Source organism: Coregonus lavaretus, assembly GCF_964263955.1.
Source record: "Coregonus lavaretus genome assembly, chromosome: 15".
NCBI classification, from domain to species: domain Eukaryota; kingdom Metazoa; phylum Chordata; class Actinopteri; order Salmoniformes; family Salmonidae; genus Coregonus; species Coregonus lavaretus.
Genome location: NC_140002.1, coordinates 39,810,789 through 40,087,902, shown reverse-complemented (window position 1 = coordinate 40,087,902; position 277,114 = coordinate 39,810,789). Strand labels below are relative to the sequence as shown.

The following is a 277,114-nucleotide window of genomic DNA, read 5'->3' as shown; positions in this document are numbered from 1 at the left end:
AAAAGTGAGCGCGAGAAGGGGGTGACCTGGGGAGGTCTGAAGTACCGGAACTCATGAGATTTTTAAAAACATTTATAATAAAGCACTGCATGCATATCATTGCATTTGCGTAGTGGCAAAGAGCAGTAGAGTAGAGGCACTTACCAGGGCTGTGCACAGACCTTTTGGGGGACAAGTTGTCTACAAAAACAAAAAGTACACCATAAAAAAGATATCCCTGCCACCGGGGACACAGATTCTTTGCGCAAGTATTACAATAAGAGGGGAAAGCAGCACAATCTGATGAGTAAAGTATTTTGCTAAAGTATTTTGAACTGTAAGAAATTCTGCACTTACTAACAATGACCAACACAATTCTAGTCAAAATAGAAGATATTTAAGGAATACTGTAGCCTACCGTTACTATATCGAACCCAACTCCATTTGTTGCCACTATCATTTATCCCAGTGCTTTTAAAACTTTTTGATCTGTGACCCTCAAAAAGTAGTGGTACAAAACTTGCGACCTCCAGGCACGCACATGCACGTGTGGACACGCACAATTGCTGCGCGAATGTAGCCTGTCATTACAGCCATAAATGGTGATGCATTTACAAAACGCAAAACGAAATAAACTGCGTTTTACACCTGCATTTGGAGCTGAAAGTCCTTTATTTTAGCAGCCAATATCAACTGGGGACATATCATGTCACTTCTCTGGAGTCCAGGGGCCTCATTTATCAATATTGTGTAGAAACTATTCTAAAATACTGCTTACAAATGGAATTTAGAATGTTCGTATGCATAGAAAAGGTGTGATGTATCAAATAATCCTACGACCGTAATAAGCACACTAGTAGGAGATAACCATTGATAAATACCAATTGGTGGTCCTCTGTAGCTCAGCTGGTAGAGCACGGCGCTTGTAACGCCAAGGTAGTGGGTTCGATCCCCGGGACCACCCATACACAAAAATGTATGCACGCATGACTGTAAATCGCGTTGGATAAAAGCGTCTGCTAAATGGCATATTATTATTATTCTCAGCCTCAGTGCTCGTGCACGATCTTGGCTATTTGCATTTCGAAACGCCCCTAATTAACCAAATATGGTTAAAATCATCCCTTTCAAACCCGTGGGGATTATACAACACCGTATCATGGAATACAATGGCGCAACCAAAAAAAGCTAAGACATTTTTTTATTTCCTAGACTGAAATAGAGGTGCTAGTGTCAGAGATTGAGAACAACCAAAAGGTTTTATTTGGCTCGCTCAGTTGTGGTTTGACCAATAAAAATAAAAACATAGCTAGAAAAGAGAGGATCATTAGGACAATTCAAGTTGCTTTAGCAATGGCAAATATACTTCAAATGAGTAGGCAACGCTCACCAATAAGCCATCCATCCTCACAGATCCCTCCTGTTGGCGTATAGGCCAGCATGCTGTTCTGCAGAATGAAAGAGTCATGCGTTCCACCTGGCCACCTTGCCATCACATTCAAGCAGCGTCTTTTGCGCATCACATAACCTATCACCTGCACATAAAGAGTGGAAGCCTTCTCTGTTCACATAGTTGAAATCATTTTGTGATGGTGATTTTATGGCGATGTGGGTGCCATCTATTGCTTTGTTTGTATTTGGGAACCCATTGATGGCATCATGGCAAAGAAACCCCTCTTGAAAATGGAAATCGTGTGTGTTACTGTTCGTTTTGCTGATGATTGCATCCAAAACATTGGCTCATCGAGGGCTGTGAGATGCCGATCCGCAAGCTCCCTCTAAAAAGGGCCCGTTTTCAAAAACCGGAGGGAGGATAGCACTTGGATGTGCACTGGAATGGCATGTATTTGCCTTTTTATAGTAGTTCATAAATCATCGCAAAAATCCTATAGGATTGGTTTTGGGAAACGAAATCTGATGAGCCAATCGGTACTTCAGAAAAAGTCCCACCTGTCTCTAAAAACGCGCTCTCTGCGAATGCAGCATGTGCCAAATCTTAAAAAAGCGTGTGCCAAATTAAATATCTCTCATTCGATTTCCCATTATCTTAGTGTTTTATAGTATTTCAACAATGGTTTCACTTTCACATGTACCTCTAATTTAACAAATTACTGTACTTTATGTTGATTATTATTGTAACAAATACACTGATGTGGTCCAATTATAGCATGTCAAGAGATGTTGCATGAATTCACAATGGAAATACAATGAAATCCAAAAGTTTTTAAATTATTATTCTCACAATTTCACACGTTATCAACATATATTTTCCCCATTCTATGCTTGACAAGCAGTTCCCTTATTCCACCACTTGGCAGTGTGCCTACGCATGGTCATGGCTGTGCATACATTTACACACACTCTCAAGCAAACGTTCATATTGATAAATCTCACACTTTGTGTGCAAATGATCCCATGCATGGTTTACGCACAGATTTGTGCCTAGTCATGATTGATGTATCAGCCATGCATACATCAATCAAAAAAATGTTTTAACTGTCCCACACAACATACAGTGCCTTGCAAAAGTATTCATCCCCCTTGGCGTCTTTCCTATTATGTTGCATTACAACCTGGAATTTAAAATTATTTTTATTTGGATTCCATGTAATGGACATACACAAAATAGTCCAAATTGGTGAAGTGGAATGAAAAAAATAACTTGTTAAAAACAATTCTACAAAATAAATAACGGAAAAGTGGTGAGTGCATATGTATTCACACCCTTTGCTATGAAGCCCCTAAATAAGATCTGGTGCAACCAATTACCTTCAGAAGTCACATAATTAGTTAAATAAAGTCCACCTGTGCAATCTAAGTGTCACATGATCTGTCACATGATCTCAGTATATATACACCTGTTCTGAAAGACCCCAGAGTATGCAACACCACTAAGCAAGGGGCACCTCCAAGCAAGTGGCACCATGAAGACCAAGGAGCTCTCCAAACAGGTCAGGGACAAAGTTGTGGAGAAGTACAGATCAGGGTTGGGTTATAAAAAAATTGCAGACACTTTGAACATCCCACGGAGCACCATTAAATCCATTATTAAAACATTGAAAGAATATGGCACCACAACAAACCTGCCAAGAGAGGGCCGCCCACCAAAACTCACGGACCAGGCAAGGAGGGCATTAATCAGAGAGGCAACAAAGAGACCAAAGTTAACCCTAAAGGAGCTGCAAAGCTCCACAGCAGAGATTGGAGTATCTGTCCATAGGACCACTTTAAGCCATACACTCCACAGAGCTGGGCTTTACGGAAGAGTGGCCAGAAAAAAGACATTGCTTAAAGAAAAAAATAAGCAAACACGTTTGGTGTTCGCCAAAAGGCATGTGGGAGACTCCTCAAACATATGGAAGAAGGTACTTTGGTCAGATGAGACAAAAATTGAGCTTTTTGGCCATCAAGGAAAATGCTATGTCTGGTGCAAACCCAACACCTCTCATCACCCCGAGAACACCATCCCTACAGTGAAGCATGGTGGTGGCAGCATCATGCTGTAGGGATGTTTTTCATCGGCAGGGATTGGGAAGCTGTTCAGAATTGAAGGAATGATGGATGGCGCTAAATACAGGGAAATTCTTGAGGGAAACCTGTTTCTGTCTTCCAGAGATTTGAGACTGGGATGGAGGTTCACCTTCCAGCAGGACAATGACCCTAAGCGTACTGCTAAAGCAACACTTGAGTGATTTAAGGGGAAATGTATTGGAATGGCCTAGTCAAAGCCCAGACCTCAATCGAATTGAGAACCTGTGGTATGACTTAAAGATTGCTGTACACCAGCGGAACCCATCCAACTTGAAGGAGCTGGAGCAGTTTTGCCTTGAAGAATGGGCAAAAATCTCAGTGGCTAGATGTGCCAAGCTTATAAAGACATACCCCAAGAGACTTGCAGCTGTAATTGCTGAAAAAGGTGGCTCTACAAAGTATTGACTTTGGGGGGGTGAATAGTTGTGCATGCTCAAGTTTTCTGTATTTTTGTCTTATTTCTTGTTTGTTTCACGATAAAAAATATTTTGCATCTTCAAAGTGGTAGGCATGTTGTGTAAATTAATTGATACAACCCCCCCCAAAATCCATTTTAATTCCAGGTTGTAAGGCAACAAAATAGGATAAATGCCAATGGGGGTGAATACTTTTGCAAGGCACTGTATGTTGCGTGCGACAGTTTAAAAGTTTGGAGATGTTGGAACTTGGCCATGATAGTTCCTAAAAGAAAGCTCAATGACAAATTTGATCACATTTCTGTAGAGGTGTGGGCAGAATGTTGCAGTGACTTTTCCAAACTAAAAATGCATGCCGCCTAGCTAGTGTCAAATACTGACCGTGCAAGATTGATTGTCCTTTTGAACAATTTCTAAGTCAATGCTACAGCCTGGGGCCTCCCGAGCGGCGTAGCTGTCTAAGGCCACTGCATCTCAGTGTTGCAGGGTCACTACAACCTGGGGTTTGAACCCCGGCTGTGTCAAACCGGCCGTGACCGGGAGTCCCATATGGCAGCGCACAATTGGCCCAGTGTTGTCCGGGTTAGGGGAGGGTTTGACCGGGGGGGCTTTACTTGGCTAATTTGCACTCCTTGTGGCGGGCCAGGCACCTGCAAGCTGACGACGGTCATCAGATGAACGGTAAGTGGGTGGGTGCAGTGGTGGAAAAAGTACTCAATTATCATACTTGAGTAAAAGTAAAGATACCTTAATAGAAAATGACTACTTGAGTAAAAGTCTAAAAGTATTTGCTTTTAAATATACTTAAATATCAAAAGTAAATGGAATTGCTCAAATGTACTTAAGTATCAAAAGTAAAAGTAAAAGTATAAATCCTTTCAAATTTCTTATATTAAGCAACCCAGATGGCACAATTTTCTGAAAAATTTTTTTTTGAAGGATAGCCAGGGGCACACTCCAACACTCAGACATAATTTACAAATGAAGCATTTGTTTATAGTGAGTCCGCCAGATCAGAGGCAGTAGGGATGACCAGGGATGTTCTCTTGATAAGTGTGTGAATTGGACCATTTTCCTGTCAAAATGTAATTTGTACTTTTGGGTGTCAGGGAAAATGTATGGAGTAAAAAGTACAATATTTTCTTTAGGAATGTAGTGAAGTAAAGTACAGATACCCCAAAAAACTACTTAAGTCCTTTAAAGTATTTTTACTTAAGTACTTTACACTACTGAGTGGGTGTTAAGAAGCAGTGTGGCTTGGTGGGTCATGTTTCGGAGGACGCATGACTTGACCTTTGCCTCTCCCGAGCCCGTTGGGGAGTTGCAACTACGAGACAAGATCGCATTGGATATCACAAAAATTATAAGGCTACAGCCCACACTTCTACGCAAAAGACTAATTGTTGTTCAATATTTTGTTTATTAATGCATTATTTTGTTTATATCTCCTGCCTTGCTATGGGCTCTGAAATTAAATAGGCTAAAATATGATGTCACTCTCCTAATCCTATTGCACACCAATACTATAGCCTACCCACACTGTCACATAGGCTACTGTCAAGGCTACGGGTCTATTTACTTTAGATCATGCTTGGCTATTGAATGAGCGATTGATAAATGGTAGCCTACTATTTGTTGTGAAGCGGGAATCATTTAAACCAGTCATTTCAGAAAAGGAGAGACATGTCCTGCAATATTATTATGATTTAGGCCTATATAATACAAGTAAAATAAACATATTATATGACATGCTGCTATGCGTGTATCTCCTTACCAATGGAAAATGCATCTGCTTTATCAGGCCTACGTTTTATGTTTTTATTAGCCTGCCATTATTATAATTCCTGTGCATCAAAAACCTCACATTTCCCCCAAATGAACAATAAGCCTATTTGCTTGCAGTAGTTGATCAACCTTCTAGAAGTTGTGCACATGGATGGTATGAGATGTGCGTGGAGATACGCACATGCACGTTCCCGTCAAGTTCAAAATTTATAAATATCAACCTTTGCAGGTAAACTGGCGCAAGAGAGTATTTTTTGTGTGCACGCACCTTTGATAAATGAGGCCCCAGAGCAAGCAAATTCATATGGCCTACTTGTAGAGGAGGCTGCAGAATCGGATAGAAAGCATGTTCTGTCTGCACCGCGCCATCACTTTGGAGGGCAGCCTTTCTGCACAACCTGGTCTCAGAGCATTTTGTATGATTCTGTAGGTAAATCCGAGACACTCCATTTTGGATGATATGTTAGGCTTCGTATGGTATGTATTAATTTGTGGATGTCCATCACCCATTTTGTATGATATATTAGGAATTACAATTCCTATTATATGTTATATGTTATAATTTGCAAACGTACAATATGTTACGTATTTGCTAAATGTATGATATGTTCTGAATTCTAGCTAGGTGGCTAGGTGGTTAGGGTTAGTGGTTAGGGTTAAGGTTAGGGTTAAGGTTAGGAATTAGTTTAAAGGGTTAAGGTTAGGGTTAGGGTTAGGGTTAGTGGAAGGGTTAGCTAAAATGGTTAAGGTTAGGGTTAGGGGAAGGGTTAGCTAAGTAGTTGCAAAGTAGCTAAAAAGTAGTAAGTAGTTGAAAAGTTGCTAATTAGCTAAAATGCTCAAGTTGTCCATAATGAAATTTGAACTCGCAATCTTTGGGTTGCTAGACATTCGAGTTATACGCCCACCCATACCAAACCTAACATATCATACTAATTTGAGTGTCTAGGATGTATATTTACTATGTTATGTCTAGTCTATGAGACCAGGCTGGTCTGCAGGCTGCAGAGTGCTCATTGCCAGCCAGGTAGCTAGGGCCATGCACAGACATTTCAGGGGCATGTGCTCAAAATGAAAAAAGGCCATTACATTACTTTCATAATTCATTTATAACACACCAAATGCCTCAGCAGGAGGCAGGCAGGTAGAGGTGTAAATTGTGGTTCAATGTATTTACACAGCGCTGGTGATGATGGTGATAAATGTACAATTCAATTATATTTACAACGTTCTAGACTCCCTATTCAAAAGACAAAACCTCTCAGGCAAAACCTGTACTAACCATACAAGGCACAGGTGGAGTCTACCAGGCTCAGCTCAGATACTGCCTCCCTTTAAGTTTCCCAAAAGTGATCTGCTGAAACACACCCAAATGGACACTTTATATGCAAGAAGCCACATCTATTCTGGCGCGCAGGCCAGGTACATATATGGGTGTTCAAACAACATTGGACAAGACAGAGAAACCAGACACATGTTCTCCAAAGACAATTAAGAAGTTGACAGAACTGGTAAATATAATTAAATGAACCAAGCTTATTTAGCACAAGAGTTGCACCATTTTTGAGCTCTCCACACGTTTCCACTTTGAAAATGAGAACGGTATGAATGTAATAATATATTGTTTGAATGAACAGAAATTACCATAACCAAACTTTCTAGATTTGCCCTTCCAGTCTCCAAAGTGGTCTTTTGGGTGGTGGTATAATATACCTCCAAAATATTTTTTGCATACATTTTTGGTCATTGTTGTTCCTCACAAATATCGTAATAAATTTGGCAGAATATGTTACATCTTTATCCCATAATATTGAAGGCAGTGTGATGTTACAGCGGCTTATCTTAAGACATATAGCCAGTAGCCACCCAAACTAGGCCAAGCTGAAATCTGAAGATTATCAATCAAATTGTACTGTCGCTGTTCTACTTATAACGGTTGTTGTGTTTACTATTATAACGGTCTATTTTAGTGCACACTGATACAATAGTCTTAGACTTGGTGGTCACCAATAATCTACTAAAAAGCTGTTGCTGTTTAAATGATTTTGGTAAGTTCACCAGTATGCATTATCAAAGGTTTTGTTACTAACACAGTTAGAAAAAGAATGGTGGCAAAACTAAAAGCTTAATTCACTGTTATAATGTCTGTATGAAAAATGTTGTCATTGGAATGCTATAATTACTATCCCAGTGGGAGTACGTAGGTCAACACATCCAATTGGGTTTCAGTTTAGCATAGCAGAGCTGCCCTAGATGCAAGTTGTTTCATGGAGGCTGTGATAGACAGCATTCCATTCCCTCTACAACTGTTACTGAAGAAATGGATTGATACTGCTTCTAAAGGGGAGTACATGTTATGTGGCCCTCTTAAACAAGACAATTTGACAACTTCATACACAAGAAAAATGTCTCAAGTTAATGTTAAACCAAACGTAGGCCTACTTCTCCACAGTGTTGTGGCTCTTACCTGTTCTTGTCCTAAAATCCCAATGGAAATCCTAGAGTTCCTTACAGGATTGTTAAGATGCCACCTCTGATACGCCTTGTCAAGTTCTACTGGGATGTCCCAACTACAGCCAAAGGGTTGTGTCCTCCTTTCTGTCTCCTCCCTATGACAACAGTCTGCATCACTTGACTCCTACTTACTAGCGCTTTGAGTACCACGGTAACGTCGGCACGTTTTAGTGACCCTTTTAAACATTGTGTTTGAGCTACAGACTTCTGCATCCACTGATACCAACCATTAGCCTGTGCGATTAACGGGGGCTGAGCTATAGCAGTGTTTGTGAGACAAGGGTGTATCCCGAAAACGGTTCTTCTCACAAAAATGTCTGCAAAGTCCGAACAGATAGAGCTACAAACTATTATGACTCCACTATAAAAAGCTGAGACTCACACAAACATGCATGTAATCTGTTTTGCTCTATGACACTCATGAGCCACACAAGAGTCATTAGAAGGTAAGGGTTCTTCCACATAGAAGATCACTGGACATCCCAGGACATAGTGTCTATAATACTAAAATAAGTTCACATAGTTGCTGTCACAAACTGACTAGTTTAATTTCCAACTGAGCAAACCATTTCTGTACTTACAGCAATCTTATAAATTCATTTTCTATCAGGTTTTTGCTTGGCGGACAGGCCAGGCCTCAGGATGTGTGGTTTCCCGTGAGGTCTACCCCGGGAGTTGGTGATAGAGGGGAGGTACGTGCCGCGATGTTTGCTCCCTCTGCTGGGACTACACGGGCTGGGCACCCCGACGCTGATGGACCCAAGTAGAGGCAATTAGGGGAGAGTGCCACATAAAGGGAGCACCGTGGCACACCGCAAGGAAGACCGAGAGAGAGGCAAGCAGTGAGCCTACGGAGGGAAACAAAGCTCCCGAAGGCACGGAGCCGAATCTGAGAAGAAGGACCAAGCCAAACCTAAGTTATTTTTGTTGTTATGTTTATTTTGTTGCCTAGTAAAGTCGTGTTTTCCTGACTAGAACCTCCCTGTCTCTGTGTTCATCTCTGCACGCTCAACCCAACAACCCACAGTTTACCACATATGGTGGAGAATGCGGGCAACTCAGTAGCTTTGGGTGCCGTGGGGTCGAGCATACGGAGATTAAAATGGAGGAACAGGGGGCTCAGTTTATCCTCTGCCAGCAGAAGCAACAGGCTCTCCAGGAGCAAGCGCTGGAGGAGCAGCGCCGACAAAACCTCAGACTGGTAGCGGAGGTAGCCCAGTTGAAGGGTGGGACAGCTCAGGAGTCTAGCCCGAATCAGTTCCTGGTCAAGCTAATGGAGGAAGATGACGTGGAGACGTATTTGTGCACCTTCGAGAGGACGGCGCAGAGGGAAGGATGGCCCAAGCCCAAGTGGGCCAGCCTTTTGGCACCCTACCTCTCCGGGAACGACCAGAAGGCCTACTTCGACTTGAACGCTGACCAGGCAGCGAATTATGAGGGACTCAAACGCGAGATACTGAGCCGTTATGGATTCAGCCTCGCACGCCGTGCACAACTGGTCCACGACTGGGCCTTTGACTCCACCATCTCTCCCCGCGCTCAGATGAGCGACCTGGTGCGCCTTACCAAGGGCTGGCTACTGACTGATGTACCGTCCCTCCCGATAATCAATAAGGTCATCCTAGATCGGTACATTCGGGCCCTCCCCTATGAGATGAAGAAGGCAGCGAGCCTACAGAACCCCCAGAGCCTAGAGGTATTATTGACCACAGTGGAAACACACCAGAACACCCAGGACCTGCTGAAAGGGGCCTGGGTGGAGAGAGCGGACGCGGGGAGGGGAAATAAAAGCACAGAGAGAGGTGAGGGGCTGAAGGGGGCCCGGACGGAACCAGCCGAGGCTGTGATGCAGGAGGGCGACCCGAACCAACAACGATGTCTGCTGCTAGACCTAGATCAGATGCGCTGCTATGAGTGCGGCGAGCCGGGACACCTCGCGTGGAGCTGCCCTGGCCGGGAGGAGTCCATGCCCTCCTCCAGCTCCGGGGTAACCCTGATGGCGAGATATGTCACCTCCTGTTGGGCACACACCGAGACGGCCCCTCCGATTGTTCCAGTACGAATAGATGGCGTCGACATCAGCGCTCTGCTGGACTCCTGCAGCATGGTGACCCTGGCCCAACCGCGGTGGCTCACACGTGAGGGGAAAGATAAACCTGGGGAAGAGGAGATGACAGTGTCCTGTGTACACGGGGACACGAAGAGGTACCCAACCATGCCGGTGTGGATAACCACCCCAAGGGTGGAGTGCCAGATGCACGTGGGAGCTGTTCCTAACCTGCCCATGCCCATTCTCCTCGGTAGAGATTGCCTTTTCTTCCAGGCACTGTGGAGGAGGGACCTGGGGAGGCGTGCGCGCGAGGTAGGAAGGAGAGGAAAAAGCACGGTCCCACGCCCCGCCGCGAGAGGTGTCCACTGGGCCCAAGTCGGACCAGGAGGAGGGAGACGACCCCGCACCGGGAAGCGAGCCATCGTCCGAGGAGGACCTTAGGCTCCCCTTTATGGAGGTGGAGGCACCAGACGGGCAGCCCGACATGGGAATCCGCAGGGGCCAGTTGGGGACGGCCCAGTTAGAGGATCCCAACCTCCAGAACGCGAGGGGCCAGGTGATCGTGGTGGATGGAGCGCTATTACCCGGGGTAAGTGAGTGGCGCTTCCCACACTTCACCATCAAACATAATTTCTTGTATCAGGTAGTAAAGCACAATGGGGAGACGAAAGACTTGTTACTCCTACCCACCCAGTATGTTAGGACTGTCTTGCAGCTCACCCACACCCACCTGCTTGGGGCACACCTGGGGATGGAGAAAACCAGGGAGCGGATCGGGAATCGGTTCCACTGGCCCGGAGTCAAGCGCGCCATGGAGGACTACTGCCGTACCTGCCCGGAGTGCCAGATCACAGCCCCGAGGGCACATTATAGAAACCCTTTGGTTCCCTTGCCCATTATAGGGCTGCCGTTTGAGCGGGTGGCGATGGATCTGGTGGGTCCGTTGGTGAGGACCATGAGGGGACACCAAAATATCCTGGTAATTGTGGATTACGCCACCTGGTAACCGGAAGCGATCCCGTTACGCACGGCGGCAGTGAAAGGTATCGCACGGGAGCTCTTCCATTTATTCAGCCAGGTGGGTATTCTGCAGGACATCCTGATGGACCAGGGCACCGCATTCATGTCTCGTGTAACGAAAGATGTCCGCAAACTTTTACGAATCAAACAGGTGAGGACCAGTGTGTACCATCCACAAACGGACGGGCTAGTCGAACGCTTCAATAAGAACCTAAAGCAGATGCTATACCACTACTGGGTTCTTCCTTTCGGGCTCCACGGGGCCATAGCGACCTTCCAGCAACTCATGAACCTTGTCCTGCGCCCACACTGTGAGTACGCTGCTACTTATTTGGATGATATAATCATGCACAGTGACAGTTGGGAGTCCCATCTCTGTAGGTTACAGGCGGTGGTGGATGCGCTAAGGGATGCAGGGCTGACCGCGAACCCCCACAAGTGCAAGCTGGGCTATCGAATCGGGTGGGGAAATATTTGTTTAAAAAAATTGCTGCCATTAGGGAATAGCCGGTCCCTCGAACCAAGAGGCAGGTGAAGTCGTTCCTGGGGTTAGCAGGCTACTACAGTCGATTTGTGCCTAACTTTGCCGCAATAGCTTCTCCCGTCACAGACATAACGAAGGCACGCCTATCCCAGACGGTGCGATGGACGGAGGACACAGAGGTGGCGTTCCAGGCCCTGAAGGACACGCTATGTTCGCACCCGGTACTTGTCACCCCGGACTTCTCAAAAAAACTCCTGGTCCAGACAGACGTGTCTGACACAGGGGTGGCACAACTAGTATTGCTTTAGAGCCCTAATAACACAAGGTAGATTGGTCCTCTACTGTTCAAATGTGCATTTTTTAAAATCTGAAATGATTTTACACATATATTTATTAGATCCAAATAGGACAATCAACAATCACAGAAATACAATTTTCTTGTTTTGTTTTTTTCACACATACCCACCCCCAACCCAAAGATAGACAAAAACATAACAACCAAACATGAACAGAAAAAATTAATATCCTCACATTTCCAAAAATAGTGCAGTCGCAGATAATGCAGATTATGTTTAGACTATAGACAATATTCACATAAAAAATAGAGAATATACAGATTTACAGTTCCATTACTTCTACAATATCACCGGTTTGCAAAAACTCACAAAACAGTTCCCAAATATCATGAAACTCTGGGGCTTTATTTTTCACTATGTAAGTCAACTTTTCAAGAGCCAGGCTTGACGTTAATTATTTTAACCAATGACCAAGTGAGGGGGAACTGACATACTTTCAGTGGAGAGCAACCATTTTCTTCTCTCTCGTATGTAAAGAGATATTCTCTGGGTAAAGATTTAGGATGCAAAGTTTAGGGATTAGTGGTATTGGGGTAGAGGTAATCTCAGAGATATAGCGCAGTACTGAGCTCCAAAACCTTTGTATCTCAGCACATTCCCACAGGCAATGATACAAGGTGCCTAAATGAGTGTTACATTTAATAAACAGGTCTGGGATATTAGGGTCAAATTTGTGGAGCTTAACAGGGGTGATATTTGTTCTCATCATCCAATTGTATTGCAACAATCTCAGGCGGGTGTTTATTGTCTGTATCTGAGCTCTAGAGTATATCATACCCCAGTCCTCTGCTGAAATATCGTCCTGCATATCTTGTATCCACTGAAGTCTCTTACTATCAGAGTCGTCTTTATGAGTAGCTACCATTTTCCCATATAATGATGTAATTTGACCTCTCCCATAACACATATTACCAGAGAACGTTTCCAAAGGGGTCAAAGGAGGTTGTAGGGCAGATTGTTTCAGCCTAGAAAAAATAAAGCTTCTCAATTGTAAGTATTTGAAAAATGTTAAATCTTCCCTTCAGTTCTTCAAACGACATGACTTCTTCAAAGTCCATTACTTTAACAAAACCTTTTCTTGCCCATTCTTTAAACCCCAAGTCATTTTTACCAGGTGTGAAATTATCATTGCCCCAAAATGGTGTAGAATTGGATAATACAGGGGATTCGCCCAGATATTGCTGTACTTTGTGCCATTGTTGGTTAAATGGACTTTGCTTTGCTTTGCTGAAACATCTGGAAAGTATTACTATAGGGGCCCCCTAAGATAGTGGACATGGGGATATGTGGAGGCCAGGGATTGGTCTATTCAAAACACGCCATTTTGTGTTACATAGGATATATACCATGTTTGAACAAAGGGACGAGGAGAGTGTTCATATTTGAGATTGGGTTAGTTGCTCTCCAGATTCTGCAGAAATCTGTAAATTGATGCTGAAATCTTTTGATATAATAAACCTTTATAATCAAAGTACAGTGTCAGCGGATTCCTTATCAACTCAGCATTACAGCATCGTTGTTCGGCCACCACAGTACAAATATCCATCCAAAGTTAAGCCTTTTGTGGATAGCATTTCAGTCTGCAGCCAGGGTAAGTATGGTTTCTTGGAGAACCAAAACATTGCAGCCCTAAATTGTGCAGCCCAGTAATACCACTGTAGGTTTGGAAGTTGCAAACCCCCTCTGTCATAGGGCAAATAAAGAAGAGAGTCTAAACCTTGGTTTTCTGTTGCTCCAGATACAATTTTAGAGTATCTTTCTGATCTTTGGGGAAAATAAAGGTGGTGGAGCCAGAGGAATTGATTGAAATAAAGAAATTTGGGCAGAATATTCATCTTAATGATATTTATTCTACCAATAATAGATATAGGCAATGATGTCCATCTGTTGATGGATTATGTTACACTCATTATCATGGGTTCATAATTTGTTGAATTCAAGGAGCTAATTTCTGGTGTGATTTGAATACCAATATATGTGAAACCTTGTTCTGTAATCACAAATGGATGCTGTACAACTGGATTCAGTCTCTCTTGCTTGTTGAGGAAAAGGATGGAAGATTTGGTTTTATTAACTTTAAACCCAGAAAACTGACCAAAGTTATTAATTAAATTGGAGAGGGAAGAGATATAATTCTATAGATCTGTTAGGAATAAGAGGGTATCATCGGCATACAGGGCCACTCAATGTTCAAAATCGGATGTTTTAATTCCACTAATTGACGGGTGGGCCCTTACTGCAATGGCAAAGGGTTCTATAGCTAAAATAAAGAATCCTGGACTGGCCGGACATCCTTGTCTCGTGCCCCGAAAAAGCTTAAAAGGTTGTGAAATCAAGTTGTTAGTGGCAACTTCTGCAGTGGGGTTGGTATATAATATCTTAATCCATTTACAAAAGTAGTTCCCAAACCCAAATCTCTACAGCACTTCAAAAAAATAAGACCACTCAACTCCATTGAATGTATTCTCTGCATCAAGTGAGAGTATGGCAGTATCAGGGGACCCTTCACACATGTGCACTATGTTTAGTACTCTCCTCACATTGTGAAAACCTTGACGGTTTTTCATGAAGCCATTTTGGTCTTCGTGTATTAGATATGGGAGCACTCTATCCAATCTCCTGGCTAAGGTTTTAGCAATACTTTTTGAGTCGGAGTTCAGAAGAGAAATCGGTCTGTATCTTTCACATTTTGTTGGGGATTTATCAGGCTTCAGAATAAGAGTGATTAGAGCCCTCTTTAGAGAAGGGGGGGAAACAGCCTTGCTGAAAGGATTCAGCATACACATCCAAAAGTAGACCTAGAAGTTTGTCCTTAAATATCTTATAAATATCTATTGGGAGCCCATCTGGACCTGTCGCTTTACCCTTCATATTGAAAATGGCATCAGATATTTAAACACCATCCAATTCCTTCTCCAGATCCAATTTTGTGTCTTCTGAAATAGAAGGACAATCAAGACCATCCAAAAATGATGTCTGATTAGTTAAGTTCTTAGGAGATTCAGAGTTGTAAAGTGTGTTGTAGTAGGAAGCAAATGTTTGGTTTATTTCTACAGGATCCATTGATAATTGTCCTTGTAAATTATGAATTGCATTAATGTCTTTGTCTGAATTTAACTTCTTAATGTGCCAGGCCAGCAATTTACCAGGTTTTTTAACTTGATCATAGAAGGACTGTTTCAGCCTCATTAAGCTGTTTGCAGCCTTTGAGGTGGAAAGTTCTTCATACTGAGCTTTAAGAGCAAATCATTTCTTGTTTACTTCTACTGAGTTATCCAAAAAAGCTTCCCTCTCCAATTCTCTGATTTTGCTGTCCATCTCTCTCATTTTCAGATTTAATGTATTTGATTTGAAACTGGTCAAATATGTGTTTTGAAAGCCTCCCATCTGGTACTCGCTGACGTTTGGTCAGTGTTCAATTTAAAATAAACATCTATATGCACTCCAACGTAATGTAAGAAGTCTGGGTCCTGTAACCATCTGGGATGCAAACGCCATCTAGAGGATCCTTTTACTAGTTTTGTATCCCTATAGAATAATGACACAGGGGAATAGTCACTCAGAACAATACTATCATATCCACTTCCTGCTACATTGGGAAGCAATGAGCAAGAAACTAAAAAGTAGTCTATACGAGAATATGATTTAAATGTCGACAAGTAACATGAATACTCCCTTTTCCTCGGGTTCTGAGTTCTCCAAGGTTCACATAGATTTAAGTGCTTAATGAAATGCTGTAATTTCATTCTACTCTGCGAGTGGGAAGTGTCTAAACCAGAGGAGCGATCTAGATGAGGATCAAGAGTGCAATTAAAATCCCCGGCCATTAGGACTTTACCAGGAAGGGAGGCTATCAATAGAAATAAATTCTCAAACATTTTGGGATTATCATCATTAGGACCATAAACATTAACCAGATTAATACGCTCATTCAAAAGAGTTCCCTGTATCAACGTGTATCTACCAGCTGTATCAGTTATAATATTATCCACTTGAAACGGAACAGATTTGTGAATTAAAACCATAACACCATGAGAATGAGAGGAGAAACAGGATGCTATTACTTGAACTTGCCATCTCCTATGTACTTTAAGTAGCTCATCCTTCAACAAGTGAGTTTCTTGTAGTAACACAAACAATGAATTAAGTTGTTTAAGCCTAGTAATAATCTGTTTAGTTTTACATTTACATCAGTTTTACATTTGAAGTAATTTAACCAAAGATGTAAACATGGAATAAGCTATAGCATAAAGGCATATCTAAAATATGTTTAGTAACCACAAGGACCGCATTAATATTTTGTAGTGAGGAAAATATGTAAAGATCTGTTGGACAAACAAACATAAATCTATCCTAACAGTAAAACACTAAACCCCATTCCATTGTCTCCCTAACTGAGACACCCAATGCTTCCTCTCCCACCGCCCCCTAATCGTAGAGTGTAGCCTGGTGGACGACTGATCCATTAAAGGGAGCAGTCTAACCTAAGCGACGCTAAACAAAACAAAGTTTCTCCTGCCTTCTCTCTGCCATTAATCCTCATGAACAAAACAAAAGGCATATCTTGCAAGATGTTATGTGAAATATCACGTAGTATTAGTTTGAAAAGTAGCAAAGATTAACTCCACCTAAAACAGTAACGCTAGTTAGTGAAGCCTGAGACTAATGTTAATGTTACAGTATGGACAGTCCAAAATAGTTGTAGATGATCCACAACACAGGGTCTGGTGCTAGTAGCTACCAAGGAACAAAATGGCCCATACATATAGCGTTAACGTAGTATATCATGATAAGTTTATAAACCAAAAAAAGTATCAAAGATCAGAAATGAACAGGCTACGTGAGAAAAATAGATACCATTGAATATGTGCTACGTTACCCAATGGCCCTTTGCACATTATGTCAGGCTTGCATGTGAGTGTCAATCATTTTAGTCCAAGGATATGATCGAAACTTAAGTCTTCACATAAAGTAGTCCCGATGCTTCTCGTGGTACAGGATGAATGAGTAAGTTCCCGCTTTGTTAAGGCTGGCTCACTGGCTAAATAAGTGATGTAAAAATAAACTTAACCCTCCTGTTATGTTGTGGGTCAATTTGACCCGTTTCCACTTTTGCGTTGTCTAAAATACTAGTTAACCACTCTTTTTCGCCATGAAATTACATGACTTTTCCTCATTTAGGGTCATGAACCTAACTGCAAAATGTGGACACACTGATGTGTTGTGGAATGTCTGTGTACATTTTGTATACAAACATGATGTTGTGGGTCATTTTGACCCGGAGGCTTTCATGTGTATATATATTTGCACAGGTGCAAAACAAAAAAGTGTCTTTGATGTATTTTGTTTTGACTGGTCCTGGTTGCACTTTTAGAATTGTGTTTGGGTTAAAAAGGGCTTTCCCAAGCTTCTCCTCAGTGTGAGAGCAGCAGGTCCCTGACACAGACACTCAAAAATGAGCTCCAAAAGATTTTCAATCAATGAAGTCTTATCACAAATTCTGGACTGTGACAGTGAAAAAGAAGAAGAGGTTTCAGAGACAGAGGATATTTCAGAGATAGAGGACAATGCTGTTGATGATCCAGATTTTGTCTTCATTGAAGAGGATTCAGAGGAGGAGTCTGCCGTACCATCCCCTACATCAGATGAGAGACAGAGCATGCAACAAGCATCATCAAGAGAAGAGAAGACATGGAAGTCTAAAGATGGTCATATTGAATGGTCACCGTCACCACAACGAGGTCAAGGTAGACTCTCAGCTTCCAATGTAATAAAAATGGTTCCAGGACCTACACGATTTGCTGTCACTCGAGTCCATGACATACAATCAGCTTTTGAGCTCTTTTTACCCCAAGCAATAGAGAAGATTGTTCTGGACATGACCAACTTGGAGGGGAGCCGTGTGTTTCAAGAGAACTGGAAGCCACTGGATCGGATTGACTTGCATGCATACATTGGATTGCTCATATTAGCTGGAGTCTACCGGTCAAACGGAGAAGCAACGGCCAGCCTGTGGAATGAAGAGAATGGAAGGCCAATATTTCGGGCAACAATGTCTCTACAAGAATTCCACATAATTTCTCGGGTGATTCGCTTTGATAACCGTGATACCAGACCGGGTCGACGTGAAAGAGACAAACTAGCTGCAATCAGAGATGTATGGGATAAATGGGTGGAAATTCTACCGTTACTGTACAATCCCAGTCCTCATGTTACAGTTGATGAACGCCTTGTTCCATTCAGAGGACGTTGTCCCTTCAGACAGTATATGCCAAACAAGCCTGCAAAATATGGCATCAAAATATGGGCAGCATGTGATGCCACATCAAGCTATGCATGGAATATGCAAGTTTACACTGGGAAGCCACCCGGCGGAGTGCCTGAGAAAAACCAGGGGATGCGGGTGGTGCTGGACATGAGTGAAGGGCTGCAAGGTCATAACATCACGTGTGACAACTTCTTCACATCCTACCGCCTTGGTGTTGAACTACAGAAGAGAAAGCTGACCATGGTTGGAACAATCAGAAAAAACAAACCTGAACTTCCCAGTGAGCTTCTGAAAATGCAGGGCAGAACTGTGCATTCCTCTAAATTTGCTTTCTCTGAAAATGCAACTGTTGTTTCATACTGCCCAAAGAAGAACAAGAATGTTCTTGTAATGAGCACAATGCACAAAGATGCATCGCTGAGTGCAAGAGAGGACATCAAGCCACAAATAATACTGGACTACAATTCCACCAAAGGAGGAGTTGACAATTTGGATAAAGTCACAGCAACATATAGTTGTCAGCGCATGACTGCCCGCTGGCCTTTGGTGATTTTCTACAACATTGTGGATGTGTCTGCTTACAATGCCTATGTCCTGTGGACTGAAATCAACCAGCAATGGAATGGTGGCAAATTGTACCGACGCCGGCTTTTCCTAGAGGAGCTCGGCAAAGCTCTCATCACTCCCAAGATCCAGAGGAGAGTCCGGCCTCCTCGGTCGACAGCAGCTGCATCTGCCGTCCAGAAAATTCAAGCTGGACCATCAACACATGCCTCCAATCAACCAGAAATGGATCCAGTGGATACAGGCAGTGGCAAGAAACGGAAAAGATGCCAGCTCTGCCCCCCTCGACAAGACAGTAAAACAAGCACCACTTGTGTAGAATGCAATAAATACATCTGCAGAAAGCACACACACACATTGTGTTCAACATGTAGAGAGAAAGACTGAAGGGATAATATGGACCAATAGGGGGGGAAAAAACCTACTTGGGGAAACTGAAAAATCTTGTTTGTGAGAAAGGAAATATGTTTAACAAATAGTTCTTAAATATTGTTTAAAAAAAATAAAAAGTATTGTATTTCTTCTTTCTGAAATGTCTGATAAGACAAAATAAAGTTGTTTCTGTTTTTACTTAATTCTTTGACTGTCTTGAGTGTGTTTAAACTGTGCGGGTCAATTTGACCCGTAACATAATGGATGTCATTTTTTTCCAGCAAAGCACAAGGGTTAAACATGACGTCCAACATTCAATGGACAGCTATCTCACCTGTCATATAGAAGAAACTGAGCTAACTGATGAGCACATACAGGCTACAAATAATAGAAGGAAACTTTGAGTGGGCTAGCTCACCATATTATTCCCTTAACTGTTATGCTAGCTATAATACTACAGTAGCAGCTAATAAATTAGCTAATGTTAGTTAGTTTGCTAACAGTCACATAATCCAAGGTGGTTTAATTCTCCGTAGTCCAGAGTTGTGGTAAACTTCACAGCGGCAACATGACTAGGAAGAAGATTCCCATTGTTTGTCACGGATGAACGGCTCGGCTTTAGAGGGAGATTCAAACTTGTGTGACCGTCCATTGTAAGTCAAACGTAGTTTAGCTGGGAAGGCTAATGTTGAGGGACCTGAGATGGTGTTTGATCCGGTCGTAGCCTTTTCTTATTCGGTGCAGGTCCGCGGATAGGTCAGGGAAGAACGTGATCTTTTGGTCCCCGTACATCATCTTGCCCTTAGCTCTAGCTTTTTGCATCACTCTGACTTTGTCTTGAAAGTTGAGAAACTTCATGATAAGGACTCGAAGAGAGGGGTAGTTTCTTGGGCCTGTAGGAGCCGGAAGTCGATGGGCTCTTTCAATGCGCAGGGGGTCCGGAAAGTTGTCTGGCTCCAATGCCTCGGGAAGCCATCTCTCGAGAAATGCAACTGCGTCACCATTTTCCAATTTTTCGGGTAGATTAACCAGTCTCAAATTAGACCTCCTGTGGTGGTTCTCAAGCGAGCTTAGTTTTGAAGTAAGGTGTTTATCCAACTTTTCGGTCGTTGTTTTCACAGTGACGACAGTATCTTCCACCATGCTAATGCGTTCCTCTGCTTCGTCCAAGCACGTGGAGTAGGCTTGAAGGTCACATTTAACCTCACTAATCCCTGTTAGGACACCTTCGAGTTTGGTGGAAAAGTCCGCCCTCATGGCAGAGATTGCTTCCAAAACATCTTGGTTCTGGTTCTGGTTTAGGTCGTCGACATCGTTGGTTGCCATGTCGGACTCGTGGTGTGAGGAGCTAGCTGAGCTTGCAGGGCTAACTGGGTTAGTAGAGCTGGCTGAATTAGCAGGGCTAACTGGCCTAGCCTGGACCACGTTGTCGATGTGAGATGTTCTTCTTGTTTTAGGAGGACTATGTTTAAGTCGATTCATAACGGATGTAGATACGCCTGAAATTGTCTAAGAAAATTGCTGTTTGTGTTACGAGCATTTAAAATAAGAGATTAAAATAATTAAAAAGAAGTTTAGCCGAAATTGGCAGGAGAGCACTAAAAACACATCCGCTCAGTTCAACTCCATAACCACGGTCCTATATATACATTATCGTTATTATTAATATTATTAATATTATTATTATTATTATAATTTTATCAGGGGGTGCTGCAGCACCCTCAGCTCTCCTACTTCCCGTGGCTATGCAGCCATATACACAACAACTGTAATTTTACAGACAAGAAAGCACATGATGTTGAAGAAAAGCCCCACGAAGACTGGTAGCCCAAGATGTGCTTATTAAAACAGCACACACCGTAACCATCGATTCAGGACCATGGACAGAAGGCTACCACCAGTCAGCCCGATGAAGGGATAATGTTAGATGCACTGCCAATTTCAGCCCCACCGGAGTGGACAGCTGAACAACAGGGCTGCATTCAGTACGTTTTTAAGCTCTGGAATGTTCAACTGAACGGAAATTGTGCTGTACTGAATGACCAGTTGAAAAATGGGGAGGGGTTGGGTTGTGGGTTGGGGAACGCTGTCAGCATGGCCACTGCCCTTTAAATACATCACTCATTGCTTCAAGCCACACCTCGCCACACCCACCAAATGGGAACAAACGTACCTCAAAGTATGTTCAAGAATTTCAAGAACGTTTTTGGGAAACGTGTTGTTCAATACAAACCGTTCTGCAACGTAGCAAATGGTCAAGCGAACTGAATGCACCCCAGGAGCACCTCGCCAGGGCTCACCTCAGCACACAACGAAAAGGCTACATTGGTCACTGTCCCATACTCATAAAATAGCACAATGCTGTATAGCTATCAATAGCAATTAGACCCACAAAAGCATACAATGACATTAAAATCACAGATAAATCGGAAAGATGCACTGAAGTAAAAAGCAAAGGCCTAAACTATACATTACATTCAAAAATCAGTCAAACAACCAGTAGTACATTTGCTGTAGGCTCCTCAACCTAGGTGGTCAGGCCAGCAGGCTGTTCAGTGAGCTCGGCATCGCTCTCATTTCGACATGGTGGTCATCCGTTTTTTTGTTCTTGGTAGTGCCCAGACAATTTCGGATATCCCTGCTGAAGCTTAACAAGCTATAATTATTCAGCGCACCGCTACCAAACCTGAACGAAGCTAGTAGTTACTAGCTAGCCTATTATTTGCAAAAGTGAACACATTTTTTCCCTCTCTGTGAGAAAAAAACTGTCAATTTGACCCCGCCCTGGGTGGGATCCAATGAGCTTCCTAAACAAGGTAATGAAGGTGGTACCTTATGACAGTGCATGGCTAGGTTCCCAATCAAAAGGTATTTTGGTATTTTAACTACTAAAAATTACATTACTACATCCCCCCCTCCCTCCTCCCTCCTCAGATCATGAGCGCACAGACTGTCCCAGTCTGCACTACTGGCAGACTCGGCGGCGCTACATTGGCAAAACCGGGCATTGTAATTCATATACCATTTGTTATGTTATAGGGAAACAAAACAGGGTGGCACACATTCTATCCACCCCCGTAAGATCCCTGTTGTTGGATCTTATTTTGTTGATTGACATTTGTCAATTAAGCTCATGAATGCAACGGTTTATGTCAAATTGTTTTGTGTTCTACTTGTAGCCCTGGTTGTCCTGATAATTAAATGGTAAAACACGTCAATGCAAGGCTAAATATGAGGGCAGAGCAGCCAGATAAATACAATTTGTGAATTTCAGGTTTTTTACCTAGGGATTGCCTGGGATACACCACAATGTTATGTTCCACTCTTAGGAGGAAAGTACCCCCGCAACACATTCATACACACACACTGACTGAAAAAAGGTCTGACGAGTTTTTGGGACAGAAGGCATCATGCAAAGTGCTGGCTCCCAGCCTCATTCCTGGCTAGTGAGGTAAGGGGCCGTTAGGCTCTCCAAGGTACAGGGTGATGAGAGAGGGAGTATTGAAAGAGCCAGGAGAGGAGGGAAGAGGAGGAGTTGGGAGGAGAGCCTACTCCCACTCTGTTGGATCAAAGGAGTCAGGCCGTGCCCGTGCCCGTCTCTTCTACTGATAGACACATCCCCACAATAGTTAGCATACCTGTCCCATTGTTGCAGATGGAGAAGAGCTAACAGTCCCAGGATACACCACAGCTTTTGGATGACACCACAGAATTCTACCTGCATGATTGCCTTTAGGGTTTTCTATTGAGATGTTATCTTCCAGAAGAAAAAAAACTGTGAGCACCGACAGACTTCCAGGAATACAGTCTGGTTCCCTTCAATGTTTCGTCATGCACCTGTTGTCTGTGAAGCTGACTGTTTGCATGACTACACCTTATTGACGGCTGGTTGCTCAGTCTAATTAAGTGGAAACTCAGTGCCATATTAAAAGTAAATGGGCTCGAAATATAGCACAATATTGGCTAAGTATACAGAGCCATGTACTGTCTTGATGAGGTAGCATTGGTAATGTGATAAGCTGTGTGGTCATCCACATAATGTAGTGGTCTGGTGGGACCTGTTTGCCATGAGACAAGCTTTAGGAAGATATTAGAGTTATGAGTCTAAAACTCCAGGGGCCGAATGTATCAACAGTGTGTACGTTTCTTACTAAATTCTGGCGTACATCGAGACTCTGGGATTCGCATGCGCCACAAATTATTGGGATTTATCAAACTGTCACACACAACATACAGTATACGCATGTTTCGTATTATATTTGTGCACTCGTTAACAAGTGCTACAACACCGCCTGGAAAACACCCTCCATTTACCTTTTATGGTAACAAAAATCTCTACCTTACCTGAAACCCTAGACCAACTTCAATTTGCTTACTGCCCCAATAGATCCACAGACGATGCAATCGCCATCACACTGCACACTGCCCTATCCCACTGCCCTATCCCCGCCGGAGAAGATGGCTGCCATTTTACAGCCCTCTAAACAATTGTACTATTATGTGTGTTTTTCCGCATTATTTGTAATTTATTTTGTACATAATGTTTCTGCCATCGTCTCTTATAACCAAAAAGAGCTTCTGGATATCAGGACAGCGATTACTCACCTCGTATTGGACGAAGATTTTTTCTTCAACGAGGCGGCCGCAAAGGATATCATACAGACACCCGACAAGGCCCAAATCCCCGTCATTCGCGTGAGGAAGAGACAGAGATATCGTGGACGTAGATCGGGGTGCCTTGTGAGGATCCGACGGCGAGCGAGTAAACTGCCTCTTCCATCAATCCTATTAGCCAACGTTCAGTCATTTGAAAATAAATTGGATGACTTAAGATTACGGTTATCCTACCAACGGGACATTAAAAACTGTAATATCTTATGTTTCACCGAGTCGTGGCTGAACGACGACATGGATATCATACAACTAGCGGGCTATACGCTACATCGGCAGGATAGAACGGCTGACTCCGGTAAGACAAGGGGTGGCGGTCTGTGTATATTTGTAAACAACAGCTGGTGCACAAAATCAAATACTAAGGAAGTCTCTAGGTGTTGCTCGCCTGAGGTAGAGTATCTTATGATAAGCTGTAGACCACACTATTTACCAAGAGAGTTTTCATCTATATTTTTCATAGCTGTCTATTTACCACCACAAACCAATGCTGGCATTAAGATTGCACTGAATGAGTTGTACAAGGCCATAAATCAACAGGAAAACGCTCATCCAGATGCAGCGCTCCTAGTGGCCGGGGACTTTAATGCAGGGAAAACTAAATCCGTTCTACCTAATTTCTACCAGCATGTTAAATGTGCAACCAGAGGAAAAAAAACTCTAGACCACCTTTACTCCACACACAGAGACGCATACAAAGCTCTCCCTCGCCCTCCATTTGGCAAATCTGACCATAACTCTATCCTCCTGATTCCTGCTTGTAAGCAAAAACTAAAGCAGGAAGCACCAGTGACTCGGTTAATAGAAAAGTGGTCAGATGACGCAGATGCTAAGCTACAGGACTGTTTTGCTAGCACAGACTGGAATATGTTCCGGGATTCTTCAGACAGCATTGAGGAGTACACCACATCAGTCACTGGCTTCATCAATAAGTGCATCGATGATGTCGTCCCCACAGTGACCGTACGTACATACCCCAACCAGAAGCCATGGATTACAGGAAACAGCCGCACTGAGCTAAAGGGTAGAGCTGCCGCTTTCAAGGAACGGGACTCTAACCCGGACGCTTATAAGAAATCCCGCTATGACCTCCGACGAACCATCAAACAGGCAAAGAGTCAATACAGGACTAAGATTGAATCGTACTACACTGGCTCTGACGCTCGTCGGATGTGGCAGGGCTTGAAAACTATTACAGACTACAAAGGGAAGCACAGCAGCGAGCTGCCCAGTGACACAAGCCTACCAGACGAGCTAAACCACTTCTATGCTCGCTTCGAGGCAAGCAACACTGAAGCATGCATGAGAGCACCAGCTGTTCCGGATGACTATGTGATCACGCTCTCCGTAGCCGATGTGAGTAAGACTTTTAAGCAGATCAACATTCACAAGGCCACAGGGCCAGACGGATTACCAGGACGTGTACTCCGAGCATGTGCTGACCAACTGGCAAGTGTCTTCACTGACATTTTCAACATGTCCCTGACTGAGTCTGTAATACCAACATGTTTCAAGCAGACCACCATAGTCCCCGTGCCCAAGGACTCTAAGATAACCTGCCTAAATGACTACCGACCCGTAGCACTGACGTCTGTAGCCATGAAGTGCTTTGAAAGGCTGGTCATGGCTCACATCAACAGCATTATCCCAGAAACCCTAGACCCACTCCAATTTGCATACCACCCCAACAGATCCACAGATGATGCAATCTCTATTGCACTCCACACTGCCCTTTCCCACCTGGACAAGAGGAACACCTACGTGAGAATGCTATTCATTGACTACAGCTCAGCATTCAACACCATAGTGCCCTCTAAGCTCATCACTAAGCTAAGGATCCTGGGACTAAACACCTCCCTCTGCAACTGGATCCTGGACTTCCTGACGGGCCGCCCCCAGGTGGTAAGGGTAGGTAACAACACATCTGCCACACTGATCCTCAACACGGGGGCCCCTCAGGGGTGCGTGCTCAGTCCCCTCCTGTACTCTCTGTTCACCCATGACTGCATGGCCAGGCATGACTCCAACACCATCATTAAGTTTGCCGACGACACAACAGTGGTAGGCCTGATCACCGACAACGATGAGACAGCCTATAGGGAGGAGGTCAGAGACCTGGCCGTGTGGTGCCAGGACAACAACCTCTCCCTCAACGTGACCAAGACAAAGGAGATGATTGTGGACTACAGGAAAAAAAAAGAGGACTGAGCACGCCCCCATTCTCATCGACGGGGCTGTAGTGGAACAGGTTGAGAGCTTCAAGTTCCTTGGTGTCCACATCACCAACGAACTATCATGGTCCAAACACACCAAGACAGTCGTGAAGAGGGCACGACAAAGCCTATTCCCCCTCAGGAGACTGAAAAGATTTGGCATGGGTCCTCAGATCCTCAAAAAATTCTACAGCTGCACCATCGAGAGCATCCTGACTGGTTGCATCACCGCCTGGTATGGCAACTGCTTGGCCTCCGACCGCAAGGCACTACAGAGGGTAGTGCGTACGGCCCAGTACATCACTGGGGCCAAGCTTCCTGCCATCCAGGACCTCTATACCAGGCGGTGTCAGAGGAAGGCCCTCAAAATGGTCAAAGACTCCAGCCACCATAGTCATAGACTGTTCTCTCTGCTACCGCACGGCAAGCGGTACCGGAGTGCCAAGTCTAGGTCCAAAAGACTTCTCAACAGCTTCTACCCCCAAGCCATAAGACTCCTGAACAGCTAATCATGGCTACTCGGACTATTTGCACTGCCCCCCCACCCCATCCTTTTTACGCTGCTGCTACTCTGTTAATTATTTATGCATAGTCACTTTAACTCTACCCACATGTACATATTACCTCAATTACCTCAACTAGCCAGTGCCCCCGCACATTGACTCTGCACCGGTACCCCCCTGTATATATAGCCTCCCTACTGTCACTTTATTTTACTTCTGCTCTTTTTTTTCTCAACACTTTTTTTGTTGTTGTTTTATTTTAATTATTTTTTAACTTTTTTTGTTAAAAATAAATGCACTGTTGGTTAAGGGCTGTAAGTAAGCATTTCACTGTAATGTCTGCACCTGTTGTATTCGGCGCATGTGACCAATAAAATTTGATTTGATTTGATTTGATTTGATGTAAGAATGCTGTTCATTGACTATAGCTCAGCATTCAACACCATAGTACCCTCCAAGCTCATCATTAAGCTCGAGGCCCTGGGTCTGAACCCCGCCCTGTGCAACTGGGTCCTGGACTTCCTGACGGGCCGCCCCCAGGTGGTGAAGGTAGGAAACAACATCTCCACTTCGCTGATCCTCAACACTGGGGCCCCACAAGTGTGCGTGCTCAGCCCCCTCCTGTACTCCCTGTTCACCCATGACTGCGTGGCCAAGCACGCCTCCAACTCAATCATCAAGTTTGCAGACGACACAACAGTAGTAGGCTTGATTACCAACAATGACGAGACCGCCTACAGGGAGGAGGTAAGGGCTCTGGGAGTGTGGTGCCAGGAAAATAACCTCTCACTCAACATCAACAAAACAAAGGAGATGATCGTGGACTTTAGGAAACAGCAGAGGGTGCACCCCCCTATCCACATCGACGGGACCGCAGTGGAGAAGGTGGAAAGTTTCAAGTTCCTTGGCGTACACATCACCGACAAACTGAAATGGTCCACCCACACAGACAGTGTGGTGAAGAAGGCGCAACAGAGCCTCTTCAACCTCAGGAAGCTGAAGAAATTTGCATCCTGTCAGGCTATATCATCGCCTGGTACGGCATCTGCACCGCCCGCAAACGCAGAGCGCATCCAGAGGGTGGTGCGGTCTGCCGAACGCATTACCGGGGGCAAACTACCCGTACTCCAAGACACATACAGCACCCGATGTCACAGGAAGGCCAAAAAGATCATCAAGGACATCAACCACCTGAGCCACTGCCTGTTCACCCCGCTATCATCCAGAAGGCGAGGTCAGTACAGGTGCATCAAAGCTGGGACCGAGAGAATGAAAAACAGCTTCTATCTCAAGGCCATCAGACTGTTAAATAGCCATCACCAGAACATTAGAGGTTGCTGCTGCCTATTGAAATCACTGGCCACTTTAAGAAATGGAACACTAGTCACTTTAATAATGTTTATATATCTTGCACTACTCATCTCATATGTATATACTGCATTCTATTCTATAATATTCTACTGTATCTTAGTCCATGCCGCTCTGTCCATTGCTTGTCCATATATGTATACATTCATAAATCCCATTCCTTACTAGTTTTGTGTGCATTGGGTATATGTTGTGAAATTCTTAGATATTACTTGTTAGATATTACTGCACTGTCGGAGCTAGAAGCACAAGCATTTCGCTACACCCGCTATAACATCTGCTAAACACATGTATGTGACAAATAACATTTGATTTTATTTTATTTGAAAACGCCATCATTTTCTCTGTGATTTGGAAATGTTGGAACTGGGCCATGTCCATTTCTTAAAGGCCCAGGGCCCGGTTTCCCAAAAGCATCTTAAGGCTAAGTTAATCTTAGAAAAAATAGGATCCTATGTTTCTAACAAAGAACTTAGCCTAAGATGCTTTTGGGAAACCAGGCCCAGTGCAGTCCAAAACGTAATTTTCCTGTGTTTTATACATATTTCCACACTATGAAAATTACGATAATGCCCTTTTAGTGTAAGAGCTGTTTGAAAAGGCCGCCTGAAATTTCAGCCTGTTTGGCGGGATGGAGTTTTGGCGTGCCTGGTGATCCCACCAGGCGATAAATTGGTTAATAGACCAATATGAAAGAGAGTTTCAAAACTCTCTGCCAATAACAGCTAGTTTTCAGTTTTCCCCTCCCCACTCAGACCACTCCCAGACAGTCCTAGCAACAAAAAAAAGGAGAGACATGCCCTGCAATATGATTATGATGTAAGCCTACAGTATATAATAAAAGTAAAATAAATATATTAGGTGACATGCTGCTATGCAATCTTCTTACCAACGGCAAATACATCTGTTTTATAATCAGGCCTACATTTAAATGTTTTTATTAACCTAACATTATTATAATTCCAGTGCATCAAACACCTCCATTTCAAAAATAACAACATTTGCTTGCAATACATTTGATCAACCACTAAAAGTTGTGCATACTGATGGTCTTAGATTTGCATGGAGATACGCACACTTTCCCATCAAATTCAAAATGTATATATCAACCTTTGTGGGAAAACTGGAGCGCGTAAGGTTTGGAGTCTTTTCTGTGTGCATGCACCTTTGATAAATTAGGCCCCAGCAGACAGAGATTCACAAATTCTGTCTGGCTGCCTGGCCTGGATCTGTGTGTTGCAGGGCCAAGCGCTCGGCCAGGGGACAGTCACACAACTCTGAACATGGCTTCAGCAAATTAGGCCAAATCCATGCTGGAGTGAAACACATGTCCTGAAGAGATTCCCCAAATAAAGGGAACGCATCTGGATTAACCGAGATGGGAGCAAAGACGAGCCATCTGAGCTGCTGCCTCTGAGGTATCCTATACAAAGCTCACAATATCAATATCACAATACCAGCAGGACTTGTGATGTTCCAACCCAATACACTGTAAGCTAAGCATGAATGAATGAGGATTTATGATGAACTTAATGTACATGTAGTTGCTGCAGTCCAGTTTAACTCTCTCAAGGGTCCAGTTATAGATTGTGTAACCAGTGGTGTAAATTACTTAAGTAAGAATACTTTAAAGTACTACTTAAGTAGTTTTTGGGGTATCTGTACTTTACTTTACTATTTAAATTATTGACAACTTTTACATTTACTTCATTACATTCCTAAAGAAAATAAAATACTTTTTACTCCATACATTTTTGCTGACACCCAAAAGTACTCATTACATTTTTATGCTTAGCAGGACAGGAAAATTGTCCAATTCAGGCACTTATCAAGATACTAAACACAATTGCTTCGTTTGTAAATTATGTCTGAGTGTTAGTGTGCCCCTGGCTATCTGTAAATTTAAAAAACAAGACCATTGTGCCGTCTGGTTTGCTTAATTTAAGGAATTTGAAATGATTTATGCTTTTACTTTTGAGACTTAAGTATATGTTAGCAATTACATTTACTTTTGATACTTAAGTATATTTAAAACAAAATATTTTTTGACTTTTACTCAAATAGTATCTTTACTTTTACTCAAGTATGACAGTTGGGTACTTTTTCCACCACTGTGTGTAACGCAGCATGACTAGTAGTCTCCATGCTGATGTCACCGGCAGGGCACAGCAGGGCACACTCTAGGGGACACAGATAGTTACTCCAAAAACGTCATTCAAACGTCATTCAAACTAATGACTAAACAGAACTTCTTACACAACAACTCTCAAAAATGTCCCTTCCTAAACATTCTCACCATCAATTGCATACACAATTGCGTACACAAGGTCAAGGTCCTTGTGCAATCCATGAGAAAAAATGAATAGGTAGACACTGCTTCATATTGTTGCTGATTCATTCCCAGACATCATGTGGTGAATATAAAGCTATGTCCTGTCATTATGTGGAGCGTTGTGTTCAAAGGCAAACAAAGCACAGCCCTCCACTTGTGTACTGGCAGAGATGTGTCCCATGAACGGCTATTTATATCTTAATCAGCCTGCGCCCTTCTCATCAGTCTGAAAACTCTCCATAACCCCTGTGTGTATTCCAGTTACAGAGACAAGAAACATGAAAGCTGTCTGAGTTTGAGTGAATGTGAAGTCACTTTTATTGTAGTTACTGCAGAGTTAACTGTTACTCCTCTATTGTTAACTTGTGTCTGGCCTTGCCTGTGCCCGGTTAAATACCATAAGACACGATTGTTAACTATAAACCCATTTCCCTTCTAAATACACGTCTAGGGTAACCACAGCTGAACCCTATTCTCAGCAGTCCACACAAAGCTAAATCATTGTAAATGTTTCAGTAATTGCAGTAATTACAGAGTCCAGACCTTGGATCCTCATGCCAAACTCCAAGTGGATTTATTTAGGGGGGAATTATGACCAGAGTTAAGCATGCGTAAATGGAACGTAATTCCTTCTTTATGCACTCTCTCTATGCGTATTCTGAATAGCATGCTATTCACCCGCTATTCGTTTGGGGTAGAGATCAAAGAAATGAAGGTGTGGCAGAGGTGTGTCTACAGATACAATGTATTCTGACCTTAACAAAATGTCCTCATTATTCCACCACCTTTATGCGCGATGAAACGATGAATAAGGTCGAGCAACCTGGCGCTTTCAAGTGGAACAACATCTATTTTATTTTTTTAATGATAGAAATAAAACCATTCTCCATGCACTGTAATTTACAAATTGATAAGAGCTATTGATAAGAGCTAGGTAAATTAGTAAGCTGTTTGGATAAGGGGATTGTAAATATAAATTACAATTGTTTTAGATCTATTTGACCTTATGATCGCTGCAGACAAATGTGAAACCAGTCATATGGCAGCAAACTGAAGCATATCAACTTATCACCTTTTCCACAATGACTTTTATGAAATGCTGGCCTTATAACTTGCAGTTGCAGGGATGAAATTTGGAGACCCAAGCTATACGCTACTGTAGCCATGCACAAATGACAGTATAACGCCAAACCTACAGAGTTGATTTATGATTTCTATAATGTCTTAATTATATGCCCAGACTTTTCACAGTATTCTTTACAATTTGTATCGTTTTAAATATTAACCACTATCAGTAGCCACCGTCAGTTATACCCACATACATTTATAACTGTTGCTGACTTTAGTGTTAGTTTCCTTGTATTTTTCATCATTCCATTACATTGTTAGTTTACGTTTTTTCCTCTGTTACGTTTGTGTGGTTGTTCCTGAGGATCGCTAGCAATAGTGGATCATATTAGGCTAACGTATTACAAGCTGTGCAATAATTTGGGACATGTAGCCTATTCGAATCATTATGGAATGCAGACCAAACGTAGCAGTTTAAATCTGGAGCCTGACGCACGGTTCACAACGACACAAGGTTCTCAACCCCTATTGTACACTTCTGAACTTCCAATATTTCCTGGATTGAACAATTGAATATGGCAACTTTCAGGATGATTCAAACCAATGTATTTTTTATTCACCAATATATTTAGTGATTAAAGGCTCTCCAAACCAGTTTTCTTTTTATTATTCATAAATACTTTCCTAACCCTAAATAATATACAAGATAAGAATATTTTAAACTCTAGCAATTGGTGTTGAAAGGAGACCAATATGTGTGTTTTTACATGGCCCTAATATTCTGAACCATTCTCTCTATATATTCTAGTGAGTCTGTCGAGAAAATTCTAATTAAAGGTACACCAAATTTGAATGAATGGCTTTAGATAAATGTGCTGAAAACCCTATTGAATGAAAAATCCACAAGAAAATCTGTTGGCCAGCAAGTGGGAGGGTTTTCAGCTGAGAAGTGCGTAGGAAAGGTCTGCGTAGAATGACTGAAATGTCCTGTCTGAATCGGGCCCTTAGACAACTACACCCTGAAGTGGCAAGTCCCACACATTCCTAGGGGAAGGTTCCAAATAAAGGGATGCACTCGTCATGCCAGATGGCAGACAAGCCATGATGTTGTTCTGGCCAATGTCATGACTAGCCAGTGGTGATTAAAAAACATACTATACATGTATGATAAACTGGGTTAGGGTTATGCCAAAATAAGGGTTAAGGCCAAATTAGGGTAAGGGTTGGTTAGTATTAGGGTTGTGGTTGAGGCTAGGATTAGGGGTGTGGCCATGAAGTTATTGTTTGGGTTATGGTTGAGCTAGGGTTGAACTAAACCTAACTCTAACCCTAGCTTTATGTCCACATCCCGGTTAAACCCTAACCCTATCCTCAACCACAACCACAACCCTAACCCTAACTTCAACCCTAACCCTAGCCATAACCCTAACCATAGCCATAACCCTAATGCTAGGGAGGGAGTCAGTTCAACTTCCACAGCAGCAAGATCTGGCTGTGAGTCTCCAGAGCCAAGAGCACCATGACATCAGGCCTATGGCTCATGCTGGGATCTGTCCATGGCAGAGCTTCAGTCCTACAGCAGAGGGCACTAGAGCCACACATTCACACCACATGGCCATCAGATCAGAGGGACATGGCCTAAGCTAGGGAGGACTCATTTGTGTTTTTCTCTGTTTGATCTGTGTCCTGCGAGTCATGTGTTGTTGTGTATGAGTTAATCGTGATTATTCACAATAGTCCAGGGCCTTAGCGGGAAAAAAACGTTACGAAGTGGATACAAGCATGAAATTTGGTACAAACATTCCTCAGGTAATATTAAAACATCCCAGAAGGGGTGCCCATTTCAAACTGAACACGGAAGCGAGTTATCACAAACATTTGAAATGGCTGCAATAATAACTGGTATTTGACATAAAAAAAACATTATGCAACAGATAAAATCATTACAGTTGATACAAACATTCCTCAGATTATATGAAAACATCCTAGAAGAGGTGCTCATTTCAATCCAGATCAAGGGGTTGGGGAGACAACCAACATCTTGATCTGCTGCCATGGAAAATGAAGGCATCAGTCACCTCTGGAAATGACTTCCATGCACTCCAAGCTTTTTGCCCTTTCCATGAAACTGTGAGGTTGTATCACAACCTGTGAATGCGTGGAAGCCTGACAAAGCCAACCTCTTGTGCATTCCAAGCTTCTCGTAGATGGTGTTGATGCAAATCTCCTGCTAGTTATTACCCATACCAAAAGCAACCCACAGCTTTGTGGTTGGATAATCCTTGGTAAGATGGAAGAACAGCCAAGCAAGGAGGACAATGATGTCTATATCCACTGTTCAAATTGAAGGCATACTCTTGTATCTGCCTCTTCGTGGTCACATTCCACCATTGATGTCAGAGAGCCCTTTGTGACCACAGACTCATCAATTGTAGCAAATATCTATTTTACATCTTCAAATTCATTGGCACACCTTCTGTGTCAACATTTTGAAAAGCTCCTGTTTGTTATTAGGATTTCTGAGAATGTCAGAGAACTTACATGGACGCTTGGTTGTCTTCCCAACTTTCTTTCAGATGCCTTTTCCTCGCTTCTCTCTCATTGAGTCTTGTAGACTATCTTCTTTGTATTCTTTATAAAGCTGGTTTTAGCAGTAACGCAGTAGGTTATGTCATGGATTTTGACAGCGGAAACGTAGCCTATCAAGCCATGATGCACACTGCCCATATGCCCGTGGAACAAGATGTGATTTGGTGCCTGTATACTTTGTATTTAGAAACATAAAACACTAATGCATTTTCCCCATTTCGTTTTATTTGATTAGTAACCAAGTATAGCCTCCGCTCCTCTCAATTAAGTGTTTTCTTTTTGTCCTGCCCAATGTAGCTAATCAAGTAGGCTAGTCAAGACCGTCAATAAAGTGTTTTGCTCGTGAGACCGCTTGGAAATAAATCTTCAATCACCAAAGCTTTATTAAAATATGAAGTTTGAGAGGAGCAAAACAGTGAGCTGACGTTCCCTTTTTATCTATGTATTGTAGGAAGGCCTACATTATTTTAGCCACACTTTGGACGTGAGTAAAACCCCTTCATGATGTAGGCTACATGTGTCCATACCCATCATGAAACGAGAGAGAATAAATCAAATACAATCTAATAAATGGGCACACACAATTTCCACGTCATTTCAATGAAATTACACTGAACAAAAATATAAACGCAACATGTAAAGTGTCCCATGTTTCATGAGCAGAAATAAAAGATCCCAGAAATGTTCCATATGCACAAAAAGCTTATTTATCTCAATTATTTTGCACAAATTTGTTTACATCCCTGTTAGTGAGCATTTCTCCTTTGCCAAGATAATCCAATTACCATTACACAGGTGCACATTGTGCTGGGGACAACAAAAGGCCACTCTAAAATGTGTAGTTCTGTCACGCACCACAATGCCACAGATGTCTCAAGTTTTGAGGGAGCGTGCAATTGGCATGCTGATTTTTTATTTAATGTTATTTTCTTTACCATAAACCACCTCCAAAGCCATTTTAGAGAATTTGGCAGTACGTCCAACCGGCCTCACAACCGCAGACCAAGTGTAACCACGCCAGCCTAGGACCTCCACATCCGGCTTCTTCACCTGCGGGATCGTCTGAGACCAGCCATCCAGACTGCTGATGAAATTGTGGGTTTGCATAACCGAATAATTTCTGCACAAACTGTCAGAAACTGTCTCAGGGAAGCTCATCTGCGTGCTTGTTGTCCTCACCAGGGTTTGTACCTGACTGCATTTTGGCGTTGTAACCAATTTCAATGGGCAAATGCTCACCTTCGCGGCCACTGTGCTCTTCATGGATGAATCCCGGTTTCAACTGTACCGGGCAGATGGCAGACAGCGTGTATGGCGTCGTGTGGGTGAGCAGTTTGCTGATGTCAACGATGTGAACAGAGTGCCACATGGTGGCGGTGGGATTATGGTATGGGCAGACATAAGCTACAGTCGACGAATACAATTGCATTTTATCGATAGCAATTTGAATGCACAGAGATACCGTGACGAGATCCTGAGGCCCATTGTGTGAGAATGTGATTTGAAGGAGTCAGGCGCAGGAGGGTAAATCACCGAATACAGAGTTTAATCCGTAGGACACAGTTACGCTGGATAGCGTCAACAAAATACAGGCACAAGGGGAACAATATCCCCGGAAATACAAGGTACGGGTAGCTCAACCGAGCTACACTCAACTCACAAATAACAATCACCCACAAGGACAAGGGGGGCAGAGGGAACACTTATACATGGACTAATGAGGGGATATGAACCAGGTGTGTGTAATTGACAAGACAAGACAAATGGAATGATGAGATATGGAGCGGCAGTGGCTAGTAGGCTGGTGACGACGAACGCCGAAGCCTGCCCAAACAAGGAGGGGAGGCAGCTTCGGAGGAAGACGTGAGACATTGTCGTGCCATTAATCCGCCGCCATCACCTCATGTTTCAGCATGATAATGCACGGTCCCATGTCGCAAGGATCTGTTCACAATTCCTGGAAGCTGATAATGTCCCAGTTCTTCCATGGCCTGCATACTCACCAGACATGTCACTCATTGAGCATGTTTGGGATGCTCTGGATCTATGTGTACGACAGCGTGTTCCAGTTCCAGTAACATCTTTGAAATTGTTGCATGTTGCGTTTATATTTTTGTTCAGCATACGTTAAACCAACGTGGAATACACGTTGAATTGACGTCTGTGCCCAGTGGGTAAGGCCCTGGACTAGTAGGAAAATTGTGATGCATTGTGTGGATGTATTATAGTGTGGATGTATTATATTTCCATGTAGGCTACTTGTTAACAGAAATAACAAATGTTATAAAGGGGGGGACAACATTCACCAGGGAAACATACCAGGGACACAGACGAAGCAGATCCTGTTTTCTTTGTAATCAAATTTATTTGTTGTTGATCTTTTTTATATGACAGCAATGTTCACAAAAATGATAGCTTGGTATTCTAATTTCACTCAGTTTTGATCTTTACATTGTACAGTTGTGTAAGGACCATAGAAAACCCAATCTACCCCAATATTGGTACAATGTAGCCTACTAATGGGATTTAAAGCATGCAATCTTACTTACAAAAGTTATTTTTTGGAGACAAAACTCACATATGAGAAATTAAAAGGACATACGTCATCTCAGCAAGCCACATGTCTAATTCTATAATTTTGCAAACAATCCTCTAAACTACAGAACGTTTGTTTCTTTTCCTTCTAAAGTCTATAACAGTAGAAATATCCATGTGTAAAATGAATATCTCGCAATAAATATTAATGTAAACAAAGGCAAAAAAGAGGGCATGACTGAGAATCGTACACATGGACAGCTAAACCAGCAAATGAGATGATCAGACAATCATGATTGTTTTGTTTTTTACTGAAACATGATGTATATGAAGGCAGATTGGGCCAACTGTTGACTAATGTGCTATACATTTTCAGTGTTTATCAGTCTTTATGATCAGTAATGATGTTCAGTAATTTTTACATTTTTATTGAACCTTTATTTAACTAATGACCCCCCCCCCCCCCCCCCCCCCCCAAATTGTAAAGTGGTTATCCCACTGGCTATAGGGTGAACGCACCAATTTGTGAGTCGCTCTGGCTAAGAGCGTCTGCTAAATGACGTTAATGTGCCCTTGAGCAAGGCACTTAACCCTAATTGCTCCTGTAAGTCGCTCTGGATAAGAGCGTCTGCTAAATGACTAAAATGTAAATGTAAAATGTAGATGAATAGCTTTATGATCCATGTCTGATAGGGGATGACTAATGTCTGTTTATTCTGTTTTTGACTAGCCTTCTAAGGTAAACTGGACTTCGGGTTGTTCCAAATAATACATGAAAACAATGTTTAGTTACTTAGCTACATTATCTAACAAATTAACAATTTTATCAATCTGTTTATTATTGTTGAGTAATATTGTAGTGAGGAACATTTCTTTACAACCCCATTGATGATAGTATTGGTTATTCATGAAAAAAATCACCCCTGCATACAGTATTGCATAAAGGTTTGAATGGTCTCTTGAATTGACTCTATTAGGGGATTCCTAGCACCGTGGTAGAATGTTGAGTATGATAAGAGAATATTTATAGATTTATCCAAAAGCCCTGTCCAATTCCAATCAACCTTGTCATATGGTGTGTAGAGTATTTCTGTGTATGAGTGTATGTGTGTGTGTGTGTGTGTGTGTGTGCAAGCATGTGTGTATTTATGTTGAGAGTGTGTGTATGATTGCATAAGGTAGTCATTAGTGTTGACCATCTCTCAGCAGGTGTGCTGGGGTCTATGAGGACCAATTGGTTTTTGCACCAAGTTAAAAGAATGCCTGAGTTTATACCTGTAGTATGTCATATCCAAGTGGATGAATTACATGCATCTGTATTGAATTGTATAAGGTACACAGTTTTGTGGATGTATTTAGCCCGTACAGGTGGTTAAGTGCATGTGTTGAAAAATGATTTTTCTTAGAATTGTCTTACTGCAGTTTTAGTGCTCTATTCAATCCGAATGGCGGAAGTTCAGCGTTACAGCGTGATTGAAAGCTAAAGGCAATGTTCCCGCGTTAGCGGAGACTGCATTCATGGTAAACTCTGCATATGTCGGCTCAATCGGAAATTACCTTAACATTTCTATTGCACAATATGTAACGCGATCTTCAGCGATACAGATTGAATAGAGCCCTTAGTTGCACTTGCATTCTCCTAAATCTTGGTAAATCATCACTAACATTTAAGATATACTGTAGTAAATTATATGATGGATTTAGACAGCTTTTGTCTGTCTATAGATGCATTTACTACTTGAAAATAATTGACATGCTATTCTGTCTTTATGACTGTCTTGGACACGTGGTCTTTGGTGAGACAGAATGTCTTCCAGACGTCTGGTTAGGTTTTACCAGAGGAAACAGTACAGAACAGCAGTAGCAGTGGTTCAGTGCTTGGCAGTAGTTCCGGCAGGTCTACTAATGTGCCACTGTCTCAGCTGCATTGAAAGCAGTGTAAATGTGGGGAGCAGTCCCCAGTAGTGTACAGTGCAATTCATTTCCCAGACACCCTGTTTAAATTGGAGATTAATGTTTACTTTTGAGAGAGACTCCCAGTTACCATGGTGATGGAGACGGCCAAAATGGTGATCATGAACAGAATAGTAATACCATGCTTTTCACACAGTGTCTGCTCTTTTGTTCCTCTTGATGTCTCATCCAGACTTCCCCCTACCATAAACACACATGCGTACACACGCATGCAGACACACACATGCATGCACTTACACATGCATGCGCACACACACAGAATAAAATACACTCACATGGACACCATCAAATACAACCCCAAAATCTGTACCAAGGGACATAGGTATAGGATAGGGCCTGTTCTGTGTTACCATGGTCACTTATCATAGTTGTTTCCCTTGCTATTTTTAAAGGGTGATATGATCATTTAAAATTCCTTCTAAATTCACTCAAGGTTGTATGTCTTCAGAATACAGTGAAGAGGAACTGCTGCAAATATTACACAGTAGAATTCATTGCAGCACAGACCACGCCTTGTTCACTAAGTAGTAATGATCAAAAACAGCTTGGAGATGGACTGTGATGCGACTTCATCGTGATAAGATTGATGGATATGAATATGGATTGGTATGTATGTATGGTAGTGGTGTGACTAAAACAATGAGACAGAAATGTAAAATTGTGTTGTTCTATTAAGATTGAGCAAACAGCCATCATTGGAGTACAGCCAGAACGGGAGGTGGAATACAACTCTTTTAATTGCAAAAGGGAATTGGTTAATACATAGAATGAAGCACTGAAACAAGCCACTGTGACATTGCAAAAACACCATTAAAGAGGACATTGTACATTTCCCAGTAACCCAAGTCATTCCATCAGAAATGCATTCATAGAGAACAGAAAGAGAGTACATTTGCACTATGATAAAGTTACCCTGGCATTCTACAAAACAATGTATGAGAGCTCACACTGCGCTGACGGCAGCTCTACAATTCAAGACATTTAAAAATGCTTTACAGATAGTTTGTTAACAAAGAGGACATGTCTTAGTTTTCCTGTTTTTTTATTAATTTTTTATCAAAAGACGGCAATCAAAAAAAAGGCACCACTGGAGGTGAGAGCTTGGTCCACACCTCCTGTGTTATATGGTGGCGGCAGCTTCACACAAAACAACTGACTGACACTGTTAATGTTCAGCTGTAGAAAATCTGGGGCAAAGAGACAAGATATCGAACAGCTGGTAAGATAAAATAGAACTGAATTCTCCAGAAAAGACTTTTATTTTACAAAGTGTTGATTCCCAGAAGATGTAAAAGTGGACCTGCAGCTGTAGTGCTGACATCACAGTGACATCACTCCCTGCAGGTGGAGGGTGTAAGTAGTCGAGAGTGTGCTGTGCTGCTCATTTGGGTCAGATCCAGAGAGAGGTTCACACTGGATCACCTTACATACGTAATACTTGGTCTAGTATTTCACACTATTCTTTGGGACGACTGCCACAGAAAAATGTCCCTGTGCCTGCACTAATTCACTTTCTATAACACAATGATGTGTTCATCAGATTTTGCCGTTACTATAACCATTCATGTGTTATTCTTCAAGAAAAGGAACAATGTTTTAGACATATATATTACTTCTAACATTATAATTTTTTTATGGTACTTTTTTGGAACAAAAAATTCAATTTCCTCCTATCTAAACTTTGTATTCAATCATTAAGCACTAAGAAAAAAGATTTAGCCATGCAAAATGTGAGAAGCTCTACTTATTGTTTTTTGTGCTGGTGAAAATCTATTTACCCTACATGGACATGGTCTGGTCAGATTGGCCTCATGGGAGGCCCCAGTAACAAACAGACAGTACATGTAGCAGACAGGTATGTCTCCACTGGGGGAATTACAGATGATCTACATTTTAGATTTCCATGTTGCTTGATACAATATATACTATGGCTTTGAATTTTTTTATTGTAATGATAATTTATTCTAAACTTCCCTCAATATAGTACACCTGGCTTTATCACATTTCCATTGAAGTCTGCATCTTAGAATCAGTTAAAAGAAGGAGTTAAAGTAATCATAACTAAAATATATTTAAGAATCCTAAACCGTTATTTAATTAAAAAAAATATGTGCTTGTTTGTTTTAAAAAGGGCCACATTTTTTCTGGCTTTGGTTGGTTTGTACACTCTAATAGGACTTCCCCCAGTACCCCTACTTTATATGCCCATGGTTTCAGAGCTGCTTGGCTCCACTGTGCCTTGCAGTTTTTGAAGACCTCATAGATAGATAATACACAGAAAACATGTTATGTTGATTCAACGTTTGGCAGACGTTGTATTGACGTTTTATGAAAGCATAGTTATGAATGTTAGGTATTAGCTGGGATGTTGCAATGGCTATACACAGTATTTACAGTAGATGAAAGGAGGACATTCACCTCTCATGGCTAAAGAGCCTTCCCCTAAAAATGTTCTCATTACTTTTAACAGCTTGAACCATAGCACAGAAAGAGAGAGGACACAGAGGGACATTATGAGCAAAACTTGACTACTGACTACTACACCCCAGAGAAATAGTCCATTTGCTGCTTGGAATTGTGCACTTGAATTTGGAAAAATCTTAGAAATGTGTGATTTGCCCTATATCAGAATGAATGGTTTTCAACTGGAAAAAAATACACTTTTGTAGTTACATTGTGGGAACTGCCTTTTTGAAATTGCTTGTTAGTAAATTATGTCTCTCCCCTTCTGAGAGCATAACAAGAAACATTGGACTTTCACACAATAAAATGATTTGGCGAATTTGTTAGATGCGGTAATTCGTATATCATTGTCGTATACGCCCAGCATATACATTCTTAACAACATAGGATATAAAAAACAAGATCTAGTGGTGAATTCTCAAGCAGCAAAAGGTGGAACAGCCGTGGTGGCCAAGGCCAGATAGACATAACATGTGGCACCAGGGAGAGATCAAATGGAGAAGTCCTCCCGGACAGTACACTAGAGGGCGCTGGCCGTTAGTGAAGGTGGAGAGCACCAGAGATACCTCCGAGTGGCAGGCCAGGGGGAGACGGGTAGGCAGGCAGCAGCTGACAGACAGGAGGCTCTACATGGACTCCCCAAGAGAATCCTCATCATCCAGAGATAGGGGCAGGTAGAGATCCTACAGAGAAAAACATGGAGGATCATTATCTGAATGAGCTAGGGGACAGATCCTCTTCAATGAGTTCTGAGCTAAGCTATTGGGCCTTTAGGTGCAGTATGAGAGAGAGAGAGAGAGAGAGAGAGAGAGAGAGAGAGAGAGAGAGAGAGAGAGAGAGGAAAGAGAGAGGGAGGGATCGGTAGTGATATTTAGGTAGTGGACAGGATGGGGTACCTTCTGCTTGCGGTGGATGCCTGGGCTGTTGGGGGTGGAGGTGGGGGACTGCTTGGAAATTGGGGTGGAGAGCTGGCTGCTGGAGCCCGTCCCATTGGCTGTGAGAACCCAGATGGAGTGAGAAAGAAAGGGAGGTGTAAAGAGAGAGAATATGAGAGGTAAATGGAGAAAGAAAGAGAGAGAGACCAATGAATTAGACAGCGTGTATGCCAGGACTCCTTGGCCCCAGAGTAGGGTCATTCCTGGCCCTTGCCCTCATTTGGTTGTAGACAGAGTCTCTCTGGGCGACTGACTGACTGACCGGGTCCCTGTTTGTTCTCTGCTGGAGGACGTTTGGCCATTACTCTACAGCTGTGGCAGGTTGCTAGGATACCCCTGGCCTAGACAGTGTTTACATCTGAGAGTGGTGTGATGTGTCGTAGTTTGTGTAGTAAGACTTTTTAAAAGGCTTTTGTCTTTAAGAGAAAAACAGAATCCTTAAGGAAAGACTTTGAAACAGATGGTTAGCCTCTCAGCCAGTCTGAATTGTAAACAGGTACAGTGGAGGAAGAGCTTTACAGACTAAGCCAACTCTAATGCAATGAAGTTCATATCTTCATACAATAAAAAAATTTAAAAAAATAAAAAAATAATGCACATATGACTGTAAGTCGCTTTGGATAAAAGCGTCTGCTAAATGGCATATTACTTTATTATTACTTCATCCAGACCTAAAATGTATATTTAACTCAACCAGAAAAACTAAACTAAAAAGCCAAGGAAGGCCTCAAATGTAGCAGTGTCATGTAGAGAATGACATGAAAGCAGTACCTACAGAACTAGGTGAGGAAGACAATGAAGATATGCTTAATCTATTCTAGTCAATGCCTATTTCAGAAGATTGGTCTATGGGTGTATTTATATATGCTATAAGACAGTATAATGGCCAGGAGCTTAACTTCTCCTGTCACATACAGCCAACTGTTAGTCTGATTCCAGTCTTTAAATATACATCATATTTTGAAGCAGGGGTTAAACAGAAACATGCACCACTGATAACTGAAAACATGGCTTTTATTTCAAAAGAACAAAACATTTGCAATACAACTAAACAAACATAAACAACAAAACAAATGCGTTAATAAAATAGTAAAACCCAAACCACCACTGGAGGAAGGAGTTAGAGGGGTTAATATTGGGGTAGGTACATAAGAGGAGATGCTTGACAGGTTGAAACCATATCAGTTACCCAGACCAATAAACATATCAGAAATATACAAGGAACCATTTCAGACCAAGCCCTAACAACAGCAACGTACAGTATTTCTGCCTCCATTTATGAAACTATGAAGGCTAGTAATCAGTGTATCAGTACTCCATACAAAACTGTATGATTGTTAAAGGGCTATATTTTGGATGTCTTACATGTACAATAATGAAAAACCAAACAGAAAACAATGTGATGGTGTCATTTAAAAGCGTACTATTTTGATAATGTGTCTGACTGCGGTGTAAAATTGGGGCCTCTGTGGAGATAATGAATGTCTAAACTCAGGGTGCATAAATCTTTTGAGCCATTTGTCTTACATTCTCCTGCTCATGTTATGGCTGCATCAGCCCAGACATAACAGGCCCACACTGGTAACCTCTACCCTAAGTGTTTCCCCACCCCTACTGATCCCTCTACCATCACCCACCCGGGCGGCCACCCTACCCTCTTGACTGTAAAGAGGCTGTTTAACCTTGGACACATTAGGAGGACTACTAGCCACTTGGCTGTCCATCTGCTGCTTTTAAGGGCAAGCCCTCCCCCGACCCCCACCAGCTCTCACTGAAATATTAAAGAGCACTGAGAGAGGGAGTCGGGCAGCAGAGTCTGGCTGGGAGGACACACTGACCTCACATCCACCCGCCACCAGCCAGCCACCTCACTGTGGAGTGACACAGGGTGACAGGGGGACACCAAGAAGCATTCTATACTACACCCCAGCCTGACACGTCAGCTAGGATAGCACCTGTGTGTGTGTGTGTGTGTGTGTTTTAGCCTATGTGTACACGTCGCTGGAAGAATTGATGTTTAATAACTGTTTAAGGTGTGAGAATAAAGTGCCTAATTAACGGTCTCTTATGCCATCATCCCTTGACCCATGTAGTGAACCCTCTGACCTATATAATCAGTGGTTATAACTGCTGCCCATTCCTGAGTGTTCTCTTGAAATCTCTGTATATCTCGTTGACCCCCTCTTTGACACAGACAGCGTATGTCAAGGATAATAACTGCTCTAAATGCTACAGACAGATATTTACAATCCTCTGCTACCTTTGTTTTCTTTTCATATTTCATATTTTGATCAATGCTTAAGGACAGCAGATCTGGATTAGTATCATTCTGTAATTCGTAATCTGTTCAGATTATCCTGATCAAACAAAGGCTGGATTTTTTGTGTCCCCATTTCTATGTATTAGTGGGGGTTTGGGGTTTGGGGGTTTGGGATGGCGCGGCGCGGCGCGGCGCGGCGTGCAAAAGGTGTTGCGTTAAGATTAGAGGACAGTTCCCACCAGTAAACACTGTCTGCCTCACTGTCTCACTCACAGGACAGACAATGAGCACCAGGGTTTAAATACCCTGTCTGAGCAATAAAATCCTGGACAACAACATTCAGATTACAGACATAAAGTATATTTCAACAGAAGAAAAAAAAAGAAATGAAACCAAATCAAAACAACAGAAAAACTCACATCATGTTAATGTCATGTAAAAACAATAATAACCACATGCATCCATATCAGTTGGTTTAAATCTAGCTGCATTTAGAATCAGGGTGGATGGATGCTGATAGTAAGGAAGTGAGTAGTAGTAGTAACTCTGTAATAAAGTCTATGTGATGAAGCCAGTCTATGTCGGGTGTGGGCTACCATGGACAGTCACATTATAGATCAGACAATAATGAGCTCACTCGATTCAGCAGGAGACTTGCTGCGTCGGATCGGACCTGGACTTTTCTTCTTCATCATCCTGCACCCTTCTGTGGAGAGAAATACACACACACACACACACACACACACACACACACACACACACACACACACACACACACACACAGTGTGTGAGCATAAGACAAAACAAAGGCCACAGAAACTACAGTAGTATCTTCCACATGAAAGGCCGCATTGACAAAGAAACAGACATTCATACAAACAGACTGACTTAATGAGAACCTGGACACTGTAAATGGTCATTTATGGCCACATAGGTGACTTTCATGAAGTCCATTGTTGCTGCAATGTTTTCAGTAAGGGGGATTGGGTGATAGTTTGGTAGTGTCTGTTGTACAAAGAGTAGTTTCATAGTGAGCTTCAGTCTATGTGACTTCTGTGTGTGTAGCAATTCTACGTTCTGTAGTTTGGTGATATTGTACTGTAGTTTGGTGATATTGTACTGTAGTTTGGTGATATTGTACTGTAGTTTGGTGCTAGCTTTGTATGGCATGCAGTCTATTGTGTGTATGTAAAGCGTTGAGGTTTGCTGTATGTACAGTAGTTGTGTATGCCATGCGGTTTATTCTGGGTTATTGCATTAATCAGGGTAAACAGTGAAGCATGAAGCCGACAGCCACAAAGACTCGTAGACATCCTCCCTCCCTCCCTCCCTCCCCTTTCTTCCCCATCCTCTCCACTCCCCCTCCTCTCTCTGATCTCAGTACCACACAGTGCCTCCGCCTTCCTCTGAGTACCACACAGCCTTTCTATGCCTCCACCATCCTCTCTCCTCCCTCAGAATGTCTGTTCTTCCACCTCTGTGCTCTCAGTAATGCACAACCTTTCTATTCTTCCACCCTCCTCTCTCTGTAAATGCTAATCCCACTGTCTGTCTGTCCTTCCTGTCTGCTGAGAGCTGATCACACTGTGTATGTCTGGCTGTCTCCCTTCTCCTAACCTTTACGCACCACCAGGAGTCACACACACAGCCAGATGCCTGGGTGCCAGCGCTAGTGTGAAATGCCACCGGGCATTCAAAAATCATTCACATTCAAAGAACACATCAGACACTCACCTCCCCTCTAACACCCCTCTCACCCACTCTCTCTTTCTGGCAGAGTGGTTTAGGCTATGGACTTAAGTGTTTAGGAGACACCTGCTCTGCTGCATCCCCCCGCCCCCCTCCCCCAAGGAGAGGAATGGCATGGCCCAAAGGTGACAGAAGTGCAAGATTGGCTTAATCTGAAAATGGGCATGTTATGCCCTAACTAAAACAGTTACTAGTTCAACAACATACTGTGTTTGGCAACATGTTTATGATGTTTGCTCAAGGCTTATGTATAATGTATTCAGGCCTTAACTAAAGGGCATTGAGTTAAGTCCACATTTGCCATGACTATTTGAATTGGATCCAATTCGGCTTTTAGTGATGCTTATTAAATACTGAGCTACATACACTCCCCTCTGTCTCCTGCAATGGCCATCAAATCTGGCTGAACTTTGATGTGCAAATCTGATAAAGCAACAGGATCCAAATCTATACCAAATATGTCTGTGTATGGTAATGATTGGACTATCTATGTGAAAACGCTGTATCAGCTTCGACCAGTGCAGTCAGTGTTGTGTGTAGAGACAGGGCCCACTCCTTCCCCTGCCCCTGGCCCCACCCAGGCCGTGGGTGGTCTCCAGCAGACATGATATGATGTCAGTGTTATGTTGGCATGACCCCACTGACCTTGGTTATTATAGGCCCCCTGGGCTGATTTGGGTTTGGTTCCAGAGGGGTAGTGTGCTGAAAGAAAGGAACCACAACATTAAAGCACACGGGTCAACTCCTTCACACAAGGACCCAGTGAGAGGGCAGGCAGCGGGTCAGGAAATGGACCCTGTCTAAACACATCACACCTACACTGATGCTGTACAGTAGTTGTGTATATTATAAGTTCCCCTTACAGTGGCTTGCGAAAGTATTCACCCCCCTTGGCATTTCTCCTATTTTGTTGCCTTTCAACCTGGAATTAAACTGGATTTTTGGGGGGGTTTGTATTATTTGATTTACACAACATGCCTACCACTTTGAAGATGCAAAACATTTTGTATTGTGAAACAAACAAGAAACAAGACAAAAAAAACAGAAAACTTGAGCGTGCATAACTATTCACCCCCCCCAAAGTCAATACTTTGTAGAGCCACCTTTTGCAGCAATTACAGCTGCAAGTCTCTTGGGATATGTCTCTATAAGCTTGGCACATCTAGCCACTGGGATTTTTGCCCTTTCTTCAAGGCAAAACTGCTCCAGCTCCTTCAAGTTGGATGGGTTCCACTGGTGTACAGCAATCTTTAAGTAATACCACCAGATTCTCAATTGGATTGAGGGCTTTGACTAGGCCATTCCAAGACATTTAAATGTTTCCCAATAAACCACTCGAGTGTTGCTTTAGCAGTATGCTTAGGTTCATTGTCCTGCTGGAAGGTGAACCTCCGTCCCAGTCTCAAATCTCTGGAAGACTGAAACAGGTTTCCCTCAAGACTTTCCCTGTATTTAGCGCCATCCATCATTCCTTCAATTCTGACCAGTTTCCCAGTCCCTGCCGATTAAAAACATCCCCACAGCATGATGCTGCCACCACCATGCTTCACAGTGGGGATGGTGTTCTCGGGGTGATGAGAGGTATTGGGTTTGCGCCAGACATAACGTTTTCCTTGATGGCCAAAAAGCTCAATTCTAGTCTCATCTGACCAGAGTACCTTCTTCCATATGTTTGGGGAGTCTCCCACATGCCTTTTGGCAAACACCAAACGTGTTTGCTTGGTTTTTTTCTTCAAGCAATAGCTTTTTTCTGGCCACTCTTCCGTAAAGCCCAGCTCTGTGGAGTGTACAACTTAAAGTGGTCCTATGGACAGATACTCCAATCTCCGCTGTGGAGCTTTCCAGCTCCTTCAGGGTCATCTTTGGTGTCTTTGTTGCCTCTCTGATTAATGCCCTCCTTGCCTGGTCCGTGACTTTTGGTGGGCGGCCCTCTCTTGGCAAGTTTGTTGTGGTGCCATATTCTTTCAATTTTTTTATAATGGATTTAATGGTGCTCCGTGGGATGTTCAAAGTTTCTGATATTTTTTTTATAACCCAACCCTGATCTGTACTTCTCCACAACTTTGTCCCTGACCTGTTTGGAGAGCTCCTTGGTCTTCATGGTGCCCCTTGCTTAGTGGTGTTGCAGACTCTGGGGCCTTTCAGAACAGGTGTATATATACTGAGATCATGTGACATATCATGTGACGCTTAGATTGCACACCGGTGAACTTTATTTCACTAATTATGTGACATCTGAAGGTAATTGGTTGCACCAGATCTTATTTAGGGGCTTCATAGCAAAGGGGGTGAATACATATGCACGCACCACTTTTCCGTTATTTATTTGTTCAAAAGTTATTTTTTTCATTCCACTTCACCAATTTGGACTATTTTGTTTATGTCCATTACATGAAATCCAAATAAAAACCCATTTAAATTACAGGCTGTAATGCAACAAAATAGAAAAAACACCAAGGGGGATGAATACTTTTGCAAGGCACTGTATTTCTGAGCTCTCTGCTATTGAGAGATGTGTGGAGGTATGGAAGAGGGAGCCTGTGTAGCTACTTTATGCAAAAATAGGCTTTGAAGCCTGTAGGGAGTAGCCAGGGAAGCTTCGCAGTGGTGCTCTACTCCTCTCCTCCATTCAGAGTCAGTATCAGCACCACTGGATCATCTGACCTAAACCTGTGACCACCAAGATTAATGGCTGTTCCTCTACCCATGCTTATGCCTCCCTGCTGCTTACTGCACACAACACACACAGCAGGCCTATCCATTAACATACACTACCCACACACACATAGATACACAAAGCCACACATTCACTGAGAAGAATGATACATTTACTCTGGTATGTAAGAGTCATCTGTTCTAGTGTAGCCTGGAAATACCTGTCCTCTATGTAGGTCCGTCTTTTGAAATGTGATGAAAACATAAAATGGCCATTCTAGAGTCCTTCCCATATGGTCCTGGTGGTGCCTGATCCTGTTTGGCATTTGAGGCACCCTAGAGACTACTTATCGCTCATTAACATGGCTAAAGCCTTATTTACATAAACTCCATCTAAATAATGAGCTCTAGTTCAGTACTGATGTGAAAGACCTAAGCGTTGGGCAAAAAGAGACAAAAGGAGATGTGTGTCACGCCCTGGCTCTGGGGACTCTTATAGGTTGAGCCAGGGTGTGGATTGTCTATGTTGAATTTTCTTTGTCAGGTTCTAGATCATGTATTTCTATGTTGGCCGGGGTGGTTCCCAATCAGAGGCAGATGTGGCTTGTTGTCATCTTGGGAACCATACTTAGGCAGTCTGTTTTGCACTTGTTATTTGTGGGATCTTGTTCCGGAGAGGTTTGTGTTTTGTTAACCTTAGGACTTCACGTATCGTTTTGTTCATGTTATAAAGTACTAATTAAAAGATGTACGCATATCACGCTGCGCCTTGGTCCACTTATTACGACGATCGTGACAATGTGCTATGTGATGTATTTACCAGTCATTCCATTGAACAGCTAGCTAGCCTACATGTGGACTGAGCTGCTATGTTAACTCTAGCCAAAATCTGGGTTTACTATGGTGCAGATATTTATTTAACTTTCTATTTCAGATAGATTCTTTACTTTCTAAATCAGAAATCAGACCTGTGAGTTCCTGTCTGCACTTGTGGGTGTGAGAGAGAATTAAATATACAGTAGTGAGCATACACTGAGTATACAAAACATTAGGAACACCTTCCTAATATTGAGTTGCACCCCCTTTTGCCGTCAGAAAAGCCTCAATTCGTTGTGGCATTGACTCTACAAGGTGTCGAAAGCCTTCCACGGGGATGCTGGCCAATGTTGACTCCAATGCTTCCCACAGTTGTGTCAAGTTGGCTGGATGTCCTTTGGGTGGTGGACCATTCTTGATACACACAGGAAACTGTTGAGCGTGAAAAACCCAGCAGCATTGTAGTTCTTGACACAAACCGGTGAGCCTCGCACCTACTACCATACCCTGTTCAAAGGGACTTAAATATTTTGTCTTGCCCATTTACCCTCTGAATGGCACACATACACAATCCATGTCTCAATTGTCTCAAGGCTTAAAGTAGAACTGACAGCATTTTAGCAACATTAAATCTCATTAAAATCTGTTCATAAACACCCCCAGGAAGAATATTACACTTTTAAAAACATTTTCTTACAAGCGATCAGTTAGATATGGTCATTTTCACGTTTAAATAAATTCTTAGATTGTTTGGGAATTACGTATACCAAGCCATTTGTGAAAATTCTATAGCAGTATAGTGTGGGAAAGTGGCCATGCGTTTGGACACTGCAAGAAATAAAACCTAATAAAAACATCTGTCTAGTCCAGGACCGAAGTCTACGCAGAACAGTGTACCATAGCAAATCAGAGCTACAGTAGGCCTTCTTACATTTTGTAACTTTACAGTCATATTGATAAAAAAAAAAACATGAAAAGGTAGGCTCTCTCTCCCTCAGTTATGTATCAACAACAACAAGATCAAGAACTAATGATAGCCTGAGCAAGATTAGCTTTTTCAGGTAGTTGGCCGTCAAAATTGTACTAATAAACGATGGGGAATTGTAGCCTACACGTCCTTCTGCAGCTTGCCTGCCTGGCTAAAGTTGGCTAGCTTGCTAGCTAGCTACTTCCAGACACAAATGAGAGAACACCTCACTCTGACCATTTTACTCGCCCTAGCAGAGCTGGTTAGCTAAGCTGTTTACATGTTATCTAGAGCGTGACTAACTATTGTTTTGCATAAGTTTACTGACACCGGCCATATTCAGCGGGTGTTGCATAACTTAATCAGTTAATCTGTGCATTGGCACACTCAGACGAGAGTGCTCTGAAATCGGAGTAGATATCCAGAGTGAATTTGCGAACCCAAGAGATATGCTAACTGGATAACAGTCGTTCAAGTTCTTGCTAACTAACCAAATGACACCTGCATCTCTAGCTGTGTATAGCCATCGAAAAACAATGAGGGGAAAAAGTCAGTCACTCACCCACTCCTCCAATGACATGACATGACATCCTCCTAGCAGCTAGCTAGCTATCTAGCTCACGTTAGGCTCCATGTTTTTAGCTTGCTACATAAATAGATACGCTAGCCTATTAGCCACGTTATGATTGACTTGTGATCATTGCCCTTGCTAATTTGATTGTATTGACATTCCCAGCTTTAGTTACTTTCGTCCGTTTTTCTCCAAAATATTGAGTCATTGAAACTGAAACAGTGCATCTCGAACTGAGGTAGCAAACATTGTACCAGGCCAGCTATGATTTACAACCTGATAACAATATTTTATTGGACTACTAAGAAATGTATTGGTGAATTATATTAATCATGCATTGAACTGCATCCATCTAATCTGCCAACAATGTCTTTGTGTACGTCATGGAATGTTGAGTCAAATAGAACCTACAGTATTTTTAAAACCTCTTATAAAGCTAGTTTTGTAGCATAAACTGGGAATTTGATATGTTTGACTGATATTATGATTGTCTGTTTGTTTCATATATGCAAAGTAGTTAAAACGCTATCAGTTCCACTTAAAAAATCCTTCTTTAACCTGTCTCCTCCCCTTCATCTACACTGATTGAAGTGGATTTAACACATGATATTAATAAGAGATCATAGCTTTCACCTGGATTCCCCTGGTCAGTCTATGTCATGGAAAGAGCAGGTGTTCTTAATGTTTTGTACACTCGGTGTATAGTAGCACAATCACATTGCCAGAAAGAGCTAATTTCACAAAAAGCGATGTTACAGTGGTGTAGAAGGTTACTAGTGGTGTTACAGAGGTGTAGTAGGTTACTCGTGATGTTACAGTGGTGTAGTAGGTTACTAGTGATGTTACAGTGGTGTAGTAGGTTACTAGTGGTGTTACAGTGGTGTAGTAGGTTACTAGTGATGTTACAGTGGTGTAGTAGGTTACTAGTGATGTTACAGTGGTGTAGAAGGTTACTAGTGGTGTTACAGAGGTGTAGTAGGTTACTAGTGGTGTTACAGTGGTGTAGTAGGTTACTAGTGGTGTTACAGTGGTGTAGTAGGTTACTAGTGATGTTACAGTGGTGTAGTAGGTTACTAGTGATGTTACAGTGGTGTAGTAGGTTACTAGTGGTGTTACAGTGGTGTAGTAGGTTACTAGTGGTGTTACAGTGGTGTAGTAGGTTACTAGTGGTGTTACAGTTGTGTAGTAGGTTACTAGTGATGTTACAGTGGTGTAGTAGGTTACTAGTGATGTGGTTGCTCTCACCATTTTCATCCAGGGAGAAGTCATCCTGGGCGTAGCGGAACTTCTCTGGGCCACAAGCGATGAAGACGTCATCATCACCAAAGAAATCCTGAAGACAGGTGACCTGGTGGAGCAGAGAAACACGGGACCATGAGAGAATGCAGCTCTGCAACAATGCATACATACAACTCAGTGGGATCTTAACATGACATATCAGATATAAAATACACTCATCTTAGACAGTGACCAGTGCGACATCTCAGCACTACTGCCTCCTTGACTCTGCATTTTCCCCCAGGTCAAATCATGTCAGTAACAGCATTACAGTAACAGAAACACACAGATAGAGCAAAGAAATTCAGCAGCAATGTGTGCCCCAAAAAGAGGGTCTCATTCTTCATTAACATTCTCAAGTTCGCTAAACTGCTTTAAAATGCTGACTGTGTGTTAATTAAAAAAGATAATATACTTGCATTCAACCATGATAAAAAGTTGCATATAATTGTGCGAAGTATGAGATTAGTTAATAGCTGTGGGGCTATTATCTAAAATCCTGTGTTTAATACTGCTTAAATTGGAGACGGTTGCTGATGATAAAATCTGTGGCTAGCAAAGGACTAAGACATGGGATATAATAAGACTGTAACATCCTACTTTAGATAAAGACCTATTATTAGGAGGAACTTAAATTTTTAGTATAAGGAGACAGAGGTGAATTTATCTAAGATTACATCTAATGAGGCAGACCTCCTTCAGCCTTCAATGTAGTCCAACAGCTATTAGAGCCATACATGTCACAATCACACACACACACACACACAGTCTAACGCTACTGAGTCTTTCATAATGACTAATAATTGTGTATCACAGAGCTCAGTTTAGCCCACTCCTCTAAGGGGTTTGATCCCCTTCACTGCAGCTGTTTACATCAGAATCTACTTACTGGACAGATGTCTGTGGCCACACCCCCTTTCACTGATGACCCTCCAATAGAAAAACTATGTTACTGGAACTAGCAGGTTTATTAGGCCCTCCCCCGCCTCACATTCAAAACACAGAGTCTTCCTCTCTGGTCTCCCTGGTGACAGGGGTCCAGGGGGCCACGCCATGCCCCAGAGGTTCAGAACCTGGAGGGTAATACCCAGGATACATCACAACCTTCTTGGTGACACACTTCTAAACTATGAGCTGATGCTAATTCTGGAGCACCCCACCCCAGCAGCTGCCATGATGCTTGTCTTCTCTACTGGAAATGCTGCTAAAAGTGGAGGAGTGTCTGGTCGGCATGGCGTCTGCCAGCTGTACCACCTCCATGTCCCACGGGTCCAGGCCATAGACAGGGGGCAGGAGTGGCACATATCCTAGGGTCAAACCCTAGTGATGAAATTACCATATATAATCCCATTCTTATTGCTTTTTCATTGTAGGCCTCTAATTAACTCACCCAGTCTTCCAGTGTCTCTTTAACTGTCAATATTGTGAGCTTAAAAAAATATTGTATTTATTTATTATCTTCAATCTTACAATTGCTGTGTGGCATTTAGCAGGGATGTAGCTATAATGGTGACATTTTAAGGATGCCTCTCGGGCTGTCAATCATGTGTCAGATGGGAAGCGTGATGGGGTCTGCCTGCCCCCCAACCTGCCCCCCACCCAGCCCCCCACCACATCTCTAGGTGGTGCTGATGGAGAGGGGATGTAAATGAGTTCTTTGGTGGTCTCTGGGGGGTCCATGTGTCAATCCCTCTGATGACAACAGCCCATCAAGGCTGGCTGGGCTCCCCAGCTGCACTGGTAATGAAATCAATGCAATGCGGGAGGAGAGGAGAGGGGGGCCGATGGGGCTAAGCAGGACACATGAGGGAGGCCATAGATGGGCCCCAGTTTGACTATGGTTCATATCAGTCTCTCTCTGTCCATCCCCCACACCCAACCTCCATGCTTTTGTTTAGGGTCAGGACGAGGCAGAGGTCATTAGAGTGATGAGAATCCAACAGACAGAAGAAAGGAGTGATACAGTATAACTGCTTAGAAGACTGAGAAACATTTAGTGAAAAGATAATGGTCTATAGAAACTAAGATATACATATACCACTTTATGCAGTGATGGTCAACATTAGTACAATTCAATGTATTTATTTATCTATCTAGTCCATTACTTTAGAATGACCTGAGGGCATCCAAACATGCCCATGTATGAAATCAGATCATCAATACAATTAGTGATCCTGGACATGATAAGACACAGTTATTTTGTGAAGGAATCAATTTCAGAGAAAAACATTGGAACTCATAGCCAGCGAGAAGCCTTTTGGAAACCAGATGTGGTGTGTGAATGTGGGCTGAATAGAAAACATATTAAACATATTACTGGGTTGCTGCAGTAATGGAAATAAAATACTCTGAACCACAGGAAGGCCCAGATAGTCCGCCTTTCCTTTCCAGAGATCTCTTCCTCCGACAGGTCATACGGCACTACCATTACCACCAGGGAAGTAAGTCTGTCTCAGTATACCCATCTACCATTGAAAAGCACTACATCATCACCTAATACAACTTCATGTTTATGTTTATGCTCAGACATGAGTGCAGCCACTGCTGTAAACTGCTATAGGCAGCCCGCCCAACACACCAGTGTGCTTTAGACTAGAGGAGGTGTCATGTCATCCAGTGTGACCGCCACTGTGTGTGGGTTTGTGCTGACACAAGCGTAGAGCTAATTGACTGCAGAGTTCCTGATTATGAAGATGCCTGTCTGATCTGACAGCACTGTTACTGTGACACACATGGCCAAGGTAGGTCCAGGTGGGACAGGGACAGTAGTAGAGGGACAGGTGCATTAGGAGAGGGAAAGGGACAGGAACCAGCGGTGAAGGAGGACCAGGAGACAAAGGCAGGGTCCTTGCTATCTGGGGACTAAGAGGCGCAGCGGTCTAAGGCACTGCATCGCCAGGTTCAATCCCGGGCTGTATCACAACCGGCTATGTTCGGGAGTCCCATAGGGCGGCGCACAATTGGCCCAGCGTCGTCCGGGTTAGGGGAGGGTTTGGCCGGGGTAGGCCGTCATCGTAAATAATAATTTGTTCTTAACTGACTTGCCTAGTTAAATAAAGGTTACAAATATTTTATTTAAAAAAAATATATCTGGGATCCTTGGGACGTCCCTACCCCTTTGAAGTTGAAATTTAAAATGGTTAAGGTAAGGGTTAGGGTTAAGTAAGGGTTTGAGTTAGGGTAAGCGTTAAGGTTAGGGTTAGGGTAGGGTTTAAGGTTAGGGTTAGGTTTTAGGGTAGGGATGTCTCAAGGGTGCCGGATAGCACTAACCCAAAGGCAGGTGGGACAGTCATTATGATGTCACTACAACCAGTTTTGCCCGCTGGGTTGTCCTGTCCTCCATCCTGTTTTGCTAAAGATGTCTTACAGAGAGAGAAAGAGAGAGAGAGATAGAAAGAGAGAACGATAAACAGAAAGAGAGAGATAGTGTTGATGGGAGTCGAAGCAGATCAGGTTCGAGACAGCAGAGAGAATGACAAGATGCCTGTAGACCAGGTTAATCCTGATTGGGCTCATATAAGGACCTGTGTCACGATAGCCAAGGTAAGGTGGGGCCACTGACCCTTATCTGTCAACTCCTGTCACCCCTCAGCCCCGCAGACACCACAGCTTACACCGACCAGCCAGCCAATTACATCTCACTAACTATGTGGAGGACAGGGGCCAATCAGAGACACACTGTACACTTACTTACACTAAGATCAAATATCTATTTGGAGATACTGTATGGGTCATTTCAGTCATGCTTTTGTTTTCTCTTGACTCCTATTAAAGTACTTATCCAGAGAGATTACAGTTGTCACCTTTTTCAAGTCAATACACCCCAACTGCTGTTTGATTTTCCGACCAAACTGTGTATGTGCTTACAGTGTAGTATTAATACATTGATACTAAATTATATCTAAATATACCCTAACATACAGCTAAATCTGTTCATAGACCCTCCTCTCAGCCAAGACTTATCACTGAAGATTAAAGAGGAAACGTATACATTCCAAGGATAATAGTGGGTCTGAGAGAGATCATTCTCCAGATATCATATGATGCTTCCTGCTGGAAAGCCAGAGGCACATCTCTACATCTATATTAATGGCTTTGCTTAGGGCTCACACAGTGAGACTGAAAGGTTCGGGAGCACAGTAGTACTGTAGGATGAGGCTGTTGCTGACAGGGCAGCAGACAGTGGTGATGTGATGTGATCCGAGTGGATGGGAGAGAGAGCGCCCCACAAACATGGACCAGGGAGGAGGGGGTGACCTTCAACGTGGGTGAGCCTGTCAGACTCACCACCAGCACAGAAGACACACACACAGAGCTGGAGCCAGGCACTGTCTAGAGCTAGGTCACCAACAGACAATATCAGACACCAGCCAATAAGAGGACAGAGACTGTAGTCCTCAGCAGCAGTACTGACATATCCTCACACCAATCAGAGAGAGGGATCTAAGCAAAACAAGAAAGGAAGTTTAAAACTGATGGCGTGAGATGACAGGTCGATGGCAATGCATTATGTCTGTTCATGCAATTGCAGACAAGCCTTACTTACTCTTCTATTGGCCCAAGTCCTTTCTTACTACTCTACCATTAGTCTGTGTATTTGGATTAGTAGCTAACACTGTAACTTAAGACCTCCACTTCAGAGGGCTGTGTGAATGAGCACTTAATGGGTTAATCCTTTAGCCTTCATACTATTAGTAGTAGGCTTGGGCGGTATACCGTATATACCGGGGTATTTAGAAATAGCCCTGGGTTGGTTTTAAAATACTGTCAATACCGTTGAAACTATTTCTTTGAAGTTTTTCAATAAATTGTAATATTTGTAGCTACTTTTTAAGGAAATACCTGCAGTAAACTTGTGCAATACGTTAGGAGATAAAGCAGATTGCGTTCTTCATTTCACCTGTTACGTTATTTTACATTATGAAGCTTACCGTAGTTCCCCAGAACAGTTGAGCCAGTCTCGTGTTTGTTTGTAAATACCACAACGGGAGAAAGCGGGAGCAGGTGTGTCCAACTGTGTATTGACAGGGATCGTGTTTTATATTGAAAGTCTACTATATATTTTTGCTTCAATAGAGTGATCAGGGACGTGCAACTATAGTTTTCCTTCACAGAGAATATACTGAACAAAAATATAAACGCAATATGCAACAATTTCAACGATTTTACTGAGTTACAGTTCATATTAATTAGGCCCTAATCTAAGGGTTTCACATGACTGGGCAGGGGCGCAGCCATGGGTGGGCCTGGGAAGGCATGGGCCCACCCACTGGGGAGCTAGGCACACCCATTGAGGAGCCAAGCCAGCCAATCAGAATGAGTTCTTCTTCACAAAAGTGCTTTCTTACAGACAGAAATACTCCTCAGTTTCATCAGGGTGGCTGGTCTCAGACGATGCTGCAGGTGAAGAAGCTGGATGTGAAGGTCCTGGGCTGGCGTGGTTACATGTGGCCTGCGGTTGTGAGGCCGGTTGGACATACTGCCAAATTCTCTAAAACGACGTTGGAGGCAGCTTATGGTAGAGAAATGAACATTAAATTATCTGGCAACAGCTCTGGTGGACATTACTGTAGTCAGCATGCCAATTGCATGTTTCCTGAAAACTTGAGACATCTATGGCATTGTGTTGTGTGACAAAACTGCACATTTTAAAGTGGCCTTTTATTGTCCCCAGCACAAGGCGCACCTGTGTAATGATCATGCTGTTTAATCAGCTTCTTGATACAGTGGCTTGCGAAAGTATTCACCCCCCTTGACATTTTTCCTATTTTGTTGCCTTTCAACCTGGAATTAAAATTGATTTTTTGGGGGGTTTGATTTACACAACATGCCCACCACTTTGAAAATGCAAAATATTTTCTACTGTGAAACAAACAAGAAATAAGACAAAAAAACTAAAAACTTGAGTGTGCATAACTATTCACTTTTTGCAGCAATTACAGCTGCAAGTCTCTTGAGGTATGTATCTATAAGCTTGGCACATCTAGCCACTGGGATTTTTGCCCATTCTTCAAGGCAAAACTGCTCCAGCTCCTTCAAGTTGGATGGGTTCCGCTGGTGTACAGCAATCTTTAAGTCATACCACAGATTCTCAATTGGATTGAGGTCTGGTCTTTGACTAGGCCATTCCAAGACATTTAAATGTTTCCCCTTAAACCAATCGAGTGTTGCTTTAGCAGTATGCTTAGGGTCATTGTCCTGCTGGAAGGTGTACTTCTGTCCCAGTCTCAAATCTCTGCAAGAATGAAACAAGTTTCCATTATTTCCCTGTATTTAGCGCCATCCATCATTCCTTCAATTCTGACCAGTTTCCCAGTCCCTGCCGATTAAAAACATCCCCACAGCATGATGCTGCCACCACCATGCTTCACTGTGTGGATGGTGTTCCCGGGTTGATGAGAGGTGTTGGGTTTGCGCCAGACATAGCATTTTCCTTGATGGGCAAAAAGCTCAATTTTAGTCTAATCTGACCAGAGTACCTTCTTCCATATGTTTTGGGAGTCTCCCACATGCCTTTTGGCGAACACCAAACGTGTTTGCTAATTATTTTCTTTAAGCAATGGCTTTTTTCTGGCCACTCTTCCCTAAAGCCCAGCTCAGTGTACGGCTTAAAGTGGTCCTATGGACAGATACCCAAATCTCCGCTGTGGAGCTTTGCAGCTCCTTCAGGGTCATCTTTGGTCTCTTTGTTGCCTCTCTGATTAATGCCCTCCTTGCCTGGTCCGTGAGTTTTGGTGGGCGGCCCTCTCTTGGCAGGTTTGTTGTGGTGCCATATTCTTTATATTTTTTTATAATGGATTTAATGGTGCTCCGTGGGATGTTCAAAGTTTCTGCTATTTTTTTATAACCCAACCCTGATCTGTACTTCTCCACAACTTTGTCCCTGACCTGTTTGGAGAGCTCCTTGGTCTTCATGGTGCCGCTTGCTTGGTGGTGCCCCATGCTTAGTGGTGTTGCAGACTCTGGGGCCTTTCAGAACAGGTGTATATATACTGAGATCATGTGACACTTAGATTGCACACAGGTGGACTTTATTTAACTAATTATGTGACTTCTGAAGGTAATTGGTTGCACCAGATCTTATTTAGGGGCTTAATCGCAAAGGGGGTGAATACATATGCACGCACCACTTTTCCGTTATTTTTATTTATTCATTTTTTATTTCACTTCACAAATTTGGACTATTTTGTGTATGTCCATTACATGAAATCCAAATAAAAATCCATTTAAATTACAGGTTGTAATGCAACAAAATAGGATAAACGCCAAGGGGGATGAATACTTTTGCAAGGCACTGTACAGTACCAGTTAAAAGTTTGGACACACCTACCCATTCAAGGGTTTTTCTTCATTTTTACTATTTTCCACATTGTAGAATAATAGTGAAGACATCAAAACTATGAAATAACACATATGGAATCATGTAGTAAGCAAAAAAGTGTTAAACATATCCAAATATATTTTATAATTGAGATTCTTCAAAGTAGCCACCCTTTGCCTTGAAGACAGCTTTGCAGACTCTTGGCATTCTCTCAACCAGCTTGGGTTAAGGTTAGGGTTAGGAAAAATAGGATTTTGAATGGGAATACATTTGGTCAGTCCCCACAAGGATAGTAAAACAAACGTGTGTATGTATGTGTGTGCTCTGAGTGATGAAGCACTGCACCAATACTGCCTGTGCTTGCATCCCCCCTCTCTATGCACAGGGAAGTACTGGACAGGTTCACTGGGGGGTGGGGGAGACAGCCATATACCTTTCTGACAGACAGCTCCAATCTACAAGCTGGGACATTACCATAATTACATTTACACTTCATCTAGAAACACATTGGAGCTGTAAGAGCACTAGCACTCATAAAACATTGAGCAGCAAACACGAAATCAATGAGCAGGGTAACCACGGCAACAGACACACAGGCTCCACACAGTGCAGGCAGCCTGAGACTACAGGTTCTCTGCCCATCCCATTTCATCTCCAGTCTGGAGGTTTGAACAGAGATTCTCACTCCCTCCTACTACAGTATGTCCACTACAGCAGTCAAGGCGACTTCAGTATGCAGAGTAGTCACGGTTACTTCAGTATGCAGAGCAGTCAAGGTTACTGCAGTATGCAGAGCAGTCAAGGTTACACCAGAGGACATTTACTACTGGAGGGCTTCCCAGAAATCTCCTAGGCACAGACTTCACATTGCAGCAATGCATCTTCTTCAGTCTTAAAGACAACTGGCCACTTGGTGAAATATCACTTAAGAGGATTGCTGGGGTCAAATGTTGTTTCATTATGTCTTAACATGCACTCAACCCCCATTGGTCCAGGGAGACAGAATGCAGCTCCATTGGTCCAGGGAGACAGAATGCAGCCCCATTGGTCCAGGGAGTCAGAATGCAGCCCCATTGGTCCAGGGAGACAGAATGCAGCGGCAGACAGCAGCAGCCAGGACAGGAGATGATGTCATCCCAATCTGCCTGCTCCCTCCCGGCCTGCCTGGCTAAAATGGCTGTACCAGTGTAATCCCATTAGAGCTAATCCCGGCTCGGTGCGTCTCTCCTGGGTACAGCTCCCTGCTCCATACCCCTCCACCCCCTCTCTTTCACCTGCCATGCCTCTGTGAGTGGTAGGGTGGGGTGAGGGCACACAGCGGGGCTAGGATGCCTCCACTAATTGAGATGTAGAGGTAGAGTGACATCCGAACATGCCGATTGGCTTTGTGAATGGCTTGTGGGCCCTGAGAATGCATGTAATCCAAACATTAGCTCTCATTATCATATTGAGAAAATAGTGTTTTTGGCTAATCCTATCCAAGTGTATCCTGGGACAGTGCCCATAGTGGCTGAGGGGTGATTGAGGTCATACACAGCACAGCACACACACAGTGCTTGCCAACCTTGTTACAGGTCCATTGTTTCACCGTATAGACCGGTCTGTGGTGATCAGTAGCGGTGTGTGGGTAAAATCACTGGGGAAGACAGAATAAAAAGCCATATTACAACCTATGTGTTGTGATAATTGCATTGTTTGCTCTATAACCTGTTAGTTCATACTGTATGCCTTGCCACTGTGATAAATAGGCCTAAGGCCGAGACAATAAGAAGACACAGTGGCAGAATAAATTCAACCACACCTTTGTTTCATCACAACACCAGAGAGCAACATGTCCACAAAGCATATTGCATGTAACAAACAGTTACATGACCTACAGCATGGTCAAGCAAATTAATGTTTCCGACATTTTCGGACCAATAAACAACTACTGATTTAGAACCACAGAGAGTTAACGCAAGTCGCAAAGAAAACAAATCGCACTATTCCCGCATCATTTCAACTTCAACATCATCAAATCAGCTATGCTTAGTCTAATACAGTGACAACTAAAAGATCCCCAAAACTATTTAGTCCAATCAACGTAAGTTAAATATGATGTGGATGTCTATGGGTCTGATTTCTGTGTGCGTGTGTGTGCTTGCGCGTTCGTGCAAGTAGAAAAATATGTTGACTCACCCTACTTGTAGAGAAATGCCAATGCCATCCTCCTCTCTTTCATGTTGATGAAACAGTCTATCACTCTGTCATACAGTACACACTTTTATTTTTTGTTGTCCTAGGCTACCTGGCTAAACTGCTTGCTCACTAGCCTAACTTCCTTTCATGGACGACGTTAGATAGTTAACATTAGCCTTCAACATCTAGCTACATATTGAACTTCCATCCTCTCAGGCCAGGGGCACAATGTATGAATTAATGGTTGGATCAGAATCGCCATTATAATCATTGGCCAGTACGGAGAATTAAGTAAAACCACAAGTCCAAATCCCTATCTCCATCCATGGCTAATTTAGGAAAGGGACAATTTCAGCTAGATAGCTAGCCACCAGAGGACAACAACACAACGAGATGCAACAATTCAAGTTGTTTCTGTCAATGACGTATGCTCTCAATGCGATTTGATAGAAGTGACGCCAAATCCAAGCTGGTTTCCCTTGGCAATTTTTGTGGGTGCGCCAGGACCATTCACATTTGAGCTCACTCAGTTTAGCTCAACACTGACTGGCTATTATTTTATACCTTTTTTATCATGGGAGGCCAAATGCTCGCTGGCTTCCCTTGCATTCAATGCTACGGGTGGCAACAATGTCATACTCTTTTGGACCATACAGCATCAGATAGATGGCCTATAGAGACAGAGGGGCGCTGTTTCGCTCGCTCGGATGCTTTCTCCGGTGAGATACATTCAGTCTCTTGTAGACTGAAGGAAAATTATGAAACACTGAGAGTAGAAAGATACAATTTTTTCTTTTTTTCTTGGTAAATGTTTTTGGGAAGCCAGGCTTCCCTTAGCATCCATGAATACACACCACTGGAGAGAGCTGCAGCAGCTTCTACACCACACAGCTGAAAGGTGAAAGCATAGGATTGCATCTTCCCCCGTTGCTATGGAGACAGAGGACGTATGCTTGTTTTACATTCAACAGTTAGGTAGAAATGTGATCCATACAAATGAGGTCTAAATATTCCAGCTACATGTCTCACTATAACCTATTGTACGGCATACAGCTAGGCTCCTATTGTAATACTATAAGAAGACATCCATATGCGCAGCACATGAGTGAAAATCGATCTAAAGTGTTTTACTAAACAGCAATTGATCCATACATTGTATGCTATACAGCACTTCTGCTTGAGTAAATGAATAGCAGTGATAATGGCACTAGAATCAGTGTTGTGCTGTTCTGGCCCCTGGCTGTTTCCCCTGGGAATCTGATAGGTTAACACAGACATAATCCTCCACCATACTGCCCCACTGACCTGTCGTTCAGACAGAACCACATGATTAAGCCATCATACATAAACATGACACAGCTCTGTCGATCAGTATCCCCTGCAATCACAAAGACTGGAAGGATCTCCCAAACAAATTATGTAACTGAGCAAGCAAACATTTGTATCTTAATTAATATTAATGAAACAATTCACTTTTTTTTTGTTCTCTGACTGCAGGCGAGGCACACTGCATTTTCCAGTCTGTTGTTTTTGGTTACTGAATGTACAGTATGAAGCCAGCCAAAGAGGAAGAGAACAATGCAATGGGATAGGACTAGGTCTCTGATTCTTGATGATCAACATCCCTGTATTTCCTAAACAGAAACCAGTGACCAACAAAAAGCCCTGGCCAGCCAAGGACAGAGACAGCAAGTCTTCCACTAGGCGCCAACGTGTGTCTGAGACAAAAACTAATAACCTCTTCAAAGGAAGAGAATCGGCAACAACGAGTCTGTTGACCGTAGCCTTTATACAGTGTGACTGACGGGCCTGGAAAGGAGACTAGTTACAGCAGAGGCTGAGGCTGCCCAGAGAGACAGAGACAGAGCCAGTGCTGCTGCAGCTCCTTCTTCTAATCCCCTCCCTGTTAGACGTTACGAGCAGGAGAATGATTAGTCCTGTACTCGGGCTCTCAGGGGTGCCAAGGAAAAGCTGACATATGCTAAATGGATCCTTATCAGCAGCTGCTCACAGGGTGTTTGCGCTGTGATTTCCATAAATCAGGAGTAAGTCGAGGAAGTGAGAGAGCTCACACTCTCCTGCAACTCTCTCCCAATACTGGAAATGTATGCATTGTTTGGAGGGGTAGGGTGGGCTGGGATGGGGGTGGGGATGCATTCCTCTAGCAGTCTTCCTCACAGCAGTGTGGTCCCATGTGGCCTGCTGTATCTAGCCGCTCTTTATAGAGTTGATCAAACAAATGTAAACTCAATGTGTCCTTGAGGAATATGGCCCATATTTATTGTGTATGTTTTTGAAATACAAGGGGATTCTGAGAATCTGGAAAACATACACTAGAGGCAACATTCAAATGTGACAGAATCTGACAGGGTATAAGACAAACGCATGAATGCACTATCATCTTTACACGTCTTGGGACAGATGCAACAAAAAGACAGACGACTGTAAACAAACCATCTTTTCTGAGAGTTGTCGTCTATATCTAGACACGTACCTGCAGCTGAAATGTGAAATGTCACAGTCCCTCAGAGCCATGGCTGTAGTTAAGAAAGGGCATGCCAGCTTGAGGAATATTCATATTAGAGAAGATGAGCATCATGTCTGAAAAGGTCAGGCCACCTTGTCATCTAGAGTCACCTAGCAACAATATCCAGACAAGTGGTGGGGTGACACAAAACTCACTCTATAGATGTTTCAATATTCATCTTTGTATCTTCTACATACAATACCTATGTATGTTTATTTAAATTTGTCAACATAGGCTTCATGTACACTCTGTACCACAGTACAGTATCCCACAGTATTTACACTGCATAGTCTATGTCAATATGCCAATATGAAGAAAGTGTGTCTGGGTTTTCAGCCCCCCTCCCTCTACAGCAACAGTAGTAGGTGTCCTGCTGAGAGTCTGGCCACTCCCTCACTCCAGGTTCTCCCCGCCCCTCTGCCCTACAGAGCCCACCCCTAATCCCTGCCTTACCAGCTGTCAGGGCCACATGGCCCCCCAAACTATTACCACAACCAGCACCAGCAGCCAAGCAGGGACCCCACAACTACAGCAACTGAATTATTCAAAGCCCTTTTCTTGAATGACACAATTCCAAACAATGGCTCGTAGTCCCAGATGCTTTAAAATCTGATAGCAGTGGATTAGTGAGTAAAGTAATAAAGTCAATGTGTGTATTCTTTTACACTACTTTTATCTCAGAAAAAAAAATGGAGAGTGCCCTCAAGCCGATGGAAAATGCTATCATTTCTCTGAGGCAGTGAAAAACATGTGTTTTCCTTCCAATATCCAGTCTAAAGAAATAGTGGAGTAACATGACCCAATTACCTAGTGCTAGGCCCAGACGCTTTGCCTTTTAAGGAATTCCTTTTCACAACCTTTTCACAAAGCTGCTAGAGGCATGGCTAAGAGAAGGTACTATAGATCACCTCCCAGAAGAGAGCTCATATCCTGTAACAGGAATTACACATACACTCTATTGTGTATCCTCATTCTGTGGTTGAATGTTGTGGATTATTGTCGGTATGATATGATTAATGTTATACAAGCCAATAAGAACAACAGAAAATATATGCCTCCCTAATTTTTCAGATACCAGATAGGGGTATTATTCCCAGTTTGACCGCTTAAAATATTTAAAACAACATGTACTACAAAAAAAGGTCCATAATTGGACTATTAATTATAAGTCAGCACCAATGCCAGCTGGTTTCAAATAAAAATGCACCTAGCCACAGTGCTGAAAGACAGATTGGAATTCCAATAAAAATATATCTATACACGTCAATACATAGTGAACCACCTTTCTTACCATTTTGTCTGAGAAACAAAGACTTCAGACATCAGACTTCAGAATAAAGCAATAGGATTTCATGCCAGATAATAGCTGAACACCAGTTCCTTGACTCTGACCTTGATTCTTGTGCCAAATCTGACAAGCAGCAGGAAGCATTTCCCCCAATCCCCACTCTGGAATCTTCCCTTCTTGTACAACCACCACAGGGGTTTGTCTTGAATGCATTTATTCCCATATCTCTTTTGGCCGGAAATTAATGAATGAACAAATTATGAGCCCTGAGATACCTCTTCTCTGTCTCTGCCTGGACGCCATCCTTACTGTTGCCCCGGGCAACCATGTTAATTAATCTCCATGCACGACTAAAGTAGAGCAATTACTGCGTTTTGGCTGAGAGGTGAGATGGGTGGCTAATGTAATCAGGAAGGAGCACAGACATGGGAGGGATCTCACTTATCTTACCAACACTTGAGACTCACAACGAATGTTAATGAGGAATCAAAAGAGCATTACGTTGGAATCAATGATTAAACCATCAGTGATTACAGTCATTATCAGAGATCTGCTCCTATTTCCCCAGAAAAACAGACATCAGTTGGTGACAGTCAGATACATGTCTGCTTCTATTACAGGATGCAGCTGTTTCATATGCATCCAGTGCTCCCCGTCCACATTTATCATACTATCAAACTACCATACAAAGATATACGTAACTCATATTGCTTAGCATAAGTCAAAAGGAACAACAGTAAACTTTGAGAGAACTTTGTTGGAGTTGTCTTGGGTATTTCAGTCAGCAAGGACTGCCAGATGAGGCCAATCGGTAGCCTGTGATACTATTGAGCTGCCGGGGGTTGTACGTGGGCCTGTGGGGCTTTGTTAGCTGTTGTTGTATAAAACACTTGCAGACTGTGTTTGTGTGCGCCAGCACAGTATCAGCCAGTAGGCCTTCTCACCACTGCTGTACTCTACAGGAGGAGAGAGGAGAGGGGCGAGGGGCGACAAAAGAGGGATCTTCTATCTACAGACCCAAGTAGCCATGCTAAATCATTTCGGGCAGCTCTTCAAAGAGCAATTTAACAACATCTCAGATTCACTCTATCATCTGCCTCAGTACATACAGGCCATTATATCGTGAAACAAAGCAAGAGCCATGTGAAATATTAAAGCCCTTGGAACATGGGATATGGGCTGTAGCAGAGCAGAGTGCATGCTGCAGCAGTTTCTGCTGCACTAGGCTTTCTCAGAGGCATGGAGAGTGTCGGGGTAAGAGGAGCAGAGCATCGTCCCCTGGAGAGGAGAAGCGCGGCAGTGGGCGGGGCCGGCATGCATGTGGAAAAGACATGGCTAGGTTTTTTTTACAAAACCATACATGTGCATATCCTGTACAACGTCCAACTGTTAATATAAAAATGACATTAGTCATTTACTTTGTAAAACAGTAAGGAACATGCAACAGAACAATATGTCTTTATGTTTAAGCTGTCTCAGATATTACTGAGAGGATAAATCCTGAGCCTGATTCCAGACAGAACCTGTACCTGGCCATGCTCCGCTGCCCTGAGGCCAACTCCCACTCTATTCCTCCCTCTGCAGACTCTTCACCATGATCGATAGTGTGAGCTCTGAAGCCTGCATAAAACAGGACAGTTTTATCTTCCCAAAAACACTGCATTTCCCTCACCACTGCCTGAGTGCAGATGATAAAGCACTGTGATACTTTTTCCTATTGATTGTATGAAAGGTAATACTCTACATGCTTTAGTCCTTAATGACATCTGCTCTGTAAAAGTTAAGCAGAATGGATTACAACCTTTCTCAACCAGCCTAAATCACACTAGGCTCCTAATCAACACGTTTGTTTCAGTTATTTTAATTGAAAGGAAGGGATTTGTAAGCAAATGAATTGCTTATACCGCCGGTAATTTCTATGCCAGGGATTATTCTGGGAATAGATGTGCTGCAGTAATAAAGAAAGAGCAAGATTGATGTAATCCCTCCAGGTCTCTGACTAAGAGCAATAGCAGTTAATATGAAGATGGTGAAAACAATGTGAGCAGTCATAATGGCCAAGACTCTCTCTGTCTCTCTGTCTCTCTCTGTCTCTCTCTCTCTCTCTCTCTCTCTCTCTCTCTCTCTCTCTCTCTCTCTCTGTCTCTGTCTCTGTCTCTCTCTCTCTGTCTCTCTGTCTCTCTCTCTCTCTCTGTCTCTGTCTCTGTCTCTCTCTCTGTCTCTCTCTCTGTCTCTCTCTGTCTCTCTCTGTCTCTCTCTCTGTCTCTCTGTCTCTCTCTGTCTCTCTCTCTCTCTCTCTCTGTCTCTCTCTCTCTGTCTCTCTCTCTGTCTCTCTCTCTGTCTCTCTCTCTCTCAATAAAAATTTAAATGTAAGGGCTTTATTGGCATGGGAAATGTATGTTAACATTGCCAAAGCAAGTGAAGTAGATAGTAAACAAAAGTGAAATAAACAATAAAAATTAACAGTAAACATTACACTCAGAAGTTCCAAAAGAATAAAGACATTTCAAATGTCATATTATGTATATATACAATGGGAAAATAAAGAAACATAAATATGGGTTGTATTTACAATGGTGTTTGTTCTTCACTGGTTGCCCTTTTCTTGTGGCAACAGGTCACAAATCTTGCTGCTGTGATGGCACACTGTGGTATTTCACCCAGTATATAAGGGAGTTTATCAAAATTGGGTTTGTTTTCTAATTATTTTTGGATCTGTGTAATCTGAGGGAAATATGTGTCTCTAATATGGTCATACATTTGGCAGGAGGTTAGGAAGTGTAGCTCAGTTTCCACCTCATTTTGTGGGCAGTGTGCACATAGCCTGTCTTCTCTTGAGAGCCAGGTCTGCCTATGGCGGCCTTTCTCAATAGCAAGGCTATGCTCACTGATTCTGTACATAGTCAAAGCTTTCCTTAAGTTTGGGTCAGTCACTTTGGTCAGGTATTCATTGTGTACTCTCTGTTTAGGGCCAAATAGCATTCTAGTTTGCTCAGTTTTTTTGTTAATTCTTTCCAATGTGTGAAGTAATTCTCTTTTTGTTTTCTCATGATTTGGTTGGGTCTAATTGTGTTGTTGTCCTGGGGCTCTGTGGGGTCTGTTTCTCTCTGTCTCGCTCTGTCTCTGTCTCTCTCTGTCTCGCTCTGTCTCTGTCTCTGTCTGTCTCTGTCTCTGTCTCTGTCCCTGTCTCTCTCTCAAAGAGTGGTGTTCCTCTTCAGAATTAGAATACAGCAGTATTACAGCAGTATTTGACTGTATCTGTGAAGCTGTTTCCTCTCATGCCAGGAAGGCCTGTATTGATATGTCATTTTTTCCTGCTACACATGATCAATAACATTACAGGGGCAATAAACATAAACATGCATTGCACACATATGAGTGATTGGACACCGATTCTATGTCCCATTTATATCTGCACAGAATATAGATCTGGGAACAACTAAAGGGGACTGGTGGCCAGTAACACTGTATACTTCTCCTCTGATGCCATGTGGCTTTGAGACGTGTTTTGATGTCAGAGCCTAATCCAGACCGGGCATTGAAAAGTAGATGATTTCATATTAATGTACATCAGCATTCTCTGGGGGGGAAACCCTCTGCAATACCTCAAAGTCCACAGTCAGCTCTCTGACAGCTGAAATAGCTTTTTGGTCCCGGAAAGTTTGGGAAGGGTTCAGGCGTGTCAGCAAAGCAGCATCCTGGACACTTTTACCAAAGACTCTGTTAAAGTCAAACACGAATGTTCCCCAATAATGTCACTATTTACAATAACAATTGTTCCAATATATCATCATTTTACAGGTAGTGTCACAATATTAGGATATTTGGGAAATTATAGCTATGAAAGGATGGTGGCTCCTTTCACAATGGAACAGATGTGTACCTCAACGGGAATTAGAATCATAATATTTTATTCCTCGTTTTAGAACCAGCTCTCCGCTCCATTACCCTCCAAACAGGCAGCTGAAATTACCTATTTTTAAATTATAAATGCCTTTATCTATACCAGCAGTCATTTGTGTATTTTCCTGGGGGAGCTGGGGAGTAGGCCTGTGATATTTTTGGTGCGACCGGCGCTTTGAAGCCAGAGAAGAAGAGGAAGCGAATCGGCTGGTTTGGCGGGTTTAGGGATAAGACAGGCCCATGGAAGGGAAGGATTAGCAGGATTTAGAGGCAGCATCGTGGGTGTGCAGCTCACATCACAAAATATACTGTTTCTATCTTAGTCACTGTTCTGAAATGTTATGAGAACCCAAAGCTGAGATGATGACTTTGTGAACGCTCCACGGGGAGTGAGATCACACACACCATTGGTTACTTTGAGGTCAGAGGTAAATACAAGTATTCTCTGGCTTAATGACAGTTTCATACTGTATGGGATCTTTTGAAGCTTCTGTAATAAGGGTGGCACACATATGACAAAGGTCAACTACAGTAGGTCTCCAAATAAGACAATGACAAGGAAGTGGATGGCAGCAAAACAGAGATGCTAGTTCTAGGTCCCAAGAAGCAAAGATATCTTCTGTTGGATCTGACAATTCATCTTGATGGTTGTACAGTCGTCTCAAAGAACTGTGAAGGACCTCGGCGTTACTCTGGACCCTGATCTCTCTTTTGACGAACATATCAAGAATAAGGACAGCTTTTTTCCATCTTCGTAACATTGCAAAAATCAGAAACTTTTTGTCCAAAAATGATGCAGAAAAGCTAATCCATGCTTTTGTCACTTCTAGATTAGACTACTGCAATGCTCTACTCTCCGGCTACCCGGATAAAGCACTAAATACATTTAGCTAGAGTCTTGACTAGAACCAAAAAATGTGATCATATTACTCCAGTGCTAGCCTCTCTACACTGGCTTCCTGTCAAGGCTAGGGCTGATTTCAAGGTTTTACTGCTAACCAACAAAGCATTACATGGGCTTGCTCCTACCTATCTCTCCGATTTGGTCCCGCCGTACATACCGACATGTACGCTACGGTCACAAGATGCAGGCCTCCTTATTGCTCCTAGAATTTCTAAGCAAACAGCTGGAGGCAGGGCTTTCTCCTATAGAGTTACATTTTTATGGAATGGTCTGCCTATCCATGTGAGAGACGCAGACTCGGTCTCGACCTTTAAATCTTTACTGAAGACTCATCTCTTCAGTAGGTCCTATGATTGAGTGTTGTCTGACCCAGGGGTGCGAAGGTGAACGGAAAGGCACTGGTGTCTGCCTGGCCGGTTCCTGTCTCTCCATTGGGATTCTCTGCCTCTGACCCTATTACGGGGGCTGAGTCACTGGCTTACTGGTGCTTTCAATGCCGTCCTTAGGAGGGGTGCATCAGTCCGGTTTGTCACTCCCTCGGGCTCGTGCAGTGGAGGAGATCTTTGTGGGCTATACTCAGCCTTGTCTCAGGGTAGTAGGTTGATGGTCTGTTGATATCCCTCTGGTGGTGTGGGGGCTGTGCTTTGGCAATGTGGGTGGGGTTATATCCTGCCTGGTTGGCCCTGTCTGGGGGTATCGTCGGACGGGGCCACAGTCTCCCGACCCCCCCTGTCTCAGCCTCCAGTATCTATGCTGCAATAGTCTATGTGCCGGGGGGCTAGGGTCAGTCTGTTATATCTGGTGTTATTCTCCTGTCTTATCCGGTGTCCTGTGTAAATTTAAGTATGCTCCCTCTAATTCTCTCTCTCTGTCCCTCCCATCCTGGAGGACCTGAGCCCTAGGACCATGCCTCAGGACTACCTGGCCTGATGACTCATTGCTGTCCCCAGTCCACCTGGTCGTGCTGCTACTCCAGTTTCCACTCTTCTGCTTGTGGCTATGGAACCCTGATCTGTTCACCGGACGTGCTACCTTGTCCCAGACCTGCTGTTTTCAACTCTCTCTCTCTACCGCACCTGCTATTTCAACCTCTAAATGCCCGGCTATGAAAAGCCAAGTGACATTTACTCCCGATGTACTGACCTGTTGCAACCTCTACAACCAATGTGATTATTATTTGACCCTGCTGTTCATCTATGAACGTTTGAACATCTTTGAGAAAAATCTGGCCTTAATTGCCATGTACTGTTATAATCTCCACCCGGCACAGCCAGAAGGGGACTGGCCACCCCTCAGAGCCTGGTTCCTCTCTAGGTTTCTTCCTAGGTTTCTGCCTTTCTAGGGAGTTTTTCCTAGCCACCGTGCTTCTACATCTGCATTGCTTGCAGTTTGGGGTTTTAGGCTGGGTTTCTGTATAGCACTTTGTGACATCTGCTGATGTAAAAATTGCTTTATAAATAAAATGTGATTGATTGATTGATTGATATCGAGACGCAACTTTGGTTAATCAAAGTGTTTACCAGCTCTGTTGACAGCGCATTGCTACTGTAAGGGAGGGGACTCTGCAGCAAATAAGAAAACCATATTCTGAAATTCCCGTTAGCGGTGAGCTCAATTCAATGAGGTTCAAATGGTGCGAGAATTCTGGTACAATAATGACACTCCGACATGGATACAGTGCGTTGATTTTGAAATGAAAGACCACCAGAATAAGGGATGCGAGAAACAAGCCTGGGTCAACAAGCAGCCTGGGTCAACAAGCCTGGATCATTCAGCAAACAGACAGTAAACAGGGCAGGGGACAAAACCTGGCATACAGCTCATCAGGAGATTCAGTCTCCACATATTGTTGGGGAGAATGGTGAGCCTGCTCACAGGCTCTTTGTGGCGGGTTTAGTGCAGTATTAACCATGTTTGTAACCGGCTCTCTGGGTGGTTTCTCCCCTGCTGCCAGTGTGCAGAGTTGGATAAATACTCTAAGTAGAGCACGCTACTTAGCAGGACTTAAAGTGAGCACTGGTTCCTATAACTGCCCTCTCAATCAGACATATGAGCCCTTCTTTTGGTAGTACACTAGATTATTCATTACTACAATGACAGCTGACACAAATAAAGGTGTGCAGACACACACACACACAGAGTAATCACTGTTCAGGGAGCAGTGAACCTTCTCTCTTTGTTACCAGGGTCAGTACCATGGACCGCATATCATCCCTCCCCCCAACCCCATCCCTCTCTCCTGCACTTGGGTAATTGATTTGGTCCTGTGTATCAAGAAGCACCAGACAGAGAGGGAGCAGAGAGAAGGCTGAGGCTGCAAGGGCTTATTTGGGTTGAGGTTGTTATGACATTCAACCTTCAGCCTGATTACGCTCCCCCCTAACATAGAGCACTGAAACATTTCCCAGCCTAAAAATCAAAATACATACTCAAGTCAAGGAGATCACTCACAGGAAAATATTTTTGTTCAAATAATGACACAGTTGGTTGCGAGAGACAAATGTAAGTGATATGCCTTCAGGTGGTTTACTAGGTCATGAGACTTTTCGTCTTTTCTCTCCTAACTTGCATAATGCCTCGCTTCACCTTCTTTTTTTCTAATCGTGTTATCTATCAAATTAAAAGGTCTAGAGGAGAATTTCTAATTTCTGTGCTTTTTCCATATAAGGACATATAGGTCCTAGGGAGTGGCCACAATCATCACAGACTTGGGGACAGGAGATAACTGTTGAGTGCAGCCCACATAGAGGGACCAGGGGTGAAGAAAGGAGACTATGATGTATAATGAAAACATCCTTAGGTCTAGTGTTTCACAACCATGGCCTTTGGACCCACACCCACAGAAACAAACCATGCTCAAATCATTACATTATCATTACTATCTGTCCACTGGTCAGATAATACAACATCACCATGAACCTTTCTTCCTTAAGCACCAGCTAACCATTCAATGAGGAGATCCCTGCCTGTAAAAGACCACGATCAGCCTATTAAATATCTCTAATTGGCCCATGCTTGGTGCTTTCAACGGTGTTGAGGGCAGCAGTAAAACAGAAGAGTCAGTCAGCCAGGCAGCCAGATCTTCAGAGTCCTGGGGGCCAGCTGGTGCCTGATGTTCCGGAGGCCCCCAGGGTCACACATCATAGCCGTGATGCCACTAATGGGCTCCAAATGCTTCTGAGGTTCCGCCATGCACACACTGCTGCCTCCATGCTATCTCCATGGAGATGACCAGGCTGGCCATGTGGCTCTGACTGATGTGGCTCTGCTGTTATTAGATTCAATTGTGGTCACTTGTTGATGTGGGCTAGATATGGGGGTCGGGGTTGGAGGTGGGGGCAGCACCGGATGCCTGCTGCAATGTCTGCTCGGTCAGGATGCTTTATAATGTGAGCCACGCCCCTTGGTCAGCTCATCCATTTCTCTCTCGCTCAAATGTTGTACCAGCGGGCTGGGGTAGGAGGAAGGAATGACTGTGAATGCAAATGTGAATGTGTGTTGGGGGTATGTGACAGGTTAGGAGTTCTGCGGCTAGCTCCGTCACATGGGGGGATGAGGGTGAGGAGGAGCTCCTGTAGGTAGCGAGGGCAGCATGTACAGAATGTAAAGAGCAAACTCAGCGTATTACACTGCACAGCCATTGTCACGGATACCGAGTCCATCACTGCAGAGTAAATTGCCATGACAACCGCCTCCTCTGCATGCCTTGCAAAACCTCCCCTGAACGGAGGAACAGGCAGACAGAAAAACCATTGGAATCACCAGAGAAAGGCAGCTTTTCATGCATTCAACCTGGGAACATTTAAACATGAAGCATATCTAAATCATAAAATCTCCTATTTTGTGAATATCCACTGTGATTCACCGGCCAAAATGGATGGGTCTCTATTGTGCTAAGACAATAGCAGCATGACCTTGTGCAGAGAACATGAGATTGTATGAGAATGAATTGAGTTCCAATTAGCGTATAGACTTGAGTGTACAAAACTCTTTCCATGACGTAGACTGACCAGGTGAATCCAGGTGAAAGCTATGATCCCTTATTGATGTCACCTGTTAATTTCACTTCAATCAGTGTAGATGAAGGGGAGGAGACAGGTAAAAAATATATATTTTTAAGCCTTGAGACAATTGAGACAAGGATTGTGTATGTGTGCCATTCAGAGGGTGAATGGGCAAGACAAAATATTTAAGTGCCTTTGAACGGGGTATGGTAGTATATGTATGTGCCAGGCGCACCAGTTTGAGTGTGTCAAAAACTGCAACGCTGCTGGGTCATTCACGCTCAACAGTTTTCTGTGTGTATCAAGAATGGTCCACCACCCAAAGGACATTCAGCCAACTTGACACAACTTTGGGAAGCATTGGAGTCAACATTGGCCAGCATCCTTTTGGAACGCTTTTGACACCTTGTAGAGTCCACGCCCCGTTGAATTGAGGCTGTTCTGAGGGCAAAAGGGGGTGCAGCTCAATATTAGGAGGGTGTTCTTAAGGTGTTTTTAATGTTGTGTACACTCAGTGCCAATTTGTAGGAAATTAGTTTAAAAGACATGGCCATGCTCAGCTCAGAACCTTACATTTACATTTTAGTCATTTAGCAGACGCTCTTATCCAGAGCGACTTACAGTTAGTAAGTGCATACATTTTCATACTTGATGCAATAACGAGCACTATAAAGCGAGCAGGCTGCAATGCAGTGTACTCATCGTGTCCTTGAATGATTATGTGATTCAAAGTAAGACTGGATCGCTACTCCCAATAGAGTGATATTAGAAAACGATTGTTGTGAAAGCCAAAAATAATCTGATCAACAATTTGCCGGAACCTGCTGTTATAAGCCAAAGACAAGCAAAAAAAAAACATTTGTTCTGGGCGAGCCATCTAGTTAAAGGACAGTGCCAGTCAGTGAGTCACTCTTCCATGAATACAGCTATCAGGAGGAAATAGGGACAAAATGGCTGCCAGGGAAAGAAGTCTCTCCTCCCTGATGTACCCTGTAGAGATGCTGAGGGCGAATGAAGGAATAATTATCCCCTGCAGTGAATATAAAACAGATTCCAATTTGCTGTCTTTTAAACTGGAGAATGTATCCTGTTCCCAATCACCCCGCCCCCGTTCTCCATGGGTCTGAATGCACAGGGGAAAATGGGGGCGATTTGCTCAGTGACAGCGAAGGAGGGGGGCGGCGGCTTGAGGGGCTAGCTTCACACAGACAGTGGTGAAGTCTGCATTCAAGGACAAATAGCCATATCATAGCATGCAATGAGCTGGTTCTCTCTCTCTCTCTCTCTCTCTCTCTCTCTCTCTCTCTCTCTCTCTCTCTCTCTCTCTCTCTCTCTCTCTCTCTCTCTCTCTCTCTCTCTCTCTCTCTCTCTCTCTCTCTCTCTCTCTCTCTCTCTCTCTCTCTCTCTCTCTCTCTCTCTCTCTCTCTCTCTCTCTCTCTCTCTCTCTCTCTCTCTCACAGTCAAACGCTTATGCAATGCACACACACATGTACCCAGACAGTGTACAGTGAACATACATGACAGCTGATATTGAAACACACACTCTCACACACACACCACAGGATGTGGTGACTGACAGACCAGGCCACACCAGCTGGGCTCTCTTTGTGCCTCGGATATGGTCTCCTAGCAACTAGTCACACCAGCTGTCGGTGAGGAATGGGAAGACGAGGAACGGTGCAGGATCAGGGAGGGGTTGGCACTGCATCAACACTCCCTCTACCATTTCACCAGCAGCACATCGCCCCTGCCTCGCCTGCAGTATGCAGCTAGCCTAGCCAGCCCTCCTCACCTGCTTCAGCACACAAAGAGCCCTAATACTACACATCACATTAGTGTTCCATCACTCCAGAACAGGAAGTGAACCCTGTGTTTGTGCATTACAATGAACCTCAGGCCTGGAGACACATTCTGAGACAGAGACACATATAATAATACACTTTGATTAGGCTGGTGTCGTGAACACATGGTTGGTGTGTGTGAGTGTTAGCGATCCACAATATGGCCTCTGAGAACTATGTGGATTTAACAGCGTGCCGGGTAATAACCAGATCCAAAGCAAATGTGTGGGTTTGACTGAGGTAAAAACAAACCACATATGAAAAGTACAATCATTTCACTGTACTGTACATATGGCACATGCAATCATATAGCCAGCATTAAAATCAGTGTGGAATGTATTCTCATAAAAAATGTATAGCATGCAACAGCTAACAGTTCCTAGAGAGAGAGAGAGCGAGAGAGAGAGAGAGAGAGAGAGAGAGAGAGAGAGAGAGAGAGAGAGAGAGAGAGAGAGAGAGAGAGAGAGAGAGAGAGAGACAACAGATCTGAGATACAAACCAACAGAGGGGGTCTAGTGCCTTCAAGCAGATGAACTTTTGACACCGTCTCTCGTTTAGGAAAAACATCCCCATTTTGCATGAACGCTATCTCCGAGGTTTGGCAGAGCAGATGTGGGGCATATTATTACTGTCCTTCCCAGTGGTTTTAGAGGGCCTGGTGTGAGACTGTTCAGGGTAGGTCAGTGTAATATGCTGATCAGACTCAGTAATGTGAGACTGTTTATCCTATTACACGCACACATGCACAAACATACAGTCAGCCCAGCATGTTGCCATCCATATCAGTGTATCAACACCAACCTTATATCCCAAAAAATATGTAGAGTAAAATATGTCCAGCCATCACAACACTGCCTAGAACAAGTGGGCCATTTCATTTGATTTCAATCACTTTTGTTGTAGCTTAGAACCTATTTTACATCATCTGAGGTTTTTGTGTTGTGCCCGCCATCGGTTGAGACACAGCATGCTCTTGAATATAGGGTGGTTGTCATGTTTTGGCTGATACATGTACTAAAATGGGAATACAATTGAAATGTACAACTTTCAAATGGTAGCATAAAAATGGTCAGAGGTCCACACATCAGAGAATGTTGACTTGGATGGGAAGATCAGCTGTTTGAAATTATACTGTAAATTTTCCATAGGAAATCTATTGAAATATAGATCATACAATAGACATTGCCCTTTTAAGTTGACATTCGACGGTGGGTGGACCAGCGGCCATCTTTGTGGTATTAATTGGAAGTTAAACATTTTATTATTAATTTTAAATTTCAATGATGTACCAACTAAATTGCAGTGGTCTGAAGGGATATGTCCATTCTATGAATTCTATTTCTATGATTGAAATGACACCCAACCTGCATTCAAGTGCTGTGTCTCAACCGATGGCAGGTATAACACAAACACCTCAGATGATTTAAAATACAGTGCCTTCAGAAAGTATTCAGACCCCTTGACATTTTTCACATTTTGTCTACGTTACAGACTTATTCTAAAATTGATTAAATGTTTTTTTTCTCTCATCAATCTACACACAATACCCCATAATGACAAGCAAAAACAGGTTTTTAGAAATTTTTGCAAATGTATTAAAAATAAAACACTGAAATATCACATTTACGTAAGTATTCAGACCCTTTACTTTGTTGAAGCACCTTTGGCAATGACAAGCTTGGCACACCTGTATTTGGGGAGTTTCTCCCATTCTTCTCTGCAGATCCTCTCAAGCTCTCTCAGGTTGGATGGGGAGCGTTCCTGCACAGCTATTTTCAGGTCTCCAGAGATATTAGATCGGGTTCAAGTCCGGGCTCTTGCTGGGCCACTCAAGGACATTCAGAGACTTGTCCCGAAGCCACTCCTGTGTTGTCTTGGCTGTGTGCTTAGGGTTGTTCTCCTGTTGGAAGGTGAACCTTCGCCCCAGTCTGAGGTCCTAAGCGCTCTGGAGAAGGGTTTCATCAAGGATCTCTCTGTGCTTTGCTCCATTCATCTTTGCTTCGATCCTGACTAGTCTCCCAGTCCCTGCTGCTGAAAAACATCCCCACAGCATGATGCTGCCACCACCATGCTTCACCGTAGGGATGCTGCCAGATTTCCTCCAGAAGTGATGCTTGGCATTCAGGCCAAAGAGTTCACTCTTGGTTTCATCAGACCAGAGAATCTTGTTTCTCATGGTCTGAGAGTCTTAAGGTGCCTTTTGGCAAACTCCAAGCGGGCTGTCATGTGCCTTTTACTGAAGAGTGGCTTCCGTCTGGCCAATCTACCATAAAGGCCTGATTGGTGGAGTGCTGCAGAGATGGTTGTCCTTCTGGAAGGTTCTCCCATCTCCATAGAGGAACTCTAGAGCTCTGTCAGAGTGACCATCGGGTTCTTGGTCACCTCCCTGACCAAGGCCCTTCTCCCCCGATTGCTCAGTTTGGCCGGGTGGTAAGCTCTAGGAAGATTCTTGGTGGTTCCAAACTTCTTCCATTTAAGAATGATGGAGGCCACTGTGTTCTTGGGGACCTTCAATGCTGCAGAACTTTTTTGGTAACCTTCCCCAGATCTGTGCCTCAACACAATCCTGTCTCTGAGCTCTACGAACAATTCCTTCGACCTCATGGCTTGGTTTTTGATCTGACATGCAATGTCAACTGTGGGACCTTAAAAGACAGGTGTGTGCTTTCCAAATCATGTCCAATCAATTGAATGTAACACAGGTGGACTCCAATAAAGTTGTAGAAACATCTCAAGGATGATCAATAGAAACAGGATGCACCTGAGCTCAATTTCGAGTCTCATAGCAAAAGGTCTGAATACTTATGTAAATAAGGTATTTCTGTATTTAATTTTTTATGCATTTGCTAAAATTTCAAATAATATTTTCACTTTGTCATTTTGCGGTATTGTGTGTAGATTGCTGAGGATTTTTATTTATTTAATCCATTTTAGAATAAGGCTGTAATGTAATAAAATGTGGAAAAAATCAAGGGCTCTAAGCTACAACATACTTTTAGTTAATTGAGGTTAAAGGTAAAATGGTAGGCTGGGGTATGCAAAATGGGTAAACTTTGAGCACCTCTATCTCCTAAATGTTTTGGCATTCAGGTCCAAAAAGTTCCTTTCCGACCACTTCTACCATGGGCAAATAGGTATACAAAGTTTAGTTCAAATCAAAAGGGGTGTGGTTAAAAAGTGATTGAAATCAAATGGAACGACCCAAGAGTGACAGACATCTTGGGGGGTTCCTACTACACAAAGTGACCTAGGGCAGCGATAAAGTGAGCCCATAGGGTGGGATATTAAAGTCAAATCAGCCTGCTATCTCCACACTGCAGCTCTGCCCTCCTCTAAACCCTGCTGGCTCGGATGTGGGTGTTATTAACAGGAATATTCATGAAGAAATAAAAGAAAAAGGGAGCACAATCTCTTTCTCCTTAACTTAATCACCAGACAAAAAAGCAGGGGAAATCTGACTTGTCCTCAAAGGCAGAGAAAGAGGGGAATTTCCTTGGTTAGCCTGCTGACTGTGGACCCAGATGCATGTGTGATGACTGATACAATCAGACACGGGGGATTAGCAGTCAGTTTAGCCGTATCAAAAAGGTGGGCCTGAGGAACAGCTGTAGACAATCAGCATGGCTGGGGCTTGGTCTATACTCCTGATATAGCCAGGCCTCTAGCAGCACTGGGTAGTGTTGGACTGCCAGGAGAAGAGGGCAATCTAATGAATAAGGTCAGATGGAATATGTCGGGCAGAATTGTCTTTTGCTTCCAGCAATGATATGAAATCAATGATGCCATCTTTTTTAAATAAAATTATGCTCTATCACTGCCAACACACTTTAGGGTGTGGGTATAATGAAGTCATATGTCAGGTCATCAGGGTTGTTTGTACCTCCTGACGTGTCCTCTGTGTGTCTCTGGGACTGACCATGCCAGACCAGGGCTGTGGCTTGCTGCTGAGGTAGAGACACTTTAACCTCTCAGAGGAGCCCTCACACTTTCATTACCTCCATATCTACTACTCTACTCTTCCTAAAGCCTGTTAAGCTGCTTTAAGAGCCTGAAGATTCAGCTGGACATTTGTCTTTACAGCTGCTAATTGCTGCACTTTGAGCGGGCTTCTGGCAGTATAAACAGATGAACGTGGATATTGGCTATTAAAATATGAATATGCCTAATGGTGCATTACAACCACTCCTAACAGGCAATGTTCTATTCACATTTGGGATGTAGAGCTCTATCCTACCTCATCTGAGTCATGAAGATCACGATGAAACTGAGAGTCTATTCACATATTGATTTACATTAACTATATGGGTGTGTCCACTCCACGGCAGGTCTAGTCAACCAGAGCACGCCAGGGAGCCAATGAAGCAAAGGAGATCTCCTGCATCCCTCTGTCTGCTTTCCTTTCTGACTGAGTGATAAATGGATCACTGTGGGAGTTTCTGATGTTTCTGACGTCTGTCCAGCTCTCTGGCCTACTGAAGGAGCTGCTTTGATCTCAGCCCTCTGCACCTGATGACGTTTCCCACCTTAGCCGACTGGTGGGCTGCTTGGTCGGGTCAGGGATGTGTGTGTGTGTCTCAACAGGCAGATGAGAGTTGGACCCTGTCAGTGAGTCGCCCCTGATCCATGGACTCAACTTCACATCCCGGTGCTGCTGTGGAATGGTTGGTTTCTCTACACAGCTTCTAACAACCACCCAAATGGGATGATCAACCGGCACAAACGCAATAGAGCTCGGCCCAGTTAAAACCTTACTGTGGTAATAGGAAACGTCTTTGGGATGACATAGCATGACTTCATTCTCCCAAGTCAACAGTACACTAGGCTTGGGCGATATACCGCTTATTCCGTATACTGGGGTATTTCGAAATACAGACAGTATGATCTTCAATACTGTTTTTAGGTTGAGGGCCTCGCGGGGGCTGCGAGGGTGCATGCTACCCCACTGCTTATAACTAACTATAAGTTAAGTATAACTATCAGAAATCTAAGATGTGTCAAATAAATTATGTCCTGCTCAGGGCTCCAGCTATGCATTTGGTTTGCTAACTTGCTAGTTAAGTGGCTTGATGTCAAGATCAAGGTTCTTGGTTACAGCAGAGACATTCAATCCCCTCCTGGATCAAGATCCTTGTTGTCTTAATTGTTTTGTGCGTCCCCCAATTAATTAATTCATAGCGCCCCTTGTGTGCACATTTGGAAATACAGTATACCCCAGTATGGTACAGAAACGGTATGACGATATGAAAATCTGGATATGTCACACCTACTCCTGCTCCCTCCCTCCGGCGCTCGACTTCGCCGGTCTACTAACCACCGGTCCTGGCAACTATTATTACGCAACCTGTTCCCCATCATTGCGCACACCTGGTTATTATTTACTCCGTGATTACTCCCCCTTTAGCCCTCCCCCTTCAGTCATTAGGTAGTACTATTTTCTCTCACGTTCTGTACACTTCTCATGTTTGTTCATCAGTATCGTTTCTTTATTAAACTCACCTTCTGCACCTGCTTCCTGACTCCCAGCATATATGTTACAGAATACTACCTCTGAAAAATGGAAGCAGCGGAGGATAACACCAACTTCCAGAAGGTCAAGGAACAGGGTCATCTACTCCACCAACACCACGACCAGCTGACACAACTGGGTACGGCCATGGAGGAGGTCCTCTGCGTTCTCCACCACCTCAACACCACCAGCGAGGCTCTCCATACCCCTAACAGAGGGCCTCCTACCACGGGTCGTCACAGTGAGCCAGTCCCCCAGAGACTGTCCCTTCCGGAGAAGTATGACGGTAGTCCATCGAAATGCCGTGGCTTCCTACTCCAGTGCTCCCTCTATTTCGTCTATCAGACGGGAGTCCCCACCACCGAGAGTTCCAAGGGTGCCACAGTCATTTCCCTGCTGACCGGACGGGCGATAGAGTGGGCTACGGCCATCTGGGAGAGAGGAGAGGAGGAGCTGGGTTCCTATGAGAGATTCATGGCTCTGTTCAGGGCGGTCTTCGACCATCCTCCAGAGGGCAGAGAGGGAGGTGAGCGACTTCTCCAACTCCAGCAGGGTGCCCAGACCGCTGCGGATTACGCCATCACCTTTCGGACAGTGGCAGCCTCCAGCGGATGGAATGAGCCGGCGCTCCGCACTCTATTCCAGAGAGAACTGCGCAAAGACGTCCAGACGGAGTTGGCGTGTCGGGATGACAACCTATCCTTGGACGCACTCATCTCGATGGCCATCCGTCTGGATAACCTTCTTCGGGAGCGCCGGTGCCCACCTCGCTACTCGCCTCCCTCCTTTGGCTGTCCTGAGGCAGAGCCTGAACCAATGGAGGTTGGGGCCACACACCTCTCCGCGGCATCGCGGCATCGCTGGAGACAGCTGGGTCTCTGTCCCTATTGTGGCCAGGAGGGGCACCAGCTTCAGCGGTGTCCGGTGCGTCCTAACCCGGGGTCCACTAGAGCAGAGGGGCGGCACCATGATCTTCCGTCTCCCAGAGTAGGCGTGAGTATTCCATCATCATCATTTTCCGCCAAACCCTTTCTGGTTCCCATTTCACTGGCTGGCCCTCAGGTGTTGTCTCTACAGCTCCCTGAACATAACTTCATACCCGCTCTCTTCTCCTTTTCCTGTCCAAGCCCTGGATAAGTGACCATTGGGTTCTGGCACAATTACGCACATCACAGCACCACTCACCCTCACCGTGGGACCCATGTACCAGGAAAGCCTTCCCTTCCTCATCATCACTGCACCCGTACACAAAGTCATCCTCAGCCTCCCGTGGCTTCAACTTCATAACCTCACCATCTCCTGGTCGAGGATGAGAATCACCGCCTGGGGACCAGGATGCCGGAGGTCCTGCTTCCCGCACCCTGTGGTTCCACTTTGGTGAAGGGTCCTGTGAGTGTCCTCCAGCCCATCAATCTGTCATCCCATATCATTGGCCCCGTGTTTTGGGACGTAGATGTGGACATCCGCCAGGTTCTGGAGAGGGAACCTGCTCCTGCTACCTGCCCTCCAGAGCGCATCTACGTCCCCACGGGGGTGAGAGATCGGCTGTTTCCCTGGGCACACACATCCCTAGGCGCTGGACACCCAGGTATCACCCGCACCATCCCTCTCCAATAAATACTGGTGGCCCACCTTGGCGCAGGACATTGCCCACTATGTCAACTCATGCTCCGTATATTCCCAATAAAAATCTCCCCGGCACTCTCCAGCAGGGAAACGACTTTTCCTTCCCGTGCCTCAGCGGCATTGGTCACATCTCTCCATAGACTTTGTAACTGATCTCCCCCTTTCTGATGGTTTTACCACTATTATGGTTGTTGTTGACAGATTCTCTAAATCCTGCCTTTTTATCCCTCTCTCTGATCTACCTACCACTCTCCAGGTCGCTGACGCACTATTCCAGCAGGTCTTCCGGCACTATGGCCTTCTGGAGGACATCGTTTCCGATCGTGGTCCTCAATTTACGTTGCGGGTCTGCCAGCGCGTCCTGGAATATCAGCCGGCCCTGGTTCCGTGGACTCCAAGCCAGACCGAGGCCCCTGCAGTGGACGAGTGGTTCCAGCGCGCCGTCCTCTGTCAGAAGGATCAGGCAGACCTCCACCGCAGTGAGGCTCCCGTGTTCCATCCTGGTGATCATGTCTGGCTCTCCACCAGGAACATCCCGCTCCGCCTGCCCTGCCGGAAGCTGAGCCCCCGGTTTGTGGGGCCCTTCAAGGTCCTCCGAAGGGTCAATGAGGTAACCTATCGCCTTAAAACTCCCCACCAACTACTGGATCTCACCCTCCTTTCATGTTTCCCTCCTCAGGCCGGTGGTTCCTGGTCCCCTGGCTGATGCCTTCCCCCGCGACACCCCTCCGCCTCCCCTGGGCATCGTGGGGAACCCCGCCTATGCTGTTAGGTCCCTCCTGGACTCCCGATGTTGGGGGGGGGGGGGGGGGGGGGGGGGTCAGCTCCAGTAACTGGTGGACTGGGAGGGGTATTGTCCTGAGGAGCGCTCTTGGGTCCCGGTGGCGGACATTCTGGACCCCAACATCATCCGGGATTTCCATCTCTGCCATCCGGTCCGGCCCGCTCCTCCTGGCCGGCGTCGTCCTGCCGCTGGAGCCGTGCCTCAGGGGGGGTACTGTCACGCCTACTCCTGCTCCCTCCCTCCGGCGCTCGACATCGCCGGTCTACTAACCACCGGTCCTGGCAACTATTATTACGCAACCTGTTCCCCATCATTACGCACACCTGGTCATTATTTACTCCGTGATTACTCCCCCTTTAGCCCTCCCCCTTCAGTCATTAGGTTGTATTGTTTTCTCTCACGTTCTGTACGCTTCTCATGTTTGTTCATCGGTATCGTTTCTTTATTAAACTCACCTTCTGCACCTGCTTCCTGACTCCGAGCGTATATGTTACAAGATACCGCCCCAACCCTACAGTACACAGTAGCAATATCATTGCTTTAGGGCTACAGGCAACAAACAAATTAACTTTTATTATGTCTATTTAAAAACACTATTTGCTATCCACTGAACTTATCAGCATTTCTTGGGAAACATTTGCATGATTATTTCCATAGGTATCATAGTGGTTGCTTCTGTTTCCTTTGATGCTAAATGAAGATAACAGTCTCTGTGGTTGGGGTGAATGTGGGCTTTGTCCTGACCACAGTGGCCTGCTATGTTGTGGCTTTGCTTTAACCCTTCTCTTATTCCAGTTTGTATGTTCCCTAGAGTCTCAATAGAGACTACACCCCTAGAAAAAAGGGCTGTTCCTACTACACAAAGTGACCTAGGGCAGCGATACAGTGAGCCCATAGGGTGGGAAATTCAAGTAATATCAGCCTGCTATCTCCACACTGCAGCTCTGCCCTCCTCTAAACCCTGCTGGCTCGGATGTGGGTGTTATTAACAGGAATATTCATGAAGAAATAAAAGAAAAAGGGAGCACAATCTCTTTCTCCTTAACTTAATCACCAGACAAAAAAGCAGGGGAAATCTGACTTGTCCTCAAAGGCAGAGAAAGAGGGGAATTTCCTTGGTTAGCCTGCTGACTGTGGACCCAGATGCATGTGTGATGACTGATACAATCAGACACGGGGGATTAGCAGTCAGTTTAGCCGTATCAAAAAGGTGGGCCTGAGGAACAGCTGTAGACAATCAGCATGGCTGGGGCTTGGTCTATACTCCTGATATAGCCAGGCCTCTAGCAGCACTGGGTAGTGTTGGACTGCCAGGAGAAGAGGGCAATCTAATGAATAAGGTCAGATGGAATATGTCGGGCAGAATTGTCTTTTGCTTCCAGCAATGATATGAAATCAACAATGCCATCTTTTAAAAATAAAATTATGCTCTATCACTGCCAACACACTTTAGGGTGTGGGTATAATGAAGTCATATGTCAGGTCATCAGGGTTGTTTGTACCTCCTGTTGTGTCCTCTGTGTGTCTCTGGGACTGACCATGCCAGACCAGGGCTGTGGCCTGCTGCTGAGGTAGAGACACTTTAACCTATCAGAGGAGCCCTCACACTTTCATTACCTCCATATCTACTACTCTACTCTTCCTAAAGCATGTAAAGCTGCTTTAAGAGCCTGAAGACTCAGCTGGACATTTGTCTTTACAGCTGCTAATTGCTGCACTTTGAGTGGCCTTCTGGCAGTATAAACAGATGAACGTGGATATTGGCTATTAAAATATGAATATGCCTTATGGTGCATTACAACCACTCCTAACAGGCAATGTTCTATTCACGTTTGGGATGTAGAGCTCTATCCTACCTCATCTGAGTCATGAAGATCACGATGAAACTGAGAGTCTATTCACATATTGATTTACATTAACTATATGGGTGTGTCCACTCCACGGCAGGTCTAGTCAACCAGAGCACGCCAGGGAGCCAATGAAGCGAAGGAGATCTCCTGCATCCCTCTGTCTGCTTTCCTTTCTGACTGAGTGATCAATGGATCACTGTGGGAGTTTCTGATGTTTCTGACGTCTGTCCAGCTCTCTGGCCTACTGAAGGAGCTGCTTTGATCTCAGCCCTCTGCACCTGATGACGTTTCCCACCTTAGCCGACTGGTGGGCTGCTTGGTCGGGTCAGGGATGTGTGTGTGTGTGTCTCAACAAGCAGATGAGAGTTGGACCCTGTCAGTGAGTCGCCCCTGATCCATGGACTCAACTTCACATCCCGGTGCTGCTGTGGAATGGTTGGTTTCTCTACACAGCTTCTAACAACCACCCAAATGGGATGATCAACCGGCACAAACGCAATAGAGCTCGGCCCAGTTAAAACCTTACTGTGGTAATAGGAAACGTCTTTGGGATGACATAGCATGACTTCATTCTCCCAAGTCAACAGTACACTAGGCTTGGGCGATATACCGCTTATACCGTATACTGGGGTATTTCGAAATACAGACAGTATGATCTTCAATACCGTTTTTAGGTTGGGGGCCTCGCGGGGGCTGCGAGGGTGCGTGCTACCCCACTGCTTATAACTAACTATAAGTTAAGTATAACTATCAGAAATCTAAGATGTGTCAAATAAATTATGTCCAGCTCAGAGCTCCAGCTAAGTATTTGGTTTGCTAACTTGCTAGCTAAGTGGCTAGATGTCAAGATCAAGCTTCTTGGTTACAGAAACGGTATGATGATATGAAAATCTGGATACCGCCCAACCCTACAGTCCAGAGAGAACAGTCTATGACTAGGGTGGCTTGAGTCTTTGACAATTTTTAGGGCCCTCTGACACCGCCTGGTATAGAGGTCCTGGATGGCAGGAAGCTTGGCCCCAGTGATGTACTGGGCCATACGCACTACCCTCTGTAGTGCCTTGCGGTCGGAGGCAGAGCATTTGCCATACCAGGCGGTGATGCAACCAGTCAGGATGCTCTTGATGGTGCAGCTGTAGAACTTTTTGAGGATCTGAGGACCCATGCCAAATCTTTTCAGTCTCCTGAGGGGGAATATGTTTTGTTGTGCCCTCTTCACGACTTCTTTGTGTGTTTGGACCATGATAGTTCGTTGGTGATGTGGACACCAAGGAACTTGAAGCTCTCAACCTGTTCCACTACAGCCCCATCGATGAGAATGGGGGCGTGCTCAGTCCTCTTTTTATTCCTGTAGTCCACAATCATCTCCTTTGTCTTGATCACGTTGAGGGAGAGGTTGTTATCCTGGCACCACACGGCCAGGTCTCTGACCTCCTCCCTATAGGCTGTCTCATCGTTGTCGGTGATCAGGCCTACCACTGTTGTGTCGTCGGCAAACTTAATGATGGTGTTGGAGTCGTGCCTGGCCATGCAGTCATGGGTGAACAGGGAATACAGGAGGAGACTGAGCACGCACCCCTGAGGGGCCCCTGTGTTGAGGATCAGCGTGGCAGTCGTGTTGTTACTTACCCTTACCACCTGGGGGCGGCCCGTCAGGAAGTCCAGGATCCAGTTGCAGAGGGAGGTGTTTAGTCCCAGGATCCTTAGCTTTGTGATGAGCTTTGAGGGCACTATGGTGTTGAACGCTGAGCTGTAGTCAATGAATAGCATTCTCACGTAAGTGTTCCTCTTGTCCAGATGGGAAAGGGCAGTGTGGAGTGCAATAGAGATTGCATCATCTGTGGATCTGTTGGGGCGGTATGCAAATTGGAGTGGGTTTCTGGGATAATGGTGTTGATGTGAGCCATGTCCAGCCTTTCAAAGCACTTCATGGCTACAGACGTGAGTGCTATGGGTCAGTAGTCATTTAGGCAGGTTATCTTAGTGTCCTTGGGAACAGGGATTATGGTGGTCTGTTTGAAACATGTTGGTATTACAGACTCAGTCAGGGACATGTTTAAAACGTCAGTGAAGACACTTCGTCTGGCCCTGCGGCCTTGTGAATGTTGACCTGCTTAAAAGTCTTACTCACATCGGCTACGGAGAGCGTGATCACATAGTCATCCAGAACAGCTGGTGCTCTCATGCATGCTTCAGTGTTGCTTGCCTCGAAATGAGCATAGAAGTGATGTAGCTCGTCTGGTAGGCTTGTGTCACTGGGCAGTTTGCGGCTGTGCTTCCCTTTGTAGTCTGTAAGAGTTTTCAAGCCCTGCCACATCCGACGAGCGTTAGAGCCGGTGTAGTACGATTCAATCTTAGTCTTGACTCTGCCTGTTTGATGGTTCGTCGGAGGGCATAGCGGGATTTCTTATAAGCGTCCTTGAAAGCGGCAGCTCTACCCTTTAGCTCAGTGCGGATGTTGCCTGTAAGCCATGGCTTCTGGTTGGGTTGCGTCCGACTCGTTGAAGAAAAAATCTTCGTCCAAAACGAGCTGAGTAATCGCTGTCCTGATATCCAGAAGCTCTTTTTGGTCATAAGAGACGGTGGCAGAAACATTATGTACAGAATAAATTACAAATAACGCGAAAAAACACACATAATAGTACAATTGTTTAGAGGGCTGTAAAACGGCAGCCATCTTCTCTGGCGCCACTCCTATTGAAAACAAATTGGATGACCTAAGACTAAGGTTGTCCTACCAACGGGACATTCATAGTGATTGCTTCTGTTTCCTTTGATGCTGAATGAAGATAACAGTCTGTGGTTGGGGGGAATGTGGGCTTTGTCCTGACCACAGTGGCCTCCTATTTTGTGGCTTTGCTTTAATCCTTCTCTTACTCCAGTTTGCATGTTCCCTGGAGCCTCAATAGAGACTACACTCTTAGAAAAAAGGGTTCCAAAAGGGTTCTTCGGCTGTCCCTTTTTGGTTCCAGGTAGAACTCTTTTGGGTTCCATGTAGAACCCTCTGGGCTCTACCTGGGTTCTCCTATGGGGACAGCCGAATAATCCTTTTAGGTTCTAGATAGCACTTTTTTCACGTCTGGGACTACAGTATAGGTCCGTGTCAGAATGTCTCTCAATATCGACAGTGACAGAACTAAACACAAGACACTTCTTAGGTATGTTTTTCATTCAAAGTTTGTTTTAGATGTTTGTATAATGACTTGGCAGTGCTGAATGTGACCTCAGTCTGTTAACATAATGGAGGTCACCTCCCACTGGGCACACCACGTCATTTCAACGTGGAGAATTGGGTAATATTTGGTAGATACGCTGATCAATGAGATTCCAACATATTTTCACCCACTCAAAAAGACAGCCATAAGTTTGTTGAATTCCCAATGTGTTATCACTATGCTTTCAACCATCTAAAAGCACAACCAAATTCCAATGGAAAATCTATGTCCGATTTTTTGTTTGGTTGTCACCTAAATGTGTTATCATCACTGAGCTTTCAACCATTTAAAAGCACACCAAAGTTCAAATGGGAATACAATGTCATATATTTTGTTTATTTATAAAACAACTTAACTCTTCGGAGTCTGGAGCTTTTTTGGCCGTTTTTGGGTACCTTCAATTTTGCCCTGATATACTACATAAAGAAATGTTTACCAGACCAATGTTGGGTATCTTTTTTTTCAGCACAACCTCACCTATATGATCTGTTAGTAAGTTTTTCACTTTGACATACTATTTCAACACACTGGACCCAAACACACACAGAAAACACAAAGTCCGTTTAGAAAAAAGATGGTTTTTTTATTGTAAAACCCTCAAACATGGTGAACCAAGCATTTAAAAAGCTTCAAATTGAACCACAAGGTGCAAATATGAACATATAAAAGTATTTTGGTGATATATACAAGCAATAAATAACTATTTACAATAAAAAGTAGGTATAACCACTGGCGTTTTTCTTCTATTCTAACCCTAAACCTTTTTGTGCCACTCCTCAAAACAGTTTCTGTCCAAAATGAAAAAAAAAGCTTCAAATTGAACCACAAAGTGCAAATATGAACATATAAAAGTATTCTTGAGATATATACAAGCAATACACAACTATTTACAAAAAAAGTAGGTATAGCCACTGGCCTTTACCCTATTTGTGCCACTCTTCAAAACAGTTCCTGTCCACAATGACACAGAGAGCCACATCACAGGCCTTGCACTTCCATGGTGTGACAAACCTCTTCTTGTCAACTTGTTTACAGCGTTGACAAACCCTGCGGCCTGCTGTGGCTTTGTCTTTGGCCTCTGCAACATTGGCAATGGCCACAGAAACATGGCTGGTGCTTTTTTGAAGTGGAACCCCTGTCTGGGTCACTCCGCACAGCTGGGCCACAAGTTCTGCCACAAAGTTCTTGTGCGTCATGGGTGTGACCTGTTGGGTCGCACTGATGTCACAGTGCAGGATGTATGCATTTGTTGTTCCCATGTCCAAAAAATGCAGGAAGAGGGTACGGTACCAGCGAGCAGTTCTGCGATGGGTTGAGTAATACTGGAGAAGCTGGTTTGACAGGTCAACCCCTCCCATGTACTTATTGTTGGCTATGATGGGGGTCGGGCAGGGAATGTCTTTTGCTACCCAGCGTCCAGGTCCTTCCTTCACCTTCCTCTTGATTGTCTCGCCCGAAAACGCTGGGTGGATTGTGGAGCACACCGACACCTCCCGCGTATCCATCCACTTCACAAAGACCAGGCGATCCTCTCTGATCCATCTCACAGACCCCCTCTTCGATTTGCTGGTGAGGGCATTTTCTCTGCCACTAGGACACCCTTTTCTGTTGCTTCTGTAGGTCCCACAGGCTCCAAACTTCATACTTCCCAAACTCAGGAACAGTTTTGGGCTGGTGTAGAAATTGTCCATATAAATATGGTATCCTGTACCAAGATGTGATGGCTGAATGAGGTCCATAACAGCATCATATGAAAGTCCATGCACGCTGGGTGTGTGTGCTTTCCCAACATACACGTTGAAGTTTAGAGTGTAGCCATTGTTAGACTCTGCCAACACAAAGAGCTTGATCCCCCATTTGTTAGGCTTGTCCTTCATGTACTGGGTCATGCCAGTTTTGGCTTTTGTAGCCACCATCCTCTCGTCGACTGACAGTTCCTTCTTAGGATGGTAATGAGCCTGGCAGGCAGTGCGAATGTCGTCCATCAGAGGTTTGACCCTGAACAGTTTGTCATGCTGGGGTGTACCTTTGCGCTGGTCATTTATGACATCCTCCTCTGGATCACTTAGGTGGATGTTCCATGAGATGGACCGGAATCTGTCTCTTGGCATGACCTTCGCTGGCAATGAAACAGACAATATGTGGCTTTGTTTCCAGTAGTCCTGGATACTAGGCAGAGTCACCAATGAGGTGTAGATGAGGAGACCCAGAAATCTGTGCAGTTCCTCCACATCAACGTCAGTCCACTGATATTTGCTCCCCTTCTGCTGATTTCTTGCTGCCTGTTTGTTGGTGTTTCTGCAGATTGTCCTCATTGTATCTGCGGCGAAGTAGAGCAGGAAGAGGTCCTTTGGTGTGTGCCCTGAATGCAAATCCACCTGGGCTCCTGGTGGTCTGCGGGGCATGAACCTACTGGCTTGTGGGGCAGTGTCAGGATCAGTCTCTGTTTTCCATGGCTCAGAGCTCTGTTCTGGCTGTGCTGCTGACTGGGCTGGAGATCTTGACCTGGTCTTGGCCTGATCCTTCCTTCCACGCCCCCTCTGTGATGGCCTCCGTCGGCTTGTTGTGGGGGTGGGGGCTGTTGATGGCCCAGGCTGCTCGTCGTCGTCGTCGTCACTATACAAAACAGGTAAACGGATTCAAGATTATTCAAAGTTCAAGATGTTCATTGGCATTTGCACTACAGTGAAGTAGAATAGAATACTATAGTAAGATAAACGAAAGCAATAAAACAAATTCATTTTAGAAAAATGTTTGTCTTCTTACCTCACGTTTTCAGCAACAAAATCAGGGTCCTCGAAGTCATCCTGGCCACTCTCATTGTCTGACGACGAACTTTCCAAAGTTTCTTCATCGCTCATTTGGAATAACAAGTCGACGGCTTGTTCAACGTGAAGTGTGCGCCTCATATTGCTTCACAAAAACGATACTGCTGACAATAAAACTCTTGAAATACTAACAATTGAAATACTAACTCGTGAAAAACTCTCCAAAACTACTCATGAACTGAACTAATTCCTCTCGTTCGTTCTTTCGCAATGGCTAGTTGTCATGGGAATGAATGTTTATATACTCGTGTGCATCCTGAAGAACCGGGTTAGCACAAGCACACGTTTTTTTCCGTTCCTTTTTATCACAAAAGACGACAAAGTTATTATAATAAATGCAAAGCGCTCATAAAAGAGCGCATATTTTGACGCACTTTTTTCATGGAATTGAAATTATCATAACTTTGGTTTTAGTTGGTGTATTTACATGAAACAAACACTCAAAACGTAGCTTCGGGTCTCCATTTCTGCATGAAATCGACGGCAGCCCTCTGCGTCACTTGGTTTGGATGCTGCGCGGTCCTAAAGCCGGCCCGCGATTTGAACGCGCCGAAGCGTTCGCCGACTCGGAAGAGTTAATGTGTTATCACTGTGTTTCATCTAATAGCAGGACCAAATGACCTGGATTCCAGTTGAGAATACATTAAAAGTACATGGTACAAGTGATCAATGCCGTTTGAGATTCTGTACAGATTATTACAGCAATTGTGAAGATCTCCACAGACCTGCGACAACCTTGAACATGCACGCTTTATATGATTACATAATGACCCTGAACATCGTCATGTCTTTTGTTTTATTATGTGTTATACACTACCGGTCAAAGGTTTTAGAACACCTACTCATTCAATGATTTTTCTTTACCCTAGACCAGGCCTCTCCAACCCTGTTCCTGGAGAGCTACCGTCCTGTAGGTTTTCACTCCAACCCTATACTAGAGCACCTGATTCTAATTAGCTGGTCGAATTGCTTCAAAGAAACCACTACTAAAGGACACCAATAAGAAGAAGAGACTTGCTTGGGCCAAGAAACATGAGCAATGGACATTAGACTGGTGGAAATTTGTCCTTTGGTCTGGAGTCCAAATTGGAGATTCATGGTTCCAACCGCCGTGTCTTTGTGAGACGCGGTGTGGGTGAACGGATGATCTCCGCATGTGTATTTCCCACCGTAAAGCATGGAGGAGGAGGTGTGATGGTGTGGGGGTGCTGTGCTGGTGACACTGTCTGTGATTTATTTAGAATTCAAGGCACACTTTACCAGCATGGCTACCGAAGCATTCTGCAGCGATACGCCATCCCATCTGGTTTGGGCTTAGTGGGACTATCATCTGTTTTTCAACAGGACAATGACCCAACATACCTCCAGGCTGTGTAAGAGCTATTTTACCAAGAAGGAGAGTGATGGAGTGCTGCATCAGATTACCTTGCCTCCGCAATCCCCCGACCTCAACCAAATTGAGATGGTTTGGGATGAGTCGGACCGCAGAGTGAAGGAAAAGCAGCCAACAAGTGCTCAGCAAATGTGTTGGGAAAGCATTCCAGGTCAATTTTTGAAGGAGATGGCTCGTCTGCTTTGATAGCTCCATCTGTGCCACTGAGTCTGGCTTTAACTCCAGTTGGTCTACAAATTAATAATTGTTGGATTCACGTCTCCATTTCAACCAAAAATCTAAGTTGAAGAACTAACCAAATCAAATGCACTTTAAATACAGTTTGATTTGATTTAATCCTATTCTTTAACTTGTATTTTTGGTTGAAATGGAGACGTGAATCCAACATATTTATTATTAACTTGTAGATTCCATTTGAAATCAACCAAAGCTTGAAACCCTCCAACCCTGTTCCTGGAGAGCAACCGTCCTGTAGGTTTTCACTCCAACCCTATACTAGAGCACCTGATTCTAATTAGCTGGTTGATATGCTGAATAAGGTTAGTTAAACAGTGGTTGGATTGAAAACCTACAGGACGGTAGCTCTCCAGGAACAGGGTTGAATTGAAACAATAGCTGTTGATAACTTCCCAAATGCTATATAGGCCTAAACAGCATAATTGATGATATATGATTGATAAAGTATGGTTACATTTCATTTGCTCTGTTGAACCTGCCCTTTGGAATGACTTTGATAGCATCAGTGAATCTATTAAGTGGACATTTCTCAACAATCATTCTCACAATAGCACATTGGTAATAGTCAGTGACAAATATCAACACTAAGCAGGGTTGGGCTTGGTTAAAACCCTGGATGGGAAACCGAAGGGATAGCTGTAGATGGATCAACTCTCCAGTAGGAGTTGCTGCTCAGCCTATAGTTTTTTTCTTATAGTGGATATTACGTTGACTATCTGATATTGATTCAAAGGTACAAATTCAAAATATTTTATACAAGGTTTGTCTATGTTGAAAATTGGTTACCATGATGACATCATTCTGTGGTTGAAATTTTATCCTGAAAACAACAGTTGACTTTTTTCAAATCCAATGTATTTTCCACTTAGATTCCACATCACAATACGTTGAAACAACGTTGATATAACCAGTTTGTGCCCAGTGGGCTGGGTGATGAGGTGAGGTGTGTAAGGGTGTGACCTACCTGCTTTCCGTCCAGTGTGTAGATCCTCTTCACCACGCCGCTCTCCAGCTTGATGGCCTCTGTGATGTCGGTGAGCACCTGTTCAAAGGAGTGCGCTGTCTTCTTGTTGAGCAGCACGCGGACGGCCTTCCTCGGCTTCACGCCGCTCCGCATCACCGTCACCAGCTTGGGCCGAACAAACTCCTTACCCTCCCGGGCTTCGCTGGCCTGCTTACTGGCTAGGCTCTGCAGGTTCTTCTGGCTGGCAGAGGCCTTCACGTTCACAGACCAGTTGGGGTTGACGTTCTTTGTGTAGTCAACCTTCTTGTACAAGTTCTCGGACGCACAGACGTAGCTCTCTCCTGAGGGTGTAGGAGAGGACAGAGAGAAAGAGAAACGCTGTGAGGAATATGAAGTATTCACCTTGTTTGACATCTCAAAAACTCAGTAGGTCCCCATTGGTTTCCAACTCCCTGAGGAAAGATTGGCTTCAATGTGAGACATCAATACTATTGGGAAAAGGTGGGTTATTATGACCTGTCATTTTAGTCATTTAGCAGACGCTCTTATCCAGAGCGACTTACAGTTAGTGAGTGCATAAATGTTTCATACTAGCCCCCCGTGGGAAACGAACCCACAACCCTGGCGTTGCAAGCACCATGCTCTACCAACTGAGCTACAGGGGACATCCATATGTAAACTAAGCATTCTATGCTACTATAGATGATACTAAATGCATGGATACAACATAAACTTGTGAAGAGGATGGAAAAACAGCCTCATACTCAAACAGTGCAATCTAGCTCTACTGAATCTGATAGTGTCGACAAACTAGCAGTTATTTTCCCATAAGTTTATAAATGGGCCAGTGACCTGTGCTTCCTGTAATTGCTATAGCATCTCCATTAACCTAATCCAAAGCGTGGTGACCCATGCACTGAACTCTCCCCCAATCATCAAACAGCAGGAGGAGACTGCTCCGTCAGAGATATGCCAGCCAGTGATGGAATATAGCAATCGAGAAAACGATATACACATACATACTTACACACATATATATATAAATATACATACATATACACATACATATACATACATATAAATACACACACATATATTTATATAGCTATTGTAAAATAGATTGTATCCGTAATATGTATATAGTGTGTATAAGCTGGAAGTAGAAGCCTAAGTGTTGTTGTTCAGTAGTTTACTCCAATTAGGGGAGGGGTGGTAGGGTTAGGGGAAAATAATAAAGGAAAATATATTTTTAAAAGATGTGTAGGCACATTTGCTATTTAACGCAACAGTTTTAGTGACAAAACTATCGGTACAGTTGAAAATGCGATGGAAACACATTGAACATTCAATTTTTATTTGGTACATGAAAACTTAAGTGAAAAAGTACATTTGCGTGCACTATGTCATCACGCACTGATTTTTATCTGCAACACGTACGTTTGGTGGAAACACACCAATCGTGGGACAATGCGCATATTTTCTTTATGCCGATTTTTGAATATTCGCATTGGAAATATGTGATTGTTTTTAGTGAAAATTGTCAAAAAGGGGGAAAAAATTGCTTCGCTTTCTCAAGCAAGAATTGTGCTAGGACTGTCTGGAAGTGGTCTGAGTGGGAAGGGCAAACTGAAAACTAGCTGTTATTGGCAGAGGTTTGGAACTCTCTTTCTGTCTATTAACTAATTTACCGCCTGGTGATGTCATAAGGCAGGCCAAAACTCCATCCCACCAAACAGGCTGAAGTTTCAGGCAGCCGTTTCAAACAGCTCTTACACTAAAAGGGCATTATCGTAATTTTCACAATTTCACAGTATTACTCCAACCTCATAGTGTGGAAATATATATAAAACAAAGGGAAATCAAGTTTTTGACTGCACTGGGCCTTTTAACATCAGATTATGGAATTATCATAGATCCTAGAAGTAGTAATGATCTCCCATTTGTCCTAGTTTTAAAAACAGTGATCATGTAGGTAGTATGCTGTAGGAGGAGAGTGTAATGGGACCTGTCACTGTGGATCAGCGGTTTCGTCACTCCAGGCCAGCTATAGTCTTCTCTATAGACCAGTGGTTCACAACCAGGGATACTAGGACCCGTGGGGGCACTTGGCCTATCCACAGGGGGTACTTGAGAAGACTCATGAGACCATAGGCCTACTGGTAAAATGCACATGAGGGGGTAAATCAGGGGTACTCCGGGCAGAGCAAAATTCAGTTGGTGGTACAGTGACAGAAAAAGGTTAGGAACCACTGCTATAGACCACTGACAGGATATCGCCTATACTGCCCTCCAGTTAAGAGACTCATGGATAAACATTTGATATACAGAGACACTAGGTAAATAAAAAGGGGCTGGAAATGAGGTATTACTATTCACACCACATGACCCTGAGGTGGAGAGGAGAGCGGAATGTTTATAGGAGAGGACAGGCAGGACAGTCAGTGGATAGACTGATGATCCCTGTCTGAGAGAGGAAGTGAAGCAGAGAAAAGATAGATGGAACCTGCAAACAGGAGCGACAGCTGGGAGACAAATCTCATCAGTAATGTGAGGCTGGTGATGAGAGCTAGCTAGGGGACAGGGCAGCAATGATACAACAGAAGACAGGGCAAACAGCAGAGCAGTGCTACCAGGGGATCCGATGACAAGTAGAAACGATTAACAATTTATATACACATGTAGAATCTTAATTTGAGCCAGTTTTCTCCTGCAGCAACAGGAAATGTGAATTATTATGTGTATTCTAATTAATGGAATTTTTTTGTAGGGGTTGATACATTTTTCGTTAAGGCACTCAAGTCTGACATTTTAAAGTGGAAATGACAAACTTTAAAAGCCTTTTTAAACCTTGAATACACTACAAGTTTGCATTTCCTGTAGTGCAGGAAAATTATCAGCAACAAAAGAGTGATCAAATTAACATCCTACATCTGTAAGGACATTTGAAATAGTGTCACATCACAGTGTACTGTCTGCAACCACTCAAACAAAGTAACGCTGTCTTTTTCCTCTCTCCTGGGGGCACATGCATACAACATGGTCTGCATACTCTGACTTCTCACATAAATGCACACCTTAAATCAGGTTACAGACCATTTAGGCCTAGGACCCCTAGACTTAGCGAGCGTAGCAATATCAGTAGGTTAGCTAGGTGGTTTTGTAACACAGATAATGTAACATAATGCTAACCAAATACTGAAATATTACAAACCAATGCTTTTATTCACTTAGAAAATCAGTGGGCTTCATAGTCAGCCCACAACTCTCCCAGATCTGCCTGCCTGTGTAGGTGGGTGTGGGTGGGTGGGTGTATGTGCACAGGCATCTCCATTCTCCATGGTTGACAGGGATACTCATTATATTCACTGCATTTCTTCCAGACAGCACACGGTGAAGGCAAAGCCAGTGCTGTCATTGAGACATGATCATATATAACCTACTGTAGCATGCACATCCCTGGAGAACTCATAAAGGAATTTAGATGTACCCTCAGAAAAGAGTTGACTTTGGCTAAGCACATGAATGAGTTAAGTCTAAAATTTGCACTTTGAGCATCAAAACGCTGTTATAATATAATATTCCATGTCTAGCCGGAATACTAATCTGAATTTCTGCTGGATGTCTGTCTTCCTACATGTGCTGCTAAAAATTATGATATGTGTCATGAGATCCAACGTATTATAAATATATTTCTGCAGATGTTTTTCCAATGGAAAGTGAATAAATTACGCTAGCACATGTGAGAGAGAACCTTGCGTCTGTAACTGTGGCTGTCCTGTGTAACAGTGCATCGAGACAGCAGAGACAGCTTTTCAAAGAGTGTTATGACAGCATCTACCTAGAGGGCACTGCTTACTCTCAACGCTCTTTCATCAGATCTTACAGATTCAGTAGAAGGATGGAGGAAAACAACCTCCTACATTACATTGACATTTTAGTTACTATTATAGCTGAGCAAATCTATACTGTAGGACATACTGCCTAGCAACAGTGTAAATGGCAGTGCTCGACTCTTCCATTCAGGTAAGCAGGTCCTGATTTCACCTAAGGACAGGCAGTAAGAGTCAGCCAGTCCCACTAAGCCTAAGCCTTCTGCCTGGGTGGACTGGCAGCTTGGGCTGAGCTCTTTATGACTCTTTATGGTACAGGACAGTAAGAACTAGAGGCCTGTAAGGTGGTGCGGCAGCTGGCTCAGGCTAATACTGTATCATGTAAGCCTTCCTCAGCAGTCTGGGCTGCTTTCCCTACATGCACTGCACTGTGTAAGTGACCTAAATGAGAAAGAGGAGCAGCCAGCCACACCTCCTCCATCCTCTCCCCATCCTCTATCTGTTTTTCATCATACCCTCCATCTTTCTTCCTAATAAATATTCAAAATGTAAATTCTCTACCAATCGTTCCTTCATTTCCATGTCTCCCTGGTCTCTCCTCCATCATGTCCCCAGACAGTCAGACACCGCAGTGTAGAGGCTCTCTCAGGGAGATCCAGAGAGAGGGCTCCCACCCTGTGCCACAGCAGCACCAGACAAAGGACAGTGGGGATAATACAGTGCAGAGGAGTTCATTATCTCCTGAAAGAGGAAGAGCAGCAGGATGAACCCCTCTTCTCGCCACCCCAAATACATACAACTCTCTCTCTTCCACAAACACACAAACAAGCAAACAATCTCACTCACTCTCCCTGCTGTGCCATACCTTGTCTCCTCTGGCCTCAGCCTCAGACGCCCCACACATACAGTATATAAACACCCCCCGGCCCCACCCGGACGCCCCCCCTCTCATTCCTAAGCAGCTCAAATGGAAGAGATGATCACCTCATTTTGATCAAATTAAGCCAGGGTTTATCTCTTTGTTTAATTTGTATAATCCCCCCACCCACCCCCTTCCCTAGAAAAAAAAAACCTGAGGGCTTCCAAGCTTTTTGGAAAATAATTCTGCCAATTCTGTTCCTATTCATGCCAGTCATAAAAAAGATGAGCAGAAAGATTAGAAGACAGAAGGGTTGATGTGTCAGAGAGGGAGGAAGGAGGAAGTGAGGGCATCCAGGGGAGGGGAAGTGAACAGCACAATTAGCCAGGGGTGTTGAGTGTAATTGAAAAACTCTGCCTCCGGGGCAGATGGCGTTGAGGGAGAGACTTAAACAACACTGGCAGAGGACACTGAATTCCCAGGTTACATGAGTCAAGAGGAAGAGTAATTGCATCAGTGAAGTGTATAAGATTACAGGGTTCTCCTACTCTGAGGGGTGTGGTCTCAAGGTAATGAACCCAAAGGTCAAATCTACTGACAAGGTCCACATAGAACAGCATAGTATAGCAAACTAACTGCTGTATAACTAGAATAATTCACTCCTCATTTATTTTTCTCCTTCACCACATGGTCCTACCCTCATAGTTTTTTCACTTGTCCTTGCTTCTACTGTATCTTTCCAAACATGCTCTCTTTCTTTTCCTCAAATCATCCCGTTTAACGACCGTAGAGCCTTTCCCAGCTGGCAAATGCACAATCTGGCAGCATAATATCAGCTGAAACGTTTCATAACACTAAGCAGCAGTAAGATCTATTTATATTCTATTCATAGGCCACAATATGATCAATTTCCCCTGGAAGGCAGCAACATTACATGGAGCTGGGGAGGGACGCCTCCTGTTTCCCTCTCCCTGTATGGGGAACCAGCTGGGGGGGCTCTGCTCCACCTACCTGTCAGTCTTCCCAGACTGTGTATCACTTCATTCCCAGGAGAGCCTGTTTCATATACAGTTACAGAACCACTTTCAAACAAGGAATAACAGATACTCCTGCTGTTGAGGGGGTATTAATATGACACAGTAAGAGATCCAGCAGCCTTCATGATATTCTGCTTCAGCCACAGGGAGATTGCTGAGCTGTTTGGAAGACTCCCGTGTGGATAAGTATGCAGAGTCTCAGACTCAGTGCTCACATCAAAGGTGGAGGAGTCCCCCTAATGAGGGGAGGAGACGTTACATTACATCACACCAAGGAAACGGGCAGAGACCACGTCTGTCTGCTCATCAAACAGAATGCTGCCTGAGCTCCACCCTCCAGGGGGATGGATGGTTCCAACAGGCTCCGTTTAGGAACCATTTTATAATTCCTGGCTGCCAGGCACTCTCACTGCTGTAAGGCTCTAGTCTCCACTTCTGTGGGAGAATTCCACATGTGTACATGCCAATGAGAGTCAGTGACCGGATAAAAACCTCAGTGAGAATCTCTAATAACAGTGTAGGGTTTCACACAATGAGAGCAGCAGACTACTACTACACCATGCATATCAATGACAATTGTGTCCACCCTACTGACAATTGTGTCCACCCTCTGATGATGATGATGATGATGATGATAAAATCCATCAGCCTTCAAAAAGACCCAGGGAACAGTAAAGCAGTCATAGTAGTGGTATACTCTTAAAAATAAAGGCGCTATCTAGAACCTAAAATGGTTATTCGGCTCTCCCCATAAGAGAACCCTTTGAAGAACCCTTTTTGGTTCCAGGTAGAACCATTTTGGTTCCAGGTAGAACCCTTTTGGGTTAAATGCAGGATCCTTTTCACAGAGGGCTCTACATAGGACAACCGAAGAACCCTTTTGGAACCCTTTTTTCTAAGAGTGTAGTAAAGTGTTAAGCCAACATAGAAGTATTCTACCACAACCTCAGCTCCACATGTTAGGAGATTTAACCTAGCTGATGTTCTGATGCTATGATAGGTCTGCTCCAGACATACTGAACCCACTGCTCTGTGGCTCCTGGGGCGCTGAGTGAATCACTGGTATGAATTATTGAGACTAAACAGTATTACTGTAGTGAGTGCTCTGCTGCTCGCTAACTACCAGCATTTAGCAGAGTGGCAGAGCCTCTGGAGGACACTGTGTAAACTAACATAGCATACCTTCCCACTGCTCCATCCCCCTGCAAACCATCAGATTATCATATCTAATATGTAGAGATTACAGCCGGCTAGACCGGCCAGACAGACCCTTAATCTCATAGCAGAAGACGCTTATGCATCCCAATCTTCCCAGCGTTACAGGTGATGACACACACAGTTGGTGATCTCCATCAGACTACTGCTGTGTACCTTTCATAATCACATGAACATACCTTAGAATGATAAGGTTCACTTACTGAGGAAACTAATCACAAAAACATCCTCCAATGAGTATAAACATGTAATAACACTAAAGTATAATAACCCCCACTCCCTACCTACCACCCAGCCCCCATGTGAGCTCACCTTCCTCCAGCTCGTCCATGGTGGTTATCTTGCGTGTTCCGTCGATGGAGAAGATGAAGCGGACCCCCTGGGGCAGGTTGATGTGGTCGGAGAGGGAGCGCGTCAGGTCGGCCAGGAGGGCGTCGAAGGTGCGGAAGCGTTCGACGGCCACAGCGTACACGATGCCCTTGAAGTAGCGGTCTCCGTTGCGGTAGAAGCGCACCTTCTTGGCCTTCTTCTCGTTGGTGAGGGCCTGCAGGGTGCGCGTGCGGTAGAAGCTGCAATGGGCGCTGTGGGTGGGGCTGGGCAGCCCGTTCATGCGCCCGCCCCGTGGGGTACGGGGCTTGTCTCGCTCGTCAAAATGGCCGAAGTCCAGCTCCATGGCAACAGAGGTCCGGGAGGGTCCGTGGTAGATGGGTGCTGGATGTGGAGAGCTCTGGGGAGTCTAGCATTGAGATAAATAAAACAACAGAGTTATAATTATGTTATATACAGTATAGAAAAGGTGAATTGGTAAATATATTTTCATGGATTAACTCATAGACTCTCAATGACAGAATACCAAAGTGGTAAATAAATCCCTCAACATTCCACCATCTAGCTACTGTGAAATTCCCTTGCAGTGGGTATCACTTTCCATCTCTATCCCTCTCATACAATAGTGCACCATGCACCACGGGTGTGCTGGGGTTCACATGCAGTAAACCGAGCCAGCCCTCCCCCGTCTCTCCAGAGGGTGTTTGGTTTCTGCAGGATGAAGAGATTCCGGGCCAGCCCAATCAATTACAGCCCTCACTATCGATTAGCCCACCCCCTTACAGACACACACAGAGGTGTGTTAACCTCCCGCCCCTATGTGCATGTGCGTGTGTGTGTGTGTGTGTGTGTGTGTGTGTGTGTGTGTGTGTGTGTGTGTGTGTGTGTGTGTGTGTGTGTGTGTGTGTGTGTGTGTGCGCGTGCGTTAAGTGTGTGAAGCAACTGGAGAACACTCTGCCATGACGGAGCTGCAACAGAAACACAAGCCTCATTTGGGAAGTTTCCTAGTTGAACAGGGGATCAATATTTTATGTCCAGTGAACAGAATCACTCTGCTGTATACTCAGTAGTACATGTCCTATGTAGGCCCTACAACCCTTTAGTGATCCTAAAACTAAGGCCATTAGCTCTGAACATACATACAATTATGGACCAAATGGACTAAACATTTACATCAGTTGTACACATGTCTTATGTAGAGCTGGGGCTGCTCCGCCTGTAAGTCTGCCTGTGTCCTGACCTACATTGAATGGAAGCGTGGCCAGTTAGGGGCTATTATTAAGAAGCCCCGGTGGATGTGTGATATTTTGGAGAAAAGGTCTCTCATCAGAGTGAGCTGCTGTCTGTGGTCTGACCAGGATGTTTCACAGGCTGGGAAACAAGACACTTTTCCTCAGGCTCCAGGATGCGTGAAAAAGTGTGATTCTGGTTTCTGTTTGTGATGTGTCGTATATCTTACATGAAAAGTCTTTCACCTCATCGGTCTTTTTAAAGACAGATATGGCAGAAATAAGCCTAGGAGCATCCGAATCAGAGGATCCTCCCACACACCAGAGTCTGAGCTATGAGCAGGCAGACTGGGACGGATATGTAGCTCCTGTAGCATCATCATCCACCTCCGCACCGTCAGCTAAGGGTTCTTGGACAAGACAGACTAGAACTGAGCTGAACATTTGGAGCGTTATTCACTGATGTAAATTAGATGGTATCACAGTCTTCTCTGTGGTGCTGAGCACCATGTGCGAGGGTGTATTCACACTTTTCAATGGTTACTCATCCTCTACACTACAGGGTAAAGGTACAGGCGTGACTCACCCACAAGTTTGCATTATCCAATGTGCAACTGAACCCTGTCTAAAAATAACAGCAAGTCACTGAAAGAGAGAACAGTACTAAGGTTGAGGGTAAAAAACGATTCAATTTCTTTTTTTAAAGGTTTTTTTTTGGTTATTGATAGATAGGATAACTAGTGTAAAGACATGAGCAGGTCTCTTTCATGGTCTCACCTCTCTGTACAATCTGTAGTGCATATACAGCATTCAGCTAGATGCTGCGAGGGGTAGCAAGCACAGCACGCTGTGCCAAAACTCTCCACTAACATCTGCTCTTTTTAAACGCAAACAGACCTTTTTATCCCCTCCGCAAAAAGACAGAAGAAAAGAAAGCATGGTGGGAGGAGCTGGCTGGCTGGCTGGCTGGCTGGCTGACCGGCTGGCTGGCTGGCTGGCTGACCGGCTGGCTGGCTGACCAGAGAAGTGTCTTCTGCTACCCAGTTTGTACTGGAACTTTGCAATAGGCAGTTTGAATAATGAGGAGATCAGCCACTGAATGGGCAGAGAGCACCCATTACTGTGCCACTCTGAATGGGCACTCAGCAGCCACCCTCTCTGCTATGTCTCACATCTTATCCCAGTCATGAGTCTCTCCGCCGTAGGAGGAAAGAGGACACCGGGAAGGTCATTGGTGCCACGCCCTACCCTGGTGCATGCTGGGAGACCTGCCCTGCCCTGGTCAGACTGATAGTCTGTCTGTTTGCTCCGACAAACCTTTCGATGGCGGGCATTCCGGAGTGGAACGAGCGTTTCAGTGAAACTAGCCGACTGCAGAGCAGACAAAGAAACACGTCAGAGTCGTTCTACTCCAGTGGGGCAGGTTGCGTCGAAACAGCGACACACAAAACCCCCTTTCTAATGAATCTCATTAGCCATCTCTGTGTGATCTAATCAAAATGAATAGAATTCCTCTGTATGAGATGGAAAATGTGCAGTTATGATGACCGCACAGTAGAGCTTTCTGCTAGCTGCTCTATGACAGAACAAAGACTCACTGCAATACTATAGCGGTATCCACATGGTCCAGCACAGACACAAATACAAATACAGACACAGACACAGACACAGACATAAACACAGACATAAACACAGACATAAACACAGACATAAACACAGACACAGACACAGCAGCCATACTGTACTGTCCATGACCTGTGAATGAGGTTAGCTGCAGCGGGACGAACCTCATCCACACCTGCCTAGAATGTGCTGACACCCATGTCTGGGCTGTCTGGCTGTATTTGTATCAGGCTTCTCTGTAAAGACACACAGCAGACAACATGAACTAGTGGCTTTGTTTTTAACAATGCAAGTTACCAGGTCTGTCATCTTTTTCTCCTTCAACGTCTTCTATCGAAGTCCAGTAACTATCACGTAAAACAGCCTCACCACTCTAGGGACAATATGGGATACACTGTGTCACCCAATAGGCTAGTGTGCTCTGTCTAGCTCCAGGCCTAGTCCTACTCAACGCCATGATGCATTTTCCTACATCTTTCAACCATCATCAATAGCCCCTCACACTCAGTTGCCCAAAATGGCCTCTTCTAAACAATGCTGATCAATAACTACTCGTCAATAATCCTATAGGCTTTCAGGCCCATTGTTCACAAACAAAGCATTTGTCAATATCGCCCCACAGTCTAAGTCCCAAGATACGGGCCAGTAGTGTGTTAAAGTGGGCAGGAGGTGTGGCGGCTACAGGAGGCAGGAGCTGGTGATGTGTGATAAATGACAGTAATCTTTGACAGCCTGACCTCCTCCCCACAGCCCACTGAGCCCCGTCCTCTGGAGCCCCACAGAGACCACATCCCCTTCCTGGAGTGGACACAACAGAACAGATGCCAGAGGGAACAAGAAACATAACAGCACCCCCTATACCCCCCCCCCCCCCCTACTAACACCACATCCCCCTGCCTGGTGACATCCCAGGACAAGCCCTTTTCATGTGACCTTAACTCATCCCACCTAAAAAAAATCCCCCCTTAAAAATATATTGTTCCTGTTGTGAGCCCCCTGGGGCACTTCGATATCCTGTCGAGAATTTGATTTGTCTGCTAAATTCTTAATGCAGTATTACTATTAGAGCGAGGCTGGAGGTGCTGCTCTCTGGGGAAATGTAGCAGAACCAGGCCTGTGTTTAAGAATAGGATTAGAGGAGGAGAATCACAACTGATTCACTGGTGACTAACTGACACCCTCACAGAGCTGCTGCTGCGGCCTGCTTCACTCTGATACACAAGATTATCAGGTACAATGAACTGCACAAATAGATTTTTAAGACTATCATTTGTGAACACTGATTGATATGTAGATGATCAACGATTCAGTAATTCATTGATACAGAGTGAGTCTTGGATGAAATGTGTAACAATGTCACATTCTAAGGTAGCACCTTATAGTACACCTCAATGCACCATGTGGTTGAATCAACTTTTAAATAGCACATAAACCCTGTGTTCTAGCTATATTTAGCTGGACAATTATTGGATTTCTAGGGGTTAGATCTGGGGTTGTCAGTTTGATTATCGGTAGGACTGAAATCCCCTATCTAAAAAAAACAGCCACCTCCTGAGAGTAGCACTGCAGCAGCCCTATTCACCATGCCCCTACCCAACACAGTTTCCACTTTGTACAAAAACACAGACCCACATGTGGGGAGGGAGATGAGGTTAGTTTATATCTGACCACTGACCAACACAGGAGTTGGCACACATTGTTATGTCAACACATTCAGTCCATCTAGGCCATTAGTGTATAGACTGGAGGCTGCTCCCTGTGACATTTAAAGCTCTGATCTGTGCCAGGGGGATGGACGGACAGACAGACAGACAGAGTCCAGGGCTGGGCCAAGAATTGAAACAGCTTTACCAATTAAAGCCTGTCCACTTCCTGCCAAATCCTCACCTAGTGGCTGTGAACAGTGACCACACCTCGATGGGCTCAGACAAAGACATGCAGGCAGTCTAACCCCTCAACATCTCCACACTTCTATCCCCCAACTCTCTCCACATACAATGCCCACACATGGCTCAGCTGCTGGGTGATGGTAACCACATTTAGACTCCATGATTTAACAGGGATGTGTTAACTCATTTCTGCTTAAACAGTGATTGTGTGGAACTGGCAACGCCCCAATGGCAAAGGCCATGAAACTCACTGCTTTTAATGGTGAAATACTGATTGTGATTTATATGTCCTCCTCCCCTAATCTCTCCATAGCCCGATCACATATGTGCCCTTCATGGAGACAAACAGAGAGGACCACATTGTCCCCACCCAGGGATGTGGCTGGGACCACCCATCCCCCGCCCACCCTCGACCTGCAGAGCCCGGAGTCTGACTGGGGTTTTATGACAGCCAGGCCCTGGGATGCATGGGACGGGGATGGGGGTGGGACCGAGGGAGGGACCAGAGTGGGATGGGTTATGGGTAGTGGTACTCCTCCTGACAGACAAGGGCCTGGCTCCCAATCCATCTGCTCCCATAATGGACCGAGAGGTAAATCACTGACCCTCTCCTCATCACTTCCACTACTACTACTACTGTAGTACTACTCTATCACTACTACTACTACTACTACTACTACTGTAGTACTACTCTATCACTACTACTACTACTACTACTACTACTGTAGTACTACACTACACCACACACAGATACAACTACAACTGCACATAGAGCTGCACTATTAGTAAAACTGCATTCAAACATGAGCACACTAATATAATGTATCAATACTAGTGTTATTACTAGACTAATGACTCACCCCAGTGCATTCCCATCACCAGGGCTTAAATTACAGGAGTGGCCCCTAGCTATTGAAATATTTATATTGCCATCCCCATAAGGTCCAGACCCTTACTCATAGGACAGTTAATGTCATTCAAACCCTGAATATAAAAAAAACAATGAACTGCACTACAGAGATGTGAGCCTAGGTCTGTGCCACCACCATTCCCACCACCACCAGCGTCCTGTATCCTCACCACAGCTGATCTGTGTAACACTAAGCCTGTCTTCGCTGGTTTTAATCAAGTCATTTTCAAAAAAAGAACAAAGTTGATCTGTACTCCCTCTCTCATTACAATAACAAGAAAACGCATCAGTTGTCCACATTATCTTAGAAAAGTGCGGTGGGCGTAGTACCCTGCATACAGATGAGCTGTGTTAGTAGTGTACTAACGGGTACGCGCACACCTACAACCACCTGCTCAGCTAACTGCCTAAATAGCTTACAATTAGAGCAATCCTCAAAAATGTTAAATACTAAAATCAACAAATCAACACATCGTCAGAAACAGAAGTAAAATACTGACATCATATTTTTTGCCATTTAATTATGTTTAACCCAGATATAAAGTCTCCCACTAACGGTACTCACCCGCGCTGGAGTGTATGGAGTGAAGTGGGTGGGTGTGGATGCTGCAGGAAAGCTGCACGAGCTCTTTTTGCCTTTGTCTGCCTCTCTCAAGTCCATGAGCTGCGCCTACCTGACCGGCTGCACTGCTGGGTCCTAAAGCCGACCGCGCTGAAACCGCCCTAGTATGGCAATGGCACAGACCGGTATTTTGGGGTATTTCTCTCAAAAGGATGACGTAAACCTTTTCAACGCTGTAAAAGGTTTACTTTCGCAATCTTACTGTGTCATGATTAATAATTTTTCATTAATTGAAATATCCATGGGCTATAATGCTGCCTATTGAATTATAAATACTAATTTGAAGAAAGAAATCTGCTGAGTTTATTTGATCCCTGTGTTTTGAGAAAATCATGCCTCAGTTTCTTTCCACTCTTTTACCACTTCTATTGTAAAGTAATGTTGTGTTGATAATCCCTTCCAACAGATTGGATGTTGCGCCTCTATTCACACCATACATGTTACTGTATATTTCCAGAGGCAGAAACAGCAGGATTATAAATTGATACATTTGCACTTGAGTGTGTGTGTGTGTGTGTTTGCGTGTGCATGCATGTGTGCGTGTGTGTGTGTGTATTTGTGTGTTTGCGTGAGCTTGCTTCAGAAGGTTAAGCCCATTATGTACACCACTGCCAGAGATAGAGGAGAGAGGATAGCTCTAAGAGCTGATGTCCTTCCAGATAAGAGACTATGACATGACAAATCAGGACTGCAGACCCCCACCCTCTGTATATGGGTTGCATCTGGCATGTGTATCAGGTGCAAGTGGAGGCGTTTATGAGAATCTGTGTTTAGATGTGTCTGCGAGTGTGTGTTTTTATTAACTTATCATACAATCCTGTCTTGTGTGTAGTGAACTGAGACAAAGTCATCAGAGTGCATCTCTTTGAGACTAATCAGTAATGACGTTGTGATGCTGGGCCTCTATGGGGAGTATGAATAAAAGCCTAAACACTTTAATACATCTGTCCAATCTGCTTTCCTTCTGTGGAGTTCAGGTTTGAAGAAAAACAGGCCCTTTAAATAAAATCTGTGTCTTGGCCCAGTCAACAACACACACTACATCACCCTGTGCTGACATGGTATCAAATAAACACCAACACCTCTTTATAAGGCTCCTGTCACCATCAATAACAATACAGCTCTCCATCAGATAAAGGATCCATTGGACTCTGTCCAATAGAGTCCCTATATAATTTGATCTAGCTGATGTCATACTGAGTTAACAGGCTGTACTGTCAACGTATTTCTCACCTATTGGCTATGTACGATGTATCATAAAATAAGAGTATGGTGTAATGTAGTATTGATGTTAGTGGCATCATCTGACATGGCAGTGCAGGCATAAAGTGTAGACAAGGTCCAACCCAGTCTCAGAGCGTTTCGTATTATTCTGTACGTAAATCTGAGACAAGCCATTTAGTTTGATATGTTCCGTTTTGTATGGTATGTATTCATTTGTGGATGTCCATTTCCCATTTTGTATGATATGTTACGAATTATAATTAGTATTATATATTACAATATGTTACGAATTTGCAAAGCGTATGATATGTTAAGAATTCTAGCTAGGTGGCTAGGGGTTAGGGGTTAGGGTTAAGGTTAGGGTTAAGTTTAGGAGTTAGGTTAAAATGTTAGGGTTTGGGCTAGGGGAAGGGTTAGCTTAAATGGGTTAAGGTTAGGGTTAGGTGAAGGGTTAGCTAACATGCTAAGTAGTTGCAAAGTAGCAAGTAGTTGAACATTTGCTAAAATAGTCAGTGATGAGTTTCGAACTCGCAACCTAAATCTTTAGAACGCTACTCCAGGGCACTTGATCCCTGCTTCTCCTATGACCCATCAACAGGCCAAAGTGTGTCAAGGAGGAAAAAAACACAAAAACACCTACCCAGCCAGGTATGAACACTGAAACAGTGGGTGGGGACTTCGTGGGACCATGTGGACCGCTGGAGCAAAGTGAATGTTGATTTTCTCCATTTGTGAAACTATTTCAGTTGGATATGAGTTTCCAATATATTTTCAAAGAAACTGCCACCAACAACCTTTTCAGGAAATAGTTTCTAATTGATCTTGTAGTTCACAATAAGAAATGACCTGTGCCCATTTTCATACCACAGAAACCCCCAAGCTCTGCCACTGTGACAAGAGAGAGCAGTACTACTGTTTAATGTTGGTGCCCAGAACACAGGAAGGGTGGAGGGCCGTTATTTTGTATGCTTTCATTTGTTTCCCTATCCATTGTGTTTCTTTGGTAGATACAGAGAATAGTTTGTATGTAAATCCCATGGAGTTCAAAAGCCCTGAAAATAGAACACCTAACTTCTTCTCTACAAATGTTCATCCTATTTAACTCTGTGAAATGACTTAACCACAGTTGGTTGTTTTAGAGGGATAATACAAGGATAAGACTGGTCGCCTTAGAAAGCTAACATGATTGGCCCTTTCTAGAGGGGTCACTGTGGTTTTGACTGCCCCCCCCTCCCCTCAGGCGTAAAATACACTTTCGGACTCAGCTGTTGCTGCATTCTGGAGCCTCTCCTATGCATGTCACACATAACTCTAATTCAGTCTGACCGCTGCCTCCTCAGCACCTCCCTCAGCTGTCTGAGAGGGGCTGCCTCTTGCCTGCAGACCGCCGATCCACAGACAGGAGGGGCAGCGGGTACATTTGGTTGGGGGGCGGGCACAGGAAGAGGGGCAGATTTGGACATTAGCCACTCAGTGGGGTGCTGTGTCACATAATGCTTTGGGCAAACTGAACACGTGCTGTGCCTCATTCAAAAGCTGTTGTGGATTAATCTTCTTTGGGCTTCACTTCAAAATAATTTTGACTAAGTTTACCATCACAGAGAACCTAAATCAAACTAAGTTTACTGTATGTGTTTTCCTTTGACTCCTGGCTTATTGTACACATACTATTTCAGCATGAGTCAATTGGCAATTTGTTCAAATGATTAACATATTATTTACAGTGAACTAGATGTTATTGTGCCTAGTAGGAATAGTAGACACTTTAATAAACACCAAATAGTAGGGAGCAGCTCTTCAGATGGAGGTACTGCTTCTCTGACAGGGGTGAGTGGGACATGACTGAGACTGAGTAACTCACAGCTGGTGTTTTTGGGAAACATGATAAAAAGGAGGAGGGCTTGCAATGGGGAGGGGCATGTTATCTTGGTGAGGGGGGCTGCTATGACGACGAATGAACGAGGATGTAAACAGACGATGGGTCATGGAGGCAGATGTCCAACAGGCTGTCAGAAAAAGGCAAGGCCCAGGCTGGTAAAGCTATAGTAGACAGGTGGAAGAGGGTACTGCTTAGACCACATAGTGAATGTGAGACCCAGCAGGGTATTCCTGACATCAGGATCCACATATGCCCACAGAAACTCACCCACAATTATTCTATAAGACAGGGGAAACAGAAGGAATGGTTGATACTAGACTATATCCAATATTATTGTCATGAACCCTGCGTCCTGAGTCTGTTCCTGCCTGTGTTGCCGTTTTTCTGCTCTGAATCTCCTGTTTCCTGAAGGTTCCTGAACGCACCCTGTCCGGTTGCCGCATCTCCCGACCTGAACGTGAGGCTTTGGAGACCTACATAAAGGAGTCCCTAGCTGCTGGTCTCATTCGTCCCTCGTCATCACCCCTGGGGGCAGGATTCTTCTTTGTGAGTAAAAAGGATGGCTCTCTTCGACCTTGTATTGATTATCGGGGGTTGAATGATATCACGGTTAAGAACAAGTATCCCCTGCCCTTGATGAGCTCTGCTTTCGACTCCTTACAGGGTGCTACTGTGTTCACCAAGCTAGACCTACGCAATGCGTATCATCTGGTCCGGATCAGAGAGGGGGACGAGTGGTTGACTGGTTTCAATACACCGGTGGGTCATTTCGAGTATCAGGTGATGCCGTTTGGACTGACCAATGCCCCAGCCGTGTTCCAGAGTTTGGTGAATGACGTCCTGAGAGATATGATCGGTCTTAAATTTTTCCTTGACGTTCCAACCGGGGTCTAAGAACGGCAAGGCGGACGCCTTGTCCCAGATGTTCTCCAAGACGGAGGAGAGTGGGGCCAAGACTGAGACGATTCTTCCCCGGAACCTTGTCGTGGGAGCCGTTATGTGGAGGATTGAGGAGGAGGTTATGGCGGCCCTTCGGACGCAGCCCGGCCCCGGTAACGGTCCACCCGGTCGGTTGTTTGTGCCTGAGTCGGTCCGTTCGGCTGTCCTCCAATGGTCCCACGCCAGCAAGATGGCTTGTCACCCTGGCGTGGCTCGGACGATGGCGCTTCTACGCAGACGATTTTGGTGGCCTGCCATGGGAGAGGATACTCGGAGGTTTGTTGCTGCCTGTCCAGTTTGTGCGCAGAACAAGAGTGCCAATCGGCCCAGCTCTGGACTTCTTCACCCCTTACCGATCCCCCGGTGACCATGGTCGCATCTGGCCCTGGACTTTGTCACTGGGTTGCCCTCTTCTGAGGGGAACACGGTCATTCTGACTATTGTGGACAGATTCAGCAAGTTCGCCCACTTTGTGCCCATCTCCAAGCTTCCCTCTGCCTCTGAGATGTCCAAGATCCTGGTTAGGGAGGTTTTCAGGGTCCACGGATTGCCCAGTGACATTGTTTCCGACCGTGGCCCTCAGTTCACCTCTGCTGTCTGGAAATCCTTCTGTTTGGCCATTGGAGCTACAGTCAGTCTCACATCTGGATTTCACCCCCAATCTAATGGACAGGCGGAGAGAGCCAACCAGAAGATGGAATCCACGCTGCGCTGCCTTGTTTCCTCCAACCCCACCTCTTGGGTCTCTCAGTTGCCTTGGGTTGAGTATGCCCACAATACTCTCCCTACTTCTGCCACTGGGATGTCTCCCTTCCAGTGCCTATACGGCTACCAACCCCTCTTGTTTCCTTCTCAGGAGAAGGATCTCTCGGTTCCCTCTGTCCAGGCCCACATTCGTCGTTGCCACCGGACCTGGCATCGGGCCAGAAAGGCCCTCCTTAGAGTTTCTGACCGGTATCAGCTCCAGGCGAATCGTCCAGCCCCCGCTTATGCCATCGGAGATAGGGTCTGGTTGGCTACACGGGACCTTCCTCTGCGGACTGAGTCAAGGAAACAGTCGCCGAGGTTCATTGGTCCGTTTGTGGTGGAGAGAGTGATTAATCCTGTTGTGGTTCGACTCAAGTTGCCTAGTACGCTCAGAGTCCATCCCACCTTCCATGTCTCCTGCCTCAAGCCTGTTCTCCTCAGCCCTCTGTTGCTCCCTCCGCCTCCTCCTCCTCCTCCTCGGATGATCGGAGGAGGTCCTGTCTACACGGTGCGCCGCATCATGGATTCCAGACGGCGGGGCCGGGGTTTCCAGTATCTCGTGGACTGGGAGGGGTATGGTCCTGAGGAGAGGAGTTGGATTCCTCGGCGTCAGATCCTTGATGCTGACCTCCTTCGTGACTTCTACCGCTCCGGGTAGTCCGCCCGGTGGCGTTCGTCGGAGGGGGGTACTGTCATGAACCCTGCGTCCTGAGTCTGTTCCTGCCTGTGTTGCCGTTTTTCTGCTCTGAATCTCCTGTTTCCTGAAGGTTCCTGAACGCACCCTGTCCGGTTGCCGGGCGACGTTGCTAGGCGGGTGATCTCTCGATTACCCGCACCTGCTTCTCATCAGCTTCGGCACACCTGGTCCTGATCATCACCCCTTCATAAGCTCTGACCTGACATCCATTCCCTGCCGGATCGTTAGCCATGAACAGTATGTTTTGTCAGCGAATCAGCCTCTGAGTTACTAGCGTTAGTTTTGTTGTTTTGCACCTTGTTGGCCTGCCGTGTACTTACCTCCGTTTTTTTCTGTCTACAGTCATTCTCCCGGGACCTTCACCCAACCCCTGCCTGGTTGTCGGCGGCTGCCTTGCCATCATTGGATCTGCCACTTCACCTCCACCAACTCATCTCCGCCGCCCGCTCCGTCTCCTGGATTACTCTGCATCTTTTTTGAATCTGTTAATAAATACTCACCTTCGTTCAACTCACCTCGTCCTGGTCTGCTTCTGGGTTCTGTCGTAGTGAACCGTGACAACTATAGCTGTTGTGTCTCATCATCCACCATGCTGTCAATGAAACCATACTCATGAAAACATTTATTTTGGTTTCAGCCGTGATCAAATAAGGATTCTATCCTGGAAATGGATCCCACAATTAAGTTTGTGCTAAATTTCATTTTTTTACCCTGGTGGTGTGTGTTTCTAGAAAACCACCAGATGCTTCCCTCTATTATGTCACAAAGGATCCGATCATACAAAAAGTTAATGATGCATATTATTACATATATACTGTACATATTTCTCTTCATAAATGTTAAGTGATGTAAATTTCAACTGTGTTGTATTTAAATGTTTGGTGAGACTGCTGCGTTTTGAGATAGCATAGATATAGTCTGGTCACTCCTCTTTCACAGTGGGTTTGGAATGAGTGCCTGCATGTGTATCAGGCTGATATTATCATGGTCTCCAGTGTAAAGTCTGACAGTCAGTCAGTCAGTCCATCAACCATGGACATGTTAATACAATTACCCATCATGCATCACAGGTTTCAGTCCGAATACACTGATAATGAATCTCATCATGATAAAAGTCATCAGCAAGATCGCTTTGATGTTACTTTTATTGATGTCGATTAAGGCAGCCCTCCGCACCTCTCTGATTCAGAGGGGTTGGGAAAAAAATTCAGAATATTATATTTCAGCATCTCATTCATACTTTATGTTAAAGACATGCTCCGGAACTTTGGTGACTACTAAGTGTTTTTAAAATCTCCCGCTTTGGGCTGGATGTGTCAATGTTCATACATGCATAATCTCTGAGCAGAATTACTGTTTTACCTCAATTAGCCACAAAATCAATAGTTTGAAAGCGACTGTTTTTCTGGAAGCTGTGTTGCGCCATTTTCCCTACATTTTCCCCCACGTGGGCAAGAGAGCAATGACGTGGTGCACATATTTGCACATATGTGGCGTAGTACGCAATTTTTCAGGGACCACTTTTGGCTAGTGAGAGCTACTTTCACAACTACTGGCTAAAAAGTATACAAATGTACCGGAGAATCTCTTTAAATTCATTGTGGATCGAGTGGATGAGCTAATGTGACTCTGGGAAACTGATTAGTGCTTTTTATCACAGCAGCAGTCTGAATGGATCCATCAGTCTGCCTCTTCCTGCTTCTGCCCAGCTCAGTCAGCACTCTGCTGGAGCACTCAGTGACATCATCAGTAAGAGGCTGACCAGCAGGAGGCATGACAGGGCATCATCACACCAACCCGACCTGCAGCCCTGACTCAAACAGACAGGCAAGTAAGTCAAAAGGGTTAGAGGGTCCAAGGTGGTTGAAGTTTGTTGCCACAGAGAAAGGAAGACTGGGTGGAAAGGGAGGGTTTGGTAGTGATGACAGTGTCACTAGGATGACGACCCCTCCATTAAACTGTGTGTCTAATGTGACCCCATTTATGCTCTGAGGAGCCATAAGAGGTTGACATCCAGAGGCCCAGGGTTAGGGATGAGCTCAGTCATTCACACTGCCAGGACATCATGGTGAACACTAGAAGACTAGAGGATAATGTCATGTGTGTGTGGAAGTAGTGTGCTTTCTCTCCTTCAAAGATACTTATCATCACATCATCATCACATCTGGTGAATCACAGCTGCTCCACGCACTGTGTGTGTGTGTGTGTGTATGTGTGTGATATTGCAGCTTCGTAAGGTGATAGACAGTCAGTGCCTGTGCAGTCAGTGCTTTGTCTCTCCCACTGCCAGTTGAGACTGAGGTAGACGTACAGCCAGACTAGAGCCTGGCATGACCCCTCTAACTGAATGCAGGAGAGAAAGAGTTTAGAGTGGGGTTATGGCGGGTTCAGTCTGCCTCCCGCTACGAAAGACTGCTGCCCTCCTTCTCCCTCCGCCTTTGTATGACTCCTCCTTCTTCTCCTGGTTATTGTATCAAACATCCCTTCAATGGGCAACTTGAAAAAACAAGCATTTCAAAAATGCTATATAAAGCAAGCCCTCCTTTCATTAATTTAGTTTCATGCTAGTTTAACTGTTTGTTCTCACTCAGTAGTGCTGAATACTCTCAGAACCTGACCTGTGTGCTCCACTTTTCTTTATCTGGCTAAAGACAAGACTGAGCTCCTGGTTGTAAATGCTCTTTATTGTTGCTCTACTGCAACTGGCCTTTGCTATGGTAGACCGAGACGTTCTGCCATTCCTGAACTGGGGTCTTTTCATGCTGGTTACACTGTATGAAAACAAAGATGGCGTGTCTAACAGTGAAAGCGGAGAGTGTTGTAGAGACTGTGCAGGCATGTCGGGTCATTGTTGTCATATTTATCGTATGGCGTGGATTAAATTAAATTGGAGGTTAGTGGGTGGGTGGGTATGGAGGAAGGGGTGGCATGAAGAAAAAGACATGACCTGGATTTCCTTTATCCGCTCTCCCATCACTATGGTTACCACAGCCAGTTACCTTTTGTGCAGAGTAACAAGTAGCCTTGTCTCCTTAGCCCATGTTCTAATGAGGGGGTTTGGAGAGGGATGACAGCACACGCTGCATGCTCACAGTGGAGGGGAGGGCCATCAAAAGGGAATGGGCATTAGGGTGTCCATGGGACAGCCTCAGACTGGAACCCCCTTCCTTATCCTATCCCCCCCTCCCTGCTGGCAGTTTGGCAGTACCACACAGACAGACAGGGGTGGCATTAGTTAGTCTGTAACACTTATTTCACGCACTGACTCACTGAAAGCCCCTAATTTAGACACTGTTTAGGAGAACGGTTTGGGGGGGGGGGGGGGGGGGGGCAGGAATAATATAGGTAAATATAGAGAATAAGAGCAAAGCTCCCGCATACTTAAAATAGGTGGAGAAAGTCTTTGTTGTGCAGCAGCATTTCCCACGCTTAGTATTTCATCTCAGCCCAACACTGGATGTGATGAAACAGCCCTCAGGTCAACCATGCTACCTTGATGTCCAATGTGAACACTCTCCTAATATCCCTCCATAAATTGAAAGGGAATATCAAAGCATATCTTATTTTGTGTGCCAGACAAAAGGACTGTGAGAGTTCAATACCACGTTGACCACTACACTGCTAGAAATACTAACCAAAAGAAACCTGGATCTAGCCTGGGTACCAGTCTGTTTGTGCTAACATTCCACTCCTTGCCACTCTTTGTCATGCAAAACATATGACATGGAGTACAAGGAGTGGAATGTTTGCACAAAACAGGTCAATATTTCAGGCTAACCTGGATCATATTAGATCCACAATTATTGGTGCAAAATAATATACAACTGTGGGATTATGGGTGCAGAAGGCAGCTGGAGCAAACACAACATAGCGTCTACTTCACTTGAGAGGCCAGACAAAAGAGCCCAAACAGTACCCTGTTATTATGGTGGCACAGGGTTGGCACCCTATTGTTAGACTGTGCCCATGTGCCTCCCTAATCTTAACTTTCCATGGAAACATTTCGGGAAGATGGTGTTATGCTGGGGTTATCAGATGTGTTATGTTTTACAATCTGTTACTATATTATATTCAAAACGTTATTTATGAACCATAAAGATATGATCTGTGATTTAAACAGTGTATAGCCATTAGATGACCCACTTGAGGGATTGCACGACAAATGAAACCCTCAGTTACTCAGCAGGCGACAACTGGTTAAGCTGAATGGAAAAAGTGTATTCATACTGAGTGGAACAAAAAGGAACTGGAGGAGCATAAAGGCTTTGCCACAGAATAATCTATATTGTGTGGATAGTGGATACTCACATTGTCATTTCTCTTTGATGAACAGCTGTGCCCTAAAAGTATCAGAGAGGACAAGAAACTAAACACAAAACACAGGACATCAGACAAAAAGCATCCCAGGTGAGTTCAAACTGACCTTGGATCAAACAGGTGAGGACTCAGGACTCCACCCAGCCACGCCTTGCCTGTGACCAGACCAACTACACAATGAAATGGTTTCACATGAAGGGAAAGAGCAAAGATTGACAGATATACATTTTAAAGCTCCTCAGGGCATGGCTAGTTGTAACTGAAGGTAAAAAGAAAAGGGCAGACATTGTGTAGGGAGTAGGGACATATCTCACTCAACCAGTGCTCTCAATCACAGAAAGGGCTCCAGAGTGGCGCAGCGGTCTAAGGCACTGCATCTCAGTGTGTGATGTGTCACTACAGACTCCCTGGTTCAAGTCCAGGCTGTATCACAACTGGCCGTGATTGGGAGTCCCATAGGGCGGCGCACAATTCGCCCAGCGTCATCTGGGTTTGGCCGGTGTAGGCCGTCGTTGTAAATAAGAATTTGTTCTTAACTGACTTGCCTAGTCAAATAAAAAAAGACCAAAGGAAGAGACCTTTACCACTATCTGTCTCATCTTGACATCTCTAAAGCAAAGTTATCCATCATACTTGAGGATCAATAGCAGTAGCCCTATAGAACTGCTTAATTTGTTTTACCCCAGACAAGATTTCTACTTGGCGGAATTCAGCAGACGATCAGAAGGGCCAGGCGTCACTTGTGATGTTATAAGCGTGAGACCAATGTGCCATCTTGTGGACAATCAAAAAATGACATCACAAGTGTAATAAGCCTACTACTTTTTTTTCATTACAGGTTACTGTCATAAGGAGAGAAGGCCAAACATGATCCGTTTAATCTGTTAATGATCTGCTACCAGATATAATATTAAGTGCAAAATCATTATACTATTGCCCTTCCTTTCACAGTGATTGTATTCATGTTTGGTTCATTGCCATATCTTTGCATCTACTGAACAAAAATCTGGTGGCAGAAATTGGGTAGCTGTGGGCTAATGAGTGGATGTATTGCATAAATTCCGAGACAATCTATAAATGTCTGCACCTTTTGAGCCTTAATGATGAATCTTCAACCAAGGTGAGGTTATTATAACCAGAGCCTGTCAGATAATCTGTGCTAGTGCCTCCTGGTGTGTAGGTTCATAACCACACTCCACATCAGCCTCAGGGCAAGAGGAGGAATAAAAACCTATTAGCACAACTGGCTGGAATAAACTGGACATATGTCTCCAGGGTGTAGGATCCCATCTATCCATCCAACTGAAGAAAAAAAACATAGAACAGCTAACAGCTTTCATCACTGCCACTAAATATTAAGTGAGGGGTGTAGCCTAATGCGGAGGTCAAATCTGTGAGGACTGAAAAGCATTGCTACACTGACCTAAAACCCTGGTGCTGTTTATATTGGCATGCCTTTCACAGCAATAACTGTCAAGGCAAGCTCTCCTGAGAATACCTGACAGCAGCCATCGCTTATTTGCTTATTCTGAGGCCACGGGCGACAGATGAGCTCAGGACAGCTAGTCACTCAGGCTCCCAGGGTTTTAATTATCCTCTATTAATCTGGAAAATATGTGTAATGTCCTAACGGTCCTCAGATTTGCCCACTAGACCTGATACCTGCTCTGGCACAAGGTGATGATGTCAGCATCTCTCCAGGGCAAGCAATTATGGGGAGAAAGAAGAAAAATGCAGCAGCAAATAAAGCCGTCTGAGTCAATAGAGGGGGTGAAATTGGAGTGGCCGGCTGTGAAGATAGACTGTTCCTCCATCACCGCTCATGAGCAGCAGCTACTGTCAGTTAGAAAACACATGTCAAATTGTATAAAATTAAGAAAGACATATACTGCAGATAATTTAATCAAAGTAATATCATCACTCACAGGAGAGAATTGAGAGATGTGCACCAACAGTAGGAAAGTAATAGGTCTACTAACAGTGCAATGACACAAAGTGAAAGGTAGGTAAGGGGCAAAGGGTGGTCATAGAAATACAAATAAGATGCACACATTGGTAAAGGAAGCAGAATAATCTGCATGCACAAAAGGGATACACAGCATAATCCTACACAGATATTGAGTGAGAGACCAACAGTACATTCAAGAAGGCACATACATTGTGTAAAAGAATCTTAGTAAAATCCAGGCTGAATTGTAAGTCAAATGTCATATAAATATGGTCTTTGTGTTCTTAATTACATCCTGTTATGGTAACATAGATGAGCCAACACCTCAGACAGACAGATCTCTAGCAGTTTTCTAGCCTGCCTTGAGTCTGACCCTTAGCGCTGATATCGGCAAGTAGCCTAGCTGTTAAGAGCGTTGGACCAGTAACCGAAAGGGCACTGGTTCAAATCCCTGAGCCGACTAGGTGACACAATCTGACGCTGTGCCCTTGAGCAAGGCACTTAACCCTAATTGCGCCTGTAAGTTGCTCTGGATAAGAGCATCTGCTAAATGACTACAATGTATGTCAGGCCCTTCACTGTTGTGGCTGCTGTTACGCAGGAGATGCTACAGATGGGGGTGGGGGGGCTCTCATCACAAGAGGGTACCCAACCCCTACCAGGAACTCACTCTGCCTCAATTAGCTTTCATGTGCACTGAGTCCATTATCTTCCCAACACAGCTCAGGCACCAGACTGATCTGTGAATAGCCAAATACAGAAATATTTTAATGTTAATCTCCTGCCGGAGCTTTAATTTAGCATTTAATTAAAACTGGATAAAATAAAGTGCACTTGAAAAAGCAAAACACCTCAGCAAGTTAACCCTGTAGGCTACACAATAAATAAGAAATAAATGCTCTCCTAACTGATTCACTGTGCTGTGTGAAATAATGGCTCTGTAATAGCAATGTATATTAAAAATTTAAAAAAAACACTACTAGAGGATCCACAGCCGCAGGTCTTAAATGTTAGATGTGGAGATATTATTTGCCAAAATAGTCAAAAGTATGGCACTATTCTCTGATCATTTTTCAGCACTGCCACTGCTTCAATGATCCAGAATTAGCTGGCAATTCTGTTTAGCTGGCATTTGGCAGTCGGTTGCATCCTACTAATGAGCAAGGTGAGAGGAACTTTACAATATCATCTGTTTATCAAAACAGCACCCCAGTTATAACAAGACAGGTACCCAGAACATAACAGAACGTTTTCATTTGGTTTATGAGATCACAAGATAGACAAATATTTTCCAAACATTGTTAGAACGTTTTTAGTCAAGAATTATGTTCTTTTCAGGAACATGTCTCTGGAGGTCTCAAATTAGCATATGTGGCACAAAAAAAAATGCTTAAAGGTACAAGTATTTGATAGGTGTAAACATTTATAGCATATAAATAACAAAACAATTAGACTGGTTTGATCAGCACAAAAGTGATGAGAGAGGCAGGACGACGCATCAGAGTGGGCTTCGCGATGGTCCGAATGATGCTACACGGCGGCCAGTTCAACTTGATCTGGAAACATCTCCATATGACCGGCGTTCTCCATGTCCGAGGGCAACGGAGCAATTTTGTGTTTGATTCGGTAAAGCATCACGATCAACACTGCAATCAAAAATAACAGCAAACATACAAAAAGTCCAAGGTATGTCGACAAACTTGGTAGCCTTGGGTCTTGACGTCCTATTTGCGCGACAGTTGTTGTCCAGATGTGCTCGTCACTGGAGTTGAATAACATTTTGGAAAACCCATCAGGGCTTGGGGTAAGAAAGTTCCTCCAGATTATTTGGCCATTCATCATGGTGAATATTACAATGCTGTCATCAAGTTGTAGACTCCGGGTTTCAAGTGAACAAATTGTTATGTCCAGTCGCGCAATGCCCAATGTATGTCCCAATTACATTTGAATGCGCAATTATCCACATAATTCAAACAGTTTGGTGAATACAGTTCGTTGGCCAGTCCGAGGTCAGGTTTCGAGGATACACGGTAGTAGGTTATTGATTTTGAGGTGTGTGTAATAAGGACGCGGTCGCGCGGTTTTCTGTGACGCCTGAGTGCGCTCTTCCCGTTTTCTTTATTTGGACGATCGGTACGTCACTCTATGAGAGCAAATTTATGACACAAATATTGCGTAAAGTCCCCGCTTAATTTGAAGGGATTTAAAATGGATTTCTAATATGTTCTAAAGGTGAAAATAAATACATATATTTTCTAGTTTTTTTTGCGCACTGTCGGGACCGCGTTTCTCGTTGCCTCCTCCGGCGACATTTAAACAATTCATGAACGGATGAGTCTTGTGTCAAAAACAGAAGCAGTGACCTTGCATTCTGTAAAAAAAAATATTTAAAACATCTCCGTCATATAGACTGGGCTTTCTCATACAATACCCTGAACGTCGAACCAATGACTGAAGGCATTGGTTTTGGGAGCATAAGGGTTTTAATTCATTAAATTGTTTCCATCCATATAGTTTTCTTCTTCATATGAGATTACAATCATGTTTCATGCGCAGTGTCCTATCTATGGTCCTATCTATTTTGCTACTCTGTTCTTTATTTTACCTTTATTATTATCTATCCGGATGCCTTCATGTATCTCGTATCTCTGCACATTGGTCTGGTACTGGTACTCCCTGTATATAGCTCCATTCTTGTGTATTTTACTTTATTCCTCTTGTGTTAGTTACCATTGTATTTGTATTATTATTTAAACTCTGCATTGATGGGAAAGGTTCGTAAACAAGCATTTCACTGTAAAGTCTACACCAGTTGTATTTGGCGCATGTGATGAATAAAATAACATTTTATTTTATTTTAATTTGATCCTCTGGTGGTGGTGATGGTGTTTGTGTGTGTTGGTCCCATGTTTCATGAGCTGATTTAAAAGATCCCAGAAATGTTCCATTCACACAAAAAGCTTGTGCCGCTCTAATTTTGTGCACACATTTTTTACATACCTGTTAGTGAGCATGTGTCCTTTGCCAAGATAATCCATCCACCTGATGGTGTGGCATATCAATAAGCTGATTAAACAGCATGATCATTACACAGGTGTACCTTGTGCCAGGGACAATAAAAGGCCACTCTAAAATGTGCTGTTTTGTCACACAACACAATGCCACAGATGTCTCAAGTTTTGAGGGAGCGTGCAATTGGCATGCTGACTGCAGGAATGTCCACCAGAACTGTTGTCAGAGAATTTAAGGTTAATTTCGCTACCATATGCCGCCTCCAATGTCGCTTTAGAGAATTTGGCAGTACGTCCAACCGGCCTCACAACCGCAGACCACGTGTAATCACACCAGCCCAGGACCTCCACATCTGGCTTCTTCACCAGCGGGATCTTCTGATTGGCTGAGCCTGGCTCCCCTGTGGGTGGGCCTATGCCCTCCCAGGCCCACCCATGGCTGCACCCCTGCCCAGTCATGTGAAATCCATAGATTAGGGCCTAATTTATTTATTTAAATTCACTGATTTCCTTATATGAACTGTAACTCAGCAAAATCTTTGAAATTGTTGCATATTGCGTTTATATTTTTGTTCAGTATATATTATACCTATATTCAGACACTTAAGGATAGGCTACAGTGATTATGCTCTCTTCAATCATTCAATTCCACAGTTGATTTAAGCCACAGTTGCTATTCAAGCCTACTGTGTTTGTGAGAAGAATATGGATGGGATTCTGACTGACTCACAACAGAGTTTGATGTCCATTGCTTTTCAAAGTAAAATCAAGGCCAAGGACAGTATGAATCAAACCACTATATTCTCTCACAGAAAGCAAGGCCACCTGCCATAGAGTAGACCATTGAGACATGAAGGTACATAATTGTGCCACTATGGTCCTGAAACATCCCACAGGGCACAGATGTCAATTCAATGTCTATTCCACGTTGGTTCAACGTAGTTTCATTGAAATGACGTGGAAATAAAATTGATTCAACCAGTGTGTGCCCAGTGAGATAAGATGTTCCTGCTTCTGGAAGATATAATGTCTTTCAATTAAAATACACTACATGACCAAAAGTATGTGGACACCTGCTCGTCGAACATCTCATTCCAAAATCATGGGCATTAATATGGAGTTCGTCCCCCCTTTGCTACTATAACAGCCTCCACTCTTCTGGGAAGGCTTTCCACTAGATGTTGGAACATTGCTATGGGGACTTAGACCTGGCTCGCAGTCGACGTTCCAATTCATCCCAAAGGTGTTCGATGGGGTTGAAGTCAGGGCTCTGTGCAGGCCAGTCAAGTTCTTCCACACCAATCTCAACAAACCATTTCTGTATGGACCTCGCTTTGTGCACGGGGGCATTGTCATTTTGAAACAGGAAAGGGCCTTCCCCAAACTGTAACCACAAAGTTGGAAGCACAGAATCGTCTAGAATGTCATTGTATGCTGTTGTAACAGTGTTGCTTCCGTCCCTCTCCTCGCCCCTACCTGGGCTTGAACCAGGGACCCTCTGCACACATCGACAACAGTCACCCTCCAAGCACCGTTACCCGTCGCTCCACAAAAGCCGCAGCCCTTGCAGAGCAAGGGAAACAACTACTTCAATGTCTCAGAGGGAGTGACGTCACCGATTGAAATGCTACTAGCGCACACCGCTAACTAGCTAGCCATTTCACACCGGTTACACTGTAGCGTTAAGATTTCCCTTCACTGGAACTAAGGGTCCTAGCCCGAACCATGAAAAACAGCCCCAGACTATTATTCCTCCTCCACCAGACTTTACAGTTGGCACTATGCATTCGGGCAGGTAGCGTTCTCCTGGCATCCACCAAACCCAGATTCGTCTGTCGGGCTGCCAGATGGTGAAGTGTGATTCATCACTCCAGAGAACACATTTCCACTAATTCAGAGTCCAATGGCGGCGATCTTTACACCAGTCCAGCCGACGCTTGACATTGCGCATGGTGATCTTAGGCTTGTGTGCGGCTGCTCGGCCATGGAAACCCATTTCATGAAGCTCAATACGAACAGTTCTTGTGCTGACGTTGCTTCCAGAGGCAGTTTGGAACTCGGTAGTGAGTGTTGCAACCGAGGACAGACGATTTTTACGTGCTACGTGCTTCAGCACTCGGCGGTCCCGTTCTGTGCGCTTGTGTGGCATACCACTTCGCGGCTGAGCTATTGTTGCTCTTAGACGTTTCCACTTCACAATAACAGCACTTACAGTTGACCAGGGCAGCTCTAGCAGGGACGAAATTTGACTTGTTGGAAAGGTGGCATCCTATGACTGTGCCACATTGAAAGTCACTGAGCACTTCAGTACGGGCCATTCTACTGACAATGTTTGTCTATGGAGATTGCATGGCTGTGTGCTCGATTGTATACACCTGTCAGCAACAGGTGTGGCTGAAATAGCCGAAACCACTAATTTGAAGGGGTGTCCACATACTTTTGTATACATAGTGTATGATTGAACATGGACTCAAGTGGGGCAGATATAGTAGTGAAAAGGTCTGAGATTTCTAATCAACCACTCTGGATCCACTGTGTGCATAAAAGTTTAGACCTGCAAATTGAAGTCTCCAGCCACCTATGCAGACTGGGTCTTGAGGTACAGATAGGCACTCTCCAGAAGAGTACCAGATGTCTGGTGATGATATTTGTACATCTGGTTCTCCTGTGTGTGTGTGTCTCTCTCTCTCCCCCCCCCCCCCCCCTCTCTCTCTCTCTCTCTCTCTCTCTCTCTCTCTCTCTCTCTCTTTCTCGCTCTCTCTCTTTCTCTCTCTCTCTCTCTCTCTCTCTCTCTCTCTCTCTCTCTCTCTCTCTTTCTCAATAATTCATCAGCCATAGAGACAAAGCCTACATCTCATCATCTTCAAAAAGCCTTTACTCCTCTTGCTCTGACATCTTCAGTAATGGCCAACTAGGTTTATACAGTATTTACACTGCAAAGATACCAAAAGAGCCAGACCATGAAAGGACAAATCCAGTTGAAAAAGGACAAATCCATCCCAAAGGCCATCCATTAGGTTCATTGTGCTCCAGTTAACAGCCAATGTCATATCAGTTGACCAGATGGGGGCGCACGGGATCTAAATAAAGTGCATTGTGCGCACAGACAGACGCGGGAAGGAGAGGACTTCATGAGGGTTTTCATCCCAACTCGCTACAGTCGATTCTGAACTTTCGGACCTGAGGGTGCTGGAGGACGCTGTCGCAGCTTTTCTTCTCTCCTCAATTTCAACACGCGTGGATCGAAGTCAACTTAATATGAAAACATGTCTGTAAATGAAATGTACGTTTTCCGACCATTCAAGTTGATTGCTTTACTTTGTGTATTTCTGGCATTGTGTCTGGACATTGTAGCGTTATTGAGTCCAGCCTGGGTAACGGCAGAGCGGTTTTCTTTGTCGCTATGGGAATCATGCACTGAAACAGAGTCTGGTTGGAGATGCCTTTCCACCCTCACATCTGGTAAGAAGCATGATTTTTTTTCTCAAATTCTTCTGTATGTTGATGTAAATGATGACTTTCAAGTGGTTTTCTATCCAGATGAAAAGGGATCCCCAAAATGAGTTATAATCCTTGTCTCCCAAAATAATGTAGAAGTATGTTGGCAGCGAATGAAAAGGGACTATTACTATAGGAACCCAAAAATTGTGATATTGGTATTTGTTATGCTTTAAATCCCTGCTCTTAAGGCCCATTATCTATAACAAACTCTATAAAACATGGCTAAATACCTAAAGCCTGATATAGCCTACACGCCATGGCATAGAAATTGGGGGTCTTCTGATGCGGTTGTTTCTCTTTCTCAACCTTGTTGAAGTTCTATAGCATACACATACATATTATAGACTTATCCAGATGGATACAGAAACAATGCGTAAAGCAATCGGATTATAGTGAGAGAAATACCTGGAATTTACGGTGAATATCTACTGTATGTACATCATGGATGAAGAGATCAAACAATGGACCATTGTTAATGTACTGTAATTTGCTTGTTCAACATCGCTGTTGGTCCGGCTCCACAGATACACTTGCGTTCCAGGGGCAATATTTTGTAGCCTGGTTTCCTTCTCTGTTCAGCTACTCTTTGCCACTTGCCACTATTACATTCCACTCCTTGCCACTCCTGTCATGAGTGGAATATGTTTTCTAAGAAGACTGGTCCCCAGACTAAATATTTTGCTTTCTGCCCTGTCATTCAGAGCGCACCACTTCTGTGAGTGATTCTCGTGATACAAGTAGCTGTTTAGGCTTATCTGAGGCAGTTCTCTTTGAGTGTCGCCAGAGTTTGTTGATCTGTTGTAATGTGAAGTTTTCTTTCTCAGCAGAGCGTTGAATTGCTGAGCAATTAGTACCCATTATGTACCATCTGGGTGCTCCACTGACCTCTGTAGAGCTTTCCCACTGGGCACAGACGTCAGTTCAACGTCTAGGTTTGATTTAGCCTACATTTTGTTTTCCACGTTGATTCAATGTCATCACATAGATTTTTTGGGTTGAAATGACGTGGAAACCACGTTGATTCAGGCAGTTTTTGCCCAGTGGGTTGTGAATGCATAGCAGTGTTCCACCTATTCTTGCATTCCTCTGGTGGAGAGGGCACTCTTGCTTTGTTATCTCTTTTTGTGAGTCTCTCTCCCTCTCGCTCTCTTTAAATGGGGATGGAGGGGCCGTGGTTATGGCCTGAAAGCGTCATCATAGATACATTTCACGGTTTAAGGAGGGATGTTCTCACGCATTCCGACATAGGCCTAAGCCACATATTTAGGGGCAACAACTCTAGTTGTTCCGTGATTGGCTCAGTTTGCTGTCACTCATGGGGACACACAATCTACAAGGAGAGCTAGAAAGTTCAAGCCCCCTTGGGTGCTGCCATAGATTTACATTAGAAGTGCCCATCCAAGAAGGCTCAAGGTCATTGGCCACAAATAAAATGATGTCAAATCATGTTATATCTACCGTAGATTTGATTGGACTTATCATGTCAACATCATACTTTCAAAATCTTAGCTAGCAAGCTAGCAGTCATCATCATGAATCAAGTCGACAATCTACTGGCAAATCCTTTTCAATCCTTGTCATATGAAGAGAAATTATAAATAAAACGTATCGGTGCTCATCGGCCATTGGTGATAAACATTACACAACAAGTTGGAAATCGCAAATTCAACATTGAGTGGTTTGGAAGGAATCAGTGGCTAACTGCAAGCGTTGCAAAGTAATCACTATTTTGCTTCCCCTGCTATTCGGTGGAGAGGGTGTGTGGGTTTAAGTTTCTTTTTTCCAAGCTTAAATGGATAAACATTCACACGCAATACCATGGGCCACAAAAGGTTTAATACATTGGCCATGCTCTCAATCCAGCATGACTTCTGCCACGTTCAAAACAACTGGAAACTCTGAACTGGGAAATATCAGAATTCAGTGTGTTCAAGACAACTGGGAACTTGGAAAAAAACAGGCTCAGACTAGGAAAACACGTTTTGAACAGTCATCCAACTCAGAATTCCAAGTCGGGAACTCAAGCCTCTTTCTAGAGCTCCGACCTGAAGATCACTGACGTCATGATTCGACCTTGTTTTTTCCAGAGTTCCCAGTTGTCTTGAAAGCACCATAAATCCAGAGAATGCCAGACTTTGATGACAAAGTTTCATGACAAAATCTTCCCACAAGAAGGACCGCTGCGCCACCTTCCTGTTCAAGTAAGCACAGCACAATGGCATTCACACCAGGGTAAGCCTATATGAAATACAGCCTTTATTTTAAGTGTTTCTAAAATCCCCTATGGGAAAAATGAATGGTGGAAAAACAATTGGAACCATTTCCCTGTTTGACATCTAGGTTGTATGGGTATTATGACACCTCCACTGTGGGGCTCTATTGTTGGTCTCGTTGAACATTACATGCTGCTTCCTTTGAGTTTCTTCCTTCTCCTCTACTGGTTCTCAGTATCTCAGTAGCTGTTTTGGCTGAGCCTCCCAGCAGAGTAGAATGTGCTGTTAGGGAAAGCCTCAGTGAGGATGCTACTGCCACTGCAGCCAGCTTTATTACTGCCTCAAGGCTCCAGCACAGAGCAGAGCAAAGAGGCTGGTAGGACACCAGATGGGTGCTGTGATCAGGAGAGGCAGGTTAACCCTGGCTGTCTCCTCTGATAGGACCCTCTCGCTCAGTTCTGTGCCCTCCCCTGTTGTGCCCAGCCAGCCACACCCTCTCCCAGCTTGATGGTCTGTCTCTGTCAGACAAACAGAAAAAACACTGTAGGGGGAGGTTATCTTCTGCACTGTTCAACCATTCCAGTAAATGTGGAGGAGGAGTTAAGATGGAGTGTCGCCTTGTTAATATTCCGGATGGAAACAACTTCAGAGAGCAAGATAATGGAATCTCCGACAAAGTTGACACCTACAAAATTGGTATGTGGTGTCTTTCGACTTTGTGGAAAGAACTTCATCTCGAAGACAGACATTACATTTGACATTTTCGTCATTTAGCAGACGCTCTTATCCAGAGCGACTTACAAATTGGTGCATTCACCTTATGATAGTCAGTGGGACAACCACTTTACCCTTTTTTTTTTTTTTTTTTTTTTGGGGGGGGGGGGGGGGGGGTAGAATGATTACTTTATCCTATCCCAGGTATTCCTTAAAGAGGTGGGGTTTCAAGTGTCTCCGGAAGGTGGTGAGTGACTCCAATGTCCTGGCGTTGTGAGGGAGCTTGTTCCACCATTGGGGTGCCAGAGCAGCGAATAGCTTTGACTGGGCTGAGCGGGAACTGTGCTTCCGCAGAGGTAGGGGGGCCAGCAGGCCAGAGGTGGATGAACGCAATGCCCTCGTTTGGGTGTAGGGACTGATCAGAGCCTGAAGGTAAGGAGGTGCCGTTCCCCTCACAGCTCCGTAGGCAAGCACCATGGTCTTGTAGCAGATGCGAGCTTCAACTGGAAGCCAGTGGAGTGTGCGGAGGAGCGGGTGACGTGAGAGAACTTGGGAAGGTTGAACACCAGACGGGCTGTGGCGTTCTGGATGAGTTGTAGGGGTTTAATGGCACAGGCAGGGAGTCCAGCCAACAGCGAGTTGCAGTAATCCAGACGGGAGATGACAAGTGCCTGGATTAGGACCTGTGCCGCTTCCTGTGTAAGGCAGGGTCGTACTCTGCAAATGTTGTAGAGCATGAACCTACAGGATCGGGTCACCGCCTTGATGTTAGCGGAGAATGACAGGGTGTTGTCCAGGGTCACGCCAAGGCTCTTTTCACTCTGGGAGGAGCACACAACAGAGTTGTCAACCGTGATGGCGAGATCATGGAACGGGCAGTCCTTCCCCGGGAGGAAGAGCAGCTCCGTCTTGCCAAGGTTCAGCTTGAGGTGGTGATCCGTCATCCACACTGATATGTCTGCCAGACATGCAGAGATGTGATTCGCCACCAGGTTATCAGAAGGGGGAAAGGAGAAGATTAATTGTGTGTCGTCTGCGTAGCAATGATAGGAGAGGCCATGTGAGGATATGACAGAGCCAAGTGACTTGGTGTATAGCGAGAATAGGAGAGGGCCTAGAACTGAGCCCTGGGGGACACCAGTGGTGAGAGCACGTGGTGCGGAGACAGATTCTCGCCACGCCACCTGGTAGGAGCGACCTGTCAGGTAGGACGCAATCCAAGAGTGAGCCGCGCCGGAGATGCCCAACTCGGAGAGGGTGGAGAGGAGGATTTGATGGTTCACAGTATCAAAGGCAGCAGATAGGTCTAGAAGGACGAGAGCAGAGGAGAGAGAGTTAGCTTTAGCAGTGCGGAGAGCCTCCGTGACACAGAGAAGAGCAGTCTCAGTTGAATGACCTGTCTTGAAACCTGACTGGTTTGGATCAAGAAGGTCATTCTGAGAGAGATAGCAAGAGAGTTGGCTAAAGACGGCACGCTCAAGAGTTTTGGAGAGAAAAGAAAGAAGGGATACTGGTCTGTAGTTGTTGACATCGGAGGGATCGAGTGTAGGTTTTTTGAGAAGGGGTGCAACTCTTGCTCTCTTGAAGACGGACTACCTATAGTCATCCACTATATGTTTCACCAGAGACTGTAAACAGCGAGGCGCACGTACAAAGCGGAAGTGGCGTCACAGGCTCTCTTCCTTTTCCCCTGAAAACCGTATGTTTCCGTTTTGTAACGACCCTGCGGAGGGTGCTGTCAGACAAAAACCTGTCACATTATAAGCTTCTGTGATAGATCTCCTTCCCTCTGTTGTTCCCTGGGCAGTGAGAGAGAACATCTGCCTGCCTGGCGGAGCTCATTAGGACCAGGGCTTCTGGGTGCAGGGGCATGGTGGGTTTAACACTACAGGAGACAAAGGAGAAGGTGACCTGGGGGGCGAGAAAAACATGACAGAGCTCATTATCTGCCTCCAGTGGAGCTTCTCTCTGTTCTCTGAGGCGAGCCAGCCAACCGAGACGCAACAGACCTGAGGGAGAACTGAACAGTCAGCTGGATTTTGGAGCGCTGCACCTTGGCTCTATCTGCACAGCCAGAACCTGGACAGAGGAGAGGCAGAGGCAGATGAGATGGATGAGATGGAAGAAAGTGTTCTGCACGTGGTCAAGTGAGCATGTTTGAAGTAGCTCTGTGGATCAAGCTCCCTTCACTGTCTAAATTAAAACACTAGAGAGAACTGTGTATGTTGGGGAATTTTGAACTCTTTCTTGACCACAAATACACACACACGTGTTTTGTGTTGTAACAAGTAGACTTGTTTCCTGTTTGTCTCTCATCACTGGTCTGAGTTTATGGGGGATCCATTCAATTCCACCATACAGCCATACACTACATGACCAAAAGTATGTGGACACCTGCTTGTCAAACATCTCATTGCAGAATCATGGGCATTAATATGGAGTTGGTCCCCCCTTTGCTGCTATAACAGCCTCCAGCCTTCTGGGAAGGCTTTCCACTAGATGTTAGAACATTGCTGCTGGGACTTGCTTCCATTCAGCCACAAGAGCATTAGTGAGGTCGGGCACTGATGTTGGGTGATTAGGCCTGGTTCACGGATGGCGTTCCAATTCATCCCAAAGGTGTTCGATGGGGTTGAGGTCAGGGCTCTGTGCAGGCCAGTCAAGTATGGACCTCGCTTTGTGCATGGTGGCATTGTCATTCTGGAACAGGAAAGGGCCTTCCCCAAACTGTTGCCACAAAGTTGGTAGCACAGAATCGTCTAGGATGACATTGTATGCTGTAGCGTTAAGATTTCCCTTCACTGGTACTAAGGGGCCTAGCCCGAACCATGAAAAACAACCCCAGACCATTATTCCTCCTCCATCAAACTTTACAGTTGGCACTATGCATTCGGGCAGGTAGCGTTCTCCTGGCAGCCGCCAAACCCAGATTCGTCCGTCGGACTGCCAGATGGTGAAGCATGATTCATCACTCCAGAGAAGGAGTTTCCACTGCTCCAGAGTCCAAAGATGGCGAGTTTTACACCACTCCAGCCGACGCTTGGCATTGCGCATGGTGATCTTAGGCTTGTGTGCGGCTGTTCGGCCATGGAAACCCATTTTACGAAGGTCCCGACTAACAATTATTGTGCTGACGTTGCTTCCAGAGGCAGTTTGGAACTCGGTAGTGAGCACTGCAACCGAGGACAGACGATTTTTACGTGCTTCAGCACTCGGTGGTCCCGTTCTGTGAGCTTGTGTGGCCTACCACTTCGTGGCTGAGCCGTTGTTGCTCTTAGACGTTTCCACTTCACAATAACAGCACTTACAGTTGACCGGGGCAGCTCTATCAGGGCAGAAATTTTATGAACTGACTTATTGGAAAGGTGGCATCCTATGACGGTGCCATGTTGAAAGTCACTGAGCTCTTCAGTAAGGCCATTCTACTGCCAATCTATGGAGATTGCATGGCTGTGTGCTCGATGTTATACACCTGTCAGCAATGGGTGTGGCTGAAATAGCAGAATCCACTAATCTGAAGGGGTGTCCACATACTTTTATATATATGGTGTATTTCAGTGAGTGATTAGAGTAGGAGTACCCTGTGAATCAATATTGGTGATGGTCGTTTGTAACATGTGTCTCCTCCTGCAGACTGGCAGATAGCCACCCTCGTGCTGCTGCTGGCCGGTGCTGCAGTGACTCTGGTGGCCTTCCTGGTGGCCCTCATCTCCCTGTGCCGGGGGACACACAGAAGGCACTACCGCACAGTAGCCGTGTTCATGTTCACTGCAGGTGAGTCCACCATACCTAAACCATCACAAACCCAACAAACCAATCCCTATTCGATCTGGCGCCGACGAAGATGGCGGCCTCGCGACTATCTCTTAGGAAACTTTGCAGTATTTTGTTTTTTTATGTATTATTTTTTACATTATTAGCTCAGAAAGTGTCTTGTATCATTACATACAGCTGGGGAAAACTATTGGATATCAGAGCGGCGGTAACTCACCAGCATTATGACCAGGAATACGACTTTCACGAAGCAGATCCTTTGTTTGCTCTCCCAAGGACAACTGAACTGATTCCAGCGGCTGACCCAAAACATCGCCGGCGGAGGAGAGGCACTCGGAGCGGCCTGCTGGTTCGACTTAGGAGGCACACACACCAACCACCGCTTCCAAGTATACTACTCGCTAATGTTCAGTCTTTGGTTAACAACGTCAACGAACTCCGAGCAAGGATTTCTTTCCAGAGAGACATCAAGGCCTGTAACAGACTTTGTTTCACAGAAACATGGCTGTCTTGGGATATTCTGTCGAAATCGGTCCAGCCAGAGGGGTTCTCAGTTCATCGCGCAGACAGGAATAAAAATCTCTCCGGGAAGCAGAAGGGCGGAGGTGTGTGTTTCATGACATACAGGAACTCGAGTCCTTTTGTTCACCTGACCTAGAATATCTCACAATCAAATGCCGACCGTATTATCTCCCAAGATACTTTTCTTCGGTTATAGTCACGGCCGTGTATATCCCCCCTCAAGCCGATACCACGACGGCCCTCAAAGAACTTCACTGGACCTTATGCAAACTGGAAACCACATAACCTGAGGCTGCATTTATTGTAGCCAGGGATTTTAACAAAGCAAATTTGAGGACTAGGCTGCCGAAGTTCTATCAACATATCGACTGTTGTACTCGCGCTGCCAAAATCCTTGACCGTTGCTATTCGAACTTCCGGGATGGTTATAAGGCCCTCCCCCGCCCTCCTTTCGGCAAATCTGACCACGACTCCATTTTGCTCCTCCCTTCCTATAGGCAGAAACTCAAAAAAGAAATACCCGTGCTAAGGACTATTCAACGCTGGTCTGACCAATCGGAATCCACGCTTCAAGATTGTTTTGATCACGCGGACTGGGCTAAGTTCCGGGTAGCTTCCGGAAATAATTTAGATGAATACACTGAAACTGTGACTACGTTTATCAGGAAGTGTATAGGTGATGTTGTGCCCACTGTGACTATTAAAACCTACCCTAACCAGAAACCATGGATGGATGGCAGCATTCGCACAAATCTGAAAGCGTGAACCACCGCATTCAACCATGGTAAGGTGACTGGGAATATGGCAGAATACAAACAGTGTAGCTACTCACTCCGCAAGGCAATTAATAGGGCAAAACATCAGTATAGAGACAAAGTGGAGTCGCAATTCAACGGCTCAGACACGAGACGTATGTGGCAGGGTCTACAGACAATCATGGACTACAAAAGGAAAACCAGCCACGTCGACGACACCGACGTCTCGCTTCCAAACAAGCTAAACACCATCTTCGCCCGCTTTGAGGATAACACAGTGCCACTGACGAGGCCCACTACCAAGGACTGTGGCCTCTCCTTTTCCGTGGCCGACGTGATTAAGACATTTAAGCATGTTAACCCCCGCAAGGCTGCCGGCCCAGACGGCATCCCTAGCCGCGTCCTCAGAGCATGCGCAGACCAACTGGCTGGTGTGTTTATGGACATATTCAATCTCTCCCTTTCCCAGTCGGCTGTTTCCACATGCTTCAAGGTGTGTTTCATTGTTCCTGTACCCAAGAAAGCAAAGATAACTGAACTAAATGACTATCGCCCTGTAGCACTCACCTCTGTCATCATGAAGTGCTTTGAGAGACTAGTCAAGGATCATATCACCTCTACCTTACCTGTCACCCTAGACCCACTTCAATTTGCTTACCACCCCAATAGATCCACAGACGATGCAATCGCCATCACACTGCACACTGCCCTATCCCATCTGGACAAGAGGAATACCTATGTAAGAATGCTGTTCATTGACTATAGCTTAGCATTCAACACCATAGTACCCTCCAAGCTCATCATTAAGCTCGAGGTCCTGGGTCTGAACCCCGCCTTGTGCATCTGGGTCCTGGACTTCCTGACGGGCCGCCACCAGGTGGTGAAGGTAGGAAACAACATCTCCACTTCGCTGATCCTCAACACTGGGGCCCCACAAGGGTGCGTGCTCAGCCCCCTCCTGTACTCCCTGTTCACCCATGACTGCATGGCCAAGCACGCCTCCAACTCAATCATCAAGTTTGCAGACGACACAACAGATGACGAGACCGCCTACAGGGAGGGGGTGAGGGCTCTGGGAGTGTGGTGCCAGGAAAATAACCTCTCACTCAACGTCAACAAAACAAAGGAGATGATCGTGGACTTCAGGAAACAGCAGAGTGTGCACCCCCCTATCCACATAGACGGGACCTCAGTGGAGAAGGTGGAAAGCTTCAAGTTCCTTGGCGTACACATCACCGACAAACTGAAATGGACCACCCACGCAGACAGTGTGGTGAAGAAGGCACAACAGAGCCTCTTCAACCTCAGGAGGCTGAAGAAATGCGGCTTGGCACCTAAAACCCTCACAAACCTTTACAGATGCACAATTGAGAGCATCCTGTCGGGCTGTATCACCGCCTGGTACGGCAACTGCACCGCCCGCAACCGCAGGGCTCTCCAGAGGGTGGTGCAGTCTGCCGAACGCATTACCGGGGGCAAACTACCCGCCCTCCAAGACACATACAGCACCCGATGTCACAGGAAGGCCAAAAAGATCATTAAGGACATCAACCACCCGAGCCACTGCCTGTTCACCCCGCTATCATCCAGAAGGCGAGGTCAGTACAGGTGCATCAAAGCAGGGACCGAAAGAATGAAAAACAGCTTCTATCTCAAGGCCATCAGACTGTTAAATAGCCATCACTAGCACATTAGAGGCTGCTGCTGCCTATTGAAATCACTGGCCACTTTAAGAAATGGAACACTAGTCACTTTAATAATGTTTACATATCTTGCACTACTCATCTCATATGTATATACTACATTATATTCTATAATATTCTACTGTATCCTAGTCCATGCCGCTCTGTCATTGCTTATCCATATATGTATATTTTCTTAAATTCCATTCCTTACTAATTTTGTGTGTGTATTGGGTATATGTTGTGAAATTGTTAGATATTACTTGTTAGATATTACTGCACTGTCGGAGCTAGAAGCGCAAGCATTTCGCTACACCCGCTATAACATCTGCTAAACACGTGTATGTGACAAATACGATTCGATTTGATTTGATTTGACTACATGAACACCATACAGGGACATACTGTGCCAAACACATACAAATCAAATCACATTTTAATCATCACATGCTTTGTAAAGAACAGGTGTAGACTAACAGTGAAATGCTTACTTACAAGCCCTTCCCAACAATGCAGAAAGAAAATAGAGAAATAATAGAAAGGTAATAACACGTAATGCACAATGAGTAACAATAACTTGGCTATATACACGGGGTACCAGTACTGAGTCCATGTAATTGAGGTAGATATGTACATATAACTAGGAACAAAGTGAAAAGGCAACAAGATAGATAATAAACAGTAGCAGCAGCGTATGTGATGAGTCAGAAAATTAGTGCAAAAAGGGTCAATGCAGATAGTCCGGGTAGCTATTTGGTTAACTATTTAACTGACTATTAAGCAGTCTTATGGCTTGGGGTAGAAGCTGTTCAGGGTCCTGTTGGTTCCAGACTTTGTGCATCAGTACCACTTGCCCGTGCGGTAGCAGAGAGAACAGAGAGAACAGTCTATGACTGGTATAGAAGTCCTGGATGGCAGAGAGCTCGGCCCCAGTGATGTATTGGGCCGTATGCACTACCCTCTGTAGCGCCTTGTGGTCGGATGCCAAGCAGTTGCCATACCAAGCGGTGATACAGCCAGTCAAGATGCTCTCAATGGTTCTACTGTATAACTTTTTGAGGATCTGTGGGCCTATATTTTCAGCCTCTTCACGACTGTGTTGGTGTTTGTGGACCATGATAGATCCTTAGTGATGTAGACACCAAGGAACTTGAAGCTCTCAACCCGCTCCACTACATCCCTGTCGATGTGAATAGGGGCATGCTCGGCCCTCCGTTTCCTGTAGTCTACGATCAGCTCCTTTGTCTTGCTGACGTTGCGGGAGAGGTTGTTGGCCTGGCACCACACTGGCAGGTCTCTGACCTCCTCCCTATGGGCTGTCTCATTGTCGTTGGTGATCAGGCCTACCACTAATGATGTTGTTGGAGTCATGTGTGGCCTCGCAGTCATGAATGAACAGAGAGTACAAGAGGGGACTAAGCACGCACCCCTGAGGGGCCCCTGTGTTGAGGGTCAGCGTGGCATATATGTTGTTGCCTACCCTCACCACCTGGGGGCGGCTCGTCAGGAAGTCCAGAATCCAGTTGCAGAGGGAGGTGTTCAGTCCCAGGGTCCTTAGCTTAGTGATGAGCTTGGAGGGGACTATGGTGTTGAATGCTGAGCTATAGTCAATGAACAGCATTTTCACATAGGCACAACATGGAGATACAGTATAATGCTTTCCCTCATACGACATTGGTCTCCATACAGACAGAATTCACAATTTCAGAACATAGTCAAGTTGTTTGCACAAAGCTAAATAGACTGAGACTGTGAGGGTGGAGAAGGAGAGGTTGGGGGGATGAGAGGGGAGTTGGAGTTGAGCTAACTCTTTCTGTGGTGAGGGATCTGCTGTGAAACCCAGAAAGCAGGCTGATGTGTGCCAAGAAAAAGCAGCCGCAGAATTTGCACAGTTACCAGTGAAGAGAGGAATGTATTCCTTCATGGATAATATCCAGGAATAAAAAACTCATTCTCCCACAGCTCTCTCTGCTCGGTCTGCTCCCCCTCTCTCTGCTTGCACTCTCTGCTTCCTCTCTTCCCTCTCTCTGCTCTCTCTTTCTCTCTCTCCCCCTCTCAATGGTCTCTCTTTCATTTTCTGCTCTCTCTCTCTCTTTCCCCCTTTCTCTCTGCTCTCTCCTTCACTAGGCTTTTCCTTCTCAGGTTCAGGGAAAACACAATTAAGAGGCCATGCCGGAATGACAGTGCTGAGGAGCATTTAACTCTTAAAACTAACTAATTGTTCAAAACAAACTCATTTCACAATACTTTCTATCTGTCTTCTCTGAACTGTACTGTAGCAAATCAACAGCTGCATATTACTACCAATACATCGCCATATAAAACATCCACAGAGGGGACAAGCACAGTAAGCCAAATAAGGAAGCAATATTAAAACCAACATCGCTTTTTTCTGTTTGTTCTTGTAATGAAAAAGAGTGTGTGTGTGCATTTCTGTGTGTGTGTGTGTGTGTGTGTGTGTGTGTGTGTGTGTGTGTGTGTGTGTGCATGTTTGTGTGTGTGATGTCAGGAATAGAGCAGTGTGCAGTGCAATCAGTACATCTTGCGGTTTGAAAACAATGATGAAGCAGAGACAAAAGCCTTTGCCTGGTTTGTGCTATGTCCCACTTTCCCCAACATTCCCCAATATAAAACAAACTTATATAACAGACAGGCATCCTATTATTGAATTTATGTAGAATGAAAACAAATACCATTGCTCCCACTCCCGGCACTTTCTCGGGCCTAAACAAATATCTTTCCCAAGTTTTCTGCTTGGGAAGTTTTCTGCTTGGAGTCCATTGAGAGACAGGTGTCAGGATGTATACAAGCAACCATTGGTTCCATCAGCCAGTTACTTAGCCAGTTGCTCTTAGAAAAAGCCAAAAGGCCTCCAATACTGTAGGACCAGTATGTGGTGGGATAGATTGTGGTAGATGTAATGTCTGATGCTGTCGCTGTTTGTCATTTGCTAAGAAATGTGGGAGATGCAGTGTTTTCTTTCCCTCTCTGTAATTGCTTTCAGGCCTGTTAAGGATAAAGGTCTCCTTATGGCAGGAGAGCCCTCAGTCACAGGATGGAGGGGAGAGGGGAGCTGTGGTAAATGCCCCCAGTCAGAGAGAGAGGCTAAGATTCAGTGTTGTGCCTGTCTGCTGGCCAGAAGTACAGCCCCAGCCCAACCGCCTCAGTCTGGCCTCCGTCAACAGTCACGTTCCTGGGCTTATGTCTCATGCTCGCCCCCTCCTCTCCTCCAGGCCCCGCCGCCTTGTCCAGCAGGAAGTAAATAGATGGGGTCTCAGTAAAGTACACAATGTCCCCTCTCTGAGTCAGTCCACATATACACACACTCACACGTGCACATGCACACAGGGAAAAGGAACAGTAGTTAGAGAGAGCCCACACTGTGGTATTTCCTCTCCCCCTCTTTAAACATGACGCCTTACTGTTTGACCCTAAAAGTAGGAAGAAGACACATGCCTCACCGCACACACGTGAGTACACACGTGTGTGTGTACACACACACACACACACACACACAGACTGACCAACGCTCACTCTGATTCATTGCCCACACAGTGACTGCTTCCCTGCTCTTAAATATATTTATTAGGAATGTGTTGACTCAGAATGTGAGGAATGTGATGTGAGGAGTTTACACAATGTGACCAAAGTGAATCAAAGTGAATCATAAAGTGAATAGTTATGTCTGTAGTGGTATTATAACCAATTTCAATCGACTGACATTGGTGACTATCCCATAGGATGAACAGGACACTCGCTGAGCCTTATAACAGTCTAACAACTGTGTGGCAACTAGTGCGTCAAACCTTTCCTACTCCACATACAAAGTGCACAGAGAAATGTTAACACAGCATAGACATAATACAAGTTCTGTCACTATAGGGATATTATAGAGTGACCCAATGTGTTTTCTATTATAAGCTCTGCCACCATAGGTCCGACCACAGTCCAGCGGAACACAACTTCACAAGTTATAAAGGCACACTTGTGGAACTTTTTACTTTTCTTTGGAAGTTCAGGATTATAGGCTTTGGCCACTTGACAGTATATGCCCACAAAGAGTTAGAATTATAATAGGCTTTTACCTACAGACTTCAGTTCAGCGTGTAAAATGCTGGACCAGAATTGTTCACTACAATAATCCTATATTTAGGCTGTGGTCAATAAAGGCCAAGAATGTTCTGCCATAACCATACAACATATGGTAGAGCATTTCTCAGTGTCAACCCAAGGAGAATGCATTAGAACTTTATTAGAGAACTAGAGATTGGATACAGGATGCAGTAGTATGTTTTGTTTGTTTACTGAGTGGTGGAGCATGGGCGGCTGGGTTTGTTGTGCCTGTTAGTTGGCTGCTGGCTGCAGTAATGAGCAGCTGTTGGGTCTCTGAGGGAGGGGCACAGAGAGTGTGAGAGGAACCCAGGGGGATGAACAGGGTTTATAGAGTGTAGAGGACACTGAGGGGAGGGGGTGTGATAGGACCCCCTGGGTAGCGGCTGGTTGGGGTTCTATCACCCCCCTGCTAGCCTGGCTGTTGTTCCCTCTCTGACTCACACATGGCTCCAGTTTCCCATCAGCAGCCTTGGCATCACTAGCTCCCTACCTGCACACAGCTAGTCATTCATTCATACAACAAGGCAAGCAGAAGTGATGATGGCTAGCTGGTTCCCTTTTACCAGGACACATCTCAAATAGTTGGGCCCTATAAAATCTGTTTTATTTTTTGCATTATTCAGTTTTTTCACCCCAAATTCAGTTTTCTCCGTTTAGTTTTTCCCGGTTTTCGTTTTAAGTTTTCTCTTTCCAAATCACGTTTTTTAAATTGATAGAAAAACACCACAATTGAGAATTCTATGTCCACAACAATGCTTAAAACCACATCAGAAGACCACTTTTGAGGTCAGGGAAAAATCTAAGAAATTTAGATTTTTGGGTGTAGTTACCCTTTAATGCAAGTATACACCAACAAGAGACTGTTGTTTGGTTAGTGAGGTTTCTGTAGCGCTCATGTGATTGCAGAGTTTGCAAAACAAATGGCCACTGGATTTATGCAAATAATAAAATAAAATAAAATAAAATTTTATTGGCCACATGCGCCGAATACAACAGGTGCAGACATTACAGTGGAATGCTTACTTACAGCCCTTAACCAACCGTGCATTTATTTTAAATAAAAAATTTGAATAAAACAACAAAAAAGTATTGAGAAAAAAAGAGCAGAAGTAAAATAAAATAACAGTAGGGAGGCTATATATACAGGGGGGTACCGGTGCAGAGTCAATGTGCGGGGGGCACCGGCTAGTTGAGGTAGTTGAAGTAATATGTACATGTGGGTAGAGTTAAAGTGACAATGCATAAATAATTAACAGAATAGCAGCAGCATAAAAAGATGGGGTGGGGGGCAGTGCAAATAGTCCGGGTAGCCATGATTAGCTGTTCAGGAGTCTTATGGCTTGGGGGTAGAAGCTGTTGAGAAGTCTTTTGGACCTAGACTTGGCACTCCGGTACCGCTTGCCGTGCGGTAGCAGAGAGAACAGTCTATGACTAGGGTGGCTGGAGTCTTTGACAATTTTGAGGGCCTTCCTCTGACACCGCCTGGTATAGAGGTCCTGGATGGCAGGAAGCTTGGCCCCAGTGATGTACTGGGCCGTACGCACTACCCTCTGTAGTGCCTTGCGGTCGGAGGCCAAGCAGTTGCCATACCAGGCGGTGATGCAACCAGTCAGGATGCTCTCGATGGTGCAGCTGTAGAATTTTTTGAGGATCTGAGGACCCATGCCAAATAATAATGATATCATTCTGCCAGGTAGGCATAGGCTAATTGTAGTTGACATTTAATTGAGAAGGTTTTTGGGAATGCCTTTCCAGCTTCCAGAAGACAGTTGTCATTACATTAGCGTCATCGCTAACGGCTACACAAAGTGGTAGACAAACGCGCACACACAGACTGGGGCATTCCTGTGTCATTGCCTCTTCAGAAAGTTGAAGGAAAATACAAATCACTGATGCATTTTGTTAATGTCTTATGATAATCATGGGCATATTAATGAATGTTGTAATAAGTTCAATACATTTTTTAATTCCGTTTTAATGTCTGGATTCCGTGATTCTGTTGGCAACGTGGATTTTATAGGGCCCTAAAATAGTATACAGAGATAGGAGACGCACAAAGTCTAACTGTAAACATGTTCACATCTTTCTGTGGATTTCTTATCAAGATTTTTTCCCTTTCTTTCAGTGGTCCTTCAGGCCTGTGCACTGGTCCTCTACCCAATCAAGTTCATTGATGGAACAGTCCTGCAGACCTACCATGAGTTCAACTGGGGCTACGGACTGGGCTGGGGAGCCACCATCTTCATGCTAGGAGGAGGCATCCTCTTCTGCCTCCGGACGGACATGTATGAGGACGCTATGTACTGAGTCCTTTCTCTCTCCTTCTCCTACTCTATCTATCACACACACACACACACACACACACACACACACACACACACACACACACACACAAACAAACAAACATTCACACTCATACTCTTGTACGACAACACACACACAAACATACACACACATGCCCCCAAACTTCTTTCCTCTGCCCACATAGACAAGCTTAGATACCTACATATATCTCACAGACACCACTCCGTGCTGTTATTTATAGACAGGGTGTGAGGACCTATTCTAAGCCAGGGCTCCTGGCTCTGGCTGATCAACAGGAGAGATGAAGTCGGAGGAACAGCTGTGTGGAGAAAGTGTCTGTCTGTCCTTAGTGGGCTCCCAGAGACCTTTTCTACAGCACATCCCATGGATCTCCATTCGTAGAGGAACAAGGAAGATTCTCTGACGCCTCCCCTCTGGGCTGAGGTGTTTATATAAGGGATTGGTATATATTCCTTTTATTGGGTGTATTTTTTTTTGTTTAGAATTTCATGATGACAAATCATATTGTTAATGTATTGATATTATCATTTATCTTGCTATCCAATCTCCCATAGGAAGGTATATTTAATGTATTGCTGTTTGATAATTGCAGTTTCTGAACACTGATCAGAGGTGAATCCCTAGCTACGTGTCTTCATAGCTGAAACATATCTGGTTTTGCCAGCTCCTTACATTTGAAGTGTAAAATAAACAGTACTGATATATATGCAAAAATGAACATGTGTTTCTAATTTGTTTTGAATTATTACAGCAGTCTTCAGCTTTTGCATAGCTCTGGCTCTGGATTATGTCAACTGAGCTTTGCAAATTGATTTGGTGGTCTTTATCCAGTCTTTGGATCTGTTCACATTTTTTCACAATGAAGAATACAAATAATGTGAACAACATACATAACAGAGGGTCTTTGAATAGTTGCACGTTTAGTTTGTCATAACTCAAGTAGAGTCTGTCTAACATCCCTACCGTAAGACCTCGGGCCCAGAAATACCCAATCAAAGCTATGGCAGGAATGTACCACTGAGCAGGGGAGGAGGGGGGTAAATGATAGGTGCCTTGCTTTGGAGGAAATGGCATGGCAGAGAGCCACTTGCAACATTTCTTACAAGGCTATACCATTCTCCCACAGCCCAGGACACAAGGGTCTCGCAGGCCAGAAAGAAACAGCCGCAGCAATCCAATTATAGTTGCCATTACCAGTATGGCTGCTTGTGGCTCTACAGCTAAATGGGACGTGGGAATGAGACTCCTGGGTTGGAGCGTAATGGGGTTTGGAGCTATTGGCTGGCAGGATATTGATGGTCTCTTAGGGCTCTACGCAGACACTAACAGTGCTGCTTCCTGTCCACTAGATGAAAGTGGGGCCAAACACCAGAGGCAAAATAGTTCAGGACCTCCCATTTATTACATGCTTATGGTGCCATTAGAGTGATGGAGTATCATTATTGGCTATTTTTTTCATTTGGATAGTAGGGACTCTCATCGTAATGGGTATGTAAATATCAAACACGTCCAAAGGCTGTGCCATTCATTTCACTTGTGAAATATTCATTTGACAGGCTATGGGTAAGCATATGGGTATAACAATACATTCAAGTCAAAGTCATTCTCCTAGAGTCAGTCCACCCTTTTCCTCCCTGCATTATTTTGCACACCTGTAACTACCGTTCCATACATTCCTTTTCCCCCCTGGATATTCTACAGAAGCTCACTGTTACGTAATCAAGCCATCGTTTCAGGGGCTGTTTTAAATGACTTGTTTATTAGCTCCTCAAAACAAACCATCAGCGTTGTTGTTCCCCCTCTGTGACTCCAGACTGTTTTCCCCTGCAGGCTGTGTTTCTAAGACAGAGAGGGGAAGGGAATGCACTGCATGGGCTGCTGTTTTAGTTCAGCCCATCTCATCTGGTTTCAATTCCATGGATACTGAGGGCTGTGATAAAATTAGCCTTGATATAAAAAAAAAGTCAAGAAATGAAAAACGCTGATGGCATAGTCAGCGAGGGAGGTCTTGAGCCACTCTCCATTTTTGTCATTCTCTTAGTAATAAGACTCATGTTGTGTCTGGGGGCCCCAGCAGGGTTGCTATGTAACTGTGTGACTGTGTGTTCAGTGGCGCTGGACCCAGAGGAGGTGTCCAGGCACGCCAGTGCTCAGCTGTTCCTCCTGAACCACTGACTCTCAGGTGTCAGGTGGAGAGTCTGGCCGCCTGGTGCCTGTCCTCCCTGGTGCTGCGTGCCCACTCCTCTCTACCTACCCAGCAGAGCGCACACTGCAGCAGCTGGGGCTCTCTGCCTGGAATGGGGTGATTCTCAACACCATCTATCTTCAACCTGTTTGTATTTTAGCTGCACCAGTGAGAAATGCCCCATGTTACTGTGCGTGGGTGCTCTTGTAGAACACTTCTGCCACGATGTCGGCCTCTGTCCCCAAGCTGTCAACAGCTTTTCATAGGAGTCTGGAGGGGTGTTAGGTCAAAATGGATGCTTAGCTTCTCTGATTGTTACTGGAGTGGCTGTGCTAGGGCCAAAGTTGATAGTTTTCTTTTTTTAGAAAGAACCTTTCAAAAATTCATGGACTGCAGCTTGTTGGTTAGTGGTGCATGGTCACGTGGTGTGTGGCGTATTGGGTACATATACTTTACATAGGGGGAGCTTCTATAGAATGACAGGTGTCCAGCTGTGTTATTGGAAGGGAAAGGGGGATACCCAGTCAGTTGTACAACTGAATGCATTCAGCTGAAATGTGTATACCAAGAGCGTATCCTAGGTCGTAACTGAAGGAGTCTACTCTGTAGCTCATGTCATATTGCACTAACTTATTGAGTTTGGTAGCGACGGCATACTACGTATTTATTTCATTATGCATACACACACTTATTAATACACAATACAAGTATGCACAAACACTGTCATTATTTTAAATGATAAACAATAAATAATCAACTTTATAGAGCTAAAGAACATGTTCGCTGCCACAATTATTTTCTTTACTTTACAATCCCTCTCATTAAGGAAGCGCATCTGATAGCATTGAGGTCATTGGAGAATTCATCCTGTTTCGTAGTCTGACCACACCTGCACTGTAAACATGTCTCCCTCTCGCCTCCTAGTGGACAAACCTAACACTGAGATACTGCTGGAAAAAGGCATGGCCTCATTGGCCTGTTAAAGGACGTTTTTTTGATGATGTGTTGTTGTTTGTAGATGCTGTCTCCTCAGTAGGGCTTTTGTCTTGAGAGTGTCTCCTCTTGGGCAGGATGTTTCTACAGCTGCAGCTATAGGTTCTGCTGCTCACCTCTGGAGGTGTGGTAGGTGACACCATACAGTTTCCACAGTCAGCACCTCCTGACTATTCCTGATGGGTCTTGACTCCCTCACACCTGGCCCTTCTGTCCCCTCCCCCCTCCTCCTCCTCCTCCACCCCACACTTACACCACCTCAGCTCTAGGTCAACATTCACACTGCTAAATAAACAAAGTAGGAAATAGTATCCCAGGCCTACAACAAAACTACTTAGAAGTGCAACTGGTTGGAAAAACTTTATTTCAAATGTAGAGACAGATGTAATATTCCATATGCTCAATATGAATAATAAGTTAACGTCCAGACACAAATCGAGTTGATGGTCGTTTATCTAGAAGTGTTGCATGGTTCACATATACATACCCTGCCCATCTTCCGGAAACATCTGAAACCCTACCTCTTCAAACAGTCTCTTAATTCATCCTCCTCCTCACCTTTACCAGCACTTGCACTCTATCTCTGACTCTATTGATAGCTACTTTATTGAGGAAAAATGTACTCTCTATGCCTGTGATGTGATTGTCCCACCTCGCTTTCTTAAGATGAATGCACTAACTGTAAATTGCTCTGGATAAGAGTGTCTGCTAAATGACTAAAATGTCAATGTAATGTTCACTGGTTGACTGACTACCATAAACTGTAGTACTATGGATCCACCATGAGTGTTGTATTACACTAGTGTTGTCGTAAACAATGTCGTCAATGTTACTGCACTGTCGTGCCTAAATATTACAAATGTGTGTCCAAATGTTGATATGCAGTAAGTGATATAGCTATACAAAAAACAAACTCCCCCATGCAAACTATATACAGTCCATATAACTCCCCAATGAGTCCTCTAAAAGCGTGAGATGCCATGGCGAGCAGCCTGACCCCAGGGCGCAGTAACCAGCCGGCCCTGCTCTACAGTGTCTCTGCAGGGACAGATTCCAGTTACTGAGCCTGGAGGACAGAGGTAGGCAGGGGATGGAATCATAGGCTTGGGCAGTGAAACCATTAACAAGGGCAGGGCCAGCCCTAGGCATAAGGAATAAGCGGTGGATTAGTGACTTCCGACCTAAAAACAAATAAAGACAAAAACATCACAGTCGGAGTCTGAATTTACTGTTGCGAGCAAGTATAAGTAGAATACATAAGGTGCCATTTCGAAATTTGGTTGTGCATCAGCAGTTTTTCTCTTGTTATGTCATTCACTAACAGTTACTCAATTAGCCATGTCAGCTAAATAAAAATTGACTGATAAGTTAGTCTAGCCAGCTATCTAAACCTTATAGTAATCATGGCCCCCATTGATTTAGTTAGTCACTCTCACTCAGATATCATATTAGCATGGCATAAGTCATGGCAAAATGTGTAGAATTGCAGGAAATTAGTTATACAATTGCAAAATGTTCTCTACGCCCCATCAAGAGGGGGCCACTTAAATGTTTTGCCTGTGAGGTGGGGGGTCCCCCAACCAAATCTCACCTAGGGCCCTCAAAAGGCTTGGGCCTGCCCTGACCAAGGGCCATGGTCCGCACTGTTAATTAATGTCGCATAATAACTGAGTAATTAAGAATATATGTAAAGATGCTAGGCAAATTCCAAACAAATAGTTGATAAAAGTAAGGAATGACCTCTGGTTGTCACCTTTCTCCTGAGGCGAGGGATCCACAGCAACTCCACCATATGGCCCAGGAACCGGTGGAACAGAACAGGTGGAACACAACAGGTGGGACACCTCAGTAGCATGTGGACACTGCCTAAACCCACCAGTAGCCTGAGTGGACCAGAGAGCTCCCTAGCTGTCCAATCCCTCTGTCAGAGCCTGAGAGGTGTTCTGTAGCTCTGCACCTGGTCAGTCCAGAGCAGGACCTTCCCCTACTGACCCTGTATTTCAACACAGCCCCTCCCAAATTAAATATTAACTAGAAGAACGAATGAGCCCCCTCTGCCAAGCATCTGCTCTCTACACATCATGCTGGTCGGGTGCTTGGTGCTTACACCCCATGGAGACTGGGCCTATTCAAGTGTATTGTCTTATTAATTATCAGTGAATTGCAATTAGTAACAATTATTCATCAATGCTGAAGTTCCTAGTGAACTCAGCTGTGTGAGTCAGGGCTTTGGCTCCCAAACTGATTGTTGGACTCAATCATTTGTTTCCTCTGATGTTATATAATAACTAAATAACAGCCACATTCAAAATCAAAATCAGACAATTGTGTGTGTGTGTGTGTGTGTGTGTGCGTGCGTGTGTGTCCATGTGTATGTGTCTATGAGTGTGTGAGCCAGTCTGTCATTCTGGCACATCCCTGAGGTGCTAGCTCTGCTTTCCTTGGCAGTATTGTCACATCAGTGCCTCTGTTCCCTGAGCTCTCAAACCGTGTGTGTGTGTGAGTGTGTGTCTGTGTGTGTAGCTGTCATCTGTCTCTGGCGGTTTGGGATTAATTAGTAGAGAAGTGTTCCTGAGTGATAATAGAACGGCAGGATTGTCTGCCTGTATATCTCCTCTGTCTCCTCACTGGGCTGAGTCCATTATATAACATGGTAAAATTAGACACACTTATTACAGACTCACAGCACGGAGAGTGTTACTATTACTCCTTTCATGTAACCTGGTGAGAGTAGACCAGTATGTGGTCTTTATCATGTGTCCTGGACAGAGAGCCCCAGTGCTGTGGGAAGTGCTCAGCTGCCTCTCTGGCCTTGGGCATGTCCGTCAGTGAAACAGTACATAGGAGAAATACCAGGCCAAACACACACCAGGTGGTCATTCTCCCAACACTGCAAAAGGTACAGTTGAAGTTGGAAGTTTACATACACTTAGGTTGGAGTCATTAAAACTCGTTTTTCAACCACTCCACACATTTCTTGTTAACAAACTATAGTTTTGGCAAGTCGGTTAGGACATCTACTTTGTGCATGACACAAGTAATTTTTACAACAATTGTTTACAGACAGATTATTTCACTTATAAGTCACTGTATCACAATTCCAGTGGGTCAGAAGTTTACATACACGAAGTTGACTGTGCCATTAAACAGCTTGGAAAATTCCAGAAAATGATGTCATGGCTTTAGAAGCTTCTGATAGGCTAATTGACATCATTTGAGTCAATTGGAGGTGTACCTGTGAATGTATTTCAAGGCCTACCTTCAAACTCAGTGCCTCTTTGCTTGACATCATGGGAAAATCAAAATAAATCAGCCAAGACCTCAGAAAAAGAATTGTAGACCTCCACAAGTCTGGTTCATCCTTGGGAGCAATTTCCAAACGCCTGAAGGTACCACGTTCATCTGTACAAACAATTGTACGCAAGTATAAACACCATGGGACCACGCAGCCGTCATACCGCTCAGGAAGGAGACGCATTCTGTCTCCTAGAGATGAACGTACTTTTGTGCGAAAAGTGCAAATCAATCCCAGAACAACAGCAAAGGACCTTGTGAAGATGCTGGAGGAAACAAGTACAAAAGTATCTATATCCACAGTAAAACGAGTCCTATATCGACATAACCTGATAGGCCGCTCAGCAAGGAAGAAGACACTGCTCCAAAACCACCATAAAAAAGCCAGACTATGGTTTGCAACTGCACATGGGGACAAAGATCGTACTTTTCGGAGAAATGTACTCTGTTCTGATGAAACAAAAATAGAACTGTTTGGCCATAATGACCATCGTTATGTTTGGAGGAAAAAGGGTGTGGCTTGCAAGCCAAAGAACACCATCCCAACCGTGAAGCACGGGGGTGGCAGCATCATGCTGTGGGGGTGCTTTGCTGCAGGAGGGACTGGTGTACTTCACAAAATAGATGGCATCATGAGGAAGGAAAATTATGTGGATATATTGAAGCAAGACATCAAGACATCAGTCAGGAAGTTAATGCTTGGTCGCAAATGGGTCTTCCAAATAGACAATGACCCCAAGCATACTTCCAAAGTTGTGGCAAAATGGCTTAAGGACAACAAAGTCAAGGTATTGGAGTGGCCATCACAAAGCCCTGACCTCAATCCTATAGAACATTTGTGGGCAGAACTGAAAAAGTGTGTGCGAGCAAGGAGGCCTATAAACCTGACTCAGTTACACCAGCTCTGTCAGGAGGAATGGGCCAAAATTCACCCAACTTATTGTGGGAAGCTTGTGGAAGGCTACCCGAAACGTTTGACCCAAGTTAAACAATTGAAAGGCAATGCTACCAAATCCTAATTGAGTGTATGTAAACTTCCGACCCACTGGGAATGTGATGAAAGAACTAAAAGCTGAAATAAATAATTATCTCTACTATTATTCTGACATTTCACATTCTTAAAATAAAGTGGTGATCCTAACTGAACTAAGACAGGGAATTTTTTAGTTTAAATGTATTTGGCTAAGATGTATGTAAACTTCCGACTTCTACTGTATTTATTTAATCTTCGTTACACTCTATAACACAGCTAGAGGGTAATGAGTTCCATATCTACTCAAGGCACCTCAGAAGATTCCATTTTTTCTGAATTAGATGGAGCTGTAATGGACATGACTGAAAAAATGTAAGCTGGAAAAATGCTGTGCATTTTGGATAGACTGAGGGAGTTGAAACAGGCCAACCCTAAAAGTGACATCGGAATAAAACAAAACATTTCAAGCAGTTATCTTGAAAAATTGTGGAACATTTGCATACCCAACGGTTTTGAGCAGGTGCTGCACACTAGAATAAATGCTCCGTAGTGTGTCTATTATAAGAAGTTTGACCTTTCATCAGGTCTCAATGGGTTAAATGTCACTATAATAAATACTTGGAAGTGTATATTGTAGTGTGCAGTATTTTCTGTTGACTATAAATGTTCAGTGCCATGAGGTAATTAACTTTTAGTAAGAGGGCAGGGTAGGTGAAAACATTTTTATGTGCATATCAAAGTGGTAACACTTCATATCGCCATCTAGTGGTGTTGCATGGCACATGCTCAATTGAGAGGTGGTTGAGCAGCAGTGTTACAACTAAAATATACACTGAGTATACCAAACATTAGGAACACCTTCCTAATATTGCAATACAACCTCCCCCCTTTTGCCCCCAGAACAGCCTCAATTCGTCGGGGCATGGACTCTATAAGGTGTTGAAAGCGTTACACAGGGATGCTGGCCAATGTTGACTCCAATGCTTCCAACAGTTGTGTCAAGTTGGCTGGATGTCCTTTGGGTGGTGGACCATTCTTGATACACAAGGGAAACTGTTGAGCTTGAAAAACCCAGCAGCGTGGCAGTTCTTGACACAAACCGGTGCGCCTGGCACCTACTACCATACCCCGTTCAAAGGCACTTAAATATTTTGTCTTGCCCATTCACCCTCTGAATTGCACACATACACAATCCATGTCTCAATTGCCTCAAGGCTCAGACATCCTTCTTTAACCGGTCTCCTCCCCTTCATCTGCACTGGTTGAAGTGGATTTAACAAGCGATATCAATAAGGGATCATAGCTTTCACCTGGATTCACCTGGTCAGTCTATATCATGGAAAGAGCAGGTGTTCTTAATGTTTTGTATACTCAGTGTATGTTCTTTCAAACAAACTTATGGAGGCATGAATTTGTTTTGCAAAGGGGTGATCATAAAACTATTGCAAAATAATCAGGGGTTATAAAAGAGGTTGACTTGGTGAACAAAACAAACATTATTTATTATTACAGGTGTTGATTGAATCTAGGCTGAATGTTAGCTTTAGTCTGTGAAATGTATCAACTGGAGTCTGGTCGGACTGAAACTGTGTCATGGTAAGTCTATTAATGGCTCTGTGCAGGTGTGGGCTAGCCACTGATCTCAGAGAGAAGCATATTTTCAGAGTCAATTTCCAGAGGTACATTTATACTCCGAAGAAAACCCATTAGAAACATAGAGCTGTAGAGAGCTGCAACACTGAGTGGTTTAATCTACCCAGCCAGGAGACTCCTCAAAAGGTGCATGTAGCCTCTTCATACCCCACTGTCTCTGTGAACAGTACAGACCTATAGGTGGTCACCAGAGGTTAAAACTGCGGGTTAAATGACTAATCTGTGCAGAGTCATCAGTAGAATACTTAAAACATACAGACATCTGCTCTGGGAATATATTATATACTGTATATGCATATTAATAAGTACTGATGAATATGTAACACAGTCACCTTGACCACACGTTCAGTTTCAAAGCAAAAAAAAAGTGTGTACTTTGAATGTAGGTCTATAAGGCTTTATACAAGGCAATATAACACAAAGGTGCTTCACGTAGTGTCATCATCATTAGTATTTATAAGCCCAAGCTATGTGAAGGAGGTATCTGTAGGATCCATAGGATCTTTACAGAAACAAATGAATTGGCTGACAGAAATTACTGCATAACTTGCCAAATAAAACATTTATTAGACAACTAGGATAGCATTAACCTCAACATGTTACAATTTCATTATCACAATACCACCATCACAGACGGAAAGCATACAGCAATGTGACAGGTGTAGTAACCAGCACACAGAGTATATTTAACAATGTATTCGGGTTATATCCTAAGGCCAATCTGAGCCATCCTCTAGGTGGACAGTCCACCAAAGAGAAGGATGATTATGAAGTCATCCTCTTCCCTGGTTGTTTACACTTGGCAGGTCTCTGCCATCTTCCTCTTATCTGTGGCCTCCAAGCACATCTTACCACACTGTCTGAGCATGTGTCAGTTTGACTGCTAAGTCTGTCGAATCCTCGCCACTGAGCCCACTGAGCCCAACTGTCTCACTGGCAATGGTTGGCTTCTTCTATGCTATAGGTCTGTAGGCCTGGGGTGGGGTGGGGTCATCCTCACCTGTCCATGGAGCTGCATCTGTAGGGGGACAGAACACCATGACTAGCTCTACCTTATATGTACTCAATGTTATATAGGCTATCTTATCAACATTTTACAGAGTGGGATGAAATACAACACAAAGGCAATCTTTTTGACACAGAAAATGTCATCTTTATGAATAAACCCATATGGTCTATTGTTGTCCTCTTCTGACCTTTTATCGGATAAAACAGAGATTATTCAATTCAAAATATCGAACTGAATAGTGAACTGTCAAAGGATTGACTTACCAAATTGATATGGGAGCTAATACATTACAATTTCATTTGGAAGACGCAACATCAGCTGTCATTCAACAAGTAGCCTAAGCACACAATGGAAAACGTCCGGTAGCATCATTCATACATGTGTTGGCTAAAAACAAAAAAATATTAAAAGGAATGTCACAAAATGCCACTGTCCAACAAATGCAATTGATGCGATAACATGCCCCGCTTAAATGGCAGCAGTTCGATCAATACCGTTCCTTTACCTTGGACAGTTCTGTCATCTCGATAAGTGACCTTCGCTTGTTTAGATGTAGTCATTGTCGGCGTCTCGGCATATATACCAGAGGATGACGTATAGAATGAGCAGGATGGCGAAGAGAAACAAAGCAATGAATATGGCTTTGGTGACAGGGGACACCGGCTGCATGGCAGGGAGGACGGTTGAGTGGAGCTGTGTAGAATGTGGAGCTCTCAGACATCTCTGGTGATCAAGATGCAAGAGGCGTCTCCAGTCCCACAGGGCATCTAATATCAGACGACTGCCGGTGTCCATCGACCTTGCGCAGCTGTGCCAATATAAAAACAAGGCGCTTGATGTATGGTATTAAAACTGTAACCAATTGTTTACCTCCAACTTCAATTAGCTAAGCTACAAGGAGGTAGCCTATATCCATCTTCTCAATAATACTACAATATCCAAAAGTTTCAATGCATCATCCCATTACTTAGATTAATTTGTAATAATACTTTTTTTATTTTATTTTATTTTATTGGTCTTTAGCTTTGTTTGACTGGGTCTGAGACTGCCTCTCAAGATGAATCAGGTTAATACAGTGCCTTGCAAAAGTATTCATCCTCCTTGGTGTTTTTCCTATTTTGTTGCATTACAACCTGTAATTTAAATTTTTTTTTTTTTTTTTGGATTTCATGTAATGGACATACACAAAATAGTCCAAATTGGTGAAGTGAAATGAAAAAAATAACTTGTTTAAAAAAATTCTAAAAAATAAATAACGGAAAAGTGGTGCATGCATATGTATTCACCCCCTTTGCTATGAAGCCCCTAAATAAGATCTGGTGCAACCAATTACCTTCAGAAGTCACATAATTAGTTAAATAAAGACAACCTGTGTGCAATCTAAGTGTCACATGATCTGTCACATGATCTCAGTATATATACACCTGTTCTGAAAGGCCCCAGAGTCTGCAACACCACTAAGCAAGGGGCACCACCAAGCAAGCGGCACCATTAAGACCAAGGAGCTCTCCAAACAGGTCAGGGACAAAGTTGTGGAGAAGTACAGATCAGGGTTGGGTTACTTTGAACATCCCACGGGGCACCATTAAATCCATTATTTAAAAAATGGAAAGAATATGGCACCACAACAAACCTGCCAAGAGAGGGCCTCCCACCAAAACTCACGGACCAGGCAAGGAGGGCATTAATCAGAGAGGCAACAAAGAGACCAAAGATAACCCTGAAGGAGCTGCAAAGCTCCACAGCGGAGATTGGAGTATCTGTCCATAGGACCACTTTAAGCCGTACACTCCACAGAGCTGGGCTTTACGGAAGAGTGGCCAGAAAAAAGCCATTGCTTAAAGAAAAAAATAAGCAAACAGGTTTGGTGTTCGCCAAAAGGCATGTGGGAGACTCCCCAAACATATGGAAGAAGGTACTCTGGACAGATGAGACTAAAATTGAGCTTTTTGGCCATCAAGGAAAATGCTGTCTGGCGCAAACCCAACACTTCTCATCACCCCGAGAACACCATCCCTACAGTGAAGCATGGTGGTGGCAGCATCATGCTGTGGGGATGTTTTTCATCGGCAGGGACTGGGAAACTGGTCAGAATTGAAGGAATGATGGATGGCACTAAATACAGGGAAATTCTTGAGGGAAACCAGTTCCAGTCTTCCAGAGATTTGAGACTGGGACGGACGTTCACCTTCTAGCAGGACAATGACCCTAAGCATACTGCTAAAGCAACACTTGAGTGGTTTAAGGGGAAGCATTTAAATGTCTTGGAATGGCCTAGTCAAAGCTCAGACCTCAATCCAATTGAGAATCTGTGGTATGACTTAAAGATTGCTGTACACCAGTGGAACCCATCTAATTTAAGGCGCTGGAGCAGTTTTGCCTTGAAGAATGGGCAAAAATTCCAGTGGCTAGATGTGCCAAGCTTATAAAGACATACCCCAAGAGACTTGCAGCTGTAATTGCTGCAAAAGGTGACTCTACAAGGGGGTGAATAATTATGCAAGCTCAAGTTTTCTGTTTTTATTGTCTTATTTCTTGTTTGTTTCACAAGAAAAAATATTTTGCATCTTTAAAGTGGTAGGTATGTTGTGTAAATCAAATGATACAACCCCCCAAAAAATCCATTTTTATTCCAGGTAGTGCGGCAACAAAATAGAAAAAAATGCCAAAGGGGGTGAATACTTTCTCAAGCCACTGTAGGTGTTGCTGGTTTACTCAGAAGCATCATCCTCATCCTCATATTCAGATTAATCTTCTTCATCCTCCTCCCCCTCAGCTGAGAAGAACTTCTCTGATGGCTGTGGTCTGTTAGGAGTGTTGAGGTAGTATGGATGGGGACTTGTTGTCTTGGGCATGGGCACAGGTGTCTGGGGAGTGGGCTGGGACACTCTGGTTTTTGGGCATGTTCTCAGTGGGTACAGGAAGTGATGCAGATGCAGGTGATGCCATCATATCAGTGGGTGACACCACAGTGGGTAATGTGACTGAAGTAAGGGGCGCCAGTGGGTTACCTGGGCCAGCTCCCTCCTAGCGACAGACACGCCCCACAAGGATCTCCACCAGCTGAGTGGCATGCCTCTGATCAGTCTTGATCTTCAGGGTGCATTTGGCCTGGGTGTCTCTCTCTGGTCCATCACCTGCTGAGATGATCTCTATTTCAGTCAGCTTCCTGCAAAACATCAGACAGACTTTGTTAACCTATGCATGCACACATATGGTCTATGTTAAAAAAGAATGCCTCCATGTCATTGTGACTCTATAGCTACCAGACTTTGATCCAATGAGGTCATCCCTCTCGTACTTTGCCGTAGTCCTCTGGGTTCTATTGTTTCTGACGACCCAGCATACTGCTCTCAGCACCAGCAGAACAAGGAGCAGAACCACCACAAAGATGTCTGAAGAAACCCACTGGGACGCTGTTGCATACGTGTCCCCACTGGCACTTATGTCTGAGTTGTCTTGGGGATGGGGTGCCTCCTGGAATAGTGCCAGTAAGCCTATGTGTGGCATATGCGAGGCACAACAGAGGTACAGATGTTTGTCGGTTCCCTACTCTCTCCCTCAGTCACATCCATGTGTTAGTGAAGGGTTAACGACCACATACAGATCCATGCCTCCTGGCCATTATGTTTGATCTGATCACACACATATTATCATATAGCCTGTATCTTTCTCCCTCTATTGGTTCATAATTATCCATCACCATCAGCATTTCAGAATTAAAGAAACAAACTGATTGCAAAATAAGAACAGGCTGATAGAAATCAGCATGGTAGATTCCGTGGTTGCCATGGCAGTATGAGGTAGCCTAGGCAGAGAACTCTGTAAATATTGTACATTTAATTATTAATTATTTCGAAGTGTTTTTTGAGTTTCAGAGTTGCAAGATCGTGATGAAAAGTATAGATAGATAGATAGATAGATAGATAGATAGATAGATAGATAGATAGATAGATAGATAGATAGATAGATAGATAGATAGATAGATAGATAGATAGATAGATAGATAGATAGATAGATAGATAGATACAGTGGGGAAAAAAAGTATTTAGTCAGCCACCAATTGTGCAAGTTCTCCCACTTAAAAAGATGAGAGAGGCCTGTCATTTTCATCATAGGTACACGTCAACTATGACAGACAAATTGAGAAAAAATAATCCAGAAAGTCACATTGTAGGATTTTTTATGAATTTATTTGCAAATTATGGTGGAAAATAAGTATTTGGTCACCTACAAACAAGCAAGATTTCTGGCTCTCACAGACCTGTAACTTCTTCTTTAAGAGGCTCCTCTGTCCTCCACTCGTTACCTGTATTAATGGCACCTGTTTGAACTTGTTATCAGTATAAAAGACACCTGTCCACAACCTCAAACAGTCACACTCCAAACTCCACTATGGCCAAGACCAAAGAGCTGTCAAAGGACACCAGAAACAAAATTGTAGACCTGCACCAGGCTGGGAAGACTGAATCTGCAATAGGTAAGCAGCTTGGTTTGAAGAAATCAACTGTGGGAGCAATTATTAAGAAATGGAAGACATACAAGACCACTGATAATCTCCCTCGATCTGGGGCTCCACGCAAGATCTCACCCCGTGGGGTCAAAATGATCACAAGAACCACACGGGGGGACCTAGTGAATGACCTGCAGAGAGCTGGGACCAAAGTAACAAAGCCTACCATCAGTAACACACTACGCCGCCAGGGACTCAAATCCTGCAGTGCCAGACGTGTCCCCTTGCTTAAGCCAGTACATGTCCAGGCCCGTCTGAAGTTTGCTAGAGTGCATTTGGATGATCCAGAAGAGGATTGGGAGAATGTCATATGGTCAGATGAAACCAAAATAGAACTTTTTGGTAAAAACTCAACTCGTCGTGTTTGGAGGACAAAGAATGCTGAGTTGCATCCAAAGAACACCATACCTACTGTGAAGCATGGGGGTGGAAACATCTTGCTTTGGGGCTGTTTTTCTGCAAAGGGACCAGGACGACTGATCCGTGTAAAGGAAAGAATAAATGGGGCCATGTATCGTGAGATTTTGAGTGAAAACCTCCTTCCATCAGCAAGGGCATTGAAGATGAAACGTGGCTGGGTCTTTCAGCATGACAATGATCCCAAACACACCGCCCGGGCAACGAAGGAGTGGCTTCGTAAGAAGCATTTCAAGGTCCTGGAGTGGCCTAGCCAGTCTCCAGATCTCAACCCCATAGAAAATCTTTGGAGGGAGTTGAAAGTCCGTGTTGCCCAGCGACAGCCCCAAAACATCACTGCTCTATAGGAGATCTGCATGGAGGAATGGGCCAAAATACCAGCAACAGTGTGTGAAAACCTTGTGAAGACTTACAGAAAATGTTTGACCTGTGTCATTGCCAACAAAGGGTATATAACAAAGTATTGAGAAACTTTTGTTATTGACCAAATACTTATTTTCCACCATCATTTGCAAATAAATTCATTAAAAATCCTACAATGTGATTTTCTGGAAAAAGAATTCTCATTTTGTCTGTCATAGTTGATGTGTACCTATGATGAAAATTACAGGCCTCTCTCATCTTTTTAAGTGGGAGAACTTGCACAATTGGTGGCTGACTAAATACTTTTTTTCCCCACTGTAGATAGATAGATAGATAGATAATGCAGATTTTTGTTTAATCTGTTTGGAAGAATTACACCAAGGACTGCATGCTGTGTCCAGAGGTAGCAGAGGAAGTTCAGGGACTGTTCAGGGAATGCTCCTAACCACTGCCAAGATGTGGTGGCTTTTCGTGCGCTTTTCAGCAGCCGTGGCATCACCCAGGTGGGTGCTACATTCCTGGAAATGGAGGACCAGTACCAGAGGGGGCGGCTCCAATGGAGTGACTGACCATTCAGAGAAGCATGTGTGGTGGAATGTTGAAGAGCTCCGGGCCTGTTGTTTCAGACTGTCTTTGTTTCTCCTTGGCTGTCCCATCGATGCCCCCTCCACTTAACTTTTTATGAGGCTTTGAGATTCTTCTTTAGAGGGCCCCATTTACTCAGAGCGACAATCTGTTCTCGTGATCCTCCGAGCCGTGAGAGCAGAGTGTCTGACTGCCACTGTGTTTTAATGTAAGAAAAGCACTGTAATGGTGCAATATTCATAATGCAACCCTGAATGAAAAACTCTTATAAAAAGATAACTGCAAATAATTATAAATCCATTTTATGACTTGTATCAGATAAGCTCTTGAATCTAAATTTGGTTTCAAATTATAGCAGGATTTTCATTTTAAGGATACCTGATTTATTACACAAGGGCAATTCCACGGTAACTGAATTACGCTGAGACTCAGATTTTTCACTTTAAAATGTATACAAAACAAAAAAACATTGATTTCAAAGTATAACAAACCATCCAACTCTATGCACAATGATTACTTCCAACAATTTGCACAGTAAAAAAAACAAAAACATAATTTACCGGATTATAAACTTTGTATCTGCACAGTTCTTCCTGTAAATGTGTTTGTAAATGTGTCAAGGGTGTCAATAATTTTGACCCCTACTTTTTGAGAAAGAAAATATTACTTGTTAAACAAAATCTCTTTCTCTGAGTAATTGTATTACTATAAAATAATATATACCGGACAAAAATATAAACGCAACATGTCAATTGTTGGTCCCATGTTTCATGAGCTGAAATAAATAGATCCCAGAAATGTTCCATTCACACAAAAAGCTTATTTCTAAAAACATTTGTGCAGAAATGTGCTTACATCCCTGTTAGTGAGCATTTCTCCTTTGCCAAGATAATCCATCCACCTGACAGGTGTGGCATATCAAGAAGCAGATTAAACAGCATGATAATTACACAGGTGCACCTTGTACTGGGGACAATAAAAGGCAGCTCTAAAATGTGCAGTTTTGTCACACAACACAATGCCACAGATGTCTCAAGTTTTGAGGGAGCGTGTAATTGGCATGCTGACTTCAGAAAAGTCCACCAGAGCTGTTGCCAGAGAATGTAATGTTAATTTATCTACCATAAACCGCCTCCAATGTCATTTTAGAGAATTTGGCAGTACGTCCAACCGGCCTCACAACCACAGACCACGTGTAACCATACCAGCCCAGGACTTCCACATCCAGCTTCTTCAACTGCGGGATCATCTGAGGAGGGGGGGTGCTGAGGAGTATTTTTGTCTGTAATAAAGCCCTTTTGTCTGGAAAAACTCATTCTGATTATCTGGGCCTGGCTCCCCAGTGGGTGGGCTCCACAGTGGGTGGACCTATGCCCTCCCACGGCCACACATGGCTGCGCCCCTGACTAGTTAATATTTTTGTTCAGTGTAATATCCCCCATAAAAATTGCATAATAATTTCAGACCCCACTGTACTTCCTTCAGACAGAAATTTGGAATGACCTGTTGTGACATATATTAGTGCTATAGCTTTCATTGAGATAATAGCAATAAGGCCTATTCAAAAGATTCATCAAAAGAGTTTTACGAATTTGTTTCTGATACCCCCCAAGTGTCCTAAGATAGAGAATGAAATAGCTTGATGGTCCATGTTAATAGTATCTTAAATATCATGTGTGAATCTATTTGATATCATGCATGAATCAATTTGACTTTGTAACCCCTCCCAACCCCCCTTCACCGATGGGTATGGAGGCTCGTGCAGCGAGGTTGTTTCACAAAAGTGGCTCCCTCAGAAATATTAGTGACTACTACTGCTCTAAGGCCAACAATATTAGAAAAAAAACTATACCCAAATCAGGTATAGGTCATTTGAGTACAGTGCTTATTCAGAATTCAATGACTTTAGACTGGTGGTCTAAAGATGTTTATAACGAACGCCCCTTGAAAATATGAAATCCATATATCCACTCCATTTACATCTTATGGGATCTCTAATGTGTTACAGATGAGTCTTTACCGCAGTGGCCTGTCACTTGGTTACTGTTGGCAACATCTTTGGGTTGTGGCAACTGATGGTGGTCCGGGCTGGTTGGGAGAAGCTGGTGACCAGGGATGGGAGGGGACTGGTGGTCAGAGCCAGGAAGGGAAAGCTGCAGATCAGGTCTGGGGAGAGTTTCTTGCTGACCCTCCTGCAGGCGCTGAAGAATATACTGTACGGGACAGAGGAGAGGAGGAACCCCAGCCAGGTAGAAGGCCATGTGGTAATCCCCAAAGTGGTCATGGTCTGTCATGGAGTAGTCCCGTGAAGACATACGACTCAGTATCACACAGAGAGGCATCATTGAGGAGCACTTCATGATGATTCATTCACACCTGGCAAAAGCAGTGCCAAAGATAAACCAATTGTACGATAAGGCTCATGTGTGTATATAGTAGGGATGATTTTAACAATAGATCAACTAAATGTTACAACAGGGTGTATGTGATAAAAAGCACACATCAAAACATGAAGAAATAGTATCTAAGACTATGACACATGATTAGTGGCCCCTTTTATTACTGTCCGAAACAAGGTGAAGGGAGGGGAGACCTGCGAGGGGGGGTCCGGCGGTCATTGGGAGGGCCATGAGGCCCAGCAGGTAGCCAATGGCCTGGGAGGCTCTCAGGGGGCCCACCAGTTCAAGGGCCACAGGGGCCATGAGGGTGACGAAGCAGCCGTCACACAGCCCCAGCAGTAGACGCACTGCAACTAGCCCCTCAAACCTGACACAGAGAGCGACCAGCATAGATGCCAAGCCCAGCAACATGAAGGAGCCTGCCTGGAGGATGATGACAAGGACAGGTTTCAAGAGGTTTGGCCACCACTGTTTCCTTCTAATCCTGTTCAACATTGAGTTCTAAGGACAACCTCATACACCACATAATCCTGTTCAACATTGAGTTCTAAGGACAACCTCAGAGACCACAGATTACTGGATTGTATATTCTCTACCTTCCCTATGCCAGCCAGAGAAGGACGGTTTTGACTAGGGGCAACACAGCTATGACCGGAAGTGACTTTTTCGTAGCAGGTTAGGAGAATTTACGCAGCAGGTTAGGATAATTCACGTAGCAGGTTAGGAGACTGAGTTAGCTAAATTGCTCTCCTAACCTGCTATGAAAAGTCACAACCCAATGAAGGAGGACTGTGTTCCACTCTAGTTCACAGTAGTTCCTATGTTCTGTTGGATGTGGTTAACTGCAGGAATATCTTGCATACCCCTTGGAGCAGATCTCCCACCCTGCCAAACAGCAGGTGGACTATGTCAGAGAACACCCCGATGCACACCAGCAGGACCCACTCCTTCACTGGGGTCTCAACAAACTGCTCCTCCACAAAACTAATCTGACAAGAGACATGAATAGGATACACTGAATCAACGGCCAGCTTTTGTAGAACGATCAATGTTAACAACGGTATGGCCTGGATTCAAAAAGGCAATGTTCCCATGTTCGCATTCACGTTAAATGCTGCAGATTGAATCCCCGCCTAAAGATCACAAATATTTAAACGCGGCAGATGTCAGAACAATAGAAAATTAGTTTTAAATGTCAAGCTTGCTAAAACATGCCTTAGATTGAATCCCGGCGTAAGTCAGAAAGATCAACAAATATTTAGACAACTGGTAAACGTAGGGGCACAAAGTTGCCCAGCATAGCCGTAACCACATCAAAAGCCCACACTCTGTAATTAGGGAGGTGAAACACCCCATGGTTGCACTACCTCCTGGTCTGTGTGTGTTAGTGGTAGGATTCGTGTGGTAAAGGCACGGGCGGAAGGAGAGTGACAGAGCTGCCTGGATGAACACTAGAGATCCTGGTTCGAATCCAGGCTCTGTCGTAGCCGGCCGCGACCGGGAGACCCATGGGGCGGCGCACAATTGGCCCAGCGTCGTCCAGGGTAGGGGAGGGAATGGCCGGCAGGGGATGTAGCTCAGTTGGTAGAGCATGGCGTTTGCAACGCCAGGGTTGTGGGTTCGATAAAATAATGTATGTGCTAACTGTAAGTCGCTCTGGATAAGAGCGTCTGCTAAATGACTAAAATGTAAATGTAAATGTAATGAACATGAGGGCACTGAGGATCTGGAAGGTGGCGCTGAGGCCCAGCAGTGCCCCTACCTCGTCCAGAAGGGTGGGCAGGGTTAGGGAGAAAAGACTGCTGGAAGTAGTGTGGCAGGATCACCAGGGAAGGTAGGAAGGCAAATGAGGAGACACAGCCAAACAGAACTTGACCATTTTCAAAACAGAACCCCATGGGTGAAGTACCACTAACCCTTGAACACAAAAGACACAGTGACAGTAGCAACTTGTTTAGTATTTATTACATCAATATTAATGTAAAAAAAATGTATGAATAGATTTGATTGAATTCTTGAAAATAAATTACAAATATATCACTAGGATTTGCAGATAAACCAGTTTTCATCTGTGCAATAATTTATGAGAGAAAATATGGTGGAATAGAATTCTCCTAAGTTACACTTCAGTGTTGTGATGCAAAAATCCTAGCAAAATGTATAGCGCATAGAATTAAAAAGGTATTGTCGGATATTATTCATTCTAATCAGACAGGTTTTTTACATGGAAGATACATTGGAGATAATATAAGGCAAGTATTGGAAACAATAGAACACTATGGAAAATATGGGAAACCAGGCCTGCTATTCATAGCAGACTTCGAAAAGGCATTTGATAAAATTCGACTGGGGTTTATATATAAATGCCTGGAGCATTTCAATTTTGGAGAATCTCTTATAAAATGGGTCAAAATCATGTATAGTAACCCTAGGTGTAAAATAGTAAATAATGGCTATTTCTCGGAAAGTTTTAAACTGTCAAGAGGAGTGAAACAAGGATGTCCACTATCGGCATATCTATTTATTGTGGCCATCGAGATGGTAGCTATTAAAATCAGATCCAATAATAATATCAGAGGATTAGAAATACAGGGCTTAAAAACAAAGGTGTCATTGTACGCTGATGATTCATGTTTTCTTTTAAATCCACAACTAGAATCCCTCCACAGCCTCATAGAGGATCTAGATACATTTTCTAACCTCTCTGGATTACAACCAAATTATGACAAATGTACTATATTACGTATTGGATCACTAAAAAAAAAAATTTCCTTACCATGTAGTTTACCAATAAAATGGTCTGATGGTGATGTGGATATACTCAGAATACATATCCCGAAGGAAATAAATGATCTCACTTCAATACATTTTTATAGAAAATTAGCAAAAATAGATAAGATCTTACTACCATGGAAAGGAAAATACCTGTCAATTTGTGGAAAAATCACCCAGATTAACTCTTTAGTATTATCCCAGTTTACCTATTTGCTTATGGTCTTGCCTACGCCTAGCGAACAGTTTTTTAAATTATATGAGAAAGAAATATTCAATTTTATTTGGAACGGCAAGCCAGACAAAATTAAAAGGGCATATTTATATAATGAATATGAATTCGGAGGACAGAAATTATTGAATATTAAAGCATTAGACCTATCACTAAAAGCTTCAGTCATACAAAAGTTATACTTAAACCCGAACTGGTTCTCAAGTAAATTAGTAAGATTGTCTCACCCAATGTTCAAGAAAGGCCTTTTTCCCTTTATTCAGATTACAACAACTCATTTGCAGTTATTTGAAAAGGAAATCATCTCCCAAATATCACTATTTCTAAAACAAGCCATGGAAAGTTGGTTGCAATTTCAATTTAATCCTCCAGAAACGACAGAACAAATAATGCAACAAATATTGTGGTTAAATTCAAATATACTAATTGACAAAAAAACTTTATTTTTTGACAGAATGTTTAAAAAAGGTATAATCTTCGTAAATGATATCATCGGTAGGACTGGTGGAGTTATGTCGCACATGCAGCTAACAAAAACATATGGAAATGTCTGCTCTACCCAAAATTACAACCAAATAATTGCAGCCTTACCGCAAAAGTGGAAGAGGAAAGTGGAAGGGGGAGAAAGTAAGGAACTTGTCTGTCGGCCTTGCATTAAAGAACATAATTGGTTAAGGAAAACTGTGATAAATAAAAAAGTACATCAGTTTCACTTAAGGACCAAAGGATTGACAGCCGTCCCATTTAGATTGCAAAATAGTTGGGAAGAGATCTTTGATGTACCGATCCCATGGCATAGTGTTTATGAACTGACACGCAAAACGACACCGGATTCAAAAATTTGAATCTTTCAATTTAAGTTATTATATAAAATTATTGCTACCAATAGAATGTTATTTATATGTGGGATACAACCTTCCCAGCTCTGCAGATTTTGCTGTGAAGAGACAGAATCATTAGATCATTTGTTTTGGTTCTGTCCATTTGTAGCTTGTTTTTGGACACAGGTCCAGGAATGGTTGAAAAGTAATAAAGGGGAGTACAGTGGGGAAAAAAAGTATTTAGTCAGCCACCAATTGTGCAAGTTCTCCCACTTAAAAAGATGAGAGAGGCCTGTAATTTTCATCATAGGTACACGTCAACTATGACAGACAAATTGAAAAAAATAAAATCCAGAAAATCACATTGTAGGATTTTTAATGAATTTATTTGCAAATTATGGTGGAAAATAAGTATTTGGTCACCTACAAACAAGCAAGATTTCTGGCTCTCACAGACCTGTAACTTCTTCTTTAAGAGGCTCCTCTGTCCTCCACTCGTTACCTGTATTAATGGCACCTGTTTGAACTTGTTATCAGTGTAAAAGACACCTGTCCACAACCTCAAACAGTCACACTCCAAACTCCACTATGGCCAAGACCAAAGAGCTGTCAAAGGACACCAGAAACAAAATTGTAGACCTGCACCAGGCTGGGAAGACTGAATCTGCAATAGGTAAGCAGCTTGGTTTGAAGAAATCAACTGTGGGAGCAATTATTAGGAAATGGAAGACATACAAGACCACTGATAATCTCCCTCGATCTGGGGCTCCATGCAAGATCTCACCCCGTGGGGTCAAAATGATCACAAGAACGGTGAGCAGAAATCCCAGAACCACATGGGGGGACCTAGTGAATGACCTGCAGAGAGCTGGGACCAAAGTAACAAAGCCTACCATCAGTAACACACTACGCCGCCAGGGACTCAAATCCTGCAGTGCCAGACGTGTCCCCCTGCTTAAGCCAGTACATGTCCAGGCCCGTCTGAAGTTTGCTAGAGTGCATTTGGATGATCCAGAAGAGGATTGGGAGAATGTCATATGGTCAGATGAAACCAAAATATAACTTTTTGGTAAAAACTCAACTCGCCGTGTTTGGAGGACAAAGAATGCTGAGTTGCATCCAAAGAACACCATACCTACTGTGAAGCATGGGGGTGGAAACATCATGCTTTGGGGCTGTTTTTCTGCAAAGGGACCAGGACGACTGATCCGTGTAAAGGAAAGAATGAATGGGGCCATGTATCATGAGATTTTGAGTGAAAACCTCCTTCCATCAGCAAGGGCATTGAAGATGAAACGTGGCTGGGTCTTTCAGCATGACAATGATCCCAAACACACCGCACGGGCAACGAAGGAGTGGCTTCGTAAGAAGCATTTCAAGGTCCTGGAGTGGCCTAGCCAGTCTCCAGATCTCAACCCCATAGAAAATCTTTGGAGGGAGTTGAAAGTCCGTGTTGCCCAGTGACAGCCCCAAAACATCACTGCTCTAGAGGAGATCTGCATGGAGGAATGGGCCAAAATACCAGCAACAGTGTGTGAAAACCTTGTGAAGACTTACAGAAAACGTTTGACCTGTTTCATTGCCAACAAAGGGTATATAACAAAGTATTGAGAAACTTTTGTTATTGACCAAATACTTATTTTCCACCATAATTTGCAAATAAATTCATAAAAAATCCTACAATGTGATTTTCTGGAGAAAAAAAATCTCATTTTTGTCTGTCATAGTTGACGTGTACCTATGATGAAAATTACAGGCCTCTCTCATCTTTTTAAGTGGGAGAACTTGCACAATTGGTGGCTGACTAAATACTTTTTTTCCCCACTGTATATATATAAAAAACATGGGGGATTGGAAGTGATGCAGACAATTACATTGATAGAAGATACAATCTATCTGCAATATTAAGCTGATCCATCCCCCCCCCCCCCCCCCCCAAAAAAAAAAAAAAAAAAAAGGTTACATGGTGATTGAACTTGTCAGAAGTCCCAAGAAAGTCACCCTGCAGTCGAAGTGATCTGTGGACATGCTGACCAGGGGGCAGTGGTGTTAAGTACGTAAGTAAAAATACTTTGAAGTACTATTTAAGTAGTTTTGGGGGGTGTTTGTACTTCACAATTTCTATTTTTAACTACTTTTACTTCACTACATTCCTAATGAAAATAATGTACTTTTTACTCCATACATTTTCCCTGACACCCAAAAGTACTCGTTACATTTTGAATGCTTAGTAGGACAGGAAAATGGTCCAATTCACACACTTATCAAGAGAACATCCCTGGTCATCCCTACTGCCTCTAATCTGGTGGACTCACTAAACACAAATGCTTTGTAAATTATGTCTGAGTGTTGGATTGTGCCCATGGCTATCCGTAAATAAAAAAACAAGACAATGGTGCCGTCTGGTTTGCTTAATATACGGAATTTAAAATAATTTATACTTTTACTTTTGATACTTAAGTATATTTAAAACTATTATTTTTTTGGACTTTTACTCAAGTAGTATTCTACTGGGTGAAATTCACTTTTAATTGAGTCATTTTCTATTAAAGGTGTCTTTACTTTTACTCAAGTGTGACAATTGTTTACTTTTTCCACCACTGCCAGGGGAAGCAGAGACAGATCATACCCAATGGCCAAAGCACCAACCCAGGTTGAGGACAGAAGAGAGAAGGGGGGTGAAGACAGCCGAACCCTCCCTCTGGGAACGACTCCAGATCGGGAGCTGGATCTGCATGGGCACATGGGACAGTCTGAGATGATGGATCCTTATCTTCCTCTGTATCAAAGTCAAGACGACTGCCATTTATTTTCATTTTTCCATGCTCGTGATATGATAAATATGTCCATAAAACAGTTCAGCAACATTTCATCGCAAGAGCAACAATATACACTTGAAGGACAGTCATCCTGACACAGGATGGTGCCAAATAACATACATATCAAGGTCTCTGAAACAACAATCACTGCAAATACAATACTGTAAATAATACCAAACAACACATCTTTATAGGTATAGATGCAAAAAATATATATAAAACATGACATAACATTAGTTCAACACCATCCAATGCATTCAATTTTAACAGCCCGGGAATTCTATGCAAAGAACTTAAGAGATACATTCGACTGGCATCGAACTACAACTACAAAAAAACGACTCCAATAAGTATAATTTGTGATAGAAATAAAATACATGTTGAAAGTAAACAAACCGGAAAGAGCTGTGGCATTTTTTAAGGCTATATTGTGTAACGTAATACCTGGAGTTTTACATTACGTAAATGGTTTGGCAAGAACATTTAATATTCTACTGAGTAACACTTGAATTGAACATATCGGTACATAAGAGATTAATATCAGCAAACAAGTCAATACAATTCTGTCTTGAATGTGAAATGAGATAGTGCTTCTCTACTGTCTCATCCTCATTTTGTGTCAGTGAGTGCTTGCGTGTGTGTGAGCATGTGTGCATGTGTGTTTCAAATTAGTTCAATCACCTGTCTAACTCGTATCTCTTTATCGTCTGCCCTAAGGCAATGCTTGCAAAGGCTCTACTACTGGTTCTCTCGTTTTATTGAAATGACTGCAAGCAGAGAGTCCTTTGGAATATTCCATCAGTTTGTGCAGGGGACTGAAAGGCATCCTTTTCCCCTCTCTGGCTTTCCACCTAAGAGACAGAGAGTAGATAAAGATTTGCAATGATCCTTCATCAGTATTTTAGTGTTTACTATACGGTTGTGTGTGTGTGTGTGTGTGTGTGTGTGTGTGTGTGTGTACTCACTTTCTCCATAGTGCCCACCCAAACAGAGACAGGATCAACATAGAGATGATGATCCCGATGACCAGGGCACAGACCACCACAGCATCTGACTCTGTATCTAGGGAAAGAGACAGGTTCAAATATTCCTTCTTACAGGAAATACACTGAGTGTACAAAACATTATGGAAAGCTATTATCCCTTATTGATGTCACCTTTTAAATCCACTTCAATCAGTGTAGATGAAGGGGAGGAGACAGTTTAAATAAGGATTTTTAAGCCTTGAGACAAATGAGACATGGATTGTGTATGTGTGCCATTTAGCAGGTGAATGTGCAAGACAAAAGATTTAAGTGCCTTTGAACGGGGTATGGTAGTAGATGCCAGGTGCACCGGTTTGTGTCAAGAACTGCAACACTGCTGGGTTTTTCACGCTCAACAGTTTCCCGTGTTTATCAAGAATGGTCCACCAACCAAAGGACATCCAGCCAATTTGACAACTGTGGGAAGCATTGGAGTCAACATGGGCCAGCATCCCTGTGGAATGCTGTTAACACCTTGTAGAGTCCATGCCCCCGACGAATTGAGGCGCAACTCAATATCAGGAAGGTGTTCTTAATGTTTTGTACACTCAGTGTATATGCAGATATACAGGGGGAAGAATATGCATGGAGGAGAATAAACAGGCAATTCTATTAATTTAATTTAAGGATATACACCAGGAGATGATTTCTGTATGGAGAAATCTGTTACCTGGGTGACAGGACCAATGGCTCCAGTCACTCCAGAAGCCTCTGTCAGCACAGTAGTGGTGCATCCTGGACCTGACCCGGAAGCACTTCCTCTGGGCACCATCCATTGAGAGAGAAGTCAGCGTCATCTCAATGGTTACGTTCCTCTGCTGCTGGTGACAGGAACAACGTCAGATCTGAACAAAACTTCAGAAAGATTCTGTCTATTCTCTAACCAAGAATTATATGATTTGCTTCTTTAAAGGTTATCTTCCATGACGTTATGTGTCAAAACATTTTGTAATTACCTGACATAACAGGTAGCAACTTGGCCATTGCTCAGTCTGTCAGGGATAGTAAAGTCAGGAACGCATGAGTTCAGATAATGCAGGCACATAATAAACATAGGGCAAGGGCATACCAACAACTGCTGCCCGCCTACGCCCTCCTCTCTGGCTTCCACCTCATACTCCAGGCAGTGTCTGGGAATCCTCTCGTTGGGCAATTCCCACTGCAGCTGTAGCCGCCTGTCTGGACTAGCCTCCAGATGCACGGTCTCAATGGCTGCAGGTTTCACTAAAGAGTTCAGACACACCCAAAGGAGTCAGTGTACTGTTCACAAAGACAGGAGAAAATACAAAGGAGAAAACATAATGATGTCATTGCCAGTGGGTGTAATGAGACAGGAGGAAAGATTAGGAGATAAAACTGTGTAGATAATACCTGTTTGGATATGCTATGAACAAAGGACATTATGGAAGAAAAAAAACTTTACGGGCAGCTGAAGAATGTTTATTGAAAAGAGCAATATCCTAAATACAGCAATATTGCATTGAATAGGTGAGGCATATCATGCCTTGTTGTGAAGTTGAGTGTTTAGTACCATAATTCTGAATTTGCAGGGAGAAGAACGCCGACCTCAAGACCACCTTGGGAGAGGAGCTGTTTATGCATATGTTGAAATCACGGAATTCTGGGAGAGATTCCTCTGTGAATTTGCAGCCAGTCCTGATCCCATTGGAGTGGATGTACTGAGGACACTCCTCAGCTTGTTCCATCTCCCGATGCCTGGAGAAGCACACAGACATCAACACGTCACATTTGTCCAGTATATACAGGTACAGACATGTAGGTAGGCTATACATTAGGAGAGATGTTCTGATGTGCCCATTTAGGGTGACCTACCAAAAGTACAGGCTGTGCTGGGATTGGGTTGGCTCCTCTAAGCCCGTCTCCCAGGTGCACTCCATGAACTCCTTCTGATAAAACACGCAGCCAAACCCCTGGACCCTGGAGCCAACTGGGCCCGGAAGCAATTTAAAAGAGGTAAGAGATTAATAGATGGCTGAAGCTGGTCGACCAAATCGAACCGCCCCATTCCGCCTCTGTCCATAATGGTGCCTGTAGAGAATTTCAGCTATACAGCACTCCCCTGTCATTGTTCATTCCCATATAGGATGATAAGAGGAAAGAACGCTATCTCGCTATCTGTCAGCCTATTGTTGTAATTTAATCCAAACAATTCCATATCTACAAAAGCACATTGTCCTCCTGACCTCACCTGTGTTATTGGGTGGCAGGACTATCTCTGTGAAGGGGCTCTTGAGCTCAGTGCCGTTGGTGCAGGCTCCCCTCAGTAAGGTGGAGATCCGCACCCTGACCTCCTTCTCCAGGTCAAACTGAGCACTGTACCATGTCCGTACAGTCCTGATCACCTAACCATACACAGACAATATCACATTAATATTATTCATACCTCAGGCACCTGGCCACTACTATGGCCTTAGAGCCATAACCACAGTTATCATATTGAAAAGATTTGAAAAATCTCCAATTTATTCATGATGTTCTCATGTCATTCTTACTCCACCTAAAAATGCTGTAGGCTGTTTTACATTTACAGGAAACCCTCAGTATAATTCCATTGAAGCTAAATGCAGTTACAGCTAGTCAACCACAAATCTAGACAGAGCTTAGGAGATATAATAATTGGGAAATATTGACTTCCGATGTACAGTACCAGTCAAAGGTTTGGACACACCTACTCATTCAAGGGTTTTTCTTTATTTCTACATTGTAGAATAATAGTGAAGACATCAAAACTATGAAATAACACATATGGAAAAAAAGTGTTAGAAAATCAAAATATATTTAATATGTGAGATTCTTCAAATAGCCACCCTTTGCCTTGACAGCTTTGCACACTTGGCATTCTCTCAACCATTTTCACCTGGAATTATTTTCCAACAGTCTTTAAGGAATTCCCACATATGCTGAGCACTTGTTGGCTGCTTTTCCTTCACTCTGTGGTCCGACTCATCCCAAACCATCTCAATTGGGTTGAGGTCGGGGGATTGTGGAGGCCAGGTCATCTGATGCAGCACTCCATCACTCTCCTTCTTGGTAAAATAGCCCTTACACAGCCTGGAGGTGTGTTGGGTCATTGTCCTGTTGAAAAATAAATGATAGTCCCACTAAGCCCAAACCGGATGGGATGGCGTATCGCTGTAGAATGCTGTGGTAGCCATGCTGGTTAAGTGTGCCTTGAATTCTAAATAAATCACAGACAGTGTCACCAGCAAAGCATCCCCACACCATCACACCTCCTCCTCCATGCTTTACGGTGGGGAAATACACATGCGGAGATCATCCGTTCACTCCAGACCAAAGGACACATTTCCACCGGTCTAATGTCCATTGCTCATGTTTCTTGGCCCAAGCAAGTCTCTTCTTCTTATTGGTGTCCTTTAGTAGTGGATTCTTTGTAGCAATTCGACCATGAAGGCCTGATTCACACAGTCCCCTCTGAACAGTTGATGTTGAGATGTGTCTGTGACTTGAACTCTGTGAAGCATTTATTTGGGCTGCAATTTCTGAGGCTGGTAACTCTAATGAACTTATCCTCTGCAGCAGAGGTAACTCTGGGTTTTCCATTCCTGTGGCGGTCCTCATGAGAGCCAGTTTCATCATAGCGCTTGATGGTTTTTGCAACTGCACTTGAAGAAACTTTCAAAGTTCTTGACATTTTCCGTATTGACTGACCTTCATGTCTTAAAGACTGTTGTTTCTCTTTGCTTATTTGAGCTGTTCTTGCCATAATATGGACTTGGTCCTTTACCAAATAGGGCTATCTTCTGTATACCACCCCTACCTTGTCACAACACAACTTATTGGCTCAAACGCATTAAGAAGGAAAGAAATTCCACAAATTAACTTTTAAGAAGGCACACCTGTTAATTGAAATGAAGCTGGTTGAGAGAATGTCAAGAGTGTGCAAAGCTGTTATCAAGGCAAAGGGTGGCTATTTGAATTTGTTTAACACTTTTTTGGTTACTACATGATTCCATGTGTTATTTCATAGTTTTGAAGTCTTCACTATTATTCTACAATGTAGAAAATAGTTTTAAAAAATAAAGAAAAACCCTTGAATGAGTAGGTGTCCAATCTTTTGACAGGTAGTGTAAATCATAACTGGTCTTGGCAGGCTGTTTATGGATGGTGTATCACGTTTCTCTGTTATTCTGCGTTTAAGAATAAAGTGTCCTTAGAACACACAGTCCTGGCAGACAGCCAACACTATACAAGTGTTGCCAGGATAACCCTCCGGTGTTGCAGGTACACTTTTGACAATGTCTAGTTATGTGTCCAGTGACTTACAGTCCATCTGTTCTGATATGTGTTGAAGTACTCCAGGTGGTATCTCATGGAGCAGGCAGTCAGGTTGGTCAGGCTGGCTGGAGCCGTCCAGTGGATGTAGAGCGGCCCGAGGTGGCCAGGATCATCAATCCCAATGTTCTCAGGAGGATCCACTGGAAGTCAATATGGTACACAGTATTTTCAGGTCAAAGGTTAATAGAGCAAAGGCACCTGCAAGCTTGCAGTAAGCATTAAAGAGGCAATCTGTGATTGGTTAATCCATTTTCATCAATTCATTATATACACTGTCATAACCCATCAGAACCCAAAATAAGCTTGTTTTATCTATTGTTTGTAAACAATGTAATTGTAAATAAGCATGGTATAGCCTCAATAGCTATAATTTTGATATCATGGATGCTCAGTCCTTGCAACCATAACTAACCCAGACAGCGCACATACATCTCGCCGACGTCGGCCTGACAGCGGATAATCGTTAGTAGATTGCGTTCCATTTAGAAGGTCAGTGGGAGGGCGGCTGTGAGTGTGGGAGGTCGAAATGCATGCGCGCTGCACCTTCACATGGCCGCTCAGCATAACAGAGTCGGCCGTAGATCTTGTAGACATCGAAAGTGGGACCCAGATAGCACACGTCTGCCCAATGTAGTCACGATTTATACATGACACATCGGGAAGATGTAATATGGAGAGCATTAGCACATTGGCAAGACATCTTGCAGATGTATTTAGAATGCATACATTCTAAATTCTACAGTTTTACATCGTTTATACGTCGGCCAGGCATCAACATTATATTCTGATGTCTAGGCGTCATCTTACCAATGTACAAACGCTCTCCAAACTACACTGCTCAAAAAAATAAAGGGAACACTTAAACAACACATCCTAGATCTGAATGAATTAAATAATCTTATTAAATACTTTTTTCTTTACATAGTTGAATGTGCTGACAACAAAATCACACAAAAATGTATCAACCCATGGAGGTCTGGATTTGGAGTCACCCTCAAAATTAAAGTGGAAAACCACACTACAGGCTGATCCAACTTTGATGTAATGTCCTTAAAACAAGTCAAAATGAGGCTCAGTAGTGTGTGTGGCCTCCACGTGCCTGTATGACCTCCCTACAACGCCTGGGCATGCTCCTGATGAGGTGGCGGATGGTCTCCTGAGGGATCTCCTCCCAGACCTGGACTAAAGCATCCGCCATCTCCTGGACAGTCTGTGGTGCAACGTGGCGTTGGTGGATGGAGCGAGACATGATGTCCCAGATGTGCTCAATTGGATTCAGGTCTGGGGAACGGGCGGGCCAGTCCATAGCATCAATGCCTTCCTCTTGCAGGAACTGCTGACACACTCCAGCCACATGAGGTCTAGCATTGTCTTGCATTAGGAGGAACCCAGGGCCAACCGCACCAGCATATGGTCTCACAAGGGGTCTGAGGATCTCATCTCGGTACCTAATGGCAGTCAGGCTACCTCTGGCGAGCACATGGAGGGCTGTGCGGCCCCCCAAAGAAATGCCACCCCACACCATGACTGACCCACCGCCAAACCGGTCATGCTGGAGGATGTTGCAGGCAGCAGAACGTTCTCCACGGCGTCTCCAGACTCTGTCACGTCTGTCACATGTGCTCAGTGTGAACCTGCTTTCATCTGTGAAGAGCACAGGGTGCCAGTGGCGAATTTGCCAATCTTGGTGTTCTCTGGCAAATGCCAAACGTCCTGCACGGTGTTGGGCTGTAAGCACAACCCCCACCTGTGGACGTCGGGCCCTCATACCACCCTCATGGAGTCTGTTTCTGACCGTTTGAGCAGACACATGCACATTTGTGGCCTGCTGGAGGTCATTTTGCAGGGCTCTGGCAGTGCTCCTCCTGCTCCTCCTTGCACAAAGGCGGAGGTAGCGGTCCTGCTGCTGGGTTGCTGCCCTCCTACGGCCTCCTCCACGTCTCCTGATGTACTGGCCTGTCTCCTGGTAGCGCCTCCATGCTCTGGACACTACGCTGACAGACACAGCAAACCTTCTTGCCACAGCTCGCATTGATGTGCCATCCTGGATGAGCTGCACTACCTGAGCCACTTGTGTGGGTTGTAGACTCCGTCTCATGCTACCACTAGAGTGAAAGCACCGCCAGCATTCAAAAGTGACCAAAACATCAGCCAGGAAGCATAGGAACTGAGAAGTGGTCTGTGGTCACCACCTGCAGAACCACTTCTTTATTGGGGGTGTCTTGCTAATTGCCTATAATTTCCACCTGTTGTCTATTCCATTTGCACAACTGCATGTGAAATGTATTGTCAATCAGTGTTGCTTCCTAAGTGGACAGTTTGATTTCACAGAAGTGTGATTGACTTGGAGTTACATTGTGTTGTTTAAGTGTTCCCTTAATTTTTTTGAGCAGTGTATGTATTCCCTACGCATATTGATATGTCGGCCAAAGATTTGTGTGCTTACTGGGGAGGAGTGTCACAATGCTGCCTTCTCTGGATGCATAATCATTCCTCACCCACTGGGCCACGTTTCACATCTTTTAGGCATAGCCTACCCATGGACAGTCAAACATTTTCGGGTCATGGTTGGCAATACTTTTTATCTGAAAATATGTCTAAAGCCTATAGGCTTAAATAAATGAATAAAAACGCATTTTCTGATTACAGTACTTGTCCCATGCATTATTTTCACCACATGCCTCAAATGTTACCTTTTTTTGTAAATATATTCATCACATATTCACTGCTCTTAATAAAACCTTACTTCCATCTTTATTTACATTTTAGTCATTTAGCAGACGCTCTTATCCAGAGAGACTTACAGTTAGTGAGTGCGTACATTTTCATACTGGCCCCCCGTGGGAATCAAACCCACAACCCTGGCGTTGCAAGCGCCATGCTCTACCAACTGAGCTACACGAACTAACTCTGTTAAATGTGATGTTTCTGTTTCTCTGTTCCTTGCTTTTCTCTTCGTTGTGCTAGATTCTTCTAAGAACTTGATGGTTTAGCAATAGCCTAATAAACTTGACATTAACTTGACTCTTCTGTCTTCATTTTACCCACAAACAAAATCACGCATAGTCTAATGTAGTCCCATGAAGCTCAGCTGGTAGAGCATGGCGCTTGCAATGCCAGGGTTGTGGGTTCGATTCCCACGGGGGCAGCCCATCACATTCTTGTACAAACATAATTTTGAACGGAAATCTGCCTGGGATTATGAGTTATTACACAGTATAACAATGATTAATGAATGGAAATACACCTGCAGAGACTAACCTGTAATTTCTTGTGATTTGATGATCCATTCAGATATAAGCATGTATATGGTTGTCAACCGCCACATTTTACTCGTCAACATTCTTCTAACTGGCCCCTGGAACATCATGAGAATGTAATTGTAGAATTGACTATTGATAAATCAATCATATCTATCCAGAGTTGGGGAAACTACTCTGAAAATATTGTTTACTAAGCTACCAATTACTTCACACTGGAAGAAGTTAAGCTACAATAAAGCTACAATTAAGAAGAATAGTTTACTTAACTAAAGTTACTTTGAAAAAGTAGTTCACTACATCCAAACTACTTCGTGAAAAAATATAATATCTTAATCTGAAATGTCAGACTACCAATTGCAAGAATAGCTCAGTCTGGTGTCATATGTTAACAGAATGTGTAATGTAGCCTTTTAAACACAAAAACAATGTTTCAAGTGAGAATTAGGCAGATATGATGCCAAAAAATAAAGGTAATTCTTGTCTACTTTGCTTATAATTTGTTATTTTTGCAAGAAAAGTTGATGTTCCAGTAGTTGGTTGGGTTGGGTTGTTGCAATATGGTCTCAGAACATTTTGTATTATTCTGCAGGTAAATCCGAGAAACTCAATTTAGTATCATATGTTACGTTTCCTATGGTATGTATTAATTTGTGGATGTCCATCACCCATTTCGTATGATATGTTAAGAATTACAATTGGCATTATATGTTACGATTTTTGCTAAATGTAAAATATGTTAAGAATTCTAGCTAGGTGACTAGGTGGCTAACATTAGCTAGCTCGCTAACGTTAGCTAGGCTAGGGGTTAGGGTTAAGTTTAAGAGGTAGGTTAAAGGGTTAAGGCTAGGGTTAGCTAAAAGGGTTAAGGTTTGGCTTAGGCAAATGGGGGCTGTTGGGATTTGTTTTCTCATAATTTGATCTGTATGTGATGAATAGCTTAGAAGGAATGCATTAATGATAAGCATAGGTTTGTACTATACTGATAGAAATTGTTTCACATAACAGGCTGTGATTCATGTGAGGAACGTTAGGGGCTAGGATGAGATAAAACTTGTATTTCTTATAGATAAGACTTGTATTTCTCACAGATACGAACACTGCCTCTTTGTTGTCTGTGAACCGTCCTTGAACGTAGTACAGTGGAATGGTGTCTTTTGGGTGCTAACTCCACAGGTTATTATGATAGCAACTTATGCCTGGGAACGGTGGAGCGCCAAGGGGGTGGGACCAGCCCGTGCGCCAACGGATTGGCTGAGTAAGTCTAAACCACGCTCAGTCTCTACTCTGATTGGCCAGCAGAGAGTGGGAACTCTCTCTGTCAGAGTATTTGAAGAAGAACCTGTAATAATGGATTAGTTCTCTGAGTGCCCTGCGAGGTATTTCAGTGGACCCGTATATACGAACGTCATATTTACCATTGAAGGTTTTGCATTAATTAAAATACTAGTATATTTTAGAAGTCGAGTTGACCTCTTTTGTTCCTAATACCAGATTTGAATTGACGCAACTTAACAGGGCAAAAAGGGTTACGTTAGGGGAAGGGTTAGCTAACATGCTAAGTAGTTGAAAAGTATTAAGTAGTTGAAAAGTTGCTAATTAGCTAAAATGCTAAAGTTGTCCGTGCTGAGATTCAAACAAACAACCTTTAGGTTGCTAGATGTTCGTGTTAATCACCCACCAACCTCCTTTCGTTTTTGCCTTAAGTAACCTTCTGTTTTATGTAACCATACCAAACGTAATACATATCATACTAAATAGAAAGTACCGGATTTAAATTGACTATGTTACGTCTAGTCAGACTAGACTGCGCTAGCTATAATTAGCCTTGTTTATGCCGAAAATGGCAGCATGCCAGCGAGGACGGCGTTTGGCATTCGTCTGAAGATTTAGCAGCTGCGTAACCATTTCACACAGACTGCGTTTCTGGACTCGGTTGAATAATTGGGTGCAGGCGATTAGGACTATGTTGGCATCGGCCGCAGAGGAGGGGTGCCCACGTGAACTTTGTCAGGACTTTGGTCTGAAGAAGAGCACGGTTTGCACTGTTAATATGAGACCGAGCCTGGCTGGAGCCGAAGAATCGTTGCCTAAATACAAACATTGGCGTTCTGCCAACGAGGATTACATGAACACGCACAGTTTGACGAACTGAATTGGGCCAACGGGTTGAAGATTACGTGTTCAGACTGAGTTGAGGTGATGAGCCAGGGAACCCCACTTCGTGACTGGTTCCTACGGCAATGGGACTTCTACCCTGGGTGGATTTATCCCGCTCTCTTCTGCGCCATCTAAATTAATTGCTCCCCACACCACTTCCAGTTTCCCCCGTTTAATAGACCCCACATTAACATTCAAAGACGATATCTTATGTCCCTTTGCTTCATTTCCTTATTTTTCCCCGTTTGTTTAGTTAGTTATTTTGAATGAGGTAGAGTGTTTAGGGATTAGATGCAGGGACCGGGTGATAGGTAGGGAAAGCGTTAGGGTACTAGGCTTGTCATTCTGTGTTTAAATAGCTAAATGGATTATTGTGAACTGCAAACTCTGTGTGAGTTGTGTCCACAGCACGCTCGACCCCATAGTAGGTTTTACTACAATACCATGGCTATAATTTAACACATTTGCCTCTAGAAATGTGTTAATTTGCCGGTAGTAATGTTCAACATCCACTGAAGTAGCTAGCTGGCAAGTTTAATAGAAGCCACAGTAGTTGCCTTGGTAACCAAAAACAGACTTGCTTCAAACCAGCAGTCATAGCTTGCTATTATGAAAATCGAATTCAACAATGCCAATAATGTTTTAAATTCGACTTTTGCTTTCAAACGCAGCTCAAACATAGAACATGTAAGAATGAACTATAGCCACTGAATTCTACCGTGCTGATATACCGTGCGTTATAGGGAAATCATGTACGCTCTAGAATGCCCTTCAAGACAATCAGAAACGAGTACTCAACAATGCCATAATAATAATGCCAGTAAACTTGCTAGCTACTTCAGTGGATTCAATTATAGCCATGGGGTATAAAAGTGACAATCAACTCGGGGCTCTGCATTCTCTGGAAAATAATGAGCATTCATTATTTTCCATAGAACGCATAGGCCCTCTGATTATCCCTTACTTATTCAAAATAAATTCATACAAATCATTCTAAGGGATTAAAATACAGTATACATACTGTTAATATACAAAGTAAATGTTTTTCAAGCATATACAGTAAAGAATGCATATACAGTGCAAGCATCCTTCTAAATCAAACTATGTCTATACAAAGGCAACCCACAATGTAATCATACAGTTTTATATCAACAGTTTATGAGAATATAAAATAGAGATAATTTGGATCCAAAACAGAGAGAACAGAGGATAAAAGTGCATATCCACAGACAATAAGTACTTACTGTGAATCGAGTAAAGGTCTCAGCAGGGGTCATGTACTTGCCAACCTGTCCTCCCAGTCTCTTGAGTGTGGTCGTTGATATAATTCTGTGTGAAGGGAAATCAGGGCTGGGCTGTGGCACTGATCTGGATGGGTGGGTGCTTCAGGGTAATATGGTCTCCTCCTGTTGGATGTTTTGGTTTCCTTATTCCCAGGAATCAGGTCCTGTTTCCAGTGAATGAAGTTGCAACGCTTCCCTTGAAACTCACAGTAAATTAAAGCAACTCAGCGTACAAAATGACACTAATCACCTTTGTGCACCAGTATCAACCAGTCAGCCTTGATCCAATTTCAGTTACTAGCACTAGAGTTATTGTTCAAACATGTAACTACCCTTTCCTGTATAATGATGAAGAGAAAAATTTCACAAATTACATTGCCTGTGTGACTCAGTTGGTAGAGCATGGTGCTTGCAATACAAGTTTGAAAGTTCAATTGCCGCTGGGGCCACCCATACAAGAAATGTACACTACCAGTCAAAAGTTTGGACACACCTACTCATTCAAGGGTTTTTCTTTATTTTTACATTGTAGAATAATAGTGAAGACATCAAAACTATGAAATAACACATATGGAATCATGTAGTAATCAAAAAAGTGTTAAACAAATCAAAATATTTTATATTTGAGATTCTACAAATACCCACCCTTTGCCTTGATGACAGCTTTGCACACTCTTGGCATTCTCTCAACCAGCTTTACCTGGAATGCTTTTCCAACAGTCTTGAAGGAGTTCCCACATATGCTGAGCACTTGTTGGCTTCTTTTCCATCACTCTGCCGTCCGACTCATCCCAAACCATCTCAATTGGGTTGAGGTCGGGGGATTGTGGAGGCCAGGTCATACATTTACATTACATTTTAGTCATTTAGCAGACGCTCTTAACCAGAGCGACTTACAGGAGCAATTAGGGTTAAGTGCCTTGCTCAAGGGCACATTAACGTCATTTAGCAGACGCTCTTAGCCAGAGCGACTCACAAATTGGTGCGTTCACCCTATAGCCAGTGGGATAACCACTTTACAATTTGGGGGGGGGGGGGGGGGTTAGAAGGAATACTTTATCCTATCCCAGGTATTCCTTAAAGAGGTGGGGTTTCAAATGTCTCCGGAAGGTGGTGAGTGACTCCGCTGTCCTGGCGTCGTGAGGGAGCTTGTTCCACCATTGGGGTGCCAGAGCAGCGAACAGTTTTGACTGGGCTGAGCGGGAGCTGTGCTTCCGCAGAGGAAGGGGAGCCAGCAGGCCAGAGGTGGATGAACGCAATGTCCTCGTTTGGGTGTAGGGACTGATCAGACCCTGAAGGTACAGAGGTGCCGTTCCCCTCACTGCTCCATAGGCAAGCACCATGGTCTTGTAGCGGATGCGAGCTTCAACTGGAAGCCAGTGGAGTGTGCGGAGGAGGGGGGTGACGTGAGAGAACTTGGGAAGGTTGAACACCAGACGGGCTGCGGCATTCTGGATGAGTTGTAGGGGTTTAATGGCACAGGCAGGGAGCCCAGCCAACAGCGAGTTGCAGTAGTCCAGACGGGAGATGACAAGTGCCTGGACCAGGACCTGCGCCGCTTCCTGTGTAAGGCAGGGTCGCACTCTCCGAATGTTGTAGAGCATGAACCTGCAGGAGCGGGTCACCGCCTTGATGTTGGCGGAGAACGACAGGGTGTTGTCCAGGGTCACGCCTAGGCTCTTCGCACTCTGGGAGGAGGACACAGCGGAGTTGTCAACCGTGATGGCGAGATCATGGAACGGGCAGTCCTTCCCCGGGAGGAAGAGCAGCTCCGTCTTGCCAGGGTTCAGCTTGAGGTGGTGATCCGTCATCCATACTGATATGTCTGCCAGACATGCAGAGATGCGATTCGCCACCTGGTTATCAGAAGGGGGAAAGGAGAAGATTAGTTGTGTATCGTCAGCGTAGCAATGATAGGAGAGACCATGTGAGGATATGACAGAGCCAAGTGACTTGGTGTATAGGGAGAAAAGGAGAGGGCCCAGAACCGATCCCTGGGGGACACCAGTGGTGAGAGCACGTGGTGCGGAGACAGCTTCCCGCCACGCCACTTGGTAGGAGCGACCGGTCAGGTAGGACGCAATCCAGGAGTGAGCCGCGCCGGAGATGCCCATCTCGGAGAGGGTGGAGAGGAGGATCTGATGGTTCACAGTATCAAAGGCAGCAGACAGGTCTAGAAGGACAAGAGCAGAGGAGAGAGAGTTAGCTTTAGCAGTGCGGAGAGTCTCCGTGACACAGAGAAGAGCAGTCTCAGTTGAATGACCAGTCCTGAAACCTGACTGGTTTGGATCAAGAAGGTCATTCTGAGAGAGATAGCAAGAGAGTTGGCTAAAGACGGCACGCTCAATAGTTTTGGAAAGAAAAGAAAGAAGGGATACTGGTCTGTAGTTGTTGACATCAGTGGGGTCGAGTGTTGGTTTTTTGAGGAGGGGAGCAACTCTCGCTCTCTTGAAGACGGAAGGGACATGGCCAGCGGTCAAGGATGAGTTGATCAGCGAGGTGAGGTAGGGGAGAAGGTCACCGGAGATGGTCTGGAGAAGGGAGGAGGGGATGGGGTCAAGCGGGCAGGTTGTTGGGCGGCCTGCAGTCACAAGTCGCAGGATTTTATCTGGAGAGAGAGGGGAGAAAGAAGTCAAAGCATAGGGTAGGGCAGTGTGAGCAGGACCAGCAGTGTTATTAGACTTAACAAACGAGGATCGGATGTCGTCAACCTTCTTTTCAAAGTGGTTGACGAAGTCATCCACAGAGAGAGAGGAGGTGGGGGGGGGGGGAGGAGGATTCAGGAGGGAGGAAAATGTGGCAAAGAGCTTCCTAGGGTTAGAGGCAGATGCTTGGAATTTAGAGTGGTAGAAGGTGGCCTTAGCAGCAGAAACAGATGAAGAAAATGTAGAGAGGAGGGAGTGAAAAGATGCCAGGTCGGTAGGGAGTTTAGTTTTCTTCCATTTCCTCTCCGCTGCCCGGAGCTCTGTTCTGTGAGCTCGCAGTGAGTCATCAAGCCACGGAGCTGGGGGGGAGGACCGAGCCGGCCGGGAGGATAGGGGACACAGAGAGTCAAAGGATGCAGAAAGGGAGGAGAGGAGGGTTGAGGAGGCAGAATCAGGAGATTGGAGGGAGAAGGATTGAGCAGAGGGAAGAGATGATAGGATGGAAGAGGAGAGAGTAGTGGGAGAGAGAGAGCGAAGGTTGCGGCGGCGCATTACCATCTGTGTAGGGGCAGAGTGAGTAGTGTGGGAGGAGAGCGAGAGAGAAAAGGAAACAAAGTAGTGGTCGGAGACTTGGAGGGGAGTTGCAGTGAGATTAGTAGAGGAGCAGCATCTGGTGAAGATGAGGTCAAGCGTATTGCCTGCCTTGTGAGTAGGGGGGGACGGTGAGAGGGTGAGGTCAAAAGAGGAGAGGAGTGGAAAGAAGGAGGCAGAGAGAAATGAGTCAAACGTGGACATAGGGAGGTTGAAATCCCCCAAAACTGTGAGGGGTGAGCCATCCTCAGGAAAGGAACTTATCAAGGCGTCAAGCTCGTTAATGAACTCTCCAAGGGAACCTGGAGGGCGATAGATGACAAGGATATTAAGCTTAAATGGGTTAGTGACTGTGACAGCATGGAATTCAAATGAGGAGATAGACAGATGGGTTAGGGGAAAAATTGAGAATGTCCACTTGGGAGAGATGAGGATTCCTGTACCACCACCCCTCTGACCAGATGCTCTCGGGGTATGCGAGAACACATGGTCAGACGAGGAGAGAGCAGTAGGAGTAGCCGTGTTTTCAGTGGTGATCCATGTTTCCGTCAGCGCCAGGAAGTCGAGGGACTGGAGGTTGGCATAGGCTGGGATGAAGTCAGCTTTGTTGGCAGCAGAACGGCAGTTCCAGAGGCTGCCTGCGACCTGGAACTCCAGGTGAGGGGTGCGAGCAGGGACCACCAGGTTGGAGAGGCAGCAGCCGCGCGGTGTTGTGCGTTGTTTGTGTAGCCTGCGCAGAGAGGAGAGAACAGGGATAGGCAGAGGCATAGTTGACAGGCTGTAGCAAATGGCTACAAAAATGCAGAGGAGATCGGAATGAAATGAGCTAAGCATCTGGGAGAGGAGAGAGGGGGGCCTCCCTCACCAAAAACTTCTACCTCAGAAACTAAAATTGTTTCACTGAACAGTTGTTCAATGTTTAAAGGAATAAACTCAAACCCACTTTATTCAGCTAGCCAACTATGACACCATAGCTGACTAGCATGCTAGCATCCAATAACACACAGTTTAACACACAGTTAAGCACAAATACTCACAACAAACCACCAATAGTGTGTTAACTAGCTAACCAGCATGCCAGCATCCAGTAACACACAGCCAAGCACAAACACTTGGTCACAGCAAACCACCAATAGTGTGATAACACACTAAACAGATCATTCGTGTCTGTGTCAAGTTCCTTTCATGGCGCAGCAATGATTCAACATTGGCTAGCTAGGACAAGTATATTGTAATTAGCTGCTACCGTACCGTCCGCTGGTCGTGCTGGGTAGCTAGGTCGTGCTGGGTAGCTAGCAATGGCCACTGTGTTGGCTTTGTTTTAAGAACGGCTAGCTAGCTAGCTTCGTGCTACACCCGGCACACAATGGCTACTGTGTTGACTCTGACTCTGTTCGAAAAAAACGGCTAATTAGCTCGCTTCGTGCTACAGCCGGCACGGCGGAAGACACTGCCAAGACACAGTAGCTACCCACGATACCTAGCTATGACGCCGTAGCTGACTAGCAAGATAGCATCCATTAACACACAATTAGCACCAATACTTGGTTACAACAAACTGCCAAGAGTGTGTTAGCACACTAAACAGATGATTCATGTCCGTGTCTAGTTCCTTACATAACGCAGAACGCAGCAAAAATTAAACGTTGGCTAGAAGCACATTTAACAGTGGGACAGCTAATCGTTACCAGTAGCTACCCGCTAGCTAGCTAGCCTCGTGCTTCGATACTAACCTACAATAGCCTACGGAAACCTACAATAACAACAATACTACAACAACAACTATACTAACCTATAATAATAAATACAATACCAAACTACACTAACTACCAACCTACGATCTAATGCATGGTTAAGCTATACTCAACACCAAATGAGAAGTTTGCTTACCTCCAGCTAGAGAGCTAGCTAGCCTCGAGCTTCAATACTAGCCTACAATAACCTACGGAAACCTACAATAACAACAATACTACAATACTACAATACTAACCTATAATAAATACAATACCTAACTACAACTAACTACCAACCTACGATCTAATGCATGGTTAAGCTATACTCAACACCAAATGAGAAGTTTGCTTACCTCCAGCTAGAGAGCTAGAGAGCTAGAGAAAAACACGTCCTCTCCCGACTGCTGCTCCCGACCACATCAGATGCAGCACTCCATCACTCTCCTTCTTGGTAAAATAGCCCTTACACAGCCTGTTGGGTCATTGTCCTGTTGAAAAACAAATGATAGTCCATCTAAGCCCAAACCAGATGGGATGGCGTATCGCTGCAGCATGCTGTAGTAGCCATGCTGGTTAAGTGTGCCTTGAATTCTAAATAAATCACAGACTGTCACCAGCAAAGCACCCCCACACCATCACACCTCCTCCTCCATGCTTTACGGTGGGAACTACACATGCGGAGATCATCCGTCCACCCACACCGCGTCTCACAGACACAGAGGTTGTAACCAAATATCTCAAATTTTGACTCCAGACCAAAGGACACATTTCCACCGGTCTAATGTCCATTGCTCGTGTTTCTTGGCCCAAGCAGGTCTCTTATTCTTATTGGTGCAGCAATTGCAGCAATTCAACCATGAAGGCCTGATTCACACAGTCCCTTCTGAACAGTTGATTTTGAGATGTGTCTGTGACTTGAACTCTGTGAAGCATTTATTTGGGCTGCAATTTCTTAGGCTGGTAACTCTAATGAACTTATCCTCTGCAGCAGAGGTAACCCTGGGTCTTCCATTCCTGTGGCGGTCCACATGAGAGCCAATTTCATCATAGTGCTTGATGATTTTTGCGACTGCACTTGAAGAAACTTTCAAAGTTCTTGACATTTTCCGTATTGACTGACCTTCATGTCTTAAAGTAATGATGGACTGTTGTTTCTCTTTGCTTATTTGAGTTGTTCTTGCCATAATATGGACTTGGTCTTTTACCAAATAGGGCTATCTTCTGTATACCCCCCCTACCTTGTCACAACACAACTGATTGGCTCAAACGCATTAAGAAGGAAAGAAATTCCACAGCTGTTAATTGAAATGCATTCCAGGTGACTACCTCATGAAGCTGGTTGAGAGAATTCCAAGAGTGTGCAAAGCTATCATCAAGGCAAAGGGTGGCTATTTGAAGAATCTCAAATATATTTTGATTTGTTTAACACTTCTTTGGTTACTACATGATTCCATATGTGTTATTTCATAGTTTTGATGTCTTCACTATTATTCTACAATGTAAAAAATTGTAAAAAAAAAAAAAAAAAACTTGAATGAGTAGGTGTGTCCAAACTTTTGACTGGTACTGTATGTATGCATGACCGCAAGTCACTTTAGGATAAAAGCGCATGTTAAAAATGTCATACAGTAGCTACTTACAATACTGCATACTTGTTGGTAAATCAAAGATCCACAAGGCCTAACTGTCAGACCTAACTACATACTATTGTATGTTTTGGTACCTGTTTCACAAGGCAATACAAATTTAATTAATGTTATTATTTTGTAATACTTTGTAGCTTTTAACAATGATTTCCATCGAAGAAAATAAAGGATTGTCTTCAAGTGTAAGCAGTTAAATTATTTAAAAAGAATGTAACTTTATTTTTCCTTTGACCTTCAAACAATGTTTCTATTCTTTTTTTAAAATTTAATTTCTTAATAAACACCCCACAATTTATACAGAGGATATATATATATACACACACACACACACACACACACACACACACACACGTGGCTCGGTCATCCGGGATCCTTGCATGCATTGTTTGTTTTTAAATACAAAACCTGTATGTACAGAATACATCAGAATTATTCTCGGCAGTATAGTGTGTAAATGATTCGTCCTGCTCTTTTAATCAAAGATTGAAAGCTCAAAACAGCATGAGTGACGTAGACGTGAGAGACAAGTGGGAAAGCAGACTAGGCTGATGTGGATGGATCTGGAGGAAAATGGGGCAGGAAATAGCTGCACAGTTTATAACATAAACAGTACACCATGATACAACGCATACTAATGCTCTGACATGCCAACCACTAGGAATGAACAATTAATTTGGTATTAGGATTACAGAAATATAAAGCTTGTATGAAAGATGTTTGATATAAAGAATAAGAAACCATAGCTGATAATTATGTTCTGTCAACAAACAATTGTACATGTTTATGTTGTGTCAAGAAAAGCTCAGGGAATGATCGATGTGTCCAATTCAAACACCAGTTGTTGAGTCTTGTCATATTGACACTGGCAGGCAACGTGACTATCATTACAAGTAAGCCTTGTTGAAGTGTTGCTTTGAGAGCTTTGGAACTTGTGATCAGAAGAGGGGATGGGCTATGCTGCATGTTTCTGGGATGAGCATAGATATAACCAAATGGAAACACGGTAACGGAGTCAGAGACATCAACAGCTCTAGTTCTGGCGATGGCGATGCAGTGTGGTGGGTGGTCACTGGCAGGTAAAAGACGCATAAGGCATTTTGAACAGGGGAGGCAGCCAAACGTAATACATACCGAAACCATCAATCATCACTTAGAACATCATTGAAAATAATCTATACACGAAAATTGAACCGCATCAGAGATAAATTCCCAAAAACTTCAGTCAAAGGAGGCTTCCGTGGCCAGCTGGGATTTCAGTTTGTACAAGCATAGCATGTTCCAATTAACAGATAAACACAGACACAAAGCTAACTAAAATCATGGAATGTTCTATCTTGTACAGGTAATGTATGTACAGTAGTTCCAGCATCATGTCATTAATAAAATACTTGGCATATTAAAAAACAGTGATACCATACATGAGCTATACACATACACTACAAATTAGAGATGAGCTTCATTGGCAAAGTCACAGTAAAAAAACAGACAGACATGGGAGTGGGAACAACAGGAACTCTGACAACATAAACAGTAGCATGAGTAAGGAGTTAAATATTTAAAATCAGTGAGTAACACTGATTCAATCAAACAGACATTGCAGACAAAAATACCATTGTTCCTGCACCCCATAAAAAAGCACATTTGAAGTTAGGAATGGATTTTTGCAATAATAGGACCGTAATTACTGATGGAAACCAAATGAAACTCCTTTTAAGTGAAACTATTCGCAGCAGGAACAATTGTTCACTTTTCCTGCAATGTTAAGTTAATTGAATCAGACTTTGAGACAATTGACATGTACCTAAGAACAAACTGTACCCCAAAAGCTAATATATTAATATGGTTTTTGAACACTATATAATTTGTTTACATGCCTGATAGCTATACTTTTAGTTTCGGGTTGACACAGGTTTTTGGCTATTAGCCAATCCAGGGTTTCTCAACGAGCTCAAAGCACATGAATGCATCCAACTGGTAAATTCCCACCTCCCACTCAAGGATGACAAGTTTCCCACTAGTAAATACCAGATGGAGGGCCGTTCAAATGTATTTTTCCCAGTCGTATGTGGTAAACATAGAGAACGGTAGAGATATCATTGTTATATATATCCCTTTACGGCATCTGTGAGCGCACAGGCAGCGCCATTGAGGCCATAGTCAATTTTTTTCATCTACTACTTCTATGAGTTGGCAAACAAACTGAAAGGGTGCATACTGCTATCTAGAGTGTGTTGTTTGAACAGGTATAAAGCCAATGATGGCGATTTACTGCCACCTAGAGTTATGGAATGTTTGCTCACGAGTATACATTTATTGGCTGATCCCCCCTGATGATCTGGATGGAATGATGTGATCCGTCCTTCACCCACAGGAAGTCCCACCCAGTTGACTACTTTAAAATGGTGAAGCCCTCAATGGCAATGCCAAAACAGGTTTTATCCATCTAGAGTCCTCTATCTAACTCTATGGTGGTAAATTGCCACTTCGCACTTTATTAGTATTTTTACAAATGTCTCATCAGTTTGGAGCTGAAAACTCCTGTCACAACCTAAGGGGGTCATCAGGGGTGAAACACAAACAAAGCATATAAATAGAAAAAAATTAATAGATAAATAGTTTCCCTGATAAAATATTTCAAATGGTCAGGATTAATCTATGGGATCACCTAATTGCTTATTTTGTTTTCCTTATTTGATGTTTTGCAGTTGTGAATCCAACCAGAGGAGCAAGAAATAAACTTAAAGATTAAATATTTCAACATAAAAAAAAAAAACATTTCATTGCATCAAATTACTAAAATATACAATCTCAGGATTGTAAGTGTATATGGTACAATATCCCAACTACATACCCCTGTGCTTTCAACTAGTCCTATTCAAAATGAGCACGTGATACGATCAAAGCTACATGCAGTCACAGTAGTCTTATGTCTTTAGGTCTGCATTTGAGAGAAGGTCCTGTGACAGTGGGATGGCTCTCTCGTGTACTGTCAAGTGGTGAGCTACCAAAACCACCTGCAGTACCTCAGAGCATCCTCCCTTCCCCACAGCAGAGCAGCAGACAGACGGGTGACTGGACATGAGACCATCAGCAACCTTGTGCATGTGAGGAAGTCTCTATCCAGATGTGCTGCAGTACAACATCCTTCTGAGTCATGGACATCATGCTTTAAAAAGTAAGCTTAGCATTCTTCCCCCAAATGGCACTGTTATGGACAGTACAATAATTCTAGTCAAATGCAGACTGTAAGAAGTGTGTGTACCGGCATTTGGTTACTGCTGGCTCCTCTGAGGTAAAGCACTGTTAAGGACGTCCCAAGCTTTACCTCTGGGATATCAAACAGAGGTATAATGTGATATCACAATGCTCTTGTACAAATCCAATTCAAAATCCAAATTTGAATGCTAATTTGTTCGAAAAGAAAAGTCAGAGGTTAAGGACCACTTGAGTTATGTGGTATGGCTGGTGGGCCAGCATGCAGTTAAGTTCTCTGAGTGAAGAGTGAGTACATGCCTTTAAAACAGCTATCACTTCACTACCAATGTATTTTAATACAGAGTTGAAAACCCAGTGACTTCAGTGTTGGCACCACTAGGCTCAGTGGTGTCTGACCATGTGCCAGTCAAAATCACCATGGTGACAAACAGGTCTTCATCTTCACTGTGATACCCCCCTTAGTCTGACCTCTGACCTGGCTTTAGGTTCACCGGCTCTCATAAAGTCCACACTGCGCAGGTCACACAGACAGTCACACTGGTACTCTACACACACAGTACAGTAGGGTCCCCTGAGGGTAGGACATGACAGAAGCTAACAATCTGATGGATGAGAGGCGGGTCCCAGCTGACATGATATAGGAAGGGTGGGAGGATCTGAATTAACCCCTCCCTCTCCTGGCTCAATCAGCTGACAATGGGCTCCCTGCAACCCCCGGGCCCTTGCCCCTAAGGGGTCCTTGGTGATGAGCAGAGCGGACTGGAAGCCCCCTCCTCTGTGGGGTGTAGGGCTGGGGTGTGAATGGCTTGACTGGACAGGGGGTTGGAGGCAGTGTCCAGGCTCCTGTTAGACAGCAGACAGCTGGGTGGGCTTGGAGGCTGGCAGATCCAGTAGAGCCTGGACGGTCATGCCCACCTTCACCAGCCCACGCTCCTCTAGGATGTGGTGGGGCAAACACAGCTTGTCCTGCCAGGGCAGAAACACAGCACGCAGTAATCACCGGCCCTTCCAAAACACTTAAAGGACAGTACAAGTGAATTGATGTTTCTATCTCTGTCACGCTGCTCTGGGTGCCAGTCTATTTCTTTGTTGTAAGATGTGGTTGGCAAGACAACAAGGCAGTTGGCTAAACCAAAAAGAGTGGCACAGCTCAACCTATCCTCTTAAGCTTTCCACATTAAGTTCAGGAATCTGACAAAAGTTTATTTACATATGGTTATCTACAGATGTTTATCATATCTGTAGATGTTCTCCTGGTTAGGGAGTGTACCAAAACTGAGGAAAAAGGTATATCAGATCTCTGGGTGATGACAGAGGACGGATGGCAATCGAAGATAGTAGTGATAATAAACTGGGTGGTTTAAGACCTGAATGCTGATTGACTGATAGCAGTGGTATATCAGACCAAGGGTATGACAAAACATACATTTTTTACTGCTCTAATTATGTTGGTAACTGGTTTATAATAGCAATAAGGCACCTCGGGGGTTTGTGGTATATGACCAATATCCTACCGCGAAGGGCTGTATCCAGGCACTTTGCGTTGCGTTGTGCATAAGAACAGCCCTTAGCCATGGTATATTGGTCATATACCACACCCCCTCTGCCCTTATTGCTTAATTAAGTGATGTGTGTTTACCTGTGGCACACCCAGCTTCTTACAGGCATCTAGGAAGTTTTCCACATTCCTGCGGCATTTGGCCATGCTAAGCTTTGGCTGTGGGACAGAGTTGGTCAACAGTTACAGGCATTTTGTTTATTCTTCGCAGGTGGTTTGCTTTGGGGATTTTAAACAACAGGTTTTCAACTGGTGCTTACCACTGCTGGGGACGGTACATGGATGCTGGCCACAGACCGAGGACGAATGTGATTGGCCAGATGGCACAGGACAACGCCATCCATCAGAGCAGCTCCGACATCGTCCGGCAGCAAGACCTTCAGTCTGGACTCCAGGTTCTGAGAGGAGTCACAGAAACAACACTTTCAACATGGATTCTGTAGATCCCTGTTGAAACTGTAGATCACCTATGACAACCGCTAAGGCAAGACATGTATGAAGATTATTTTACAGGAGGATTTTGGAGTGACTAAGAGTGATCCACCGGGACACTATGCAACCTGCAGCTGTCTGGAAGAACAAGTAGTGACACATCGAGAATTCTGAGGAACTCCAGACAACATGAAAGAGCCCATTCAAGGCCCATCAGATGAGAAAAACATCTCAGAATTACACTGTATTCTTTTGTAAACTCTGTCAACAGCTGGCTGTTAACTCTGCCAATATAAGAGGCTTTTGGTTCCCACCTCTGATGAAAAGCTACTGATTTTCCATAGCCCTTTACACTCAAACCCAGTGTATACGGGTTGAGATGGGTAGATTTGGACACTAATAAACCCCTAAATTGGAACACAGTAACACGCTATACATGACGTCAGAGCTCTGGCTCTGCTCTCCACAGCGCTGTATGTGTTTTGACTGACAGTCATTCTGAACTTGAGCACCTCGCGCGACAAGAACTTTCCCCCATCTCTCCAGCTAATTGTGCAACTTTAGCAAATGTTTTGTTGTCCAAGTGAGGGAAATGCTGTAAATGAAGATGACTATGTATTTTGAAAGATGGGACGTGGAGGAGTATAATAAATACCACTTTGATGTCATACAAGCAAGCCGTGCACTTGACATTTCCATATCATAAAACTCATGTCATATACAGTGTCAACGTTAATGATCACTATGTTTGATGTACAGTTACAAGATGACGTGTCATACCATGGGTTGTTCGGAACAAAATTGGTCTGTTTGTCTATTGTGTCAGATGAACTGTTGTGTCCTCACCTTTGGTCCAAACTCTTCCCTTTGAATTGCTACCATGGTTATGCATTTTCTTATTTCTTCTGTATGAAATATTTCAAATTATCCTTATCCATATAGGCCAATAAAGGGTTAAAATTATTGAAAAATAATGCAGGAAATTTAGAGAATTAAAAGGACTGCTACATAATACTTTTTGTAAAGTCTAATCAGGTTATTGGTGGTGTCTTTTGATCAGTGTGTCATCTAGTGTTTTCTGAATCTCCTGACCTGTCGTAGGAGGCCAATCTGCTCCATCTCCTCTCTCAGGTGTTCCATCTTCCTCCTCATGGTGAAACTGGGGTCTGACGGCTCCTGACGGCTGCTTCGACAAAAAGCTACAACAACATATAGGGTGTGACGTACAGAAATCACTGAAATTACACATTTTGGGAGCATTCAAACAATGGACTTCTGGGAATACCTCTGAGCCCTGCAGAGATGAGTCTAGACTTTATACTGACATTATGTAACAAGTGTTGAATTTCATTTAGTAAAATTAAACAATCCGATATGCCTGATATTAGTGTACATTCCTTTTGTTGTTGTAAGTGCCCTTTTTTAATGTCGCACACTTCTTTCTGCATTCCCCCTCAAACATCCACTGCCCCCCTTACCTCCTTCGTCTACTGTACCCATGTGGAAGAGGTAGGTTACTAAAAAAATTGTCCTATGAAAATCATAATCCTATATGTGAAAACACAGATATTGAGTTTATATTGTCACTGACATTGTAATATTATGCTTTTCTACCAGTATATTGTGAAATGTATGCATTTCATGCATTTATTCACTTTTTATCTGTTCATTTGTGAATGCTGTACATGCTAGCTAGTTACTTACATTTTCTCTGAACATGTCGTCATTGGGCTAGCATGGCTATTCATGTCCCCTTTTGTACTTTACAGAGGAGTTGGTGCATAAGGGCAGCACAACACTTCATGTATGGATGTTGCTCGTTTCTTTATCAGGTATGTCGTGTTTTTGTTTATGATATTTTGACGATATTTGACTGTTAGTACGAACTGTACGTAACGTCTGGCTGTTATTGATGAAAGTTAGCTAGGCCCATAGGCTATACTGTACATTAGCTGCATTTTATACTGTGCATTATATTGTATCGTTGTCAAACAATATTGATATTCTTAGCCCTGTCTACTGTACCCATGTGGAAGAGAGGAGTTTGGCGTATTAGGGCAGCACAGTATTTGTTAATGGAAGCTTTTCCTGTAATTATCAGATAATAAAAGAACAACACTCAACACCAACCCTGATCCTTTAGTCATATGTAAACTGATCAAAACGCAACGCAGAAGCAATCTACACCGGTCACATTTACTCAGGCTTCTTTCCAAACATTACTGTAACTTTGGAATGTCCAGACCAGGGTTACTTCTAAGTCAGTCTAATGTGTATTTGAGTTTCAAACAAGTTTTGTTTAGTAACTCCCTTTAGTGTGGAAATCCTGAGCTCCTGTCCTAAAGATGTAAATGCATGGAGGATATAATAAATACTATAAATTATATAATAAATACTATTGCTACTTAGAAGGATATCTCCTTAGTAGCCTTTCTGTGTGTTCAACACCACATGTGTTTTTGTAAACTATTTATTGATGGCCAAATACCATGGAAATTCCACTGAACTCTTCCAACAATTTTACTTAGACAGTTGAGAGGGTCATCTCATTTGTCATCATTATCATTACAACAGAGACAAAGTTATCTGGAACTGCAGTCAAAGTGCAGTCAAAGGTCCAGTGATTGACCGGGGACTGCAGGACAGAGTGTAACTGTCAGGGACACATTGCCCTGTTTGTTGGATATCTATGAAAACCCTAAATAGTTTCTCTTTCTCTCTTTTTAAAAAGGGCAATATGCAGTTCAAACAAAGCAGCCACTGATTTGGTAAACAGCTGAGGGATGGGGCTGGAGAAGTGTAACCACTCACAAATTCATAGACAAAGCTATGGATGCAAGGACTGACCATGATATCAAAACTATAGTTTAAACCATGTTTTGAGGCTATACATTTGTATTAATTTTTTTTAACAATTAAATTGTTTACAAACAATGGAGTAGAAAAGCGTATGTTTGTCACACCAGCCTTCGCTTTGGCTCCCACTGCTGTCCAGCTCAGGCCTTCTAGCTGCTGCCGAACCTGCTGCTGGCAAACGCCCTTCACTCATCAACCCCGGATTTGTCTCGTCATCATTACACACACCTGGTTCCAATCCCCACTCTATCACTGTATATATACTCCCTCTGTCATTTGTCTTTGTCGGTCATTGTATATGTTGCTTGTTTTCCTGAGAGTAATCTCTCCTACTATTTCCTGAGTACTTTATATTTTGCACTGTGGGTTTAAGCTATGGTGCATTAATAAATTTGACTGCCTCCTGCCTACACTTGTGACAATGTTCTGATGGGGTACGAGTTGAACTAAGCTCATGAGGCATTTATAAGTTCAATTCATGGGTACTTATGGGTACTTATAATTAATTTAAAAGTCCAATAATGGATGTAACAATCACAGATTGCCCCTTTAAAGAAAGCCGCCCACAAGTAAATTCAACCTTTTACGCGTACGAAAAAGTAAAAAGATGTATGCACTCACTACTGGATAGGAGCCTCTACTAAATTACTAATATGACAAATGTACACTGAGGCACACGCAACAGTTGACATTGATTGTATTTGCATCAAACTAAAATACCTTGTGTCACACATAATGATAACTACTGGGGTATGACATTTAGCTCATCACCATAGCATGCCGAAGAGGTCATAAGCAATGTATCCCCACGCTTGGGACTTGCCCTGACAGACAAGCTGTAGCAGTCCATACTTCACCAGAATCACTACATTACATACACAGTAAATGCCACTATTAATACCCTGCATCATAATTGCACACCCTGTTCAAATTCACTGCTCCACCACATGCTCTCTGTTTTACAGTTATTTACAGAGTTCAAAACCTTGACTTGAAGACATTGAAATGTGTTGAAAATATGTGTGCCACTTGTATTGCCCAATCATACAATAATAAATAAAAGCCTTATAAGGAATGACTAACCCCTGAACAGGTTACTTAATTCAGGCTTACCTGATCTTGGCTTAAGGCCAAACACTGTGAGGGTGGTGCTGAAATCAACGTTTCGCAATACCTCCTGCACACAAAACACATCATTAGATTATTGGTCAGATAGATCAACTAATGAGGATATTTGCTTGAGTATGTGCTAACATAATTTGATTGTAATGTGCTTTTATTGTGCATTTGATTGGATAGCTATTCTCACCTCACACTCGTCATTCCCACTGGAGTTTCTTCGGGCACCCTGGCACTTGTACTGTGAGAAGAAAATAAGCATTAAGAAAGAGATTTCATCCATGCCCTAGAACATAGTTCGCCGTATTGTAAATTGCTTTCCGTTACATGAGTATACATGATCCCAATTTTTTTTCAAGACGCCGGTAATTAATAACAAATGAAATAGTATGTGCTGATTTATTGAAACACTGAACCATGTCACGAGCCGTAGTTTAAAAACTCAGTGGATAGTGCTAAAACAATGCCGATATCTGAATTCTGCCCTCAGGCCTGGAGGGAAGCAAAAGTAATTACACTACTCAAGAATAGTAAAGCCCCCTTTACAGGCTCAAATAGCAAACCAATCATCCTGTTACCAACCCTTAGTAAACTGGGAAATAATTGTGTTTGACCAGATACAATGCTATTTTACTGTAAACAAATTGACAACTGACTTTCAGCATGCTTATAGGGAAGGACATTCAACAAGCACGGCACTTACACACACAAACTACTGATGATTGGCTGAGAGAAATTGATGATAAAAAGATTGTGGGAATGGTGGTTCCAAATGTCTTCCATTTAAGAATGATGGAGGCCACTGTGTTCTTGGGGACCTTTAATGCTGCAGAAATGTATTGGTCAGATCTGTGCCTCGACACAATCCTGTCTCGGAGCTCTACGGACAATTCCTTCGACCTCATGGCTTAGTTTTTGCTCTGACATGCACTGTCAACTGTGGGACCTTATATAGACAGGTGTGTGCCTTACCAAATCATGTACAATCAATATAATTTACCACAGGTGGACTGCAATCAAGTTGTAGAAACATAAAGGCTAAATGGAAACAGTATGCACCCGAGGTCAACTTCGAGTCTCATAGCAAAGGTTCTGAATACTTATGTAAATAAGGTATTTCTGTTTTTTTGCCAAAATTTCAAAAAAACTGTTTTCACTGTCATTATGGGGTATTGTTTTCACTGTCATTATGGGGTATTGTGTGTAGATTGATGAGGATTTTTATTTATTTAATCAATTTTAGAATAAGGCTGTAACGTAACAAAATGTGGAAAAGGGGAAGGGGTCTGAATACTTTCCGAATGCGGATGACTCAACCCTGGATTGTAAACTGTCATGGTCAAAACATGTTGATATAACAGTAGCTAAGATGGGGAGAAGTCTGTCCATAATAAAGCGCTACTCTGCCTTTTTAACAACACTATCAACAAGGCAGGTCCTACAGGCCCTATTTTGTCGCACCTGGACTACTGTTCAATTGTGTGGTCAGGTGCCACAGAGGGACCTCATAAAATTATAATTGGCTCAGAACAGGGCAGCACGGCTGGCCCTTTAAATATACAGTGGGGAGAACAAGTATTTGATACACTGCCGATTTTGCAGGTCTTCCTACTTACAAAGCATGTAGAGGTCTGTAATTTTTATCATAGGTACACTTCAACTGTGAGAGACGGAATCTAAAACAAAAATCCAGAAAATCACATTGTATGATTTTTAAGTAATTAATTTGCATTTTATTGCATGACATTTTTGTTTTAGATTCCGTCTCTCACAGTTGAAGTGTACCTATGATAAAAATTACAGACCTCTACATGCTTTGTAAGTAGGAAAACCTGCAGAATCGGCAGTGTATCAAATACTTGTTCTCCCCACTGTACATGAGAGCTAACCATGTAAATCTCTCATGGCTCAAAGTGGAGGAGAGACTGACTTCATCACTACTTGTTTTTGTAAGAAGAGTTGACATGCTGAATGTACGAGGTGTCTATTTAAAACTACTTGCACAAAGCTCGGACACCCATGCATACCCCTCAAGGCATGCCACCAGAGGTCACACAATCCCCAAGTCAAGAACAGACTATGGGAGGCGCACAGTACTATAAGACACGCAAGTACACATGGATTTTGTATTGTAGATACGTGGTAGACTAGTGGCCTGAGGGAACATAATGTGTTGTGGAAAGTGTTATGAAATGTAATGTCTTATAATATTTTAAATCGTATATAAGAGTGCAATTTGGTAGTCATGGTCTCATACCTTTAGATAATCTTTCCTCAGATACTTGTTTCTCCTGCGCTCCTCGTTCTGGTTGAGTACAGGTGGAACCTCTGGCCACTTTGGCTCCGTGTCTGACTCGGACTTCAGGCTGCCATCGAAGGAGCACGAAGAGGAGGGCTAGAGAGAGAAAGAGAGAGAGAGAGAGAGAGAGAGAGAGAGAGAGAGAGAGAGAGAGAGAGAGAGAGAGAGAGAGAGAGAGAGAGAGAGAGAGAGAGAGAGAGAGAGAGAGAGAGAGAGAGAGAGAGAGAGAGAGAGAGAGAGAGAGAGAGAGAGAGAGAGAGAGAGAGAGAGAGAGAGAGAGAGAGAGAGAGAGAGAGAGAGAGAGAGAGAGAAGTGAAAGGTCAAGGTACTGGACACTGTACTAACCAAAATGGCAATGCAATAATGGACAAAAACCCCTTGGCTTGAGCAGCACTAGCATTTAATTTAAAGGGATGATTGACCTAAAGCCTCTCCGTACATCACTCAGTTATAAAAGGCTAACATGCACACAGACACGTCTTCACATGGATGATGATGAGGGTGAGGAAACAAAGGCATGTATGAAATGGGTGACCTCAGAGAAAGTGATGTCGTCGTCTGTGAAGTCGGGGTCCTTTCCAGAGACAGACAGAGAGGGGGAACAACATGAGTGAAACACAAACACCAAATCAAAATATAACCATGAATAATGCTGATGACCATGATGTAGTATTACTCACACAAATGGGAAGAATGAGTTGCTTGTTTCCTGTAGAAAACAGAAGGTACAGTAAGTCCTTACCTGCCCACTCAGCACTGACGCGCCACTACTCCCTTCATCTAGAGAGGCACTAGGAGAGAGACAGGAAAACACACTGACTCATTCGGTCACACAAACTTACATTCATGTACAATACCCTCATTTATGGGACAGTGTGTCATCACTAGGGAAACCAACCATCAATAACAACAGACAGACACAATGGAGTCTTTACTACAGACACCTTACAATGGGTTTCCAAAGAGGACAACGGGGCGATGAAACTTCGGAAGCCATACATTTTTTATGGAGGGAAGTGAAGTTGGGCGATGCGAGCATTGGCGAGGTAGCGTGAAGAAGGCGGGACCAAAGTTGGGGAAAGCTGAACTTGGCTCCAATCAAGCGCCGTCCACAGGGTATGGCATGGCGTTGCAAAATGGAGTGATGGCCTTCCTTCAAGATCCCTTTTACCCTATAAAAATCTCCCACTTTACCGCCACCAAAGCACCCCGAGACCATCACATTGCCTCCACCATGCTTGACAGATGGCATCAAGCACTCCTCCAACACCTTTTCATTTGGTCTGCGTCTCACAAATGTTATTCTTTGTGATCCGAACACCTCAAACTTCGATTCGTCTGTCCATAACACTTTTTTTCACTTTGAAGATGCAAAATATTTTTTCTTGTGAAACAAACAAGAAATAAGACGAAAAAACAGAAAACTTGAGCGTGCATAACTATTCACCCCCCCAAAGTCAATACTTTGTAGAGACACCTTTTGCAGCAATTACAGCTGCAAGTCTCTTGGGGTATGTCTCTATAAGCTTGGCACATCTAGCCACTGGGATTGTTGCCCATTCTTCAAGGCAAAGCTGCTCTAGCTCCTTCAAGTTGGATGGTTCCGCTGGTGTACAGCAATCTTTAAGTCATACCACAGGTTCTCAATTGGATTGAGGTCTGGGCTTTGACTAGGCCATTCCAAGACATTTAAATGCTTCCCCTTAAACCACTCGAGTGTTGCTTTAGCAGTATGCTTAGGGTCATTGTCCTGCTAGAAGGTGAACCTCCGTCCCAGTCTCAAATCTCTGGAAGACTGAAACAGGTTTCCCTCAAGAATTCCCCTGTATTTAGCGTCATCCATCATTCCTTCAATTCTGACCAGTTTCCCAGTCCCTGCCGATGAAAAACATCCCCACAGCATGATGCTGCCACCACCATGCTTCACTGTGGGAATGGTGTTCTCGGGGTGTTGAGAGGTGTTGGGTTTGCGCCAGACATAGTTTTTTCCTTGATGGCCAAAAAGCTCAATTTTAGTATCATCTGACCAGAGTACCTTCTTCCATATGTTTGGGGAGTCTCCCACATGCCTTTTGGCGAACACCAAACGTGTTTGCTTATTTCTTTCTTTAAGCAACGGCTTTTTTCTGGCCACTCTTCGGTAAAGCCCAGCTCTGTGGAGTGTACGGCTTAGTGGTCCTATGGACAGATACCCCATTCTACGCTGTGGAGCTTTGCAGCTCCTTCAGGGTTATCTTTGGTCTCTTTGTTGCCTCTCTGATTAATGCCCTCCTTGCCTGGTCCGTGAGTTTTGGTGGGCGGCCCTCTCTTGGCAGGTTTGTTGTGGTGCCATATTATTTCCATTTTTTAATAATGGATTTAATGGTGCTCCGTGGGATGTTCAAAGTTTCTGATATCTTTTTATAACCCAACCCTGATCTGTACTTCTCCATAACTTTGTCCCTGACCTGGTGCCGCTTGCTTGGTGGTGCCCCTTGCTTAGTGGTGTTGCAGACTCTGGGGCCTTTCAGAACAGGTGTATATATACTGAGATCATGTGACAGATCAGGTGACACTTAGATTGCACACAGGTGGACTTCATTTAACTAATTATGTGACTTCTGAAGGTAATTGGTTGCACCAGATCTTATTTAGGGACTTCAGAGCAAAGGGGGTGAATACATACACTACCGTTCAAAAGTTTGGGGTCACTTAGAAATGTCCTTGTTTACCATGAAAACATACATTAAATGAGTTTGAATAGGAAATATAGCAAAATGAATAGGAAATGTAGTCATTGACAAGGTTAGAAATAATGATTTTTAATTGAAATAATAATTGTGTCCTTCAAACTTTGCTTTCGTCAAAGAATCCTCAATTTGCAGCAATTACAGCCTTGCAGACCTTTGGCATACTAGTTGTCAATTTGTTGAGATAATATGAAGAGATTTCACCCCTTGGTTCCTGAAGCACCTCCCACAAGTTGGATTGGCTTGATGGGCACTTCTTACGTACCATACGGTCAAACTGCTCCCACAATAGCTCAATAGGGTTGAGATCCGGTGACTGTGCTGGCCACTTCATTATAGACAGAATACCAGCTGACTGCTTCTTCCCTAAATAGTTATTGCATAGTTTGGAGCTGTGCTTTAGGTCATTGTCCTGTTGTAGGAGGAAATTGGCTCCAATCAAGCGCCATCCGCAGGGTAAAGCATGGCGTTGCAAAATGGAGTGATGGCCTTCCTTCTTCAAGATCCCTTTTACCCTGTACAAATCTCCCACTTTACCGCCACCAAAGCACCCCCAGACCGTCACATTGCCTCCACCATGCTTGACAGATGGCATCAAGCACTCCTCCAGCATCTTTTCATTTGGTCTGCGTCTCACGAATGTTCTTCTGATCCGAACACCTCAAACTTCGATTCGTCTGTCCATAACACTTTTTTCCAATCTTCCTCTGTCCAGTGTCTGTGTTCTTTTGCCCATCTTAATCTTTTCTTTTTATTGGCCAGTCTGAGATATGGCTTTTTCTTTGCAACTCTGCCTAGAAGGTCAGCATCCCGGAGTCACCTCTTCACTGTTGACGTTGAGACTGGTGTTTTGCGGGTACTATTTAATGAAGCTGCCAGTTCAGGACCTGTGAGGCGTCTGTTTCTCAAACTAGACACTAATGTATTTGTCCTCTTGCTCAGTTGTGCACCGGGCCCCCCACTCCTCTTTCTATTCTGGTTAGAGACAGTTTGCGCTGTTCTGTGAAGGGAGTAGTACACAGCGTTGTACGAGATCTTCAGTTTCTTGGCAATTTCTCGCATGGAATAGCCTTATTTTCTCAGAACAAGAATAGACTGGCGAGTTATTTGTTTCTGGCCATTTTGAGCCTGTAATCGAACCCACAATTGCTGATGCTCCAGATACTCAACTAGTCTCAAGAACGCCAGTTGTATTGCTTCTTTAATCAGCACAACAGTTTTCAGCTGTGCTAACATAATTGCAAAAGGGTTTTCTAATGATCAATTAGCCTTTTAAAAAGATAAACTTGGATTAGCAAACACAACGTGCCATTGGAACACAGGACTGATAATGGGCCTCTGTACACCTATATAGATATTCCATTAAAAACCAGCCGTTTCCAGCTACAATAGCCATTTACAACATTAACAATGTCTACACTGTATTTCTGATCAACATTTTATTTTAAATGGACAAAAAAATTGCTTTTCTTTCAAAAACAAGGACATTTCTATGTGACCCCAAAATTTTGAACGGTAGTGTATGCTATTTTTTAAATTTCACTCCAAATAAAAATCAAGTTAAATTACAGGTTGTAATGCAACAAAATAGGAAAAACGCCAAGGGGAATGAATACTTTTGCAAGGCACTGTATGTGGGAACTCCTTCAAGACTGTTTGAAAAGCATTCCAGGTGAAGCTGGTTGAGAGAATGCCAAGAGTGTGCAAAGCTGCCATCAAGGCAAAGGGTGGCTATTTGAAGAATCTCAAATATAAAATATATTTTGATTTGTTTAACACTTTTCTGGTTACTACATGATTCCATATGTGTTATTTCATAGTTTTGATGTCTTCACTATGATTCTACAATGTAAAAAAAATAGTAACAATTAAGAAAAACCCTTGAATGAGTAGGTGTGTCCAAACCTTTGACTGGTACTGTATGTAAATAAGGTTGTTCTGTTTTTTATTTTTTGTAAATTTGCAAACATTTCTAAAAACCTGTTTTTGCATTGTCATTATGGGGTATTGTGTGTAGATTGAAGAGGGGAAAAAATAATGTCATTAATTTTTTGAATAAGGCTGTAACGTAACAAAATGTGGAAAAAGTAAAATACTTTCCGAATGCACTGTATATTATGACAAGATCCTATAACATGAGTCATGGGGACAGTTTCAATGACGCATGAATGGCATGCTTTAAAGTCCATGACTAGGCTTAACTTGCGCCCAGGAAACTGGCTAGTTTTATGCAACCGACCCAAGGTCTCAGAGTGTAAGGGGCAGGAGTCATGTGTTTAGGCAGAGCTGTGCTGTATGTACCTGCGGATGGCCTGAGAGGGGGACCTCTGTTTGCTGCTGGAGCTGCCAGAGTGACTGAGGAACCTGGACAGGTAGACAGAGGGAGGGGGGATTAGTAAGGATTAGTATCATCTCTCTATTTTCACTCTGCAGGCACAATGTGTTCAGGCAGGCATGATATGGTATGGTATGGGCTCAGGTGGATTTAAGAACTGGAGAACAACAGACAATCTAGCTAATGGTATGCATCCATCTTACAAGGCACAGAAACATGCATTTAAAACTCCAGCGTGACATTTTTCACTATTATAATTAAACAGACACCACCTCCTTAAACTTTCACAATCTCACTCTACCACACATCTCTCTCTCTCTACCTGTGTGCACGGCCGGCAACCCTCCTTCGATGAATTAGACTCTCTGCTCTACAAATTAAGGATCGTCGTCTAGTAGCCACATGTGTGCACCAATCAGGTCCAAGGAAGAGGCGAGGTGGGAGAGCAGGGAGGGAATAAGAGGAGAGAAGACAGGAGCCAATGACAGGGAGGTTTGTTAGATGCAGAGCGGGAAGAGAGATAGTTAGAATGTGGTGATGGAGTAATAACTTCAGGAGAAAAAGGAACAGCAAAATGTCTGGAAAGGACCTAAGGTCTGCCCATACAATGGATAAAATACAGAGAATACGCTCTTAGAAAAAAAGGTTATATCTAGAACCTAAAAGGGTTCTTCGGCTGTCCCCATAGGAGAACCCTTTGAAAAAATGTTTTTGGTTCTAGGTAGAACCCTTTTGGGTGCCATGTAAAGCCCTTTCCACAGAGGGTTCTACATGGAACCCAAAAGGTTCAACCTGGAACCAAAAAATAGTTATCTATGGGGACAGCCAAATAACCCTTTTGGAACCCCTTTTTCTAAGAATGTATAGAAGGACCCAATACAAGAGAAATGATAACATGTACTCTTCACATATCACCTGCTGTCTGCAACAGCTACGGCTGGCTCACGGTGACAATTGATTGTAGTTAACCTAATAACTGTGGTTAGAACCCCAATAAATAGTCAGAAACCCATAACTGTCAGGGGTTGTAAATCAAGTCCTTATCTTTTCTGCCCAACACTCTTGGAGACTAAAAAGAAGAGTCCCTCCCCTCCCAACCCTCTCCTCCAAGAACATCCCAGGACCTTCCTGCTCTTTCACTGTAAGGGGTCAAGGGTAGAGAGAGAGAGAGCGCGAGCAGGGGTGGGGGTGGGGGATGCTGAGCTCAGCAGTGGCGAGGAGGACAGAGAAATATGGGGCTAGGGGCAGGGCAGAGCTCAGAGTGAGGTGAGGTCAGAGAGGAGGGAGGGGCCAAGGGGTCAGAGGTCAGCCTCTCACCTGTTCTGTTGCTCCTGCTGCAGGAGCTGAACGGCAATCTTCCTCAGGTCCAGCACCTCCTTCAGCTCCTCCTCCTCCTCCTCCTCCTCTTCCTCTGCTAGCTGATCTTTATCAGAGCTGCAGGCCACAGGGACATGACCTTTTGAAGCCAAATCCTATGCCACCTACTTCACACTCACTGTAATAACATTAACTCACTATGTGGCCATACTATAGTGGCAGCTATCCAACAACATAGTCTTCTCAGCATGTCTACTGTCTTGGCCTGTTGTTATTATTATTACTGCTATCATCTAGCTGCTAAGTATCAACTCACCTACAGTACATTAACCAGTGTTGTAAATTAACTATCTAAGGAGACTGATAGATCAATATTATTTCAGTTCAAACTTAGAAGAACTTGAAGGTGAAATCTCTTCCCTTCCTCCTCCTGTCCATCTGTGTAGTGAGGACTTACCCAGACTCCTCTTTCCAGTTCTCCTTATCTTTGCTTTGGTGTGACTTGTTAAGAACCTTCTCCAATTCCTGAAACAAAACAAAAAGTAAGTTTCATTAATTCAATATATATATATATATATATATATATATATATATATATATATATATATATATATATATATATATATATATAATGTTATAATTAAGCAATAAGGCCAGAGGAGGTGTGGTATATGGCCAATATACCACGGCTAAGGGCTGTTCTTAGGTGCTTGGATACCGCCCTTAGCCGTGGTATATTGGCCATACATCACAAGCCCAGAGGTGCCTTATTGCTATTATAAACTGGTTACCAATGTAAATAGAGCAGTAAAAATGAATGTTTTGTCATACCCGTGGTATACGGTCTGATATACCACGGCTGTCGGCCAATCAGCATTCAGGGCTCGAACCACCCAGTTTATAACAAGATGTGTAAAACCCCTACACTACTATCCAGGTTCAATCACAAGCCTGTTTTCCATTATCGATCCAAGTCAGGCCGAGACACATTTAATTTGGCCTTTCAGCTCTGTGCTTTGGCTTATTCCACAAGTTTCCCCCCAAAAAACCTAACGAGATGATCTGTTGGCCTTTTCCACTTGTAAGGGAGGCCACCCTAGCAGTGGAGGTTTCAGTGCAGAGGCAACAAGAAGTGGCAGTGCAATGTCCAGGTTGGATGTTTATTTACAGTGCAGGAGTGGCAAACTGTACACTACGTACATATGTACGAACAATTACACAAACAGGACGTAGACTGGTAAACTAACAAATAACTGAAAATAAATCAAACACCAGGCCTCCATCATGCCTGAAAACAATGTCTGTCCAACAATGAAATGACAGGGCTTAAGTACATCTCAACATGGCCTTTACCTTGGAAGAAACCACTTCCGACTAATCACAAATACATGGTCAAAATACATACATGAAATCATCAAATGTCAACCCCATTGACATTTCATAAATATGCATACTTCAATTAATAGTGTCGCACCATGCGCAGCCTGGGAATCACCTGGTGCGACTGTGCGCCCCATACAGAAATACTTGCTAAGACCAACTGCAAGAGTATGAAGGCCATGGTCACCCAACACCAACTGCGCTGGCTTGGGCATGTCATTAGAATGTCTCAGGAGCGCTTGCTGTGGAAGATCCTGTATGGCCAGCTACATGTTGGCCGGCGGTCTGCAGGGGGGCAGATGAAGCGCTACAAGCACCAGCTGAAAACGTCGCTGAAGAAGTGCAACGTCAAACCCACAGACCTAGAGGATGCTGCTGCCGACCGTTCCACCTGGCGGCAGCTCTGCCAGAGCGGTGTACAGAGGAGGAGGAGGAGGAGAGGAGCACAAAGCGACAGCAAAAACAGCTCAGGAGATACAACCATGTTGCCCCCGCCAACACAGACAGACATACAACCATGTTGCCCCCGCCAACACAGACAGACATACAACCATGTTGCCCCCGCCAACACAGACAGACATACAACCATGTTGCTCCCGCCAACACAGACAGACATACAACCATGTTGCCCCCGCCAACACAGACAGACAACCATGCCTGCCCCCACCAACACAGACAGACATACAACCATGCTGCCACCACCAGCACAGACTGAGACATATAACCATGCTGCCCCCGCCAACACAGACTGAGACATACAACCATGCTGCCCCCGCCAACACAGACAGACATACAACCATGTTGCCCCCGCCAACACAGACAGACATACAACCATGTTGCCCCCGCCAACACAGACAGACATACAACCATGCTGCCCCCGCCAACACAGACTGCATACGCCCCACCTGCAATAAAGTTTGTGGATCTCGGATTGGACTCTACAGTCACCAAATAATTCACAGTTAACTCAGAAGTGGAAGTCATCATCGGATACGATGGACTACCGTGAATGAATGATAGCAGAAATAGGTAGATGTAACATTTAGCTCCCCCCTTGGATTTGGCCAGCATGGCACTAGCCACCACACAGGATATCTAGCGCTTCAGACCGCGGACCTAGTTGGACAACCCTCCTGACGCAGCAGGAAGAAATCATTCACCTCTTCAATCAACGATGATTAACACGTAAGTTTGTAACAGAGTATATATGAATAGAATACAAGCTCGGACTGACACCAGCTCTGTGACACCGCTCCACAAAAGTAATGTGGACACCCCTTCAAATTAGTGGATTCGGCTATTTCAGCCACACCCGTTGCTGACAGGTGTATAAAATCGAGCAAACAGCCATGCAAACATTGGCAGTAGAATGGCCTTACCGAAGAGCTCAGTGAATTTCAACGTGGCACCGTCATAGGATGCCACCTTTCCAACAAGTCAGATCGTCAAATTTCTGCCCTGCTAGAGCTGCCCCGGTCAACTGTAAGTGCTGTTATTATGAAGTGGAAACATCTAGGAGCAACAACGGCTCATCCGCGAAGTGGTAGGCCACACAAGCTCACAGAACGGGACCGCCGACTGCTGAAGCGCGTAAAATTAGTCTGTCCTCAGTTACAACACTCACTACCGAGTTCCAAGCTGCCTCTGGAAGCAACGTCAGCACAAGAACTGTTCATCAGGAGCTTCTTGAAATGGGTTTCCATAGCCAAGCAGTTGCACACAAGCCTAAGATCACCATGTGCAATGCCAAGCGTCGGCTAGAGTGGTGTAAAGATGGCCGCCACTGGACTCTGGAGCAGTGGAAACACGTTCTCTGGAGTGATGAATCACGCTTCACCATCTGGTAGTCCGACAAAATAATCTGGGTTTGGCGGATGCCAGGAGAACGCTACCTGCCCCAATGCATAGTGCCAACTGTAACGCCCCCGTGCACAAAGCGAGGTCCATACAGAAATGGTTTGTGGAGATCGGTGTGGAAGAACTTGACTGGCCTGCACAGAGCCCTGACCACAACCACATCGAACACCTTTGGGATGAATTGGAACGCTGACCGTGAGCCAGGCGTAATTGCTCAACATCAGTGCCCGACCTCACTAATGCTCGTGGCTGAATGGAAGCAAGTCCCCGCAGCAATGTTCCAACATCTAGTGGACAGCCTTCCCAGAAGAGTGGAGGCTGTTATAGCAGCATAGTGGGGACCAACTCCATATTAACGGCCATGATTTTGGAATGAGATGTTCGACGAGCAGGTGTCCACATACTTTTCGCCATGTAGTGTACTTGAATTATTTGCCTGACTTATGGCACTTGAGATCCCATACCTGACATTCACATCTTTTAAGTTTTATGACTTGATGAAAGGTATGATTAGTTTTAAGCACTGATCAAACTTGTACTGACAATCTCCTATACCCCAGAGCTCATAGTGGAATAGGAACAGGGAGTGCTAGCACACCCATGGACAGTGGAAGACAGGCTAGTTAGTGGTGTACATGTAGTGGCCATACAGCTCCCTATGGATTACTTGTGATGTACCTTTATACATGAGATGTAGGGTCCACCACTCTGCTGCCGATCCCCCTCTGACAGGGCAGCATCCTCCTCTGGGTTGGGCTCGATGAAGTCATAGGGGTCCTGATCTACGGGAACAACACACCAGGTTGAACCTCAGACTATGTGCTTGTTGCAAGTTGAGCACATTATTGCTCAAATACTGTTTCCTAACAGTAAAATCCACTGCATCTAAACCGGTCTTACCTTTGCATGAGTCCATCTTGGAGAGGAGAGAGAGGGCGTCGGCGCGGGCCGTCTCTGAGACCTGAGAGTGCAGGCTGATGGTGTCATCATCAGAAGGCTAGAGGAAGAGAGGAAGGGGCGAGGAGAAGGGAACTTAAGAGTTAAGTGAGCATGAACCATAAACGAGTGTACTGAACAGGTCTGCACGTACTACAGAAGGTGGTTGACTTGGGGCGGAGCTGACAGGAACTTTGTACAGGCACCTCAAATATTCTACTGCTTTAGTTCCTGCAAAATATTGTAGTGTTCCAGCACCTAAATGAGTACCAGCACCTACTTCAGTCCAGTCCAGTATGAAAATGTATGCACTCATTAACTGTAAGTCGATCTGGATAAGAGCGTCTGCTAAATGACTAAACTGTAAAAAATGTAAAGTCAAACACTGACTACAGAATAAATACAAAAACTACAGAATAAATACAAAGTGGCAGTATCAATTTGCCATGGTTGAACGCACACCAATAGGCCTCGTACAGTCTAAGCCTGACTACAGTGGGTGAACTCTGACCTCTGTCGTAGACAGTCTTTTATCCCCATTGTCACTGCCGATACCAGAGTCAGGCCCGTGGTTCTTACTGGGGTAAAAATCCTCCATGCTGTAGAGACATATAAAGGTAGAGTCAGTAATAAAACAGTCAGACAGTTTCGTTTAACTCACATTCACGACAACATCATAAGCACTTCATAATACGTCGAACATATGTCATTAATCTTCAAATATGTCATACTAGTTGTCATTATAGTTTAATGGAACACACTATTCATGATGCATATGGGCGATTGTCTGGTCTGTAGTATGATATAAGAGTGTACCTGTCTGTCAGAGGCTGGGGAAGGCAGCGTTTTCCCAGGGAGGGGAGGTCCAGAGAGTCAGGCTTCTTATCCATCCTACATGTTTGGATGTTCAGGTACTTAAAGATGTGCACCTTGCCCTTCAGGCAGATCTGAAACACACAAATACAAAGTACATGAAATAAACATCCTAAATATATAAGGGCTGAAATTAAGTGTCCAACTGACCAGAGACTGTGGTATTTCATGAATACTATCACAGCTGGGGGGGGGGGGGGGTCTAGGCACGTTGCCGAGCTGAGGTTAACCTGTGTATTACTGTAACCACGTCCCTGATACACATCGAGATGGCAGTGGATATTCCCATGCAGCGCCAAATGTCATTTACAGCACAAACTACCACAGATGTTGCCACATAAGAACACACACACACCTGTGCAGGTGGGGACTGCATAGGGTTGTTGTCGAGGATGATGTGCTGCAGCTGCCTGAGTTTCCTGTAGACAGGAGGGATCTCTGTGATCTTATTGCAGGAGAAGTCTAGTCTGGTGAGTGGCAGGTCCGCCAGCTCTGGAGAGAGAGCGAGGGGTAGAGAAAAAGAAAGAGAGCATAAGAGGGTTTGGATATAGAATAAGGAGAGAGTACGGTAAACCTATGTAGTTGGTATCTGTCACTGCCCTGGGGTCCAGAGAGGTGTTGGTGAGGGAGAGAGAGTGAAGAGGACCAGGGGAGAGAACGTAAACTGCTACATACCCTCAGGCAGCATGTGAAGACAGTTCCTCCTGATGTTGAGTTCCCGTAAGGCCTGGAGCCTCCCCACCTGAGGGGGCAGCACCTGGATCTCATTACAGCTGATGTCCTACAGGGGGAGACAGAGAGCTGGCTGTCATACAGAGGCCTACAAATAACTGGACATAGATCACAAATCCAGGTACACATGCATGTGGAAAAACACGCACGCGCCCACACTCATGAGCTCTGGGCCAGTGCTCACCAGTTCCATCAGCTCTTTGGCCTTCCCAATTTCCTCTGGGATGGACACTAGCTTGTTGTTGCTCACCACCAGCACTTTGAGAGGGAGGTTGAACAGGTATTTTGGCAATGTTGAGAGAAGGTTCCGGCTACAGAAACACAAAATACACATGCGCACTATAGTCAGTATTCAAGCTTTGTCCTGTGTGCAAGTATAACATTGGATACATCAGGAAAAGATCAAGCAACAAAAAGGTCTCCTCTGTGTTAAAATAATGTTAGTGAAACAGAGGAGACTGCTATCTAACTGTGTCTGGGAAATCAGCAGTACTATATAGACATCATCTACAAAACAACATCCCAGTGTATTTCTCATACTATGAAAGAGGAAATGCTCTTGCTACTTGATCCTGTGAAGTCCCTGAAAGGGGAACACCATTTCTCCTGAGATGAAGCAGAATAAAATTGAATATAGCCGTGAGCAGCAATGAACGGGGTTCACAGGATGACAGAAAGGACACAAGCTCAGTTGGATAACAAAGCAAGCACTCTATCATGTAGCAACTATCTTTTTTTGGTATTTTATTAGGATCCCCATTAGCTGTTGTGAAAGCAGCAGCTACTCTTCCTAGGGTCCACACAAAACATGAAATATAATACAGAACATTAATAGACAAGAACAGTTCAAGGACAGAACTACATACATTTAAAAACGGCACACAGCCTACATATCAATACATACACACAAAATATCTAGATCAAATAGGGGAGAGGCATTGGGCTGTGAGGTAGTGCTTTAACAGTTTTTTTATCTGTTCATTTGAGCAGTAGGAGATGGAATGGAGTTCCATGCAATAATGGCTCCATATAATACTGTACACTTTCTTGAATTTGTTCTGGATTTAGAGACTGTGAAAAGACCTCTGGTGGCATGTCTGGTGGAGTAAGTGTGTGTGTGTCAGAGTTGTGTGTAAGTTGACTATGCAAACAATTTGGAATTTTCAACACATTAAAAGTTTCTTATAAAAAGAAGAAGTGGTGCAGTCAGTATCTCCTCAACCTTTCGTATTTATATTAGCCCTCTGATTACAATGAAGAGCAATACGTGATGCTCTGTTCTGGGCCAACTGCAGCTTAACTAGGTCTTTATTTGCAGCACTTGACCACATGACTGGACAATAATCAAGATAAGACAAAACTAGAGCCTGCAGGACTTCCTTTTTGAAGTGTGGTGTCAAAAAAGCAGAGCATCTCTTTATCATGGACAGACCTCACCCCATCTTTACAACCATTTAATCTATGTTTTGACCATTACAGTTTACAATCTAAGGTAACACCAAGTAGTTTTAGAGATTCTCAGGACCAGTTTACTACTGACCACCCATTCCAAAACTGACTGCAATTCCTTGTCTTTCTTTGTGTGCAATAAAAGGAAGTTTAGTCTAGTACTGTAGGTTGGTTATCTTTCTCAAATTTATTAGAGGCTAATTCATTGAGTCTATATACCAAATCTGGAGTGAATCTGACGTATGTTGCCCGAGGAGAAGATGATTGCAGATAATTTTGAGCATTCGCGTTACATATGCAATTAATTAGTTGTTAATATACATAGTTTTCTTGTTTTTAAAGATATCAATCCCAAATTCAGTGTGGTTCATTTTAGGGATATCCGTGATAGCAACACGTTTCAAGTTGATAGGCCACTGGTTTAAATGGACACATAAAATCAGATTTTTGTTAATAACTCAGACATCTTTTGACTAATCCCGTAGCTTTTCTCAAACTAAGTGAAGATATATACCATTTGGTGTCATTTTGTCTTATGACTTATTGAGAAGAAGATTTTTAAAAGTATTTTTAGCATATTAGCGTATGTGCTAATATGCATCTACTGGTATAGTGTGGCTATATTTGAATGCATCAACGTTATTTTCTCAAACTCTTTATTTAGGGACTATTGTAATGAGTCCAAAGACCACATTTGCAGTGAATCTGACTTTTAGACCATGTGAAAAATATGTTTTATGATTATTCTAAGCGTTAGTGTTACATAGTAAAAAAGTGAATTGTTAATAGTTTCCTCATTTTGTAAGATATAACATGGTTCATCATGGTCATGTCTTTGATTAACCTAAAAGGTTTCAAGTTGATAGGCCATTGTGAAGTGGATTCACAAAGGATTTAAATGGACATGTAAAATCTGATTTCTTGATTTATCAATAACTCTTAACCAATCCCTTAGCTTTTCTCAAACTAAGTTAAGAGATGTACCATGGGCCTACATAATTGCTGGTGTTATTTTGACTTTTGGTTCATGAGAATACATTTTTCCAAGGTTTTCACAGCCAAATCTATCCTGACGGACCTTATTGGTCCTTGAGGCAAATTTGTTCAGCATGAGGGAAGATACCTACATACAGTCATGGTTAAAAGTTGAGAATGATACAAATATTAATTTTCACAAAGTCTGCTGCCTCAGTTTTTATGATGGCAATTTGCATATACTCCAGAATGTTATGAAGAGTGATCAGATGAATTGCAATTAATTGCAAAGTCCCTCTTTGCCATGAAAATGAACTTAATCCCAAAAATACATTTCCACTGCATTTCAGCCCTGCCACAAAAGGACCAGCTGACATCATGTCAGTGATTCTCTCGTTAACACAGGTGAGAGTGTTGACAAGGACAAGGCTGGAGATCACTCTGTCATGCTGATTGAGTTAGAATAACAGAATGGAAGCTTTAAAAGGAGGGTGGTGCTTGAAATCATTGTTCTTCCTCTGTTAACCATGGTTACCTGCAAGGAAACACGTGCCGTCATCATTGCTTTGCACAAAAAGTGCTTCACAGGCAAGGATATTGCTGCTAGTAAGATTGCACCTAAATCAACCATTTATCGGATCATCAAGAACTTCAAGGAGAGAGGTTCAATTGTTGTGAAGTAGGCTTCAGGGCGCCCAAGAAAGTCCAGCAAGCGCCAGGACCGTCTCCTAAAGTTGATTCAGCTGCGGGATCGGGGCACCACCAGTGCAGAGCTTGCTCAGGAATGGCAGCAGGCAGGTGTGAGTGCATCTTCACGCACAGTATGGCAAAACATTTTGGAGGATGGCCTGGTGTCAAGAAGGGCAGCAAAGAAGCCACTTCTCTCCAGGAAAAACATCAGGGTCATACTGATATTCTGCAAAAGGTACAGGGATTGGACTGCTGAGGACTGGGGTAAAGTCATTTTCTCTGATGAATCCCCTTTCCGATTGTTTGGGGCATCCGGAAAACACCTTGTCCGGAGAAGACAAGGTGAGCACTACCATCAGTCCTGCGTCATGCCAACAGTAAAGCATCCTGAGACCATTCATGTGTGGGGTTGCTTCTCAGCCAAGGGAGTGGGCTCACTCACAATTTTGCCTAAGAACACAGCCATGAATAAAGAATGGTACCAACACATCCTCCGAGAGCAACTTCTCCCAACCATCCAAGAACAGTTTGGTGACGACCAATGCCTTTTCCAGCATGATGGAGCACCTTGCCATAAGGCAAAAGTGATAACTAAGTGGCTCGGGGAACAAAACATCAACATTTTGGGTCCATGGCCAGGAAACTCCCCAGACCTTAATCCCATTGAGAACTTGTGGTCGATCCTCAAGAGGCGGGTGGACAAACAAAAACCCACGAATTCGGACAAAATCCAAGCATTGATCATGCAAGAATGGGCTGCCATCAGTCAGGATGTGGCCCAGAAGTTAATTGACAGCATGCCAGGGCGGATTGCAGAGGTCTTGAAAAAGAAGGGTCAACACTGCAAATATTGACTTTTTGCATAAACTTAATGTAATTGTCAATAAAAGCCTTCGACACTTATGGAATGCTTGTAATTATACTTCAGTATACCATAGTAACATCTGACAAAAATGTCTAAAAACACTGAAGCAGCAAACTTTGTGAAGACCAATACTTGTGTCATTCTCAAAACATTTGACCACGACTGTACAGTTGAAGTCGGAAGTTTACATACACTTAGGTTGGAGTAATTAAAAGTCGTTTTTCAACCACTCCACAAATTTCTTGTTAACAAACTATAGTTTTGACAAGTTGGTTAGGACATCTACATGGTGCATGACACTTAATTTTTCCAACAACTGTTTACAGACAGATTATTTCACTTATAATTCACTGTATCACAATTCCAGTGGGTAAGAAGTTTACATACACTAAGTTGACTGAGCCTTTAAAAAATGATGTCATGCCTTTAGAAGCTTCTGATAGGCTAATTTACATAATTTGAGTCAATTGGAGGTGTACCTGTGGATGTATTTCAAGGCCTACCTTCAAACTCAGTGCCTCTTTACTTGACATCATGGGAAAATCAAAAGAAATCAGCCAAGACCTCAGAAAAAAAATCGTAGACCTCCACAAGTCTGGTTCATCCTTGGGAGCAATTTTCAAACACCTGAAGGTACCACGTTCATCTGTACAAACAATAGTACTCAAGTATAAACACCATGGGACCACGCAGCCGTCATACCGCTCAGGAAGGAGACGCGTTCTGTCTCCTAGAGATTAACGTACTTTGGTGCGAAAAGTGCAAATCAATCCCAGAACAACAGCAAAGGACCTTGTGAAGATGCTGGAGAAAACCGGTGCAAAAGTATCTATATCCACAGTAAAACGAGTCCTATATCGACATAACCTGAAAGGCCGCTCAGGAAGGAAGAAGCCACTGCTCCAAAACCGTCATAAAAAAGCCAGACTACGGTTTGCAACTGCACATGGGGACAAAGAGCTTACTTTTTTGAGAAATGTCCTCTGGTCTGATGAAACAAAAATAGAACTGTTTGGCCATAATACCATTGTTATGTTTGGATATATTGAAGCAAGACATCAAGACATCAGTCAGGAAGTTAATGCTTGGTCGCAAATGGGTCTTCCAAATAGACAATGACCCCAAGCATACTTCCAAAGTTGTGGCAAAATGGCTTAAGGACAACAAAGTCAAGGTATTGGAGTGGCCATCACAAAGCCCTGACCTCAATCCTATAGAAAATGTGTGTGCAGAACTGAAAAAGCGTGTGTGAGCAAGGAGGCCTACAAACCTGATTCAGTTACACCAGCTGTGTCAGGAGGAATGGGCCAAAATTCACCCAACTTATTATGGGAAGCTTGTGGAAGGCTACCCAAAACATTTGACCCAAGTTAAACAATTTAAAGGCAATGCTACCAAATACTAATTGAGTGTATGTAAACTTCTGACCCACTGGGAATGTGATGAAAGAAATAAAAAGCTGAAATAAATCACTCTCTACTATTATACTTACATTTCACATTCTTAAAATAAAGTGGTGATCCTAACTGACCTAAGACAGGGAATTTTTACTAGGATAAAATGTGAGGAATTGTGAAAAACTGAGTTTAAATGTATTTGGCTAAGGTGTATGTAAACTTCCAACCTCAACTGTACAACATTTTAAGTCTCTAGGTCAAAATGGGCGGTGGATATGAGGGTTTAAGTGAGACTGCTTATAACAGCTCCACCTAAAGGCCAATCGGTGCCATTGCCATCTATGCTTGCGTTATTTGACCATTTCAAGGGGGTAAAAAGAATCCAAGAATAACAATATCTTTACATTTTACATTTACATTTTAGTCATTTAGCAGACGCTCTTATCCAGAGCGATTTACAGTTAAGTGAGTGCATACATTATTTTTTATTTTTCATACTGGCCCCCCGTGGGTTCTTTGCTGTGAACACCTAAATATGGGCCTTTGTATTTCCTCTATCCTGGTGATATCATGGTGATATCAAACAGTATGAGGTCATTGGGTAAACAGATCATGCCACAGTGCTCCATGAGTCATCACTGACCTGATGTTGAGATAGGTCAGCATCTGCAGGTTGATGATGGTTTCTGGGATGCATTTGATGCAGTTGTGGTATAGGTTGAGGGACTCAAGGGGGGCAAACAGACACACCTCTGGGGGAATCTCTGTGAGCCTGTTCTTCGACAGATCTGGGGGGAGGGAAAGAGAGAGACAGCAGGTGAGGGTCATGGGTACACAGCGACTATATACACAGTACTGTACGTACACTACAAGATCAAAAGTATGTGGACACCTGCTCGTCGAACATCTCATTCCAAAATCATGGGCATTAATATGGCGTTGGTCCCCCCTTTGCTGCTATAGCCCCCTCCACTCTTATAGGAAGGCTTTCCACTAGATGTTGGAACATTGCTGCGGGGACTTTCTTCCATTCAGCCACGAGCATTAGTGAGGTCGGGCACTGATGTTGGGCGATTAGGCCTGGCTCGCAGTCAGCATTCCAATTCATCCCAAAGGTTTTCGATGTGGTTGAGGTCAGGGCTCTGTGCAGGCCAGTCATGTCCTCCCACACCGATCTCGACAAACCATTTCTGTATGGACCTCACCTTGTGCACGGGGGCATTGTCATGCTGAAACAGGAAAGGGCCTTCCCCAAACTGTTGCCACAAAGTTGGAAGCACAGAATCGTCTAGAACAGTGATCATCAACTAGATTCAGCCGTGGGCCAATTATTTCTTAAGTGGATGGTCGTGGGGCCGGAACATAGTAAAAAAACAATGTTTTTAGACTGCAAATGAACCGCAAGTAGCCCAAACATATATAATAAGTGACTAAAACATAATTTCAAACCTTGATTACATTTGGGGCCATTGCCCTGCGTAGGGTGCAGTCTTTCGGATGGAATGTTAAAACGGGTGTCCTGACTCTCGGTGGTCATTCAAATTCCCATGGCACTTGTTGTAAGAGTAGTGGTGTTCACCCCGGTGTCATGGCTAAATTCCCAACCTGGCCACATTCCATCATGGCCACCTAATCATCCCCTTCATTCCTAATTGGCATATATCACGTTCTGGCACAAAAATGGTCGCCGTGCATCAGTGAGGTGTGTGCTACACATTGATGGCGGATGAGGTGATTTTCCCCCTACTATGTAAAGCGCTTTGAGTACCTCAGTTAGTAGAAAAGTGCTATATAAATCCACCAATTATTATTTATTATTATTATTTGTATACCACCACTTCTCTCTATTATGCGTGGGAATACTTGGAGCTGATTTCCTGGTGTTTTTACAGTCTTATGTACAACAAACTTGGGGGGCCAAATAAAACCACCCACGGGCCAAATTCTGGCTGCTAGTTGGGGAACCCTGGTCCAGAATGTCATTGTATGCTGTAGCATTAAGATTTCCCTTCACTGGAACTAAGGGGCCTATCCCGAACCATGAAAAACAGCCCCAGACCATTATTCCTCCTCCACCAAACTTTACAGTTGGCACTATGTATTCGAGCAGGTAGTGTTCTCATGGCATCCGCCAAAACCAGATTTGTCCGTTGGACTTACAGATGCTGAAGCGTGATTCATCACTCCAGAGAACGCGTTTCCACTGCCCCAGAGCCCCATGGCGGCGATCTTTACACTAATCCAGCAGACACTTGGCATTGTGCATGGTGATCTTTGGCTTGTGTGCAGCTGCTCGGCAATGGAAACCCATTTCATGAAGCTCCCAACGAACAGTTCTTGTGCTGACGTTGCTTCCAGAGGCAGTTTGGAACTCGGTAGTAAGTGTTGCAACAGAGAACAGACGATTTTTACACGCTACGCACTTTAGCACTCGGCGGTCCGGTTCTGTGAGCTTGTGTGGCCTACCACTTCGCGGCTGAGCCGTTGTTGCTCCTAGACGCTTCCACTTCACAATAACAGCACTTACAGTTGATGTACTGACTTGTTGGAAAGGTGGCATCCTATGATGGTGCCATGTTGAAAGTCACTGAGTTCTTCAGCAAGGTTATTCTACTGCCAATGTTTGTCTATGGAGATTGCATGGCTGTGTGCTCCATTTTATACACCAGTCAGCAATGGGTGTGGCTGAAATAGCCGAATCCACTAATTTGAAGGGGTGTCCACATACTTTTGTAAATATAGTGTATCTTCTTGTGAATGTGACTGTTAGGTAAGAGACCTATCTGTATCTGATCCCACAAATCAGTAGTCTAGTCTCTGCCTGTGTGTCCCTAACCTAACGTAGCAGGCGTAAAATAAACTATATCCTCTACGTACTGGTCTTGACGAGAAGAAAATAAACTGTCGGGGGAGGTTCTCTTCTGCACTGTTCAACCAATCCAGTAAATGTGGAGGAGTTAAGATGGAGTGTCGCCTTGTTAACGTCCAAAAGGTGAAAGTGGCGTCACAGGCTCTCTTTCCATTTCCCCTGAAAACCGGAACATCAGGTTGTTGGGGACCCAGCAGAGGCTGTGTCCCTGAGGCTGGGGCTCTGCTGTAGAGCACAGGCCACTCTGTGAAGGAGAGCTCTGCAGTACTCCGTGAAGGATTATTTGAAGGTCCTGGCTACCGATACCATGGCAACCACACGCAGAGCGGTAAGCAACTGAATCTGCAAGATGCTCACATGTGAGGGGACGTGTGTGTATATGCATTTATATGTATTTCTATGTTTGCTTCAGTAGTGCATGCAAAGGAGGGAAGGAGGTTGTGCTGATACAACTTATTTCTAAATGAAACTTTAACAAAGGTTGAGTTCCTCAAATACAGAGGGAGTTGGTTCCTGAGCAGTCTAATAAACTGGCCTCAGCCCTGTGTCTGTGTGTAGGGGCGAGGGTTCAGCATGGTGAGTAGGAGGGTGTAATCTTGGCTGCCAAAACAACGTTGGCTATTTAATTAGAGGGCAGATACGGCAGGACTAAAGCTTTATCTCTAGGCCACTCACAGGCCTTGGCAGCCTACCTGATATAATGGCCTCGCTCTTCTCTCATCACTAAACCCAAAACTGCATAAAGATGCCCAATGGATCCTTGCCTTTCAAAAATCTAAAATCCAGATATTTGACTGAGTCTCTTGTGTACATCTTTAAGCTCAGTTAAAGCCCGATCAGGATGAATTCCAATTTGATCTCCTCCACTTTCTTTCAGGTTTTCTGGGAATAACCAGTCAGGCAAATGAGAATAAGAGGAACCTGGGGCAACCGTCCAGTCAGATCTCACATGGCAGACAAGCCATTAAAGGCAGTGGGAACACAACAAACATCAATACTTGTCAGTCACCCACTCTCTATCATAGCTTCGTAGCTTGAGGCACACATGCCCACGAATTATCTCTGTTCAGAGAGAAACAGATATGACTAGCTTGTTTTGGCTCCACATAAGAGGACTGTCTCTGAGCAAGCCTGTTACATGTTGCAGCATTAACTGTGTGGGAGACATTTTGCATAAGGAAGTGTTTGTGTTTAATTCCATTCCAGAGGCAGTGGGATGGGAGAATTCTGAGAGGAGATACATCCCTGCTCCACAGAACAACTGCCACCACTAACAACACAAGCACCCAGTCAGGTACAAAGGTACAGATCCAACATTGAGCTGAGGAGACCAACAGATCTGTCTCTCCATCACACTGAGACCTGCCAGGCTGTTCAGTCTAACACATCACACAACTAATGAAATGTGACAAAACCCCAATAACCTCCTCAGAGATGTCAGCATGCACACCACATCAAAGACTCTGTAGCACAGGGAACACAATCTGCACGTCAGTGTGATAGGTCCTCAAGAAATATACCTACACTTATTCCAAAATAATATCTAAGTCAGTGCCCTTGTAGAATAATTCATGCTAATTCACTATCCTTGACAGGTGAACTTCGCCCACTTCATCAGTGAGAAGGAATGGCAGTTAAATCAGCTAGGGTCTGGAGTGTGTGATTTTCCATTCCACAACATGAGGATTAGTGGTTACCATAATAGATAAGGAGTCCCTTCGTGCCTCTCACCAGTCATTCACAGCAGCAGCACCAGCCCTGTTCCTCTACTCCTGCCTGCAAGAAACCTGGGCGCCTCATCAAATATTCAGACAGCAGCCCATTCAGTGAGGTCAGCATACGACTGGCACGCATATGAGAGAGACGGGGGAAGAGAGATAGAGACAGAGTGAGAGAGAAGAAGAGTGAGCGAGAGAGATGAGCTCAGGCATGCAATCAGAGCTGGCCTAGATTTCAGCCCATCTGGGATATAGAGTGTAGAGCCAGCACCCACACAACGTGGGCAAGGGGTGTCCCCAAACCAAACTACATTACCCACAACTCTCGCTCCCCATTCTCTATGTGTATCTGAAATCCCCTTCCTGCGTGCTCCATTTCTTAGAGTCCCATTGATTTTCACAGCACCAAGAGGAATCATTCAGAGCAACACAGGAAGAGAAGCAGACAACAGTTCCTCAACCTAAGCTAAACCCCATCCTTTCCAAGCATAGAAACGATTGCTCTAATAATTACATAATGCATCTTCGTTAGTGATAATCATTATAACAAAGATCAAACCAGCAGTGTTCTAGACCTGGCAACACAGTCCTTAGGTTTGGCATGTGTAAGACAGACAGACAGACAAGCAGGGAGAGGGAGTGATGGGAATCCCATGTGACAGTGACTTCTCTGATCCTCAACCTCCTATCCCACACAGCACAGCACAGCCATAGAGGTGGGGCACATGATGCCTGAGAGGACTGCTGTATAACCCTGGCCTGCCTGGCTACATCAGAGATAGCCAGGCAAATACACCAATATCTTATACCTAGCCTCATGGTGGTGGGCTCACACACACAAACCCCTGATACTGCCTTACTGGTTAGAGTGTGTGTGTGTGTGTGTGTGTTTCTGTAAAGTAGAGAAATCACATTAGTGGCTGCCGTGGCCTATTTCACAGCTTTTCAATTGGAGGGTTGTGTTTCGGGGCTGCTCATGATGGAAAGGGGCGATGAGGTACCCATCGGCTCAGCTGTGTACCAGAGGGGGTATAATCCCCCTGCCCCACGTCACCCCTCCAGGGACCATCTCTCCACAGCAGGGTCACCCTCTCATTGGAAGATGGAGGGGAGAGGAGAGGGAGATGGCGTGTCACACTATATCACTCCCACTCACAACCTGTCCCCCAAACTGATGATGTATCACTTACACCTCTCCAGAGACAGAGCTGCAAATGGTTGCATGTAGTGCTCTACTCCTCAATAGCCAGAGGGGATGAGGGGAGAAAAACAGGCCCACAGCATTGTTTGGGGACAGTGGACCCCAACAGAGATGCAATATCCAGCCCTCTTTAATCACCACCACCTTGGCCTACATCCTCTGTTTTTAGGTGATTTAGTACGTATGAAAAATAATCCTGACCAAAGCAGGGCTCCAGACTGCGACCATTTAGTCGCATTTAACGACCCGTTGATTTGAATTAGTCGCATCAGTCCGAGCTGAACATTGTACATGGTCACCTCACTTAAAACGTCCTATTTTGTAGGAGGCTAAAACCATGATTAGGACAAACAGTAAAGTGCATTATGCTTATGATTCTTGTAATTAAAGTGTCTGCCTGCCCCTGTACCGGTTTCGCTCAATATGGTCCGACTGCGACCCGCGTCCTGGACGGTTCTTACCTGACCATGCAAGAACCGCCCAGGGAAAACCCGCCCAGTCTTTCTATTGGCTCCTGGCTACTTCCTCGTTCTACGGGCCGCAGTAGCAGCCAGTTTTATTGATGACTTTACCATTGAACTACTGCAAGAGTTACCCCCTGACATTGGCTACACTAGTAGCTATTCCCCACGCCATTGTGGGACAGCAGTGCTTGGAAAACGGGAGCGAGGGACACTGTGTCCCAGGGTTGTTGCCGTTCATGCTCTCCCCATTGAGTAGACTGTATCACAGCGACATCTACACTGAGTGCACAAAACATTAGGAACACCTGCTCTTTCCATGACAGACTGACCAGGTGAAAGCTATGATCCCTTATTGATGTCGCTTGTTAAATCCACTTCAAATCAGTGTAGATGAAGGGGAGGAGACAGGTTAAAGAATGATTGTTAAGCCTTTATTTAACTAGGCAAGTCAGTTAAGAACACATTCTTATTTACAATGACGGCCTACACCGGCCAAACCCGGACGACGCTGGGCCAATTGTGCGCCGCCCTATGGGACTCCCAATCACGGCCGGTTGTGATACAGCCTGGAATCGAACCAGGGGGTCTGTAGTGACACCTCAAGCACTGAGATGCAGTGCCTTAGACCGCTGAGCCACTCGGGAGCCCAAGGATTGTGTATGTGTGCCATTCAGAGGGTGAATGGGCAAGACAACAATATTTAAAGTCCCTTTGAACGGGGTATGGTAGTAGTTGCCAGGCGCACCGGTTTGAGTGTGTCAACAACTGCAACGCTGCTGGGTTTTTCACGCTCAACAGCTTCCCTTGGGATCTCAAGAATGGTTCTGAACGCAAAAGGGGGTGCAACTCAATATTGGGAAGGTGTTCCTAACGTTTTGTACCCTCAGTGTTTATGACTACCAATATTAGTTATCTCGTGTAAACTGTTATCCTACTTGAAATATAATCCTGGAAGGGTAGAAGAAAATTGCCAAATTACTAGCTACCGGTAACACCTCGATACAACACCGGTGCATTGGTTGCCATGTTAGCTAATGTTATCGCCGGCGACACCGTGATACAGCTGCCCCATGACTCACTGCGACCTGTAGAATGAGGAAGTAGCCAGAAGCCAATAGAAAGAAGAATCCAGAAGCTAATTGAAAGAGGGGGCGGGTTTTCCCAGAGCGATTCTTGCCTGGTCAGGTAAGAACCGCCCAGGACACAGGTCGCAGTCAGACCCAACTTGTTTCACTGGGGCCTTCTGCTGTGTCGAGCGAGCCACTCTCGCTCTCTCCTTTCCCAGGGAAAGAAATGCTCAGTGAGAAAAAAAAAAAAAAAGTGGTCTGATTGTATAACATTTTAAAATCCAATTGCGGGGAAAACACAGCAACTGTTGTCACAGTCGAAGAGAGGAGGTTCTCAGCTTTGTGTAGGTATAGTGTTTTATTTCTCAACTCTCAATTTTGAGCTCAATAGTGACTATTTTACAAACAATATATTTTATATGGCTTTGAGATAGAGCGCGCAAAATGTGCGTCAGCCATTGCGATTGCATAGGCTACATTAGGTAGTAACCTAGGCTACAACTGCAACGTTTTTGGGGACATAATTTGTACCGTTAGATTCATGCATGGATATTAGCAGTGGGTATTATATTTCGAGTTAGCGATCTAGCCAATGTGTTTTGAGTTTCCACTTACTCAGGTGAATTAGCACCAAATAAATGAGCCTTTGATATTAGTGCACATAGATGCAGGCAAATACATCTCTACTAAACAAACAAAAAAATTGGAACATTCTGGAACCCTATTTTAACAGTAAAATATAACAACAATAGCCCATTGTCAATTTACAATTCATGACAATCACTGGATTAGGTTGCACATCAAAATATTTTGAATCACAACATGTTAGATAAAACAACAAAATGTATTGAATACCATCTCATTAGTCTATTACACTTCTTAATAAAGCACTGTGAATAACTTTCTAAGATGTCGGTTTATTGAGAATGCGACTTCCTCTCAGCAAACAGAAGCAACAATGTAACTATATGCCACAAAACACAGATTTTCATGAGGTGTGTGCTGGTGATGCGTCTCTGCTGATGTAGGTTTAACTGGTCCATGTGGGCCTGTGTGTGCTGGAGCCTGAGCTCTGGATAATCACAGGCTGATACAGTAATTAGAGACCCGCTTGAGGAGCTGCACAGCCCCTGGTAAAACACACACAGCACAGGCCTTTCAATTACACTCTTTATGACTGCACACACACACACACACACACACATGCAAGTACATCCAATACAGACACACACATCCCATCTCCATTATTACATACAAGTACATAAGTACAGCAGCACCAAATAAACTATTAAGCAATACATTAATTGGCTTAATTGAATACAAGCCCATAGCTATTGGAAAATACTGTATGTATGTAGAGTCACAGATTCAGGAGACAGGAACAAATTGATCTATTTTCTCTCCCACACAAACACACAGCCTATACTCTCTTGATCTCTGTCTCTCAGACTAAACACAGACACATATAGACAGACAAATTCTCGCTCTCTCCCGGAACCCCTAATGGGAGGCTTAAGGTGTCCGACACAGCTTTAGCAGCTAGTAAAGGCTTTGCTGCCAATTCTGTGCTGAGAGCTAGTCTTCCTAAATGCAGCATTCATGTTATACGGCATAGGTGAGCATTGATTTCCCCTTTCTGGCATGAAAACGCATCCAAAATACATGTGTGTGTACACATATTACCGGACAGAGAGGATCATGGGAGCAGACAGACCGGCTAGACAGACATAAGAGACAGATATGAGAGAGACAGACACGAGCATCACGTCGCTCTTCTGATGATATGTGCAGGTAGAGAATGGTTGGGTGGTGTGCTGTGAATCTAAAGGCTAAGGGATCTCTCCCATTAACTCAACCCAACTGACAGACACGTCCCAATGTCAAAACATCAGCCCTATTCCCCTTTCCCCCTGATGGGAAGACCAGAGTTGGCCCAGGCCCTCTTCTACAACTGGAGGTTTTGATGATGCAGGCTCCCATCTGTACATGAAAGGGACCCCCTGCTGGGCTCAACAAAGGCCTGGCCACTCGTGTTTGGGGAGCGTTTGAAGCGCACAGGGTCGATGAAGAAGGGGGTGTGGAGAAGAGTGCTGCTTTGCTTTTGTGATGCTGTCCGTTTCTCTGTCTCCATCCTTTCCCCTGACCAAACGCCATCTGTGGCAGGAGCAGACAGGCAGGGAGGCAGGCAGACAGCAGGCCCTTTGTCCATTTGTTAGTGCCCACAGAGTTCCAACAAAACAGGGCTGGCCAGGCTGACTACCCCCCAGCCAAACCACCATGCTGCAGCCTCTTCATCAAGTCCAGAAAGGCTCTATTATTCAAAGGACATTCAAACTAATAGATAAAACCTGACTGGTACTGACGCTGAGAGCAGAAGGAGGTAGGAGGGTTGAATGAACTTATAGGGCAAGTATGTTGTGAATGTGAATAGGTAATGCCCCCGTCACACCTTCTCCAGTGGATGTTGTCTATTGTCTCGCAACAGACCGATGTAAATGCGCCTTAAGATAGGCTTGATATGTGACTAGGCAAGGCTTGACATTTGTGTAGGTATGAGCTAGACTTAACCAAACCATGACATTTAGCTCATACTATCTGGTACTACCATCAGATAATTACCCCTCCGGTAGAGTGGCAGAATAAATCTTCACTTAGCCAAAGGCATTGAGGCGTGGGGTGCGCTCGGCTGCAAAATGGCTGCCATTTATCACTAAGGTTAGGGTAGCACACAGTTTGTGGATGAAGACAGGAGAGGCACAAACGTTTTACTTTACCTTTTACTGGAACATTTCAGTTTTCAGTGTCAATTCTGTCTTACAATGTACCATGGTCGCATAATGCATTGTATGGAGCAAGAGAGATTGGCGCCAATGAAATGTATAAACTCAGTCAGTTTGCCTTTCCTGCAAAGCAGCTTAACAAAGGAGACAGTATCGTATCAGTGGTTGGTTGACTGGGGCTGCTAGGCTAATTTGATGTGTATCTCCAGAATGCTGGCTGCTGATGGAGGGAGATGACCTGTGGGCAGTTGCTTCACACATAGGGCCCTCTGCAGTTACCACAGCACACACATGGCTCCAAATTAAACACAATGTTCTCCTCAGCTAATCACATTCATTTGGACTGAGATAAAACTCCCTAATAGAATTCTGTCCTTAATAGAATTATCAGCAGTCTAAAGCACACCAGACATCAACAGAAACAGGGGGTGACAGTGAGAGCTCTTCTCGAATAATATAGGCCTGCATCATTTTATTTTGTGTACTGGATTAACCTTTTCACATGATCCTTTCTGTTACTTTTAATGAATTAGTAGACTAGCATGGATTAGTGTGATTTAATAAACGTAGCTCCGTTGGTAGAGCATGGCGCTTGCAACGCCAGGGTTGTGGGTTCGATTCCCACGGGGGGCCAGTATGAAAAATGTATGCACTCACTAACTGTAAGTCGCTCTGGATAAGAGCGTCTGCTAAATGACTAAAATGTAAATGTATAACGTATAAATCAACTGTTTTGAAAATAGAATATTGTCACTGGCAAAAAGACTGATATCTATCTGATTCACTTCAATATTATTTTATATTAACAATGAGCACGTAGACTTGATCAACAAAATATCTAACAATAGAACTGCAAGTGCAGACAAGCATCCTGGTCTGGCTGACAGGTATGCATGTGTTCAGACTGGTTTTTTTCAGTCTGATGCAGCACATCTACACAGAGCCCTGAGGGACGAAATGGGAGTTGGGATTTTCAGTCATCTGCGTGCACACGCACAACCAGAGGCAAAGGAGCATGGGTGTTACAGTATGTGTGGATAAGCCTGTTTAGAAACCTCATGGTCACATGACTCAGGGGAGTGCTGCCTGTACAGGGTGACCAGGATCCCTCCCAACAGCACTATAGAGTGGTGCAGTCACACCTCTGGGAAAAATCACAATCAGTGCCAAGAGTGTGGCAGCTTCATGTGTCTATACCTGTACGCAAAATGGGAAAGTGATAGCATTCTGAAGCCAGTGGAATGTGTATTTATATGTGTGGGAGTGGTGGGTTGTGCGATTTGGTTGACTGGGGAAAATCTATGAGCGTTTACGTGTGTATGTAGAGGGGGTGTTTGTGTGTGGGAGGTGGTACTGTAGTTGAGGGAACTAGGGAGGCTGCTGGTGTCCATTATAACCATACCCTGTTCTGTTTTCATTGGTTGTAAGCGATCACTTGGCAGAAAGTCAAGCTACACCTCTGCAGCCAGATTTCAACTGCCAGTGAAATACTAGTGCTCAGGAGTCACAACACAACCAAACACACAATCACAGAACCAAATGTTCATGTTCAAATATTCTATATCTACAGCATTTACCCCCATCCTATCATTGTTTTTTGTTGGAGGGAAAGTTCTCTCTCTTTCTCCTTCGCTCTCTCTTGTATTTGCAGTGCAGTGTGTTTGTGCCCTTTGGGGTGGGGTAGAGTAGGGTAGGGCAGGTTAGAGTAGAGTAGGGTAGAGGCATGCAGCAACATGCTGGCCTGTTGGCTCCAACATCTGGCCAGGTTGGGCCTCTGCTCTCCAGCCTCTCTCCAAGGTCAGGGCATCGGTTTACAGCTCTCACACATTGCCATGGGAAAACAAACTGACTGCCGGCACACTGTCAACAACATACTGCAAACACACACACACCTTAGTGTCAGCTTGCTTTCTCAGTCTTTGTATCCATCTCACGTAAACACTATACACATAAAAGACACACATGCTCTATCTCATGAGTTTTGCATGAACACATGGCCTAGGTCTATGTTGACAGCTCCTGCAAGGACCCAACCACTAGAGAACAATGGAAATAGTTTCTAAAAGAGTTAGCATTTTTTCTATGTTGCTGTGCTGCTCTAAGTTGTGGAGCATTCTCAAAGTATTCTTCAAAGAGAATTCATTGTACTCTGATTGTATTCTGTGGTGTGGTCGATGCTCCAGCATTCTATCTTTGATGATTCTGTTTGAGAGTTCTGTCTGCTGAGGATTCCATCTGGGAGGATTCTGTCTGAAACTAGAGTTGGAGGGTTGTCTGAGAAGGCTCTATCTACCGAGTATATTATATACAGGGTTCTGTCATCAGGGATTCTGTCAGAGATTCTGTCTAGGGCTGACTCCATTTAGTTGACTGGTCGATAGGCTGTTGGTCGACCTAGATTTTTTTAGTCGAGCAGTGGCAAATATATATAAAACAATGTTATGGCACACGAGACACCTGTCTGATTCACGCCTGTCTCGGTGGACTAGTCCATTGCGGAGGCCGCGGGGGTGGAACACCAGTATCACCTGCAATACATTTACCTTTAATTCCCATCATTTCTAATCTACAATGTTGGTTTGATTACGGTCATTTTTGTTAATGCATTCAATATATTTGTATTATTATTATTACTACTACAGTCTTACAGTTGTCATTGTAGGAGCGGACACATTGTTTGCAGAGCGCACAACCTAGGCTACACTTGTGAGGGAAAAATGGTTTATTTCATTCCATTTACAAGTTATCAATGTATTAATTGTCTTTTGTTTGGAGCGCTCCTGTCAATCTTGAGTAAGGACACACATCTGATTACACATAGAACTAGGCCTAGACTACCTGGCCTGCGTGCAAATGTAGGCTTATAAATGTGCCCATTTGGGGATCTGATACTATTTCTGATTGTCTTAACTCAGCATCACTGTGGAGCTTCTCAAAGTAATTTTTGATTCACCTCAAAAAGCAAGTAAACAAAGTCTTTTTTTACATCCATTGCTATTGACAATAGTTTGCGTAGCCTATTTGAAAAATCTTTCCAGCTCTCTCCCTTTCGATAACCACTCAGCATGAAAGAGGGAAAAAGAATGTCATGCTCTGATCTGGATAAAAGAAAAAGGCCTACCTGATTACTTAACTATTGTATTCTACAGCTGTGTCTGTCTGTCAGGAGCTCACTGGCGCAGGAAACTGAAGGCCCAGAATATTTTATAAAATGTTGCTTGTGTGAGCTTCAGGCGGGACCCAAGTTAATAGTTGATACAATGTTTCAAGTTCCTTGCAGACAGGCCATGCATAGCCAATGTGATTTCTAGGATATTTATTTTAAATCAGGGTATTTTCTTGGCTTTATGTAGCTATTTTTACATAATGGCAATGGCAGTTAGTTTTAGATTATCATTTTCATTTATATAGAATTTTGATTAACCACATGACAGTGATTTTTTGATTTGAAGACTTTATTATAAAATTAAATGAAACTGTTCCACGAAAGTGTGCATAAGAAAAGCATAACTAGAAATGGTACAATAACTTGTGGAAAAGGTTTCTGACCCTGGTGTAGCCTATTACCGGCAACTTCAGGAGTGTAATGGTAGAATCAGCGAAGGCCAGCAGCAGCCAGGAACCTTATTTTCTTCTTCTGATTAGGCTGTATTGTGTCTTCATTTGTAATTGCAGTGCTTAAAGCATCAGATAAGCTCAGTATGCTACATACTGTATATTGATTTTATTATAAAAAACTGAAATATCACATTTACATAAGTATTCAGACCCTTTACTCAGTACTTTGTTGAAGCACCTTCGGCAGCGATTACAGCCTCAAGTCTTCTTGGGTATGACGCTACAAGCTTGGCACACCTGTATTTGGGGTGTTTCTCCCATTCTTCTCTGCAGATCCTGTCAAGCTCTGTCAAGTTGGATGGGGAGCATTGCTCCACAGCTATTTTCAGGTCTCTCCAGAGATGTTCGATCGGGTTCAATTCCGGACTCTGGCTGGGCCACTCAAGGACATTCAGAGACTTGTCCCGAAGCCACTTCTGCATTGTCTTGGCTGTGTGCTTAGGGTCGTTGTCCTGTTGGAAGGTGAACCTTCGCCCCACCTCCCTGACCAAGGCCCTTCTCCACCGATTGCTCAGTTTGGCTGGGCGGCCAGCTCTAGGAAGCGTCTTGGTGGTTCCAAACTTCTTCCATTTAATAATGATGGAGGCCACTGTGTTCTTGGGGACCTTCAATGCTGCAGAAATGTGTTGGTACCCTTCCCCAGATCTGTGTCTCGACACAATCCTGTCTTTACGGACAATTCCTTCAACCTCATGGCTTGGTTTTTGCTCTGACATGCACTGTCAACAGTCGGACCTTATATAGACAGGTGTGTTCCTTTCCAAATCATGTCCAATCAATTGAATTTACCACAGGTGGACTCCAGTCAAGTTGTAGAAACATCTCAAGGATGATCAATGGAAACGGGATGCACCGGAGCTCAATTTCGAGTCTCATAGCAAAGGGGTCTGAATACGTTAATAAGGTATGTTTTTTTATTTGTAATACATTTGCAAACATTTCTAAAAACCAGTTTTGCTTTGTCATTATGCGGTATTGTGTGTAGATTGATGAGGATTCTTTTTTTTTAATTTAATCAGTTTAAGAATAAGGCTGTAACATAACAAAATGTGGAAAAAAGTCAAGGGGTCTGAATACTTTCCGAACGCACTGTATATATGGAAACATACATGTTTAAAAATTTCGACCAACTCTCGGTCTACCAAATATATGTGACAGCCCTAATTCTGTCAGATAAATATTCTGTCTGGAATGGTTTGGAAGGGTACTGTCTAGAAAAAAAGTTTTGGTGACACTTAGTTTTTAGGGGTCCTTATTACAGTGTAATTACATATGTAACAAGTATTGTAGTTAATTGTAATAATTCATAGTTACACTGTAATAACAACATGTAACTAACTGGTGGTAATTGCAGTCTGTGATTATAGAGGTGTAACAATGAATGCTTGTTGCCATGCTTGTTACAAATGTTAAAGTTTCCGATAGCATCCCTACACACCATACTGGTCAGTGCTATCCGGAATCCTTGGGACGTCCTTACCCTAAACCCTAACCCTAACTTTAAACCCTACCCTTACATTAACCATAACCCTTACCTAACCCAACCCTAACCTTAATCCTTACCTTAAACATTTTAAATGTCAACTTCAATGGGGTAGGGACATCCCAAGAATCCCAGATATCACCATATTTCAGCCTGCACAAACCATGTGATAAATATTAGCCAATTGAAAACCGACTACCTCATTGATATAACTCTGCAATCAAAAGGCAAAAAAGGGTTCACAAACGGTTCATAATTTATTTATTTTTACTTTAAAATTGTTAAATAATTTAACGGTGCATTTGACAATGGGTCAATTACATTAACTATCAATTAAACATTTTTAGACACATTAATAAACTGTTATGGGTAAAATTGTGAGATAGTCATTCATGCTTGCTAAATTGTAAGCCTACTAAGCTTGGTTGAATGATAGTTTATAAAACGCACTTAAAATTAATCATAAGAAAACTCTTATTCCATCATGTAACCTTGCAAGTGTTTCACTGTTGAGGAACACTCTCACTTTTAGATGGGATGCATTGGTGCAATTATTTATTTATCCCAGGAAGAGAGCAATAGTAAAGGCGTCTTTTTGTAGGCACTAACTCCGATGGTTCGTTGGGAAATTAATGCCGTTTTTGTAGGGTTTTTGGATAAACGCAGACTAAAAGGTCTGTGGTACACTCAGGCTTAGGAGATAATCTTCAGCGAACGTCACTGTGAATTTTGAAGCATTTATGTAATTTAAAAAAGCACATAAAAGCTTCATAATTCATAAAGGTCATGTTAACTGACTGATATTATCTCATAGAACAAAACGTATAAGCTCTCCTAAACCTGTGTTATTGCTCTCTTTAGAACCTTGAGGATCTCGAAATGGAGTAGGTCGGCAGTGGTGAGCGCTCTGAGGTTGAGCCAGTCCAGGATGAAGTGGGCCTACCTGCTGCGACAGGTGTGGTAGAGACCTGTGAATCCTACCGGAGAAGAGTTTGGACCGGTGGGAGTGTGATTTTTGGAAAGAGTGGATTCCTGCATTTTGGCCAACCCATACGTTGTATCAAGCTGGGTAAAGGACAAACTGGGAATGGATACATCTGTGAAAGTTTTGAGAAGTGGAATTGTTTAAATTCTTTGTGCATCCTCCGCCCAGAAGAAGCGGTCACGTCGCAGCTCGGGGCTCAACCTGTGGCATGATTAGCTCTCCGGAACAGGGTGCTGCTCAAAGGGGTATCATTGAGTGTAGCGGTGGATCAAATGAAAAATAATATTCCTTGTGTTTGTGACGCCCACCGTTTGGTGAGACGTAGACCCAGCGGCAATGGCGAGACTGAGAATACCCGGTCTGTCTTGTTGAGCTTTGACACAGAGGGTGTTTCTCAAAATGTATACTACCGTGCTCCGAGCACGCAATTTGGAACACGGGAGGTTCGGCGTATGAGTCCAAATCAAACGATGCGAAATGGAGCACGGAGGGCACTTCTCGAATGCGTACTCCGTTTTTACATACACTATATATCCAAATGTATGTGGACACCCCTTCACATTACTGGATTTGGCTATTTCCGCCACACCCATTGCTGACAGGTATATAAAATTGGAGCACACAGCCAATCTTCATAGACAAACATTGGCAGTAGAATGGCCTTACTGAAGAGCTCAATGACTTCCAACGTGGCACTGTCATAGGATGCCACCTTTCCAACAAGTCAGTTTGTCAAATTGCTTCTCAGCCAAGGGAGTGGGCTCACTCACAATTTTGCCTAAGAACACAGCCATGAATAAAGAATGGTACCAACACATCCTCCGAGAGCAACTTCACCAAACCATCCAAGAACAGTTTGGTGACGACCAATGCCTTTTCCAGCATGATGGAGCACCTTGCCATAAGGCAAAAGTGATAATTAAGTGGCATGGGGAACAAAACATCAACATTTTGGGTCCATGGCCAGGAAACTCCCCAGACCTTAATCCCATTGAGAACTTCTGGTCGATCCTCAAGAGGCGGGTGGACAAACAAAAACCCACAAATTCTGACAAACTCAAAGCATTGATTATGCAAGAATGGGCTGCCATCAGTCAGGATGTGGCCCAGAAGTTAATTGACAGCATGCCAGGGCAGATTGCAGAAGTCTTGAAAAAGAAGGGTCAACACTGAAAATATTGACTCTTTGCATAAACTTAATGTAATTGTCAATAAAAGCCTTTTACACTTATGGAATGCTTGTAATTATACTTCAGTATACCATAGTAACATCTGACAAAAATATCTCATAACACTGAAGCAGCGAACTTTGTGAAGGCCAATATTTGTACCATTCTCAAAACTTTTGACCACGACTGTACACTACAAGTTGTTACAATCATATGTGAATGGAAATGCACCTGCTATAAAAAATTAAAACAAACAGCCTTCTTTATCCATCTGAAAGGCACTGCTTGTCCTCCCTTCCTTCAGCAGCACTAATCTGCAGCATGTATTTCCTTTTGTAGAGACAGAGGAGAGAAAAAGGTTAATGTAGCAGCACTGACCAAACACACCACACCCATAGCAGTATATTTAGCCAATTGTCTTCTTGCCTTATATAATTTCTGCAACGTCACTCTAAATTACTATCAACACTGCATGCATTCAATCTCATCATGGACGGCATTTCTCTCTTCTTTCACAGGTCCTCACTATCCTTACATTTAAATAACTTGTCAAGTAACTTCTTACTGGCAGGTCTTGCCTTTGATAGCACTAATGATGGGAACATTACATCCTACCTGATTCATTAGACAACGAGCCTGCTCTGTCACCACCACACACACACACACACACACACACACAGCCATGCCAGAAATAGCGCACACAAACTTCCTGTATTCATGGCTTCTCATGACACGGTATGATGCATTTTTCATACATCGCTCTGGTATTCTTCTCCAGTGATAGACCATGGCAACAGTATACACTTTACATAACTTATTATTATGCGCTGAAACCAACTCAGACGGTCATCATGTTACAAGATTGAAGTCAGTCAGATCATTTGTAGAACTGATAAACTGCGAAGTTAGTATGTTTGTATGTAGCAGCTAACAAATGCATCTCATTCCAATAATAGACCAACAAGTATCTAGTTAGCTGGCGGAGGGAACATTCCATGTATAATTCAAACACAGCACTTCAAAGTAGGCTAGAATAAATGAACATCTCTGATGCAGTCCAGTAGGCATACTGTATGTCTCTATCTACACTGAACAAAAATATAAAGGCAACATGTAAAGTGTTGGTCCCATGTTTCATGAGCTGAAATAAACACATTTTAAAAAATTTAAAACCACATAAATCTTCCATTCGCACAAAAAGCTTATTTCTCTCAAATTGTGCACAAACGTGTTTACATCCCTGTTAGTAAGCATTTCTCCTTTGCCAAGATAATCCATCCATCTGACAGGTGTGGCATAATCGAGAAGCTGATTAAACAGCATCATCATTAAACAGGTGCACCTTGTGCTGGGGACATTAAAAGGCCACTCTAAAATGTGCAGTTTTGTCTCACAACACAATGCCACAGATGTCTCAAGTTGAGGGAGCGTGCAACTGCCATGCTGACTGCAGGAATGTCCATCAGAGCTGTTGTCAGAGAATTTAATGTTAATTTCTCTACTATAAGCTGCCTCTAAAATATTTTTAGAGAATTTGGCAGTACGTCCAACCGGCCTCACAACCGTAGACCACGTGAATGGCGTTGTGTGGGCGAGTGGTTTTCTGATGTCAACATCGTGAACAGAGTGCCCCATGGTAGCGGTGGGGTTATGGTATGGGCAGGCATAAGCTAAGGGCAATGAACACAATTGCATTTTATCTATGGCAATTTGAATGCACAGAGATACCGTGATGAGATCCTGAGGCCCATTGTCGTGCAATTTATCCGCACGGCCCCATGTCGCAAGGATCTGTAAACAATTCCTGGAAGCTGAAAATGTCCCTGTTCTTCCATGTGTCGCGCTGCATGAGGCAAATAGTGGTCACACCAGATACTGACTGGTTTTCTGATCCAGGCCCCTACTTTTTTTTAAAAGGTATCTGTATTCCCATCATGTGAAATCCATAGATTAGGGCCTTATATATTTATTTCAATTGACTGATTTCCTGATATGAACTGTAACTCAGTAAAATCTTTTAAATTGTTGCGTTTATATTTTTGTTCAGTATAAGTAGAGGGAACTCTTGCATTTAGGACCCAATTATTTACTTTAAAAAGGTACACAATAAATCACAACCCACTGGGCACAGACTTCAATTCAATGTCTATTCCACATTGGTTCAATGGAAACAATGTTGATTCAACCAGTATGTGCCCAGTGGGAATTAACTGTATTACACTGTCTTCATTTTAACTAAGACCTCTGTGAAACCTGATTTAATCATTGCCCTAACATCACAGGCTAGGAGCTATTTGCAATCTGAGCCAATGGTTGCTGTTTACCATTTCCCCTTTATTTACATGTACATTTACATTTACGTCATTTAGCAGACGCTCTTATCCAGAGCGACTTACAAATAGGATAATATTTGTTAGGAGACATCAGGCACACTGGCCTGTGTGAACTTCTCAGTGTTTGCATTTGTCAACTTTTCCACCTGAGTAGCCTACATTAGCCACCAAGACCATGAAATAGCATAAGTACATACACTCACACCACAAATACAAACACAAACCAACTCATATACAGTCACTTCCTCTTGAGTTAGTTACTCTGGGTCTGCAAAAGGAAGACTCAGTTCCTCTGTATCTAGTGACATGTTTGGAAACAGTGTGTGTGTGTTAATTCAGGAGCTGACAGGGGGTTGACCCAGAAACAACAGCTAGTTTTATTTTGACACATGGGCACGAACTCCACCAATGAGGCCTTGATGGGAGACGACTGCAACCTAAACAGACAACTTCACATACACGCACATTATGAATGGCCCTTTAGAATCATTGTCATACTAGATCACTGTCCTATTCATAGATATTCACAGTAGCATTGACAGATTAAGCCCACTACTGTACCGTAACCAGGAGCGTCGTGCACCCCCAAAATCTGAGGGGGCACAAAGTACGTGAGGATGGCTGGGGGGTGGTCCGGAGGTGGGCTAGGCCCCCCCGTCCGGAAGTTAGAGAATGTAAACATTTTCATGCACCTGAAACGACTTCTTTCTGCATACCTAAGCATACATCTTGAGCTGTCTGTATCCTCCTGACATATGGTTCTTTTAAAAAAGAAGCTTTGAGCTTCTCTGCTCAAATCTGGGTGAAAGATTGAAAGGAATGTGAGTCTTATTCAGTACATTCAGTAATTGCTTGCTTTTCTAAAGTCTACATTGTCAGCAGGCTTACCAGCTAAGATAGTTAGACAAGCTAGCTACTCGAACTTGATTGATAGCCTGAAATGGCTTCTTGGTAGCTAGTTATGAGGTTGGGAGATTGGGAACCTATCTGGGCTAGCTAAATCAATGGGGGGAGTCCAGCCAAGCAAAACCAAGCATGGAGCTCAGTATATTGAACTGCTATCTGCCTCTCATCACCACCTTCAATGTTTCCACCACCTGGCTGCAGAGGCCACACAATCAGGCACCAAATGCATGATGTACAGTTGGCTATTATAGACCCTGCAGTGGGAAACCAGCAACATCATGATTTCATAAGACAAATGCATGCTTCATTCTGCCCAAAAATATGTAGGCTATCTACATGGATTCAATAAACTGTAGGCTATGGATAGTGTATAGTATAGGCCTGCTATTTGTTCAACCACATGAATAGCCTACATTGTAATCTCAAATCGCCATGTGATATTTGACCTCGAGAATAGAATATACATTTACTAATTTTATATCCGTTCACTTAAAATTAGGCTACAAGAATTATGATTAAACAGATATTAAACAAACGTGTCTGTTCAATCCAAATCGATCTCGTACAGCCCTAAGGGGAAAATGCGCCCATACCTCCATCATTGATGCTATGGAGACGGCGCATCTTTTGTCTTGGTCTGCCGGAGACAAAATAGCCTCTCAGTGAACATACATTCATTGGGTAAGGTTTTACGATTAATCTCCCCATTCGCTGATAATTTGCTTAACCTAGCCTGGCTACTCACCATCTAAATGTAGGTTAATGTAAAGCCGCTCTATCGCCCTGACTGGGTTACGCTTGTCATTTCATTCATGCACATGGTATCCACAGGGGAGCAGACGACCAAAACAACTAGACAAGCCTTTGCCGCGGCATTGCAATCACAATTGTAGATGACGTGAATACTATTGCATATTTTTACACATTCAGCTCAGCCACTCTATTCCTTGCGAAGACACCATGAAACACTTTGCACTATTAATCAAACAGAGCAGTTTGTGAAAACACGAAAATGGCCCATGGTAGGCTAATATAATAGTGAACACCGCGTTCGATTGTATCATTTTTTTGCTACCTTGTTGTATGGCACGCCTATTTGTTCAACCAGCTGAAGCCAGCGGGTCTCAGGAGTAGCCAGCATTTCGGAAACCCACCTGCCTGCGTTGTATCAGTAAGATCATAGCTCAGTCCAGGGTAGTCTCTCAGCTTCCTCCCGCTAAGATTCAACGTCCCTGAGCACACCGCATCCTCCAGAGCGCGGTCTAAACTCCGGGCCGTGTGGAGCTGATGCTGGTTGATCCCCGGGTTCCAGTGAGGTCCGTTGGATAAGTGATGGTTAGGAAGAGCAGTTACAGCTCCCACACCTCCCTGACTCGACGCCATTTTCTTAAGAGGAATTATTCTTACATTAATAACAAGCGGCAGTTTCTCCGCCCATTTGCAAAAGGCAGAGACTTCAGGGACGTTTGGCTAGACGTTAGGGGAAGGGCTTCTGAGAGGGCGTGGGCGCGGTTTAGCACCGTGTAGAATTCGTTTTATATTGGATATTCGGTTTTCTCTCGTCAATAGCTATTGAACCAAGCATGCCATAATTATGAATAAGGTATATTCTGAAATAGGGTTGGATGGATAGAAATTCACACTTTTAGTTTTGTTTTAAATAATAGGATTTCGGATTTCAATCTTCAATAGCTCTTACACAAAGCATGCCATGCCTATGAAAATGATATATTCTGAGTAAGGGGAGGATGGAGAAAAATGATGCATGTGCTTATGGATAATTGGTTATTTGATTGAAAAGATGACCTGGGAAAAACGGAAAACAGCTATTTTTTGTTTTTTGTTTCTGCATTTGAAAAACCAAAATCGGAAATCGACTTGATTTCTAATTTATTGTTTCAAAATTGGACATGGAATAACGGAAAACAAATAACAGCAACATGTATCACATTTTTCAATTTTGGTTTTGTTCATACCCAGAAGTACACGCCCCCTCATAAAATATTCACAGAGCTTGGGGGGGGGGGTTCACAGCCTAGATTGACAAGGCAGGTGTATGGATGGATGTTGGCATAGGGGATGAAAGTGGATAGATGGGTGTAGATGGGTTTGGTTGAAGAAACTCCCTCTGCCCCTACCTCCTCTATTCAATACTTGCCAAATGCATTCACCATCCACTTTAGCTAGCATTACCTGTTTTAGGCCTGTTTTAAGGTAAAGCACTTTGGATGAAGTGTCAAAATGTGATACATGTTTATGTTTGTGTCGGTAGTATATGTACAATAACATATCCAATTCCATTTTTCTTAAATCTGACATGGGTTGAAGTTACTGATTTTTCATCCAGTAGTTGGCAATAATGTGCTACCACCTTCAGTAACACAATTGGCCTAGTCCAGTTCAAATAGTGATTAGAGGCCCAACCTTTGCTCTTTAGGGGTAGTTTGCCTTAACCACAAATGCAGATGAATCCTGTAGGCCACTAGCAACCATACACAATATAGTATAACCTAAATAAATTGTCATTACACTGTCTCACTGGGCCTTTTCCAAAGAAGTCTAATGTGAGAGGTTTGCTGTGGCTCTGCATGATTATAGAGTAGAGTGAAAGAGATTCATAGCCAAAGGCCTGAACCTACTAGCCTGGCTAACACCTAAACTCGAAGTCCTCCTGACTTCAAAGTCTGGAAAAGCTGTTTTGATAAGGTGTTTTTTTTTTCACCTTTATTTAACCAGGTAGGCCAGTTGAGAACAAGTTCTCATTTTGTCACGCCCTGACATAGAGTTGGCTAGTTGGTTTAGTCAAGGTGTGAATATCTATGTATGGGAATTTCTATGTGGACATTCTATGTCATTGTATTTCTATGTTGGCCGGGTGTGGTTCCCAATCAGAGGCAGCTGTCGATCGTTGTCTCTGATTTGGGATCATACTTAGGTAGCCATGTTGCCTACCTTAGTTGTGGGATCTTGTTTGTGTTCATGTTAGGCTTGTTGTGTGTATAGCCCATAGGACTTCACGGTTTCGTTATTTTGTCTAGTGTTTATTCGTCTTAAGAAACATGTACGCATACCACGCTGCACCTTGGTCTGACCTGTCTCTCAATGACCGTGACACATTTACAACTGCGACCTGGCCAAGATAAAGCAAAGCAGTGCGATAAAAACAACAATAACACAGAGTTACATATGGAATAAACAAAAACATACAGTCAATAACACAATAGAAAATAGAAAATCTATATACAGTGTGTGCAAATGTAGTAAATTATGGAGGTAAGGCAATAAATAGGCCATAGTGCAAAATAATTACAATTTAGTATTAACACTGGAGTGATAGATGTGCAGAAGATGATGTGCAAATAGAGATACTGGGGTGCAAAAGAAATAACAATATAGGGATGAGGTAGTTGGGTGGGCTAATTACAGATGGGCTGTGTACAGGTACAGTGATCAGTAAGCTGCTCTGACAACTGATGCTTAAAGTTAATGAGGGAGATAAGTGTCTCCAGCTTCAGAGATTTTTGTAGTTCGTTCCAGACATTTGCAGCAGAGAACTGGAAGGAATGGCGGCCAAAGGAGGTGTCGGCTTTGGGGATGACCAGTGAGATATACCTGCTGGAGCGCATACTACGGGTGGGTGTTGCTATGGTGACCAATAAGCTAAGATAAGGCGGGGATTTGCCTAAAAGTGATTTATAGATGACCTGGAGCCAGTGGGTTTGGCAACGAATATGTAGTGAGGGCCAGCCAACGAGAGCGTACAGGTCACAATGGTGGGTAGTATATGGGGCTTTGGTGACAAAACGGATGGCACTGTGATAGACTACATCCAATTTGCTGAGTTGAGTGTTGGAAGCTATTTTGTAAATGACATCGCCGAAGACAAAGATCGGTAGAATAGTCAGTTTTACGAGGGCATGTTTATGAGCATGAGTGAAGGAGGCTTTGTTGCGAAACAGGAAGCCAATTCTAGATTTAACTTTGGATTGGAGATGCTTAATGTGAGTCTGGAAGGAGAGTTTACGGTCTAACCAGACACCTAGGTATTTGTAGTTGTCCACATATTCTAAGTCAGACCCGCCGAGAGTAGTGATTCTAGTCGGGCGGGCGGGTGCAAGCAGCGTTCGATTGAAGAGCATGCATTTAGTTTTACTAGTGTTTAAGAGCAGCTGGAGGCCACAGAAGGAGTGTTGAATGGCATTGAAGCTTGTTTGGAGGTTTGTTAACACAGTGTCCAATGAAGGGCCAGATGTATACAAAATGGTGTCATCTGCGTAGAGGTGGATCTGAGAGTCACCAGCAGCAAGAGCGACATCATTGATATACACAGAGAATAGAGTCGGCCCGAGAATTGAACCCTGTGGCACCCCCATAGAGACTGCCAGAGGTCCAGACAACAGGCCCTCCAATTTGACACGTTGAACTCTATCTGAAAAGTAGTTGAGAAACCAAGGCTATTTAGTCTGCCAATAAGAATGCGGTGATTGACAGAGTCAAAAGCCTTGGCCAGGTCGATGAAGACGGCTGCACAGTACTGTCTTTTATCAATTGCGGTTATTATATCATTTAGGACCTTGAGCGTGGCTGAGGTGCACCCATGACCAGCTCGGAAACCAGATTGCATAGCGGAGAAGGTACGGTGGGATTCGAAGTGGTCGGTGATCTGTTTGTTAACTTGGCCTTCAAATACTTTCGAAAGGCAGGGTAGGATGGATATAGGTCTGTAACAGTTTGGATCTAGAGTGTCACCCCCTTTGAAGAGGGGGATGACCGTGGCAGCTTTCCAATCTCTGGGGATCTCAGACGATACGAAAGAGAGGTTGAACAGGCTAGTAATAGGAGTTGCGACAATTTCGGTGGCTAATTTTAGAAAGAAAGGGTCCAGATTGTCTAGCCCAGCTGATTTGTAGGGGTCCAGATTTTTCAGCTATCTGAATTTGGGTGAAGGAGAAGCGGGGGGGGGGGGGGGGCATGGGCAAGTTGCAGCGGACGGTGCAGAGCTGGTGGCCGGGGTATCCAGGCATCCTCTACTGACGGAATGAGGTCAATATCCATCCAGGATACCCGGGCCAGGTCAATTAGAAAGGCCTGCTCGCTGAAGTGTTTTAGGGAGCGTTTGACAGTGATGAGGGGTGGTCGTTTGACCGCGGACCCATTACGGACGCAGGCAATGAGGCAGTGATCGCTGAGATCCTGGTTGAAGACAGTGGAGGTGTATTTAGAGGGTAAATTAGTCAGGATGATATCTATGAGGGTGCCCATGTTTACGGATTTAGGGTTGTACCTGGTAGGTTCCTTGATAATTTGTGTGAGATTGAGGGCATCTAGTTTAGATTGTAGGACGGCCGGGGTGTTAAGCATATCCCAGTTTAGGTCACCAAGCAGTACGAACTCATAGATGGGGGGCAAGCAATTCACATATGGTGTCCAGGAAACAACTGGGGGCTGAGGGGGGTCTGTAGCAAGCGGCAACAGTGAGAGACTTATTTCTGGAAAGGTGGATTTTTAGAAGTAGAAGCTCAAACTGTTTGGCCATAGACCTGGATAGTATGATAGATCTCTGCAGGCTATCGCTACAGTATATTGCAACTCCGCCCCCTTTGGCAGTTCTATCTAGACGGAAAATGTTGTAGTTCGGGATGGACATTTCTGAATTTTTGGTGGCCTTCCTAAGCCAGTATTCAGACACTGCTAGAACATCAGGGTTGGCAGAGTGTGCTAACGCAGTGAATAACTCAAACTTGGGGAGGTGGCTTCTGATGTTAACATGCAAGAAACCAAGGCTTTTACGGTTACAGAAGTCAACAAATGATAGCGCCTGGGGAGTAGGAGTGATACTGGGGGCTACAGGGCCTGGGTTAACCTCTACATCACCAGAGGAACAGAGGAGGAATATAATAAGTATATGGCTAAAGGCTTTAAGAACTGGTATTCTAGTGTGTTGGGTACAGAGAATAAACAGGGCAGATTTCCAGGCGTTGTAGAATAGATTCAGGGCATTATGTACAGACAAGGATATGGAAGGATATGAGTACAGTAGAGGTACACCTAAGCATTGGGTAACGATGAAAGAGATAGCATCACTGGAGGTACCGATTGAGCCGGTCTCCGCATGTATGGGGGGTGGGACAAAGAAGCTATCTGAGGCAGGTTGAGCGGGACTGGGGGCTGTACAGTGAAATAGTACAATAACAACTAACCCAAACAGCAATAGGCTAGGCATATTGACATGGGAGAGAGGCATAACGCAATCACAGGTGTTATTCGAGAGGTCTAAGACAACAACTGGTAATGGCGACGAAAGTTTGGGCTGAGGCTAAACAGATAAACAGGATGGGGTACCGTGTAAAGGAACAGTCCAGCGGGCATCAGATGTGTAGCTGAGTGATCATAAGGTCCAGTGAACAGCAATAGGTAAGTCCGGGAGCAGTTCGTAGGCTGCTACAGCACAGGCGAGCAGGAGGCAGGAGGCACAGCTGTTGATTGCGCGTGCTAGCGGGCTGGTGCTAGCAGATGGATATTCGTGGTCGTTGCAACGGGAAGCCTGTTGAAACCACATCAGACGATTACGTCTGCAGACCAGTCGTGATGGATCGGCGGGGCTCCCGTGTCGACACTAGGAGGTCCCGTCCGGTTGACAGAGAGGTGGATAGCCGGGAGATGGGCCTGGCTCAAGGCTAGCTCAAGGCTAACTGGTGCTAGCTTTGGGACAAGTGGTGATTAGTGGTGATTAGCTAACAGCAGCTAGCTAGTTGTGATGCGTTGATAATAAAGGGGGCTTGGTTGGTTCTCCTCTGTCTTTATCACTCAAACATCCACAGGCAGAGCCACACACAGCCCCCAAGAAAAAAATACCTTTTGAGAGAACCAATCAATGAGTCCGCACAATTTCTGAGCAAATATTGTATTAACAAACAACCTCCTGTCCAGGCCAGTGAGTCGCAGCTCTTCCTCGCTGTGTGGTCACGTGGGTCGCGTCAGCCAGGCTTCGAACCTACAGGCAGAACCAACAAACAGCTGACCGGATGCACTTACACATAAAGGTTATGGACGATGTAGGCGTGCATTCTCAAAGCCTGAGGAGGGCAGATTGAGGATCACTGAGTGGGTCTCCATAGTCAATACAATATAGTAAAAGCAAAGCTGATCCTCTATCTGCTCCAAAATGCCTTGTGAATGTTGACCTGCTTAAAAGTATTACTCACATCGGCTACGGAGAGCGTGATCATATAGTCATCCGGAACAGCTGATGCTCTCATGCCTGCTTCAGTGTTGCTTGCCTCGAAGCGAGCATAGAAGTGATTTAGCTCGTCTGGTAGGCTTGTGTCACTGGGCAGCTCGCGGCTGTGCTTCCCTTTGTAGTCTGTAATAGTTTTCAAGCCCTGCCACATCAGACTAGCGTCAGAGCCGGTGTAGTACGATTCAATCTTAGTCCTGTATTGACTCTTTGCCTGTTTAATGGTTGTCGGAGGGCATAGCGGGATTTCTTATAAGCGTCCGGCTTAGAGTCCCGCTCCTTGAAAGCAGCAGCTCTACCCTTTAGCTCAGTGCGGCTGTTGCCTGTAATCCATGGCTTCTGGTTGGGGTATGTACGTACAGTCACTGTGGGGACGACGTCATCGATGCACTTATTGATGAAGCCAGTGACTGATGTGGTGTACTCCTCAATACTATCGGAAGAATCCCGGAACATATTCCAGTCTGTGCTAGCAAAACAGTCCTGTTGTTTAGCATCTGCGTCATCTGACCACTTCCTTATTAACCGAGGCACTGGTGCTTCCTGCTTTTGTTTTTGCTTATAAGCAGGAATCAAGAGGATAGAGTTATGGTCAGATTTGCCAAATGGAGGGCGAGGGAAATCTATGTACGCATCTCTGTCTAAGAGCTATTGAAGATTGACCCCCCCCCCCAAAAAAAACTAAAAACAAAGACATTTCCAAAATAAAAAAGCTGTGGATTTTTGTCAATCCTCCCCTGATTCAGAATATATCATTATCATAGTCATGGCACACTTTGTGTAAGAGCTATTGAAGATTGAAATCCAAAATCGTATTATAAAAATTAAATAAAAAAGTGTGGATTCTTCTCCATCCACCCCTGATACAGAATATGCCATCTTCATAGTCATGGAATGCTTGGTTCAATAGCTATTAATGAGAGAATGGTATAGCCACCGAATATCCGATACAAAACTAATTTTACCTTGGTGGCCTATGGGACGTTTTGGAATAGAGGTACACACCTTTTCTTATCAGGGAGCAGGGAACATAATCACATCTGTGCTATTACCTGTCTATAAACTATTGGAGTTATAAACAGGTCCCAATACAGACCTGTATGATTAGGCATATTAACATTTTGCACCTGGAACTAATCACAACTATGTATTTCCCACCAAAACTAAATTGTGTGGTTTGATTAACCCTTCGTCTCCAAAAATGTGAAGATGACAGGCCTACGTAAATGTTTTGTAAGATAATGTTGCTGATTGTGAGTATTTTTACTATCATTAATAATCACACTGTGTGATTTCTGTTGCGCACAGGGTCTAGGCCTACTTTGTAATAGGTCTACCAAATGTTTTTCTTGCCGAGAGGCCTAATGCTACTGTTAGAACATGAGCTATTTTAGGCTCTGTCATGCAGTTGGTTGAATTCATTACAGGGTTGGGTTGCCTCTTCTCTGGACATTATCAGCGCAACAGACAAACTTTACCAGCTGCCTAGGAGCAAGAGGGCCTCAATGTATGAGAGAAGTTTGAGTAAAATATAGTCTACAATCTTTTTTAATTTTAATTTTAAGTCTTAGGCATAATTACCAGTGAATTATCATTACTTTACTTGTGGAGGAAAACGTAGGGTACATTTGAGACCATAATAAGTGAGAAGTCCATACAGTGCGTCAAAGGTTTGCCCCTGCGTGCGACACAGGAATAATGGACATCACAACCACTGCAGATGCAGCCACCGCCAAACCTGAACCCACTGCTATGGAGGAGTCAGAACCGCAAGAGGCGCAACAGCCCCGCACATCAGAGAAGATTGACTTGTCACTAGGTTGGACATTTCCTCATGATTCTTTGCAATATGCATGTTAACCAATCAAATTTTGTTCCATTAAACAAAGCATAGTCAAGGTCATGTCTTAATATATTACATAGTGCAACAAGAATTGCTTTATTATTAAATCTTATTGAACAATAACAATATTTTAATTTGACTCATAAGTAGGCATCTTGGTCTGATATGGCCCTACACCACAACCTACATAGCCTACACATCAACAAACTGATTTCTTATTCTCCTTTAGTCTTTATGTAATATGCCACTTTAAACTGTGGTGCTTTAATGGAGATGTAGGCCTGCTATTAAAACCCCATCCTGGTGAGATCTCAGGGGAGCTCATCCATTATTGTTATATTGTATTGAACATCGCAGACATAATGCCACTGTAATTTTGAACCACATTAGCTCCCCTTACACGTAATGGATTCAGCTTCTCAAATGACAAGAGAAAGTGAGTGATTTCAGCTTGGAGTGCATGCTTCAATTGTCAATGACTACCCTCATCCAAAACACAGCTTTACTTTCCTGTTCCCAGATGACATCATCAAACTGAACAAAAAGAAGAACAAGGCAAATAAGGCTGCCAACAAGGCCCGGGACCGACGTACCACAAACAAAAACACTGTCCTCAAGAAACTGGACAGGGCAGGACAACAGCAGACATTTCCTTTCAGACGAGGCCCTTATCAATTCCAGCAAGGTAGATCTACTGTATTGGTCACTCATCGCTTGCATATCCCTCCATATGAAGACATTCATCATTACCATATCATCACACTCTTTGAGAAAGGAGCTGATTATGCTATAATTCTTTTTTTAGGACCATACAAATCGCGGTACATGGGACCCCACATTCCTGGCTATTACCGACTAAAACCATATCTCAGAAAGACTCCCTTTGGAACACATCACCTCAAAGGTGTGAGCCCTTTAAAAAGACCTCCTTTTAACACAAAGGTATGTGCACAGCAAATGACTGACAATTGTACTTTTCCAATATGTGAATATGATACAATGTAGTAAGTACACATAATGTTTAGTCCAAGTTATTGGTCAGATATGACAAAAGGTAATTAATTTTTTTATTACCATAAGGAAGGAGCACAGTTTGGAAAACATAAACCGTTGTTCAAGTGTGCGTTTTATCAACCATACAGCGGTCCTCCAGGAGCTTTGAGAAGGTACAGCATGCACAGCATTATATCACAGCACTTTTATAATGCATAAGATTCTCATAGACTCTGACATGGCTTTCCTTCTCTCTGAGTGCATGGGTTTTATGTATGCATGGGTTTTATGTGTGTATAATATATACATGATGTGAATGTATGTCATTATATTATGTTTCTGTAAACACAAAATTTGTTCATCCGTTATGAAGTTAAGAAACATTCAAATTAGTAGCTTCAGGGTCAGAGGACTTGAGCTTTGGGAACCTACTCTAGTCTTATGTAAATGTATGTATGCCTAGTAAAATTATATTAGCAATTTACTGAGTTATGACATATGATTTTGATAGATAGGTTTATGTGTGTGGCGCAGTGGTCTAAGGCACTGCATCGCAGTGCTAGCTCTGCCACTAGAGATCCTGGTTCGAATCCAGGCTCTGTCGTAGCCGGCCGCGACCGGGAGACCCATGGGGCGGCGCACAATTGGCCCAGCGTCGTCCAGGGCAGGGGAGGGAATGGCCGGCAGGGATGTAGCTCAGTTGGTAGAGCATGGCTGTGGGTTCGATTCCCATGGGGGGCCAGTATGAAAAAATAAAAAATAATAATAATGTATGCACTCACTAACTGTAAGTCGCTCTGGATAAGAGCGTCTGCTAAACGACTAAAATGTAATGTGTGAAACACATTGATTCCATTTGTTCGTAATTCCATGTACTTTTATTCTTAGGGATTTCGCTAGGGATATTGTTTGTCTTTTTCATTTGATTTGTACAGTCTCTTTATGGGTATGATTCTTGTGTCACCGTGTTACGCCTCCTCCCCAATTCAGAGGGCAGAAGAAGCCACCATTCCAGCCCAAACAGAGACAGGGCAGTGCAAAGCCATTTGTCCTAAACAGAGGGGTATTTTGTTATTTTCACATTTATAACACTTATACACAACCCATAGTAGGCCATGCAATGCTGTTCAGAGGAATGAATGTATCACTGCACTTATAGTAAGAGCCATGCAAACAGAGGTCATGTTCAGCATGAGTAAAACAAGGCATATTACTGAGTACTGTTCAATGAATACTGTTTTTTATGGTTTGCAATAGATGATCTTAGTACAGTGTCTAATACCTACTAATTAATCTGAACGAATACACAGCATGATAGGAAAATAAACCCTTACATGTACATTTTTCATCTTTCCCCTCCTTCTAGTTTCCTGCAGCAAATGGAAAAATTGATAAGTACCAAAAGGTTAGAAGGTGAGATAACATCACTGTGGTTGCTTGTGACAAATAAACAAAATTATATTGGTAGTATTGCTCATCATTATATGTTCTAACATTAACTGATATAGCTGGAAAAAGGCGCCCTCCGGTGTTTCTACCTTGACGGTGTCACTTCCCAACTCCAAAGCCAACTCGGAGCAGGCGTGAGTTGCACATACAGTAGTACACACTGCAGCCCTGTTTTACTGAAAGGCTTTTGTGGGTTCTGTACAAAATAAAGGTTTTATTTCTAATTATGTGCATTCAGATAGGCTACAAAAGCTCATCCTTATCTGTCCTGTGTCTTTACCTGATCTCTCTCAGGGCCAAGGCAAAGCAGGCCACAGTGATGGACCGATCCAGTCCATCAGGGACAGGGGGTGGGACGTCCCCCCAGCCCAAAGGCATCCCTCTCAGATTTAACTTCAAGGCCACTATAAATCAGGTGATATGCCATTACCAGTGTTTAGAACGTTTCGATGTCTTTAGCATAGAGATCCTGTGAAATTCTGATTCTAATTCCTAATTCTATGGTCGTTCCACCAGCTACCTTCTCTTTATAAATAATGATGTCACCGTGACTGTTTCCTGGTTTTCAGACGGGAGTGACCCTCAATGACCGCTTCACTGGTATGAGAATCTGGGCAGGCCCAGGACAGGGTCCACAGAGAGGCAGTGGCAGGGGAAGAGGCAGAGGCCGGACTGTCATACTACAGTGATCATTGTTGAGGATCTGTGCTGTCTGTAACCTATATCAAAAGCATCTTATTAATCACCCTCTTAACCCTTCCAATATGCTCACGTTTTGAAGACACTTTATATTGATGTTTATTTTAGTATGTATGGCACACATTTTAATTACTTTTCTTGTTTTCTTGTTTACAAACTGTTTTGACCTCGGGAAAAGGCTAGACATTCAATTAATACAGAACTCAAAATCACAAGTGATAAAGAAGCTGAAGTGACAGGCTACACAGATTTATATACTCTTCAAATAGACAGTAGACACACATTTATTTTGGGAAATACCATGTGAGGTTAGGACAGTGACCTCAGCCTGTTACCCAAAGTATTTATAGCACTTTCCTATGGGGTTGGCATGTATATGGAGGCCATATTACATTATGTTTACAGCAGCGCCTCTGGAAATGTACTGATAAAATGTCAAACATTAATTTAAATGAGACTATTACAGTTGAATGAAGTCGTGAGCAACTTGTGTCCTTCGATTTGCTTGTTTACTTACTGTCATTCAGTTGCTCACATGAGTTGTAAATTAACTACGAAATATAGCTACTTATTTAAAAACGTAATATAATTAAATGTTTCATTTATTTGGTCATCAATACATTTTCTATACATGTAGCCTACTTGGACTTACAGATGTATTGAGTAAAGATCACATAGCCACATTTTTTGTTACAATAGATTTGATTAACTGAAATAGAATACATAGCTAAATCACATTCTATGTTTGTTATGATTTGATGATTTTATTATAGCCTACTGAAAGCGCCGACAAACTGAAGTGGAGGTGTGTGGGGCGGTCCACTAGATATCACAGCCACAAAGTAGCACAGGCTATATAGTAAAAAATGCATGAAAACACAAAATGTGCTTTTTGGTCTTATTTTAAGGTTAGCCATAAAGTTAGCAGTGTGGTTAGGGTTAAGGTTTAGATTAGATCAATTGTAGAAATAGGCGGAGTTTAGGACTTTGTGGATGTGTTAACTAGTGACGACCATTTTATTGGTCAGAATGAGAAGTGACATCACTTTTCCGCTATGTCCATTTTTGTCTATTCAAAATGGTGGAGCAATAACAAACGCATTGTACATTTCTACGGTAAGAAATGTGTAACATTTAGTGTCAATGATCCATACTTATTGCGATGTAGATAATTCAAAACAAGCATTTATTTTATTTAAAAAAATTATTGCAGTAAATAAAAAATTATCGCCGTAGCAAAGCTTTGCGCCAGATCACACGACATGCATGCGAAATCTGGCCTAGCTAGCTAGCGAGCCACAGTGATTGTAGTGGAGGGAGGGAGGAGGTTGTCAGGGCTCGTATCAACGGAGTTAGCTAGCTAACTAGAGTAAGGGGCAAATGATAGCTGGCTAGATATTAATTAACAAGGGTTCGTATCTGGCGACAGAAATGTGCAGGTAAGTTACAGTCAACAAATATGATGACGTGTAGCTAGCCAGCTTTACAATGTTAGGCGGATGGCCACATCAAGCTCGCTACTGCTAACTAGACAACTAAGTTATTTACCTGGCTAGCTAACGTTACAGATCTTTGCTAACTATTTACTAAGATCCATGCATCTGCAGTTGTAATAAGTGTGCATGAAGTTGCATACTGCGAGCTTTTGCAAATGGGTACCCACAGTTTCAGAAGAACTGTACCTCGCAACAACAAAAAATACAGGTGTGTGTGAGTGAGTCGGATGTATCTACATTTTCTCAACATGACACTGACAGTATTTCCGTTTATTTGCAGTATCAGCATGGCAGACAAAAATGTCAAGAAAGGGAAACCAGTAGGTGTTAAGAGAACATTGACCAAGAGAGAACAAGAAGATCTGAAGAAAAAGGTAAGAGATTTGACCCATTTATAGATATCTGCAACAAAGTGTAGGTCTATTCTTACAATTTTAAAACAATATCACATTTCCAGGAAGAAGAAAAAGCAGCTGAAGTTTTTGAAGAGTTCTTAGCATCTTTTGACAGTAACGACAAAAGTGGGGTGAAAACGTTTGTTCGTGGGGGGATCGTGAATGCAACTAAAGGTGAGCAGAAACATGCTGGCTAATCCAGCTCTGGTGGGGTCTATGTTGTGAACACTTATTTTAGTGCTACATGGTTACACTTTCTATTGAATTATTTTGCAGAAGAGGAAGCAGCAGAAGTCAAAAAGAGCAAGCTTTACCGACCGAACACCAAGTTTACTTCAGTGTCCCAGAATGTCTCACCAGCACACTCTTCTGAAATCAGAAGGCCTGTGAGTGTCCATGTGAATCTACTACTGTATACAAGATAATACTATACATTATTTTGTCCCCTTATGTTTGTCTGGTCCACAGATTGTTAAAAAGAAGACGGAGGAGAAGAAGAAGAGCAACCTTGAACTTTTTAAAGAGGAGCTAAAGCAGTATGTTTTTGACATGCTGTAGTAAATGATGTTGTTTCACTATTTATTTTACCAATTTGTTGTTTACATTTTTTGTATGAAATGACTCTGTTCTCATAGAATACAGGAGGAACGTGAAGAAAGGTACAAAAATAAGAAAAATGAGCCTGGAGGAGGATATGGAGACTTGGACATACCATTAACACGACGATCAAGTAAGTGCCAGATCTGTCCCATGCAGTGGAAAAATAATGGCCTTAGTCCAAATCAAAGATGAACCCTCAGTAGCTTTTACATGTTTAGCGGAATATACATGTCTTCTTTCAGTATTTGATGATGACCCAGCAACACCGAACACAACCAACCTGTATATTGGCTGCATTAACCCAAAGGTAAAGGAACTTTATCTGCTTATGATGTTTTGACAAAGGAGATAAAGATTCAGTCTCTTGCTCTTCTTTTGTTTGGGATAAATTCAACTTACTTAAATGCTGACTGCATTCTTGTGAAACTGTGTTGAAATGATACTTTATATAATGTGACAGATGAATGAAGAAATGCTTTGCAAAGAGTTTGGCAAGTATGGTCCCCTGGCAAGCGTGAAGATCATGTGGCCCCGTAGTGATGAGGAACGTACCAGGGTCACAAACAGAGGCTTTGTGGCCTTTATGACCAGGAAAGATGCAGAGAGGGCCTTGGCTGCTCTAGACGGTGAGTCTGTGATAAGAGAATATTAAACATACTATACAGGAAACACTGCCAGATGATAAATGCCCTGTCAAGTGTTCCGTTGACTATGTCCTTGGCTCATGTAGGATCATTACTTCTTTTTCTGCAGGTAAAATGGTTATGGGTTTTGAAATGAAGCTGGGATGGGGGAAAGCTGTTCGCATCCCTCCCCAGCCTCTCTATACACCCATAGGGGTACTGAAAATCTCCACCCCCCCACCCCCCTCTGGCCTGCCCTTCAATGCTCAGCCCCGAGACCGCTTCCGCAATGACTTTACCAAGCCATGGGGCAGGTCCAAGGAGGAGTTTGACAAGGTAGGTTGGCTCCTTTTTGAACACTGTAGGGTGTATGCATGGTTCTTTTTCAAGGTTATATTTTTTGACTTTGTTTTACACTACAGTTAATTTGCCAATTTTAGGTATGTTTGTAGTAGATATCCTATGCAGGGTGATATTTATCATAGGATCAATCAATTGGACATTGCTTAAAATTTGATCTAGAATTCAGAACTGCATTTAAATGCACAAACAAGACCATGTGACGGTCATATTCTGAAGTAGCAGTTCCGAGTTCCATTTCTCAGTTTAAATTCTAGTTGGTTTGTCCTGTGGTGCATGTATAGACATGTTATGAATCTATTCCTTAGACTAGTAGTGTCTTAGTTTTAGGATATGTCCTAAGGCAGGGGGTTTGACCCAGATGGAGTTATGAGGTATTGTTACAGAACCATATGCAATCAAAATGTTACTGTAAAATTAAGAGGGTGGGGGTATAGTATAGATCATTTACTTTAACAATAGTGTAGCCGTCTCTCGAATGTGGGACCTTTTTCCCCTCATTCAAATAATGTATAGCTGTTACTGCTATCGTCGTTTTCTATGCTGTATGTATCCTGCAGTGTTTCATCTGTATATATACTCACTTTTTTTATATCTTCACTATTTGATTTGACTTCACGAACAGACTCTGTCCGAAGCCGTAGTCAAAGTGGTTATCCCAACAGAAAGGTACACACTCTCTATCCATTCTTACTACTACTGCTACTACGACTGACCAGCCGTTCTCACAGACAGAACACAGTGTTAGAGGACAGAGGCCCTGCCCTGGTCTACTGTTCCTGTGTACGTATGTGACCGACAGGAAGCCCCAGTCCTAAGTGCTACGTCTGTATGTACATGACTAATGGGAGAGGACAGCTGAGAACATAACACTGTTTTTGTGCTTTTCTCCCTACATGTGTCTCATAGTTTGTGTCCTGTTCTAACATTGGTCTGCATTAAGCCATCTTGTTGACAACATGGCCTATGTTCAAGGAATTGGTAACCCCTGCTGCTTAGGACTGGGGGCCCTGTATATGACTAGTAGGGGGGCCATGGGTCTCAGTTGAACATGGTTAAAGTGAATATTTGGCCTTGTAAGCAAAGCCCTCAGTTTATTAATTCATGTCATCCTCATTAGATTAGTAAATGACACCATTGTAATCCTCTGTCGGGAAAATAGATTGTTAGACTTAAGTGAGTGTTGGAGTCAGTGAGTTAGGCCTATATCCAACATACTGGTACTAACTTCAGTGGCAACCGTGGTTCTTCCTACCTGGGTTGGCTGAGACACTGCAGACCGATACAGCTAGAAGGCAGATGCATTTTAGATTAAAATCAGTAGTAGCTAATAGTAGTAAGTAATGTTGTCACTCATATATATATATATATATATAGTCCCACTTTTTCATTTATACACTTACTATTTTGGGGGAGAAGAAAAATATTCTACACACATGACACAAGGAAACACGGCATGGTCACCTTCTGCACACTAGGGACAGACAGTCTCCCCCACTCACTCGTGTGTGGGCAGACAACACACAACATATCCTCAACATTGCTGTGACAAATGATGGCAGAGGGACAATGTTATAGAAGAGAGACAGAGAGAGAGGTTAAGGGGCTTGTGCCAGTGTGCAGTGAGAGCTTTGACATGGCCACTGGTCTGGATGATGGGGGACAAGTCACCGCATCTGGTCTCTCATCCCCTCTCCTTTTACTCCACAGAAATCTGTTAGGCCTCATCCACAGGATGATAGAGTTTGTGGTGCGTGAGGGACCCATGTTTGAAGCCATCATTATGAGCAAAGAGAAGAACAACCCTGACTTCAGGTAAGGTGCCATTGCTGAGCGTTCTCTTTCCCTCTTGTCATATCAATTGTCATATGTATTTTTAAACTCATCTTTAAACTGTTTTTTGTTGTTGTTGATGATTTCAGGTTCCTGTTTGACAACAAAAGCCAAGAGCAGGTGTACTACCGCTGGAAACTCTACTCCATTCTCCAGGTAGGTCATGCTCTTAATCTGTCCTGGCTACACCCCTATGGCCATGAGTCCATCTCCCTACTCTACTCACTGCTGTGCCTCATCCGTGTCCCTCTCCCTCCATCCCCAGGGCGAGCCCCCCAGTGAGTGGAGAACGGCAGACTTCCGGATGTTCCGTGGGGGCTCCATCTGGAGGCCGCCCCTCCTGAACCCCTACCTCCATGGAGATGAGGAGGCGGGAGAGGAGGACGAGTCTCCCTCTCAGGAGGAGGAGCTTAAAAAGGGCCAGCTCAAGACCGAGTGAGTGTAGCTGTACCTACAGGGGCTGGGAGGGAGCGAGGTTCTGAGGCAGATTGAAAAGCATTCTCTGATGAATGTTACATGTTATGGGAAAACGGACTTTGGTGAAATTCAACCTTCTCCGGGCAACAAAACCTGTGTGTTTATTCCAGGCACAGAGAGAGACTGGAGACACTGCTCAGAGGGCTCACCCCTCGTAGGGAGGACGTTGGTGATGCTATGCTGTTCTGTCTGGAGAGAGCAGAAGCAGCGGAGGAGGTGGTGGGGTGCATCGCAGAGTCCCTCTCTCTCCTTCAGACACCCCTACAGAAAAAGGTTCCTTACCCACCTCCTGTACAGGGGTCTATCCTATGAGTCTCGCATGTGCATGATCAACCACATTCACATGACATATTACTCACATTGGTCATGTCCATCTTTATTCCCACAGATTGCCAGACTGTACCTGGTATCTGACATCTTGTACAACTCCTGTGCCAAAGTTGCCAATGCATCTTATTATCGCAAATAGTAAGAAAAGTCTGTTTTAGATAAGTCTGTAATTATATAATACACAGGCTCAGTGGTCATACTGTGTCCATCTAAGGTTTTTCACTGTTTCTTTGTTCCTTCAGTTTTGAAGCAAAATTGCCTCAGATATTTGGTGACATTAGTGATGCATATCGAAACATACAAGCAAGACTACAAGCTGAACAATTCAAGGTAATAAGTGTGGTTTAAAAAATGACAATGCTTTATTACCTTTTTCCTTGCTTGTGAGCTGTTGTTGCTTTGGCCAGAGCAAATACATTAACACTCACCTATATTTGTCTTCTCTCCTCAGCAAAAGATAATGGGCTGTTTCAGGGCCTGGGAAGACTGGGCCGTATACCCAGAGCCCTACCTGATCCAGCTGCAGAATATCTTTCTGGGTCTGGTCAAGGCAGGAGAGGAGGTGATCGAGAGGGTAGAGGTGAGCTGGCTATCAGGACAGGACCCTTCCTGGACAAGACATGGAAAATAGTTTTGATCAATGCCTATTTGACTGATGCCTTAAATTCTCTGATAGTGTGTGTAAATATACAATGCAGCTAGAAGCAGAGCTGAATTTAGCGTAATTGGTTTATGTGGGCTGGGTATCTCACCTCAGATGGTGTCTCCAGACCTGGATGGAGCCCCATTGGACGGGGCACCGTTGGACGGGGCACCGTTAGACGGAGCTCCGCTGGACGATCTCGACGGCTCGCCCCTGGCCTGGGACCCTGCCTCCCTGGATGGGGTGCCTGTTGATGACATTGACGGAGTTCCCCTGGGCGCTCCCATGGATGACATCGACGGAATGCCTTGTAGGTCAATCTGGCCGAATTTCTATAAAAAAACCTTACAAGCTTTATAAGCTGTGGACTTGATGTAAGTTTGTGTTTTCCAGTGGATGACCTGGCACACTCCAGAGTGGCTCTGTCTAAATGGGAGAGGGTGGACGATGCTGAAGCTCTCCCACAAGGTACTGTACTGTCAGCACTGTAAACCCCACAATCACATCTCTACTCCTAACCCTCACACTGCCTCTTCCTCTTTCAGCTAACACTGAATCCAAATGGGACACTGTGGGAGAGCAATACTCTGGGAACAACTTGAATGTAAGGTAAGAACCTGGTGAAAGCCATCTTTAAAAGATGTTAACATTTTTGGGAAGGCTTTTTCAGAGTTACCATCATGTAGCCTGTCTTGCAGTCCTGCTGTAGACTCTCATCGTCTCTTCCCCTGCAGCGCTAACACTAAGGAAGGAGATGGGGAGTCAGAGGGTGACAGCAGCGATGATGACAGCCCATCTAAGTACGACAGTGCTGACTTCAAGAGCTCCCTCAGTAGTTTTGAGATGTCCGAGAGCAAGCGGAGCAGGCTGAGAGAGTTGGAGGCAAGCACACACTGTCTAGTGGCACCAACACAGTACCATACACAACCCACTGCAGTAGTAATTCACTCTGACCATACCAACCGACTAATATTGATAATAATACGTAGGTCTTCTCTATAGCGCTTTTCTAAAACCCAAATACGCTTGACTAATATTCTGTTCTTGAAGGCAGTTGATTTCCATTAATTGATGCAACAATTGGACCCACTGTTCTTAGTGTACGAATGTACGTGTAGTATCTCGTACTCACTCAATATTGTCTTTGCTGCAGGTGAAGGTGATGAAGTTCCAGGATGAGCTGGAGACTGGGAAGAGGCCCAGGAAGTCAAGGATGAACATGCAGAAACAGGTAGAGCACTACAGGAACAAGCTGCTACAAAAGGTGGGTATTTAGTGTACTTCAATTTCATACAAGCCCAGTAGTAAAGAAAATGGTCAAAGGACCATAAAGCTGCAGTTGTACATTTTACAAAATAACTCACCTGGCTGCAATTGATCCTCAGGAGTTTGATAAGGATGACCAGGAGAAGAAAGAGAGATCCACGCCAAAGTCAAAAGACAGATCAAAGAAAGAGGAGAGGAGAGACAAGACAGAGGAGAGGAGAGACAAGACAGAGGAGAGGAGAGACAAGACAGAGGAGAGCAGTAAAGGACGGGGCAAGGAGAAGAGTAAAAGGAGTGAAGATCGGGACAGGAGCAGAGACAGGGGCCGTAGTAGAGACACAGAGGAGCGGACACAGAAATACAGAGGAAATTCTCCCTCAAAGTAAGGCCTGTTTTCTTCTATTTAATGTGTGTTCAGTATTCAGTGCCTTCGGAAAGTATTCAGACCCCTTGACTTTTTGCATATTTTGTTACGTTACAGCCTTATTCAAAAATAGATATATATTTTTTTATCCTCCGCAATCTGCACACAATACCCCACAATTACAAAGCGAAAACAGGTTTTTAGAAATGTTTGCAAATGTATAGAAAATGAAATAAGTATTCAGACCCTTTGCTATGAGACACGAATTTGAGCTAAGGTGCATCCTGTTTCCATTGATCATCCTTGAGATGTATCTACAACTTGATTGGAGTCCACCTTTGGTAAATTCAATTGATTGGACATGATTTGGAAAGGCACACACCTGTCTATATAAGGTCCCACAGTTGACAGTGCATGTCAGAGCAAAAACCAAGCCGTGAGGTCGAAGGAATTGTCCGTAGAGCGCTGAGACAGGATTGTGTCAAGGCACAGATCTGGGGAAGGGTACCAAAAAATTTCTGCAGCATTGAAGGTCCCCAAGAACACAGTGGCCTCCATCATGGAAGAAGTTTGGAACCACCAAGACTCTTCCTAGAGCTGGCCGCCTGGCCAAACTGAGCAGTCGGGTGAGAAGGGCCTTGGTCAGGGAGGTGACCAAGAACCCAATGGTCACTCTGATAGTGCTCTAGAGTTCCTCTGTGGAGATGGGAGAACCTTCCAGAAGGACAACCATCTCTGCAGCACTCCACCAATCAGGCCTTTATGGTAGTGGCCAGATGGAAGGCACTCCTCAGTAAAAGGCACATGACAGCCCGCTTGGAGTTTGCCAAAAGGCACCTAAAGACTCGCAGACCATGAGAAACTAGATTATCTGGTCTGATGAAACCAAGAGTGAACTCTTTGGCCTGAATGCCAAGCATCACGTCTGGAGGAAACCTGCTACCATCCCTACGGTGAAGCATTGTGGTGGCACAATCATGCTGTGGGGGTGTTTTTCAGCGGCAGGGACTGGGAGACTAGTCAGGATCGAGGCAAAGATGAACGGAGCAAAGTACAGAGAGATCCTTGATGAAAACCTGCTCCAGAGCGCTGAGGACCTCAGACTGGGGCAAAGGTTCACCTTCCAACAGGACAACGACCCTAAGCACACAGCCAAGACAACACAGGAGTGGCTTCGGGACAAGTCTCTGAATGTCCTTGAGTGGCCCAGCCAGAGCCCGCACTTGAACCCGATCTAACATCTCTGGAGAGACCTGAAAATAGCTGTGCAACCTGACAATTTGAGAGGATCTGCAGAGAAGAATGGGAGAAACTCCCCAAATACAGGTTTGCCAAGCTTGGAGCATCATACCCCGTGGTCCTCTGTAGCTCAGCTGGTAGAGCACGGCGCTTGTAACGCCAAGGTAGTGGGTTCAATCCCCGGGACCACCCATACACAAAAATGTATGCACGCATGACTGTAAGTCGCTTTGGATAAAAGCGTCTGCTAAATGGCATATTATTATTATTAAGACCCGAGGCTGTAATTGCTGCCAAAGGTGCTTCAACAAAGTACTGAGTAAAGGGTCTGAATACTTATGTAAATGTGATATAATTTTTTATAAATTAGCAAATATTTATAAAAACCTGTTTTTGCTTTGTCATTATGGGGTATTGTGTGTAGATTGAGGGGGGGGACAATAATACATGTTAGAATAAGGCTGTAACCTAACAAAATGTGGAAAACGTCAAGGGGTCTGAACTTTCCGAAGGCACGGTATATGTGCTGACTGACTCTTATCCCCTACCTGTCCAACAGAACAAAGTCAAAGTCTCCCAAGAAGTCCAAGCGGTCCCGATCGCCCTCGCCAGCCAGGAAGACGTGGAGGAGGTCTAGCTCCCGGTCACCACACCGCTCCCACAAAAAGACAAAGAAGAGCAAACACTGATCCTGAGGCCTGGACCCCATGCCTCTCCCCCTGAAGTGGCAAGGCGGCTCCCATGGACTGCCCTGCTCCGCCAGTGCTTACCATGACAGAGCACCACTACGCGCTTCTTTCCCCACAATGCCTCTGAACTGTCTCTGCAGACCAACTGACAGCTGTTTGTTCCCCTCCGTACCAATGTCAAGATTTGGCAAATTTTTGTAAGATGACGTTTGAACATTAATTTGTACAGTTCTTTGTTTTGCTATTTGTTTTTAAACCCCATTCAGATTGCGACTAGTCCCTGAGACGTCACAATAAATCACTATTGGCAATGTGTCCATTGTCCAGGCTGGGGAATGAATTAGTGGAGGGCACCATTATTGAATGACCACATTTGTCTCCTGTCCAGTCATTCAGCGTTTCTAAACCGTATTGAAAGGTTGCCTCAATATAAAGGTAATCTCATCTTGATTGGAAAAATGAGCTCACATTATAAATGAGAAAACCATTACTTTATTAAGTGAATCATAAACAATGTAAAAAAAAAAAAATATTCTGTGGTTCCATTTTATTTTTCAATACACACTGACAGACAAATGAAGATTTGCAACTGAAATGATTGGCGTTAGTGCTTATTTTGTAAAATTTAAGACAGTCATTCCTGGCAGGGAGGATCGTGGGGAACTAGAAAAGCAGTAAAGTTAAGAGTAAGACAGTGTACCCCTTACACTCTGACAAATAGCTTACATTACAGTGTATTTTAACCATCCATCCCTCAGTTACCAGATCCAGTTTCTGGTCCTGCTATACAGTCTGACCCTGTCTCACAAACCTGCTTTACTTCAAAACACAGTGCACACTTGTTCTTTGTTAAAAAAGAAAAACAAAATGTGACAGGACATCAGTGAGCTGCTTCCTCCATTTACAGTTCACTTCCTCCACCTTCCCATCATCCTCTACTTTAGGGTCCCTGTTCTCCGGAGGATGACTCCTCCCTCCCGGAGCACTCACCAGTAGGCGATTGGCCGGTTTTAGAAGCGTTGGTAGGGCAGCGGTTTGCTCTGCTTCCATTGTAGGACTGTACATTGGCGGACAGATCAGTAAGGGTTCAGGTTGAAGCCTTTCAGGCTGAAGTGCTCAGTACTTTTTTACATTGATGAAAACCTTAATGGCGCCGGTGAAGTCAGCAGAGAGCAGAACCTCTGTATGATCAGTCTTCAGAGCCCCTGTGGACGAGAAATACCCTGTTTAGCATTGAAACTATACAAAGTGTTTTTCTATCCACTCAACTCATCATACCATCCATTTATCACTCTTAAAGATGGAATCCGCATTAGTGGGAAACACCGCCACGGCTGCCCCAGCACTTTGTTATTGTTTTGTGGACAAAACGGAGGTGAGGAGAGTCGGGCGGCGTGAGAAAAACATTTGCAGTACATATTCTGTTCTATCGCTCGCGCAATGATGTCCGAGTGTTTGTTGTTTGTAGTAACTTCTTTGTTGTAATATCCCAAACAGACGTGGCAGTTTGACCATTAAGGATTCCAGCTTTAATGAGTCGCTGCTCTGAATAGTCTCTCAGCATACATAAACAGGTATATAAATCAGCATACTGTACCTGAGGGAATGGTCTCCGAGTCAGTAGAGTCCAAGCTCTTACACTCTGCATCGGCCCCAGCCCCTGCTTTCTCTGCCCCCGCCTCCTGGGGGACGATCAGGTTAGGATGTGGCGCAAAAATGGCAGATGTCACTACTGCATTGTGGGCTGAAAGACAACAGAGACTGGACTTAGTGGAGTGACACTACAATCAAACTGACAGTGTTTCATATCACCAACCGTAAAGAGCTGAGCACCACTACAGTATCTAGGTACCTTTAATTCCCTCCCAGAAGTCATTGCGGTCTCGTCGTACAGAGGTGAACTTGCTCAGGTCGTGATAGGTGCTCCAGATGTACACGTACTTATCCTCTGAGCCACTCACAATGAATGAGTAATCATGGCTGGAAAATAAGGAAAGTGACAGTTTGCTTACCGACAACATACAAGAACATGCCAGACTGAGAAGGAGCCGTTCTCACCTGAAGCTGGCTTTGATCTGACTACTGCTGTTGACGTAACCCTTGTACTTCATGGACAGAGACAGGTCCCTCAGGTCATACAGGCGGATCCTGGAGTCATTGGAGGTCACTAGAATCTACCAACATAATAAAAAGACTTCGCTGTCACTAGTATGTCATCGCCAGAGAGGCATGTCTGTAGAAAGGGCATCAGGAGCGTGGCTATACCTTGTTCTCTCCAGGCAGAGGCTCGATACCTGTGATTTTCCGTCCTACTCGATTCCTGCCTCTGGTCGACCGTACGTGGATTTGGGTGTGGTATTTAAGGCGCTGAAATAAGAACCGACATTCAAAAAATGGTGAACCCTCTATAATGTTCCTCATTTTCATAATTATGTTCTGCCATTGTAATACTCAAAGAAGAATCAAACATAGGCTGAAATAATGATTATTCACTAGCCCTTCAAACTTGAGGATCAGTACGTCTCCCTCCACTGTACCTCGGTGTCGTAGAAGATGCAGCGGCCATCATAGGTGCCGATGACAGCGTACTTCCCGTTCTGGCAGAAGTTGGCAGCAGTGATGAGGCGCGTTTGTCCATCCACCTCGTTCCACAGGGCCACCTTCTTGTCTGGGATGTTCCACAGACGCAGCTTCCCATCCAGAGAGCCACTCAGGAAGTACCTGTCATCCTAGGAGAAATAACAGATGGTCAGTCTGGTGAACAGAGCCAGAACTCAAACGTAGCCAACTCACTCTGCACTTAAAAAAGGTCCATACTTCAACCTAAACATGCACTGACAAAAGGCACACAAGCTCATAGAGGCCCACTTACTCTAGGATGGAATGCGATGGCTGTGACAAAGTCAATATGCTGAAAGCAGCATAGACACTCTCTCCTAGATATGTGCCACAGTCTGACCGTCTTATCCATTGACGAGGAAAGCAGGAAGTAGTTCTGGAATCAAAGAACACAGGGAATACTAGGACACAGTGTACCGGCATTTGGGAGTGTTGTTTGAAAAGGGGGAAGAGGAAAGGCCTGTGGAGTCTCACCTTTGACCAGGACAAGTCCAGCAGGTCAGCCGTATGACCCTTGTACTTGCAGAAGGGGACTTGGCGGAAGGGGAGATTCTTGTCCTCTGAATCGGGGTCTTCAGGAACACTGCTCATCTGGGAACAAAAGAGGAACTCTTGTCTGTCAGGCTGGGGCTGAGGTCTCAACAGTAACACTGGTATAGTTACCCTAAGCAACCCTGACCATAACGTTACTTTCTTCATGTTTTACAGCTGACCCTCAACTCTAACCATGACTGGTTATGTCACTGATGGGTCCTAACCTTACTCACCCCACCGTCCGTGTCTGATTTGGAGGAACACAGGCTTTCCTGAGAGGGAGAGGGCGACACACGACCTGGTTGAGAGAGAACATAAGGAAGAACCATGAGAAACACATCAAACAACCATTACATTTACCAAAGGTGTGGCAGACAAACTATTTTGTTCAGAGACAACATTAGAGCTCAGCCCTTCTTTAGGGGTCATGATCTACCCACCTTCAGTGTTGTACTTTATCCTCATGTTGTTGAAGTAGTCAAAGGCATTTTTCAGAACCCAGATTCGCACCACGTTGTCCTGGCCTGCTGTCGCCAACAACCTCCCACAGTGAGAGAACTTCATGGTCCACACTGCACCCTGAGGACCAGACAACAGAACAAGGGTTGAGCAAATATGCATGAATATATATTCACGTTTACATCTGCATTCACGGTTACATACTGTATGCTTCAGTCATGGAAGTGGTCTGTTGTTCAATGGAAAGAAAGCACTGATAGATTAACATACACTCAAAAGACGCACACAATCTTACCATGTGCTCTCCACTCAGGTCCTGGACCACCTTGATCTGATCAAAGTCGAAAGGGCCCTTGAAGCTGTGGGCTGCCTTGAACTTGACAGGCCGGGTGTAGGGCATCCCCTCATCATCACTGGACGACGGGTCATCCTGGTCGTTGTGAAACACTGAGACACAACCACACAGTGAGACAGCACCCAGCAGAGTGACTAAACAGCAGCAGTAAGATGTGTGGATATGGGATTGGGGAGGGCTGTGTGGGTTGGCATACCTTCATCACGGACACTCTTCACCTTGTTGACGGCCTTCTCACCATACTCTTCAGCCAGATGCTTGGCCCTCTTCACAGACTTGCCCAGGAACTTCTTCAGCCGAGTGCTGGGATAGAAGACAGAGGACACATAAAACACCATGAGACCGTCCCAGACTGTCAGAGCAGAGAGGAAACACTGTAACCACAGCATGAGGCAGGGCACCATGCCATTTCTTACGTTTTCTGTTTCAGCTTCCCTCCATCTGTGTCGGTCAAGGGAGCCTGGGCCTTGTCATCATCATCTGACTGTGCTGCATCATTCCTGACAGGAAAAAAAAAAAAAGACAGACATCTTCCTCAAGATTTGTATTAGGATTTTTTTCCAATGTATGCGAGTGCTACCCAATATACTTACCAAAGCAATCTGTTAGCACAGGGGAGTGAATATATAGCTGTACGTTTTTCAACCATAGCCCAAGGATTGGTGTGAGCCCCTGATATATTAGAGTACTAGTCTGAGTGATGGGAGAGCAGTTCTTACGTGATGTACTCCTTGGTCCTCCTCATGATGTGTAATGTGAGTGGGTTGATCCCTGTGGGAAGCTTCTCCTCTGCCTGGATCAGAGGGATCTCCTCACCAGTGTCCAGATTCTTGATCATCACACTCGCCAGGATCTCCTATTACAGAGATAGCCCAGCCACTCAATGAATTAGAAACAAACACTCAAAAGGTATGTGTAGAGAGTACAAAACCTGTACAAAGGGGCTCAAGGCTGGATGAATGAAAGAGCAAGACAAGGAAACGTACCTCATCAGTCAGCTCTCTGCCAGAGTTGGATCGTGGACGCTGAGGACCTAAAGTGTCACCAATGGGACTGGATGCCTGCTCATCCTCATTCTCCTGTGGGAACACACCAATATACACACACACACACTTACTACACTGGTGTTAATTCTAAGACAAAGGGGTATTCCGAATTGCAAGGGTCAAAGTCCTGTTGAAAGAGGAGAACAAAGAACAAAAAGTAAATCCACACACTGGTATGCTGCGGCCAAAGTGTTTAATCAGAAGAGGACAACATTTGAACCCCAAACTGGGTCTTCGTCAGGACAAAGTTTTCACCAAGTGCAGAAGAATATATACATTGGCTTCCTGGGCAGCAATAAGTGGACCTGTGCACTGCGCCAATGGAAAGCATGGCAAACAAATACCCACTGACCTGTGCTGTGACCACCTTGTCCCCACTGGTGGCGCTGGCCAGGTCCAGAGAGTGCTGCAGATCCTTGGTGATGCTCCTTACTGTGCTGCTGGGAGACACCAGGCCACATGGCTCCTCCAGCTCCGTTGCACACACTTGCCAATCACACAGCAGAGACAGAGGGTTAAAGGTCAACACAGTCACCTTGTCTCCATGGTTACACAACTAAATTATCATGAGTAGGTGTGGGGGTAGAAGTGAACAGCTATGAGAACAGTTATGAGAGGTCAATGTGTTCAGCTCAATGTATTAAATCCCTGCAGGAACATATTTAATTGACATGACTATCAGCATTTTATCTTGACCTTGAGTGTGTGGGTAAACAAGCAAAGTGTTATTTACCTTCCAGTCCTGTGGGCCTCATACACTCCTGGGACTTCTTGCTGAGGGGTAAAGCAGGCCGGGATGGGGGTGGCGGCCGTGGAGGAGGAGCTCCGCTGGGAGGGGGTGGGCGTGAGGGTGGAGGCTTCTTGGTGCTGGCCACAATGTCAGGCTCTACAGTGAACTGCCGTGGGGGTTTAGTAGGCCCTGGGTCGGAGGAGTCAGCCGGCTTGTCTGTAAGGGGAACCTGGTCTAGGATGTCTGCTGGTCTCTGCTCCCTGTCCATGTCCTCTGCAGACACCCGGGGAAGGTCAGGGAGGTCCTGCGGGAGGTCTGGTAGACTCTGCCCCTGCCCTAGGGCGCTGGTGATGTCTGGGGGCTGGACGTGCTCGTGTGACCCAGCCAACGGGCTGGGGATGTCTGGGAGAGCCATGGAACACACTCCCTGCTGTTCCTGTGGCTGCTCTGATCTCTCAACCACAGGCTGAGGTTCCATAGCGGGACGCTCTGGTTCTACAGGGGCCACAGTCTCGTTCTTCACCTCTGACTCTGCCCTTGTATCAACATTCCTCTCCCCCATCAGTTGAGCCTCCTCCACCGCACTTCCCTTCTGGCTCTCCTCAATGATGCTGTCGATGATCTAGGAGGGATAAGACATCACAGATGAAAACATATAATCATCAAAAAGGATAATATACTCATAACAGGATGTTTCTCTAATGAGGATTGTGTGGTCCTATGAGTGTATTCTCTCTGATAAAAGTGTTGGGGTCTTTCCCCACACTTAAGGTGAGAGAGGGACGTGGAGAAGGATTACAGATACACATTGAGGGACTGTGTGTATGTGTTGATGACCTACACCACTTAGTGGCGTGCCACACATCCAAACATTTACTGCAGAAACAACGTAGCACCTGTTGACACCATGGGTGACAGACTAGCAGCATTTACATAGAGCCCAAGACACAGCAACCATCAAAACACATTTACAGACATGAACAACACATACTCAGGGGATCAGTAACTATTAAAAATCCTAGGGAATAAAATCCAACTTATCTTTTTTCATAATGTCATATTCACAATGCCCTAGCTGAGTAGGGATTAATGAGCATTAGCCTAGCTTTGAAGATAAGGAGGGGGAGTACCTGGATGGAGTCATCTTGGCGTGCCTCAGGGTGGGCCAGCCCAACAGCCACATCCACTGTTGGGCTCTCTACCACCCCCTGCAGGAACACAAAACAAAATGTACAAGGACAGTGACAGGGAGACTCACTGTACTTTTATAAACTAGCACCTCCTACAGTGCATCTACACACTTAAAAATTCTGGGATGTGCTTATGATTTTTTATATTTTACTAGTAAATGGGATGACAATGTCCTGAATAGAGTCTGTAAAACACTGCAAACATTACACCGGCACCTCAGGACATGCAGTAGCAAACTGCTTATTGCAAACAACCCCGGGTAAAGATGTGTTTTGGGTTTAACTTTAACCCCAATAGAGCTCTTAAAGGCGCTCCTCTAGCTCATGTGAAAGTAGTTACCCAGAGTCTCCAGCAGCTATGCCCTTTAAGTAATGATTAAACTAAAACCAACACTCTGGCTTACAGTCTTTGATATCTCATAAGTTAAACTTCCCTCTCTAGTCTTTAAAATATGCCATTTAGCAGACGCTTTTTTAAAAGAGATGGTTCTTAGATTATTATTGTTTTTTTACTGTCAAATGCTAGTAAGAAGAATAGATACCTGAGGTGTGGGAAGGACAAACTTTGCAGGTGTCCTAAGTAATAAAAAGACAAGTGTAAGTGTTAGTCACAAGACTAGTCCTGATATGGTTCATCAAATGACCTTTACTAGGGCTTAGGCTACATTTCAGACACATATGGTCTTAACACCTAAAACAGATGAGAGGTTTGAAAGAAATCATGCTTGTTTTAACATTATTACAATAAACAAAAAAACAGGACAACCGTAAAGACAATTTATTCTTAACATGTAGGGTATGTAGTTCTCCTGTTAGTTTAAGTTTGAGCAAATTAGTTCAAATAAACCTTTCAACAAGCAACAGTTGAAGCCAAAATCACTGTAGCTATGTTATCTCCAATCACTCTACTATAATTATATAAAGGAAAGTGTGTGTGTGTGAGAGTGTCTCAAAGAGACATGTCAATCACACTTCTCTCGCTCCCTTACACTTGACCCCTTATATGGTCATGGCGAAAACAAAATTATCCTTTGCAATTGATGTCCCCACAACCTTTTGCCTCATTAAAAAGATGGAGTAGAATAAGGCAAGTCAAAATCATCCACAGACAGGTGGCATCGTTGTTGTTGTTATGATTATTATTGCAAATAATTATAGCTAATGTTTTCGTTCCTTTATTAGAGAAGAGACACAATGTATGAGCAAAATAATTATTACTTGCTACGCTGCTACGCTGACGATACACAACTAATCTTCTCCTTTCCCCCTTATTATTATCTGGTTGAACTCATTTCAATGACCAGCATCATCATCATCATCATCATCATCATAGCTGAGAACGTTTTTCAACACCAATAGCACAGTATATACACATGATATCGCTTTATTTTAGCAATAGCTGTAAGTAGAAAGGTTACTTACACTTTAGGAGATGGAGTAAAACTGACGTCTTCAGGAGCATCGTAGAATTCCTCTGTGTCACTATCTGACGCCATTTAGCTAGCTAACGTGAACTTGCTTGCTACCTAGCTAGTTTAGATGCATACAACGCCAGTGCCTCTCCAACAAGGGAAATATTGAGATGTGGTCGGTTTGAAGTGATGAAGACATACAATTCGTACAGGAAATAAAAAAGGGTACTCTACTGAAAACTAGGATACACCCAGATGTTGCTAGCTAGCTACTAGCTAATGTGCCTAGTGGGAGAGGCCACTCACCTGTGTGTACTAGCTACTGCCGGTACTGGCCGCTATTGCTAACGTAGCCAGCTAGCTAACGAAGAAGGTGGCCCTAGTCTTTAGCTAGCTACCAAGTTTCTTGAATCAATTCATAAATAAATACTCTGAACTAAAGTTCAACGCTAAAACGACTGCCCATTCCCGCGGTCTTCCTCGAAAAAGGACTGCAACCGCACCAAATTTAGGGTAGCTTCATAAACAAGAAGGAAGAAGAACACCCCAAAAGATTAAAAACGCACATACGGAAATCTCGCGAGAACTTATCTGACAGCTACCAAGCCCCCTCTTTCTCTTTCTCTTCTTCTTCTTCTTCTTCTTCTTCTTCAGTGGGGTTTATCGGCGGTTGGCATCCAACGTTATGGTGCATTACCGCCACCTACCGTACTGGAGTGTGGGCCAGTGACGGGGATAAACTAAATCCTACCTGCCAACCCAGTTTCTCTTAAAAAAGACAACAAAATATGTGATACTATATCTAACGACGTTCTACTCAATATACTCTTTAAACTAATTTCCTGTATCCCCTTCTCCCTCATACTTAATCTCATCCTCTCCCTTTCCCTCTGATACTGCCCACACTGTAGCAATACATGCTCCACAGTCTTGATTTCCTGACAATAATCACATTTCCTGATGGATGCTTTCCTATCACGCTTAGTGTCTTATTCAACTGGCTGTGTCCCACCCTTAATCTTGTAAATATAGCCTCTCTTCTGTTCCTTCCTGCCGTCCTCCCCTCCCCGACTTTCCTCTGTACTTGAAATAAATGCCTTCCCTTAATATTTATATTCCACTGCTCCTGCCATCTCTGCACCATCACTGTATATATCAGTCTTTTTGCCTCTGCCTTGCTCATTGACACTTCAACATCAACATCCCCACTACTAAGCGCTTGTTTAGCCTGTGCATCTACTGCCTTGTTCCCCTCCACCCCCACATGGGCTGGAACCCAAGTAAATATTATCCGAATACCCATCTGTTTAATCCTGCCATGGGTTTGTAGCACCTCATGAAGCAGGTCTTGTCTGCTACGTGAGCTAAAGGACTGGAGGTTCATTAATACTGTGCATGAGTCAGAGCAAATAACTACTCTGTCTGGCTTAGCTTCCTCCACCCAGTGCAAGGCCAACAGTATGGCCATCAGCTCCGCCATATATACAGCCAGATGATCTGTAATACGTTTCCTGACTTCCACCCCACATTCCTGCACTACAAATGCTGACCCAGTACGTCCTTTCCTTGGATTTTTTTAACCATCTGTGTAAATGGCCACAAAATCCTGATACACAGTTTCCAGATGACTCTTAAAGATATCGGCTGGATCAACACCCTCCCTATCTTTCTGTAGTCTCTCCAACACTTCTAGATCAACTACTGGAGGTGGGAGTAGCCATGGTGGATTTACAGGAATAACTACCGTTGGACTAAACTCCCTTCCATACAGCCCCATCTCCTTCGCCTGGGTATTACCCATCCACCCAAAGCTCGTGTTCTGTCTTCGCTCATGTTTCCAGCATGCCTGTAAGATCCCTTTCCCTTCCCACCACTCTCTCAATGTGTTCTGCCCAGGTCAGTCTAGTATCAAAGTATACCCCAAGGAACCTGAAGGCCCCCACCCTCTCCAGGTTTCTCCCATATAACCTCAAGCATACCTCATCTCCCACCTTCCTCCTGGTAAAGAACACTGTTTGAGTTTTCTCTACAGAGAACCTGAATCCCCACATTAGTGCCCACCGCTCTAGCTCATCAATTGCTTCCTGCACCTTCCTGACTATGTATGGCACATTTCTTCCCCTCTTCCATAAGGCACCATCATCTGCAAATAACGACCTCCCTATATCCGGCTGTACCTGAGAGTAAACATCATTGATCATGATTGAGAACAACAGAGGACTAATCACGTTCCCCTGCGGTGTACCATTATCCACCAAGTAGCTTCCTGATAAAGACTTCCCCACCCTCACCTGGATAGCCCTTCCAAACAGGAAATCCATAATCCAGTTGTACATTCTTCCTCCTACCCCCATAATATCTAGCTTGATTAACAACCCCTCCTTCCACATCATATCATACGCCTTCTCCACATCAAAAAAGACAGCTACAACAGTCTCCTTGTTCACCTGAGCCTTCCTAACCTCTGCTTCTAAGCAGAGCACTGGATCCATAGTTCCCCTACCTTTCCTGAACCCACTCTGATGTGGCGTTACTAGCCCTCTGCTCTTCAGGAAGTAAGTTAGCCTCTCCGTGATCATACGTTCCATAATCTTACATACATGTGATGTTAAAGCTATTGGCCGATAGCTTGTTGGCTTCGTTGTATCCTTACCGGGCTTCCGGATTGGTACCACTACTGCCTCCTTCCAACTGCCTGGTAGTTCCCCACACCCCCCACCTTCTCTTCTACTCGTCTCGCTTTCATATGCGCTGATCTGAAAACATAAAGCAAAGATGGAACCTGATTTGGTCACTTGTCTACTTCTTTCAGAGCTGTTAATTAAGGAGTCACGTGTATTGTAAAATACATTACAGTATTTTATTAGGATCCCAAATTGCCAAGGCAGCAGCCACTCTCCCTGGGGTCCAAATAGCCATTCACCAAGTAAGTTAATTTGTACAGTAATAGTGTAATGATGACCCTTGCTTAGGCTCGATACAATCACCCCAAAGTAAGTTAACCCAATTGGAGCAGTGTTTAGCAATAGAGCCCCAGGTTCGAGATCCACAAGGGGTGTTGCACTATTCTCTACGATGGTGTCAGAAGTGAGATGGTGCCCGTGAAGCCATTAGAGAGGTGTGCCGTGTACTGTACACATAAGAGACTTAGTGAAGTGTGGGAATTCACTCTCCGAACAGAGGGGATAGTGTAACGACCCATAGAGATCCTATTATATTAGTATTCTGATTCATAATTCTATGGAGCTGTGGTTAGTAGCCTATGGGCTGAGTGACATTGGTTTGAGATCCGCAATTGTTTGGTTCACACCTGATGTCCTTTGATTACAAGTGTGTGAACCACTGTTTTTTTTAAACCGGGTCTTCTAGGCATTCTATTTTAGCCCACTGAGCTAAAGCATAGACTGGCTTGGGGAGCAAACCTAGTCTTCAGGTCTGCAGTAAAAATAAAACAACACAATTCATCTTGTTTAAAAATATAGGCTATTTTTGGCCTATTAGTGAGCCAGCTATAACATTGATTTATAAATAAAACCAACATCGATATTGTCAGCACAATGCTTTTATCTGTGAGGTTTTACAACCCCAATGAATGGTATATGGTAGTACTGCCACCAGATGGACCACGTCTACTTTGTTTGGTTTTGGAAGTTTTGTGGCTATGAAAAATATTGCCAAATGAGGGTCTCGCCAAGCTGGCGCTGTGCGCACACGCTTTTCTCCGTATCAAAACTTGGAATGAATAGTGAATTTGTGAAACTCCTACAATTTAGCTATAGTTATCTACTCCAAGCCAAGTAGCAACATCATGCAGTTTACGCAGTGGGTCTACAGAGATGCGGTGTGGAAAGCAGCGAAGAAATCCACCTACCTGCAAACCAAACGTTTTGAAGTTTGCTGAGGATTTCTCCAGGGCTGACAGACAGAGGAGGGAGAAGCTGAGGCCAGTGATTGAGGCAGCGCGTATTATGTCTGGGCGCGTGCCTTCATCAATGGAACTGACATATCTCTTCCTTGTTGAGAGCAGTGTGTTCGTCCTATTTCTATGCACATGTATGAGCATTGAACTTTTTTGTGGTCAATGAAGGTATGTTATTTTTTGTATTCTGTTTCTGATAGAAATTGTTTTTATTTCCTTTTATAGGAAAAGGCCACTTCAGGAGTATTTTTGTTGATGACTGACAGCTATTTAATTTTTTATTGAGCTGATTGACAACTAATTATTGGTATATTTGTATTTCTTCACTCAGTAAGGTCTATGCATATGCTGCGGCTCTTGGTGTTTCTGCTCTGTACTCAGTTGCCTCCTGTGAGCACTTGACAACCATTCCCTCTTTTCTTCGCTTCTCTATTTTCTCGTTCACCTTGTCTTTGTCATAGTTTCTCTTAATGCTAGGGGGTTAATACACACTGTGAAACGTAAAGCCTTGTTTCTTTTTGCTAAGCAACTGAAAACTGATTTTAGTTTTTTTCAAGAATCTCATTCTACTGTAAATGATGCTAACTTTTGGAGGTCGCAATGGGGTAATTATATTTGGCTCTCACATTGTTCAGAACGATCAGCAGGTGTTGCTACATTAAAACATTGTTTTGCCGGTGTCATTTTGCATTCAGATCGTGACTCAAGTGGTCATTATCTTTGTCGTATAATTTAATTTAGTCAAACGATTTTGGTTACTGTCAATATTTATGGTTACAACTCAAAATAAGAAAATTATGTCCTTCTTGGGGCTGTAGAAACTCGAATTTTATATTGGTTATCCAGATTTCCCAACTCCTTACTCTTAATAGGTGGAGATTTTAATATTGCTTTAAATAATTATCTTGATAGGTGGCCTCTGCGGCAGTCTACTTCTCTGAATGCCAATCTAAAGTTATTTATGCAGAAGTTTGATCTAGTGGATATATGGAGAGAGAAGTTTCCTCTTGAGAGATCCTATACCCGGTGTAACAAAACATGTACTAGACGTTCACATATTGACTATGGGCTGGTTTCAGAGGGCTTAAGAAACTATGTTTCTGTTCATATTCTTGACACTCCTCTAACAGACGGTAGAGCTATTCGCGTACAAGTTTCAATATTTCCCTGTAATGATAGTCAATGCAAAGCTTCATACTGGAAACTTAGTAGCTCCATATTAAAACATGAAATATTCAAATTTGATATCATAGGTATTATTATACATTTTTGGAATAAAGGCCAGAGTGGAAGTCTGTATAGGACAAACTGGGAACTTCTCAAGTTTGAAATATTTAAGAAAATATAGCAGTGATCTTGCGAAGACCAGAAGGATAGAAGTGAAAAAATTTATATCAAGAATTACCTTGCTCTTCCAGAGACCTCCTAATAGTCTTTCAGAGACGGATAAAGCTGAGTTAATTAAGCAACAAAATAAACTGGATGATAATTACGTGATAATCCCATCTCCTTAGAGGAAATTATAGAGGCTATTGATAGCCTTCAATTGAACAAATCCCCTGGGGTTGATGGTATTACTGCAGAATTTTACAAAGTTTTTCCCAAAGAATAGGCTCCCTTTCTATTGGAAGTGTACTCTGAGAGTATAGCCAATGAAGCACTCCCTCCCGCTCTAACGCAATGTTTAATTACTCTTAATTCCTAAACCTAAAAAATACTTGTTTCTCATTGATAACTGGCGTCCAATCTGTCTTTTAAATAACGATTAGAAGCTAATAGCACTTGTCCTTGTTAAACTGTTTTGGATGCCGTTATAGATGAGTCCCAGTCAGGGTTTTGAGACACATTTCAAATAATGTCAGACTGGTATTAGATATCATAGATTACTCAGAGTTGGTCTCTGATGACAGTTTTATACTATTTTTTGATTTTTGTAAAGCCTTTGATACAGTAGAACATGACTTGATTTTTCCTACTTATCCTACTGTGTAATTACAATATTGAAAAAATCGCGACTAATTGATCTAATTTCCATAAACAATCCCTTTTAGCATGGTATTTGATCTACAAGTGCAATTTATCTCCACACAGATATTTTATCTGGAACAACAGAGATATCTTCTTATACAAAGGCAAGTCCTTGTTTTTTGAGAAATGGTTCCAAAACAACTGTACAATGATAAAGGTATTTTATTTAATTATGCTGAATCTTTGCTTTTCATAAGATACCGATAACTCCAAAGGAATTGGCTGTAGTTTTTTATACAATCCCCTCTGGAGTTATTGTAGTGTAGCCAAATATATAACCTCTTCTTTACATTCTCTTGATCCAGCTGACTCAACAGTAAGCAATATAGGTTTCTCTCCTTCTGTTTTGAACAACAATAGGAAAATACGTGCCTTATTTCAATGTGATGTTGATTCAATCCCATATGTCATGTCTTTCTGGAATGGCCTTTTTTAAGAAATATTAATTGGGAAAATGTTTGGTCTCTTTCTCAGAAGTTTCTTTTAACTAATAAGATTAAATACGTTTCTTTATAAATGAATCCACAAGTGCTACCCTACTAAACATTATCTTGAAAAGTTTAAAAAATACATTGATGTTTCCTGTACCTTCTGTAATGAACAACCGGAGACTGCTTTATATTTATTTTGGTATTGCTCTTATACCTGGAAGCTGTGGCAAGATATCTGTAGATTTGTTTTAGATCATATACATGCAAATGTTTCCCTTCTACTTGAAAATGTGACATTTGGTTTACAAAATATAGTAAAGTATATATTTCTTAATCAACCTCATTGTTATTTTAGCTAAATTCCATATTCATAAATGTACATTTGAGTCAAAAACCTCTGTTTATAATTTTTGAGAATGAAATTGAACAATATATAAACACAATTTATTCTGCTCATAACAAAAAAGCAATCAAAACTTTGAATGTTTGTAAATTTTACAAGGTCTTTATATAATGCATTGTCTTTATTCCCCTGACTGTTGTTTGTAATGTTTGTATACTCTGTTTTTCTATATTGTATATTTTTGAAGTGCTTTACAAAAAAAAGAAACAAAAAAAAGAAATAAGTTGCCATACCAGTTACCAGCATGGATATTTCACATCCCTTGCAAAAGACCATTGGGCAGATTTGATTATGCTGAGCCACGGGGCACCGGTCTATGGCCTGTGACGTGAACAGGTAAAAGTGGGTGAGGGAGGAGCGCCCTTCTCAGATTAACAGTAATCTGCTCAGCTCGGTACATAAATCTGAGAAGCTCCATTTAGTATGATATGTTACGTTTTGTATGGTATGTATTACTTTGTGGATGTCCATCACCCATTTCGTATGATATGTTACGAATTACAATTGGTATTATATGTTACAAATTTGAAAAACATACAATATGTTACGCATTTGCTAAACGTATGATCTGTTAAGAATTCTAGCTAGGTGGCTAACGTTAGCTAGGCTAGGGGTAAGGGTTAAGGTTCAGTTTAGGAGTTAGGTTAAAGGGTTAGGGGAAGGGTTAGTTAAAAGGGTTAAGGTTAGGGGAAGGGTTATCTAAAAGGGTTAGGGGAAGGGTTAGCTAAGTAGCTAAAAAGTAGTAAGTAGCTGAAGTTGCTAAAATGCAAAAGTTATCCATGATGAGATTCGACGTCGCAACCTTTGGGTTTGTTAGCCAATCGTGTTATATGTATATCCAAAATGCATCATACGGGCCAGATTTCGGTACATTGACCCTAATCGTCACAACGAGGGAGAGCTCGGTTTGTTGTTTTGGAATGTTTGTTGTTTTGAAAGTGCCTTTTCTTTTGGTGTGTTGCTATATGCCACCAAGTGGGAACAGTCAGTATCTAAATAATATGTGTGAAATGCTTGATAGTGTATGTGATGTAAACAGAGAGGTCTACTTTCTTGGGGACCTGAATATTGACAGGTTTTCATCAAGCTGTCGGCTCAAGAGGAAGCTTCTCACTGTAACCAGTGCCTGTAATCTGGTTCAGGTTATTAATCAACCTACCAGGGTGTTTACAAACACTACAGGAACAAGATCATCCACATGTATCGATCACATTTTTTATAATACTGTAGAACTTTGTTCTAAAGCTGTATCAGTACCCATTGGATACAGTGATCACAATATAGTGGCTATATCCACAAAAGCCAAAGTTCCAAAAGCTGGGCCTAAAATAGTGTATAAGAGATCATACAAAATATTTTGCTGTGATTGTTATGTGGATGATGTTACAAATATTTGTTGGTCTAATAAGGAGCATCCAGATGCTGCACTTGATGAATTTATGAAATTGCTTCTTCCAATTATTGATAAACATGCACCTGTTAAAAAACTGACTGTTAGAACTGTTAAGGCTCCATGGATTGATGAGGAATTGAAAAACTGTATGGTTGAAAGAGATGGGGCAAAAGGAGTGGCTCCACATCTGACTGGCTGACTTACTGCAAATTGAGAAATTATGTGACTAAACTCAACAAAAAGAAGAAGAAACTGTATTTTGAAGCCAAGATCAATTATATAAAGAATGATGGAAAAAACGTTGGAGTACATTAAATGAAATTATGGGCAGAAAGACAAATTCAACTCCATCTTTCATCGAATCAGATGGCTTATTCATCACAAAAACATTTGATGTTGCCAATTATTTTAATGATTACTTCATTGGCAAAGTGGGCAAACTTAGGCAGAAAATGCCAACAACGAACAGTGAGCCATCGTATTAAATGTATCAAGAAAACAAATAATGAAAGAAAAGCATTGCAAGTCTGAATTTTGTAAAGTTAGTGTGGGAGAGGTGGAAAAATTATTGTTATCGATCAATACTGACAAACCTCCTTGCATTGACAACTTAGATGGAAAACTACTGAGGATGGTAGCTGACTCTATAGCCACTCCTATCTGTCATATCTTTCATCTGAGCCTAGAGGAAAGTCTTTGTCTTCAGGCCTGGAGGGAAGCCAAAGTAATTCTGCTACCCAAGAGTGGTAAAGCGGCCTTTACTGGTTCTAACAGCAGACCTATCAGCTTGCTGCCAGCTCTTAGCAAATTGTTGGGAAAAATTGTGTTTGGCCAAATGCAATGCTATTTCTCTGTAAACAAATTAACAACAGACTTTCAGCATGTTTATAGAAAAAGGCACTCAACATGTACTGCACTGACACAAATGACTGATGATTGGTTGAAAGAAATTGATAATAAGAAGATTGTGGGAGCTGTACTGTTATATTTCAGTGCAGCCTTTGATATTATTGACCATAACCTGTTGTTGAAAAAACGTATGTGTTATTGCTTTTCAAGCTCTGCCATATCGTGGATTCAGAGCTATCTATCTAATAGAACTCAAAGGGTTTACTTTAATGGAAGCTTCTCTAATGTCAAACATGTAAAGTGTGGTGTACCGTAGGGCAGCTGTCTGGGCTCTCTGCTCTTTTCTATTTTTACCAATGACCTGGCACTGGCATTAAACAAAGCATGTGTGTCCATGTATGCTGAAGGTTCAACCATATACGCATCAGCAACCATAGCTAATGAAGTCACTGAAACCCTTAACAACGAGTTGCAGTGTGTTTTGGAATGGGTGGCCAGTAATAAACTGGTCCTGAACATCTCTAAAACTAAGAGCATTGTATTTGGTACAAATCATTCCCTAAGTTCTAGACCTCAGCTGAATCTGGTAATGAATGGTGAACAAGTTGAGGAGACTAAATTACTTGGCGTTACCTTAGATTGTAAACTATCATGGTCAAAACATATAGATTCAATGGTTGTAAAGATGGGGAGAGGTCTGTCTGTAATAAAGAGATGCTCTGCTTTTTTGACACCACACTCCAATTGATTGATTATTGTCCAGTCGTTTGGTCGAGTGCTGCAAGGAAAGACCTAGTTAAGCTGCAGCTGGCCCAGAACAGAGCGGCACGTCTTACTCTTCATTGTAATCAGAGGGCTGATATAAATACTATGCATGCCAGTCTCGCTTGGCTAAGAGTTCAGGAGAGACTGACTGCATCATTTCTTCTTTCTATAAGAAACATTAATGTGTTGAAAATCCCAAATTGTTTGTATAGTCAAGTTATACACAGCTCTGACACACACACTTACCCCACCAGACATGCCACCAGGGGTCTTTTCACAGTCCCCAAATCCAGAACAAATTCAAGAAAGTGTACAGTACTATATAGAGCCATTATTGCATGGAGCTCCATTCCATCTCATATTGCTAAAATGAACAGCAAGCTTGGTTTAAAAAAACAGATAAAGCAACACCTCATGGCACAACGCCTCTCCCCTATTTGACCTAGATTGTTTGTGTGTTCCTTTCCTGAGCATGGCTCACCCCTCACAGTTCTGGGTGACTTTAACCTCCCTACGTCTGCCTTTGACTCATTTCTCTCTGCCTCCTTCTTTCCACTCCTTTCCTCTTTTGACCTCACCCTCTCACCGTCCCCCC

The 277,114-nt window shown here is 43.7% G+C and overlaps 7 protein-coding genes across 10 annotated transcripts; 3 read left to right on the top strand and 4 right to left on the bottom strand.

Annotated features, from left to right (window-relative positions):
* Positions 1 to 41,678: 41,678 nt before the first annotated feature.
* On the bottom strand, positions 41,679 to 102,266 carry LOC311142878 (neuronal migration protein doublecortin-like; the record flags this gene model as incomplete). Of its 2 annotated transcripts, XM_084178584.1 has the most annotated exons (7): positions 41,679 to 41,735; positions 41,949 to 42,046; positions 44,885 to 44,953; positions 46,642 to 46,698; positions 52,251 to 52,353; positions 94,653 to 94,993; positions 101,906 to 102,266. In XM_084178584.1, 7 exons carry the CDS (start codon positions 102,264 to 102,266, stop codon positions 41,679 to 41,681), a joined length of 1,086 nt encoding a protein of 361 aa, XP_084034710.1. The 2 variants fall into 2 exon arrangements, with proteins under 2 accessions (XP_084034710.1, XP_084034709.1); XM_084178583.1 differs by lacking the exon at positions 46,642 to 46,698 and having other exon boundaries at positions 52,200 to 52,353.
* Positions 102,267 to 126,134: 23,868 nt separating this feature from the next.
* On the top strand, positions 126,135 to 143,263 carry LOC311142879 (transmembrane protein 47-like). Its single transcript, XM_084178585.1, has 3 exons — positions 126,135 to 126,417; positions 133,017 to 133,157; positions 142,355 to 143,263. The coding sequence occupies exons 1-3, from the start codon at positions 126,222 to 126,224 to the stop codon at positions 142,534 to 142,536; spliced, it is 519 nt and encodes a 172-aa protein (XP_084034711.1). The 5' UTR covers positions 126,135 to 126,221; the 3' UTR covers positions 142,537 to 143,263.
* A 23,596-nt stretch (positions 143,264 to 166,859) lies between these two features.
* Positions 166,860 to 180,012, bottom strand: LOC311142299 (interleukin-13 receptor subunit alpha-2-like). Of its 2 annotated transcripts, XM_084177918.1 has the most exons (11): positions 179,589 to 180,012; positions 176,186 to 176,282; positions 172,913 to 173,064; positions 170,817 to 170,970; positions 170,441 to 170,555; positions 170,139 to 170,323; positions 169,677 to 169,831; positions 169,278 to 169,425; positions 168,548 to 168,644; positions 168,264 to 168,433; positions 166,860 to 167,542 (listed from the first exon to the last, which is right to left on the bottom strand). In XM_084177918.1, exons 1-10 carry the CDS (start codon positions 179,619 to 179,621, stop codon positions 168,295 to 168,297), a joined length of 1,275 nt encoding a protein of 424 aa, XP_084034044.1. In that variant the 5' UTR covers positions 179,622 to 180,012; the 3' UTR covers positions 166,860 to 167,542; positions 168,264 to 168,294. The 2 variants fall into 2 exon arrangements, with proteins under 2 accessions (XP_084034044.1, XP_084034045.1); XM_084177919.1 differs by lacking the exon at positions 176,186 to 176,282 and having other exon boundaries at positions 167,249 to 168,433; positions 179,589 to 179,926.
* A 6,437-nt stretch (positions 180,013 to 186,449) lies between these two features.
* LOC311142880 (leucine-rich repeat and calponin homology domain-containing protein 2-like) lies at positions 186,450 to 237,288 on the bottom strand (the record flags this gene model as incomplete). Its single annotated transcript, XM_084178586.1, is given in 23 exon segments — positions 186,450 to 190,424; positions 191,098 to 191,175; positions 191,277 to 191,414; positions 192,541 to 192,647; positions 195,418 to 195,481; positions 195,614 to 195,664; positions 197,681 to 197,818; positions 198,258 to 198,296; positions 198,465 to 198,513; positions 202,753 to 202,815; positions 204,104 to 204,220; positions 204,561 to 204,628; positions 208,019 to 208,122; positions 208,241 to 208,337; positions 208,788 to 208,875; positions 209,093 to 209,223; positions 209,505 to 209,641; positions 209,825 to 209,930; positions 210,066 to 210,192; positions 215,901 to 216,045; positions 237,005 to 237,243; positions 237,245 to 237,258; positions 237,262 to 237,288. Coding segments are annotated over 23 exon segments (2,247 nt in total). The 3' UTR covers positions 186,450 to 190,304.
* A 6,831-nt stretch (positions 237,289 to 244,119) lies between these two features.
* LOC311142297 (UAP56-interacting factor-like) lies at positions 244,120 to 248,686 on the top strand. The gene is made up of 9 exons (XM_084177916.1): positions 244,120 to 244,906; positions 245,451 to 245,615; positions 245,736 to 245,872; positions 246,011 to 246,096; positions 246,914 to 246,986; positions 247,290 to 247,336; positions 247,432 to 247,506; positions 247,667 to 247,787; positions 247,942 to 248,686. The coding sequence occupies exons 1-9, from the start codon at positions 244,786 to 244,788 to the stop codon at positions 248,059 to 248,061; spliced, it is 945 nt and encodes a 314-aa protein (XP_084034042.1). The 5' UTR covers positions 244,120 to 244,785; the 3' UTR covers positions 248,062 to 248,686.
* A 440-nt stretch (positions 248,687 to 249,126) lies between these two features.
* Positions 249,127 to 258,978, top strand: LOC311142823 (U2 snRNP-associated SURP motif-containing protein-like). Its single transcript, XM_084178515.1, has 24 exons — positions 249,127 to 249,187; positions 249,848 to 249,941; positions 250,025 to 250,136; positions 250,239 to 250,348; positions 250,431 to 250,498; positions 250,598 to 250,692; positions 250,805 to 250,869; positions 251,023 to 251,188; positions 251,316 to 251,521; positions 252,171 to 252,214; positions 253,256 to 253,360; positions 253,468 to 253,534; positions 253,644 to 253,813; positions 253,966 to 254,128; positions 254,244 to 254,323; positions 254,428 to 254,515; positions 254,637 to 254,765; positions 254,943 to 255,138; positions 255,222 to 255,296; positions 255,374 to 255,437; positions 255,563 to 255,710; positions 255,982 to 256,092; positions 256,214 to 256,476; positions 258,257 to 258,978. Exons 2-24 carry the CDS (start codon positions 249,855 to 249,857, stop codon positions 258,384 to 258,386), a joined length of 2,742 nt encoding a protein of 913 aa, XP_084034641.1. The 5' UTR covers positions 249,127 to 249,187; positions 249,848 to 249,854; the 3' UTR covers positions 258,387 to 258,978.
* On the bottom strand, positions 258,860 to 267,316 carry LOC311142824 (WD repeat-containing protein 44-like). Of its 2 annotated transcripts, none has more exons than XM_084178517.1 (20): positions 266,742 to 267,316; positions 265,862 to 265,895; positions 265,260 to 265,337; positions 264,133 to 264,751; positions 263,752 to 263,885; positions 263,340 to 263,432; positions 263,073 to 263,209; positions 262,770 to 262,853; positions 262,550 to 262,656; positions 262,294 to 262,445; positions 261,980 to 262,118; positions 261,773 to 261,837; positions 261,480 to 261,596; positions 261,259 to 261,381; positions 260,924 to 261,115; positions 260,652 to 260,753; positions 260,445 to 260,560; positions 260,239 to 260,366; positions 259,984 to 260,130; positions 258,860 to 259,591 (listed from the first exon to the last, which is right to left on the bottom strand). In XM_084178517.1, exons 1-20 carry the CDS (start codon positions 266,813 to 266,815, stop codon positions 259,503 to 259,505), a joined length of 2,730 nt encoding a protein of 909 aa, XP_084034643.1. In that variant the 5' UTR covers positions 266,816 to 267,316; the 3' UTR covers positions 258,860 to 259,502. The 2 variants fall into 2 exon arrangements, with proteins under 2 accessions (XP_084034643.1, XP_084034642.1); XM_084178516.1 differs by having other exon boundaries at positions 261,764 to 261,837; positions 266,742 to 267,303.
* Positions 267,317 to 277,114: the final 9,798 nt, after the last annotated feature.

Excerpts from the sequence above, each read along its gene's own strand:
- LOC311142297 (XM_084177916.1), top strand. The coding sequence starts at position 244,786 with ATGGACATCACAACCACTGCAGATGCAGCCACCGCCAAACCTGAACCC. Across the intron at positions 245,616-245,735 it reads CCCTTATCAATTCCAGCAAG|GACCATACAAATCGCGGTAC; the intron begins GTAGATCTACTG and ends TTCTTTTTTTAG. Across the intron at positions 245,873-246,010 it reads GACCTCCTTTTAACACAAAG|GAAGGAGCACAGTTTGGAAA; the intron begins GTATGTGCACAG and ends TATTACCATAAG.
- LOC311142879 (XM_084178585.1), top strand. The coding sequence starts at position 126,222 with ATGTCTGTAAATGAAATGTACGTTTTCCGACCATTCAAGTTGATTGCT. Across the intron at positions 126,418-133,016 it reads CCTTTCCACCCTCACATCTG|ACTGGCAGATAGCCACCCTC; the intron begins GTAAGAAGCATG and ends CTCCTCCTGCAG. Across the intron at positions 133,158-142,354 it reads CGTGTTCATGTTCACTGCAG|TGGTCCTTCAGGCCTGTGCA; the intron begins GTGAGTCCACCA and ends CCTTTCTTTCAG.
- LOC311142823 (XM_084178515.1), top strand. The coding sequence starts at position 249,855 with ATGGCAGACAAAAATGTCAAGAAAGGGAAACCAGTAGGTGTTAAGAGA. Across the intron at positions 254,516-254,636 it reads TACAAGCTGAACAATTCAAG|CAAAAGATAATGGGCTGTTT; the intron begins GTAATAAGTGTG and ends TTCTCTCCTCAG. Across the intron at positions 256,477-258,256 it reads AGAGGAAATTCTCCCTCAAA|AACAAAGTCAAAGTCTCCCA; the intron begins GTAAGGCCTGTT and ends CCTGTCCAACAG.
- LOC311142299 (XM_084177918.1), bottom strand. The coding sequence starts at position 179,621 with ATGACCCCTGCTGAGACCTTTACTCGATTCACA. Across the intron at positions 169,832-170,138 it reads CCTGCAAATTCAGAATTATG|TGAAACCTGCAGCCATTGAG; the intron begins GTACTAAACACT and ends TGAACTCTTTAG. Across the intron at positions 168,645-169,277 it reads CCATTGGTCCTGTCACCCAG|ATACAGAGTCAGATGCTGTG; the intron begins GTAACAGATTTC and ends CTCTTTCCCTAG.
- LOC311142824 (XM_084178516.1), bottom strand. The coding sequence starts at position 266,815 with ATGGCGTCAGATAGTGACACAGAGGAATTCTACGATGCTCCTGAAGAC. Across the intron at positions 262,657-262,769 it reads GGGAAGCTGAAACAGAAAAC|CACTCGGCTGAAGAAGTTCC; the intron begins GTAAGAAATGGC and ends CTTCTATCCCAG. Across the intron at positions 260,754-260,923 it reads GCATCTTCTACGACACCGAG|CGCCTTAAATACCACACCCA; the intron begins GTACAGTGGAGG and ends TTCTTATTTCAG.